The sequence below is a fragment of the Mytilus californianus genome, unplaced genomic scaffold (genome assembly GCF_021869535.1).
Source record: "Mytilus californianus isolate M0D057914Y unplaced genomic scaffold, xbMytCali1.0.p SCAF_20, whole genome shotgun sequence".
NCBI lineage: Eukaryota > Metazoa > Mollusca > Bivalvia > Mytilida > Mytilidae > Mytilus > Mytilus californianus.
This window is the reverse complement of record NW_026262669.1, coordinates 4,790,091-5,053,014: the sequence shown is the minus strand read 5'-3', so window position 1 is coordinate 5,053,014 and position 262,924 is coordinate 4,790,091. Positions and strand designations below refer to the sequence as shown.

The 262,924-nt window shown below is 31.1% G+C and overlaps 2 protein-coding genes and 1 long non-coding RNA gene across 3 annotated transcripts; 2 read left to right on the top strand and 1 right to left on the bottom strand.

Annotated features, from left to right (window-relative positions):
- Window positions 1-19,725: 19,725 nt before the first annotated feature.
- On the top strand, window positions 19,726-247,077 carry LOC127731812 (probable E3 ubiquitin-protein ligase MID2). The gene is made up of 8 exons (XM_052240652.1): window positions 19,726-20,532; window positions 20,970-21,026; window positions 221,030-221,095; window positions 225,893-225,913; window positions 229,154-229,156; window positions 230,116-230,121; window positions 246,503-246,595; window positions 246,801-247,077. The coding sequence occupies exons 1-8, from the start codon at window positions 19,766-19,768 to the stop codon at window positions 247,075-247,077; spliced, it is 1,290 nt and encodes a 429-aa protein (XP_052096612.1). The 5' UTR covers window positions 19,726-19,765.
- On the top strand, window positions 59,650-62,517 carry LOC127731594 (uncharacterized). Its single transcript, XM_052240341.1, has 2 exons — window positions 59,650-61,941; window positions 62,306-62,517. The coding sequence occupies exon 1, from the start codon at window positions 59,715-59,717 to the stop codon at window positions 61,626-61,628; it is 1,914 nt and encodes a 637-aa protein (XP_052096301.1). The 5' UTR covers window positions 59,650-59,714; the 3' UTR covers window positions 61,629-61,941; window positions 62,306-62,517.
- Window positions 90,294-94,530, bottom strand: LOC127731642 (uncharacterized). The gene is made up of 2 exons (XR_007995658.1): window positions 94,282-94,530; window positions 90,294-90,451 (listed from the first exon to the last, which is right to left on the bottom strand). It is a non-coding gene; the product is annotated as an uncharacterized LOC127731642 (long non-coding RNA).
- Window positions 247,078-262,924: the final 15,847 nt, after the last annotated feature.

Sequence of the window (262,924 nt, the reverse complement as noted above, 5' to 3'; positions counted from 1 at the left end):
TCTTATACCTCTAGATTGATTTTTTTGTTTGTTTTTTTTTTTAATAAACTTAGATTGCAGATGGTTAAACTTACGTGTTTATTGAATAAGAGTTAAATTATTTCTTTATTTTGATGAAAATCATGAACCACCATTGGTTTTTAGTACTTCTTTAACATCAAGATAAGTTGTGTTTCGTAAATTATGATGATTATAACGGATAGTAAAATTTTGTTTGTTTTGTTTAAAAATACCCATATTTCTCCTTTTTCATGAAAATAAATGCACTTTTATTCGCAAATCAACATTTCAACCGCCTTTTGATGAGTAACTTTTAAGATGTATGGATACATGAAGAATAAAGATGCATTAACTTATTTTTTTTATAAATAGCAAAATTAAGAAGATATTTTGCCACTTTAAGAACCAAAATCATGAACCACTATTGTTTTTTATAAATTATGATGAATAAAACAGATAAGTTAGTAAAATTTTGTTTGCATTGCTTAAAAATATCAATATTTCTTCTTTCTTGTCAAAATCAATTCACTTTTATAGACAAATGGTCATTGTATACGATTTTGATGAGTTATTTTGATAAAATGTGGATATTCGAAGAATAAAGATTCTTTAATTAATGTGTGTCGAATAAGAATGCAATTATTTCTTTATTTCCATTGCATTTAAGTACTGTTTGTACATCAACATGGTTTGTTTTTTCTGAAAATAAGAGAAAAGATGCTCATATTTTTTCTTTTGATAAAAATCAAGGCACCTGCATTTGTAATCAGTCGTTTTGAAGGCCTCAGGATGAGCTATTTTATAAAATATGAATAATCTAATAGGTTTTGGTACTTTCGAACATCAGATTGATTGTTTTTCTCATTATTTAAAAATCTCAAAATTTCTTCTTATTATAAAAAATTGTGTAATGTAGTTTTAAATACCTCTGGATAAGTAATTATTTTTATAAAATTTGAATACTTTAAGCACGATAAGGATACAGATGCTTACACTTGTGTTTGTATTGAGTAAGAATGCAATTATCGTTTTAATCAAAATAAAAAGGAATTCATGAACAATCATTTGATTTGTGTGGTTTTTATTTTACATCAATATGGGTTGTTTTTCATAAAATATAATAAATATGTAATGCGTTGCTAAACTTTTGTTTACATTATTTAAAAATGTCAATATTTCTTCTTTTTATAAAAACATTATGCACTGTTATTTGCAATCAGTCATTCATAATGCCTCTGGCTGGATTATTTCTTTATTTTAATGAAACTAATGAACCTCTATTGTATTTCGTAAATTATGATGAATATAACAAATAAGTTAGTAAAATTTTCAAATTGTGGTTTTCATAAGATATAATGAATGAAAAGCATAATAAAAATACCAAACTTAAAAGGATATTGAAAACGGAAAAATTTATAATGACTGCCAATATCAATCACTAACAATCACGGAACAAATGTAAAACAATTGTTGTATTCCTAACTTGGTACATGCATCTTCCGAAGAAAATGGAGGGTTAAACCTTGATTTAGAGCTAGTTAAACCTTCCACTTGTATGACAGTTGTTTATCTTATCAGAAAAAAATACTAAAAATGTTGTTCGAATTGTTAAAAAATGCATTTAGTTTTTATCAAAAATATTGCCTTGTTGTTTGCAATCATTTCTTCAAAATGCCTCTGGATACGTTATTTTTTATATACTTTGAAAAACAAAAGGATTAAGATGCTTAAACTTTAGTTTGTGTTGAAAAAGAATGCAATTATTTATTTATCTTAATGTAAATCATGACCTACCATTGGATTTTAGTACAAATGTGAGTAGTATATAGATATAGATACCTTAACATTTTTTTGTTAAATTCAAATACAATTATTTCTTCATTTTATTATATTGTAATGGAAATCATCAACCATATAATTTTTTTTGCACATCAAGATTGGTTGTTCTTCATAAAAGATGATAAATGTAAGAGAAAACATACTTTATATTTTATTTAGATTTTATATAGTGTCCCTATGCATATTTCTTTAATTCATTAAAATCATGCACCGAAATTTGCAATATTTGTTTGTTTGATTTTTTAGAGCATTTCGGCAAATTTAGTAGATTTTAGCAATCGCAATAAACAACGTTTTTAGCACTCATCGTGTTTGATGAAAAATGCTTTTATATTAAATACAATCGCATTATTTTTTATAAAATTGAAATTTTAGTTCTATCAGCATATTTCATCTCACTATTAACAAACGTAACAATGTAGATGTGATAACTATGCTGAGTGATTAGTTTTAACTTGTCGGGCTTCATATTTTTTTCCGTTTTAATTTGTAAAATTTCATTATGTGACCAGTAGGGTTCAAAACGTCAGAAAGGTAAATCGGTCCGATCAGTCAAAGATCTTCGCTATTAGTCTGATGGATTGATGACGGGAGTTTAGCGTAAACTTGACTGATCAATGACTGCTGACTGATCGTTGAAACAGTTACTCCTAAGGTTGTAAGTCCTATAGTTTTGTGTATGTTGGTAAAATCTCATGGCATAATCTCAACAGACAAAACGACAAACAACAGTATACAAAATACAAAAAAACCGGGATTGATTTCATGTGCTGTTTTCTAAATTTACCTTAACGGTAAACGCTCAAAGCAGAAATGTTTAAATCAAAGGACGTATAATAATCAACATAGTTCAAGTATATGACCATAGAGAACATACACGGAAATAATTATATCAAATTAAAGTCAACATTACTTGAGGGTGCTAAAACCTAAGTCTCTTTATAATTTCTAAATGTATAAAGCGACACTTTGAAATCATACAAATATCACATTTCAATATTTGACATGACTAATGACTATTGAATAATCTGACAGACCAAGCTGTCATCTCGAAATGTTTTACTATCACTTTGCTACAAATTCAATTAATTCTATTGTCGTTGTAATAATTCATTGCGAAATGGTATGTTGTATTCTATGAATATTTATTTGAATTTTTCAGCCGGTAAGTGTCAAGTAGCAAACAGATAAGTATAGCGTACAATTATATATGCAATTTATAATATAACAATATTTATATAATGGTGAACGTAGTGTAGTAAAGTAAAACAATAAACATACCATTTTAAGAGAGAAATAGTCGAAAAAAGTATTTAAAAATGGGTTGGTAAAACACTATTATCTACTTTTATTTAAAACAACCCTTTTGGAAAGATTATAAGAAATTGTATTTTTAATTTACTATTGTCAAGTATTGAAATATGAGAATACATTATGAAATAATATGACTTGATTATGACAGGCGAATAATAGTTCATAAAGCTTGAATCATGTGATTATTTATGCAGCCACTGGATATGCTTATTACGTGAAAATATCCAAATTTGTCCTAGTGTCACATCTTGGTATGCCCTTATGTTTGTATTAGGGAGACAGTAGTTAACCGATGTCAAAATTGTCACTTTATGTTTAGTCTTGTTTATTCTTTTTGATTATACCTATCATTTAATTGCTTTTCAAAAAATAGAATGTTGTGCTACATACCATATATATACTCCTGATTACGAATTAACTACTCACCAATAGGCGAGCAGCAAAAGAACATCACATTATCAATATGCTAGTATTTTCATTATATACATTTCAATGTTTTGTTCTACTATGATTGGTATATAATTTACTACTGGACACCATAGATACAAAACACCTACAGACAAAAATTGATGCTTTCGTGATTTTTATAACCTCTAAAAGAGAAGACGAACACACCGTTTCTAGTTAAGAAAACTAAAACACTTCAAAACAATATGCTGAACATATTCAGTAAAATTTATAAACTGTTTTTTTTTTAGATAAGTATTTGCTGTATCATGATTGTCTTAAATTATTCCTCAGATTTTGAACTTGTATTTTTTTTTTGTATTTTTCAGTTAATGTTAGTGTTATGTACTCTAAAATATAAGTATATTGCGACTATTTTACCAAAAAATGAAGAATAAAAGAACAATAAATAGTGAATATTGTGTATGGTGTTTTTATTGAAATTGGAGAATATAAAAACAGTTCCAATCATAAAGACGCAATTATGTAGAAGTAACAAAACCCATTCCAATATTAAAAGCAATGCGATATTTTGATCAGTAGACAATACAATTCATATTGTTGATTTAAAATATCCTTAACAACACCTTTGTTTTTTCTCATATCGTGATTGTTTTAAATTATTCCTCAGATTTAAAACTTGTATTTTTATTTATATTTTTCAGTGCACCGTAAGTGTCATGTACCATAAAGATAAGTATATTGTGATTAGTTTACAAAAAATGAAAGGACAATAGATAGTAAATGTTGTATATGGTGTTTTTATTGAAATTGGAAAATTAAACGTTAACAAATAGACAATACAATTCGTATTGTTGTTTATAAATATCTTTAACAACACCTTGTTTTTTCTCTAGTATTATAACAAAAAGTATTATTAAATACTTTCGTAAATATGTTCAATGTAATATTTGTTTGTTTTCTTACAAATCTAACTGCTATCAATATATTTAAACCAACGAAAAATATATTGAAACAAAAAGATTGATAACTTTATTTAGAGAAAATGCTTTCAACTTGATTTAAACGTTGTGTAGGTAAATCATTACGACTTAATAACCTGACAAATACACTGCCAGTAGTAACAGAGTATTCCATAAAACAGTATAGAAAATTATCAAAGAGATCAGGTTTATAATGTTGTAACTTTTTGGAAGTTTTGGTCCTCGGTGCTATTCAGCTTTGTACTTGTTTTTGGCTTTCAAACTTTTTTCATCTGAGCGTCACTGGTTGGTCTTGTGTGGACGAGACGCACGTCTGGCGTATTGAATTTTAAGCCTAATACCTTTTGGTAGCTATTATTCGTGTGTTTCTTTGTCCTAAATGTTCTCCCATTTATTTGTTTTGTGGTCCTGTCATGTGATGTTGTCGTTTTGGTGTTGTGTTTGACGTTGCCATAAAAGCGGGAGGTTTGGCATGCCACAAAACCAGGTTCAACCCACCATTTTTTTCTTAAAATGTCATGTACCAAGTCAAGAAAATGGCCATTGTTATATTATAGTTCGTTTCTGTGTGTGTTACATTTTAATGTTGTGTTTTTGTTGTGTCGTTGTTCTCCTCTTATATCTGATGCGTTTCCCTCAGTTTTAGTTTGAAACCCGGATTTGTTTTTATATCTATCGATTTATGAGTTTCGAACAGCGGTATACTACTGTTGCCTTTATTTATAGGTCAAAGTACGGTTTTCAACACGGAGCCTTGGCTCACACCGAACAGAAAGCTATAAAGGTCCCAAAAATTGCTAGTGTAAAACCATTTAAACGGGAAAACTAACGGTCTAATCTATATAAAAAACGAGAAACGAGAAACACTTATAAACCACATCAACAAACGACAACTACTGAACATATTATGCTGTAAACCAGAGTTCACTGGTTATTTGATTAATCGTCGTTATTTAAAGTTGTTTCCGATTAATAATAAATGTATGACGTCTGTTTTAAAAACATAGTTCTAGAATAACAAAAAAAAAACCATGTGTTGTCCTTTGTGTAATATAATATATATATATCATACCATTACTATTTCAAATATATGTATTATTTTACTTTAGTCGGTAACTGTCAAGTACCAAAGCGAAAAATAAAACTAAAAACTTTGAGCATTTGTTGTCATAGGAATCATATGACAAATGGCAGTCTTCTTATAAAAGTGGAAAAGGGTTATAGTTGCAATGTTTGAAAATTGTTATCAGGATGCATAAATAACACTGTTGCTTATAAAAAAATCAAATAAACTTGAATATTTTAATTTGATAAATTATGAGTTCAGTCATTAATCTATTGGCCAATAGGATAAACATTACAACATGTGGTAGAATTGACAATGAGACAGCTACCCAACATAGAGTAAATTATGTTGATGGCAGTTACAATAAGTTACATTACGGGAAATATAGAGTAAATTATGTTGATGGTAGTGACAATAAGTCACATTACAGGCTTTTCCAATAGTGAGAAATACAAATACCGTATATTAAGTAAGCTAAACAAATCCTACAATGACAATATGTGAACCATTTCAAACTATAGAACTTACACTGTTAGGTCCGATAGGTAAATAAATTTTGACAAAAGTCCGACGATGATATAATATGTTCTCATTGTAGCTATACACGTAGAATAACATGTTTATTTTCAATTAATTTGTTGCATACTTAAAATTTACATGAAAAAGTACAATACATCTAATTACTAACTGATCGATAAGGATATGCACAAAATGGCATTTTTCTTACTCTTATAGAGCGGATACATACTCATCATATACAGATAATTTCAACAAATAAAGTGACTATATAAATTTATCAAAAAACAGAGCTAGCATGTACTGTTTGTTAATAGAGGATAAATAGTACACTTTTACAAAGGGGAAATGCAGTTCTTGTTGAATTGTTAACACAACATGTATGACTGTTGTTCCTTAAAACTGAACGTAAACAACATCAGTCCACACTATTTATTGCATTAAATCGTGCCCAAATACAAGATCAAACAAATGAACCAATAACAGTCCTTAAGGAGTTGTTCAGTATATTTTAAAATTGAGAATGGAAATGGGGAATTTGTCAAAGAGACAACAACCCGACCAAAGAGCAGAAAACAGCCCAAGGCCACCAATAGGTCTTCTACACAGCGTTAGACTAGTTTGTTATCTAAAAACTAAACATATGGAAGTTAATGTTGTGGACAACAAAACTGCGAACATTTAAGCAAACCCTCACTTACATCGTTGACGAACTAAGTTTTAATTTTCAATTCGTTTTAAGAAGAATAAACCAATTGCATCCAGGAAGCAGATAGAACAAATTTATAACATCACTTGTAAACATGTATGATGTATAATTTGAAGTTAAACAAAAACAACCATTGTATTTATTTCTTCAGAAGGATGAAATTCATAAGACAACAATGACAGCCAGTAATAAACATTAGCGAAACACAGAAATGATGGAAAACACTTCCTTCCGATGCAAAAACAATATTAAACAATCTGAATACAATGTGTCCTTGTTTTATTTGCATGCACGTTTTATGTTTAAAATATATATGATTCTGATACATAAAAATAGAAACTTTACATTTTCTTTCCTAAAATCTGTTCTAACCACAAAAGAATCATATCGTACGTGTTGCATCACACGAATCAATCATACTTTGATATTTTCTTATGTCAGATAATTATTAAATGCTCTCTCGTGACTGAGTACTATATCAAATTCAAAATAATTAGCTACACTTCTTACCAATCAAGTGTTATATAACTATAATTTATATCCTAGTGTCCGTTACTTATTCAAATTGATTTCACTTTTCTATGTATCCTACTAATAATGTTGTTAAAGAACTTAAGGTATTGAAAAAAGCATTATAAACAGTCGGAATAGTCTTTAAGCAATTACATGGAAACCAAACAAAATTGTAGACTTTTCTAGTACTTCAAGTTACTATTCAAATTGTACACAATATGTCTATAACCCTACAATGTATATCTTAATTTGAATTCAATTATCAGACATTTATTTGATTTATACGTTGTTTCTGTCATTAAAACTACTAAACATGTAGATTGAAAATGTATTATATATTTTAACGCGCGAGACTACTATACATCTTTCTGTAATATGTATATGAATGTTATTTTTCTTGTTTTGTAAAATGTTATGATTATATTTAAATGTGTAGTGTTTCGATATCATGAAATAAATTTGCAACTGGTTGGACTAGAATGTGTTTTACCTGTTTCGCCCACATCGTCATGCCTTTGATAGAAAACTTTCGTCAAAGTTTTTACGGCTTTGTTGAAAGGGAATTATTTTATATTTGGTGTTCGGCTTGATAATGTTGAGTTGTGGAAACTTTCTGTTTGCCGATAGTTCAAAATATTACAACTCTGATTGTACAAAGAAAATGTTCGTAAAAGTTTACTTGGCTTGATTGAAAGGAATGATTAGTTATGTTTCAGTATACATGTTGTTATGATATTGTTATTATCATGTTTATTTATCTTGGCCTAATTTGTTTTGTGTGGCCTTATAATATGTATAATATGTTTACATCATATTTATAGTTGTTTACAAAATAATGTTATAATTGTGCAGTTTAGAAATCATTGGAACAATCATAGATACTGATGGAATGATTAGAACTTTCTATTTGACTGACATAATAATTCTGGAATGATCATTATATACGATGTGTAAATTAAAATTCTACTGTATTCTAGGAGTTTCCGTTCTACAGCTTTCTAGGAGTTTCCATTCTATAGTGTTCTAGAAGTTTCCGTGACAGCTACATATACAGATACCGAAATTATACTTTTTTAGACATTAATTTACTTGGACTTACAGAAGTTCTCTGAAGTTGTTGTATTGATACTTTATTTTACGTTAACTACATCATACTAGAATGGACATATTCCGTACAGTTAAGAGAAGAATTCCGAATAAAGAAAAGATCGAACATATAATTTAACAGTTAAGTTAACATTTCAATTTGTATGATATTTCTTGTAAACTTGTGTATAATAAAAATTGGTAATAGACAAATTAGTTGACGCAGAAATTTTAGATGAAGAGGCTCTTGAACTTGAAGTAGAAAATGTTGATGCTTTCAAATTAAAACAGCTTGCATGAGAACATGAATTTGAATTAAAACAATTGAAAAAAAAAATGGAAAATGAGGTAAAATAAAACAATTGGAAAAAGAAAAAGATGAGTTTAAATCAAAACAGGCAGAACTTAAAATGAGGGAAAGGCTAGAGATGGATAAAATAAAGATCGAAATGGTCAAAGTAGAAAGCAACACTCATGTAGAGTCAAAATCAGAATATTTTGATGCAGCAAAAAATATACGTTTGGTTCCATGATTTTGTTAAAAAAAACAGTTTATAAATATTTTCAACAGTTTGAGAAAATTGCTCAAAATTTAAAATGGCCAAAGCCTTTTTTATCTACAATGCTGCAAAATGTTTTTGAGGGCAAGGCTGCTGAAATTTACTCAGTACTTTCATCAGAAACAAAGTTCTGATTATGACACTGTAAAACAGGAGGTTTTGAAAGCTAATAAGCTAGTGCCAGAAGCATATAGACAGAAAGTTAGGTCTTATAAAAAGTTTGATTAACAAACCTATGTTGAATTTGCTAGGGAAAAAAAATCTATTTGATAAATGGCTTACCTCTAACATATAGATAACAATTTTGATAATATAAGATAATTGGTGTTATTATAAGAGTTCAAGCAGTGTGTTCATTTAGACTTAAAAACACATTTAGATAACAAAACTGTTGAGACATTACAAGATGCAGCTGTTATTTCCGATAATTATACCCTTTCACATACAAGAAGTTTCGAAGGTCAAAATATTAAAACTTTGAGCGGAAATTACAAAAATCAAAGTACTGAGCGTACTGATAATAAGAATGTTGCACAGAATAAGAGTCAATCCAGTAATAATATGTCTAGTCCAAAATTTTATACTTTTAGAAGTCACTAACTTGAGCTTATTGTAAGAAAAATGGTCACCTGATGGCTGATTGTTTTAGACTCTAGAAGAAGAATGAAAGAGATAATAAACCCAAATCCAGTGCTTGTACGACACCCCTTGTATCCTGTACGTTGGAATGTCCTGCGAGTCAGGCTTTTAAGTCCAGTTTTTGTGAATACATAGAGGATTATAAACCCTTTATGTCTGATGGGTTTGTTTCTATTGTTGAACTTCTCCTCAGCCCATTCAGATTTTATGGGACACTGGGGCTTCTCAGACTTTGTTATTAGAAGGTGTGCTGCCTTTGTTCGATGAGACTTCTGTTGGTGCCTCCGTTTTGTTACAGGGTGTGGAGTTAGGTTGTATAAATGTTCCCTTTCCATCGTATTTATCTGAAGTCAGATTTAATTACTGAACCTGTGGGTGTTCGTCCTAATCTCCCTTATTGCTAGGAAAGATCTAGCTAGGAACTAGCGGTTGCTTAACCAATTGTTACCAGTGAACCGGTTTTGGGTGTTAAGTAACCTGAAGATGATGCTGAACTGTATCCAGCTTGTGTTGTTACTAGGGCGCTGGCAAGAAAACAACAAAATGAGGATTTGCAAGAAGACCGGTATGATTATATGGACCTTTCTGACACTTTCCTTGCTGACATTGACGGTTTTTGTGGCTCAAAAAAGGCCATGATAAGACCACCTAGTACTAACAAACATGTAATTATACCATGGCCAGAAGTGAACAGCCATTCATTAGACAGAAGAAAATTTGTGGAAGAATAGAATAAAGACCCTAAGGTTCCTCAGCTCAACAACAGAAGGAAGCAGACAAAATGGCAGAATGCTTCTACCACCAAGACGGCATTTTAATGAGAAAATAGAGGCCCCTGATGCTATCCCAGAAGAGGAATGGAGAGTGGTTTACCAAGTGGTGGTGTCTAACGTTTATAGGAAAGAACTTATTGGTCTTGCCCATGACACCCCCTTGCTGGCTTTTAGGTATAAGGAAGACTTGCCTTAAGATCTTGCAGAATTTCTACTGACGCAGACGTAAGGATGATGTCACACAATACTGAAAATCATGCCATATATGCCAGGTTGTTGGCGAGCTTAACCAGAAAATACCACCAGCACCACTTCTGCCAATTCCAGCCTTTGAAGAACCGATTTCAGTGTTACCAAGGACCAAGACTGGAAATGCGTATTTATTGACGATCATGTGTATATTCATTCGCTTTCTTGAGGCTATTCCGTAAAGGAATATCATGATACCAACTATTGTCAAAGCTCTTATTAATTTATTGACGTTAGTAGGACTTTTTAAGTCTATATAGTCCGACCAGGGTTCAAATTTCATGTCGGGTTTATTTCAACAGGTCGTTTACCAGTTACTAATTGCTCATTTTAGGTCAAGTGTTTATCATCCAGAATCTCAATGTGCCTTTGAACGTTTTTATCAAACATATAAGAACATGATTACAACTGGTTGTCTTCAATTTGACAGAGACTGGGATGATGGTGTTCACTTTCTACTTTTTGCGGTCCGAGAGACTGTTCAAGAATCCCGTGGTTTTAGTCCCTATGGGTCGGTGTTTTGTCACACTGTAAGAGGCCCTTTAAAATTGTTTAAGGAAAAATGGCTTACTGAACACACTGACTTGAATCTTCTAGACTATGTATCTAGATTTAAAGAAAAATTGTATACTGCTTGTCAAATTACTCAGAAAAACGTAAAAAACTGTTCAGAATAAGATGAAAATATGGTATGATAAAGGTTCCTTGGACAGAGGTTTTGAGCCTAGTGATAAGGTACTTGTACGTTTGCCAGTCACTGGACATCCTTTGCAGGCTAAATACTGTGGTCCTTATACAATAGAGAGTAAATTCTATAATCTCACAATCTTCGACATTGGAATTTGTTGTTTTCCTAGTTGCCTTCGTAATCTAACAATCTTCAATCTTGTATTCGGTTCTATACCCGAATTCCTCTTTTATTACAATATCCCCAATTGACATACTATCGTGTAAATCAAGGTTTATATGAAAATTAACAATCTTCTTTAGCACTATAAAATCAGGTTCAATCCACCATTTTCTACATAAGGAAATGCCTGTACCAAGTCAGGAATATGACAGTTGTTTTCTAGTCGTTTGCTGTGCTGTGCTTTTGATTTTGCCATTTGATTAGGGACTTTCCGTTTTGAATTTTCCTCGGAGTTCAGTATTTTTGTGATTTAACTTTTTTTTCAAAAGTGTCATACACTATTGTTTTGTCTGATTCGATTCTGATGATATCTGGTGATAACACGAACGCTTAGGTCAAGCAATCGTCTACAATGATATGCGTGTTTTTTTTTTTCATATTTCCGTTTTATTAAATTCCTGAACATTGACCTTTTATACTGTATGTGTGTGTGGCTTGAAGATGTGACAAACCTCTGCATTATTATGATCTGTTGTTTAACTGAGTTCCTGTATACTTTTACTCTCGACTAGGTATTTTATGTTTTTTGTCTGTGTCTCGTAAATGTGAAAATTTTTGACATTGTTTTAATGGTTAAATTAACAGTCTTTGCATCTTGAAAATTGTTCCTGTCATTAACGGATAGAGGAGCATATAATGTACGACCATTTTTTTTTCAACGTTAAGAATAATGGTATGACTTGCTTCTGTCTTAAACCATAGTTCTTGAATTTGACATGAAAAAATGTAATAAAACATTGTCTGTCCTTACTGAAATATGTATCATGTCATTATCTTTTTTTATTAATTTTTTGTTGTTTTTGTATTTAACTTCAGCCGGTAAGTGTCGTGTGCCAAACCGAAAAATATAATTGATAGCTTTGAAGCAATTGTTGTTTTTAAAAATGTATGACACATGACAGTCTTGGTATAAAAATAGGAAAATGTATGACAAATGGCTGTCTTGCTATAAAAATAGGATATAATGTTAGAACACTGTTTTCAAAACGTATTACACTGTTACGTTATAAATAAGACGTGGTATGAGTGTCAATGAGACAACTCTCCATCCAAGTCACAATGTGTAAAACGTAAACAATTATGGGTCAAAATACGGCGTTAATACTTTGTATGTCATGAACAAAATTATACAATAATACTTAAGGTGGGTTAAATACGCTTTCATACATTAATATTAAAACCAATAAAGATAAAGAAAGAAAGAACATGTGGTACGTGTATGATCGCCAATGAGACAACAGAGAGTGAATGACATAGATGTTAGTAACCATATGTCACCTTACGTTATTCGTCACTGAGCAAAACCAAAATTGTATGGTAAGCTTTCAAAGGTCCCGACATGACAGAATGTAAAACAAATATGTGTATCACCTATAAACACAGGATTTCATAAGTGCATATAGAAGTACTTTCAAATTGTTTGATACTTCCGCTTTCAATTCAACAAGTAAATGTTGATTAAATATGTATACTGTAAGATTTCATTCAATTAATTCCAATAATGAACGACAAGAACTTGTAGAGAATCTCATTTTCCTGTAGAATTGTCTTTTGAACGTATCGTTTTAAAGATATAACGAATGACTTAGCTCACATATATAAGTTGATTCTTATAATGGACCATATACGTTTAAGGTTATTGTTGGCACTGAAATAAATCAGTTATAAGTGCCAATTCTTGGAGTACATGCTTATCTAACACAGCATGTGTCTCTCTGTGAACGAACTATTACAGAAATCCATCAATTAAAATAAAGTTAATATATAACCTGGCCACAAATGATCTTATATACCATAGCGGAGATGAAGTTCGCTCTGAAGTAACACATCGAAAGTTTTCTCGATACAATTGATGTTCCAAAATTGAACAACGTCAGTCCGTAACAATGAGTAAAAAAAAAAAACAAAAAAAAAAAAACAAAACAAAAAAACAACTAAACAACACTCCTTAAGCAAATTACGGTCTCTATCAGTATACTTGATATTTTTGTTATTTAAGAACTAAACAAATAGTAATTGATTTTAAAAATCACAAGACTGCTTTCCTTAGATCTAAACATGCGTTCACATCGTTTACAAACTATGTTTCAACTTCCAAAACGCTTCGAAATACTCAAATTACATTCAAATTCATGTAGTAGTGACCACAAATGTCTACGTAAATATGATGAAAGACAAATGATAATGGATGAACATATCAAAACATTAATTTGATTTCCTCCATTTTCAGGTATATGGTGCATAAACATGGTATAAAATAACACCACAGTAGCAAAAAGGTGCGTGCAACATAAACATGGTATAAATAACAGCACAGACACAACCTGTAGCAAATGTTCCCAGAAACAGAAAATAAAAAAAATTAAAAAAAATGTTTCCTGATTAAAAGGAATAATTGAAAGTCTAAACGTTTTCTTGTTTAATTGCATGCTGTTTTGATATTGAAATATGCATAAGTCTTATTATATTGTTAAAAAAAAATTGCAATCGGTTTACTAGTAATGTTTTTGAGTATATTTTGTTTACTTTTTGCATCACAGGAATTATATTTGCTTACATCAGGTAATAATTTATAAAAAAATGAACAATGGGTGTATATAATTATGAATTTCGGATGTGCTTCTTTAAATTCACTGCTTCCTTGTTTATATTTGATGGATTTTGTCGTCCCTAGTACATCAGAATAATAAGGTTAAATATTTTTATATTTTGGTTGGTGTAATAATAAAAGTTACTTATAATTAAAAAAAAAACCAAACTAAGTAATAGCTTTTTACGATGAATAAACAGCGTGTATAATTGTTAATTATGTTATACATTAGTAGAACTATCTAGCCAATGAACTTTTAATCCAATGTCACATATACGTCTGAGTCAGTCAACAACATTCACGAATTGTATAACAAAAGTGTGCTACAAAACTACAATAAATATGTTAAAATTCAATTCTTATAATTGGTTTTTCATTTCTAGGAATCCTAAAATCAGTCTTACTGTAGACCTTATCGTATTGTAAAGCATTATTAGTTTTTGGGCTTAGTCGTAAAGGAATTGCTTCTAAACATTTTAAGAATGTACTTGAGTTACTAGTACCTTATACTTTGGTTTAAATAACAATTTATTACTAAGTGTAATTGGGGAAAATCGACAATCAAACAATTAGCAAACCAATGTAAGCCTTGTATTATTATTTCAAACATCCCCTTGCACTATCCTTAGTTATTTACGTTTTTGCACTATATTCCAGTAAGCAGAATTACTTTGAATTGTATACTATATCACCGTTCAGAAAACCACGAAAGGTAGGGGAAGGCCAATTTCTCAATGGGGTACTATATCACCGTTCTGGAATTCATTCAGGGTAGAGGAAGGACAATTTCCCAATAGTGTACTATATCGCCGTGTACAAATTAATATAGGGTAGTGAAAGACAATTTCCCAATAGTGTGCTAAATCACTGTTCAGGAATTCATTAGGAGTAAGGGAAAGACAATGTTCAAATAGTGTACTATATCAACGTCCAGGAATTCATTAAGGGTAGGTGAAGGACAATTGACCAATAGTGTACTATATCACCGTTCATGAATTTATTTGGGGTAGGGGAAGGACAATTTCCCAATAGTGTGCTTTTTCATCGTTCAGAAATTCATTCGGGATGGATAAGGGACGTCAAACTTACCACTATTGTGCTATATCACCGTCCGGGAATGCAATAGGGGTAGGAGAAGAACAATTTCACTATTCTGTTACAATGTATATATCACAGTTCAGGAATTAATTAGGGGTAGGGGAGGGACAATATCCCAACAGTGTGCTATTTCACCGTTCAGAAATTCATTAGGGATAGGGGAAGGACAATATCCTAATAGTGTGCTATATCAACGTTCAGAAATTCATTCAGGGTAGGGGAAGAATAATTACCCAATAGTGAGCTTTATCACTTTTCAGGAAACCAATAGAGGTAGGGAAAGGACAATATCCCAATAGTGTGCTATATTAACGTTCAGAAATTCATTAGGGATAGGGGAAGGACAATATCCTGATAGTGTGCTATATCAACGTTCAGAAATTCATTAGGGGTAGGGGAAGAATCATTACCCAATAGTGTGCTTTATCATTTTTCAGGAAACGAATAGAGGTAGGGGAAGGACAATATCCCAATAGTGTGCTATATTAACGTTCAGGAATTAATAAGGGGTAGGGGAAGGACAAATTCCCAAAAGTGTGTAATATAACCGTTCAGGAATTCATTAGGGGTAGGGAAAGAACAATTTAACAATAGTGTACTATATCACCGTTCAGACATTCATTAGATGTAGAATAAGGACAATTTCCCAATAGTGTGCTATATCACTGTTAAGACATCATTAGGAGTAGGGGATGAACAATTTCTCAAAAGTGTGCTTTATCACCGTTCAGGAATTTATCAAGGGTAAGGGAAGGACAATTCCCAATATTGTACTATTTCAACGTTCAGACATTTATTAGGAGCAGGGGAAGAACAAATATCCAACAGTGTTCTGTATAACCGTTCAAAAATGTATTATGGAATGCGGAAGTACAATTTCCTTAAAGTGTTCTACAGGAAATGCCTATACCAAGTCAGGAATATGACAGTTGTTTTCAATTCGTTTGATGTGTTTGAGCTTTTGATTTTGCCATTTGATGAGGGACTTTCCAATTTCAATTTTCCTCGGAGTTCGGAATTTATGTTATTTTACTTTCTACATCACCGTTCAGAAATTCAAGAGAGGCAGGCGAAGGACAATTGAACTATATATTTCACAAGTTCTGAAATTGTCACTATTGATTTTGTCAGCTTTTATGGATGTCCCCCTTTTTGAATTTATCATTGAGTATGGTAATTTTGTTATTTTATTTTTGTTTTTGTTTTTGCTAATGTTGATGTACGATTTAACAAACAATCTGGTTTATGTTTCATTAATTCGACTAGTATTGCTGATAAATAAACGAAATCCATGTAATTCCTCCAGATTTTATTTTTACAGTATTACAATTTACAACTTCAAAATGACATGCATTGAGAGTCACACACAAATAAATAATGATTCATCTAGTAAGTTATAACAAGTGAGAGTAGTATAAAATCCATTTGAACTGATTTTTAAAACCTACGCTTTTCATATGATTTTATTAAGCAAGAATGGGATTCGTTGCGTTTAAACAATTTGTTTTTGTTCTGTTTATATATACAATAATAGAACTGAAAGGAGGTATACAGGCGTAACGAGTTTTTATTTGTTACGTTTACAATGGTTTATATGTTAGATTATAGAAATGAAAGGAGATATACGGGCTTCAACATTTTTGTTTCTGTTTTTATGTATAATTATGTATAGAATTGAAAAGTGATTTATATAATTAAAGAATTTGTACAATATAGTCTGTATAGATTAGTATGATTAAACACGATCGTAACGTATCAATTGAAATCCGTGAAAACCATGGGCTGGAGTAGATGGTATTTGCTGCTCATATATTGGAAGTTTGTAACTAGAAAGTTGAAATCATTACGTTTGTCATAAAGTAATTAATATGCGTCAATCTCGAATTAAAAATCAAGACACAAAGCAGATCATTTCGTTTTCTTTATCTTGAGTCCACTTGGAAATGAGAAAGCAGCACTCACTAAAATATCAGTCACAAATGATATAATTACGTATTAAAAATTAATCGATTCGGCTGCATGTAATTTTACTCAACAAAACTTGGACTACACTGGGAAAATCGGAGTGATTCATTCGACGAAATACAATCTGAACCGGACACTCTTTCCTATGGTGAATGCCTTTTAACCGTATTCATCGTTATTTGCTATATATTTGTTACCACTGCATAATGGGATATGCAACTTTTGAAAACCTAGGCTATTAAAAAGCACTTCCGATTCTTTTTCTTTCCTACTTTTAAATTATTTTACTAACAATATTTTCTACATTTGATTCCTCATGTCCCGGAACATTTTTTCTGTCACACTTGCCATTAGTACAGCACATATCCTGGTGGTCTTTATTATAGCATAAATTACTAGTTGATCTTTTTTTAATTCATATCTTTAGTCGATGTGTTTTGTTTATAAATAGTTTTATTCACCAACCAGAAATACCCTTATGAAAGGGAATACAAGATATTTCCGATTATAACTTGTTAACGTCGAACTGTGTTTTTCTAAATCGTTTTGGTTTAATCTATTGTGGTTTTTAATCAAATTTGCCATTTAAAAACAAATCACGAGTTATTTCTACAGGTTATTGTAAATGTTACCTGATAATGTGCGTGTAATGTTACATTTTATAAGTGTACTTTAAAACCTTGATGAATGATTTAACACATGAAATGCAGTAAAGGTCATATATTAAATACACGTTTCACCTAATTAAACCAGTAATTTGTGTTTGAAATACAAAACACACTTGAATTGATTTTAAATCTTCAGATATCATATAATTTCATTTGCATGAATGGGACTTTAAAGAATTTTTATTTCGTCTGTTTATATATATAATTAGAGACATGAAAGGAGATATACAGTCATAAAGAATTTTATTTGTTCTTTTAAAACATACAATTTGTGAACTTTTGAAGGTACACAGACTAACATGATTTTTATTTGTTCTGCGTTTATATACAATTATAGACTTGAAAAGAGGTATCCTGGTTTAAACAATTGAGATGAGCCGTATGTCTCTACAAACGAAATCAGTACACAATGTATTACAGTACTGCTGGTCCAACTGCTTATTATTTGTGATATTGTTTTTGCTTAACGCCAACATATCACTCGTTGCTATACCATGAATGGGGAAGCCGCAGCATCCAGACGGAATCTAGTCAATTAAGACAGCAGTCGGACTCGCCTTACCGTAGCGGAATTCGAGTTTACATCCAAAGTGTTGGTAGGCTTGTGATATTTCTAAATAAAATATCTAAATAGATATCCCAACTGTTGAACTATACAGCAACCGTTAGAATGATAATTAGTTTCCTTCTTCTCTTTAAAACTAAATATCAATATCATGAGTCTACATTTAGTATTAGAATAATGCCTTCTTTACAACTTCTTCTATAAGAAAATTACTTCAACACGCAATTCAGATAATGATGTTTAACCTCGGGTTTCTCGTTCGGTTCGTGTTGCTAAACCTTAAGTGTTCTATATAATGTGTTGTTAGTGATGTTTGTTTTTTCGACGTTTTCATTTTTCATGTTGTTGGCATTGTTTATTGAACTAATGATAAGTGATTATAATTCTCCTTATTTTTAAAGCATTGGATTCGAAGGTGCTATGTGTGAAGCCAGATCTGCTAACCCTCGTAAAAAATCAAAGTAACCGATTAATTCATTTCATATATTTAACTATTCGCCAATGGGAATCATGGTATATATTTACGTATAGACGTATATAGATATACAATCGATTTCATATTATGTTTCAATGTTCAATGACAATTTACCTTCATCAACGTATGTATTTGGATATTTCGAATTGGTTACAAAGAATTGCTATGCTTTTTTTTGTTTTTCAGAAATGTGTGTGACCCTCATAGGTATCATGTAGACGTATCTCTTGTTTTTATAATCAGTAACGGCTAATATCAAAGTAATAACAACTGCAAATCGATAACCATTAGGTCATATTTTGAGTAGATACTATTAAATAAGACTGTTGAGCAGCTTAATTTTAATCTATACGTTTATTAGAGATAAACACATAAAAATCCAAACACCAGGACTTGCGTTTAAAAGAAAACTTACACTATGTAAATTCTGTGTATGTACTAAATTTTTTTCCGGATATCGTACACATCTTACTTACAATTTTCAGTTTCCCCCAGTGTAATATGTCTATATATGCATACACCAGTTATTATTAGGATGATATTTTACTTATTTTGTTGATCTAAATTATGATTAATAAGTCAAAAAAATTCAGGTCAATATCTAACATCATCAATAAAACCTTATACTGGCCAATAATACAGTAGTCAATAAAACTTTGTCTTATATGTAAAATATTCATAATATATTAAAATTATAACTTAAGTTTTATGTTTCACAGTTCTACCTTTAAATACACGACAAACACATATAACCGTTATTGATTTAAATGTAAAACACTCTTATCATTTGGCTATTTTCCTTACCTGTGTATTATACATTGTCGAAGATAATTGACGAAATGGCACAGGCAGCCTCGAAAACATGTGAGATTTGTGTTAGTGCTCCAGGATCCCAATACTGCTTAGAATGTGAGCAATATTTTTGTGAAAATTGTAAAACCTTTCATATCAGACAGAAACTATCAAAAAATCACCAATTTCAGTCTTCATCAGACGTTATCCCGGAAGGTAAATCGAAATGTAAGGAACACAATGAAGACTTCAGTTTTGTGTGTAATACATGTAATGTAGCAGTGTGCAGTAGTTGTGTAACTGATAGTCACACAGGGCATGCCTTTTCTAAGTTAATAGACAGCATATCACAGCTGAAGGAGAAGAATAAAAAAGACCTCCAAAGAAAGGTTCACAAGACAACCCAAAACATGAAAAAGATGGAAGAAGTTCTAAAGGCATTTGATGTGAAGGCGGAAGTAGTAGTCAAAGCTATTACAGAAGAAGGTACGAGGATAAAGGCTATGGTTGATAAATGTATCGCAAAGATGATTGCATCGGTCAAGGACCAATCCAAGACGGAAACGGACAAATTAACAAAGATCATAGCAGATAGGAAAATGGATTTGAAGTCGGGAAGTAACTTAGACAAGAAGATATATGAACTCGACAGGACACAAAATGATGGAAAATTGTTACAGTCGTTACAGAAGCTTACAGATGACATTGCAAAGCTGACGATAGAGTCTATACCCGAATTTCCGAACATACAGTATACTGCTAAGCCTGTAACATATAACGACATCAAACAATTGTTTGGCATCTTCAAAATAAGGTAAAGCCACTGCAATTTTTTTGTAGACTGCATTTTGCAGTCGTAATACATGCTTTAATGTAACTATATTATTTGAAAGTGAAACGTATTTTTGCATAATCAAACTTCTGTTTTTAAATATCAATGTATTTCTGAATTGAATCTCATGACATAAGCAGAGGAGACAATTCATTCAATAAAAAGATGTGGTCATTAACAATGTATTGTTTATAACTGAATACCAATGGACTCTAGTAAATATACATGTGGTCTTTGACAATGTACATTTTAAATTGAATTCACAATGCACTTGACACTACGTAAACTAATGAAGTTATTCAGGAATACTTGTTTTCAAACTGGCACAGAATATCTGTTTTCCTCATTTTTAAATTGTTTTGTTTTGATATTATGCATTTAAGGAATCATATGTAAACACTTCATTTTTATTTTGACAGTGGAGTACGTACACAACATACCGGAAACAGAGAGAAAGAATTACCTAAACCACAGAGGTAGGACAATATGTTTGTATATTTTACAGTGTTAATTTTACGCTTAAAACAAAGTAAACTTTTCGTCAAATGTTTAAGTGAATCACACATTATCTTCGTGTATATCTTAATTTTTTTTTAAGGAAATGAAGCTCCTCTCTCCATGGTTCTGGATAAATTTGTTTCTTATATTGTGTAAACCAGTGCACCGTTTAACTGTTGACATATTTACTAGTAACATGTATGTACTTATCTTCATTACATTGTTCCTAAGTAGCAGTTTTTTAAAGCCGTATTTGCTTAATTTTCTAGATACATGTTTCACCAACTCACATTTTTATTTTAAATATTTTGTTTTGCTTTGATTTACATCTTCTACAAAGTCATTTGTAATTCGTTGCATACGTTAGCAAGCACTTACTCGAGTAGGATTGCGTTTAAGTGATTAATACTGATAATGATGTGCAAACGTATAGCGTAATTTATTTTCCATAGCGTTAAAATTAGGTTGTATTTAATTTTCGTAAATATACTGCTCGTTAACTATTTCTGCTTGTCTAGTTAAAGATTTAGAACCTATTGATACTTTAAATATACGATTTAACCATGATATTGAATGTAAAAGGCATTCATCATAATTATCCGCACTAGTAAGGCAAATTGTGCATAGTATAAGCTAAGGACACCATACTGTTTTCAAACGACATTTTCAAGTCATGTTGCGCAGCTTCTTTTAATTGTGTATATGTAGTTTTATGTTAACTGTTGTTTTTCCTTTCGTCAATGTTCATTATTTGCCATAGTGTTTCCCATATGTCTTCGACGTATGAGTTTGAATGTCCTCTTTGATATTTTCCACCTCTTTTTAAAATATCCTCGATTCACAAGATTATTTAAAATCGACTGTTTGCTGAAGGATTCAACGACTTCAGCAGTAACATTCACAATCGACTGTTAAAAAAGGGGTAAGACTTCAACAGTCACATTCACAATCGACTGTTGATAAAGCGATCAACGACTTCAGCAGCCGCATTCAAAATCGACTGTTGATGAAGGGGTGAATGACGTTAGCAGTCACATTCACAATCGACTGTTGAAAAGGGTTCAACGACTTTAACATTCACATTCACAATCGACTGTTAATAAAGGGGTCAACGGCTTCAGTAGTCACATTAACAATCGACTGTTGATAAATAAAGGTAACAGTAGTATACCGCTGTTCGAAACTCATAAATCGATAGAGATAAAAACAAATCCGGGTTACAAACTAAAACTGAGGGAAACGCATCAAATATAAGAGGAGAACAACGACACAACAAACACACAACATTAAGATGTAACACACACAGAAACGAATTATAATATAACAATGGCCATTTTCCTGACTTGGTACAGGACATTTTAAGAAATAAATGGTGTGTTGAACCTGGTTTTATGGCATGCCAAACCTCCCGCTTTTATGGCAACGTAAAACACAACACCAAAACGACAACATCACATGACAAGACCACAATACAAATAAATGGGAGAACATATAGGACAAAGAAACACACGAATAATAGCTAGCAGAAGGTAGTAGGCTTAAAATTCAATACGCCAGACGTGCGTCTCGTCTACACAAGACCAACCAGTGACGCTCAGATAAAAAAAGTTTGAAAGCCAAAACAAGTACAAAGCTAAAGAGCACCGAGGACCAAAACCTCAAAAAAGTTGCGCCTAACACGGACAGGATTTTCTGCCTGGGACAAGAACATCCTTATTATTTAGAATAATTTATAACTTTGCAAGCAGTAAATTTTATAAAATGACTATATAATAGATATACATGATAAAACCAAAGTGGGGACTAACTACAGAATAAAAACGGATACATTACATAAACAACTTAATCCAACATATAAAAATACACTGCCGAGCTAGTTAAAGCCTCAACGCACAAAGTGACGTCACATTTTAAATTCTAAAAAAACACACAAAGTGACGTCACATATGAATTTGTAAAAATATTTCCCAAAAATGAAATAGGATTAGGATTGATTCAAGCTTAGATTTGTAACACTGCCATTACATTTATTAATAACAATGAAAATTCCAATACTTATTAATAAAATTGTGGTAGCAATTAGATAATTAATTGTATTATCTAGCTATGTCAATGTTTTTTTCTGAATCAAACTGTAAACCAAATATATCGTATAAATTTCGTTGAACCAAACTAAAATCTAATAAATGAAGGGGGTGATTAATTCTCTATACCATAACACACGAATATAACAGAAAAAACGTTAAGACATTTGACAAAATACGACGAGAACAACAAATATAACATCAAAATTAAATACATGAATTTGGGATAGAAAGGTACCGTGACACGCCTTATAGCAATGCGGTTTCACACTCAGCAAAGCAGTCACAATCGGGAATAAGTCACGTTCGGTAATTAAAAGATCAGACGACGTAATGACAAACCACAATCTAACACGTGGTAAAAATGTCCTTAGTTAGTTTTGACAAAGACACATCGTATGGATCAACCAATTGGTGATGGTGTCCGTAAAATTTACGGAGTGTCATTTTTAATCTGTCCTCCTCATAACTTTGTTGGAGCAGTTTCTGCGTAAGGAGCACACTCCTGTATATGAAGTCTGTATAGTGTGAACAAGCACGAGAATAACGTATCAATTGAGATATGTAAACACCATACGAAGGGGCAGAGGGTATGTTACTGCTGAGAAATGGGAAATTGATAATTGGGAAGTTGAAATCGTCCCGTTTATCATAGATTTTCGTGTGAAGTCGTCCATCTGTGTCAATATTGAGGAAAAGATCAAGGTATGAAGCAGTCCTTCTAGTATCAGTAGTATCCTTAATTTCAAGTTCACTGGGATATATGAGATGTAAGTATTGGCTGAAATATGGGTTATTCAATGATAGAACATCATCAATATATCGGAAAATAAAATTAAAGAATTTCGCAAGGTGCTTTTTCTTTTTGTCTTTTAGAAGGTTCTGAATGAATTCTGCTTCATACGAGTACAAAAACAAATCGGCCAGTAGGGGTGCACAATTAGTTCCCATTGGAATACCGACTGTCTGTTGAAATATAAATCCTCCAAACTCAACAAATATATTGTAGATCAAAAAGTCCGGCATTTTGATAATATCATCTTCAGTATATTTTCTGGTAGATTCAGTGTGGTTTTTCACATAATATGAATTATTGTACCCCAAAACAAAACATTTGTATCTACGATTCCAATTTTTGTAGAAAAAGCTCTGTTTAATGAGATGGTGAAGTCGATCTTTCAAATGAGCATTGGGAATAGAAGTGTAAAGCGTAGAAAAATCAAAAGTATTTATGTTTTTATAAAGGGTTCAACGACTTTAGCATTCACATTCACAATCGACTGTTGATAAAAGGTTCAACGACGTCAGTAGTCACATTTACAATCGACTGTTGATAAAGGGGTCAACGAATCCAGCAGTCACATTCACAATCGACTGTTGATGAAGTGGTCAACAACTTTAGCAGTCACATTCACAATCGACTGTTGATAATGGGGTCAACGACTTTAGCAGTAACATTCACGAATAGCGAAGGAAGTTAGTAAAATTGTTTCGTTTGTATATTATCATTGAATGAACTTAACAGAACACTACCAGTTATTTTTATAATGTTTGTAATAATCGTATATAACACAATTCTATATTAATATTGTTGTAATGGTTAGAAAATACATCAGATAACACCATTACTAACTTAATCTCAATTTCATATTGTATTTGAGAAATTTACCTGTGACATCACTTTTTGTTGCGTTGATACATTCGTGTGACGCACAGTTCCTTATTCTATTGTGCTGTATTTGTGTTCTGTCGTAAATTAATTTTAGTTGTTCGTTGTTATTCTGTTGTTTACATGTTTGGATGGGCTATTGTATTGTTTGTTTATGTATTTCTCTGCCCTGAATGTTCTTGCATTTATTTGTACTTTATTCCTGTCACGTAATGTTGTCATTTTAGCGGAATTTTTAACATTGCTATATAAGCGGGAGGTTTGGCTAGCCATAAAACCAGGTTCAACTTACCATTTTTTCTTAAAATGTCCTGTACCAAGTCAGGAATATGGCAATTGTTATCACATGGTCCGTTTTCATGTATGTTGGCGTTTGTTTTTGTAACAGTTCAGGGTTTCTGTTGTTCCGTTTTGTTTCCTCTTATGGTTGATGTGTTTCCCTCAGTTTTGGTTTGTGACACGGGCTTGTTTCAGTTAAATCGATTTATGACTATTGAACAGCGGTATACTACTATTGCCTTTTTATAAAGCTTCTTCAATTAAACTGTTCTGCATATTGTTAAATCTAAAGACTTCATCAGTTCATGCGGCTTTTTGCTGTAAGAAAGACGGGGAAAAGGAGCGAAAAGTATATGCAACGCAGAAATAGTTCTATAAGGATTTTGGATAAAGATAAGAATGTCATTAATTCATTGCTACCTTGTGTTTACATCGTCAACTTAAAAAGAGTTTAATTTTTTTTTTAATCAATTGTGTTGTTCATTACAGTGATTACGAACTGGACACGAAACCAAGAAAGGAAGGAAAATACCTGTACAGATGTGACGAGTGTGGGTAAGCTCCTTAATATTGTTTTAAGGACATGACGTAAATATGTATATTTATTTTATATTAGCAACATACACTACAAACCAGAAAAAAATCTGAAATGGCCTAATATCTTTATTCGACTGTACTGATTTTTACTCGACCAGTCTGCCTTGGTGTGAAATTTACTTGATATTACTCGAGCGTAGTCTGAACCATACTTAACAGTCTAAACTTATACTCTACCAGTACTGAACCATTTTATATGTGTCTGAACTATTCTCGATCAAGTCTGAACCATGCTCGACCTAGTCTGAACCATACTCGACCTAGTCTGAACCATACTCTACCAAGTTTTAACCAACCTATTTCTGTATCTATCTATTGTATTTCATCAATTTAGGAACTTTTTTAACAACAGCTATTCCCCGTGGCTAGAAATTTGAACAACAATTTGAAATCCAAAATGTATTTTACATAGCATTGAAACTAAAATTTCACAATAAACATAATATAATCATCAACACCATATTCATCAACACTTATACATATATATATTTGTGGTCTAGAGCGCTGGACACAGCACTGGCGGTGTCGTCACGATATCCCAATAGGATGAGTTCGAATCCCGGCGAGGGAAGAACAAAAATTTGCTTTGGCAAATTTGCAGATTTAACATTGTTGTGCTGATATTTAGAGTAATTATGAATATAATATGGTTTTTCAACCGTACTTCACCTTCACTGGTGATCTTATATATCGATCTATCGTAGAGTTGTCACTTGTTTAGACGTACTTATCAAATAATTATTTCTGTGACTACATCTTACGATCCTTTACGACAGATAATTTAGCTAATCTGCCATCAATTCCATCTTCATGCCTAATATAGCATGTACTGTGTTACAACTCTAGATTCTACTGATGAGGAAAGGTAACACTAGGCCACCGAAAGCTGAATGTTTAGTTCAGTCTAGGTGGCCGTGTGGTCTTGAGCGCTGGAAACAGTGCAGGTGGTGTTGTCACGATATCCCAATATCATGAGTTCGAATCCCGGTGATGGAAGAACAAAAATTGGCTTCCGTAAATTTGCAGATTGAACATTATTGTGCTGGTATTTAGAGTAATTATGTATATATATATATATATATATATATATATATATATATATACAATGAATATAACCTTTGAAATATAAATAAAACAAGATGACCAAAGAAAATTATTTCTGGTAGGATTACAAAACTATAATGTAATAAATTAAGTTTTCGGTTAAATAAATTTGTATATACATAATGTCATGTTCACATTGCACAATGTACATAAAAAATACTAGAACTTTCAACCATTATTCAAATACATATCTTAAATGGTATTCAAAATGTTTTGAATGTTTCAGATATATTTTGTGATTACTGAAAGCTTTTCAACACTAATTAAGCCTGGTATAAATTTATGTGGTCAGTCGAGTTTAGTTAATAACGCAATGGACTTTTTTTTATTGTAAATAACGTAACTTAATAAATTTAAAAAATGGCACCTATGTTTTGTAAAATGAAGAATTTAATATTGTAGAAGTTCCATAGCAATCCCTGATAGTCTTTTAAAAAAGGAATTGTGTTCCAAAGTTGCAGTTACAATTTAGGTTGATTAATTTAGTTTTGTCAAAATTAAAGACATGGCATAAAAGAAGAACTTTAATAAGGTTAAATTACCTCAGTACATGTGTATTTTACAGGTAAAAAGAAAACCCTATTTTCTTAAATTCGTGTATTATTATCTAGTGAATTCAAAAGGTCTTGTGATTTAAGTTTTACAGGATGTTTTTTAATTTTCAATGGATGTTATTTAAAATGTATTACTCTCTGACAAAGTGTGATCTTTTTAATGAGTGTGCACCAAGCAGGAGGTATTACTTTACAGTGTATCCCTTATCAGAAGAACAATTTTAATCATTTTATATATATATCCCAATATTCGCGTGTGCCATCAGTGATATGAATGGACGAATATTAGTTACTTTGATACCAAACTTTCCAAAATAACTAAGGTCATAAAAATAATATACTCATATCTTGGTAAAACATTGCATTTTTGTTATTTTGATAATTCCACAACCACATTGAACAACTTCCTCAATAATGAACCGCAAATCGTACATATATTAATCATATTCTAACAATGAACTGTATGTTCTACGATACATTTGCCCTTTCGACGGTTATGTTTCAGATATGTAGAACACTATACAGCCTCATAATTGATAAAAAAATATTCAATGGAAGCATAATGCATAGCTCTCACTGCAGCGAATACTTATCAATTTAGATATTTTACGTTTGTACTAAATTTTAGATACTCATATTTGCTGAGTCAATCATCACCTAAGAGACATTAATTGTCGTAATACACGTCTGATGCAGAAAATGTAATGCCGTTAATGTTATCATAATAATGATATCTTTGTCCATAACGATTTTGAATGGTTAACTAACAATATAATTCAACAAAAGGTGGTAACATGAAGTAAATCAACCACATTTTATTCCAAACCATTTGTTTTGCTTTGGAAATGCTATCTGAGTAAACGACAACACATCTATCATTATATTTGTTTGGGAATCTGTCATTTATACATGTGAAACTGACACCATTGATCTGTTTCGTCTTTCAGAAAGGAAACGAGATTGGATTAGTAAGTATTATTTACGTTTATTGTAAATGACAAATAGTCAAAACAGTTATTTACTGCAGACATGGTTTTGAAATATATTGATACACTAGGCGCGTTTGGATAATAAACACCTTGTAACTATAGGCAAACTATTTAACAATGACCATTAAATACAGACATCTTTGATACACAACCTTTATGATAAAGGTATATATTATCATGATTCAGATTTGTTTATGTGCTCCGGTCATTCAGTTCAATGTTGAGGTGTTTGACTAGGTTTTGTTAGATTCCATTTCCTCTATTATCTTATTTAAACCAGACATTTAATAACTAAATCATGACTTTCATGATAGAGGGTTACTGATAACACAGAAGACATTGAATCCAAATACTAATGTTAGTGGCATTCCTTAAACATGTTAAATGGCTTTACGGACGCGATCATTGTTGCATTCCTTAAATGGCTTTGTGGACGCGATCATAGTTTGGTTGACATGTTTGAAATATTTGTATTCCATATAACTATGGATATGTTCCACTTGTCATAACAACAATCTTTCCTATTTTACCACAAAAGACTTACAATGGATATTTTCATGACTAATACGACGGAATAGGTCTTAGGTTTTTTTGTATAGTTTTGTTATTGTTGTTTGTCCTTTTATCGTTTATCTTTTTGACAAGGTGTTTTTTGTTTTTGAGTGATTTTCCAGTGCCCCCTTGTATCTTGTCTAAAATGTCTTTTAAAAAAATTATGAATTGACATCTAGTATACTGGTAGTGAACAAGAAAACTAGAATCCCATCTGAATAGATCGATATAAACCGCATGTTATACGTATTCCGATTTACCTGTCAGACCGATGTTGTTTTTCATTATGTCTTCAACCTGTCTGCAATACATTAGGAAAAACTTTATATGAATTTTTAAACAAAACACATTGTTGCCTTGTTTGGAACATTATCAATATTCAAAATTGTGATGTGTCGTCTTAACATTTGCAATAATACATACATATATATCAAATGTTTCCTCTTAACCTGTATCAATATTTGAATTCTACAAAAAAGGAACAATCCGGGTCACAAACCAAAACTGAGGGAAACACATCAACTATAAGAGGAAACAAAACGGAACAACAGAAACATTGAACTGCTATAAAAACAAACGTCAACATACATAAAAACGGACTATGTGATAACAATTGCCATATTTCTGACTTGGTACAGGACATTTTAAGAAAAAATGGTGGGTTGAACTGGTTTTATTGCTAGCCAAACCTCCCGCTTATATAGCAATGTTAAACAATCTAAAATGACAACATTACGTGACAGGAATAAAGTACAAATAAATGCAAGAACATTCAGGACAGAAAAATACATAAATAAATAATATAATAGTCCATTTCAACATTTTAACCCCAGAATAACAACGAACTCTAAAAATTAATTTACGACAGAACACAAATACAGCACAATAGAATACTGAACTGTACGTCACACGAATGTATCAACGCCACAAAAAGTGACGTCACAGTTAAATTTCTAAACATACAATATGAATGATGGTTTTTCTTGTAAATAAAATAATTCTTCTAAATCAAACTGTGAAAAAAAAACCAAATGAATCATGTGCATATAGTTGCTGTTAACATACAAATCATATAAATGAACTAGGAAACGTTGTTTTATATTATTTTATTCGGGATGGATCATGAATTCAAAGATAAGTTGTTTGCTTTTGTTTCTAAATATTTTTAGCATTTGTTTGCAAACAATTTAATTGCCAAACAGCGTTTAAACTTTCTTTTTGTCTTTAATCTCTCGGCTGGTATTATTCAAAAACAAAACAATCCTTGCTTTTTATATGAATAAAAAAAAAAAAACCTCTAATAAAGCAATCATAAAGTTCGTGAAAAAAGTAAAAAACGTGAGATATGTTGCACACATACAAACCTGGTTTTACAAGTTGAATATTCATTGTACAACTGGCTATGGGGAATACGTTTTCTCATTGTTAAAGGCCGTACAGCGACCTGTAATGTTTATCCACGTCATTTGAATAGTTTTTTTTTCATTGGCAATCATATTACATCTTTTGAGTTGTATATCAAAGGGTGCTCGAGCACAAAACATTTGTCATTTCGATGGTTTGTTTAAATGTCACATGTCTTTGTATATAACAGGAGAACATCGCAGGATTTGCACCTCCTGCTGTTTGTCTTATCCAACTATAAGCACCTTAGACATAACTTTATTTTCAAAATCATCTCAAAGAAAATGATAAAAAACACCTTGCAAAAATCTTTGATTCCACAATCGGAAATATCAACAATGTTTTGTAATTCAATAACCCGCGTGTGCTTACACCTCATATACCAAAAGAAGCAGATCTGCTTTATCATGTTAATATATTGATTTTTTTCTTTAAAATTGACATAATCGAGAATTTATGACAAACGATTTCAACTTTCAATTGCTCAGCACTAACATACTGATTCGACATTACAGAAGTTCACAGTTACTATCACGGATTGGTTGATCTGTTCGATGGTTATCAACTAACTAACGACATATTGTGGTTGTCTTAGAGTTTTGTATCAAAGAACAGTCGTCTGATCTATACATTTACCGATTGTGTCGTATTCCCGATAGTGATGTTTTGACTAAGTATGGACTGGCATTGCGAGTGATACATGCATATCAGGTATCATTTGTCCCATTGACGCACGCCGACTAGCTCCTGTTGGAGATCATGCAAATCCCAGAGTTTTGTTTTTTGCTTGATTTGTCTCTCCTTGATGAATAAGTGACATTTGAGCATCAGTTAAATATGTTTCAATCTAGATATTATTCGCACTGAGTGATTTTAAAAGAGGAAATTACTAAAAAGAAATTTACTCTGTTTTATCATTATTCAATTTGGTATATCTAAGTATCAAGCTTACAACTTGCTAACAACTATTATACAAATGTAATTATTTAGTTATTAAAGTACTAAATTATGTAAGCTCCAACAAGCATATACAATCAAATGTAATGACGACTTTAAATGGCTTAATTTCTCTAAAATCAGTTTACAACTATAATAATCGAGCATACCTTGTGGTGTTCCTTTACACATACTATCCTTTCCGAGGTCTGTGTTGATATGATTAATTTAAATGGACAGACATCTGCACTTCTTTTACAACAATATGTTTACTATATGTTATAAATTGTATGCATTGAATTTTGGGATTATGATGTTTTGTATCGGGAGTAGCTTAACATATTTTTCCAGATATTAAACTTGTATTATTGTTATTTTTCAGCCACGGGTAAGTGTTATTTACAAGACAGATAAGTATACTGTGATACGTGCGTACCCAATGTAGAATGAAAGCATGATACATAAGCAATTGATATGTTATTTTAATTGATAAAGTCTAAAGTTTATCTCTATATCATGATTGTTTGTTTTCCTTGTAATTTCTGAAATATTTCAATGTTGTTGTTTTTTTTTTATACGTGGGCTTCATAAATCATATGTAAACAAATGTGATATTAATTGTTAGATGTCTTTAGGTGTAATACTACCATTGACTTTCCCCTATTAGTCTCTGTTAAATTTGCACTTTTCAAAAAATTGTGCAGAATTTATCTTTGTGTCAAATAAAGAAATACTTGGCATGAGTAAAGTTTTATCCTGTTCAGTACTACAGATAAAATTTCACATAATGTTTCATTGCATATAAAATAATAACAATCACTGTAAGTTAACCAATCAAATGTCCACCCTTTTCTTTCCTGTTTACAAGCTTTCGTAACCATGTTTCCTCAAGTTTCCAAAATATTTTATAGAAACACCAAATAAAAAAAGGCTGGTGCTTTGAAACACCCAAGATATATGTTGATGACTCAGAATTTTGTCATTGCAATGAAATGTAGGATTAATTTCCTACAATTATCAAAGTCAAGGGTATATTTTTCGACCCTTTTTTGTATGCACGGGATGTGACGTACTATGATTTGGTGGTATTGCACCTTTATTTTCCCAAAATTTGATTATAAAAAAATGAAAATAAACGATATATTATTGTCTTCTTTAACACAAATCTGAATATATGTATTTCTCTTTATTAGCTATCACGTCTAAGAAATTGCAGTTTCAACTTTAAAGTCATAAACACTTCAAAACAATATATTGATCATATTTTTTTAAATTGATGAAGTGGTGTTTTTTTTATATTTTTTTAAACTTGTATTTTTTTTTATTTTTCAGTTCATTGTAAGTGTTTTGTACCAAACAGATTAGTATACAATAAATTTTGTATTTTTATTAAAATTAGGAAAATATAAAATTTTCAGTAGATAAAGACGCAATTACATAGAAGTAAAAATACAACCTATTCGTTTATGAGAATGATAGAGATATTGTCATTCTTTATATAATACATACGCCATCAGTAACAACCCTTTCAATGTAGTTAATGTAAAATGTCAGGCAGAACGAATGCCTCATATCATATGCGTATTGATACGGTATTTTTATCAAATAAATCCTTTAAAAAGGAGAAGGTAATATTGAGATCGTATTGTAATTAAAACAGTTTTTTTTATACTTTTAAGATTATTTCAAAACGTTTCTATCAAATGTCAAATCAAATACAGGTGAACATTCAGATAAATGTATCCACGTAAATAATGAAAAGGTTTTTTTTAAGAGTTTTGTTTTTTGTAACTTATTTTTCAAATATATCCTAAATTTTAACTTGAATCTTTTCTGATCAACCTTTTCTTATGCTAAACACATACAGGTTATGGACTTTGTTAGGTTGAATCAATTGGTATCATCGTTTTCAAAGTGTATTTCCACAAGATAAAAGATCTGTATTTGAAATAACCACACGTATTCGGAAAGCGTGTTGTGTTCGTGCTGGCCAGCAAAGCAACCAACAACATTGTATTCGTACGACGTAAACACTGCATCCACGTTTTTGAAGAATGAAACATTTTTTTTTGGTCTAGATTCAAGGCTTTGGTGTCCATACAGAGTCAACCCGTAGACAATCATGCCGTTACCGCATCTCAGCTTTGGCCTTCTTTTGAAAATGTGAATGCCTTACTATGAGTTCGCCCTCGCATATATAAATAACCATTCAAATGATGATAAATAGAAGATAATATCCTTACTATAGTTATAGTAAGTATAGTTATGGCGTATATAATGCTCATAAATATACAAACGATCAATGTAAACGTATGTTTTTTTCCTGAAAAAAAATAATCTTAAAGATCACCATTTTCCTTTGGAATGAATAACATTCATTTTGTTTCAAACATTTAATACGTAACTAAACATCCTCTTCATTTGACCACTAGTGTATTGTTGTCTCTTTGGTAATCATACCACACCTTGTTGTTTATAAAGGTATTGTTATCCATAACACGTATGGTCATATATCTTATCGAAATCTATAGTTAAGTAAAGTATACAATCATGCTCTTCATTTCATCACTAGTGGATTGTTGTCTGTTTGGTAATCATACCACACCTTGTTGTTTATATAGGTATTGTTATCCATAACACGTATGGTCATATATCTTATCGAAATCTATAGTTAACACAGTATATGATCATGCTTTTTGTTTCATCACTAGTGGATTGTTGTCTCTTTGGTAATCATACCAAATCTTGTTATTTATATAAGTATTATAACCCATAACACGTATGTTCATATATCTTATCGAAATTTATAGTTAAGCACAGTATATGATCATGTTTTTCGTAGACAGTTAATGCCAATTTTACACTTAATAGTCGATTTGTATTTTGTAAACAATCGCGTGCTTGCTTTACCTAATTATAATACAAGTGTCCTTGTGTTTTTGCGACTTGTTTTATGCGACTGTAGTGGATATTTCGTTTCTTGAAGTATCACCAGTCAAATTGACAGCACTTTTGTTTTTAAATGAAATATTATTGATACAGACATTTCATCAATTAACTGTTTACAAAGTGTATTCAAACCATTAAGACTTTTTACTTCAAGGCATAGATGACCTTGGCCGTATACAGTTGGGTGGAGACCAATCAATACATGTAGACGCACGGAAAAAGTTAACGCGGCGTTTACTCGCACGCACTTTATGTAAACGCCGCGTTAACTCTGCTTTAACTAAAAAAAAAAAAAATAAGCAAACGGGCGTTTACTTTCCCGTTTACCTCCGCGTTAACGCGAACAAAATGCGTCTTCTAATGTTGTTCATAGTAAACGGGCGTTTACTTCCGCGTTTACGTGAAAAACGTGAAAAAAAATTTGTGAAAATTTAACGCACGTTTACTACTGCATTGTGAGTTACAATTATGACTTGACCAATGACAGCACAGTGACATGAACAATATGAAAATGCTAATACCTTTTTTTCTATTTATAATAAGATTTATCTCAAATTTGATTATAACAAGATTTCATCATTTAATATTTAAATAAAAGAAAAAAAACGAAAAACATTTGAAAAACTTGCGAAAACGTGACCTGAGAAACGTTAAAAATATCAGGACAAAATGAAAATGCTTATAACATTTTTATTTTTCAAAGGATTCATCTCAAATTTGAAATATAATAAGCCTGATAATTGAGTCTTTTTTATACCTCAGAATGGATAATTAGACATAAAAGTGATGAAATTTAATTTTAAAATTGCAAAAGTTCAGAACATCAGAACATCAGAACAACAATAATAATAACATGTGGCAATATTTCTTTGTTTTTAATTAATATTCTTGTACTGGCCTGATAGTTGTGTACTTTTTGTACCTCAGGTGGATTGTTAGACATAAAAGTAAAGATATTTAAGTTCATAATTGCAAAATTTGTTGTTGCATACAAAAAATAAGTGCTAATATTTTACATTTTGTTAGAATATTGTACAGCGGCATTAGAATTCTGTTCTTTTTGTCCCTTAGAATGGATAGTTTTACACAAATTTAGAGCTCTATAGGTATACGTTTACTAATATTTATGTTGATAACAATTAAAAGTGACAATATTTCTTTTTTCATTAATATTCTAATACTGGCCTGATAATTAATTACGCTTTTATACCTCAGGATGGATTGTTAGACATAAAAGTGAAAATATTTAAGTTTATAATTGCAAAATTTGTTGTTGCATAAAAAAAAAGCGCTAATATTTTCCATTTTGTTAGAATATTATACAACTGCATTAGAATTCTGTTCTTTTTGTCCCTTAGAATGAATAGTTTTACACAAATTGAGAGCTCTATAGGCATGATAGGTATACGGTAAATAATATTAATGTCAATAACAATAAAAAGTGACAATATTTCTTATTTTTTTAAATATTCTTGTAGTGGCCTCATAATTGAGAACTTTTTTTTTTTTTTACCTCAGAATGGATTGTAAGACATAAAAGTAAAGACATTAAATTGAATTTGTTGTTGCATCAATATAAGGGGTCAGTATAATAACCTTGGTAATTTCTGGCGTACCAAATAATAATTCTTGTATCTCCACTGAATATTTTCATAAGGTATAGTCTTTTGCTCAAAACCATATGGTGAGCTGTAATGTTTCACATTTTTGTGTTTTTGTCTGTAGAATTATCCCGGATATGAACGTTCATTTGTCATATTTGCGATACATATAATTACCTGCTTACAGTTTTGTATCATAATCTGAGCAGAAATACATTCCAATGTGTGAATGGAAATGTAATTAAACTTCAAACTTGAATGGTTGAGAACAAACGAGAGAATTTATTTGGTCTCTGTTTGAAAAAGTAACTAATCAGAATAATGATTTCTGTTTTTTAATGAAAACACCTAAATAATGTATCCTATACTTGTCATGTAGCTCTTCAACTGTTTCGGTACTTATACATCCCTCGGGTTTCAAATGTTTGGCTTTGAGCGTTCCTGATGAAGGTAAATGCAGAAAAGCGCTTCGAACGCATGAAATTATTAAACGTGTTGTTTTCAATTTTTTACATCACTGGGTCGATACCTCTGCTGGTGGACTATCAGTCCCCGAGGGTATTATCAGCTCAGTAGTCAGTACTTCGGTACTGACATAATTGATAACAAACTTTTCTATAATTGTCCGTTTGTAAATTTTGAAATTATAAAGAAACTAAAGTTTCAACTCCCTCAGACAAAGTTGACCTTAGATGGATTTGGCTATTTGTTTTAGGTATTTTTATCATATAGCTCTTCAACTGTTTCGGTACTTATACATCCCTCGGATTTCAAATGTTTGGCTTTGAGCGTTCCTGATGAAGGTAAATGCAGAAAAGCGCTTCGAACGCATGAAATTATTAAACGTGTTGTTTTCAATTTTTTGAAACCTTAGGTGTTACTGTAAACATGTTACTGTGACGTAAACTTGCTAGTCGGTGAACAATAGGTGACGCGAACTTGACTTACTGTGGATTCATTTATTTTCGTGGGTATCAATTTTCGTGGATAGAGAAAAAAAGACGTTTCGTGGTATACGTAAATTCGTGGATCGCTGATCACAAAAAAAATAAATTCAGATTCGTAATTCGTGGATTTCTTTTTGATTTAGGAGATCATATAACCTCCTTAGTTTGATCAATAATAAAACAAACAAAAAAGAAAGAATTCATTGATTGAATTTTGAATTGTCAAAATCCTCGCTTGGTCATTCTTGGTTAAAGTGTTCATTGAAAACTTCTATTACAATAATGGACAGAGACAACTAATTATTTGTTTGTTTTACAATTTATAAATTCTTGTCGGAATTTTATAAGGCATTCAAAACTCTATGATTGAAAGCTCATTTCCCTAATCACGATATAATAAACAGTCATATAAGTAAAAAGTTTGAAAATAAATGTTCCTGTCATAAACAATATTACCTACGGGCAATATCCCCGTACTTAATCCTATTGATTTTTAATCACCAGTAAACCAAACTATGACACGGTAATTAACAACTTGCAGTTATTTTCCATGAACAGTTTTAATCAATTTTAAAAAGTAAATTATCACTGATATTCGATATATTTATTATTCATTTAATCAAAATACTTGTATTTTCTTTCAATAAAATCACGTGTTATGTTACAATGTTTATCGCTAGTCAACATTATACTAGAACTGCATAACATAACTGGAAATAAACATCCGACTCCATACACATTTCTCGGGATTATTCTTCGTTGAATTCTTAAATTCGTGGTTCGCTGTGACCCATGAAACCCACGAAAATTGGTATACCACGAATAAAAATGAATCCACAGTATCAAATAACTGATCGTTGATCGATACAATGAAGCTTATTTGACTCATCTCACAGATTTTATCTGGCAGTTATCGTGACAACCGTCATCGATCGATCAGTCAATTAATTGTATACCTATCTCATTTAACTTCTTATGTGAAACGAACTCCGCAGTATTTACATGCGATAAACACTATTCCCTGAAAATGTGTATCCAACTTGTCACAATAACATAAGACAAAAATATATAGATGACTTTTAATACGATATATCTGATTTCTTCATTATTGGTTCTTTTAATTTTCTACTAAATAAATTACATTAAAGCACAATAATAGCATGCTCAGATTGTTTTTATACCACTTAAAAGAGAAAAATAATATCATTTGAAATAAGTACCCTATTTAACAGTCATATATTTTAATGCCACTAGTTGAATTAGTTTTCACAAAATGTAAATGATATAACAGTAAAGATAAGTATAGCCTTGTTTGTGTTGATAAAGAGTCCATTGTCTTTATTTTATTATAAATCTGCCATTGGTATCAGTACTTTTGTACAACAGGATGGGTTCTTTGTCCTAAAATATGATAAATGTAAAATGATAAGTTAGTAACACTTTGTTTGAATTGTTAAAAAAATTGCCATATTTCGTCTTTTATATGAAAATAAATGAACTTTTATATTCAGTCAGTCATTTCAAAAGCCTCTAGATGAGTTGCTTTTTTTATATAAATTGTGATTAGGCTAAGGATATAGATGCTTACACTTATGTTGGTGTTAAATAAAAGTGCAACAATTTCTGTTTTATAAAAAAGACATGAACTGCCATTGTTTTTTTTTAGTACTTTTTGTACATCAGGTTAGACGGTTTTTCGTAAAATATGATGAATATCAGAAAAAAGATGCACACATTTTGTTCGCATTGTTTAAACATGTCAATGTTTCTTCTTTTATAAAACAATTATGCACTGTTGTTTGCAATCAAAAATTCATAATGCTTCTGGATAATTAATTATTTTGATAAGATTTGAATACTATAAGGACACAGTTGTCTAAACTTTTGTTTTTGTGGAATAAGAATGCAATTTTTGTTTTCTTTAACTGGAATTCATGAACAACCATTTGATTTTTGTACTTTTTGTACATTATAATGTTTTTTTTTTCATAAAATATAATGAATATATGCAAAACGTTGCAAACATTTTGAACACATTGTTTAAGAATGTCAATATTTCTTCTTTTTATAAAACGATAATGCACTGTTGTTTGCAATTAGGTATTTTTGTGCCTCTAGATGGGTTATTTTTTTTTAATAAACTGAGAATGCAGATGATTAAACTTACGTGTGTATTAAATAAGAGCTAAATTATTTCTTTATTTTGATGAAAATCATGAACCACCATTGGTTTTTAGAACTTTTTGAACATCAAGATAGGTTGTGTTTCGTAAATTATGAAGATAAGTTAGTAAAATTTTGTTTGTATTGTTTAAAAATACCCATATTTCTTCTTTTTTTAATGAAAATAAATGCACTTTTATTCGCAAATCAACATTTCAACCGCCTTTTGATAAGTAACTTTTATGATTAGTGGATACACGAAGAATAAAGATGCATTTACTTGTTGGTTTTTTTTTTATAAATTGCAAAATTAAGAAGATATTTTGCCATTTTCAGAACCAAAATCATGAACCACTATTGTTTTTCATGAATTATGATGAATATAACAGATACGTTAGTAGAATTGTGTTTGCACTGCTTAAACATACCAATATTTCTTCTTTCTTGTCAAAAGCAATGGTCATTGTATACGCTTTTGGTGAGTTATTTTGATAAAATGTGGATATTCGAAGAATAAAGTTTCTTTAACTTATGTATGTCAAATAAGATTGCAATTATTTCTTTATTTCCATTGCATTTTAATACTGTTTGTACATCAACATGGGTTGTTTTTCTGTATATTAGAGAAAAGATTCTCATATTTTTCTTTTGATAAAAATCAAGGCACCTGTAGTTTTAAATGCCTCTGGATAAATACTGATTTTTATAAAATTTGAATACTATTAGCATGATAAGGATACAGATGCTTGCACTTTTGTTTGTATTGAAAAGTAATGCAGTTATTGTTTCATTCAAAATTAAAAGGAATTCATGAACAATCATTTGATTTGTGTTATTTTTAACATCAATATGGGTTGTTTTTCATAAAATATTATAATTATGTAATGCGTTGCTAAAATTTTGTTTACATTATTTAAACATGTCAATATTTATTCTTTTTATAAAAAACATTATGCACTGTTGTTTGCAATCAGTTAGTCGTAATGCCTATGGCTGGATTATTTCTTTATTTTAATGAATTAATGAACCTGTATTGTCTTTCGTAAATTATGATGAATATAACAAATAATTGAGTAAAATTTTAAAATTGTGGTTTTCATAAGATATGATCAATAAAAAGCAGAATAAAAATACCAAACTTAAAAGCATATTCAAAACGGAAAAATCAATAATGACTACCAAAATCAATCGCTAACCATCAACGGAACAAGTGTAAAACAATTGTTGTATTCCTGACTTGGTACAGGCATCTTCCAAAGAAAATGGTGGGTTAAACCTTGATTTCGAGCTAGTAGTTAAACCTTCCACTTGTATGACAGTTGTTTATCTTATCAGAAAAAAAAGATTCTAAAAATGTTGTTCGAATTGTTAAAAAATGCAATTAGTTTTTATTATTATTTACGTTATTTTTATATACTTTGAATAACATAAGGATTAAGATGCTTAAACGTTTGTTTGTGTTGAAAAATAATGCAATTATTTCGTAATCTTAATGTAAATCATGACCCATCATTGGATTTTAGTACAAATGTGAGTAGTATATGGATATAGATACCTTAACATTTTTGTGTTAAATTCAAATACAATTATTTCCTCATTTTATTATATTATAATGGAAATCATCAACCATATAATTATTTTTGCACATCAGGATTGGTTGTTCTTCATTAAAGATAATGAATGTAAGAGAAAACATACTTTATATTTTGTTTACATTTTTTATAGTGTCCCCTTTGCATATTTCTTTAATTCATTAAAATCATGCACCGAAATTTGCAATATTTGTCTGTTTGATTTTTTAGAGCAAATTAAGTAGATTTTAGCAATCGCAATAAACAACGTTTTTAGCACTCGTCGGGTTTGATGAAAACATGCTTTTATATTAACTACAACCGCATTTTTCTTTTATAAAATTGAAATTTTAGTTCTATCAACATATTTCACCTCACTATTAATAAACGTAACATTGTAGATTCGATAACTTTGCTGAGAGATTAGTTTTAATTGATCGGGCTTCTTATTTTTTCCGTTTTAATTTGTAAAAATTCATTATGTGACCTAGTAGAGTTCAAAACGTCAGAAAGGTAAATCGGTCCGATCAGTCAAAGATTTTCGCTATTAGTCTGATGGATTGATGACGGGAGTTTACCGTGAACTTGACTGATCGATTACTGCTGACTGATCGTTGAAACAGTAACTCCTAAGGCTGTAAGTCCTATAGTTTTGTGTACGTTGGTGAAATGTAATTTAATTTTTTTGTTATATCTTATATGTTCGCAATTGTAAACGTCTCAGCATTAGTAAGTGAGCAAACATTCTACATATTAATAACTTACAATACCAAAATTGAAGGTATTTGATAAGCTGTATTTTGCAAAACTCAATGTTCTTCAACTTCATACTTTATTTAGTCTTTCAACTTTATTTTATTCGAGCGTCAATAATTTTAAGAAGAACCACACAGCTCGGGGTTCACAAGTATGCGCATTGTATCTTTAATACATTTTTGTTTTGCATGAGGTTCTTAACTTTTGATAATGAATGTCACATTTCTAGCATTTTTCATTTTTATTATGTTTGTTTATCAACTAGAACGTAATCGATTGTTGTTCACTAGATTCGTTCTTTATGAAAAGAAGGTTTCCTAATACCGTACCAAACGAGATGATAAAGTGATGGAATAAGATGAGTCAAAATAACCTAAAATATTGGTCAATTAGGTATCAGTATTATATTTAAAAAAAAATCTAAGTAATTTAAATTAAACGGAAACAATTGAACAATACAAATTCATATTGGGTTTTTCAAAGATGTTTGGCATCAACCTGTTTCTCTCTTCTTTAACACGCATGGTTAAAGTGATAAATTCGATCATAAAAACATTCAATGAATAATGTAGTTAGAAAACAAAATCGTTAAATTTGTATAGACCAAATGCTTCCGAATTGATTCATTCTTTGCGTAGAATTAAACATGCACTGCCAGTAGTAATATATTATGCCATAAAACAATATAAAAAAAGATACCAGGATGAAAATTATGTATGCCAAACGCGCCTTTCGTCTACAAAAGAGGCGGAAGATACCAAAGAGACAGTCAAACTCAAAGGTAGAAAATAATCTGAGAACGCCATGGCTGAAACCTAAACTGACAAAAAGACCCAAAACAGTATACAAAACACACAAAACCTGATGTGATTTACCGTCATGAAAAGCGTTCAAACCAGAAATGTTTAAAGCCAAGGATTTATGATAACCGAAACAGTTGAAGTATGTGACCATAGAGAACCTGTAGTTCAGTAGTTGTCGTTGGTTCATGTCTGTTATATCTGCTTTTCGTAAATTGTTTTGTTATAAATTAGCAGTTAGTTTTCTCAATTGAATTGTTTCATATTGTTCATGTCGGGCTGTTTTATAGCCGACCATACGGTATGGGTTTTTCTCATTGTTGCAGGCTGTACGGTTGCCAATAATTGCTTACATTCACTTCATTTGAACATTGGTGGATAGCTGTATCATTGGCAATCATAACACATCTCCTTATATTTATATAAACAAAACTGGTTAAATCAACCTAAGGTTAACTTTAATTGTATGTGTTGTTTAATGATTTCTAAATCTATTAAGCGAAACTTTGAAATCATACAAATATCGCATTTCAATATTTGGCATGATTAATGACAATACTAATTCAAAAATCTCAAGGAACAAGCTGTCATCTTAACATGTTCACTTTACCACTTATTCAATTAATTTCATTGTCGTTTCTATAATTCATTGCTTAATGGTATGCTGTATCTTATTAATATTTATTTGAATTTTTCAGCTTGTAAGTGTCAAGTAGGAAACAGATAAGTATAGCGTACAATTATTTACGCAAATCATAATATAACGATATTTATAGAATGGTGTTAGTAGAGTAGTAAAGTAAAACAATAAACATACCATGAAAATGATGTGTGATAGACGCGAGTTCCGTCTACAAAACAGGCGGAAATACCAAACAGACATTCAAACGAATTAGTCGAACATAAACTAACCACGTCATGGCATGAACCTCAACAGACAAAACGACAAACAACAGTATACAAAAAACAAAAAACCGGGATTGATTTCATGTGCTGTTTTCTACATTTACCTTAACGGGAAACGCTCAACATGCTCAAAGCAGAAATGTTTAAATCAAAGGTGGTATAATAAACAACATAGTTCAAGTATATGACCATAGAGAACATACACGAAAATAATTATATCAACTTAACGTCAACATTACTTGAGGGTGTTAAAACATAAGTTTCTTTATAATTTCTAAATTTATAAAGCGACACTTTGAAATCATACAAATATCACATTTCAATATTTGGCATGACTAATGACTTAAATATTGAATAATCTGACAGACCGAGCTGTCATCTCGAAATGTTCTACTATCACTTTACTACAAATTCAATTAATTCCACTTTCGTTGTAATAATTCATTGCTAAATAGTATGCTGTATTCTACATGTTCTATGAATATTTATTTGAATTTTTCAGCATGTAAGTGTCAAGTAGCAAACAGATAAGTATACCGTACAATTATCTATGCAATTCATAATATAACGATATTTATACAATGGTGTTAGTAGAGTAATAAAGTAAAACAATAAACATACCATGAAAATGATGTGTGATAGACGTGCGTTCCGTCTACAAACAAGGCGGAAATACCAAACAGACATTCAAACTAATTAGTCGAACATAAACTGATAACGCCATGGCATGAGCCTCAACAGACAAAACGACAAACAATAGTATACAAAAAAAAAAACCGGGATTGATTTCATGTGCTGTTTTCTAAATTTACCTTAACGGGAAACGCTCAAAGCAGAAATGTTTAAATCAAAGGACGTATAATAATCAACATAGTTCAAGTATATGACCATAGAGAACATACAATAATTATATAAACTTAACGTCAACATTACTTAAGTGTGTTAAAACCTAAGTTTCTTTATAATTTTTAAATTTATAAAGCGACACTTTGAAATCATACAAATATTACATTTCAATATTTGGCATGACTAATGACTTTACTATTGAATAATCTGACAGACCAAGCTGTCATCTCGAAATGTTTTGCTATCACTTTACTACAAATTCAAGTAATTCCATTATCGTTCTAATAATTCATTGCTAAATGGTATGCTGTAGTCTAAGGACAATTATTTGAATTTTTCAGATGGTAAGTGTCAAGTAGCAAACAGATAAGTATAGCGTACAATTATCTATGCAATTCATAATATAACGATATTTATACAATGGTGAACGTAGAGTAGTAAAGTAAAACAATAAACATACCATTTTAAGAGAGAAATAGTCGAAAAAATTATTTAAAAAATGGTTGGTAAAACTATTATCTGCTTTTCTTTAAAACAACCCTTTTGGAAAGATTATAAGAAATTGTATTTTTAGAATATTGTTTTCAAGTATTGAAATATGAGAATACATTATGAAACTTGATTATGACAGGCGATTAATAGTTTATAAAGCTTGAATCATGTGATTATTTATACAGCCACTGGATACGCTAATTACGTGAAAATATCCAATTGTTTCCTAGTGTCACATATTGGTATGTCCTTATGTTTGTATTAGGGAGACAGTAGTTAACCGATGTCCAAATTGTGACTTTATGTTTAGTCTTGTTTATTCTTTTTGATTATACCTATCATTTAACTGCTTTTCAAAAAATAAAATGTTGTGCTACATACCATGTATATACTCCTGACTATGCAGTAACTACTCATCAATTGGCGATCAGCAAAGGAACATCACATTATCAATACTAGTATGCTAGTATTTTCATAATATACATTTTAATTTTTTGTTCTACTATGATTGCTATATAATTTACTACTGGACACCATAGATACAAAACACCTACAGACAAAATTGATGTTATCGTGATTTTTATAAACTCTAAAAGAGAAGATAATGACTTTACAACTATTTTTGGGATATAGATAATCGTGTTCACCACTTGGTTTGTCATTTTTGATATTTATATTTCGTTTGAATAGCTTCCACATTCAAGAAAACACAGTTTCTAGTTAAGAAAACCAAACACTTCAAAATAATATGCTGAACATATTCAGTAAAATTTATAAACTGGTGTTTATGAGATGAGTATTTGCTGTATCGTGATTGTCTTAAATTATTCCTCAGATTTTAAACCTGTATTTTTTTTTTTTTTTTATTTTTCAGTCCAATGTAAGTGTTATCATGGTTATGTACCATAAAAGATAATCATTTTAAAAAAAATGAAGAATGAAAGAACAATAGATAGTGAATGTTGTGTATGGTGTTTTTATTGAAATTGGACAATTTAAAAACAGTTCTAAACAATAAAGACGCAATTATATAGAAGTAACAAAACCCATTCGTATGTTAGAAGCAATGCGATATTTTGATCAGTAAAATTTTAAATGAAATGCTAAGAAGTCTAAATTCAAACGTAAACAATTATACAATACAATTCATATTGTTGATTTTAAATATCCTTAACAACACCTTGTTTTTTCTCTATATCGTGATTGTTTTAAATTATTCTTCAGAATTTAAACTTGTATTTTTATTTATATTTTGCAGTCGACCGTAAGTGTTATGTACCATAAAGATAAATATATTGTGATTAGTTTACAAGAAATGAAAAATGAAAGGACAATAGATAGTGAATGTTGTCTATGGTGTTTTTATTGAAATTTGAAAATATAAAAAAAGTTACAATCAATAAAGACGCAATTATATAGAAGTAACAAAACCCATCATTACGACTTAATAACCAGAAAAATACACTGCCAGTAGTAACAGCGTATTCCATAAAACAGTATAGAAACGTATTAAAGAGATCAGGTTTATAATGATGTACATGTATCTGTAAACGGACAATGTTTGAAAGTTTTATAACCTTTGATATGCACAGTTAACTAATTATCACTCACATATGGAAGTTTTATTTTTTTTAATTGATAAAAGAACAAACATGTTTTTCAGTTGTATTTGTTATTTGTTATGACAGTAAGACAAAACAGGCAATAGAAGACTGAAATACAACCAGTGCTTCAGAAAACATTATATGCTGGTTATTATAAAATATTACAAACACAAAATTTTAATTTTTGACATGATTACTGACTATAACATTCAACAAAAAGCTTTCAGTTCTACTATCACTTTACTACTTATACAACGATGGCTTATATAACTCTTAAATGGTATGCTGTATTGTATTATCATTTACTTGCTTTTTTTTTTTTTTTTTCGCAGTCGGTAAGTGAATAGTGTATGTTTAGTATGTCCGTATTTCTGAAAAAAAGGTGACAATATGTCTAACATTTAACAATATTTTTTTATCTTGTGACTTCTTTTTCATTATTCCTTTCATGTTATATATCTATATGTCCAAGCAGTGTATTAATTCCCGATATGTACATACTATGCGCTGTAAACCAGAATTCCTGGTTATTTGATTAATCGTCGCCATTCAAAGCTGTTTCCAACTAATAATAAATGTATGACGTCTGTTTTTAAAGCATAGTTCTAGAATTACAAAACAAAAAACATGTGTTGTCCTTTTTGTTATTTAATATATATATATAGCATACCATTACTATTTCAAATATATGTATTATTCAACTTTTGTCGGTAACTGTCAAGTACCAAATCGAAAACTAAAACTAAAAACTTTGAGCATTTGTTGTCATAGGAATCATATGACAAATGGCAGTCTTCTTATAAAAGTGAAAAAAGGTGATAATTGCAATGTTTGAAAATTGTTATAAAGATGCATAAATAACACTGTTACTTTGCTTATAAAAAAATCAAATAAACTTTAATATTTTAATTTGATAAATTATGTGTTTGGTCATTAATCTATTAGCAAGGACGATAAACATTACAAAATGTGAGAGAATAGCCAATGAGACAACTGCCCAATATAGAGTTAAATATGTTGATGGTAGTTACAATAAGTCACATAACGGGCAATATAGAGTAAATTATGTTGATGGTAGTTACAATTAGTCACATTACGGGCAATATAGAGTAAATTATGTTGATGGTTGTTACAATAAGTCACATAACGGGCAATATAGAGTAAATTTCGTTGATGTTCGTTACAATAAGTCACATTACGGGCAATAAAGAGTAAATTATGTTGATGGTAGTTACAATAAGTCATATTACGGGCAATATAAAGTAAATTATGTTGATGGTAGTTACAATAAGTCACATTACGGGCTTTTCCAATTGTGAGAAATACAATTATCGTATATGAAGTAAGCTAACAGATCCCAAAAATGACTATATGTGAACTATTTCAAACTATAGAACTTACACTGATAGGTCCGATAGGTAAATAAAGTTTGACAAAAGTCCGACGATGATATAACATGTTTTCATTGTAGCTGTACCTGTGGAGGGTAAGTATTGAAGATAAAGCTTATGATTTATATTGTTCGTCGATGGCGCGGATGTACATTATATGCATTAGTCATCAAAAGAAGTACATATAATGATTATACAAATTTGTATCACTGATAGCTATACACGTAGTATAACATGTTTTTTTTCTTCAATTAATTTGTTTCTCATACTTAAAATTTAAATGAAAAAGTACATTACATCTAATTTCTAAGTGATCGGCAAGGATATGCACAACATGGCATTTTTCTGCGGTAGTATCTCTTAAACTTGTTTTTGTAAAGAGGTAACGGTATTTATGTTTGCAAGTTGCTTCTTATGAAGGACAGTATTTATTTAGTTAAGTGGTATGGTCGTCTCTGACATAAATCGGTTCCATTTGAAAAGATTGGTACTCTTATAGACCGGATACATACTCATCATATACAGATAATTTCAACAAATAAAGTAACTATATATATTTATCAAAATACAGAGCTAGTATGTACTGTTTGTTAATAGAGAATCAATAGTACACTTTTACAAAGGGGAGATGCAGTTCTTGTTGAAATGTTAACACGACTTGTATGACTGTTGTTCCTTAAACTGAACGTAAACAACATCAGTTTAAATTATGTATTGCGTCAAATCGTGCCTAAATACAAGTTCAAACAAATAAACCAATAACAGTCCTTAAGGAGTTGTTCAGTATATTATAAAATTGAGAATGGAAATGGGGAATTTGTCAAAGAGACAACAACCCGACCAAAGAGCAGAAAACAGCCCAAAGCCACCAACACAGCGATAGACTAGTTTGTTATCTAAAAACTAAAAATATGGAAGTTAATGTTGTGGACAATAAAACTGCGAACATTTAAGCAAACCTTCACTTACATCGTTGACGAACTAAGTGTTAATTTTCAATGCGTTTTAAGAAGGATAAACAAATTGCATCCAGGGAGCAGATAGCACAAATTTATAGCATCACTTGTAAACATGTATGATGTATAATTAGACGTTAAACAAAAACAATCATTGTATTTATTTCTTCAGATGGATGAAACTGACAAGACAATAGTGACAGCCAGTAATAAACATTAGCGAAACACAGAAATGATTGCAAAATCTTCCTTCCGATGCAAAAACAATATTAAACAATCTGAATATACTGTTTCCTTGTTTTATTTGCATGCACGTTTTATGTTTAAAATATATATGATTCTGATACATCAAAATAGAAACTTTACAATTGTTTCCCTAAAATCTATTTTAACCACAAAATAATTATGTCGTACGTGTTGCATCACACGAATCATTCATACTTTGATATTTTCTTATGTCAGATGATTATTTAATGCTCTCTCATGACCGAGTATTATATCAAATTCAAAATAATTAGCTACACTTCTTACTAATCAAGTATTATATAACTACAATTTGTATCCTAGTGTCCGTTACTCATTCGAATTTATTTCACCTTTCTATTTATACTACAAAAAACGTTATCATAGAACTTAACGTATTGAAAAGCATTATAAACTGTCGGAATAGTCTTTAAGCAATTGATTCGAAACAAATCAAAACTGTAGACTTTTTCTAGTACTTCAAGTTATTATTCAAATTGTTCACACTATGTCTATAACCCTACAATGTATTTCTTAATGTTAATTCGATTATCATACATATATTTGATTTATACGTTGTTTCTGCCATTAAACTAGTAAACATGTAGATTGAAATTTTTATTATATTGAACGCGCGAGACTATGATACATATTTCTGTAATATGTATATGAATGTTAGTTTTCTTGTTTTATAAAACGTTATGATTATATTTAAATGTGTAGTCTTTGGAAATCATGAAATAAATTTGCAACTGGTTTGACTATAATGTGTTTTACCTGTTTCGCCCACATCGTCATGCCTTTGATAGAAAACTTTCGTCAAAGTTTTCAGGGCTTCATTGAAAGGGAATAATTTCATATTTGGTGTGCAGCTTGATAATGTTGAGTTGTGGCGACTTTCTGTTTGCCAATAGTTCAAAATATTACAACTCTGATTGTACAAGGACAATGTTCGTAAAAGTTTACTTGGCTTGATTGAAAGAAATGATTAGTTATGTTTCAGTATACATGTTGTTATGATATTGTTATTATCATGTTTATTTATCTTGGCCTAATTTGTTTTTGGTGGCCTTATAATATGTATCATATGCTTACATCATATTTATAGTTGTTTACAAAATAATGTTATAACTGTGCAGGTTAGAAATCACTGGAACAATCATAGATACTGATGGAATCATTAGAACTTTCTATTTGACTGACATAATAATTCTGAAATGATCATAATATACGATGTCTAATTTAAACTTCTACCGTGTTCTAGAGGTTTCCGTGACAACTACATATACAGACACCGAAACTAGACTTTTTGAGACATTAATTGACTTGGATTCACAAAAGTTCTCTGAGGTTGTTGTATTGACATTTTATTTACGTTAACTACATCATACTAGATTGGACATATTCCGTACAGTTAAGAGAAGAATTCAGGATAAAGAAAAGACAAAAGATTGGACATATAATTTAACAGTTAAGTTAACATTTCAATTTGTATAATATTTCTTGTAAGCTTTTGTATAATAAATCGTGTTAAATTTTTTTATTGATTTGTGTCTTTTGTTGGCTACAAGTCAAAAGTGATTTCTGGCCGTAACAGCAATTTGGGGCTCATCGGGGAAAACGTCAATATCAGATTGAAATTTTCTGTATTTATAGAATTAGAATTAGCTAACACAATTCTACAAAATGGCATTTGATACCGGTACATTTTTTAAATCGCCAGACATGTAAGGGTTTGATAATTTAAAGAAAGAGGAATAAGTGTTGCTTGCTAAACATCTAAAAATTGATTTTAGAGTATCTATGAGAAAACAAATTATAAAAAAATTGGTAATAGACAAATAAGTTTACGCAGAAATTATAGATAAAGAGGCTCTTGAACTTGAGGTAGAACATGTTGATGCTTTCAAATTTAAACAGCTTGCATTGGAACATGGATTTAAATTAAAACAATTGGAATAAAAATGGAAAACGAAGTTAAAATAAACAATTTGAAAAAGAAAAAGATGAATTTAAATTAAAACAGGCAGAACTTAAAATTGGACTACAATGCTGCAGAAATGTTTTTGAGGGACTTTGATGAGACAAAAGTTCTGATTATGACACTGTAAAACAGGAAGTTTTATAAGCTTATAAGCTAGTGCCAGAAGCATATAGACAGACATTTAGGTCTTATAAAAAGTTTGATTCACAAACCTATGTTAAATTTGCTAGGGAAAAAGAAGATCTATTTGATAAATGGCCTACGTCGAAGAAAATAGATAACAATTTTGATAATATAAGACAATTGATGTTATTAGAAGAGTCCAAGCAGTGTGTTCATTAAGATTTAAAAACACATTTAGATGACAAAACTGTTGAGACATTACAAGATGCAGCTGTTTTATCCGATAATGATACCCTTTCACATACAAGAAGTTTCAAAGGTCAAAATTTGTATACTTCGAGCGGAAATTACAAAAATCATAGTACTGAGCGTACTGATAATAAGCATGTTGCAAAGAATAAGAGTCAATCCAGTAATAATATGTCTAGTCCAAAATTTTATACTTTTGAGAAGAAGTCACAACTTGTCCTTATTGTAAGAAAAATGGTCACCTGATGGCTGATTGTTTTAGACTCTAGAAGAAGAATGAAAGAGATAATAAACCCAAATCCAGTGCTTGGACGACACCCCTTGTTACCTATAAGTTGGAATGTCCTGCAAGTCAGGCTTTTAAGTCCAGTTTTTGTGATTACATGGAAGATTATAAACCCTTTATGTCTGATGGGTGTGTTTCTATTGTTGATAATACTATTCCTAAGCCAATTAAGATTTTATGGGACACTGCAGCTTCTCAGACTTTGTTATTAGAAGGTGCGCTGCCTTTGTCCGAGGAGACTTCTGTGGCTACCTCCGTTTTGTTACAGGGTGTAGAGTTAGGTTGTATAGATGTTCCCTTCCATCGTATTTATATGAAGTCAGATTTAATTACTGGGCCTGTGGGTGTTCGTTCTAATCTCCCATATTGCTAGGAAAGATCTAGCTAGAAACAAAGTGGTTGCTGAACCAATTGTTACCAGTGAACCGGTTGTGGGTGTTAAATCACCTGAGGATGATGCTGAACTGTATCCAGCTTGTGTTGTTACTAGGGCGCTGGCAAGAAAACAACAAAATGAGGATTTGCAAGAAGACCAGTATGATTATATGGAAATTTCTGACACTTTCCATTGACTGTTCCTGTGGCTCAGAAAAGGCCATGATAAGACCACTCAGTACTAAAAAACATGTAATTATGCAATGGCCAGAAGTGAACAGCCATTCATTTGACAGAAGACAATTTGTGGAAGAACAAAATAAAGACACGGAATTTCTTCAGCTCCGCAAGAGGGCTCAACCACAGGAGGAAGCAGACAAAGTGGCCGAATGCTTCTACCATCAATACGGCATGTTAATGAGGAAATGCAGGCCCCTGAAGCTATCCCAGAGGAGGAATGGAGAGTGGTATACCAAGTGGAAATGCCTAAAGTTTATAGGCAAGACATTATTGGTCTTGCCCATGACACCCCTTTGGCTGGACATTTAGGTATAAGGAAGACTTGCCTTAAGATCTTGTTGCATGTTTACTGACCCAGACTTAAGTATAATGTCACACAATACTGCAAATCATGTCATATATGCCAGGTTGTTGGCAAGCTTAACCAAAAAATACCACCAGCACCACTTCTGCCAAGGTGCCTTAGAACGTTTTCAATAAACATTCAAGAACATGATTAGAACTTTGTGTCTTTAATTTGACATATACTGGGATGATGGTGTTCACTTTCTACTTTTTGCGGTCTGAGAGGCTGTTCAAGAATCCCTTGGTTTTAGTCCCTTTGAGTTGGTATTTTGTCATACTGTAAGGGGACCTTTAAAATTGGTTAAGGAAAAATGGCTAACTGAACACCCTTACTTGAATCTCCTAGACTATGTATCCAGATTTAAAGAAAAATTGTATACTGCTTGTCAAATTGCTCGGAAAAACTTAAAAACTGTTCAAAATAAGATAAAAATATGGTATGATAAAGATGCCAGGGACAGAGGTTTTGAAAATGGTGATAAGGTACTTGTATGTTTGCCAGTCCCTGGATATCCTTTACAGGCTAAATACTGTGGTCCTTATACAATAGAAAGTAAAATCAATGATTTGAATTATATTGTAAGAACTCCAGGTTGGCGCAAACAAAACAGAGTGTGTCATATTAATATGTTAACACCATATTTTGAGCGTACTAATGAAGGTGAGAGTTAACCAGTTAAAGGGGGAGGAGTTATGATATTGTTATTATCATGTTTATCTATCTTGGCCTAATTTGTTTTTTGTGGCCTTACAATATGTATGATATTTTTACATCATATTTATAGTTGTTTACAAAAAAATGTTATAATTGTACAGTTAAGAAATCACTGTAACAACCATAGATACTGATGGATTGATTAGAACTTTCATTTGACTTACATAATAATTCTGGAATGATTAGAATATACGATGTGTAATTTAAACTTCTACCGTATTCCAGAAGTTTCCGTTATATATAGTTTTCTAGGAGTTTCCCTCCTGCAGTGTTCTAGAAGTTTCCTTGACAACTTTATATACTGATACCGAAATTATAATTTTTTAGACATTAATTTACTTGGATTCACAGAAGTTCTCTGGAGTTGTTGGATTGACACTTTATTTACGTTATTTACATCATACTAGATTGGGCATATTCCGTACAGTTAAGAGGAGAATTCCGGAAAAAAAAAGACAAAGGATCGGACTTATAATTTAACAGTCATGTTAACATTTCAATTTGTATAATATTTTTTTGTAAACTTGTGTATAATAAATCTTGTTAAATTTAATTTTTGATTTGTGTCTTTTATTGGCTACAAGTTAGAGGTGATTTATCGCCGTAACAATGTCATCCCAAATAATTGTATGCAGCGACGCAGTTCCAGACACGGTATTGGCCTTGTATTAAACACGGAAGAGACACTTATTGACTATCAAACACATGCATCAGTTGTTCGGATATCAGATAAAAAGTAAACGCTCAATGTTACCGATAATGTCTTAGAAGTAACACACCATCTGCTCCATCGTATGGTGTTTAATATCTTAGTAAACACTTGAAGCTCTTCCATGTATACACTTTAAACAGTTCATTAACACAGGTTTGCTCCTTACTGAAAACTTGCTCGAATAGAGTTATATTCTACATACATTTTAAGGATTTATTGACCAATATGGTATGTATGTGTATCAACTCACTAGCGACATGGTTTCACGGTCTTAGTTCTTCTGATGAAATTATAATCGTCTAATTATGTCAGATTGTTACATTTTGACTTAGTGACACACCATCCATTTCTTATATCTACGAATTTTCTAAATTAAAATAAATATATTATTAATATTTTTAATCTAAAATTAAAATGTAAACACACAAAAATTAATGTGATAGTTAGAGGAAATGCCATGCAACCTTGATTACAGTCGTTCTTATTTGTAAACCAACTGGAACAAATTTGTTTTTCTGCTAGCAACAGCTTAACAATGGTTTTTCAATATATTACAAAGACTCCAGTAGACATTAGTAGATAAGTTTCAGTATCTTTCTAACTCTTTCTGGCTTTAACACTAACTGGGAACATAAAGGGTAGATATTACATACATGAGTCGGAGAAACGTGATTTGCTGTCGTGTACATATAAATGTATTGTGTTGCTCAGGATGGAAAAAAAAATCGATAATACGTTGTATTTTGTGTCTGAGGAAAAGAACTAGAGATTGTGGTACAATAATTGGAACATACGCGTGGTCATATGTGACAAAGCTATTCCATAACCGTAAAGTATTTCAAGATGGCGTCAGTGAATCTTGAATATTTGAAGATATAATTTCATCGTTTCAAATAGGAACACAATGTTCAATGGCTTCCTTGCAAGCAGACACTTACAAGTAAATCAATATTTGAAAATCGTATAAACAAGGAATTCAGAAATTAATGATGACATATTTCATTGTGATTGTTGATTAATAAATATTACAGGAAATACTATTGTCTAAGTTTAAATGCCATTTTTTTTATTTTGGCGAACTCTATCCTTTTGTAATATTGGCATTTACTAAATGATCCCATAGGCAAGCGCTACTGTATGTATCTACATATATATGATAAATTAGTAATTTTAAGAGAAGAACTGACAATACAAAGGCAAAAGACAAAGACGAAAACAAGGAAAACTGATTGAATTAAACTATATCGACAATTGTGACGCCTCCTGTGCTCTGTAACATGGAAGGAGTACGAATTAATATCATATATCATTCATATCATAATCAGATGATAAAAACAACTTCATGTAAATGGTTTATACTTTAGTAAGTTATACAAGACGAAGCATCAAACAGTAACAAAATGATAATGATGCCATGTGTAATCTTGAATTTTTCCTTAATTTATGAGTTTGTACCGTTTTTTTTTTTTTTTCGTTAAATCCTTTTATATTGAAATTTTGATATTGTCAGTGTAATGTCAATTTCATAAACATATTTTTGTCGATTCACTATTCATGTACAGTGATTATTAGAGAGTTCCGAATGAAAATGACGCCAATAACTTGACAAAATCTGTGTCGAAATTTTGTGGAAATATTTCTAATTTGGTGAGTTTTTTGTATTGAAATTATTGTATAAACCTTCCGTAACTTGTCTGAGTTGTATTGCATAATTTAAGAACTTTATTCAGTGAATATAATTGTCAAAGTCCTCTCAGACGCATGTTGTATTTCTATAAATAGATATTTCACAGGTTGTAAAGTGCGAATCGATAATTAGATTTTTGTGTCAATGATGTTTCATTGATTTGTGGTTAATATTGTTTTTATGTATTTTCACTGGGTAAAACAAGATGTTTACAATTTTTGGTATATATACATTTGTTTATTGTTCTCTGGATAACATGTATTTTGCATGTTTTGAACTTTTATTATTCAAGTGAATGACAGTATTTTTCTGTTTTCTTTTCAGTAAATCGTATTTACCGTATTTAGAGTATGACGTATTTGTATGGAACGTATTCGTATTGAGGAATTAAATATGGAACGTATTATGACGTATTGAACTTTATTAGAATATATCACTGTGTTTACTGTGTTCACTGGATATAATAAAGATTAATAAACTTTCTCTGGAATACGCATTTGCCTTAGTATATTTCCACACCCTAAGTTTCTAGCCAACACATTATTTACAAATTAGAACTCTTTATAGTCCAAGATGGATGACAAACAAGATATTGTGGATGAAAAACTTGAGAGAACACTTACTGAAAAGGGACTAGAGTATACATTGACTTTGAAACAGGCTGAACGATCAAGATTGATTAAGGTTTTAACTGTTACAAGTAATGATTTACAAACTTTGATGCAACGTTCAACAGACCCAAATGAAGTTAAACCTACATATTCTAAGTGGTTGTCTGAATATGAGGAACTATTAAATATTCATGATCAATATCAAAAGCTTACTGAAAATCCTAGTGAAAAACAACTTGACGATGCATGGTTTCAAGAAAGACATGATAAATTTATCTCTTCAAAACAATCTGCACAGCAGTGGTTTTCCGTTAACAGTCAGAAGCCAGCTCGGTCCGTAAAATCTCATATAAGTTCTAGATCCGGGAGTTCTAGAAGCAGTTCCGTTTCAAGTCAAATATCCATGGCAAAACTTAAAGAAGAGCAGCGGAAGGCTGAACTTTTAGCACGTGAAAAGTCTCTTGAAGAAAAGAAATTTATCGAAGAAGAAAAATTAAAGTTAAGATTTAAAGAAGAGGCACTTGAAATTAAAACGGAGTTACAAGTAACTGACGCAAAAACACGAGTGATAGAAGAATTAGAAAGAAGCATGTTAGAGGACCAGCAACTTGAGCAAATTATGGTCAAAGATAAACAGTGCGATAAAGTTGACAATTCACAAAAAGATACTGAAAATTCGCTATTGAACCCTACCGTTCCGGCATTCATTCCGGAAGTAAAAAAGGAACGGTTAGCGTTTGAAACTAAAAGAACACGCAAAACATTTCAAAGTGAACAAGATGACGATAAACCCCCTCATGTTGAAGCAAAGAACAATATTATTGATTACAGTGCGCAATATTCAATTGCTCGTGAGCTTAATAAGCCAAAGGCTGATATACAGAAATTTGATGGCAGCCCTATGAACTATAAGGGATTTATAAGACAATTTAATGCACGTGTTGAAACAAACACTGATTCTTTCGAAGAACGAATTAACTTCTTGCTACAATTTACCATTGGCGAACCGCATAGAATAGTTCTTGGTTTCTCGCACTTGGACGCTGAAATAGGGTATACAGCTGCTTTGAACGAGTTCAAAGACAGGTACGGCGACCCCGACATAATAGCACATTCATACGTACAGCGTGCAATGAATTGGCCCTTTATAAAGGCAGATAACCCAAAAGCCCTAGATGACTTTGCAATATTCTTGCAAGAGTGCATGTACGCCGTAAATTATGTAGATGCGGCAAAAGTGTTAGAGTATTCAGAAAATTTAAAACTCTTGATACAGAAACTTCCATTTTATATGCAAGAAAAGTGGAGGAATGTAGTATACGAGACAAAAAGCCGCAAAAATATCGTTACATTCAGTCATTTAGTAGAATTTGTGAAAAAAGAAGCTAAAAAGGCAAACGATCCTGTTTACGGCAAAGACGTTTTAAACACACAAATAGGAAAAAATGTGAAAAGATTACAAGAAAATAACATGAAATCTAGATCTCAAGGATCTAAAACAGCTGTAACTGTAACTTCTGAACCCAAGGCAAGTACATCTAGTGTAGGTCAGCAAAATGAAACATCGTCTGCTCGATACAGAAATGCATTTTCTAAGCCGTGTATCTATTGTGAAAACGCAACTCATTCTCTGAACAAGTGTGACAAAATCATAAAACAGTCGCTGAAAGATAGATATACATTTCTTAAATCGAAGGGCGTATGTTTCTCATGTTTGAAGTACGGACACCAGAAAATGTCATGTCGTCAGAAATCGTCCTGTACAGTATGTCGAAAGGAACATCCGTCTATATTGCATGTTGAACCTCGAGATCAGAGTCAAACTAGTCAGCAGTCAGAAAGCGATCAGTGTCCGGAAGTTAAGAACTCTACTACGTTTATGGGAGCTGGAAATAGCCTTCGCCAGGCGCTGCCGATATTGCCAGTCAGGGTCAAATCAATTAACAGTGACAACTACATTGAGACTTATGCTTTTCTTGATACAGGCAGTACTGCAACTTTCTGCACAGAAAACATTATTCGTAGCCTTAATATAGAAGGTAAGAAAACGAAACTCAGTTTGGTTACTATGGGACAAAGTGCCGTCCATGATTGCTATGTGGTCACAGGTTTGGAAATCAGCAACTTGTGCGGTAATGATGTAATTAGTCTACCACCGGTATTTTCGCAGGAAACTCTACCAGTTACTAGTAATGACATAGTTTTTATTGAGAATATTCAGAAGTGGTCACATTTACGAGATATACCATTACAAAGGATCGAAAGTGATCACATTGGTTTGTTAATCGGAATCAATGTACCAAAAGCTATGGAACCGTGGAATGTTGTTCCAAGTATAGGAAATGGTCCATTTGCTGTAGAAACTTTGCTAGGTTGGGTAATCAATGGCCCTTTAAACGTGTCTACTGATGATAAGCCATGCAAGGTCGCTTCTTGTAACCGTATCGACGCTACAAGTGTTCCGCTGGAAGATCAAATTAGGAATCAGTTCAACCATGACTTCAATGAGAAAACAATCGACGATGTTGTTGCTCCTTCGAAGGAGGACCGTAGATTTTTAGAACTTGTTTCGAAGTCAATTATGTTAAAAGACGGACATTACGTCGTGAATTTACCGTTCAAGTCAAAGGATAACAAAATGCCGAATAACAGGCGACAAGCGGAACAGAGATTAATGCTACTTTCTAGACGTTTTGAAAGAGACGAAACATTCCGTGATGAGTATGTTACCTTTATGAACAAGGTTATCGGCGATGGATTCGCTACAGAGGTTTCCATTGACGACTTAGCGAAGAAAGACAATGATGTGTGGTTTTTGCGTCATCATGGAGTTTTCCACCCTAGAAAGAAGAAAATAAGAGTCGTGTTTGATTGTGCGGCTAAATTTCAAGGTACATCCCTGAACGAGCGATTACTTCAGGGTCCTAATCTGACAAATACTTTAATTGGAACTTTGATAAGGTTTAGACAAGATGAAATCGCAATAATGGGCGATATAGACAGCATGTTTCACCAGGTGCGCGTACCGTCTGAAGATGCAAATTATCTTCGATTTTTGTGGTGGCAAGGTGGAGACTCTCGAAAGAAACCAACAGAATATCAAATGAATGTTCATCTATTTGGCGCGACATCTTCGCCTAGCTGCGTGAACTTTGCACTTAGAAAAACTACCGAAGATTGTAACGGACAGTTTAATGAAGAAGTAATAAACACTGTGCTACGTAATTTCTACGTTGATGATTGTCTCAAGTCTACAAAAAACGTTAGTGAAGCGGTGTGCTTAGTTCAAGATCTACAGTCTCTTTTGAGTCGTGGTGGATTTAGGATCGCGAAATGGATCAGTAATAACAGAGAAGTAATGCGATCAATACCAATTTCGGATATGGCGGTTGGTATCAAGGACTTAGACTTGGATCAAGATACACTTCCCATCGATAGGGCATTGGGCATTCAATGGTGCGCTGAAACAGATACTTTTCGTTTCAAAATTTCAGTAAAGGAACAACCTAAAACTAGAAGAGGCATTTTGTCGATGGTTAGTAGCGTTTACGACCCCTTAGGATTTCTTGCACCATTTGTTCTTCGTGGTAAGATGATACTTCAAGAATTGTGTAGGCTTCGCCTGGATTGGGATGACCCAATTCCACCGAAATTAGAATCTTTGTTTTCGTTATGGTTCCAAGATTTACATGAACTTTCAGATTTCAAAGTAGATAGGTGCTTACGACCAGAAAAATATGGAGAAATAAAGAATGCTCAGTTACATCATTTCTCAGACGCAAGCGAAAGCGGATACGGTACTGTTACATATCTTCGTTTAGAAAATGCTTTCGGTGAAATTCATTGTTCATTTGTGATGGGAAAAGCACGCGAAACACCACTGAAGACGATAACAGTCCCACGACTTGAACTAACTGCTGCTACTGTGGCCGTCCGTACGAACAAAATGTTGTTAAATGAGTTAGAAATACCAATTGATCGGTCTATATTTTGGACGGACAGTATGTCAGTTCTACGATACATCTTGAATGAAGATGCTAGATTTCAGACTTTTGTAGCAAATAGACTCGCTGTAATTCATGAAGGTTCTTTTACCGATAATTGGCGTTATGTGAACACCAAGCTTAATCCAGCAGACCATGCTTCAAGGGGTCTTACTTCTTCTGAAATGAAAAAACGTAATTGGATCGTTGCACCTGACTTTCTATGGAAAGATGAGGACTTTTGGCCGAAGCCATCGTCAGAAAATCATGGGACAATATGTGCAAACGACCCTGAAGTTAAACAAGCAACTGTGCGAACAATCATTAAAACCGAAATTCCAGACGACAATTCTTTGGGAGTCGAGAAACTTATCGCGTATTACTCATCTTGGATGTCGTTAAAGCGAAGTGTAGCGTGGATACTTAAAGTTCGTAAGGAGTTACTTAGACGTGTCAGTAATAAGAAACAAGATAACAAAATGACACTCGTTAAAGAATCGGATTCGAAAGATTGTACTAAACGAATATCATTTCAGGATTTAAAAGACGCCGAACATTCAATTCTTGTTTATGTGCAGAGACACGAATTCACTGATGAGATTAACACTCTTTCCAGTAACCGAACAGTCAAGGCTACAAGTAATATCCGGAAACTCGACCCAGTTTTAGATGGCGATCTTTTACGTGTAGGAGGACGTTTAATAGAGTCAAAAATGCCGGAAAACTGTAAACATCCGATTATATTACCAAAGGGTCACCACATCTCTGAATTGATTCTTAGACAAATACACATTGATTTACAACACAGTGGTAGAAATCATTTGCTAGCTCACCTTCGTGAAACTTATTGGTTGATAAATGCACCCTCAGCTGTGAGAAAATTGATATCAAAATGTGTTGTGTGTCGTCGCTTAAGTGCGCCCGTAGGTGAACAAAAGATGGCTAATTTGCCATCAGATCGTATTACGCCGGATGAACCACCTTTCTCGAGAGTAGGAGTAGATTATTTTGGTCCTTTCGAAGTAAAACAACGTAGATGTCGTATCAAACGCTATGGTGCGATTTTTACTTGCCTGTCTAGTAGAGCTATTCACTTGGAGGTAGCTGCATCTTTAGATACTAGTTCATATATTAACGTTTTACGACGATTCATTGCTCGTCGTGGTCAAGTAGAAAAGATCAGATCTGACAACGGCACGAACTTCGTTGGCGCAGAGCGCGAACTTAAGAGCGCATTAAGTGAATGGAATTTGAATCAGATTGAGAGTGCGATGCTACAAAAGAACATAGATTGGCAGTTTAATCCTCCGGCAGGTTCGCATTTCGGAGGTGTATGGGAGAGGTTGATCAGAAGTGTACGCAAGACAATGAATAGTGTTATTAGAGAACAAGTTTTAGACGATGACGGTCTGAATACAGTTTTTTGTGAGATAGAATCAACTCTCAATAGTAGACCGATTACGATGAATTCAGATGACCCAAGTGATTTGGAAGCGCTGACGCCAAATCATCTGTTGCTTATGAAACGCAAAGCGTACTTACCTCCTGGACTATTCAGTAAAACAGACAATTATTGCCGTCGAAAATGGAGACAAATTCAGTACATTGCAAATCTATTCTGGAGTCGTTGGGTTCGAGAGTACCTTCCCATGTTACAAGAACGTCAGAAATGGCATAAACAGAGGAGAAATTTAATGGTTGGGGACATTGTGATTGTGGTTGACTCAAATGCTCCGAGAAATTCATGGCCCATGGGGCGGATTAATGAAATAATTCCAGACCGCAACGGACTCGTGCGTCAAGTGAAAGTAAAGATCGGAAACAATGTACTTACTCGTCCGGTAGATAAATTGTGTACTCTTTTAGAACTTGATTAACATTTATCTTGTCAATCTAATATTAGTCCAAGAACTTTAGTTAGTTGTAGAAAGTGAACTCAAACGTTATGAACACTATTGTTACATAATTTTGCTTATTTTGTTGAGATGCATATTTTTTATTGCTGATTTAGGTGTAATTGTTCCGCACTGGCTATACAATTAGGGAGCTGGTATGTAATGTCAATTTCATAAACATATTTTTGTCGATTCACTATTCATGTACAGTGATTATTAGAGAGTTCCGAATGAAAATGACGCCAATAACTTGACAAAATCTGTGTTGAAATTTTGTGGAAATATTTCTAATTTGGTGAGTTTTTTGTATTGAAATTATTGTATAAACCTTCCGTAACTTGTCTGAGTTGTATTGCATAATTTAAGAACTTTATTCAGTGAATATAATTGTCAAAGTCCTCTCAGACGCATGTTGTATTTCTATAAATAGATATTTCACAGGTTGTAAAGTGCGAATCGATAATTAGATTTTTGTGTCAATGATGTTTCATTGATTTGTGGTTAATATTGTTTTTATGTATTTTCACTGGGTAAAACAAGATGTTTACAATTTTTGGTATATATACATTTGTTTATTGTTCTCTGGATAACATGTATTTTGCATGTTTTGAACTTTTATTATTCAAGTGAATGACAGTATTTTTCTGTTTTCTTTTCAGTAAATCGTATTTACCGTATTTAGAGTATGACGTATTTGTATGGAACGTATTCGTATTGAGGAATTAAATATGGAACGTATTATGACGTATTGAACTTTATTAGAATATATCACTGTGTTTACTGTGTTCACTGGATATAATAAAGATTAATAAACTTTCTCTGGAATACGCATTTGCCTTAGTATATTTCCACACCCTAAGTTTCTAGCCAACACAGTCAGGTTGGCGTTTTAGTGACGTATAATCTAACATATCCTTGGATTAATTATTCCAGTTATCTTCCCAACATATTAGCTAATTACTATTTTACATGTCTAATCTCTTTAAGATTGATAACCTGTGTATATGTCCTACTTTGCAAAGCTAGTGTCCCTTTCTTTATGAATAGTTATGTCATATATATTAATTCAAATACTAAACAAAAACAAAAACACATCTTTACCCTTACATATAGGTTTATATCAAACTGGATATGAAAACAACCCAGATATATTGATTTAAACATAGGATTTAAGTGATCGATTGTTGTTTGTTTATCATCCAGTGGCAACTATTTTTTTTATTGTCCGGTGGATGTTTTATACTTGTACTTGCTAGAACTTTTATTTTGTGCGTATAATATAACAGGCCCAAATACATTGTATGGTGTTAAACTTGTTTATCGAAACCCTTGTCTGCTTTTCTAGATGAGTAATGTCATGTTGTGAAAATAGTGTAACAGGAGCGAAATCGTGAGCAGGAAAATTATCGTCTATCTGATAACACGAATTGCATACTGATTATATGACAGAGCCATTTTTTTTATGTTTCCGTGAATTGATATATGAAATATGCTTCATTCACGCCTGTGATTTTTCTTCTCGTCGTTCATCATGTTATGTCATCTGTTTGCCCTTTTCTCAACTACTTTTTTTGTCATTTCGTATCTTCCACCTTTTTGTTTTTGTTAACAAATACAATTATACTTAAAAAATAGCCAGATCCATCTTAAGGTCAACTTTGCCTGAGGGAGTTGAAACCTCCGTTTTTTTTATAATTTAAAATTTATAAATGAACAATTTTAGAAATGTTTGTTTTAAATCATGTGAGTACCGAAGTACTGACTACTGAGCTGGTAATACCATTGGGGACTAATAGTCCTCCAGCAAAGGTATCGACCCAGTGCTACAAAAATCAATGCGTGTGAAGCGCTTTTCTGGATTAACCTTCATCAAGACACTCAAAGCCAAATATTTGAAAGCCACGGGTGTTTAAGAACCGAAACAGTTGAAGAGCTATATGACCAAAAGTACCTAAAATAGCCAAATCCATCTGAGGTCAACTTTGCCTGCGGGAATTGAAACCTCAGTAAGTTAATTTGTACCTAAAAAAAATGATGTTAATGTTTTAATGTTTACAAGAATGTCCTTCTCATTCATCATTATCTATCGATTAAACTACTTAATATTTTACAGAGTTATCTCCCTGTAGTGTTAGGTATTAACTAATTAATATTTGCCCAAAAATCTTCAAACAAATTGATAATTTGAATCATCAAGATTTCTTGATTTGAATGCATGCTGCAGAATATGTAAAATTGACGCTAGTACATGTAACAACATTGACTTTTTATATGTGACTTTCAGTTAAAATTTAAAGACTTTTGTGAAACGAAAGGGTGATGAATAATGCATTTCGGATAATTTTCATACAATAATGTTGATCGGGCTGTATTTCTGGATAACTATGATTGACTAGGGCTAAGTATATTTTGTAAATGATATTGCTACAACATGAATTAATTTTCATTGATGTCTTGAATAAGTATATCAAACAACTAATTAAAGAATGACATCTATTAAAATATTCATCATCATTCAACGTTTGAAGTTTTTCTATACGAATAAACATCTCAGTCTATGTTTCATTGTCAAGTATTAAGTACTTGACTCAAAAGGCTAACAATTAATTATGATCACACCAAGGGTATCCTTTATCTGATGATAATAAGTCTCCACTTGATAAAATCAACCTGATGACTTTTAGAAAGTCTGTTTCATGCGTTATTCGCCTGTGGAACGTACAAGTACTATCGTCCTTCAGGATAAAATATTTTCACATGATTGTTTTTTTCTGATTAATTTGGTAGGCGTATATAAAATAAAAAAGCTGCACAACGATCATTCTATTGTTCATAGTGATCCCAGGTATATTTCACTACAGATACAAGGTACAGTAAAAATACAAATAAGGATGTGTGGAGTTAAACTAACGTAAACAGTAGAATGTTTATGATATTTAAATACTAGTTACAGTTTTGAGACTCAGCAGATAAAATAATTGCAACATCTAGTAGTATTCTTTGATTGAGTTTTGTTTCAGATAAAGTTGTGCTTTTGTAATATGACCGAGTTTTTGTGATTTGATTACATTTGTTTCTAAATATCTTTCGTTCTTAGCAGATATATTATACTAGAAAAAAAAAGTGTTTAGCTCTTTTGCAAAATAAAAGATTGTTACTTGCACTTGGCAGCTTTAAAATTGCTAGTTTTCTAAAATAAAATATAGGCATTCAAAGTGGAGTGGGAAATATTAAAGATTTACCTAGCACTGGGGTAGAATTCATTCCTTAATGTTGCTGGTTTTGTCAATGTTAGTTTAATAGTATTCGAATCATTAAATCACGGGCTCCTGACTGTTGACAAACACATACAGAATGTGGCGGGTTGTACAACCCATAACCCGAGATATTGGTGTAACATCACAACAAAAAACTAGGAAAATCAGTTCAAAGGGTTGATTAAACAAATCGGCACTTATTAACACACGCACATTACCCAACAACAACAAAAGACAACGGAAGGCAGATATCTAAAAGTACTCTAAATACTGAAAAATGTTTCAAAGTCAATTGAAACTCATGAATAAATCATAATTATATGTATTTTAAGAGCACATGTCATAAGACCTTGTAAAATGCAAGTAACATACGTATCGTACATGTAGTATAGTCATACATATTAAGTTATGTTTTAATTTATTTGAAACAAAATATCAATGTAAGGACTGAAGAACACAAAAGTAAAAAAACTTACTACATGTACAGTGGTAAATTGGCGTTTAACTAATCATATGATTATTTTTAACGAGTCGTTAAAAGTTAATCGCATGACTAGTAAATACAATGATTACATTGTGTTGTTCAACTGATTATAATCATTGTATTAGTTAATCACTGTTTTGATTTTTAATCATATGATTAATTTTGGCTAATTAGCAAGTGTTTCCCACAATGCATTGTAAACCAGGACCTATAACTTCCTTTTCTGTTTTAGATTATAACATATTTCTTTTTACCCAGTTTTTGGGTGCCAAATATATATGATTGAATATATATCGTATAACATGTTCATATTTTGTATGGTAATATATGCATAGTTTAGATTCATCAAAATTGTCTGTTGGAGTTAAAATTAAATGTGCTTGAAGTGGAAAATGATTTAAGAAATGCAGAAATTAATGCATTCTGTTTAACAAAATGTGCTTTAGGGTACATTTTGCAATAATAAACATCTCCATTCACCCATTACAGATCATGACTACAATGGATTAGGCCCAAACATTTTCATTTGTTTGTTCACAGAAGTTGTTATCTGAAATGATGGACCTAAGTGATCGTAGAAAAAATCCCAAACAAATTGCATTCATTAAGTAAAATTTTATTTCTATAAAATGTTTTAATCTTTGTTCAAACTAATTTTACCATGCAGCAAGGGCTGTTCCAACTTGGAAAATTGTCAGTGTTTGTCCTCGGTAGGCTAATCTCTTATTTAAGTTGTTACCGTGTTGGTTGTATAAAGTTTATCTTTTAGTTTCACGGAATTTGAGTGTTGATAGCAGATAATTTGAAGTCTTTGTTAAATTTATTTAGCAATATGATGACGAGTCCTTCAAAAACCTGTAATTTCTGTTGTTCATTTAGTACAACTCGATACAGATTCCAGGTATTTTGTTTGATAAATGATGAAATTATCGTAATATTACATCCAAGGAATGTAATCAGCGTTGACGAAGAGTGCTTTCTTTCACGTCCGCATTTTTATCAAGTATGGCATGCCAAGATAACATTTTAGATGATTGTTAAGGATGGTGAAAATATATTCATAACTATGAACAATAACATAAATTGTTAATCATACGGCATAGTTTGGTTTTTATCAAAATGAATTTACGACTTGTTCGTTACATTTCTTAACAAAATCCTGAACAAGTAATTTTTTAAGTTACAAACAATAAAAAAAAAAGATCGAATACAACTATCCGACACTATGATATATATTGGGTATCAGATATTCACGCGGGGTGCGTTAATATAGAAATAAGAAGATATGTTATGATTGTACATGCAGTAACTCTCTATACGTATACTAAAGACCAAATGCTGTAGAAGTTAACAACTATAGGTCACCTTACCGCCTTCAAAAAAGTCAGCTACAAAAGGCCCTGGAATGACGCTTTCGTTGTTAAATATTTCAAAGAGAAAACTAACGCCATGATAAATGTACAAAACAATAAACGAAAAACAAATATGATATACAGCAACAAACGACAACCACTTAATTGTAGGCTCCTGACTTGGGACAGACACATACAGAAAGATTAATATATACAAGGAGTGGGGGTTCTCTTCCTATATGTAGATACACACAGACGTCCCGCTGGTATGGGTAACTATTCTGAAATGTCATATATATCAATGGTATGTAATTTCACGGAGGTAATATATCAAATTTATTATATGTCAATGTTATATGTTTTATTTTTCAAAATCACATTTTCAGATAACGACGTCAAAGGAAATAAAATCGACGTTTTTTTTTACTCTTTATTTTGTATCTCAATTTTAACAATTTTTACTCACATAACGATAGAATATTATATGGTGAAATGTATATGATGGATACTATATGCTATTATAATGATCAATGATTTTGCTGCAATTTATATTTCATCATATCTTAATCGGAACTTGGGCTCTTTACCAGAGACATGGGAGAAGCAGTGTTCAGTTTTAAAAAAAAACATATATTGGCGATATGAATGATTGGAAAGTGTTTTGCTTCCTGAAGGTACTAGTTATAGGCCCCCTACCTCTCACCTCACGCGGTATAAAACTTCTAGTGGCGGATTTTATCATTTTCATAAGGGAGGGGGTCACTGACTGCCTAAGAGGTGGCCCGCTCTAGTCATGCTTCAGTAATTCCCTAAATAATCAACGGAGGGGGAGCCCCCTCCCCCCTCCCCAAATCAGCCTCTGACTTCTTTTGAACTAGGACCAGTATAACTGTTCCTGTTTTGAAAAATCCCTGACTCTCTGAACTTAGGTTTTCCAAATTCTGAATAACAGGTGCTTGTTTTTGTATATCGTGTCAACTGTGAAATATGGTGAGACTTTTTATTCACTATATCTGAATAGTATACTTAATCACTGACATAAAACACTTACTAGAGCAAATTTTCATTATAAATATTTTTATCCTCTTCAAGCTCATAATTTTTCCCAAATGAAAATAAATAGCGGTGTGATAAAATAAAACTACGAAAAAATATTAATATTGTTTGGTCCGAGCTATCTGAGGGCCGAATTTATCCATTTAAATTTACCTGCGCAAGCAGTTAAGTCAAGGGCGCTACTAAATGTGCTAAAATTTGAACTTAAAAAAAAGCGGGAAAATTAACAAAGACTTGCTTTGGAAATCAATTATGGCCTGTACATTAATGCTATGGTAACCTTTATTATTTATAAAAGCTTGCTCGTCATAATCTGTTAAATGATACCGCACAATAATGTTGCCCGTCTTTAGCATTTTAAAATCAACACTGCTCGGTAAGCAGTAACATACAACCGAATAACTGTCGATAAGTGCAATTTCTTTCTGTTATCGGATGACTATTATATGTGTCCGTTCGATCCTTCAAACTATCTTGTCTAATCTGTTTCCAATTTATGTTTCAACTCAACTCCTAACACATCTATTGTGTTGTTTTTTTTTTTCAAATCTAAAGAGCTTTCATAGCTGATCATTGCTAAATTCCCTTTTTGAGGGGATACATCTCATTTTTCGAGCACACACCAATGTTCGCATTGCTACAGCAGCCATGTTTGATGTTTTAATCATATGATTAAAATTTAATACACCCTCATGAGGTTGATTATATTAAACGACAGTTTTAGCATTTTATACAACGCGTTAAAATTAACGAACAACACACTAATCATATGATTAATTCTAATCCAATGATTAGGAAAATTTTACGACTCATTAGCACTATCGACAAGTTGAACAACAGACCCCAGTGGTGATAGTTTCGGCACCCAAATTTAACATTATGATCTTCAAGTAAACTATCGAAGACTCCTTACTCCGTACTCCGTTTTTCTTGGGGTTTTTTTTAATACATAAACTCGTGGTGTCAACGTATATTTGTTGTGCGTAATAGAGGTTCCAATGAAAGCTTTGTTATACACAATTGGGCCATAATATCTGTCCCTAGTGAAACTTTTATCCTAAAGGAACCTCTATTTCATCACAACAGCACATTACCAGAAAACATGGGCTACAAGATTTGTGCCAACGTTATTAATTTTATACAAGTAGTCAGGAAATGCAGAATTAAAACAAAACAAGTTAAAAAAAAAATGCCTGACAATTATTTAAACAACAAACGGGTTATTGTTGGTAACTGATATAGGTTGATGCATTTTTAAAATTTAACTAATGTAAACATTATTAATAGAGTATAGTGAAAACGTCAAACAGAAAGCCAACTGATAATGTTTAATTGTGTACTCTTATTGCTTAATAACATGTGCTGAGTTTTAAACGATGTACGAAATGAACCTCTGAAATTTTAAGTTTTCAAAAAAAAATATATATATATATGAGAGAGAGAAAAAAAAAACGAAAAACTATATATTTTGCCTAAACATGAAGTCTTTGAGTCTAAGATGAATGATATTTTATTAGTTGTTATTGGCTTTAAACTAGGGGGCGCCTTCAAACTAGTTTAATCCCGCCACATTATGTATGTGTCTGTCCCAAGTCAAGAGCCTGTAATTCAGTGGTTGTCATTTGTTGCTATATATTATACATGTTATATTTGTTTTTCGTTCATTATTTTATGCATTTATCAGGCCGATAGTGTTTTCGTTTGAATTGTTTTGCATTTATCATTTCTGGGTCTTTTATAGCTGACTATGCAGTATGGGTTTTGATCATTGTTGAAGGCCATTCGATGACCTTTTGATGTTAATTTATATGTCATTTGGTCTCTTGAGGAGAGTTGTTTCATTGACAATCATGCCATATCTTTTAATTGTTATATTTACAAAAATGTACATTTAATGCAAACGCTTAGTTTTCTTTGGGGTCATAACTGATTGCATTGTGACGTCATCAATAAGTTTTTCGTTTTACATTTTCTTAATCAAAACAGACATGAAACGAGATCGTATGATACAAGTTCAAGTCCGTTGCAAAGTTATTTTCTGATATTTTTTTCAGTTAAACATCAATATAAAGTCAGTTCTTATACCTGCATGTCTACATGGTCTAACCTAGAGAATATACTGTGTATAATGTGTTGTCAAATAATGTATAACACTTTTATTTCAGCTTTAAACCTCGTTTTTTTAACATCACTGTACCACCTGCATCACCTCACAACACAGGTCATGGAACTGATAGTTCACATATTTGCTGCAATATTCGCTCTGAACTTCCTGGGACGACCCGCCCTGCAGCTAGAGCAATCAGTACTGGATCTATTTCCAGAGTTCACTAAGTTGAAACAGGATATCAAGTCTGAACTAGCATCTATAAAGTCGAAGCTTCAGAGTAAGAAATGCTCTAAGAAAATAAGGTTCCAATTCCTTATGACAAAATTGACCAGAGATGTCGTCTGATTATTATTTTAGTTCATATAGCTTCCAACGGTTGTTTCCTTTTTTCCACATTACTTGCTTTCAAATCATTAGGTTTGAGTTGAGACAAATTCAGAAAAGCGCTCCGGACGCAATAAATTTGAAAAAAAAAAAAAAAAAAAATATTGTAAGTGAATGGCAAATTTTTTAACGATGAATATACATGAAAATTCAGACCCTGAAATTAAATAAGCTGGATGACATTGAATGTCAGTCAACTCAACACATGTGGGTTATACTTCACACATCACAACTTTAATTACCATTTCATACACAGTGTTTTGTAAATTGGTGTAGGAGCTACAATATTATTAACAACATATATTTTACTTAAATCAACATTTTCGTATATCTAGCAGAATATCAACATTTCTCCTTTTTTGAACTATAGTTCCCAAATGTAAATTGGAAACCCTAAGCAAATGCATAGGATAAATTTAACACCCAGTTACTTATATTTGATAGACAAGTTTAACACATAGTTACTGATATTTGATTGACTAATTCAACACATTGTTACTGATATTTGATAGACAAATTTAACACATAGTTACTGATATTTGATAGACAAATGTCCCTTGAATGAATAAATGCTAATACATGTTTTTTTTTAGTTAATCAACGTAAACATAATAAATATTGTTTATTATTTGTCACATGAAATTATGCAACCGCCAATCAATTAAAAATGTTAATCTTATCAGGTGGACAAGATAAGAGAGTATTCCTGTCTTTCGTTTTTGCTAATATGCTTTGTCTATATTCCTTTTGTTTGTCTTTGTTGACATATTTGCTTGTTTTTGAAGTGTTCCATTTGACGTGGCTTGGTACTTGTACATCCAGCCATTGTGTTGTTATGCTATGGTAAATTTGTGTATTCTTGTCTTTCGTTTTTGCTAAATAAATGTGTCTTTGTTGACATATTTGCTTCTTTTTGTAGTGATTAAGATTATAACACAATGTTGACTGCTGTACCCCTAATTTTGACATTTTTACCTATTATGTCTGTTTGTGTTGTTCACACACCGGTGCCAATATAACGGAATTTTATGCGACTGTCATACAAGTGAGAGGTTTAGCTAGCTATCAAACCAGGTTTAATTCACCTTTTCTATGTACAAAATTGCCTGTACCAAGTCAGGAATATGACAGTTGTTTTCCATTCGTTTGATGTGTTTGAGCTTTTGATTTTGCCATTTGCTTACGGACTTTCCGTTTAGAATTTTCCTCGGAGTTCGGTATTTTTGTTATTTTACTTTTTCATACGTAACTTCAACAAATGATTGAATATCTGTTGCCTTTAAAGACGGTGGTATTTGATTACGTTATCACAAACATTGGAAGGGCTTATAACAATCGAAACGGGCATTTTACTTTTCCTTATGGTTGGGTGTATTTTTTTTGTTTCTACATTTCATTAGATGAGATCTAATAGCTATGGTCTACACTTGCAAATTGTCAAAAACAACTTACTATGTTTTATCCGAAGCATCAGCTGGCGCAAGTCTAAATGGAAGCTCAATGAAATCAATAGTATCTCTAAATCAAGGTGATGTTATCAAAATATATATGCATATCATACAACTGTTAAATGTAAATTTTTTATTTTAATATCAACACTGAAGAAGTGGCTCAAATCCAATCAATGGAGAATGGAAAAATAATTGTTAACCTTGTATAAACAAAATGCATTAAATTGATTCACATGTTATAAAGATCTAGAAATTAGAATTGATAGAATGGAAAATACATGACCAATAGTAATAAAGTACCCAATCAAGTAGTGTAACACATTAAACGTACTCGCCTACAATACACACACATTGATACTTCTCATTTTTTGAATCATTAAAGAAAAATCAATATTGTCATCAATAGATTTTGCATTCAAGTTATAACGGCACAGACAATAGAAAAATAAAATACCCCTTGTATTTCAGAAAACCTAATAATTTCATAAATCACTGGCTTGACCATTAGCAAATATAATGTTCAATAATCTGAAAAAAAATATAACTGCCACATCAAAATATTCTACTATCATTTGACCTCTTATTCAAGTAATTCCACTGTTGTTTCTATATCTCATTGCTAAATTGTTTGCTGTATTCCATGGTTTATTTTTTTATATTTTCAGCGGGTAAGTGTCGAGTATAAAACAGATAAGTACAGCTGACAATTTTATACGCAATACATACCCTTACAATATTGATACAACGTTGTAAGTATTCCGTTGTTGACCTGTTTTAAGACAAGATTTCTGTACCATATCTAGCATCTGTTCGATATCAATTGAAGTAGCCTCTTTTCAAAATTTCATTCGGCATATTTTGTTGAACATACTTGAAAAAAACATTACCTGCATTTAAAAATAATCATTATTGAGAGATACAAAGAAAACTTACTGCATTTTTTAATTTAGAATCATCGTTGGGAGCTCAAAACATTTGTTGAGTCATTATAATTAAAATAGATCCAACCAGTATGCCATCATATGATATAATATCAGACATCTATCAAGCTATTTTGTCTTAATTGTAAGACAGAAAACTGTATTCAATAAACGGATTTGTTTATGAATCCCAACTAAAAACTAGTACCCATATCTTTAAGCATTAACATTGTTGGGGGTATATTCCGATAGTTTCAGGGGTATCATCAGTTCAATAATCAGTACGTCGATGCTGATAGGATATATATCATTTCTTTTAATCTAATATCCTTGCGAAGAACCTGTGATCATCCCAGGTTTCTGGTGAGGTTTTTTTCTCAGCTTTTTATATCGATTATGTAAACTTGTTTGTAATTTGGTGCTATTTGGATTTTTGCCTTTGGATTGTCAGTTTCTCTCGACTTATTAGTGTTGCATGTCCCCTTGGTATATCCCTCTCCTTTTTTCTCGGACATTTACCGTTGAAAAAATGAGAAATTCTGAAGAATCTCTAGCGAAGTTGACCGAAGGTGTATTTGGCTTTTATTTCCATGTTCTATTTCGTCATGTACCTAATAAAGTTATCAAACATTTAACCTTCTTAAATTTTAAATTTTCTTTAGATTGAACGTTTCTTACGTGTGTATAAAGGTAAATTCAGGAAACGCTTCAAAATTGACTGTCCCTCTGGTATCTTTCGTCCCTCTTTCAAAGCGCCTTGTACGCGACGATTTTTTTAAAGTATTATTTTCGCTGTTAACTTTCCAACATTCTGGTTCAACCCTACATTAGTGTGTTCTCTTACGGTCTTCTAAACCAGTATGTTCTGAATCCCACCAGATATTCAAGATCATGTCAACACAATAAAAAAAATATGAAAAAAGAAGCAAGTTTTGGCTGCCGGAGAACCCTCATATCCAATAATTGAAAAAAAAAACAAGGACGTAGAACTTCATTAGCACCTGCATACCTGTATGACTAATAGGGGTCGAAAAGTATAACCATATTTATCAAAGGTCAACTATGCATGAAGGGGTTGGAACCTTAGTCTTTAAATAAGTTCTCAATGCATCAATAGATAATTTTATTACAACAGTATGCTATAAATAATAAAATGTAAGTTTGTTAGATAACAACAACACTATCAATCTTTATCATGAACATACACATAAAACATAGCATGTTACAAAAAAATTCACATTTGTGTACGCTAAAAGAAGCATTCGCCTTGTTGTACCATGTTCTAACAGTGTTTTGTAACGATGTGTGGAGAAGAGATTAGGCGTCAGAACTATTAAATTTTAGGCATCTGATTGGCTTTAAAAAGTGATTTGCACAATCCAGCCTTGCTAGTTATGTTTTATCTTCTATTGTTGTTGGACATTTCATAACTGAAATCCGTCGACAAAAAAAAAACCAACAAATAATGCAAAAAGTGTATGCTTTCATGATAATCAAAATATCTGAAAAAGAAGAAAAGTTAAAAAGGTATGGATAGTCATGTATCATATTTGATGGAGATAGCTATGTACAGATATATTATCACTACTTTGTTATAACTGTTTAACTTCTAAAATTCTGTTTACTTAAAACTTGTGAGTGTTTGTGGATTCTTATAATCTTTGACATACGGATGGATACTGTTTTGTATATATATAGTTACGTAAGTAATCTAGCAATATTCAACAGTTTGGATAATATGTTGTATATCTGTTTTTTTAAGTTATCTTACCATCTTAAACAATTGGGATACTTTGTTTAACTATAGTTGTCTATTATGTAATAGAACAATCTTCAACATTTGGGATACTCTGTAGTATATATAGTTGCCTAAGTTATCTGATAATCTTAAACATTTTGAGTACTCTTTTGCTTATCTAGTTGCCTTGGTAATCTAACAATGCTAAACATTTAAGATACTCTGTAGTATATAGTTGCCTTTGTAACCTAACAATTTTTAACATTTCGGGTACTCTTTTGCATATCTAGTTGGCTCGGTAATCAAACAATTTTCGACATTTGGATACTCTTTTGTATATCTAGATTCCTTGGTAACCTGCAGTCTTGAATATTTGGGGATACTCTGATGTATATATAGTTTCCTTGGTTTTTTTTTTTTTGCAATCCTAAACATTGGAATGCTCTGTTGTATATCTGATTTCCTTTGTAATCTCACAGTCTTCGACATTGGAATCTGTTGTTTTCCTAGTTGCCTTTGTAACCTAACATTCTTCAAGCTTGTATTCGGTTCTATACCTGAGTTCCTCTTTTATAACAATCTTCTCAATCGACATACTATCTTGCAAATCTAGGCTTATACTGAAACTAACAATCTTCAAAATAGTCATACACTATTGTATAACTGATTTGATTCAGATGATATCTGTTGAAAACCCGAACGATTAGGTCAAGCAATCTTCTACAATTATATGCGTGTTTTTTTTATATATTTTCGTTTTATAACATTCTTGTAAAATGACATATTATGCTGTATACGTGGCTTGAAGATGTGACAAACCTCTGCATTATTATGATATGTTGTTTAACTGATTTCCTGTGTAATTTTACTGACGACTAGGAATTTTATGATGTTGTCTGTGTCTCGTAAATGTAAGTATTTTTGCCATTGTTTCAAACTCGAAGTTTGTTCCTTTCATTGACGGATAGAGGAACATATAATGTACGACCACATCTATTTTCAAAGTTAAGAATAATTGTATGACTTGCTACTGTCTTAAACCATAGTTCTTAATGATATGAAAAAATGTAATAAAATATTGTCTCTCCTTACTGTTATTTGAAATATGTATCATATCATTATCTTTTTTTTTAATTTCTGTTTTTGTTTTTTAAGTTCAGTCAATAAGTGTCTTGTGCCAAATCGATTAATATACTCAATAGCTTTGACGCAGTTTTTAAGAAAATGTATGACACATGACAGTCTTGGTATAAAAATAGGAAAATGTATGACAAATGGTAGTATTGGTATACAAATAGGAACATATGGTAGATATAATGTCGGAACACTGTTTTTAAATGTATTACATTGCTACTTTGTATTACATGAACAAAACTATACAATAATACTTGAGGTGGGTTGAATACGCTTCCATTCATTAATAATGAAACCAATAAAGATAAAAAAAAAAATAGAATAAAGACAGAACATGTGGTATGATCGTCAATGAGAAAACAGAGAGTAAATGACATAGATGTTAGTAACTATATGTCACCTTACGACCTTCGTAACTGAGCCAAATCAAAATCGTATAGTAAGCTATCAAAGGTCCCAACAAAATTTAAAACAATTCAAAATAGAAAATTCGATTTATGTACAAAACAATAAACGTTATACTAATATGACATAATAAGCAATATACTTTATAGATATATGTCTAATATGTCGTATTAGTAAACTTTGACTTATGTCGGAAGTCTACACGACTTTATTAATTCTTTATAATATATTCTCATTTTAGCTGTGATGCCTGTAACGGGTAAGTACTTAGAATTACACTAACAGTGCATATACTGCCTCTATGGCTTGGTATTACATACCATTAGTAAGTCATAAAACGAAGTACAGTTCTTCCTTTCACAAATATGTGTATCACATATAAACAAAGCATTACATTAGTGAATATAAAATTACTTTTCAAATTGTTTGATACTTGCTATTTGAATTCAACAAGTAAATGTTAAATATGTAAACTGTAAAATATCATTCAATTAATTCCAATATTGAACGACAAGAACTTGGTCTTAAAAATATAACGAATGACTTAGCTCACATATATAAGTGGATTCTTATAAAGGACCATATACGTTTAAGATTATGGTTAGCACTGAAATAGATCAGTTTTTCTTGTTAACTCTGGTACGTTTATTTACCAAGTACATACTTGTCTAACACAGCATTTTTCTCTGTAAACAAATGATTACAGAAATCCATAGATTAAAATAACGTTAATATATAACCTGGCCACAAAGGATCTTATACATGTACAACATCGCGGAAATAAAGTTTTTTTTTAATAGTAACACATCGAACATTTTCGCGATATAACTGATGTTCCAAAGTTCAACAACGTCAGTCCATAACAATGAGTCAAACTAAAAAAAAAACTAAACACTCCATAAGCATGTTAAGGTCTCTATCAATGTAATTGACATTTTTGTTATTTAAGAAATAAACAACACTCCATAAGCATGTTAAGGTTTCTATCAATATAATTGACATTTTTGGTATTTAAGAAATAAACAACATTCCATAAGCATGTTAAGGTCTCTTTCAATATAATTGACATTTTTGTTATTTAAGAAAAAAAAAAAACAACACTCCATAAGCATGTTAAGGTCTCTATCAATATAATTGACATTTTTGTTATTTAAGAAATAAACAACACTCCATAAGCATGTTAAGGTCTCTATCAATATAATTGACATTTTTGTTATTTAAGAAATAAACAACACTCCATAAGCATGTTAAGGTCTCTATCAATATAATTGACATTTTTGGTTTTTTTTAAATAAACAACACTCCATAAGCATGTTAAGGTCTCTATCAATATAATTGACATTTTTGTTTTTTAAGAAATAAACAACACTCCATAAGCATGTTAAGGTCTCTATTAATATAATTGACATTTTTGTTTTTTAAGAAATAAACAACACTCCATAAGCATGTTAAGGTCTCTATTAATATAATTGACATTTTTGCTCTTTAAGAACCAAACAACACTCCTTAAGCATATTAAGGTCTCTATTAATATAATTGACATTTTTGTTATTTAAGAAATAAAACAAATAGTAATTGATTTTAAATATCACAAGACTGCTTTCCTTTGAGCAAAACATGCGATCACATCGTTGACAAACTATGTTGTAACTTCCAAAGTGCTTTCGAAATACTCACATTACATTCAAATACATGTAGTAGAGACCCCACATATCTACGAAAATAGGATGAAAGACAAATGATAATGAATGAACTTAACATTAATTTGATTTCCTCAATTTTCAGGTATATGGTGTATATACATGATATAGAATAATACCACAGAAGCAAAGAGGTGCGTGCAACATAAACATGGAATAAACAGCACAGACACAACCTGTAGCAAATGTTCCCAGAAACAGAAAATAAAAAAAAAAAACATTTTCCCTGATTAAAAGGAATAATTTAAAAAGAAAGTCTAAACATTTTCTTGTTTAATTGAATGTTATTTTGATATTGAAATATGCATAAGTCTTATGATATAATTAAAAAAAAATGCAATCGGCTTACTAGAAATGTTTTTGAGTATATTTTGTTTACTTGTTGCATTACAGGCATTATATTTGCTTACATCATGTAGTAATTAATAAATAAATGAATAATGGGCGTATATGATTATGAATTTTGGATATGCTACTTTAAATTCACTGCTTCCATGTTTATATTTGATGGATTTTTTCGTCCCTAGAACATCAGAATAATAAGGTGAAATCTATTTATATTTTGGTTGGTGTATCAAAAAGTTACTTATAATCCGAAAAAAACACCACTAAGAGATAGGTTTTTACGATGAATTAACAGCATATACAATTGTTAATTATGTTATACATTAGTAGAACTATCTAGCCAATTAACGTTTAACCGAATGTCACATATGTCTGAGTCAGTCAACAACATTAACGAATATTATAACAAAAGTGTGCTAGAAAACTACAATAAATATGTTAGAAGGCAATTCTTATAATTGGTTTTTCATTTCAAGAAATCCTAAAACCAGTCTTACTGTAGACCTTATAGTATTGTAAAGCATTATTAGTTTTCGGGCTTAGCCGTAAAGGAATTGATTCTACACATTTTAAGAATGTATTTGGGTTACTAGTACCTTATTATTCGGTGTAAATAACAATTTATTGCTTAATGTAATTGGGGAAAATCAACAATAAACAATTAGCAAACCAATGTAAGCGTTGTATTATTATTTCAAACATCCCCTTGCACTATCCTAAGTTATTTACGTTTTTGCACTATATTCCAGTAAGCAGAATTACTTTGAAATATGTACTATATCACCGTTAAGGAACCAATGAGAGGTAGGGGAAGGCCAATTTCTCAATAATGTACTATATCACCGTTCAGGAATTCATTCAGGGTAGAGGAAGGACAATTTCCTAATAGTGCACTATATCGCCGTGTACAAATTAATATGGGGTAGCGAAAGACAATTTCCCAATAGTGTGCTAAATCACTGTTCAGGAATTCATTCAGGGTAGGGAAAGACAATGGTAAAATAGTGTACTATATCACCGTCCAGGAATTCATTATGGTTAGGTGAAGGACAATGTCCCAATAATGTGCTAAATGACCGTTCAGGAATTTATTAGGGGTAGGTGAAGGACAATATCCCAATAATGTACTTTATGACCGTTCAGAAATTCATTAGGGGAAGGTGAAGGACAATATCCCAATAATTGACTATATCACCGTCCAGGAATTCATTAGAGGTAAGAGAAGGACAATGTCCCAATAATGTGCTATATCACCGTTCAGAAATTCATAAGAGGTAGGAGAAGGACAATATATCAATAATGTGCTAAATGACCGTTCAGAAATTCATTAGGGGGAGGTTAAGGACAATATTCCAATAATGTACTATATCACCGTCCAGGAATGCATAAGGGGTAGGAGAAGGACTATTTCACAATAATGTGCTATATGACCGTCCAGGAATTCATTAGAGACAGGAGAAGGACAATATCCCAAAAATGTGCTATATGACCGTTCAGAAATTCATTAGAGGTAGGAGAAGAACAATATCCTAATAATGTGCTAAATGACTGTTCAGGAATTCATTAGAGGTAGGAAAAGGACAATTTCACAATAATGTACTAAATGACCGTTCAGGAATTCATTAGCGGTAGAAGAAGGACAATATCCTAAAATGTGCTATATCACCGTTCAGAAATTCATCAGGGGTTGGAAAAGAACAATACCCCAATAATGTGCTATATCACCGTTCAGAAATTTATTAGAGGTAGGAGTAGGAGAATATCCCAATAATGTGCTATATGACCGTTCAGGAATTCATAAGAGGTAGGAGAAGGACAATTTCACAATAATGTGCTATATCACCGTTCAGACATTCATTAGGGGTAGGTGAAGGACAATATCCCAATAATGTGCTAATTGACCGTTCAGGAATTCATAAGAGGTAGGAGAAGGACAATTTCACAATAATATGCTATATCACCGTTCAGAAATTCATTCGGGGTGAATAAAGGACAATTTGCCAATAGTGTTCTTAATCACCATTCAGGAATTTATTTGGAGTAGTGTGTTTTTTCATTGTTCAGAAATTCATTCGGGATGGATAGGGGACGCCCAACTTACCACTATTGTGCTATATCACAGTCCGGGAATGCAGTAGTGGTAGGGGAAGAACAATTTCACTATACTGTTATATATCACAGTTCAAAATTTCATTTAGGGTAGAAATATGATAATTTTCAAAAGTGTCATATATAACTGTTCAGGAATTAATTAGGAGTAGGGGAGGGACAATATCCCAATGGTGTGCTATTTCACCGTTCAGAAATTCATAAGGGATAGGGGAAGGACAATATTCTGATAGTGTGCTAAATCAACGTTCAGAAACTCATTAGGGGTATGGGGAAATCATTACCCAATAGTGTGCATTGTCACTTTTCAGGAAACCAATAGAGGTAGTGGAAGGTCAATATCCCAATACTGTGCTATATCAACGTTTAGGAACTAATCGGGGGTAGGGGAAGGACAAATTCCCAATAGTGTGCAATATAACCGTTCAGGAATTTATTAGGGGTAGGGGAAGAACAATATAACAATAGTGTACTATATCACCGTTCAGACATTCATTAGGAGTAGGGGATGGACACTTTCTCAAAAGTGTGTTTTATCACCGTTCAGGAATTCATTAAGGGTAAGGGAAGGACAATTCCCAATATTGTACTATTTCACCGTTCAGACATTTATCAGGAGCAAGGGAAGAACAAATATCCAATAGTGTACTGTATCACCGTTCAGAAATTCATTATGGAATGCGGAAGGACAATTTCCTTACAGGAAATGCCTGTACCAAGTCAGGAATATAACAGTTGTTTTCCATTCGTTTGATGTGTTTGAGCCTTTGATTTTGCCATTTGATGAGGGATTTTCCGATTTCAATTCTCCTCAAATTGTGGCATTTTTGTTATTTTACTTTGTACATAACCGTTCAGAAATTCAAGAGGGGCAGGCGAAGGAAAATTCAACTATATTTCACAAGTTCTGAAATTGTCACTATTGATTTTGTCAGCTTTTATGGATGTCCCCTTTTCGCTTTTTGAATTTATCATGGAGTATGGTAATTTTGTTATACTTTTTTTAGAATGTTTTAATTGAACTGACTATTTAAAAAACGCGGTGTATAATTACATCTTGATAAAAGTTTTACCATAATGAGTGTTTTGATAAATTATACTTTCGTTCTTGTTTATGATGATGTAGAATTTAACAAACAATCTGGTTTACGTTTTATTAATTCGATTATTATTGCTGATAAATAAACGAAATCCATGTAGTTTCTCTAGATTTTGATTTTACAGTATTAAAACTTACAACTTCAAAATGACATGCGTTGAGAGTCACACACCAATAAATGATGATTCACCTAGTAAGTTATAATAAGTGATTGTAGTTTAAAATCCATTTGAACTGATTTTTAAAACCTACGCGTATAATTTTATTAAGCAAGAATGGGACTCGTTGCGTTTAACACATTTGTTTTTGTTCTGTTTATATATACAATAATAGAACTAAAAGGAGGTATACAGGCGTAACGAGTTTTTATGTGTTACGTTTATATATTAGATTATAGAAATGAAAGGGGAAATATTTTTTATGCATAATTATGTATAGAATTAAAAGTTGATTTATATAATTAAAGAATTTGTACAATTAAGTCTGTAAAGTATGATCAAACACGATCGTGACGTATCAATTGAAATCCGTAAAAACCATACGCTTGAGTAGAGGGTATTTACTGCTGATATATTGTAAGTTTGTAACTAGAAAGTTGAAATCAGTACGTTTGTCATAAAGTAAACAATTTGTGTCAATATCGTATTCAAAGGTTTAAATAAAATATATAAATAGATACTCAAACTGTTGAACTATAAAGCAACTGTGAGAATGATAATTAGTTTCCTTTTTTCTCTTTAAAACTAAATATCAATATCATGAGTCTACATTTAGTATTAGAATGATGCCTTCTTAACAACTTCTTACATAAGACAATTACTTCAACATGCAATTTAAATAATGATGTTTCACCTCAGGTTTCTCGTTCGGTTCGTGTTGCTAAACCCTGAGTGTTCTATATTATGTGTTGTTAGTGATATTTGTTTTTTTCGACGTTACCTCAAAGGTATCATATAGATGTATTTCTTGTTTTTAGTAAAAGTAAAAACAACTGCAAATTGATAACCATTAAGTCATATTTTGAGTAGATACGATTAACTGTAGATCAGCTTAGTTTTAATCTATAAGTTAATTAAAGATAAACACATACAAATCAAAACACTAAGACTTGCGTTTAAAAAAAAAAACTTACACTATGTAAATTCTGTGTATGAACTAAATTTTTTTCAGGATATCGTACACATCTAACTTACATTTTACAGTTTCCCCCACCTCAGTGTAATATGTCTATATATGCACACACCAGTTATTATTAGGATGATATTTTTTTCTTCTTTTGTTGAAATACATTATGATTAATAAGTCAAAAATCCAGGTCAATGTTTAACATCATCAATAAAACCTTGCACTAGACAATTATACAGTAGTCAATAAACAAAAAGTCTTAAATGTAAAATATTCATAATATATTGGAATTATAACTTAAGTTTTATGTTTCACAGTTCTACCTTTAAATACACGACATACATATATAACCGTTATTGATTTAAATGTAAAACACTCTTATCATAGGCTATTTTCCTTACCTGTGTAGTATACATTGTCGACAATAGCTGACGAAATGGCACAGGCAGCCTCGAAAACATGTGAGATTTGTGTTAGTGCTCCAGGATCCCAATACTGCTTAGAATGTGAGCAATATTTTTGTGAAAATTGTAAAACCTTTCATATGAGACAGAAACTATCAAAAAATCACCAATTTCAGTCTTCATCAGACGTTATCCCGGAAGGTAAATCGAAATGTAAGGAACACAATGAAGACGTCAGTTTTGTATGTAATACCTGTAATGTAGCAGTGTGCAGTAGTTGTGTAACTGGAAGTCACACAGGGCATGCCTTTTCTAAGCTAATAGACAGCATATCACAGCTGAAAGAGAAGAATAAAAAAGACCTCCAACGTAAAGGACACGACACAACCGAAAACATGAAAAAGTTGGAAGAAGTACTAAAGGCATTTGATGTGAAGGTGGAAGTAGTAGTCAAAACTATTACAGAAGAAGGTACGAAGATAAAGGCTATGGTTGATAAATGTATCGCACAGATGATTGCATCGATCAAGGATCAATCCAAGACAGAAAAGGACAAATTAACAAAGATCCTAGCAGAAAGGAAAATGGATTTGAAGGCGGGAAGTAACTTAGACAAGAAGATATATGAACTCGACAAGACACGAAACGATGGAAAATTGTTACAGTCGTTACAGAAGCTTACAGATGACATTGCAAAGCTGACGATAGAGCCTTTACCCGTATTTCCAAACATACAGTATACTGCTAAGCCTGTAACAGATAACGACATCAAACAGCTGTTTGGCATCTTCAAAATAAGGTAAATACCTGAGAAGAGTATTGTTCTGTAGACTGCATTCTGCAGTCGTAATACATGCTTAAATATGACTATATTATTTGAAAGTGACATGTATTTTTGCATAATAAAAATTCAGTTTTTGAATATCAATGTATTTCTGAATAAAATCTCATGACAGACGCAGGGGGAACAAGTCATTCAATAAAAAGATGTGGTCATTAACAATGTATTGTTTATAATGAAATAACAATGGACTCTAGTAAATAGACATGTAGTCTATGACCAAGCACATTTTAAATTGTATTCACAATGCACTCGACACTACCTAAAGTTATGAAGTTATTCAGGAATACTTGTTTTCACACTAGCACTGAATATCTGTTTTCCTCATCTTTAAATGTTTTGTTTTGATATTATACATTTAAGGAATCATGTGTAAATACTTCATTTTTATTTTGACAGTGGAGTACGTACACATTATATCGGACACAGAGAGAAAGAATTACCTAAACCAAAGAGGTAGGGCAATTTGTTTGTATATTTCACAGTGTTAATTTTACGCTTTAAACAATGTAAACTATTCGTCAAATGTGTAAGCGAATCACACATTATATTCCTGTTTACCTTATCTTTTTTTTTACGAAATGAAGTCCTCTCTCCATGGTTTTGAGTAAATTTGTTTCTTATATTGTGTAAACCAGTGCACCGTTTTACTGTCGACACATTTACTAATTACATGTATGTACTTATCTTCATTACATTGTTCCTAAGTAGCAGTTTTTTAAGCCGTATTTGCTTAATTTTCTTGATACATATTTCATCAACTCACATTTGTTTTAAAATATTTTGTTTTGCTTTGATTTACATCTTCTTCAAAGTCATTTGTAATGCGTTGCATACGTTAGCAAGCACTTACTCGAGTAGGACTGCGTTTAAGTGAATAATACTGATAATGATGTGCAAACATATAGCGTAATTTATTTTCCATAGCGTTAAAATTAGGTTGTATTTAATGTTCGTAAATATACTGCTCGTTAAAATGTTTCTGCTTGTCTAGTTACAGATTTAGAACCTATTGATACTTTAAACTTACGATATAACCATGATATTGACACTGCATGAAAGTATTAATTTAAGGTATCAATAAACTACTTGAAAATCAGTCGTAATTTCCGAGTTTATTTTTTTTCTGGTAGTTTATAGTTCAAGTAAACGCAATGTTTAATAGTAGTTTACAAATAGTTTACTGGACGCAGTAAGTTCATGAATTGACACCTGATTTACTGTCCAGTAATTTTCGAATTTAACAAAGTTTAATATACATACAACATCAAATTTAATGTAGAGAAAATCTGTAAAACATGATTTACTACAAATTTAAGTCAATAATATTCCAAACAGTAAGCTGTTTACTGTGGTTTTAAATCTGATTCAACATCGAGTTACAAATTTAATACAACGATAAACTTTCATTTAATGCAAATTGAAATCAAATTCAACTTCAAGTTTAAAGATTTAATGTGCGAAATAACTTGATTTACTTCAAATTTAAACTCATTTTGACTCCATTTACTATCGAAAATCTTTGTAATCTCCGTGTTTGGTGCACCAAATATATGCCAATTGACCTGCAAATTCACGACAGAAAACAGTATATTTGCAGCTTTCATCCACATATGACCAGTAACCGTTCTTACAATCGAACCCTATTATAATGCAGGATATATTTGTTTATACAAACATACTTCAGTATAACAAACAAAGCCATAATTGTACACCCTAAGTTGCCACAACCCATAATTCGAATTAAACACTCATGATTGCCTCAAAATATAAGATATTACAGTGAGAGGAGCAACTGGAAATTCATAAAAAAAACTGCCCGTAATGGAGATCTAGACTATGGCGAAATCCTGAATAAAAAAAAAAACAATTATCTAGAATCTTAGCTAAATTTATTCATTATTTTCAATTTACAAATACATGACAAATTAAAGTACTAACATTCCATTCTATAATAATTAAAAAAAAAACATCTACATACATAACAAAATTATAAAACTCGAATTTTGTGCATTTTTGTTTGTTTTTGCTAAAGCTGTTTTTAAGGAACAAAAACATATCAGCTTCATGACGTAAAAGGACTGAGTATTTAAATATAATAAGCAGAAACATATTTGCAGAATTCTCTTTGTTGTGGTTGTTTTGATTGTCTTACCTAATTACAACTTACAACTATTTTAATAGAAAGAGTTATTTCCCTTTGAATACAAAGATTCGAACTGAATAATAAAATCCAACGTAATTTGGAGGGTTTAACAAGCACCCAATTCTATACAACCCCTTTCTTATTAAAATAAAAAAATCAAGATCTTAATACTTATTTTTTATAAGAATATTAATTATTATAAACGTGTAAACCTTTAAGCTAAAAAACAACAACAAATTTCTTCAATTTTTAAAGATACGAAAAATATTCTTATTTTAACAAGAGTTGTTTCCCTTTCATTGCTTACTGTTTTTAATCAATTGAAGAAAAAAAAAATTCACATATAAGATCCCAGTTACATGTCTATATGTTTTATCAGTGCAATTAATTTCAAAATATATATTTGATTATGCTCGCGTGGACATCAATATAATATAAAAAATACACAATGAAGAGCTTCACAACTAAAACAAGGATTTTAAATGTAAAACCAACTGTTGTATACATGCATTGTATGATTGCTTATATCAGGGTACCAGATAAAATTTACTGCTATCTAGTTTTTTCTTGTTTATATTGTATAATTACGCACAACAGAAATATTTAAAACATTGAAATTTAATATATACCAAGTTTCTTACTATTTCGAAGAATTACCATTTTGTCTTCTTCTTTTTTTTTTACTACTATGTGCAAATAATACACTGCTTATTTTCTCGGTATCACTTCCATATTTATATAAAAAAAACAAGATTTTCCATCTAAAAATGAAGATTCTATAAAAAAATATTTTTTTAACATTTATTTTCCGTGATGCTAGGTTACAAATCAAAAAAGTTATTATATTTTGTTTTGCCAATGAAATGTACATTGTTCGTGTTATTTTTAAATAGTTTTGCCCATTACAATAGTATTACTGTTGTTTCGCGAAGAACTTTTCTTTACTATTTTTTATGAAAAACGTTCCCCTTTCGAACCGCTTGTTGTTGTTGAAGACGGTATGTTGACATCCGACATGAAGATGTATTTTTTCTCTTTCTGTTCGCATCTATTTGATTTCGTGATGACTGAAATATGTTAATATAAGAATAGAACGATATATCAGATTTTTTGTTTTTTTTAGTTTTGGACAAATAATTGTGTAAAAATTATTAACAATCACATGTAGCATTTACTATGGTCGGTAAAACTTGCATACTTAAAACGAATAAAGTTTAATCATTGACATTATTTTTAAACTATTTAAACACCCATTCATGTCCTGGCACGACTTCTGGTTTTATCCTTGAGGAAACTGCCCCAACCTTTCCTTTATGGTGCTGCCGTCTGCTTCTCTTGGTTAGTTGATCATTATGCTTTTGGCCTAGTTTTTTTTTACTAATTTATCAACATCGTCAGACCTCCATGGCAGAGGTCTGACGATAAACGATCCTTCGTCTTATGAATCTGTTTGTTCATAAGACATGTTCTGCACCACAAGGCTATTCGAGCCCTTTTCTTTTTGTTCCTCTGGTATACTGGACTTTTACTTTTAGGGCCTCTTTTCTGTTGTTTAATTTCTAAAAAAAAAAAGAGAATAAAGCTCAAATCAAAATTCTTTGAATTTCATTTTGAATACATACAAATAGATTCCATATATGCCGTAATAACTCTCTTTCAATAAAGATATTATTATCATTATTATTATTATTATTTTTATTTTTATTATTATTATAACCTCAGCAAAAAGCAGTCTGTAAAAAAAATACTAGTGATTACTGTGACAGAAAGCATGCTGTATATTATTTATGAATATAATATATTATCCAACAGAACACTCAATTCTTAGCATTTAATTTCTCTCTCTCTTGAAAAGCCCGGCCGGCGAGAGAGGGAGAGATAAATTCTACCGTTACATCAAGTGAAGGCCTGCCGAGCTTTTTGAGTATTGAAAATTCAATTGTCGAGAGTGGAGAATTATTATATTGCACGAGATTCGGTGTTGGATTCTGTTTCTATTTTGATTTTTAGACGTTACGTAGACAAACTTTTTCACCGATCTGCAAAATGAGGTATATATATATATATATGTGACGTCATTAGATATAGTCACCTTTTTCTTTTTTTTATTGTAGCGTCACAAAAGGAATTTAGTGAAAAGCAAAATGAAAATGAAGTTAAAAGGGGGTTCCCTGTTTAGAGTGATATAAGTATATAATATCAAATAAAACTCCCGTCTAAATCCGCTTCTTATGTTGACTGTAATATCTTAATTGTTCACCATAATAAAAAAATCAGTTCTTACTCTTCTCATCTTACTGTACACAGCCATTTTCCTGTTATGTTCTTCTTGTTTACCAGTTTCGTCTCTTCGTTTCTTTGCTTTGAACGATTCAAAATTTGTCTTTATCCATCCTACAAAAAAAAAATCTACTTGACGCAATGTAAAAGAAAAATTTTTTTAATATACAATTGCTTGCCTCCATTTGAGACTAAACAGTGTCACTTGGTTATTCCATGGTAGAATGTTTTGATGTGATATGATCGAAATCAAAATAGATCTATTAAAGTTATATGATAGTATGCATTTGCTATTATTTATAATATGGAAATTATATGGCGTTTCAAAATATTACTGAAAGTGTCTGCTTATATACCCGAGCAAATGCGTAAATAAAGTAATATATAAGGAAAGAAATAATATGTATATTTATTTTTCAAAATCATGAGTAAGAAAAGGAGTCCAAATTTTACGTCGCAGGAGATTCAAAAAGTTTGAATGCAAAATGGAGAAGAATAAATCTAAATATTTTGCCGACTGAGCAACACAACTATTATTTTTATTGTAATGTACATTATACATGAAAAGTAATTAGAATTCTAGTTGATAATCATAAGACCATCGTAAGTCATGTCGCGAGCTAGTGTCCTAAGTTTACGACAAAAGTTATGATATATCGAAAACATATCTTACGACTATGACATGTCCTAAGACCATCATAAGACATGTCTTAGTCATAAGATACTTTCGAAAAACAGGCCCCTAGCTGGTAATGGGATTACTCATTTCAACACTTGGTCCGAAATCATATGAAGTGAATTCAATGGTAATATTGAACGTCATGTTTCGAAATAAAAAGAGGTAGGATACAGGTGTGTAGCAACAAGGAATCGACCATGTGATTTCAAAGGGGGGGGGGGGGGGGTATGGTTATTTCCTAAAAAAATATTCTGAATCCAGATTTTCCTCTTACCTTATAGTGTTAAATTTTGCAAAAAAAAAATGTTCGCGCTTTGGGTGAAAAAATAAAATTCTGACTCAGACAAAAAACCATACCCCCTCCCCCCTTAAAGTTAAATGGTTGCTCCCTAAAACAGCACAACAAAAATACCCTCTTGTAAAAAAAAGCCGACAGTATCAATGTAATGTTAACATAAGCTAGGATTTATTCAGTAACGTAACACTCTTTTCCAAAATAAAAAAAGTATCAACTGAATTTGACTACTTTTAACTTTTTAGATGTCATTCTTAATATGACAGTTAAACATGCCTTCTAGGCTAAGCAATTGTATTGCAGAACAGCAATTTCGACTATTTTGTTTTTGGGGTTTGGAGGGGGGCTACAAACCTCTAACAACACCGTTCACTTCATCAGGATATTGGGCCTTTTACAAATTATATGATGAATCCAGACTTCTCTTTGTTCTCTGTAAAATTATTTAAAAAAAAGTAAATTGAAAAAATAATCTTACTGTAAATCAAAGCTTCCTTAAATAAGAGTGTAACAAATGTCGGCAATAATTATCAATTATTGCTAAAATGTTGTTTGAATCTGAATAGAACTATGATTACCAAATACACATATATATATCCTGCAAACTTTTCACTTAAATTGACCCAAAAGCTGTGTACAAAATTAAGATTTATACTCGAATAAGTAGAATTTCATAATTAATGATTCAAAGTAGATATATGATCAAAATTAAATCTGTTTCAATGTCGTAAATCACAAGTAATCGAGCATTTTTCCTAAAACCGTATCGTTTAATGATGAATGTGGACATACATTACATATTAAGTTACATTGGTTTGAATAACAAACCATGAGATTTTTTCAATTTCCAAGGAAACTTTTAAATTATTTAATTTCATATACATACTTTGAAATACTGCCAGTTTCGTTCTTTATTCTCCAGATGAAATCCTTTTCAGTAATACCCTGCTGATAACCATCCCTTCTTGATTGCTGAAAGGAAAAAGTAATTGCATGCATCAAGAACAACTGAGAACTGAAGTTATATAATTATATGTGTAGAAAGTCGCAAACATAAAATATATATACATGTACATTCTTAACTTCACGACTTCATTACGTTCTAATTAAAACACAACAACATGTAATCAAAGTGTGTAAAATTTTGCAATATTTATACAATTAAAACACAAAATGTAAGTGTGCAATATGTATTCGAATCTTGTGCCGACCACAATTACTTCTTTGTACATATAGTCCGAAAACAAAATTGTAATCCGCTACTACATGTACAATATGCAATATTTTGAAAAGGTAATTAAAAGTTGAACAATGAATAATTACTTACTTGTGCAGGGACGTTAATCTTTTGGCTTCCCTTTTTTCGTTCATTTGTTTTTGATTGTAGTATTTGAATCATAATATCCACTTTCTTTTCAACATTAATTTGTTTTTCTTGCACTTTTACCAGTTGCCTTTTCATTTAGATGACTTCTTTGTTAAAGTGTCAATCTAAAAATAACAATTATAACTAAACCATTTAAAATACATGAGTTACAAAACTCAATAAAGTTCATCATTTCTTAAAAACCAAAAGACTATTAAATCAATCCGTCATTCAGAATATATATGTACCTAAAAAAACCACCTAAATTTATGACATTCACCGATGTATACAAGTAGTGTATATAACAGATTTAAAGCATAACATATATTATATACAATGTATGTACATTGTCGGAAAATATAAGATGTATGTGTACGAGCTTTAGAAACAGGACGAAAAGCGAGGCTCTCCGAGCTTTTCTCCTGTTTCGCAGCGAGTACAAATACATTTTATATTTTCCGACAATGTACATATACTGTTTTTATCCTGCAATTTTCACCCGACACGTGAAACTTTAGTTGTTAAAATACAAATCATTGGATTTTAAAACTGGTGCGCACGAAATTCAAAAATCGTATGCAAGACATCGAAAATAATGCGCATGTCATTTCAAAAACTGGTGTGAAACTTTCAAAAATGGTGTGTAGGACTTTTAAAATAATGCGAACGACTTTCATAAATGGTACACACGACTTTTCATACGCACTAGTTTCAAAGTGGTGCGCACGATTTTTCAAACTGATGTGCACCAGATTAAATCTCGGGCGAACGAAAATTGTATATGTATATGGCACTTAAGGCGCTCCGAACAACAGGACATGATTGTAGCAACATATAAAATTTACCTGGCGATTAATATATAATCAACAATTTTGCGCCTGTCCCAAGTCAGGAGCCTCTGGCCTTTGTTAGTCTTGTATGTTTTTTTTAATTTTAGTTCATTTATATGTTTTGGAGTTTAGTGTGACGTCCATTTTCACTGAACTAGTACACAATTTTATTTAGGGGCAAGCTAAGGACCACCTCCGGGTGCGGGATTTTCTCGCTGCGCTGAAGACCCATTGGTGGTCTTCGGCTGTTGTCTGCTCTTTGGTCGGGTTGTTGTCTCTTTGACATATTCCCCATTTCCATTCCCAATTTTAAATATAATAATTCAGTTGTAAACTGAGAAATAAAAGTTGAAAACTCAGCTTAAAAATACTGTTTTGGTGAAAATATCATATAAGATATGCTGATTAGATAGGACATAATAATTTGTCCTTATCCATAATTAATCATTATAGTACAGTAACTTATTATTCAAAACGCAATACAAATTTGTAAAGGTTAAAGTGCTTTTCATATAGTACATTTCGTATATAAAGTATGATATTTGTGTACTCATTTTTAGATTTTTTGTCACGATATCATATTTCCCATCGGCAAATCGTCGATTCATATATATATATATACCAAAAAAAATGTTATGAAAGGTCTATCAGGTGAAATTTTAGATACACGATGAAATAAATGAGATTTTAAGTGAATGAGTAATATTTTTGGTAATTCAAAACTATAGTATAATAGCTGAAAATGTGAAACTGTTGTTTCTTCTTTCGGAGCAGAGCTTTTAAATGGTCCCATTAGAACAGATGGAAATGTTAAGATTCAACAGGAGATTAATTTACTATAAACCAATGTGATCAGTTTGGTCACAATCAGTGACATAAATATAATGCAAAATAACGGATAACATCACAATTTTAATGAAATATATGGTAAAAATGAAGAACATTTTCAATTGTGACCATAGTTTCAATTTTACAATAATCATAGATAAAGAACACGCGTAAACGAAAATCCGATTAGCGGCTTTTGCCTCCGTTTTGATTTGAAATTGACAAATAAAAATTATTAGTTCTAGTTACTCATCGAAAGATCAATTGACCGATTGATACATATTGTACAACTATTGATTTTGCAACAGTTTATTTAGAAAATATGGTAAAAGCGCGAATGATTGGTCTCCATTTTCTTTTAAATGTTTTGCTAATTTTGAAAATAATGAACATGTGTGCACAATAATTATCAGAGACGATGATAAAACATGTGTTCATGAAGAGAAAAAAAGAAGCGTGGTAACATAAAGAAAAGTGGTTTTACTGAAAATAGAAAATTACTGTTAAAAAAATCGGCTTGAACTGTTATTGCTTTTTATTAATTCAGTTATATGATATGACTTCTTTTTTTTAAGCATTGTTTCAAAAATCATTAATCAATTTATTTATTTTTTATTTAACTAAGAATTGAAAGTTCATAATTATTAAAACGGAAAAAAGAACAGCTAACCGACAAAATATAGATCACAAAAGAATAAGGATAACTAACACCTGTACATACGTTATCATTTACTTTTCAAAGATAATAAAGAAATTGTTTTAAGATGTTTAACCTTAAATGCTTTTTTATTTATTCATTAATTGATAGAAGCAGTATTTCACCATAATATAAGACAAAGTATATCTATATGTCAATTGTCCGACTCAGAGGCGCTTTCATTTTTCTTTAATCTGATAGATTAAACTATTTCTAAGCATATACAGGACAAGTTGTAAAAGAAATTTCGTTTCTTTTTATCTTCGTGGGGAATTATTTTCTGAGCAGATTCAATTACCAGGAATGCGTCATCACATCTTATATCAATGAAGTAGATACATATATACTTTCATTCACTATATATAATTGATTTGTCCAGATTTCAAATGTCAGTATTGTTAATTTGAATTTAGTTGCAAAACGAATTAATGACCATTTTATCCTGTATTTTTGCACACCGTTGGTTTCGAAATCAGGCAATGATTGAAACCTATGAAGATATGAAAACTTAAGAAAAAAATATACAGGAACATCGTTAACCAAAAACAAAATGAGTATTAAAGCTATGTATCTTTTGGGTACAAACAAAAGATCCAATTTGGTTAATGATGTCTTGCTGTGTGCAATTTCATTTTCAAAACATTTGCCTTTGGTTTTCTTTTGGCCGTTTTATGCAAACAATTCTATTTAAGCAGACGTGCAGACACATCATCTAGCTATTAGCTGAGGTAACTGCCATAAAACTAATATTAGTTACATTTGCAACAATTCTCGACTTGATATACAAATGTATACGATTACGAAAGTTTTATTTTGATTCGGTTATTTTAACTTTAATAAACATTTACTAAAGCAATTATGTGACAGTCATTGTATTGATATATACAGCTTTAATAATAAAGGGCTTTAATGATAAATGAGGCATCACTGTTAAAGAAAACGACGTTATAAATGGCTAGTTTTTAAAACAAAAAATACACGAAAGAATATTTGTCCCAGAAATGTGAAAAAAATGTTTGAACCTTTAAAGGAAAAAGTTTTTTACACACAAAAACATCTTGTTTTTAAATTTTTTTTTTTTTCAATGTGTTTTATGATGGTCACTTGTCTAACACTGTTCTAACAAAAACCCTTGGTACTTGGGAACAGGACACTTTTGTTTTAGCCCTCCCCCTTTTTTCTGTAATTTGTTATTTTTTTTTTTTTTTTGGTTTTCTTATAATTTAATTTTTTTCTCGCGTTTTTCTATTTCATATGAACATAAATATACTAGAAATAACTTGTATTTGCAATTTTATATCAGTTCTAAAGTAAACTTGGAATTGATAGATAATAGCAAATATACAAGTTATTTCTAGTATATATTTATGTTCATGTAATACAAAAAAGAAATGCGAAAATAATTGAAATTAACAGAAAACAAAAAATAACAAATTTTAGGAAAAAAGGGGGCTGGCTAAAAAAAAGTGTCCTGTCCCCAAGTACCTTTGACAAAAACGTATCCGTTGTAAGCAGACAGATAGACAAAATTAAATCATAACATATTACACTTAAGAAACACTTCATTGTTTGAATTTTCATCGACTTTTTAAAGTTTTACCTTGTTTGCTGATGCTGTAGTCTGTTCTTTTCTTGATATACCCTCTGTGACAGAAGTAAGTGACCTGCTAGAACGAACTTCTCCGGATAAAGGTGTTCTAAGGAAAGTCGGAATGATTGTCCTGCTGGAACATGGTGTACTTGCCAAATTGGTTGGGGTATTAGAATAACTTCGAATTGACGGTGTACTAAAGCGACTGACTGTTACTCTACTGCATTCCAAAGCACTCATGGACTCATCGGGTATATCCTCTGGCCCGCCACGTGCTCCTGCCATATTATCATTGGTTGTTGTTTCCCCTTTCTGACTGTTGCTGCTGTATTCATCTTCGCCAGATGAATAGTAACGTAGATGAAGGCTTTCATCTTCCATAGACACGTATTTATGTATAAGAAAAAACATCACGAAAAACTACCTATCAGATTTAAACAAGTTGCTTTCTTTAAAAAAAAGAAAAGCAACACGTGAACCCGAGACAACTGACTGGTCACCAAATATTTTTTGCTGAATTTATTTTTGCTTTTGATTTGAAATAATTGACTGTTGATAGAATGAGGTAATAAAAAAAAATTACCTTTATTGAAAATATGTTATTGTGTGTAGATTCGTGCACAAGTCAATTAAAATCATTGCTGGATTTTAGTTGTAAAAAGAAAATTGTATACAATTACCATTTGAAACTACCTTTTAAGGCTTGACTATTTTATTTATTACTTGGGAGTGTACATCATTATTTCTCCGTGTTTTATATACAAAGACATAATCCTATTCCAATTCTCAATTTCTGCAAAACGGAAGAAAAAGACCAACAGATCTAGACAAACAATAGTACACAAAAAACATAAATAAGAAATGCAAAAAAAAAATCACCTTCGACGAGTAAAATCAATGTTTATGCATGCACGTACTTTTTCTTGCGCAAGAAATAGTAAATGGTTAGCATACACACTGATATTCTGGAAAAAAATATCATGCATTTGCGTCATCACGTATATTTATTCTAGGTTCAAATCTAATGTTAGTTGAATTCGGATGTCAAACTGCCTACCTCAAGTGGTTTGACTGCGGATTCATTGCCATTCAATACGGCATTTGTGTTAATTTGTGATAATTCATTTGAACACTTAACATTATTAGCACTTATCAATGGACAGAAATCAGAAAAAAATATTAATTCAATCTCAAGCTTCCAGTGTCTTTCAGATATATATAGATGTTTAGGTTCACAAATAAGCACAAAAAACAGGCTCAGATCCAGGATTTGATGTAAAGGGGGAGTTGGGGTGCCCCTGAGAATGAGAGTAGGAAGACAAAACTTTAACAAAAAAAAAATGGCTGTAATTTCACCTATAAATTACATTTTTTTTTTCTGTCGCTAGGAGGCGCGCGCCTTGTGAATCCGCCCCTGATAAACAATGTACTTTAACTTCTCCTATCCGACATCATAATTCAAATTACATTCTTGAACCTGACTTATAAAACACTTGAATACTGCCGAATTGCAAATAAAAACCTATGTAAATATATGCAGTATCAGACCTTTATTCAGTTAAACCCCCCTTTTTGTACATATACAGCTGCCAAAAAGATTTCCAATAATGTCTTTTTAAAACCCCCATATCTATAGTTCTTCGATATTTAGGTGAAAGATTTAATCCCACCACTCGGATGCACGGAATATCAAATGAACATGTGATCTCCACCGAAGTTTAAAATTACGTTAATTAACAGCTTTTGATAGGCTGATATTTTCTCTTTTTGTTAATATAAAACGCCTATAAACCACACATCCCATATAGCCTAATATGGGCCGACACTATTTTAGTGTTTCTGCAGTTTAAGCCATTGATGGTCATCCTAAGATGCATTACTTTTATATTATCAAATATAAAAATTATTTATATATGTATCAATATATTCATATTAAAATTCTTCATCAATTAAATTATTGGTATTATGCAGATCTGCCAGCATCATGGGTACTGACCCCCTACGGATCAAGAAAGTATTTGTAAAATTCAATAGGGGGATACATCCGTAAAGGGGGACTAGGGGTCAGTATCAAACCATATAAATTATTGTATGAGCTAGCACATATAATGCTTGAAATATAAAGACATTAATATTGTTTAACTTATTCAGGAAAAGATGCCAGCAATGTAAACGTGACCTCTCTGCCGTATATTAAAATAGTTTTTTTCTGCCTTGTTCTTTATCGCATGCCCTTGCTTCTTTTTATGTTGCTAGGAAAGTATTCGGACGGAGAATGAAGGATACAAATCATAACTGTCATCAAAACATATTCTCCAAGAAAATTTATTAACTTAACGATGAACACAATATAAAATCAAGGAGATGTGGTATGCTTATCAATGAGACTACTATCCATTAAAGTTCATATGAAGTGGATTTAAACAATTATAGGCAACCGTACGTCCTTCAACAATGAGAAAAACCCATAGTCGGCAATAAAAGGTCCCGACAAGGCAACATTATCATGGCCCATCAACAGTTTTGCAATTTTTATCGACAGAAACGATTTTGTACCATAAATTCACATTAACTTCAACTAACAATACGTATAAAAGTTATCGATGCGCTTCAATGAAATGAACTAAAACTGTTCCGGATCTTTCAGGATAAGCAAATCATGCTTCACATATGACACCCGTCGTGTTGTTCATTTATGAACAAATTCGATAAAAAGTCTCATTCCGTGATGTAACATTCGAGGAAAACAGGACGAGTTGTGATCAAGACAATACTCTAATGAACATATCGGTGGTAATCTGTGACACATATATTACTGAACTGTAACCAACACGTGATGGCGTCCGTAACTTTTTCGAAAGGATAACTGTAACTATATCACGTGAAACCCATGGGTTAAAAGCTTCCTTTTAATTATCAAGAAGACCCCATGGGTTGACAGGGGTCTAGAAACGTGATCACCCCTTGATCTTCTTTCGATGGCAGAAAACCGTATCCAAAATAAAGGCGTCCGTTGGGCTGTGTGGGATGTATAAATTCGCAGCCACGTCCGGTCAGAATGAGAACGTAACTCCGATGCCGGTGCTCTTTTCATGGTATGAAATCTTGCAACAAATCTGTGAGAGGACGGGCGTTGGCCAGTTGCAAGGCCTAATTTCTGTCCCTTTTTCCATACTAACATTTTCAATTGACATTCCAAATTTCCAGCGTCATCCCGGTCAACCCCCTATTGAAAGACCTAACTATTCACGGTATTCATTTTTTATTTGTCTCGTCCTGAACATGTATGAAACGTTTGCTACTGGACGTAAATAAACAGCAATAAATCTATAAAAAAAATCATGATAGGACATACACGCTCTGAAATATCGTATCAAAAGAAAGCTATACACGAGAGCTGCTGGGATACTGTTGCATAGAAATTAAAAAAATAAGGTAGTTAGAATCATCTTTTTTATGTCAAGTTTTGTCTGAAATCGACCATCATGTTCAATTTCTAGATGTATAAGTCAAGATGAGAGACAAACTTAACTTTGGTATTCTTTGTTTCGAGTTTTATGCGATAGATCGATGCGTTCGAGGAAGTCACCAACTGCATTTATTGTTAATTGCCTAATGTTCAGTGGCAAATAGTTCATGTGTGTTCAGGAAGGACACGACTACCTATACTTATGTATCCCAAACAGCCAAATGGAAGCCCCCGACTGAAGCAAGGATTTTACTGCCGGAACGAGAGAAGTCCAAGGAGGACAATATTTCTAACGAAAAAAAACCCTTGGGGTTGTTTATCAAGTATGACTTTTTCCTCCCTAAAGCAAGATAACTGTATCTTCGTTGGCTTAGCAAAATTGGAAAAATTCTTTCAATTTGTGTTGGAAGTTTAAAATGGGAATACTTGAGTAAAAAAGTAAAAAATCTTTATTGGATTGCAAGAGAAAAAATGTACACTAAAAAATCTATGGAATATTTTTGTATCCACATCTGATTCGTAGTACATCTCTTACCTGTCATCACAAGAATGTACATGTATGCAAACACAAAACGGTTCAGCAAGGATTTATTCATGATTTAATTATTCAGGTTCATATCTCTGATGAAATATGTTTCGAAAAATAGTAAAATATAAACAAACAATTAAAAACTATTATGCGTTTTTTTTTAATTCTATAAAGGATCAATACAAAAAAATGTTTTCCTTGCCTAAACCTGTATACTGTAGAATACGTTATGACATTATAAAATGTATTTGCCTCCAACAAATGGTTAACTCATATATTAGAATATAATTTATTTGTTTTTACATCGCCTTTCTTGTAAGCTTTTTCAGCTAGGTAGACATATTTCCTTTTAGTTTATTAATACAGGGTGCAAAAATAAATAAAAGTAATAGAAAAAGTGTATGATTTATATATAGTATCATGCATGTACATTTATATTATTTATTATCTAAATACCCATCTACATGGGTAAATATATAGAAAAACTTTACATTGTTTAGATAATGTCGATTTTCTTAATTTCAAAGATAAGCGCCTGTCAAGAGTTCAAATTATTATGTAATAATTTAACACGCCCCATTAAGCTAATTGATAAGGAACGCCACGATCCTGATGTAGTGAAAGTTTGATAATAGAATACCATGTGCATCCTTTGATCCTTTATTAGAAAATGCACCCTACTAAGAAACATTTGTTCTTACGGATGTGAAAATATCTGCCAGATTTTACATTACAGTTATAAGTTGGGGTCAGAAACTAATTAAAAGTCAGGCGTTGATAAAATAAAAATCAATATTAAGATGGAAAGCGGTGGAGCTAATTTCCCCTAAATTTTATTCCACCAAGACCAAATTAAAAAGTTCTCCATTATTTTAAAATAAAAAGTCATAGTGTCAAATGTGTATTTTTAGATTTAAACATATTTTTGTATATATATTTTCGGACATGTGACCTTTTAAACATGTATTATTAAAATTCCTTAAGGTGGCACACGACTGCAATTTTGACAGATATTTGCAAATTTTTAGTATTTATTAAAAAAAATGATCTGTTGGATATCCCTAAGCAATTTAAATCGTACATGTAGGTGAGCTTTAAACTATTAAAATGTTTTCAGATAGCATAAGACTGTTATTTTGACAGATATTTGAAAATTTTTAGTGATTACCCCTTAGCAATTTAAATCGTAGGAGAGTTTAAACTCCTTATTGAATAATAATTGATACACTTAAGTAACGACCTTTAATATAAGTATATAGACTGTTTAATTTTGGAAACTTTTTGAAATTTGGATCTTTGATTTTAATAAATACCTAGCTAGACACTGCATTTGAAAAGGTTCAGAGTTTGAATTTAAAAAATATTCTTGGTGTCCATTCGTTAGGCTAGCATTAAGTACATAGCTGGAGATTAATGATTATATTTTACCTTCCAATAAAATAGACTTGTGGTTAAAGCATATACTTAATTTTCACTTGTAGTAAAATGTTTTATATAATTATCTATCATGTTGTATATGTTGTACACTTGGATTGCGCATTGTTATATTATCATATATCATATGTGCTTTATCCAATAAATATTTAGGATTTTTGCAATTTAAAAATTTGGACACGGTAGCACAACAAATACAGGAGAAATTTTCCGTACCTCTGTAAAATTTCATATCCTTTAACTTTTGCTTTATCTTAATCTTGAACTCTGCTAAAATACATAAGGCCAATGTATACCAATTTTATATGCCACATCTGTCTATATAATAGAAACTGTGATTGGTAAACAAACATAGCTGTAATGATTACACAAAAGATTCCATTGAACCACATTTGCATCTTCCTTTTTATGATACTAAAAGAGAAAATATACATGTACATACAAAGACACACCATAACAGATAGAACTGATTACTTGAAGACCTTCTGTTAAGAATTCTCTCTTTCTATAGATTGGAGTGAGGTGCGATTGCCCATACATTCCGACATCTCATTGATCTGTCACCCATTTTGTCCGAAAATGATAAACCACTTTGAAAAAAAGGGGGGGGGGCTAGTTAGCCAACATTTAGACGATACGTCTAAAAAGTCAATGCATTTATCAAAGATAAATATGTAATTCAATAAGGGGGACCCCCCCCCCCCCCCCTCCACATCCTCATCATGTCACTGTCGTTATCGAAATTTTACTTCATTGGACTCTGTGTTGACCGTCGGAAATCTTTTGTGTACATTAAAAACAAACCTGAATGGTACAATGGCATACCTTCTCTGGTATTAATGATAACATTTAAGACATCCGAAATTAAAATGGTTTATTCAATATTTTGGGCAAAAAATATAGAATATCTGTTCTCAGGGATAGGCGCACAATTAGGGTTCTCAGAATTGCGGTATCTGAAAGTGAAGGAAAACGTTTGCGCAATTATGTCTTGAAAAATGGTACAAACTGAGATAAAATCATTTTACCGGTAAGGGAAAAGATTCTTAAATGTATGACGAGTTATTGTTATTCAAGTTGTACTGAACTCAAACTTATGTGAATAAAAAACTTTAAAAACTGCAAGTTGTCAAATTATGAATCGATTATCATCGTATACAGACGAGTTAACGCGCTTCAGCAAGGTCAAAATATCGATCAATAATTAGTTGTTTGCTGGTTTTAACGCCACTTTCATTACACTGGGCTTTCCATGCCTGTGGAGAAAGCCAGAGAAAACCACCGGCCTTCGACAGGAAAACAAGAACCGCCTGTCTATTTTTAAAGATCTAAGCCAAACACACTTTGCCAAAGAAATAACCAAAGTCACAGCGTCAGTTTTGACACGCTAGTGGCCATTTAAGTACTACGTAGACCACTCGGCAATCTAGTTCCCTACACATATCGACAGTTCCAGTTTACATATGATAAATGAATATTCTATATCAAGGTTGAAACTCTTTAAAATGGATAGCATTTGTTGAATGTGGTTCGTCTTAGATATATCTCTAACATTTGCCACTGAACGACGAAACGATAGGGATGGTTGAAATGTACTCTTACAACTGGGAGTAAAATTAATTGTTTATTGAATTTTGACCATCAATATAATTTTCTACGTACTAGCTGTTAAGGGGATGACCATGCAATTGTTGGAGGAGAGGGGGCAGTATATGATTTTCGGGTAGAGAATATTAATTTTCCCCTTTTGCTAAGCCGGCTTATTTATCTAAAATTGTCTTTTTTCAGGGACATGTATAACAAGGCCAGAAGATTCATTAAATAATCCCCCTCCCAAAATTTCAAAAGGTCGTTCCCACATATACACAAAGAAAAACTTTATTAATGTTTATACATGTTAACAGTCCGAAAAAGAACTCGTTGTTTAATATTTTGACAAGACTTAGTATTTGCTCTTATACTGCTGATAACTACAAATACCATTTGTAAAGTCTTTGGTTTTATTTCGATTTGGACAAACCCACGACCTCTAGGCCTCTTCTTGGGGAAAATACACGCTACCATGAAACTACCGATGTGGTTATAAAAAAAAATAATCTAGAGTTAACTAGAACTTAATCAAAAGCAACAACATTTGTATAGGATATTTCAGGTAAAAGACTTTCATTTATAACCGCCCTTTCAAATAAGGTTGGCATATTATGTGTGCCAATCTTCCTGTGTGGAAGTACTCTTGCAAAAAAACTCTTTTCTTTTGAAGAAGACCTATGTACATACGATAATGTGGGGCCTGTCATCATGACTGGTACAAAATGTATATTACCTTAATTTTGATCTCAATGTCAAAGTATCAATGTCGCATTATTCATATTGAAGTTACCTGTCCAAATAAAGTCATTTGACTTAACCTTTGTGACTTGATTTTAAAGGAGTTGGTGTAATTTCTTTGTCAATCTAAATTGTTCATGATATTGGTACTCTAAAAAAGTTCTCGGTTTCTACCTTTGAGTTCGTGTGACATTAAATCAAAATGAATTAGATTTTAGGTTTGAAGGTTAGAAATTTTTCATACAATAACATCTTGAACTAATTTTAGCCAGACTATTAAATTCTGTGGTATTTGACAACCTGCATGTAGAGAATATACGGAGAAGTGCTAAACGTCAAAATGTAATATTGGGAGGGGAATTGTGTTTTCGTCATCGGTTAAAATTGTTATAAACTGACTACTTAAATTTTCAAATATTTGTGCAAGCTTGTCTAGTTTTCATTTACCAAACAAAAAACGATATTACAATAACATTTACAGCTCGCCTTTCTCATATGATATGCAAATAGAAGCGGATGCTTCGCATGCTCAAGGCAATAGTTATTCCTGAAACACATTTCACACACACTTAATCTTACATGACACAAACATGCACAGTCATGCAGGATTCAAAGATTCGTTGATTGCAATTGGTAAAATAGATACACATCTAGCATATTCAACAACACTTTCACTTTTTTGTTGATTTAAGCAAGGAAATCACAACGGATCAAGGTTTTGAAAGTTTTCAAAGGACTATACGTTTTTTAATATCCCACGTATTCTTCTTTCGTTTTGATGACAATCTAAACTAGGTGCGTAAAGATGGGTACGATGCCCGTGTTAAAGATTGAAGCTTGGAAAAGATTAAACAGCAACAGTAAGACCACATCAATCTGATATGTTGTTCTTCAGTCATCTACTGTAAAATTTAAGGGAGGGGGACGATTTTTTTTCTTGAAATTTTTTTTCTAGGCTCTATAACAGAAGCAAGCGGTCTATATATATTTGTTTTTAGATTAACACCTTTTATACGTATAGGAAGGATCGACGGTTTTTTCAATTCCAGTGTCAAATATACAGTAATTAAATTTATATTCTGATCAGTATACACAATATAAGTATGTACCATGCATTGTGATTCGACTGCCACACTATTTTCAAGTCTTTTGTTTGATACTGTCAGGTATTGAATACACGACCTTTCACATTCGCAGAGAGCATGCTACAAAGATTTCAGTACAATAATGCAGATATACTATAAGATTTAGTTCTAAATATTTAAAAACCCAATAGGGTATCCTGTCGAAGCGGTTAACATTTCAACACTATAGTTTGCATATACGGATAGGTAAGACTAGGATGAACCTAGCCTGCTTTCGTGTTTATAACGCATATCTAGACGATGCCCGGAAATTCCGTGCGAAATGTGTAAATATGCAACCACGTAAAGCATGGTGAAGTCAGAAGGTGAAATTAATCTGATTCTTCTTCTAAATAGAGTTAAACGCTTTTTCGCGCTTTAGAACTCTTCTGGCAAAATTCTGCGAGTGGTCAGAATGAGGCATGTTGTAAGAAGAAACTTCTACCCAACATATCTACTTTTATGGACAGTCCAAATATTCTGACGTTAAGACGTTTTATGTTACAAGTATGATTGCAATCATTAATCATTACAAAAATTGATTAAGATATTATTCATAGTAAGAACAATCAGAAACAAGCACCTGATGTTTTATATCAGTGAAGTTTTTAGCAGTCATTGTCCTAAATCCGACATCGGCGATTGTTACACCACTGTCCAAGTTAAGCGGATTGTTGTGCGCTAACAGACATGTTTAAACCGCCTCATTTTATATTAGATGTTCCTGTCCCAAGTCAAGAGCCCGAATTCAGTAGTTGTCGTCGGTTTTTCTTTCTTGTTTGCTCTTAGTTTATTGTTTACTCACCGTTTTGATTTCGCTTAATTTTTAATTGTTTTATATTTTTTTAATTGCTTTTAATTGATGGCTTACTACACGATATACCATTACAGTATTATTTATTTCAATGCTTATATTCTGCCATTGTTTGATTATTGTTGCAGTGTATGGGGTAGTTGTTATGAAAGTGGATTAAATAAACTTAAATAAGTTATTAGAGAAATCTGCTAGGGTTATAGTAGAGGCTGACATAATGACATCCTCCAGTTTATTGTTTAATAGTTTAAACTGGTTAAATGTGGAAAAACGAATTCAATATCAGTAGGCAATACTTGACAATGTATCTAAATCATTGAAGGATATGGTTCCTAACTATTTACAAGAAAACTTTCATTTTACTGATTATCAAAATTATAATTTACGTTCAGCTGATGAAAAATTATTAAATCTCCCGGAGCCAAAAACTAAGTTTTCGAAGAAAACATTTACATATTCTGTTTCTCAAATACGGAACAGTTTACCACAAGAAATAAAGATGAGTAATACACTTGTATCTTTTAAAACAAAATGTTACAAATTTTTCATAAATTGTGCAAATTAATATGCTTTTTCTTTAATACTAGTATCTATATACAATTGTATACTGGTGGATTTAGGTCTCATCCTAATTCTTGTACAAATCGGTTTTTTATTTTTAATTGTGAGATAATAAAAATCTATAGAAGGCAATATTATTTTCAACTTATCATCAAGTCAACATAACCATTACACTGAGATTTCCCTAGAATCATGGTCATATGTGTATTGATATCATGGAAAGATCGTCACACAAACTTGCATAAGGAAATCTGTTTGCAATTACAGTAAATGTATTAGCAGATACGACATGAATAAAATAAGATATCGAAAATAAAAAAAGAACGCATTTCTTCATCTCGTAGTTTTTGCTTCATATTTTCAATTTTCTTCTGCTTCTTAAAACAAGGATTGGCCAGACTGTTCCAATAGTATTATTTACATAAATAAATAAATATATAATTTGTTTAGAAAATAGCCTTTTCCCTTAACATTTTTTAGGTATTGTACATCTATTTAATTTTTTTAACCTTGATTATATAACAAAATCTTGTATGTGCTGGCGTTGTTGTGCTCGTAAACAGGAAGATGGAAACGGGAAATAAACCAATTAGGTAATAGTTTATATTTAAGAATAACCAACTAAAACGTTGCTGTAAATGCAGCGCAGTTAGTTCCCCCTGAACACATCTTTTGCAATCAAAGGGAGGTAAACTGTACGAACATAAAGATACAATTTAGGATCCTAATGGGCAAACTCAGTACAATGTCTAGTTGTAGATGTATGCTAAACATTTACAATATATAATAACTTTATTGCAAAAAGTAAAAACCCTAGCTATATAGACAATGCAAATGAATATAAACAATACAAATAATAACGAATGTACGAATGATAAATACCTGATTAAACAGTTTAATTGCATAATTAAGCATATTTGATGTATGTAAAAAAAAGGAGATATGGTATATTTGCCGATGAACAACTATCCACCAACGTTCAAATGAAGTGGATTTAAGCAATTATAAGCAACTTACAATACCAAAATTGAAGGTCTTTGATAAGCTGTATTTTGCAAAACTGTTCAGATTATAAGTCCTCAATGTTCATCAACTTCATACTTTATTTAGTCTTTCAACTTTATTTTATTCGATCGTCAATTTTTTTAAGAAGAAACACACAGCTGGGGGTTCACAAGTATGCGCATTGTATCTTTATTACATGTGTTTTGCATGAGGCTCTTCACCTTTGATAATGAATGTCACATTTCTAGCATTTTGCATTTTTTGTTATGTTTGTTTATCAACTAGAACGTAATCGAATGTTGTTCACTACATTCGTTCTTTATGAAAAGAAGGTTTCCTAATATCGTACCAAACGAGATTATAAAGTGATGGTATAAGATGAGTCAAAATTACCTAAAATGTTGGTCAATTAGGTATCAGTATTATACTTTAAAAAAAAATCTAAGTAATTTAGATTCAAACGGAAACAATTGAACAATACAAATTCATACCATTCAATGAATAATGTAGTTACATGTAGAAAACAAAATCGTTAAATTTGTATAGACCAAATGCTTCCGAATTGATTCAATCTTTGCATGGAATTTAACATGCACTGCCAGAGGTAATATATTATACCATAAAACAATAAAAAAAAAAAATACCAGGATAAAAATTATGTATGCCAAACACTCCTTTTGTCTAAATAAGAGGCGGAAGATACCAAAGAGACAGTCAAACTTAAACGTAGAAAATAAACTGATAACGCCATGGCTAAAACCTAAACTGACAAAAAGGCACCAAACAGTATACAAAAACACAAAACCGGATGTGATTTTATGTACTGTTTGTTTATGATTTACCTTCATGGAAAGCGTTCAAACCAGAAATGTTTAAAGCCAAGGATGTATGATAACCGAAACAGTTGAAGTATGTGACCATAGAGAACCTGTAGTTCAGTAGTTGTCGTTGGTTCGTGTCTGTTATATTTGTTTTTTCGTAAATTGTTTTGTTATAAATTAGCAGTTAGTTTTATCAATTGAATTGTTTCATATTGTTCATGTCGGGCTCTTTTATAGCCGACCATACTGTTTGGGTTTTTCTCATTGTTGAAGGCTGTACGATTGCCTATATTTGCTTACATTCACTTCATTTGAACTTTGGTGGCTAGCTGTCTTATTGGCAATCATACCAAATCTCCTTATTTTTTTATAAACAAAACTGGTTAAATCAACCTAAGGTTAACTTTAATTGTATGTGTTGTTTAATGATTTCTAAATCTATTAAGCAAAACTTTGAAATCCTACAAATATCACATTTCAATATTTGGCATGATTAATAACAATGCTAATTCAATATTCTGAAAGAACAAACTTTCATTATAACATGTTCAATTTACTACTTATTCAATTAATTTCATTGTCGTTTCTATAATTCATTGCTTAACGGTTTGCTGTATTCTATCAATATTTATTTGAATTTTTCAGCCGGTAAGTCTCAAGTAGCAAACAGATAAGGGTAGCGTACAATTATCTATGCAATTCATAATCTAACAATATTTCTCTAATTCTACGTCAATTTATCCCTTTCTGCACCTATTGTATAAAACAAATTTAATCAACGTGTGGTTCGTTTGATCTCAGTTCTTCATTGGTTAAAATCCGATTATGACGTCGAATTTTCTTGCTTTCCTCTGAATTTCCTATTGTAACGGCATGAAAAAAGGCGACCATGCCTGATGACGTCACATAGAAAGAACACATCTTTTTGCAGATCATTCGAAATGAAGGAATAAATTTGCCTGCGTATTGTTTGAAAATCATTAGAGAAACAGATTCCACCACCAAATCTCGTGTAATACGATATTTATCCACTCTCGACAGTTAAATTTTAAATATTTAAAACGCTCGGCGAGCCTCGCGTTTTAAATTTGAAAATTTAACTGTCTCGAGTGGATAAATATCGTATCACACTCGATGCAGTGGTAGAATCTATATTTATACAATGGTGTTAGTAGAATAGTAAAGTAAAACAATAAACATACCATGAAAATGATGTGTGATAGACACGCGTTCCGTCTACAAAAGAGGCGGAAATACCAAACAGACATTCAAACTAATTAGTCGAACATAAACTGACAACGTCATAACATGAACCTAAACAGACAAAACGACAAACAACAGTATACAAAAAACAAAAAACCGGGATTGATTTCATGTGCTGTTTTCTAAATTTACCTTAACGGGAAACGCTCAAAGCAGAAATGTTTAAATCAAAGGACGTATAATTATCAACATAGTTCAAGTATATGACCATAGAGAACATAAACAAACATAATTATATCAACTTAACGTCAACATTAATTGAGGTGTTAAAACCTAAGTTTCTTTATTATTTCTAAATTTATAAAGCGTACAAGTATCTATGCAATTTATAATATAACAATATTTATATAATGGTGAACGTAGTGTAGTAAAGTAAAACAATACACATACCATTGTAAGAGAGAAATAGTCGAAAAAAGTATTTATAAATGGGTTGGAAAAACACTAGTATCTTCTTTTCTCTAAAACAACCCTTTTGAAAAGATTATGATAATTTTTTTTTTAAATTATTGTTGTCAAGTATTGAAATATGAGAATACATTATGAAATAATATGGCTTGATTATGATAGGCGATTAATAGTTTATAAAGCTTGAATCATGTGATTATTTATGCAGCCCCTGGATTTACTAATACAGTGAATATATTCAAATTTTTCCTAGTGTCACATCCTGGTATGTCCTTATGTTTGTATTAGGGAGACAGTAGTTAACCGATGTCCAAATTGTGACTTTATGTTAAGTCTTGTTTGATCTTTTTGAATATACCTATCATTTAATAACTTTTCAAAAAATAGAATGTTGTGCTACATACCATGTTTATACTCCTGATTATGCAGTAACTACTCATCAATAGGCGATCAGCAAACGAACATCACATTATCAATATGCTAGTGTTTACATAATGTACATTTCAATTTTTTGTTCTACTATAATTTACTACTGTACACCATAGATACAAAACACCTACAGACAAAATTGATGCTATCGTGATTTTTATAAACTCTAAAAGAGAAGATAATGACTTTACAACTATTTTTGGGATATAGGTATTCGTGTTCACCACTTGGTTTGTCATTTTTAATATCTATATTTCGTTTGAATAGCTACCACATTAAAAAAAAACACAGTTTCTAGTTAAGAAAACGAAAACACTTCGAAAACAATATGCTGAACATATTCAGTAAAATTTATCAACTGTTTTTTTTTTTGGAGTATTTGCTGTATAGTGATTGTCTTAAATTATTCCTCAGATTTTAAACTTGTATTTTTATTTATATTTTTTAAGAGCACCGTAAGTGTTATATACCATAAAGATAATTATATTGTGATAAGTTTACAAAAAATGAAAAATGAAACGACAATAGATAGTGACTGTTGTATATAGTGTTTTTTTTGAAATTGGAAAATATATATAAACAGTTTTAATCAATGAAGACGCAATTATATAGACGAAACAAAACCCATTCGTATATTAGAAGTAATGCAATATTTTGATCAGTATGATTTTAAATGAAATGCTAAGTATAAATTCAAACGTGAACAAAAAGACAATTCAATTCGTATTGTTGTTTATAGATATCTTTAATAACACCTTGTTTTTTTCTCTAGTATTAAAACAATAAATATTTCAAGTATTACATACTTTCGTAAAAATGTTCAATGTAATGTTTGTTATTTTTACAAATCTAAATGTTATAAATGTCCAACGAATAATAAATTGAAACAAAAAGAATTTTTATTTAGACAAAATGCTTCAAAAATGATTTAAACTTTGTGTAGGTAAATCATTACGACTTACTCTACTGACAAATGCAATAAAACAGTATGGAAACTTATTAAAAAGATCAGGTTTATAATGTTGTACATGTATCTGTAAACGGACAATGTTTGTAAGTTGTATAACCTTTGATATGCAGAGTTAACTAATTATCACTCACATATGGACGTTTTATATTTTTTAATTGATAAAAGAACAAACATGTTTTTCAGTGGTATTTGTTATTTGTTATGACGGTAAGACAAAACAGGCAATAGAAGACTGAAGTACAACCAGTGCTACAGAAAACATTATATGTTTGTTATCAATAGAAGACTGAAGTTCCACCAGTGCTTCAGAAAACATTATATGTTTGTTATTATAAAATATTACAAACACAAAATTTTAAATTTTGACATGATTACTGACTATAACATTCAACAAAAAGCTGTCAGTTCTACTATCACTTTACTACTTATACAACGGCGGCTTCTATAACTCATTGCTAGATAGTATGATGTAATGTATGATCATTTACTTGATTTTATATTTTTTGCAGTCGGTAAGTGAATAGTTTCAAACAGATAAGTATAGTTTACAATTATCTCGCAATTTATAACATGACGATAGTCTTTAAACTTGAATAATGTTCTTAATTATGCAGGTTGCAATAAGCGGAATGATCTAATTACGTAACGATATTCCAAGTTATCAAAATATCGGATATGTTTAGTATGTCTGTATTTCTGAAAAAAAGTGACAATATGTCTAAATTGTAACAATATTTTTTTATCTTGTGACTTCTTTCTCATTATTCCTTTCATGTTATATACCTACATGTCCAAGCAATGTATCAATTCCCTATATGTATATACTATGCTGTAAACCAGAATTCCTGGTCATTTGATTAATCGTCGCCATTCAAATTCGTGTCCGATTTATAATAAATGTATGACGTCTGTTTTTAAAACATAGTTCTAGAATTACAAAAAACAGAAACATGTGTTGTCCTTTGTGTTATTTAATATATATATATCATACCATTACTATTTCAAATATATGTATTATTTAACTTTAGTCGGTAACTGTCAAGTACCAAATCGAAAACTAAAACTAAAAACTTTGAGCATTTGTTGTCAATCATATGACAAATGGCAGTCTTCTTGTAAAAGTGGAAAAAGGTGATAGTTGCAATGTTTGAAAATTGTTATCAAGATGCATAAATAACACTGTTACTTTGCTTATCAAAAATCAAATAAACTTGAATATTTTAATTTGATAAATTATGTGTTCAGTCATTAATCTATTAGCCAATAGGATAAACATTACAACATTTGGTAGAATAGCCAATGAGACAGCTACCCAACATAGAGTAAATTATGTTGATGGTAGTTACAATAAGTCACATTACGGGCAATAAAGAGTAAATTATGTTGATGGTAGTTACAATAAGTCACATTACGGACAATATAGAGTAAATTATGTTGATGGTAGTTACAATAAGTCACATTACGGACAATATAGAGTAAATTATGTTGATGGTAGTTACAATAAGTCACATTACCGGCTTTTCCAATAGTGAGAAATACAAATACCGTCTATTAAGTAAGCTAAAAAAATCCAAAAATGACAATATGTGAACCATTTCAAACTATAGAACTTACACTGTTAGGTCCGATAGGTAAATACATTTTGACAAAAGTCCGACGATGATATAATATGTTTTTATTGTAGCTGTACCTGTGGAGAGTAAGTATTGAAGATAAAGCTTACGATTTATATTTTTCTTCGATGGCGAGGATGTACATTATATGCATTAGTCATTAAAAGAAGTACATATAATGATTATACAAAATTGTATCATTGATAGCTATAAAAAGTAAAATCACAAAAATACTGAACTCCGAGGAAAATTCAAAACGGAAAGTCCCTATCAAATGGCAAAATCAAACGATAAAACACATCAAACGAAAGGACAACAACTGTCATATTTCTGACTGGGTACAGGCATTTTCAAATGTAGAAAATGGTAGATTGAACCTGGTTTTATAGCGCTAAACCTCTCACTTGTATGACAGTGGCATCAAATTCCGTTATATTTACAACGATGCGTGAACAACACAGACATAATAAGTAAAATAGTCCCAATATGGGTACAGCAGTCATCACTGTGTCACAATCTCAAAACAAACAAATATTTAACAAAAATGCACGTAGTATAACATGTTTATTTTCAACTTATTTGTTTCATTCTTAAAATTTACATCAACACGTATAATACATCTAATTACTAACTGATCGATAAGGATATGCACAACATGGCATTTTGCTGTGGTAGTCTTTTTTAAACTTGTTTTTGTAAAGATATAACGAATAACATAATTTATGTTTGCAAGTTGGTTCTTATGAAGGACACTATTTGTTTAGTTAAGTGATATGGTCGTCTCTGACATAAATTGTTTCCACTTAAAAAGATTGGTACGCTTATAGACCGGATACATACTCATCAGATACAGATAATTTCAACAAATAAAGTGACTTTATATGTTTATCAAAATACAGATCTAGCATGTACTGTTATTAGAGGATCTATAATATCACTTTTACAAAGGTGAAATGACGTTCTTGTTGAATTGATAACACATCGGTCGCTTTGACTTGTATGACTGCTGTTCCATACAAATGATCATAAGCAACATCAGTCCACATTATCTATTGAGTCAAATCGTTACCAACTACAAGATACAACGAATGAACCAATAACAGTCATAAAGGAATTGTTCAGTATATCAAACTAGTTAGATATTTCAAAACTAAGTATACGGAAGTTAATGTTGAGGAAAATAAAACTGCTAGCATGTAAGCAAACACTCACTCACACCTATAACGACCAAAGTTTTAACTTGCAATTCTTTTCAAAAAGGATAAACAAATTGCACTAAAGAAACTGACGCACAGTTTTATAACATCACTTATATACATGTATTTTGAGAAGCAAATACGATACTTATGATGTATATATTAATGTAAATCACAAAACATCCATTCTATTTATTTCTTCAGATTGATGATATTGCAATTGTAGTTAAAATACAGCCAGTAACAAACATATGCAAGACATTTCCTTCTGATAAAACAATCCCAATATACTGTTTCCTTGTTTTGTTTGTTTGTTAGTTTTATGCTAAAATATGTGTGATTCTGGTAACATAAAACGACAAACTTTGAAAATAGTTTGCTAAAATGGATCACACGCATCATTCATACTATAATATTTTCGTATTTCAGATAATAACTTAATTACACCAATTTCGTAATAATTAGCTACACTTCATACAACTCAAGTGTTAGAAAACTACAATCAATTATTGATTGATTAGTGCCTTTGTTAGAATTGATTACACTTTTCTATGTATCCTACAATTAATTTTAGAGTAGAACCTAACGTATTGAATAGCATTCAGATTAGTAATTAAGCCATTGATTCGAAAAAATTAAAAATGTACATTTTTCCAGTACTTCAAGTTATTGTTCAAATTAATCATAATATTTCTATATGCTACACTAGATGTGAATTATATCATCAGACATATATTTGATTAATCCGTTGTTTCTTCCATTAAACTAGTTACCAAGTAGATTGTATTATATTTCCACGCGTGAATCTACTATACATCTTTTAATAAAATGTATAATTTTGATGAATGTTAATTTACTTGTTTTATTGAATATTGTGATTATATTTCAAGATGTATTCTTTATTTTTAATGACATAACATTTGCAACTTGTTTGACTAGAATATTTTACCTGGTTTGCCAACATCGAAAACAAGTCCAGTATTCCGCTTGACTCCGCCCGTCATTCCGTTCTTTCGTTATTCCTTTCGTTTGTCCGAAAGACCTTTCGTCAAAGTATTGGCTGCTTCATTGAAATTGAATTATTTTATATTTGGTGTGCACCTTGATAAAGTTGAATTGTAAGCGTGTAAAACAATGTTTGCATCCGCTGTGTAACCACTTTCTGTTTGTCGATATTTCAAAATAGTATATCTCCGATTGTACAAGGACAATTTTCGTCAAACGTTTTCTTGGCTTGATTGAATGGAAGTGATTAGTTATGTTTCGATGTACAAGTCCCCTCAATCAATACACCAGTGTCCAGTTTGTTGCATTTTCGTCAAAATCTTTGGTTTTCTTAAACATCATTTGTTCGTTTAGGGGCATCGTCACTTCCTTTCCATGTTGAGCGAGCGGTTAATAAATATGATTCTATATTGCTGGAATCATTCGTCAAATTTAATTCTTAAAATTGATAATCAGCGCTGCTCTCATTAGTGGATTGTGATTAAGTACCTACTGAACAAACATGATTTTTAGGTTAGCCTGAATAATGACTATCACGAAGATACTTTATGAACTTTGATAGTGCAAAGATACATGCGGTTCCCTCTATCTGGAAAATGACGTCATAAAGGCGCGCATTATTGACAAATTTTTCCGGTGAAGGACATAACTCGAAAGTGGTCTATTGTGTGAAGTGACGCAGATCCTTCTGCTCCATGGTATGGCGCTTACATATCTTAGTTAACACTTGACGCTCATTAACAATATACATAAATCATTAATCCGTTGTTGTTATCACTGAAAACTTGCTCAAAATAGTTAAGAGGAAGAACGACTGAAATCGACAATATATAATGTTTACGAATTGATTGGCCGATATGATATTTAGACAATCTACGTATAGTGTATTGGAATATGAAATTTATTTGTATGAGGCTAAGAAACTGGGGGAAATGCGAGGTAGTAACGAGCATGTCCCCCTGCTTCGTGCCGAATACAAATACATTTCATATTCCAAGACACTATACGTATATTTTCTTTATACTGAAATCGATAAAAAATATCAAAAATAAAATACGTAACAAATTTATTGTTAAAAAAAAAAAGTGTTCAGAATTTCCCTCTTGGGGTACTATTGTTGGGTATTTCCCTTTATAGCGTAGTAATTCATAAAGTCCAGACGAAAAGACATTGATATTTTTAGGAAATAGAAAGAGAAAATGAACTAGATTAATAACAGAGTGACATTTAATAAATATTGTATGTAAATCAACAATTTGAAGGGTTTGAATTTATAAAAGTTTGACAAATGTTACTACACGTTGTGATCTAACGGAATTTGGCGCTTGGCCATTACTCTTGAGGCGGTTTGTCCATGTAAACATTGAAGGAGTTGATGTGGAGAGTAGCGCCATAAAATATGGAATTGATACGGCTGGACATATTGGTTTGCGAGCTAATGGAAGGTGCTATCATATCAAGGTTGTTTTGTTGGTTGACAGGCTGAGACAAAGATGAGAGAACTGTTGAAGCTGTTGTGCACGGTAAGTTTGGCCCGGTGGAATTGTGACAAGTTTCCTCGCTGCTTGTATTACTGAACAAATTTACATTTTTTCTCTGTTTGTTTTCTGAAATAGAACTGTAACTGTTTATGGAATTCACATTTTTGTGACCCAAAATTTGCATAATGTCCGTGTCAGGAATTTCATTTGGTCTTAGTTTCTGAACAAAATACTTTCGGGCACTGTGGTTTGTTAAACGCTTGTTTTCATCTAACCCTCATTCAATCTTCATGGTTTTAACTATTGAACCCATTTTTCTCTCTCCTATTTTCTGGCGAAGAAACCATATTTGGGAACGTGTGTCGGCCAATGAAATGGTGCGTGGCGCCAAGTAGAATGGGTCCTCTGCATCACTGAAATTTTGTGGCCTTTTTGATTTATATACTTCATAGTACTTAATTGGATCATGATCCCCTTTTGTTTCATATATTTTAGGCGACACTTCTCTAACGTCTGCAACATTTGCCCCTGTTCGAGTTTTTGTCTGCCTTTCATTTAATTCTAGGTATTTTGTGCCATCAGATGCCGTGTTTAAAGTTACATCTCCCCAACTGAAAAAAAAAACAACATCGTTATCATATTTTTTCACAATTTGAGAATAATAGTTAATATATGAACGAGTTACACCAGTGGACTTGGTCAATCGCAGTTAACAATATCATGATATCAGACAATCCGTTCTTATTTTGCGGTAGATTGCCAATGAGACAACGATCAACCAGAGACCAAATTATGTGTATGAAAGCCTTCTACAATGTATACAAATCTATAAAAGGCCAAAATGTCATATTTGGACGAGAAAACCAAATGTCTTATTTAAATGTAGACTTTATTTCATGTTTGTTGTGTATTTATTCTTATGCATTATACTCCATTCACCTTAATTAAGTGACTAGTCTCATTTTTGTATTTATTTTATTTTCAGAGATTCTGATTTGCTAGCTGCAAGAATTTGAACACCATACCATTCACTAACTAAGGAGTAGTTACATGTATACATGTCTGAATTTAATACATATTTGTGAGTAATGTGGTATTGTGCTAGAATTATTTATAGAATTAAAAACTCCAAGCTGTGACAAAAAAATGTTCTACTACGATGCAAAATTTCACTTACAGTACTTTATTACAGATGAAAGATGTGTCACAAATATAGAGAATTGTATAGAATGAGACCCTTTTTAAGTTTATTCATCAAGTGGATTTATATGCATGTATTATTCATTGAAACAAAAGTGACAACCAGATGCAGTTTGTACACTAAATATGGACTTTGTAACTGTTCTCCACAAAACATGTATAACTATGCGGTCTGAAAGTGGCGTTATACACCATCAATCAATCAACATATAGATGCATTTTATGTACAATGTATGTACATTGTTTATTCACCTGAAGTTAGAAAATTTGATTACACTCGAGCACATGTGCAGTAAAAATGATCCGTGTGGTTTCTAAATATTTTATAAAAATAAAATGTGATTTATTCCTGTGATTATTTCAGCTTTCTTATGCTTGTTTAAACGAAACGATGTGATGTGATATGATTGCCAATGAAACAACTGTATCGACGAGATCTAGGAGATAATGGTGTGTGATTTATGGCGTATGTCATATCGTTTTAATATTGTTCTTGTTTATGTTAATTTTTTGAAATTCTCTGATATCAATCTTGTATTGCAATACCTGTCTCGGAACATAAATATTATTTCATATAAAAACATACCGAAGTGAGTAATGTTCTGAGACGCCTCGTAGTCCAAATTGAACACAATTGTTCAGCCATACTGTGTTGAGGAGGGCTTTTGGAAAATTGTCACCAAGAATATTCTTGTCAAATAGCATGGCTGGGCCCTTTTAGTTTTTTTGCACTTGCCTCTTTGTTTTAATAGTTTTTGCTTTGCCTTTAATGTTTCTCTGGTAAGGTGGAAACTCTCATCATTGTCATCTGCGATTGACCTTGACAGTTTACTCTTTAAGGACTGTTACACCACAGCATTACCAATACCAATTTATGTACCAAAGCTCATAACCTGCAATTCAGTGGTTATAGTTTGTTCTTCTGTGTCCAATTGTTTGTTTGTTTTGTGAAATGATTTTTAAGGTCAATTTTTCAAATCACGATCATTACAGTTTGTATTATGCTGTAAAGTAATTCCGCCGCCCTAGGTGATGGACCAGGTTTCCTTCTGGATCATTTGTTTTTTGTTTGAATCAAACCAGTGATTTTATTTTTACTTGTTTAATATATTGTCATACTGGGGTCCATATAACTACCTATATAATACTACGTTCTATTATTGACCAGTCTGATCTAGACGAAACTTGTTTTTGGTTCAAAAGATTATAATACTAGTATCGTTTATGACTTGTTAAAACCACTAATTTGATGACACTGCTGATGTGTTGTCCTCGAAAGTATCACCACCCGAAAAGTAACTTATTCTGTGTTGACTTGAAATATCGTTCATACGTCGTGTATTTCTATTATCATTCCGTCTTTAACAAAAATGAAAACAATACCTTAAAAATGGCATGTGTCCGAAGCGCTATTTGGATGAAAGTGAAGTGCACCTGACAAAGCGGAACAAATCAGACATAATTAGTTATGTTTTTTTCTACTATAATTGCTATATAATGTACTACTGGACACCATAGAAACATAACATGTTATCATGATTTTTATAACCTCTAAAAGTGAAGGTAATAATATGGTTTGAACAGCCATTTACAATTATTTGTGAGATAGATATTCATTTTCACCATTTGGTTTGTCTTTTTTTTTTTGTATCTATACTTTTGGATAGCTACCACATTCAAGAAAACACAGTTGCTACTAAATAAAATCAACATTTCAAAATAGTATGCTCAACATATTTAGTAAAATGTATAAACTGATGTATTTGAGATGAGCTTCTGCTGTATCGTGATGGTCTTAAATTATTTATCAGATTTAAAACGGTATTTGCACGGTAAGTGTCTAGTACCAAACAGATAAGTATATTGTGATTAGTGTACAAATAATGAAGAATGAGAGAACAATAGATAGTGAATTTTGTATGTGGTGCTTTTAATGAATGGGAAAATATAAAAAAAAGTTCTAATGATAAAAGACACAATTATATAGAAGTAACGAAACCCATTTGAATAATAGAAGCAATGCAATATTTTGACTTGATAAGTGTGAAACATTGTTTAATTGAAGAATAACATCAAATGCAGATGATTACACATAAAACACAAGTTCCCGCCCAGGATTGAAGACTAAAATGTCCAAGTTAATATTTGTTTGTTGAAACTTGTTTAAGTAAGTTAACACGTTTAGCTTCTCAAAAGCATTGAATCCAATGTATGTCTAATTTTTGTCGAGCCTGCGAAATTTATTTCGCGAAAGCGAGACATAGCGATCCTAGATTCCGTTGTCAGCGTCGACGTCGGCGGCGTTAACATTTAAGTGAAGTCTTCAGTTAAACAGACATCAATAACTTTGTCAAACCTTACTTGAATTTTATGAAATTTGACAAAAGCTTGATAATGACCAAAATACAGTATCCAGAGAAAAATTTTGAAAATATTTATTTTCATTTTTCCGTATTTTATTGATAAATGGACTTAGTTTTTTTATAGTAAACAAGTAGGTAGAGTCTGGGGTTAAAGTTTATAACACATCAAATACCTTGTTAAACATTCGTAGAATTTTGTGAAACTTTGACAAAAGCTTTGTTTACGACTATGAGATGATGTCTGATGCAAAGTTTTGAAAATATATTTTCATTTTCAGTATTTTACTGATAGATGGACTTAATGTTTTACAGTTAACATTTACAGATAGTTTGGGATTTATTTTTTTTTTACTTGATAAGTTTGTAAACGTTCATGGATTGTTATGAAACTTGAGCAGAAGCTAATCTTCAAGACCAAGAAATATCATCTAAAGAAAATGTTTGATTTTTTTTTCCTTTTTAATTCTGCATTTTACTGATAAAAGGACTCATTTTTTAAGTCAACATTACACTTTTACACTGACAGCAGCAATCGAAGGCGAGACACAGGTTTCCATGGATTTTTTTTTATCTGTGACACTGTTGACTGTAATTTCTACCATGTCCATTGTCTGATAAATCCGTACAGCTATTAAAACTTTATTTATCATATAGTCTTTGTTATTAGTGTTTTATCGATATAACACATTATTCAAGGTTGTTTTGTTTTTATAATAGAGACATAACTGAATAAGTAACAACCCTTTTATATTGGTTAATGTAAAATGTCAGGCAGAACAAATGCTATATATTAAAAGTATTGATACGACATCTTGATATAGCAACTACTTTTTAAAGGAGATTTTCTCTGGGTGAAAAAAAAACCAGTTGTTTTCTTTTCTGTTAACATTATTTAAACATTCTGTTTAATAGTAAATCATGCATCTTGTCCTTCATCTTGTGATTTTTTTTTTAGTTTGACACTGCATATGGTCATCTTTTCGTAGATGATTTGCCGTTATAATACACGCACTGGTCGATTCGTACTTGTTACTTTTTGGACAGCATTGTTTATTATTGATTTGAAATTGGGTATTAAACTAGCTTACTTCTTGCGTTTCTTACAGTTCGGTATTTTTGTCATTTTAATTTTGTTTCTTGTTTTGCTATGTATTGATATGAGAAGTAAAGCCTTTTACAATTTCCATTGACAGTTTGCATTTAAATAATGCTGTACTCCAAGACTAGGGGATGTTAAGCCACATAATCTATGTAACTGTCCAAAGTCAACCACCTGCAATTAGTGGTTAGAGTTTGTTCGTGTTTGTAGATTTATTTTTATGTAAATATTCTGATCAATGATGTCAGGTTTTCAACTCACAATTACAGTTTGTTTTATACTTTGAAGTTTTACCACGGTCCCAGGTTAAAGGCAAGCATGACCTCTGCTATATTTATATTCCTTGCAAATGAAACAAATGATTCAATTTTTCAAATTGTTTAACATTTTGTCATACCAGGGTCTACACAACTATAATACACTGTTCTATAATTGGTGAGTCTAATGTAGACAAAACATGTTTCTGGTTTACTAATAATAATAATAAATTATGTTTTGACTTGAAATAACTCCAACAATCTTATCATATCAATGTATAAAACCTTCAGTTGGTAAGTGTCACATCTTCAACCGATAAGTATAAATTATAGCTAGAAGCATTCAGTGTTATAGGAAATACATGACAAATGACAGTCTAAAGAAGAAGATATTTAGATGTGGTAAACAAAAGAAGATGTGATATTATTGACAATGACACAGCTATCGAGCAGTGACATAATGACGTAATTGGTAGTAACAATAGGTTATCGTATGGTATTCAATAGTTGGCAGTCGAATATCGTGTTGTAAGCTGAACAGATCCCTGCATTGACAACATACGAAATAATTCAAGTGAGAAAAACTAGCACAGACAGGTCAGATAGGTAAGTCCGAGCGTCTTTTCAAAATGATATAATATGTCTCATTTTAGCTGTTCATGTGGAGGGTAAGTACTGAAGATAAAACTAACGATTCATATTTCTCTTCTTTTGCTTGGCAATATTTACAATAATCAGTCGCGAAAAGAAGTAAAAATCATAGTTTTAAAAGTATAAGTATCACCAGTAAAACTAAGTATAACATGTTTAGTTTGCTTTGTTTACTACTTCCAATTCACAAAAATTGACTTGGTACTTGTATTTGGAAGAGACAACCATAACAATAAATTAAACGAATACTGTTTTAGTAATAACCACCTTGTAAACACAATTTGAGTCAAGCGGTATATATTTACAACAGAACTTTTAAGAGACATTCTTGCAGACACATGTCATTATCTGGTTATTCCTGTCGATCAGTTTTGTATTTAGATTCAATTTTCTGATCGACAGGAATAACCAGATAATGACATGTGTCTGCAAGAATGTCTCTTAAAAGTTCTGTTGTAAATATATACCGCTTGACTCAAATTGTGTTTACAAGGTGGTTATTACTAAAACAGTATTCGTTTAATTTATTGTTATGGTTGTCTCTTCCAAATACAAGTACCAAGTCAGGAATATGACAGTTGTTATCCATTCGTTTGGTGCGTTTGAGGTTTTAATTTTGCCATTTGCTTAGGGACTTTCCGTTTGAAGTTTTCCTCAGAGTTCGGTATTGTTTGTTATTTTACTTTTTCCATAAATAGTTTCCATTTGCAAACTTTGGTACGTTTGCATCCCGAATAAAACTCATAAAATATAAAAAATGTATACCAATATTAAAGAAATATAATCATAAAATAATTAAAATACAGAACCGTTCATAGAGGGTCTACAATACAGTTTTTACAAAGAGGAGATTACTTTTTTATTGAAATGTCACCACATCGGAAGCTTTGGCTTGTATGATAGCTATTCTATAAAAATTGTAAGCAAAAACAACACCATTTTACAGTATTTATTGAGTAAATTTTTGACAAAATCCAAGCTCAAACAAATGACCCTACAAACTTCGCTGAGTAATTGTTCAGTTTATAAACAAATTTGCTATTTAAAAACAAAAGCAAAAAACACAAAAGACAATTTTGAAGACTACATATCGGTACTAATTCAGCAAACATTCAATCAAATCGTTGACGAACTAAGCGTTAGCTTTAAATACGTTTGAAGAAGAATAAAGACTTGCATTCAAGAAGCAGAGAGCACACATGTATAACATCACTTATAAACATGTATCTCGAGATATATTTTTTATTCACTTATTCAGATGGATGGAATACATAGGGCGAAAATGACAGCCAGTAACAAACATTTCATAGAGACAGAAATGATAGAAAATACTTCCTTCTGATGATACAATAATTGAAAACAATCTCAATATAATGTTTCCTTGTTTAATTTGGATGCAAGTTTTATATTGCAATATAAATGATTCTGATACGTCAAAAAAAAAATTTACAAAGCCATTTTCTACAATGTGTTTTTAACCAAAAAAGAAATATGTCGTACATGTTGCATCATATGGATCATTCTCATTTTGATATTTTCTTATATCAGATAATAATTACATGCTCTCCGGTGACTGAGTTTTATATCAATTTCGAAATTATTAGTAACATGTCATACCATTCAAGTGTTACAGAACAACAAGTGATATTTAAGGGTTCGTTTAAAGAAAAAACACTAAATCATTAAAATTGATTTCACTTTTCTATTTAACCTACAGTTAATTTTTGTGCACAACTTCACCTATTGAAAAACATCATTATCTGTCGGATAAGTCCTTAAGCAATTCATTCGAAGCAAATAAAAATTGTACACTTTTCTAGTACTTCTAGTTATTATTCAAATTGTACACAATATGTCTATAATCCTACACTGTATTTCTTAATATGAATTCAATTATCAGACATATATTAGTTTAAACCTTTGTTTCTGCCATTAAACTAGTAAACAAGTAGATTGAAATTGTAATATTTCACACGTGAAACTACTATACACATCTCAGTAATATTTATATGCATGTTTTTTTTTTAAGAATGTTATGACTATATTTTTATGTGTAGGATTTCGATATCATGAAATAAACCTTGCAGCTAGTTTGACTAGAATGTGTTTTACCTGTTTCGCCAACATCGACTGGCCTATGACAGAAAACTGTCGTCAAAGTTTTCACTGCTGCTTTGAAAGGGAATTATTTTATATTTCGTGTGCAGCCTGATCATGTTGATTTGTAGGGACAATCTGTTTGCCGATAGTTCAAAATATTAAGACTCTAATTGTACATGGAAAATGTTCGTCAAAGTTTTACTTGGCTTGATTGCAAGGCATTGACTAGTTACACTTTATTTGTATAACATGTCGCTCAACTCAATACAGAAATCTGCAACTAGTTGTATTTTTAAGACAATTATCATTGTCCAAGTTTTGCTACTTTATTAGTTGTGATAATTATGTGTACACGCAATTTTATGATTTTAGAAAACAAGGATAATCGCCTTTTACAGTTCTTGTAGATGAATGTCTTACAATTTGGTTTTTACTGCTTTTCATTGATAGGTTCCTTGTTCTTCTCAAATACTGTCATTATTGACTTCAATGCATTAAGCATGTTCCTATACATGACACAGAATATGATTATATTACTATGAGCTTTACTAGTCTTTGTAATCACAAAGCTTTCGCATCAAGTATTGTTTTTTCTTTTTTTTTTTTTTTTTTTTCAATTGTTGAAGAATGTAAACGCAAATACTATCATAAAGAACTTTTGTGATTCCTGCGTGAGCATACTTCGGTCTTTAAAAGAAATTTTTTTTCTGTAGTCTCTTTTTTTTTTTAACTACTACAGTGTATTATCAAGCTTGGTGTCTCATAATTGTTTCCTAATCTTTGAATGTACGATATTGTAGCAAACTGCAGCAGCTGGCCCCGTTTATTTACCTTCATTTTCTAATGGCGACAAACCACGTGACACATCGGATAAGCCTCGACGAATCAAATTACACTGGGGCCAATTAGGTGAATATTTAGTCTGAAACAATTGTGTTATTTCTTATTATGAATGTGGTTTGAAATTGTTTGAAATGGATTGTGTTTTTTTTAACTGTAAACCTCATTGTTTACCATGAAATTTGACAGCAATGGGATTTTTTTGAAATTTCACTCATGTTCAGAATATTGATATCTTTGTATGGAACCAAAAAGTCTTTTTTGTATTTCTAAAATAAAGTACTGAGATTGGAAAGCATGTTTATATACCAGTAAAGACCAAAATTAACCAAAGAAAAATATATCATTACACATAATATTTATAGTAAACAAGCAACATGTCATCTATAATCATCAACACTCCCCTAATGTACTGTATCAAAGTTGCCACCTCTTCTCACTACCTATGGAACTTCCTTAGAAGAAAGTAAGTATTTCACAAATGTACCCAATGCTATCACATAGAGTCCATTTTTTCGAAGATCAAACTCACGCTCGTATATTCCTATTCTGGCATATACTACCTACATACACATCATTTCACACATTATTTCCCAATAGTGAATCCTCGGTGTTGCAATCTTTCAAAAATTCTTGATTTTTTCTTGTCTTCCTGTTCTTGTTAACCTGGTGTTTTGCAGATAATCGTTTTACTAAGTCTGAAATATTTTTCTTTAATCTTCTTTCATGAATAACAAAATTTCTGAGACTTACCATGGGTAAATCTAATTTATGCTCCTTCACCTAATTAATAATAAATTTTAACAAAATAATACTCATAAAATAAGAACTAAGTGTAGAAAAATCAGGTAATGTAAAACCCACAACATCAACAGTAGGTAAAAAACAAGAGAAGACATATGTCAGTTTATGCATCAGAATCAATTCTGTAGTGGATTTACAAGTAATGGAGCATTTTATACTTGATGGCGAGGTAAGAATGTATTTAGATAGATATAAGTCCTGAATTCTTAGCTTTGAAGTACAAAGTTACTCTACTGAGAGCCAGACCTCTGGCAATAAATACTATATATGTAGGAATATATAACTGTTCAATATAGGTTCAAAATGATATCAATTGTTTTAAATCAGATATATGCATTTCTGAATATGAATAAAAGTATTTTATTAACAAATTATGAATAGAATAATCTATCAAATTTTACCAATTGCGTGACTTTCTGCAATTACATAAAATATCCATTTATGAAATTAAAGTAACAGAAGGGAGATTACACCACATATCAACTCAGTTCATTTATATTACCTTGAAATCACTCTAATTGGGTCAACTTAACTTAGTTTTAAATTGAATATAAAAAAGAGACACAGGATATGAATAAAACAGTTTTTATTCTTATTAGTTTACCAATTAACGTTTGAATTGTTTTTTTAACCTACTCCATACGTCTTAAACAAACATATGGCAGGTACATATGTACTGCCAGGTTGTGTTCTTCGTTGATTTACCCAATGTAATGATCTAATTTATTTCATATTGGGTGCTTTTTTCGCGGGAAAATCGCTTGAAGACGTAAGGTACTTGTCATTTTGAAATTCTTTAAAATACTATTTGTTTGTTTGATTTGCCATTAAACAAGATGACGCATAATGCAATATAGGCAAAGCAATGGATGGCGGAAGAGGAGTTTTCTGAAGATCAGGAATGTTTTTGAGACATACGAAAGTCAGGTTTGAAATGGCCATTAGAAAATCTGCAATTTGTGTACAATTCTTAACAATAATAATGAAAACATATCTTAATAAATCTCGTTTTATTCAGAAGTGTAGAAAACACGTTTTCTGCACTACTTCGGTACGCTGGAGTGAACTTGCATGATAAATACAATAACTTAGTCCGACCGAAATGACATTATGACATATTATAGACTACGGTTTAATACATAAAATGGAGGTTTTGTTAGCTATAAAACCAGGATAAAAGCCACCATTTTTCTTCGAAAATTAATGTCAGGAATATGACAATTGTTTTCCATTCATTCCGTTTGTTGATATAGTCGAGCTTTGGTTTTTGTCAGGTTTTATGGTCGTCCCCTTTTTTGAATTTATCTTAGAGTTTTGTATTTTTATTAATTTCCCATGTTCACCTATTTTTACCCAAACAACGGATATCCTAGTGGAGAAGGAAATGCAGATCAGTTCAGAATACATGTCTTTAACTCTAGTTTTGTTTTTACTGAAATCGTGTTGCATTAGGTAATGTTTCAGTATTGTATTGTGTGCTTCATGTTATTATTTTTATGCTAGTAATGTTGATGTGTATTGTTTTAAATGACTCATATTTGTTGAAAGAAGGCAAACGATATAAAAGGGACATTCAAACTCATATCTGCATCAGTCGAAAACAAAATGGCAACGTCATTGCAAAAAAAAAAGAAAAACGTCAAAAAGACAAACAATATACAAAACACAACATACAAAGTCTAAGACAGATTTGGCAAGATGAACTCCACAACTAAACTAGGAGTAATCTCATTGTTAACACCCGTTTTTTTCTCTTGCCGAATTATCTATCGTTCATTTTCATTGAATTTATTTTATTTGACATCTTGATTATTGTAAAGTGTGTGTCTCGTTTATGCATACTCGAACATATCCTTGCATTTTTATGCCAGTTATTTTTTTAATATATTAGCGATTTTCTATCTTATCTCTTTAAAATTTATGATTCATGTATATTTTTTATTTGTCAAACTAGTGTCCCCTACTTGATGTTTTGAATGGTTGTGTTATATATGTTAGCACAAATACCAAATGCATGTTTACCCACTTTTATATGTCTAGTTAAAACTGAATATGAAACATAGATATTTTGGTTTTAACATAATAATTATTTATTGATTGTTGAAGGCAGTGCCAAATATTTCATGTATGTCCAAGATAAGAACAAAATAACAATACATACTATAGGTAGGTCCTATAATAGAGGTCATCTGGTATAAAAGTCTGGATATTGTGACCGCCACTTGAAAATGAAAGTGTACTAGAAAGTTTGGCTTGCAACAGTCCACCAACGGACCCCTTAAAGATTTGTTACAATGGACAGAAACGAGCAGATAGTGATACACTCTTTCTACACGAGGCAACGAATTTAACGTTCACATTCTGACCGAACGCGGCTGTGTACCTTTATATCCTGCAAAGCCAAATATACGCCTCAACTTTAAATTCCTTATAATGGACTCTTCATACAGAAACTCTAAAATGGTATGGTTCTAACCATAGCTTAATTAGATAAGTGGAACTACATATAGCGACATGAAAGGAATTATCTTAAATACTGGTTGTGTATCATAAGTTGTGTATTTATAAGATCAGGCTGTCCAATTTCTGCTTTTCTTTATTATAACGGTTGACATAAAAGCAATAAGAAAATAAATAGTAGAACATAACATTTAAAGATAAAAACTTGAGAATAGTTAAGTTCCATGGTAAAAAAATATATTATGTACATAAGAACAGCAAGGCTTGAAAGATCAATGGCTGATAACTACGGAAAACTTTTTTTTTTGACAAATGCGGTGTGAGATACTGGTGTCAATTAGTGTCTGTCATCTGTTGTCTGGCAAAGTCAGTGAAAATAAAACTTCTCTAAAACTATCTTGCCTACTTCAACTAAACTTGGACCACAATCGTGCTTAAAAAATGTGTCCAATGATCTAGCCTGTCATCAAGCATATTGTCTATTTTCTTGAAACCCTTCTAAATTACAGATAGAGAAAATCTTATTATGGCAGAAATGTTAAAAATGTCAAAATCTACATACATTTTTTTTTTTTAATTGTCAGACAACCCTTTATAGGATTTATTGCCATAAATGATAATGTTTGCCAATTGTTTGGATTTGTTTCTAATTATTTGAAATATTGAATTGTAGTAACCTGAACATTATCAGGCTGACAAGATCTACAAATATGTCAACATAGCTGAAATCCTTGTTGTAGTTTTGTCAGTCTAATAGTACCTATTCCATGTGTTAAAGTCCATATTGATGTCTTATACATTTAACCCAAGACTGTTATACGTTAATGTTACATTGTGACTACAAACAAATAAGTCCAAACTCAGTAACATGAAAGTATAGTGCAGATACAAATGTCTTACAAGGCAAATTCAAACCGAAAGTTTGTTTGACTTTAACCTCCTTCAGTATTGCATCACCTTTCCTTCCTTTTTGATATGGAATACTGAACTTGGGTCTTCCTTGTGCTGTGGTGGCCTGACATCTACTGGTGTTTTCATTAAAGTACAATACCCTTTAGAAAAATTTGAAAATTTTGCAATTTATATGTTGAATTACAAATCATGAGGGTATAGTCACATTATTTTATTACAAGCATAATTCGAAGGTGGATACTCATGTCAAGGATAAATGGAGGAGTGGCCTTTAATAATACAGATATACATAACATTTTCGAAGGAAGTCACAACCAAAAATATAAACGATATAGAAATAACTCAAAATATTTGTAGGATGACCGAACTGTGGTGACTGAACAAAGTAGTATATCTCAATAAGCTACACCTACGCATATGCCTCCTGCAACTTAAAGTCGTCTTACCTGTACTTTATCGTATGTGTTTTTTACCTCATTGGGATGTTTCGAATTTGGATTCGAAAGGTGGGTGAATAACACATATCACAACAGGAGAAAGTTACTCTATCGGCTAAGCCAAATTTACTTTTTTAGGGAATTCGAACGATTCGTAAAAGTGTTGTTTGTTAGCGTCATTTGTATCTTCTAAAACGATAACTGAGATCTTATCTGAGCATCGGCAATCTAATGTTTTCTAAATGTTGTATCGAATACTATTCTTTACTTAAGTATACCATACTGCTGAGTAAAACAAAATAGTACAGGAAGTGTAAATCTGGAACAATGTCCAAAGTAAATAATTCAGATAAACAAACAAGCAATTTAGTGTTTCATCAAAATTTACAAAACAAGACAGACGCCAGTATCATTATACCATATATTTATCACATATAAAAGAAGGAAAAAAAACATGAGACGATTTTACATCCAGATTACCACGAGAATTTTAACAGTAACAGGTTACTACACGGCCTTGTACAAACACAAAAACGCATATCGTACGGTAAGCTATAACAAACACTGGTATAGCTGATTATTAAACAATTCAAATCAGAAAGTAACAGTGTGATTTAAAAATTTTGAACGAAAAACAAAATACTGCTGACGATAACAACCTGACACGGAACGGCACGTAGAGAATGAGGCAGGGATAAACATGTTTTTGAATGTTCGACCCTCCTTCTTCATAGACAAGAATTACTTTGGAATAGAAATATAGTCACCCAGATCTTCTTCCGACCAACTAGAAAACCATTGCTAAAGTAGGACATAATTTAGGCTGTGTAGTTCGCAGTCATACCCGGTCAGAATTAAAATATTTAATCCGAGGCAATTTGCGAAGCGAATGCCATGATCTTTCCACGTGACGAACCCTCACAACATCTCTTCAAGGTGTCCGTAGATGACCTTATACCTGAAAACATGAACGCAAGTCTGGCGTACAAAATTTCACTCCTGGTATCTTTGATGAGTTTATTTGCAAGTCAAAATGCCTGTTCATATTAAATATACCTTCGTTTTTCAGTAGCAGTCGACATGTATGTGACCTTCACATGTTTTAGGCAAACAAGCATGACTGAATCAGCTTCTTAAACAGATCGCCTTGATATGGTCATGATACTGCAGATAGTGGCGTTAAACATTTTGTATGATTGATTATTGATTGTTAAACGTCCAGTTGCGAATTGTACTAGTTTTGTTTTATTTGTTTGAAACATTAAACTTTTCGATTGATAATTACAGTATATTATTTTCTACATAAGAAGATGCCTGTACCAAATCAGGAATATGACAGTTGTTATCTATTCGTTTGATGTGTTAGAGCTTTTGATTTTGCCATTTGATTAGGAACTTTCCGTTTTGAATTTTCCTCGGAGTTCGGTATTTTTGTGATTTTACTTTTTTCAATTAGTTTTGTTATGATTAAGTTTGTTTGATGTCGATTGCGCAGTTACAATGTTTGAGATTTGGATTTAATGGAATTTAGATGTTTGCGTCAACGGGTCGAATATCATTTTAATAACATTTTCTAGTTAATATTCATAAATCATCAGAAATAACCAAGTAATTCGACTCTTTTAGGGTTAATTGACATTATTTATTTTCAAGTAAAACTTTGCTTATCTAAATATTTCATATAAGTACAACATTGAGCGCGTACTCATATGACCTAATATTCATTCCAAAAGATTGAACACTACAGGTGGTAGACGCCATAATAGTTCTCGTGACAATGAAACTTTGATACAAATCCAGATAAATAAACTGACCATAGATGAACGACTGATATAATTTCTGTTTCAATGTTCAGAATATGATGAAGATAGAAAACGTAAGACAAATGGTATAAGTTATATTTGCAGTAACATAAAAAAAAATCAAGTTATCAGAACTAATTGGAACGGGTTTCTCTAGCTAAAAATGTATATAGTAATTTTCAACGCAACTCACACAACCAATGTCTCTATTTAATGACCCCAAAAGACACATATCGAATTCGGAAAGACCACGCGGTTTGACCGAGGTACGGAAACCATTTTATATGAAGAGTCAATGTACCTTTTTCAATTCATCAATGAAATAATTATACCATACTAATTTATTTGGTGCATAATAAAACACTATCTTTGTATCTACATGTTTGTTTGTTTTATATGTTTTATCTAACAACAATGAACAGTTAAACACATATGATGAATTATTCAAACTAATCAATAAGTATAATTTGAAACTTTCCTTTTTGAATTTTCCTCGGAGTTCAGTATTTGTGTGATTTTACTTTTTGGAACATAAAAGAAACTGCAAAAACCTTGTTAGAAAGTTAACTGACCACAATGCAGTGTCACTGAAATTAAATACTGAAAGAGGAAATAAAGGACGGGGGTATTGGAAGTTAAATGCTAGTATAATGAACAATGAAGAATATGTTTATGTTATTAAAAAGCTAATATCTAAATATGAAAAAGAATTAACCAACTGTGATGATTTGGGGATTCTTTGGGATACTTTGAAAATAGAAGTAAGGGACGCAAGTTCAGACTATTGTCAAAGAAGAGCTAAATTAAAGAAAGATGAAATAAATGTTCTGGAAACAAAGTTGAATAACCTAAATAATGAAATAAATGATAGTACTGATATAAATAAAACACTACAAAAGGAAATAGAGAATATTGAAAATAAGTTAGATAGTTTGTATAAAGACAAGATTAAAGGGCAAAAAGTAAGGCCAAGGGTAAAATGGTTTGAAGAAAGTGAAAAAAAAATAGTGCATACTTTTGGGGGCTAGAAAAGAGTCGTCAAACCAAAAAAGTTGTTACTGAATTATATGATGAAAATGGTTTATCTACCAAAAATCAAACTAACATTTTAGACTTAGAAGTAAAATACTATAAAAAAACTCTATGAATCAACTAATCCCTGTGATAATAAGGTTAAGAAGTATATAACAGAAACAGAAATATCAGAACAGCTAGATGAATCAGAAAGTAACAATGTGAAGGGGAAGTGACTGAGAAAGAATGTACAGAAGCAATTTTTAAAATGAAGTTAAATAAATCCCCTGGCCTGGATGGTCTTACAGTAGAATTTTATAGGCAATTTTGGAATAATTTAAAAAATATTATGGTTAAAGTATTCAATAATAATTATGAGAAAAACAAACTTACCAATTCACAAAAAAAAGGTGCAATTTCCTTAATAGATAAAAAAGATGACCCGCTTTCATTAAATAATTACCGTCCGATTACATTACTTAATATAGATACAAAACTACTGGCTTATGTGTTAGCACAAAGACTTAAAAAAGTTTTACCATCTATTATAAGTCTAGACCAAACTGGATATGTAAACAATAGATATATTAGCTTTAATATAAGACAAATTCAAGACATAATTGATTATTCAGAGAAATTTAATATAGAAGGAGCAGTACTATTACTAGATTTTAGTTAGGCGTTTGATTCTTTAGAATGGATTTTTATGACAGAAACCCTCAAAAAGTTTGGATTTAAAAGTGGATTTATCAGATGGGTTGAAACTATGTATAACGATATTAAAGGGTGTATTTTCAATAATGGATGGGTCTCAAGTTCATTTAAAATATATAGGGGAATACGACAAGGATGTCCGACTTCTGTTTTACTGTTTGTTATAACATATGAATTAATGGCAATAAGATTAAGAAAAAATAAAAAACTTAAAGGAATAACAATAAAATTCGACGGACAATCTTGTAATTTAAAAATCTGTCAATTAGCAGATGACACAACATTGTTTCTTCAGACTCGTAAAGATATAAGCTTGGCTCTTAGTATAATAGAGACATTTGGAAGTCTATTAGGGCTGAAACTTAATAGGAATAAAAAAGAAGGGATATGGTTAGGGAGATTAAAAAGCAGTAAAGATAAATATGAAATTATCAATTGGACAAATAAACCAGTCAAAAGTCTTGGTATTTATTTTGGGTATGATAATAAGGAATGTCAAACATTGAACATAGAAAACATCTTGGAAAAAAATACAAAACTTGTAGACAGATGGTCAAAAAGAAATTTAACATTGCTTGGAAAAATGTTAATTGTAAAAGCTCTTCTGCTACCAATTTTAACTTATTTTGCTACTAACGGTATTATTACTAAAGATAAGTTGCAAATCAAAAACAATATAATGTATAGATTCGTTTGGAATGGAAGAAAAGATAAAATAAAGAGGTCAATATTACCAACAAATTTTGCTGAAGAGGGCTTAAAAATGATTGATCTGGAGTCTTATATAATGTCAATACGTATAAAATGGATTTAAAAAATAATACAATCCGAAAATGCTAACTGGTTTGTGTTGTCTAAATTATACCTGAATAAGTTTGGCAAAACAATGTTAATGTTCAAGATAAATATAAGAAACATAAAATTACTTGATAAAACAATATGGAACAATACACCACTGTTCTATCAAGAACTGATAAAATCATGGATACATTTGAATGATGCTAAAAATAATCAAATATGTAACTTTTTAGAGATCAGAAGGCAAATAATATGGGGCAATAGTTTGATAAAATTTAAAGGACAATGTCTGTTTTTTTGACAAATGGATTGAAAGTGACATTTTATTTATAAACGACATAATTGATAACAGAGGGCAAATATCAGAAGCAGTTATCAATTTAAAACTAAAAAACAAAAGTAATTTGATTGCTGAATTTTCAAAACTTAAAAAAGCCATACCAAATCACTTGGAGGAGAAGCTTAAAACTGAGAGATCATTCAAAACTATAGTTAATATTAACAGAGAAAAAATAGACTAAGAGACAATGAGGATATACTGGGCATTAATAATAAAGATATTTATAAGATAGTGCAAAGTCGAATAAAAACAGAAATACCTATTGGATTTTTAAAATGGGAAAGGGTATTACATACAGGATTTATAAATAGTGAACTCAAAGACACTATAAAATTCAATGTTGAATATCTAAAAGATAATAAAATTAAGATGTTCAGGTGGAAATTAATGCACTTTATCTTGCCAAATAAAGATCTGTTATTTCAATGGAAAATTTCTGAAAACAGCCTTTGTTCATATTGTAATGAACAAGATAACTACAATCATTTTTTCATCACATGCTCATATAACACAACCTTCTGGAAATCAATGAGATATATATTTAACAAACTAGGTATTGACAAACATGTAATAAATCTACACTCTCTAGTAATAGGATACAAGATTCATGATGATGCTTATTTTGAACTTAATCACTTGCTGAGTTTAATGTTTTTCTCAGTCTATAAATCACATTATAGATCCAATAATAAGGCAAACAAAATTGACATATTGAAAATTTTTAAATATGAAATTAATAGTACAGTTGACTTATATTGTACGGCCAATATAGAAATAAACAGAATGTTAAAAAAGGTGTTACAGATCTTGAAATAAATAAAATTAACTTTTGGAAAAAAAACCGTTTCTTAAAAAGCAGAGTGCATGTATTAATATGTTAATATTGTGTATTTGTTTTCAATGTTTCAAGTGTATCAGTAAGCATATATGCTACTATAATGTATGCATATGTGTTTATGTATGCAAATGTATGTATACGTGTATGTGAATGCATGTATCTGTAAATGTCGTTATATGTGTGTAATTTGGGGTCAAATTTGTAAATAAAGTTTCATGACAAGAGCTTATAAGAAACAAACATTATCAAATGTAACTTACCATTCTTTATTATTACCCAGCACTTCCAAAAACTCGTATAAATCCATAGGTATAAAATAACAAAAACATTTATTAAAAGAATCGATAACGGATTTTTCTCCGTAAATTTCACGACACAGCGTCTGTAACATCTTTACATCGATAAGATTTTATATGATATTATGATTATTTATAAAGTAAGTATGGAAAAATAGAAATGTATTGAAATGGCTATGTATAAAATAAAATAAGTTTTACTGTATATTCTCCCTGGATATGCAGTAATAATTGTGTGTAACAGCGATACAACTTTTGCTGAGTTTAATGTTTTTCTCAGTCTATAAATCACATTATAGATCCAATAATAAGGCAAACAAAATTGACATATTGAAAATTTTTAAATATGAAATTAATAGTACAGTTGACTTATATTGTACGGCCAATATAGAAATAAACAGAATGTTAAAAAAGGTGTTACAGATCTTGAAATAAATAAAATTAACTTTTGGAAAAAAAACCGTTTCTTGAAAAGCAGAGTGCATGTATTAATATGTTAATATTGTGTATTTGTTTTCAATGTTTCAAGTGTATCAGTAAGCATATATGCTACTATAATGTATGCATATGTGTTTATGTATGCAAATGTATGTATACGTGTATGTGAATGCATGTATCTGTAAATGTCGTTATATGTGTGTAATTTGGGGTCAAATTTGTAAATAAAGTTTCATGACAAGAGCTTATAAGAAACAAACATTATCAAATGTAACTTACCATTCTTTATTATTACCCAGCACTTCCAAAAACTCGTATAAATCCATAGGTATAAAATAACAAAAACATTTATTAAAAGAATCGATAACGGATTTTTCTCCGTAAATTTCACGACACAGCGTCTGTAACATCTTTACATCGATAAGATTTTATATGATATTATGATTATTTATAAAGTAAGTATGGAAAAATAGAAATGTATTGAAATGGCTATGTATAAAATAAAATAAGTTTTACTGTATATTCTCCCTGGATATGCAGTAATAATTGTGTGTAACAGCGATACTTCACGGATTGCTGTACATTAAGTATTTTGTTAAAACAGCAAAGAGTGCAATAAAGAATTTATGAATGTTAAAAAAAAAACTTGTTAGAAAACTAATTACTACTGTTGAACGTCTATCTTTTTTTTTCAAAATATAGCTTCGTGTAGATGGCATCTACGTTGACAAGTAGATTTGCATATTAAAAATGACGTGCAAATGGTTCACAACTCTATAACCCCCATAAGTAATATCCTTTAAAGCCGACCGTGCGAGGGCTCTATAGCCAGTCAAGGTCGTTAAAAACCCCAATAAGAAAGTAGCAACTATATATTTGTTTTGTTAAATAAAGGCAACAGTAGTATACCGCTGTTCAAAAGTCATAAATCGATTGAGAGAAAACAAATCCGGGTTACAAACTAAAACCGAGTAAACACATCAACAATAAGAGGAAAACAAAGGAACAACAGAAACACTGAAGTGCAACAAAAACATACGCTAACATACATAGAAACGAACTATTTGATAGCAACTGCCATATTCCTGACTTGGTATAGGACATTTTTTGAAATTGAATTACCATTTAAATCACGCGGTGTGTTATTGCACCTTGTTGTGAAATCTACCTCACATTTTGTATCGTAAAATTGTCCTTGCTAATTTATTTATCTTGTATGATTTAACAATGAAGCTATGTTTTTTTTTTGTTTTATCGGATTGTTAAATATTCATAAAATACTGTTAAAATAGTCGTTCGAAAATTGCATTATTTGGGCTACTAAATGCATAGATCCCATCGAATTCTTATTGAATTATTGATTAGTTAAGTCTAGTAACATAAACATTTAAATTGAACGCATTCAAGTTTATATACCAAAAGAACAATAAATCCCATAAACAAATCAGCAAATAAAGTCAGCGATCCAAATAATCTGCAAAATTGATTTTGAATCTTAAAATATCCAATACTACGGAATATTTAACGACCTTGAGGGCCTCGTACGGTAGACAAGTAATTAAATAATGTTATTAAGAATTGACGAATGTTTATCTATTTACATTTTTCTTAGCTATTGTAGAACAGAGAAAATGTATAAGGCTTAACATTATTTAAGAAAGCTGTATTGGTCAAACGTTTGATTGATTAATATTTTGTCGGTGTTTAACACCACTTGAATTCTCTTGACTTCACCACAGCGGTTAGTTTATTGTTGAAGGAGAAATTAGAGTAACCAAAGAGAACCACAGATTTATTTTTTTTGCAGAAAAACCAACTATCCTTGACAGATTAGATCGAAGTCCAACGCACCATGGCGAAGCGGACTCTCCAATTGCAACCCCATTGTTGACCGCCACTTACAGGCTCAAACTAACAAACTCAGTGTTCACTGAAAATGAATACTTATACCTCTCAGCTATTAGACCTTGGACTGTTCAACCTTAAAACAAACATCTTTATTTGTAAAGACAAAACACACTGTCATACAAGTGTTGCTAGTTGTAAAACCAGGCTTTATCTCCCATTTTCTTCAGACAAGGCTTTTCAGGAATATGAATATTGCTTTCCATTTGTTCCGTTGGTTGAAAACGTTCGATTTTTTTACTTTTTATGAACATTTCCTTTATAAATTTACCTTGATGTTCGGTATTTTTGTTATATTTCTTTGTTTCTAATATTCAACATGCCTTTTAAACAACTTCTACTAGGTAATGACATCAATTTAACATGTCATCTTAACTCAAGTTATTTCACTGCTCGTTTTTGATGGAATCCATGTTGATCAACTGTAACTGTATTTTTTTGTTATTAATGAATTTGAACATGAATCAATCAGCCACTCAGGTCTCCGACTGTCGAACATTAACGCAAACATTAACAATACGTTTTGTTTTTCATGTTTTTCAATTGTAAAGACTAAACAAAAAATGTTGAATATTTTATATATAATATTATAACAAACCCTTCTAAACAAGTTCCACCAGTTAACTAATAAGTAATATTTCACTGCTAGTTTTGAAAGGGTCTATGTTGTTCAGTTGTATGATTCGTTAGCATTTCAGTTATGTGCTTGCATCTAGTGCGAGAGATCGTAGTTCAATCCAAAGCTGGGACAAATCAAAGTCTTTATAATTGGTGGTTGCTGGTTATCCACAACGCATGGGGCATCAGGGAGTTAAAACACAAACTGTTCAGGCCAGAGTCAACATAATGTGTCAGCAGTTGGTGGCATGTCTTACTACGTAGCTTAACCTTGTCGTGCGGCAAGTTTAAAAAAAACTGCCATTGTAATACAAACATGGTTCTATGTATTTGTCATTTGCCTAATACAGCCAATGTTATTTATTCCTGAAGTAGAAAAGTCTTAGTATTTCGGAAATTAAAAGTTTTATAAACTGTTGATTTATAATGCTGCCAATATCAATGATAATTTTTGTCAACACATTATGCATTAAGGTATTGCTGGTACTACCTCTGATTGCCTGAAATATAGATTGTGCTTAAAGCCATTTCACCAATCACAGTGGTCAGGCAGTTGTAATAAGGGAAGCTACAGTAAACACAGAGAGCCAGGAAAATGGCAACTAAGACAGTAGTCATATTCTAGACGAAACATGTTTCGTGCTCACAAACACAGTGGTGACAGGCTAGTGATCGCTGCTTATGAATATCTAAACCACTTGACCAACTAGGCACCTTCCACTTTTTGACCTTCAAAGCAAACATCGTACCATATCCTCTTATTTTATTAAAAAGTCCCTGTTATTTCCCCCATGGCTTTTGTTTTGCTTATGGTGCTAAGTTTAAATTAGTAACGAAGGATCTGCTTACTCTTCCGGAGCATTTGAGATCACCCACATTTTTGGTGAGGTTCGTGTTGCTCCGTCTTTAGTTTTTTATATGTTGTGTTTTGTGTACTATTGTTTGTCTGTTTGTCTTTTTTTTAGCCATAACGTTGTCAGTTTGTTTTCCTCTGGTATCTTTCACCTCTCTAAAGTTTGTTATGTAATGGTTATAATAGCATTAATGTACAGGCAATAATTGATTTCCAAAGCAAGTCTTTGCTAATTTTCCAGTTTTTTTAAAGTTCAAATGTTAGCACATTTAGAAGCGCTCTTGACTTCACTGCTTGCGCAGGTAAATTTAAATGGATAAATTCGTCCCTCAGATAGCTCGGACCGAATGTATCCATTTAAATTTACCTGTGCAAGCAGTTAAGTCAAGGGCGCTACTAAATGTGCTAAAATTTGGACTTAAAAAAAAGCATGAAAATTAGCAAAGACTTGCTTTGGAAATCAATTATTGCCTGTACATTAATGCTATTATAACCATTATTATTTATAAAAGCTTGTTCGTCAAAATCTGTTGAATGATTCCGCACAATAATGTCGCCCTTCTTTACAAACAACACTGCTCGGTAAGCGGTAACATACAAACGAATAACTGTCGATAAGTGCAATTTCTTTCTGTTATCGGATGACTTTTATATGTATCCGTTCCATCCTTCACACTGTCTTGTCTAATCTTTTTCCAATTTATGTTTCAACTCAACTCCTAACACATCTATTGTGTTGTTTTTTTTTTCAAATCTAAAGCGCTTTCATAGCTAGTCATTGCTAAAATCCCTTTTCAGGGGATACATCTCATTTTTCGAGCACACTAATGTTCGCATTGCTACAGCAGCCATGTTTGATGTTTTAATCATATGATTTAAATTTAATACTACCTCATGAGGTTGTTTAAATTTAACGACAGTTTTAGCATTTTTTAAACCGCGTTAAAATTAAGGAACAACACACTTATCATAGGAATAATTTTAATCCAATGATTAAGAAATTTTTACGACTCATTAGCATAAAGGACAAGTTGAACAACAGACCCCAGTGGTGGTAATTTCAGCACCCAAATTCAACATAATAAACTATTGAAGACTCCGTACTCCGTACATCGTTCTTTTGGTTTTTTTTTAATACTTTCACTCGTGGTGTCAACGTATATTAGTTGTGCATAACAGAGGTTCCAATGAAAACTGTGTTGTATACAATTGGGCCATAATATCTGTCCCTAGTGAAACTTTGATCATAAAGGAACCTCTATTTCATGACAACAGCACATTACCAGAAAACATGGGCTACAAGATTAGTGCCAACGTTATTAATTGTATACAAGTAGACAGGAAATGCAGAATAAAAACAAAACAAGATAAAAAAAACTGCCTGACAATTATTAAAACAACAAACGGGTTATTGTTGGTAATTGATATAGGTTGATACATTTTAACCAATGAAAACATTATTAATAGAGTATAATTAAAACGCCAAACAAAAAAGCCAACTGATTATTCACGGTCGCGAAACACGTGACTTCATCGTGATCAGTTTCACGGAAAAATGGCGCCCGTCAAATTATTATAGTTCGCTTGGATGTAAACTTTAAACGTAAGTATTTACATATCATCGTGTTCACACATAGGACCCCCCTCATCATATGCGTATTTTTCGTGCGAATATTTTGATGCATTTAAAGTTATATTTCACTGTTGGTTTCATAGAGAACATTCACAAACTATTTCAGACCTGCTGAAGATTGTTTGGGATGGTGTACACGATATGACCGTAAAATCACTGTAAATCCATTTGTGTGTCTTATTTTCACCAATCGTGTACAAAAGCTTACCCAAATTTACTAATTCATTCATATAAACTAGCGTCGATGTATATTTTTGACATTATTGCGAACTGAACGCAATAATATTTTTTTTGTCAATAAATGATCAGTGTACACGATATGTTTAAGTGATCAGTTCCACGGTTTAATTCTGAATCAGTATGATAAGATCATATTAAGGTTTATCTGGGAAAATGGCGGAAATCCAGTTGAAATTAAACAAGAAATTAAACTCTTTGCCAGAGCAGAGAAGGTAGAAAAAGCTAAATTGGTATATTTAAATTGTTTACATCTGTTTTTTAGGCTTTTAAAGATATAATAAAGGAACATATAACTTTAACTAAACGGAGCTTCGAGATATTTGTAAACTTTTAAATTATAGACAAATTTTCATTAAACAATCTAGTGTAGCCGGTTCAATTCAAAGTGGATCTTTTTTTGTGCATAAGTATAAATTCCGCCGAAAAAAAAAATCCAAAGAAAGATAATAGATTTATCTTTCTTTAATATTAATTTGCATCTCTGCTCCCAAAGATAGTTTTTTTGGGGGATCCTAAAAATGGGCAATATTTGCATCGGAAAGAAAAAGCCAAGTGCACCTTTTAATGTTCGGGCGTGTTTGAGTTTAGAATTCTGTCTTGAACGTTTAAAACAAAAATATTTGCTACATCATCTCGCTTCAGATTCTATTATTGTTATATGATTACACTGCAGGTTGATTTAATAACATTAAAACTTCAAAGTACTTAAAAAAAGAAATATTCTGGTCAATAACCGTACTGATGAGTCATAACAGCAGAGTCGGTGTGTTCGAATAACATTTTTTTACTTAAAGTACTTGACGACAGACTTTACAAGTGGATCTTAAAAATGCATAACTTCAGAAAAACTTCATTTGTTGTGTGTGTGTTATCTAGGATTATTGTCTGTCCGTCTGTCCGGATTAGGATACATTGTTTGTCTAGCTATCTCCTCCTACGGTTTTGAAGATACGGTCAGCTTTAATATTTTGTAAGATGTTCAAACACAGAAAGTAGGTGTGCATGGCCACAGGATTTTATTTTTTTTACAAATTTTCTGGAAAAGACAGGCAGTTGGACTATTGGTTGTTTGTTGTACTACATGTAGCTGCATAAACAGATAATGGTTTGTCCTCCTTCAGTTACATCATCATACAAAGTGTTAAATTTATAATTTCTTATGGTCAGGCAGGGTCATCATTTGTGTCTTACAGACAGCGTAACAATTTGAAGTTGTATGCAAACATCACTGTCTAATCTAAAATATGTGGAACTATACTCGTGCATATGGCAGAGCAGAAAGTGGGATGGGGGTATTGCCAATATCTAGTTTTCTCTGATTATAGGTCCCATTATGCGGAAAAAACAAAGCTTTCACAGCAACTCCAAAAGCATCGAGAAAAAACTGTCAGACAGCCAAAGAGTTAACCAAATAGACAATATCAATGTTGCAACATTACAGACAGGAATTTAATGAGGATATTATAAAAATCGCCATACACTGTCACAATACAGGGCACACAAAGCGCTCTGTATTCATTTCAACCAAATGTTCGTTAACAGTAATATATTCTCCTTCGCCACAAACATTAAATGTGATCTTATCATAATGATTCAGAATTAAACCGTGGAACTGATCACTTAAACATATCGTGTACACTGATCATTTATTGACAAAAAAAATATGATTGCGTTCAGTTCGCAATAATGTCAAAAATATACATCGACGCTAGTTCATATGAATGAATTAGTAAATTTGGGTAAGTTTCTGTACACGATTGGTGAAAATAAGACACACAAATGGATTTACAGTGATTTTACGGTCATATCGTGTACACCAACCCAAACAATCTTCAGCAGGTCTGAAATAGTTTGTGAATGTTCTCTATGAAACCAACAGTGAAATATAACTTTAAATGCACGAAAAATACGCATATGATGAGGGGGGTCCTATGTGTGAACACGATGATATGTAAATACTTACGTTTAAAGTTTACATCCAAGCGAACTATAATAATTTGACGGGCGCCATTTTTCCGTGAAACTGATCACGACGAAGTCACGTGTTTCGCGACCATGTTATTGTTAATTGTGTACTCTTATTGCTTAATAACATGTGCTGAGTTTTAAACGATGTACGAAATGAACCTCTACAATTTTAAGTTAAATTTTGCCTAAACATGGCCAAGTCAGGAGCCTGTAATTCAGTGGTTGTCGTTTGTTTATGTGTTGCATATTTGTTTTTCGTTCAATTTTTGTACATAAATTAGGCCGTTATTTATCTCGTTTGAATTGTTTTACATTGTCATTTCGGGGCCTTTTATAGCTTACTGTGCGGTATGGACTTTGCTCATTGTATAAGGCCGTACGGTGACCTATAGTTGTAAATTTCTGTGTCATTTTGTCTCTTTTGGAGAGTTGTCTCATTGGCAATCATACCACATCTTCTTTTATATATGAAGTCTTTGAGTCTAAGATGAACTAGGGGGCGCCTTCAAACTAGTTTAATCCCGCCACATTATGTATGTGTCTGTCCCAAGTCAAGAGCCTGTAATTCAGTGGTTGTCATTTGTTACTATATATTATACATGTTATATTTGTTTTTTGTTCATTATTTTATACATAAATCAGGCCGATAGTGTTTTCGTTTGAATTGTTTTGAATTTATCATTTCGGGGTCTGTTATAGCTGACTCTGCAGTATGGGTTTTGATCATTGTTGAAGGCCAGACGATGACCGTTTGATGTTAATTTATATGTCATTTGGTCTCTTGTGGAGAGTTGTTTCATTGACAATCATACCATATCTTTTATTTCTTATGTTTAAAAAAATGTACATTTAATGCAAACGCTTAGTTTTCTTTGGGGTCATAACTGATTGCATTGTGACATCATCAATAATTGTTTCGTTTTACATTTTTTTAATCAAAACAGACATGAAACGAGATCGTATGATACAAGTTCAAGTCCGTCGAAAAGTTATTTTCTTATATTTTTTTCAGTTAAACATCAATATAAAGTCAGTTCTTATATCTGCATGTCTACATTGTCTGACTTAGAGAATATACTGTGTATAATGTGTTGTCAGATAATGTATAAATGTTTTATTTCAGCTTTGAACCTCGTTTTTATAATATCACTGTACCACCTGCATCACCTCACACCACAGGTCATGGAACTGATAGTTCACATCTTTGCTGCAATATTCGCTTTGAACTTCCTGGGACGACCCGCCTTGCAACTAGAGCAATCAGTTCTGGAGTTTACTAGGTTGAAACAGGATATCAAGTCTGAACTAGCATCTATAAAGTCGAAGCTTCAGAGTAAGAAATGTTCTATATTTTTTAAGAAAATAAGGTTTCAATTCCTTATGACAAAATTGACCATGGAAGCCATCTGATTATTATTTTAGTTCATATAGCTTCCAACGGTTGTTTCCTTATTTTCACATTACTTGCTTTCAAATCATTAGGTTTGAGTTGAGACAAATTCAGAAAAGCGCTGCGTACGCAATGAATTTGTAAAGTATTTTTTTTTTCAATCAGAATAGTAAGTTAATGATAAAACTTTTAACGATGAATACACATGAAAATTCAGACCCTGAAATTAAATAAGCTTGATGACATTGAATGGTCAGTCAACTAGCACGTGTGGGTTAAACTTCACACATTACAACTTCAATTACCATTTCATAAACAGTGTTTGGTAAATTGGTGTAAGAGCTACAATATTATTAACAACACATATTTGACTTAAATCAGCTTTTTGTATATCTAGCAGAATAGCAACATTTTTTTTTTTTGAACTATAGTCCCAAAAAGTTACTTTTAAAACCCTAAGCAAATGCGTAGGACAAATTTAATACATTGTTACTGATATTTGAAGGACAAATTTAACACATAGTTACTTATATTTGATACACAAATTTAACACATAGTTACTGATATTTGATAGAGAAATTTAACACAGAGTTACTAATATTTGATAGACAAATATAACACATAGTAACTGATATTTGACAGACAAATTTAACACATAGTTACTGATATTTGATAGACAAATTTAACACATAGTTACTGATATTTGATAGACAAGTTTAACACATAGTTACTGATATTTGATAGACAAATTTAACACATAGTTACTGATATTTGATAGACAAATTTTTCACAGAGTTACTGATATTTGATATACAAATGTCCCTTGAATAAAAAAATGCCCTTGCATGTTTTTTTTTTTAGTTAATCAACGTATACATAATAAATACTGTTAATTAATTTGTCACATGAAATTAAACAACCGCCAATCAATCAATACTGTTTATCTTATCAGGTGGACAAGATAAGAAAGTTGCATTTCATGCAAAACTACAACCAAGGATAAAAGTTATGTTGCCTTCAACGATAGTGGTATTTGATTACGTTATCACAAACATTGAAAATACTTATAACAATCGAAATGGGCATTTTACTGCTCCTTATGATGGGGTGTATTTCTTTGTTTCTACATTTCATTCGATGATATATAATAGCTATGTTCTACACTTGCAAAAAAAACTATGTTTATCCGTAGCATCAGCTGGCACAAGTGATGGAAGCTCAATGAATGCAATAGTATCTCTAAAACGAGGTGATGTTGTCAAAATACGTAATAATCCAATTCATAGAGGAACATTTCAGGAAAGTTAAGTTTCTTTTCTGGTTATCTTGTGTATTTAATCCAGAACACACATAATACACGATTTCCATACGGTTGATTCTAAATTACTTTGATGTGTATTGTTGTAATAAACTTTTGTGAAACCTGTTTTCAGTTATTGCAATTGTGCATTCTCAAACATTACAAGACCAGGTATACAAAGGATATACATAAACAGATCATTTTCTTCAACGACACCATTGAATAACTTTGACAACTCAACCTAAACAGTTTGTACCTTAACATATATGTTAGTCCAATAGACGCAAATCACATCAATTGTAAAATGAGTCATTACAATATTTTATGATAATAATACAAATTAGTTCAATTTGCACAATTGTTTCAATAGACTATTTTCATACTACCGACTTTTGACTCGAATGTATCTTTTTATTTTGACAGGTAATCTACTCTGAGGTATGACATTCTGGTACTCGGTCAAGTTAGGGCTAGTAAAAGAAGTAAAATTAAGCTTGCAATTGGTAAAATTTTTGGGGGAAATTAGCAGTTTTATGTTTCCTATACACGACAAAATCATTGCAAAACAGTTATTGTTTTTCCCGAATTGTACTGATTGGCAGCTTAATTTTACTATATCCACTTGCTCTTAATTGACCAAGTACCAGAATAACCTACCACGGAGCAGTTTACCTGTCGAAAGCTTATGTACTCCAGAGTCAAAGGTCAGTAATATGGAAGAAGTCTAGTTTGTTTTGTTTTTTTTTTTTTTTGTGATGTTTCAATGGCACCATCTCACGGTGTTAATACATCACAACTCGTTTTCTATGACCGTGTCAATTGTGACGTTTTGGATTTCAATGAATGTAATTTACGTATTACTGGTAAATAATAAGGTCAGTGATTCTGTTACCACAAATTACTTAAAACCTTTACTAAATTTTTCCATAGATGCAAAGATTTGGTTTAGAAGTTTGGTTGTACCTGTGGAAAACTTATTTCAAACGGGATAGCACATCCTAAATATTACGGAGATGTTTTTTCCCGAGCTCGGAAATTCAGATATGATCCGGGTAAACTTATCGATTCTTTTAATAAACCTATTCTCAAAGGTTTACCCATTCAACACTGTAAATATATCTTTGAATAATATTTTATCGGTATAACTATTGATTTTGTTGTCAACATTTTAAAATTAAGGTAAATATTATGTTATATTTTATGCACATGCATGGCTCTACCATCAGTCGATACCTGTATCTTCGCATTGCACAGGATCATGTTTTGCTCTTACTGGTAATGACATATTTACACTAAATCTATTGGATGTTGGATGTGTACTGATTGATGTTTTAGTCTTAGATACATAATTTTTTTTTTAATTTGTTATTGGCTTTGACCTAGCAGTCAGTAACTCCAAGTAGTTTCAGATCTGTATTTCTTGTCTTTGTCTGTGGAGATGTATAAGTACCCGACCACGTCCGGTGTGTGCTTTTATCAGATGTATTTCTGCTTTTTGTTGAATTATATTAGAGTTTCTTTCATTATCATGATTCTCTTATTGATTTCTATTATCATTTGGATAATTATTACTTCATGGTATTAACGTAAATGTAGTAGAAGTAGTACTGTTATATCTTTATTTTTATTAAACTTTCAAATTTGGTGTTGAATAAACAATCGGGATGTACTGAATCAAACTTTTGATAAACAATGTCAATATATAGATATAAGAAGATGTGATATGAGTGCCAATGAGACAACTCAAAGTCACAATTTGTAAAAATAAACCATTCAAGGTCAAAATACGGCCTTCAACACGGAGCCTTGGTTCACACCGAAGAGCAAACTACAAAGTGCCCCAAATGACTAGTGTTAAACAATTGAAACAGGAAAACCAATGGTCTAATCCATATCAAGAACGAGAAACGAGAAACACTTTTATACCACATCAACGAACCACAACCAATGAACAAAAGGTTCCTGACTTAGGACAGATAACATATTGATAAATGTCTTTTGGTTCGGGATAACGTTTTTTTTTTTAATTGCACATTTACAATTTAACGAAATTAGAAAGTTACACATATTAAGAATATTTATAGACTCTGCAAATGAGAATTGAAAAGTCCATACATTTAATTGCCATTCAATTTAGCTTATGTTACCATTTTCAATCATTTATAACCTGTACCTGAACAATGTGTCACCAGTTTATTTCAAGTAAGTGCGTTGGTCATTTTCACTTTAATAATCATAACAGAACGAATCAGAACAGATTGTTTACTTCAGGAGAACTGTTTAGTTCGTTTGGGCAATAGTTGTAATTTATGACTATGATTCGTTTGAATCCAATTATCTTCTACTCCTCAAATGTTCAACATATATTTGATATATTGGAATGTCTTTTAATAAGTCCAATGAGAACAACAAGGTTAACCCCGCCGCATTCGTAAAAATCCTCTCCCAAGTCCAGAGCATGTTGTTTAGTGGTTGTCGTTGGTTCATGTCTGTCATATTTGTTTTTTCGTACATTAAGGTGTTATACATCAGGCAGTTCGTTTTCTCAATTATATTATTTCATATATTTTATTTCGTGGCTTTTTATAGCCGACAATGGTATTAGTTTTTCTCATTTATGAAGACCGTACCGTGGTTTATAATTTCTAGCATCCACTTCATTTAAACTTGGTGGACACTTGTCTCATACGAAATCATACCATATATCCTTATTTTTTTATAATAATGTTTTTGGAACAAAGGTGACATGTTTTCTATTTAACTGCTACTATTTCTTAGACCAAATATCCGGAATAACCGAAAACATACATTATAGATACCTTAATATTCTGCTAGGCAATCATACTAAATCCAAATCCTGGTATCTATCATGATACTCTGAAATTTCAGCTGACTCAAGTATAGTTTTTTTGTTTAACTGGGTCAAGGTTATTGTGTTCTTTGAACACTTATTGCTTACAACGCCATGACATGATCGTTTCGGCTAATGTATTAAACAATTTTAAAATGTGTTATAAAATCATGGCTCTGACTTTGATTTTCATAAAGGGTAGGTAATTCGTTTTTTTCTTAATACAGAAAGACGCTAGATACATGCACACATTTCAACAAACAAAGACACAGCTCCGCTCTTATACCTATACACGATGGATTGACAAATAAGAAAACATGTTTTATTATTGTGTACTTCTATAAATATCAAAATCGTTGTGTTGATAATTTGAATGAATGTACATTTTGTTTGCAAAAGATTTAACTTATGTATTATGTCGTTTTTTTAATACATCGTACCAGTATATCAATTTCAATAACACGAGGTGATAAACATACGGATACAAAAAAAAAAAACAATTACACAATTTATAATATATACTTATCAAGAAACAGTAGCTGGTATATAGGCACTACCTATGTCTTAATTATTATGTTCGAAGTATCAATAAATAAAACATTCTATATATTTTATAAACCCATGATCAGTTTTAAATTTGTTATGTGCAATCCCTGTATCTTTTGCTGTATTGGGGGTTGCATTGATTTATTACTTATAATGACTTAATTAATTTTGAAGGCTTGTTATTTTTATTTCTAATTTATACGAAGTCTCTTTAATATCGGAATATATCTGACGTTTCGAATCAATAAACGACACATTTTGATATAATCGTATTCTATCTAAATATAGATTACTGTGTCACGGGTTTTTAAATTTACCTGTGTGAAAAGTGTATATGCTTTCCGATAAAATGGCTCAGGCGGCGTCTAAAACATGCGAGATTTGCATAAGTGCCTCGGGATCGCAATACTGCTTAGAATGTGAGCAATACTTTTGTGAAAATTGTAAAACATTTCATAATGGGCAGAAAATATCAAAAACTCACCAGTTTCAGTCTGCATTAGACGTAATCCCGGAAGGTAAATCAAAATGTAAAGACCACAATGAAGACGTAAGTTTTGTATGTAATACCTGTAACGTAGCAGTTTGCAGCAGTTGTGTGACAGGAAGTCACAAACGGCACGATTTCTCGAAGCTTCATGACAGTATCTCACGGTTGAAAGCGACGAATGAACAAGAACTGCGTAGAAAGATACAAGAGGCAACCCAAAACATGAAAAGGGTGGAAGAAGGCCTAAACACATTCGATATGAAGGTGGAAGTAGTAGTTAAAGCTATCACAGAAAATGGTTCAAAGATAAAGGCCATGGTTGATACACATATCGCACAGATGATTGCATCTGTCAAGGATCAATCCAGGATGGAGAGGGACAAATTGACAAAGATCATAGCAGATACTAGAATGGATTTGAAGGTGGGAAGCGACTTAGACAAGACGATGTATGCACTATACAAGACGCGAAACGATGATAAATTGTTACAGTCTTTTCAGAAGCTTACAGATGACATTGCAAAACTGACGATAAAGCCTATAACCGAGTATCCCGACGTACACTATACTGCTAAGTCCACAACCGATCATGACATCAAACAGCTGTTTGGCACATTCAATATAAGGTAAATCAATAAGGAAAACCTTTAAGTCGACTGCCTTTTGGAGTCGTAACATATGCTTTAATATGTTTACCCTATTTTAATGTGACACTTCAACTTGCAGGGTTTTTCCGAATCATATATTTGGATAATCAAAATTATGTTTTTAAATGTAAATGTATTTCTGAAATGAAGTTCAGTGAAGACTCAGTGGAGACAATTTAATAAAACTAAAGATGTGGTCATAAACAGTTTTTTTTTTTTTTTTTTTTTTTTTTTTATATAATTGATTAACACTGTACTATAGTTAAAGCAGATGTGGCTAATAACACATTACATTTCAAATTGTAATAGCAATGCACTCAAGACACTTCGTAAAATTATGAAGTAATTCAGGAATACACTTTTTTAAACTGGTACCGATAATTCTGTTTTCCACAATAATTAGAATGCTTTGTTTTGAAATAATGCATAAAAGAAACATAATTAACGAAAATCAAATGCATTGTACTATTTTCACAGTGATGTACGTACAGGACAAACGGGGTACAGAGAGAAGGAATTACATAAACCAAACAGGTAGGGCAATATATTTATATTTTATAGTGTTAAGTGTACTCGTATGACAATGTGAATCCTTCGTCAAACGTTTTAGAAATCACACATTATCTTTGAGTATACCTTTATATTTGTAATTAATTAAAACATGTCGTCCATAGATGGCTATGCATATATTTGTATCCTATGTTGTGTAAATCAGTAAAACCATTTAACTGTTGACACTTTTGATAGTTATGTACTTATCTTCATTACATTGTTTCCAAGAATCAGTGTTTAAGCTGTATTTGCTTATTTTTCTAAATAGATATTTCACCAACTCATATTTGGTTTTTTTAATATTTGTTTTGAACTTATTGATACTTTAGACTTTAAACATTCATCAAAATTCTCTGCACTATTAAGGCAAGTTGTGCATAGTATAAGCTGAGGAAACTATACTATTTTTTCCAACGACATTATCAAGTCATGTTGCCCAGTCTAAATTTTGCATGTGTAGTTTTTGGTTAACTGTTTGTCCTTTTTGTCAATTTTAATATCTTTGCCATAGCGTTCCCTGTATGTCTTCGACGTATGAGTGTGAATGTCTTCTTTTAAAAAAATATTCTCGATTTACAAGATTATTTAAAATTGACAGTTGATGAATGAGCCAACGACTTCAGCAGTCAAATTCACAATCGACTGTTAATAAAGGGGTCAACGACTTCAGCAGTCACATTCACAATCGACTGTTGATAAAGGGGTCAACGATTTTAGCAGTCACATTCACAATCGACTGATGATTAAGGGGTCAACGACTTTAGCAGTTTCAATTACCATCGACTGTTGATGAAGGGGTCAATGACAGTCACATTCACGAATAGCGGAGGAAATTAGCAAAATTGTTCCGTTTTGTATATTATCATTAAATGAACTTAACATAACACTACCAGATTTTTCAAAATGTTTGATACAATCGTATAAAGCTTCTTCGTTGAAATTACTAATGTGCAGAAGTATTAAACTGTTCTACGTATTGTTAAATAAAAAGACGCCATCGATTATTTTTTTTTTTTGGCTGTAAGACAGACAGGGAAAAGGAGAGAAAAGTATGTGCAAAGAAGAAATAGTTTTATAAGGATTTGGCATATACTAGTAGATAAGAATGTCAAGTAATTTAATGCTACCATGTCGATACATTAGTTAGTATAGATTCGGATACTATTTTGGTGATGTCATCAAGTTTTGTTTAAAAAAGACGACACATACCAATAAGATCATCAAGACTAAAATGTTCGAAGTAAATGACAACGTCGTGTCAAAAAACAAGCAAAGTACGTTACGACAAACCTCACAAACAACCGATTGTGAATTTTGGTGATCTCGAAGGGTAAACAGTTCCTGCTCTACACGGACAACATAGAACATTTTTCTTAATTTAAGAAATACATCTTCCTGATGCAAAGTTTGTATCTCTGTCTGGGTGTGAATATATGCTAGGCTGGTTATTTTTAACTCGATAATCATGGACTTGGTAAGTGCATCGTGTATATTCAAATGCCGTTTTTTTTTACACAGTTAATTTTTGTACCAGCTAGTAAATAATAGCTCATTGTTTATATCGTCATTTTAAAAAGATTTTGATTTTAATGTTATCAATTGTGTTGTTCATTATAGTGATTCCAAACACGATATGAAACAACAAAAGCAAGGGAGATACCTGTACAGATGCAACGGATGTGGGTAAGTTCCTTGATATTGTTACTAAAAACGTCATGACGTAAAGCTGTATATTTATCTGTGCCATCAGTGATCTGAATGGAGTTGTAAAATTTACTTGGATGCTGAACTTCCAAAAATAACTTAAAGGGAAAACAACGATGTTGTGAGGACAATTTTTATAAGGTCATAAAAATAATATACTCATATCTTGGTAAAACATTGTAGTTTTGTTTCGTTGAAAATCCCAGAACATCATTTAACAACTTAACCACGATCCTCATTAATAAACGACAAAAAGTTCATACAATAATCATATTCAAACATTGAACTGTATTTTCAACGACACGACATTTGTATAGTATACTGGTATTGAACAAGAAAAAAAGGGTCCCATCAGAACAAGTCGATAAAAACCGCATATAGTACGTATTACAATTTGACTTTACTACAGTCAACGTAATATAATTACTTTGAATATAGATATAGTTCTGTTCTACTCACATATAAATTCACTGTCTGACCGATGTTGTGTTTCATTATGTCGTCAACCTGTCTACAATACATTAGGAAATACTTTATATGAAATTTTAAACAAAACGCATAGTTGTCTTGTTTGAAACATTATCAATATTGAATATTATCATCTGTCTTGACAAATGCATTAGTACATGCATGTCTTTTAAATGTTTCCTCTTAACCGGTATCAATATTTGAATTCTAATGAAAAGAAACAATCCAGGGAAATAATTACACTATTGAAGTCCAAGTTTAATGTAACGTTGTTTTATTTTATTTTATTCGGGATGGATCATGAGTTCAAAGTTAAATTGTCCGCTTTGATTTCTAAATATTTTTAGCATTTGTTTGCAAAAACTTTAATTGCCAAAAAGCGTTTTAACTAACGTCGTGTTTTTAATCTCTCGGCTGGTATTATTTAAGAACAAAACAATCCTTGTTTTTTATATGAAGCAATCATAAAGTTTGTGAAAAAAGTAAAATTGTGAGATGTGTTGCACACATGAAAACCTGGGTTTACAAGTTGAATATTCATTGTATAACTGGCTATGGGAAATTGGTTTTCTCATTGTTAAAGGCCGTACAACGACTTATAATTTTGATCCACGTCATTTGAATAGTTTTATTTTATTGGCAATCATATTACAATTCCTTGTTTGTATATCAAAGGGGGCTCGAGCATTTCAAAGGTGTTTCCGATTTATAATAAATGTATGACGTCTGTTTTTAAAACATAGTTCTAGAATTACAAAAAAAAAAAACATGTGTTGTCCTTTGTGTTATTTAATATATATATATATATCATACCATTACTATTTCAAATATATGCATTATTTAACTTTAGTCTGTAACTGTCAAGTACCAAATCGATAACTAAAACTAAAAACTTTGAGCATTTGTTGTCATAGGAATCATGTGACAAATGGAAGTCTTCTTATACAAGTGGAAAAAGGTGATAGTTGCAATGTTTGAAAATTGTTATCAAGATGCATAAATAACACTGTTATTTTGCTTATAAAAAAATCAAACAGACTTGAATATTTTAATTTGATAAATTATGTGTTCAGTCATTAATCTATTAGCCTATAGGATAAACATTACAACATGTGGTAGAATTGACAATAAGACAGCTACTTGTTTTATGCGACTGTGGTGGATATTTTGTTTCTTTAAGTAACACCAGTACAAAAGCCAGCACTTTTGTTTTGAAATAAAATATAATTGATATAGTCATTTTATAAATTAACTGTTTACAAAGTGTATTCTAGCTCTAAAAATGTTACTTCAAGGCATAAATGACCTTGACCGTATACAGTTGGGTGCAGACGAAGCAATACATGTAGACGCACGGAAAAAGTTAACGCAGCGTTTACTCGCGTGCACTTTATGTAAACGCCGCGTTAACTCTGCGTTAAATCAAAAAATGTAGTAGACATAAAAAGTAAACGGGCGTTTACTTTCGCGTTTACCTCAGCGTTAAAAATGCTAATAACTTTTTTTTATTTATAATAGGATTTATCTCAAATTTGAATATAATAAGATTTCATCATTTAATATTTAAATACAAGAAACAAAAAACGAAAAATATTTGAAAAACTTTCGAAAACGTGACCTGAGAAACGTTAAAAATGACAGGACAACATGTAAATGCTTATAGTTTTTTTAGTTCTCAAATGATTCATCTCAAATTTGAAATATAATAAACCTGATAATTGAGTACTTTTTATACTTTGTACTTGTTTGGCTTTATAACTATTTTGATCTGAGCGTCACTGATGAGTCTTAATTGACGAAACGCGCGTCTGGCGTATTAAAATATATAATCCTGGTACCTTTGATAACTATGTATACCTCCGAATGGATAATTAGACACGAAAGTGATGAAATTTAAGTTTAAAATTGCAAAAATTGTTGTCACAATAGAACAGCGATAACAATGAAATGTGGCAATAATTAATATTCTTGTACTGGCCTGATAATTGAGTACTTTTTTGTACCTCAGGATGGACTGTTAGACAAAAAAGTGAAAAAATTAAGTTTATAATTGCAAAATTTGTTGTTGCATAAAAAAAAAGTGCTAATACTTTCCATTTTGTTAGAATATTAAACAACAGCATTACAATTCTGTTCTTTTTTGTCCCTTATGACGAATAGTTTTGTACAAATTGAGAGCTCTATAAGTCTACATTTACTAATATTAGTATCGATAACAATAAAAGTTATAATATTTCTTTTTTTTTTATTAATATTCTATTACTGGCCTGAGAGTTCAGTGCTTCATATACCTCAGAATTGATTGTTAGACATAAAAGTGAAAACATCCAAGTTTAAAACTGAAAAATTTGTTGTCGCATAAAAAAAAAAGGTGCCAATATTTTCCATTTTGTTAGAATATTATATACCATTAAAATTCTGTGTCGTTTTGTCCCTAAGGATGAATAGTTTTACACAAATTGAGAGCTCTATGAGTCTATGGTGACTAACATTTATGTCGATAACAATAAAAGGTGACAATATTTCTTTTTGTATTAATATTCTAGTACTGTCCTGATAATTGAGTACTTTTTATACCTCAGGATGGATTGTTAGACATAAAAGTGAAAAAAATTAAGTTTATAATTGCAAAACTTGTTGTCGCATACAAAAAAGTGCTTATATTTTCCATGTTGTTAGACTATTATACATCGGCGTTAGAATTCTGTTCTTTTTGCCCCTTAGAATGAATAATTTTACACAAATTGAGAGCTCTATAGGTATACGGTTACTAATATCTATGTTGATGACAATAAAAAGTGACAATATTTCTTTTTTATTAATATTCTAGTACTGGCCTGATAATTGAGTACTTTTTATACCTCAGGATGGATTGTTAGATATACAAGTGAAAAAAATTAAGTTTATAATTGCAAAATTTGTTGTCGCATACAAAAAAGTGCTTATATTTTCCATGTTGTTAGACTATTATACATCGGCGTTTGAATACTGTTCTGTTTGTCCCTTAGAATGAATAATTTTACACAAATTGAGAGCTCTATAGGTATACGGTTACTAATATTTATAATGATAACAATAATTTCTGAAAATATTTTTTAACGATATTTTATTTATCTATCATTTACAAAATATGAATATTCCAATAAGCCAAAAAAACGTATATATATATAATTTCCACACATAGGTAACGTGAATAGTAAACGCGTGTTTCCTAAGTGCACATACAGGTAAAGATGTTAAATCTTGTAAACGCGAAAATTGGAGTTAACAAATGAAATATGTGCACGCGGCGTTAAGGTGCGTTTACTTTATGTTATGCTTGGTCTGCATCCAACTGTAGGTCTCATTGTTTTGTAATATTTGCTTTAAAATGCCCTTCAATTTTGTATTTGAATGCAACTCCAACGAGGAGCATGATGTACACAAAGATTGCGTCTGGCGTACCAAGTTATAAGCATTGTATCTCCACTGAAGATTTTCATAAGGTTTAGGTTTTTGCTCAAAACCATATGGTGAGCTGTAATGTTTCACATTTTTGTGTTTTTGTCTGTGGAATTATCCCGGATATGAACGTTCATTTGTCATATTTGCGATGAATTTAATAACCTGCTAACAGTTTTGTATCATAAGCTGAGCAGAAATGCATTCCTATGTGTGAATAGAAATGTAATTAAACGTCAAACTTGAATGGTTGAGAACAAACGAGGATATTTATTTGGTCTCTGTTTGAAAATGTTACTAATCAGAAAAATGATTTCTGTTACTTGATGAAAACATCTAAATATTGTCTACTACAGGCATGGGGCGAATTACATTGCAATGTAATGCATTATAATACAATTACTTTGACAAAACCCTGCATTAAATTACAATTACAATTACATGCGTTTATCAAAGTAATGCATTAAATTACAATTACTTTTGCGAAGTAATGCATTCAATTACAAATTACATTTGATAATTTTTTTATCAAGTGAAAACAAAAATCGAACATTTTGAAAAACAACATGAAATCACAAAAGATTCTAGCATATGCAGTAACTGTATATTGAATTTAAGTATGTAAAAGTCTTTTCAATACCACTATTGAATTTTAACATCATAAGGGTTTTGAAGCTTTCATGGTGAATGATATTTCTGGCTATCCGACTGTTTCACTAAACCTATCATAGTTGATTGCTCACTATCTTTGGTTTTAATGTTACAGTGTATACTATCTGTGTTTTCTCTAAAAACAAATTACAGAGATGAATTTTAATACTTACTATAACTTAATGCTAACTTTACTTTTATAGATATATACAATTGTGTTTTTTTTTTAATCAATACATTTACTCAGAATTTCTTTCCTAAATTAGTCTAATTATATAATAAAAATAGAGCTTAATTTATGAACAAGAGTCAAAATGGTGAAAAGATAATTGTAAAATAAACTAATTAGGGTTTTGTGACAATATTTAATTATCTGTTATTTAATTATAACAAGATATCCATTGATATTTTGACAACAATGGAACACTTTTACAATAAAACTTTTCAAATATCAGGAAAATGTTAGTAATAAAATGAAATTAAAAAAAAAGAAACTCAATCTGATATACAGTGTTCTGTTATTCATATAGCATTATTATTTGGTCCTTCTAGTATTTATACAACTTTTTTTCAAGTTCTATTTCAGGCAAGGCTTAATCTTCAAATTCCCAAATAAAAGTGATTTATTTAAACTGTGAAAATTAATATTTAAATGTAAATGTAAATTGAAAGTAAATATGCAAATGATAATGTTCTTAGTTAATCAAGAAATCTTAAAATCTGTTTCAGTAAATCTCCAACAATCTGTTTAAGATAAATAGTATGTGAAAAAAGTAATGCAATGTAATGCAATGTAATGCATGAAATTACACAACTTATTGCGAAAGTAATGCATTAAATTACAATTACAAATTTGCATTAACCCATACCTGGTCTACTATACTTGAAACCTTAGGTGTTACTGTTTTACTTGCTAGTCGGTGAACAATCAGTGACGCGAACTTGACTTATCAGTGACTGATCGTTGATCGATACAATGAAGCTTATTTGACTCATCTCACAGATTTTATCTGGCAGTTATCGTAACAACCGTCATCGATCGATCAGTCAACTAATTGTAAACCTATCTGAATTAACTTCTTATGTGAAACGAACTCCGCAGTATTTACATGCGATAAACACGGACCTCTTAAAAAACACTATTCCCTGAAAATGTGTATCCAACTTGTCACAATAACATAAGACAAAAATATATAAATAACTTTGAATGCGATATATAACTAATTGCGTCATTATTGGTTCTTTTAATTTTTCTGCTAAATAAATTACATTATAGCAGAATAATAGCATGCTCAGAATGTTTCTATACCACTTAAAGAGATAAAATGATATTATTTGAAATTAGTACCCTATTTAGCAGTCATGCATTTTAATGCCACTAGTTTAATTAGTTTTCACAAAATGTAAATGACATAACAGTACAGATACTTAAAGCTTTTTTTGTGTTGATTAAGCGTTTATATTTTTTTCTTTATTTTAATATAAATCTGTCATTGTTTTCAGTTCTTTGTGATAAATATATCAAATATGATAAGTTAGTAACATTTTGTTTGAATTGTTTACAAATAGCAATATTTCTTCTTGTATATGAAAATAAATGAACTTTTATATTTAGTCAGTCATTTCAAATGCCTCTAGATGAGTTGCTTTTTTTCAAATAAATTATGATTAGGCTAAGGATATAGATACTTTACACTTATGTTGGTGTTAAATAAGAGTGCAACAATTTCTTTCTAATGAATACATGAACTGCCATTGTTTTTTTAGTAATTTTTGTAAATCAGGTTAGACGGTTTTTCGTAAAATATGATGAATATCAGAAAAAAGATACACACATTTTATTCGCATTGTTTAAACATGTCAATGTTACTTCTTTTATAAAACAATTATGCACTGTTGTTTGCAATCAGATATTCATAATGCTTCTGGATAATTAATTATTTTTATAAGATTTGAATACTATAAGGATACAGTTGCCTAAAATTTGGGGAATAAGAATGCAATGTTTGTGTTGTTAATCTGGAATTCATGAACAACCATTTGATTTTTGTACTTGTTGTACATCATAATGGGTTGTTTTTCATACAATATAATGAATATATGCAATACGTTGCAAACATTTTGAACACGCTGTTTAAAAATGTCAATATTTCTTCTTTTATAAAAAAACAATGCACTGTAGTTTGCAATTAGGTATTCTTATGCCTCTAGATGGGTTATTGTTTTTTTTTTAATGCACTAAGATTTGCAGAAGATTAAACTTACGTGTGTATTGAATAAGAACTAAATTATTTCTTTATTTTGATGAAAATCATGAACCACCATTGGTTTTTAGTACTTTTTGAACATCAATGATAGGTTGTGTTTCGTAAATTATGATGATTATAACGGATAAGTTAGTAAAATTGTGTTTGTATTTTAGACGGTTTTTCGTAAAATATGATGAATATCAGAAAAAAGATACACACATTTTATTCGCATTGTTTAAACATGTCAATGTTTCTTCCTTTATAAAACAATTATGCACTGTTGTTTGCAATCAGATATTCATAATGCTTCTGGATAATTAATTATTTTTATAAGATTTGAATACTATAAGGATACAGTTGCCTAAAATTTTGGTTTTTGGGAATAAGAATGCAATGTTTGTGTTGTTAATCTGGAATTCATGAACAACCATTTGATTTTTGTACTTTTTGTACATCATAATGGGTTGTTTTTCATACAATATAATGAATATATGCAATACGTTGCAAACGTTTTGAACACGCTGTTTAAAAATGTCAATATTTCTTCTTTTATAAAAAAACAATGCACTGTTGTTTGCAATTAGGTATTCTTATGCCTCTAGATGGGTTATTATTATTTTTTTAATACACTAAGATTGCAGAAGATTAAACTTACGTGTGTATTGAATAAGAACTAAATTATTTCTTTATTTTGATGAAAATCATGAACCACCATTGGTTTTTAGTACTTTTTGAACATCAAGATAGGTTGTGTTTCTTAAATTATGATTATAACGGATAAGTTAGTAAAATTGTGTTTGTATTGTTTACAAATACCCATATTTCTTCTTTTTTTTCATGAAAATAAATGCACTGTTATTGGCAAATCAACATTGCAACCACCTTTTGATGAGTAACTTTATGATGAGTGGATACACGAAGAATAAAGATGCATTAACTTGTTTTTTTTTTTTTGTTTTTTTTTTTATAAATGGCAAAATTAAGAACATACTTTGCAATTTTAAGAACCAAAAATCATAAACCACTATTATTTTTCATAAATTATGATGAATATAACAGATAAGTTAGTAAAATTGTGTTTGCATTGCTTAAAAATACCAATATTTCTTCTTTCTTGTCAAAATCAATGCACTTTTGTAGACAAATGGTCATTGTATACGCTTTTGATGAGTTATTTTGATAAATTGTGGATAATGGGAGAATAAAGATTCTTTAACTTATGTGTGTCGAATAAGATTGCAATTATTTCTTTATTTCCATTGCATTTTATTACTGTTTGCACATCAACATGGGTTGTTTTTCTGAATATTAGAGAAAAGATGCTCATATTTTTTTCTTTTGATAAAAATCAAGGCACCTGTATTTGTAATCAGTCGTCTCAAAGGCCTCAGGATGAGATAGTTTATAAAATATGAATAATCTAATAGATTTTGGTATTTTCGAACATCAGGATGGATTGTTTTTCGTATGATTTGATGAATATAAAAAAAAAGATACTAACAATTTGTTCTCATTGTTTAAAAATCTCAAAATTTCTTCTTAGTATAAAAAATAGTGAAATGTAGTTTTAAATGCCTCTGGATAAATAATTATTTTTATAAAATTTGAATAGTATAAGCATGATAAGGATACAGATGCTTACACTTTTGTTTGTATTGAATAAGAATGCAGTTATTGTTTTATTCAAAATTAAAAGGAATTCATGAACAATCATTTGATTTGTGTTTTTTTTAACATCAATATAGGTTGTTTTTCATAAAATATAATAATTATGTAATGCGTTGCTATACTTTTGTTTAAATCATCTAAAAATGTCAATATTTCTTCTTTTTATAAAAACATTATGTACTGTTGTTTGCAATAATCTATTCATGATGCCTCTGGCTGGATTATTTCTTTGTTTTAATGAAACTAATGAACCTCTATTGTATTTCGTAAATTATGATGAAAATAACAAATAAGTTAGTAAAAATTTAAAATTGTGGTTTTTATAAGATATGATCAATAAAAAGCATAATAAAAATACCAAACTTAAAAGCATATTCAAAACGGAAAAATCCAAAATCAATCGCTAACAATCAACGGAACAAGTGTAAAACAATTGTTGTATTCCTGACTTGGTACAGGCATCTTCCGAAGAAAATGGTGGGTTAAACCTTGATTTAGAGCTAGTTAAACCTTCCACTTGTATGACTGTTGTTTATCTTATCAGAAAAAAAAATACTAAAATTGTTGTTCGAATTGTTAAAAAATGCAATTAGTTTTTATCAAAAATAGTGCCCTGTTGTTAGCAATCATTTTTTTAAAATGCTTCTGGATACGTTATTTTTTATATACTTTATATAACATAAGGATTAAGATGCTTAAATTTATGTTTGTGTTGAAAAAGAATGCAATTATTTCTTTATCTTAATGTAAATCATGACCCACCATTGGATTTTAGTACAAAAATGTGAGTAGTATATGGATATAGATACCTTAACATTTTTGTGTTAAATTCAAATACAATTATTTCTTCATTTTATTATATTGTAATGGAAATCATCAACCGTATAATTAGTTTTGCACATCGGGTTTGGTTCTTCATAAAAGATGATTATTGTAGGATAAAACATACTTTATATTTATTGTGCATTTTTTATAGTGTCCCCTTTGCATATTTCTTTAATTCATTAAAATTATGCACCGAAATTTGTTTGTTTGATTTTTTTTTTTTTTGCATTTCGGCAAATTTAATAAATTTTAGCAATCGCAATAAACAACGTTTTTAGCACTCGTCGTGTTTGATGAAAAAATGCCTTTATATCAACTACAATCACATTTTTGTTTTTATATAAAATTGAAATTTTAGTTCTATCAGCATATTTCACCTCACAATTAACAAACGTAACATTGTAGATGTGATAACGTTGCTGAGTGATTAGTTTTAACTTGTCGGTATCCTTATTTTACCGTCTTAATTTGTAAAATTTCATTATGTGACCTAGTAGAGTTCATAACGTCAGAAAGGTAAATCGGTTTGATCAGTCAAAGATTTTCGCTATTAGTCTGATGGATTGATGACGGGAGTTTAGCTTGAACTTGACTGATCGATGACTGCTGACTGATCGTTGAAATAGTAGCTCCTAAGGCTGTAAGTCCTATAGTTTTGTGTACGTTTGTAAAATTTCATTTCATTTTTTTTTTATATCTAATATGTTCGCAATTATAAACGTCTCAGCATTAGTAAGTGAGCAAACATTCTACTTAACAATAACTTACAATAGTCTTTGATAAGCTGTATTTTGCAAAACTGTTCAGATTGTAATTCCTCAATGTTCATCAACTTCATACTTTATTTAGTCTTTCAACTTTATTTTGTTCGAGCGTCAATTTTTTTAAGAAGAACCACACAGCTGGGGGTTCACGAGTATTCGCATTGTATCTTAAATACATGTGTTTTGCATGAGGTTCTTCACTTTTTATAATGAATGTCACATTTCAAGCATTTTGCATTTTTATTATGTTTGTTTATCAACTAGAACGTAATCGAATGTTGTTCACTACATTCGTTCTTTATGAAAAGAAGGTTTCCTAATACCGTACCAAACGAGATGATAAAGTGATGGAATAAGATGAGTCAAAATAACCTAAAATATTGGTCAATTAGGTATCAGTATTATATTTAAAAAAAAATCTAAGTAATTTAAATTCAAACGGAAACAATTGAACAATACACATTCATATGGGGTTTTTCAAAGATGTTTGACATCAACCTGTTTCTCCCTTCTATAATACGCATGGTTAACGTGATCAATTCGATCATAAAAACATTCAATGTAACTTTATTTTGTTTAACAAACCGAAACTTAATAAGTGTCCAAAATTCAATGAATAATGTAGTTAGAAAACAAAATCGTTAAATTTGTATAGACCAAATACTTCCGAATTGATTCATTTTTTGCGTAGAATTAAACATGCACTGCCAGTAGTAATATATTATACCATAAAACAATATGTATGCCAAACGCGCCTTTCGTCTACAAAAGAGACGGAAGATACCAAAGAGACAGTCAAACTCAAAGGTAGAAAATAAACTGACAAGGCCATGGCTAAAACCCAAACTGACAATGCCATGGCTAAAACCCAAACTGACAAAAAGACACCAAACAATATACTAAACACACAAAACCGGATGTGATTTTATGTACTGTTTGTTGATGATTTACATTCATGGAAAGCGTTCAAACCAGAACAATTTAAAGCCAAGGATTTATGATAACCGAAACAGTTGAAGTATGTGACCATAGAGAACCTGTAGTTCAGTAGTTGTCGTCTTGTTATAAATTAGCAGTTAGTTTTATCAATCGAATTGTTTTATATTGTTCATGTCGGGCTCGTTTATAGTCGACCATACTGTATGGGTTTTTCTCATTGTTGAAGGCTGTACGGTTGCCTATAATTGCTTACATTCACTTCATTTTAACTTTGGTGGATAGCTGTCTCATTGGCAGTCATACCACATCTCCTTATTTTTATATAAACAAAACTGGTTAAATCAGCCTAATGTTAACTTTAATTTCATGTGTTGAAACCTACATTTTTAATGATTTCTAAATATATTAAGCGAAACTTAGAAATCATACAAATATCACATTTCAATGTTTGGCATGATTAATGACAATACTAATTCAATAATATGAAAAAACAAGCTGTCATCTTAACATGTTCACTTTACTACTTATTCAATTAATGTCATTGTCATTTCTATAATGCATTGCTTAATGGTATTCTGTATTCTATGAATATTCATTTGAATTTTTCAGCGTGTAAGTGTCAAATAGCAAACAGAAAAAATTATTTATGCAATTCATAATATAACGATATTTATATTTATAGAATGGTGTTAGTAGAGTAGTAAAGTAAAACAATAAACATACCATGAAAATGATGTGTGATAGACCCGCGTTCCATCTACAAAAGAGGCGGAAATACCAAACAGACATTCAAACTAATTAGTCGAACATAAACTGACAACGCCATGGCATGAACCTCAATGGACAAAACGACAAACAACAGTATACAAAAAACAAAAAAACCGGGATTGATTTCATGTGCTGTTTTCTAAATTTATCTTAACGGGAAACGCTCAAAGCAGAAATGTTTAAATCAGAGGACGTATAATAATCAACATAGTTCAAGTATATGACCATAGAGAACATACAATAATTATATAAATTTAACGTCAACATTACTTGAGGGTGTTAAATTTATAAAGCGACACTTTAAAATCATACAAATATCACATTTCAATATTTGGCATGGCTAATGACTTTACTATTGAATAATCTGACAGACCAAGCTGTCATCTCGAAATGTTCTACTATCACTTTAATACACATTCAATTAATTCCATTATCGTTGTAATAATTCATTGCTAAATGGTATGCTGTATTCTAAGAATATTTTTTTTGCATTTTTCAGTGGGTAAGTGCCAAATAGCAAACAGATAAGTATAGCGTACAATTATATATGCAATTCATAATATAACGATATTTATACAATGGTGTTAGTAGAATAGTAAAGTAAAACAATAAACTTACCATGAAAATGATGTGTGATAGACGCGCGTTCCGTCTACAAAAGAGGTGGAAATACCAAACAGACATTCAAACTAATTAGTCGAACATAAACTGACAACGCCATGGCATGAACCTCAATAGACAATACGACACACAACAATATACAAAAAACAAAAAAACCGGGATTGATTGCATGTGCTGTTTTCTAAATTAACCTTAACGGGAAACGCTCAGAGCAAGCTGTCATCTCGAAATGTTCTACTATCACTTTACTACAAATTCAATTAATTCGATTTTCGTTGTAATAATTCATTAATAAATGGTATGCTGTACTCTATGAATATTCATTTGAATTTTTCAGCATGTAAGTGTCAAGTAGCAAACAGATAAGTATAGCGTACAGCTATATATGTAGTTTATAATATAACAATATTTATATAATTGTGAACGTAGTGTAGTAAAGTAAAACAATAAACATACCATTTTAAGACAGAAATAGTCGAAAAAAGTATTTAAAAATGGGTTGGTAAAACACTAATATCTGATTTTCTTTAAAACAATCCTTTTGCAAAAGATTATGAGAAATTGTGTTTTTAAATTATTGTTGTCAAGTATTGAAATATGAGAATACATAATGAAATAATATGACTTGATTATGACAGGCGATTAATAGTTTATAAAGCTCGAATCATGTGATTATTTATGCAACCACTGGATATGCTAATTACGTGAAAATATCCAAATTGGTATGTCCTTATGTTTGCATAAAGGAGACAGTAGTTAACCGATGTCCAAAGTGTGACTTTGGGTTTAGTCTTGTTTATTCTTTTTGATTATACCTATCATTTACTTGCTTTTCAAACAATAGAATGTTGTGCTATATACCATGTATATACTCCTGATTATGCAGTTACTACTCATCAATAGGCGATCAGAATTTTTTGTTCTACTATGATTGCTATATAATTTACCACTGGACACCATAGATACAAAACGCCTATAGACAAAATTGATGTTATCGTGATTTTTTTAAACTCTAAAAGAGAAGATAATGACTTTACAACTATTTTTGGGATGTAGATATTCATGTTCACCACTTGGTTTGTCATTTTTTATATCTATACTTAGTTTAAATAGCAACCACATTCAAGAAATCACAGTTTCTAGTTAAGAAAACCAAACACTTCAAAACAATATGCTGAACATATTCAGTAAAATTTATAAACTGGTGTTTTTGAGATGAGTATTTGCTGTATCGTGATTGTCTTAAATTATTCCTCAGATTTTAAACCTGTATTTTTTTTTTTATTTATTTTTCAGTCCAATGTTAGTGTTATGTACCATAAAAGATAATCATTTAAAAAAAAAAATGAAGAATGAAAGAACAATAGATAGTGAATGTTGTGTATGGTTTTTTTTATTGAAATTGGACAATTTAAAAACAGTTCTAAACAATAAAGACGCAATTATATAGAAATAACAAAACCCATTCGTATATTAGAAGCAATGCGATATTTTGATCAGTAAAATTTTAAATGAAATGCTAAGAAGTCTTAATTCAAACGTGAACAATAAGACAATACAATTCATATTGTTCCTTGTTTTTTCTCTATATCGTGATTGTTTTAAATTATTCCTCAGATTTTAAACTTGCATTTTTATTTATATTTTGCAGTCCACCGTAAGTGTTATGTACCATAAAGATAAGTATATTGTGACTAGTTTACAAGAAAGAAAAATGAAAGGACAATAGATAGTGAATGTTGTATATGGTGTTTTTATTGAAATTTGAAAATATAAAAAAAGTTCCAATCAATAAAGACGCAATTATATAGAAGTAACAAAACCCATTCGTATATTAGAAGCAATGCAATATTTTGATCAGTGTGATTTTAAATGAAATGCTAAGTAGTCTAAATTCAAACGTGAACAAATACACAATACAATTCGTATTGTTATTTATAAATATCTTTAATAACACCTTGTTTTTTCTCTAGTATTATAAAAAAAATATTTCAAGTATTAAATACTTTCTTGAATATATTCAATGTAATATTTGTTATTTTTACAAATCTAAATATTATAAATGTCTTTATCTCAATGAATAATATATTGAAACACAAAGATTGATAATTTTATTTAGACAAAATGCTTCCAAATTGATTTAAACGTTGTGAAGGTAAATCATTTGGTCTTAATCTACTGACAAATGCACTGTCAATAGTAACAGAGTATTCCATAAAACAGTATAGAAACTTATTAAAGAGATCAGGTCTATAATGTTGTACATGTATCTGTAAACGGACAATATTTGAAAGTTTTATAACCTTTGATATGCACAGTTAACTAATTATAACTCACATATGGAAGTTTTATATTTTTTAATTGATAAAAGAACAAACATGTTTTTCAGTTGTATTTGTTATTTGTTATGACAGTAAGACAAAACAGGCAAAAGAAGACTGAAGTTAAAGCTTCAGAAAACATTGTATGTTTGTTATTATAAAATATTACAAACACAAAACTTTAATTTTTGACATGATTAATTGGTATGGTTACATTCAACAAAAAGCTGTCAGTTCTACTATCACTTTACTACTTATACTACGGTGGCTTCTATAACACTTATACTACGGTGGCTTCTATAACACTTATACTACGGTGGCTTCTATAACACTTATACTACGGTGGCTTCTATAACTCATTGCTAGATGGTATGCTGTATTGCATGTTCCTTTACTTTATTTTATTTTTTTTGCAGTATGTAAGTGAATAGTTTCAAACAGATAAGTATAGTTTACAATTATATCGCAATTTATAACATGACGATAGTCTTTGAAACTTGAATAATTTATTTAATTATGCAGGTTGCAATAATCGGAATGATCTAATTGCGTAACGATATTCCAAGTTATCTAAATATCGTATATGTTTTGTATGTTCGTATTTCCGAAAAAGGTGACAATATGTCTAAATTGTAACAATATTTTTTTATGTTGTGTCTTCTTTCTTATTATTCAGTTCATGTTATATATCTATATGTCCAAGCAAATGTATCAATTCCCGATATGTACATACTTTGCTGTAAACCAGAATTCCTGGTTATTTTATTAATCGTCGCCATTCAAAGTTGTTTCCGATTAATAATAAATGTATGACGTCTGTTTTTAAAACATAGTTCTAAACTTACAAAAAACCATCATGTGTTGTCCGTTGTGTTATTTAATATATATATATCATACCATTACTATTTCAAATATATGCATTATTTAACTTTAGTCGGTAACTGTCAAGTAACAAATCGAAAACTTAAACTAAAAACTTTGAGCATTTGTTGCCATAGGAATCATATGACAAATGGCAGTCTTCTTATAAAAGTGGAAAAAGGTGATAGTTGCAATGTTTGAAAACTGTTATCAAGATGCATAAATAACACTGTTACTTTGCTTATAAAAAAATCAAACAGACTTGAATATTTTAATTTGATAAATTATGTGTTCAGTCATTAATCTATTAGCCTATAGGATAAACATTACAACATGTGGTAGAATTGTCAATGAGACAGCTACCCAACATAGAGTACATTATGTTGATGGTAGTTACAATAAGTCACATTACGGGCTTTTCCAATAGTGAGAAATACAAATACCGTATATTAAGTAAGCTAAACAAAATCCCAAATTGACAATATGTCAACCATTTCAAACTATAGAACTTACACTGTTAGGTCCAATAGGTAAATAAATTTTGACAAAAGTCCGACGATGATATAATATGTTCTCATTGTAGCTGTACCTGTGGAAAGTAAGTATTGAAGATAAAGCTTACGATTTATATTTTTCGTCGATGGCGCGGATGTACAATATATGCATTAGTCGTCAAAAGAAGTACATACAATCATTATACAAAATTGTATCACTGATAGCTGTACACGTAGTATCACATGTTTATTTTCAATTAATTTGTTTCATACTTAAAATTTACATGAAAAAGTACAAAACATCTAATTACTAACTGATCGATAAGGATAAGTACAAAATGGCACTTTTCTGCGGTAGTATCTTTTAAACTTGTTTGAGTAAAGAGATAACGTAATTCATGTTTGCAAGTTGCTTCTTATGAAGGACACTATTTATTTAGTTAAGTGGTAATGTCGTCTCTGACATAAATCGGTTCCATTTGAAAAGATTGGTACTCTTATAGACCGGATACATACTCATCATATACAGATAATTTCAACAAATAAAGTGACTATATATATTTATCAAAATACAGAGCTAGCATGTACTGTTTTTTAATAGAGGATCAATATCACACTTTTATAAAGGGGAGATGCAGTTCTTGTTGAAATGTCAACACGACTTGTATGACTGTTGTTCCTTAAAACTGAACGTAAACAACATCAGTCCACACTATTTATGGCGTCAACTCGTGCCCAAATACAAGATCAAACAAATGAACCAATAACAGTCCTTAAGGTGGCTGTGGTGACTTTCTCCATCTTGGATTTTGAAGCAGCAGATAACAGTTGGTCTAGATCTTTAATGATATGTGCAAATTTTGAGAGTAGTATGTAATTCATGTGTAAGACTTTTCATGTTAATATAGAAAATTATGTGTTTTATCATATTTACGGCTGTTTTTTTTCTAAAAAAACACATTGTTTTTGTTTGATTCATTTTTTTTTTCAACTTTGCCACATAAGGAGAGATAACTCAGATAAAGTATTTTTTTATTAAAGAAAGTGTTATGAATTTACCTATTTTAATATGTAGCAAGAAAACAAGTCCGGTGACCCCATTTTTTCTTTTTCTTATCTGAAAGCATGTGATAAGAGCTATCTTCTCACATTTTATATTACAATTTTATGGTGTAGTTTTCTTTTTATGACACAAAATTGGATTTTCCATGTATAATCTATAATAATATACTGTAGCGTGAAAAAAAGTGCAGTGCCCATACTTTTTTATTATATTTTGGAAAAAAGCATGATAAAAATTACATTTTGACAAATTATTGAAATATTCTATGGCTTTTAATTAAGACCACTCATCCACCTTAAGGAGTTGTTCAGTATTTTATAAAATTGAGAGTGGAAATGGGGAATTTGTCAAAGAGACAACAACCCGACCAAAGAGCAGAAAACAACACAAGGCGACCAATGGGTCTTCAACACAGCGATAGACTAGTTTGTTATCTAAAAACTAAAAATATGGAATTTAATGTTGTGGACAACAAAACTGCGAACATTTAAGCAAACCTTCACTTACATAGTTGACGAACTAAGTGTTAATTTTCAATGCGTTTTAAGTAGGATAAACAAATTGCATCCAGGAAGCAGATAGCACAAATTTATAACATCACTTGTAAACATGTATGATGTATAATTATAAGTTAAACAAAAACAACCATTGTATTTATTTCTTCAGAGTGATGAAATTCATAAGATAACAGTGACAGCCAGTAATAAACATTAGCGAAACACAGAAATGATGGAAAACACTTCCTGCCGTTGCAAAACCAATATTAAATAATCTGAATATAATGTTTCCTTGTTTTATTTGCATGCACGTTTTATGTTTAAAATAAATATGATTCTGATACATTAAAATAGAAACTTTACAATTGTTTTCCTAAAATCTGTTTTAACCACAAAAGAGTTATGTCGTACGTGTTGCATCACACGAATCATTCATACTTTGATATTTTTTCTTATGTCAGATAATTATTAAATGCTCTCTCATGACTGAGTATTATATCAAATTCAAAGTAGTTATGTACACTTCTTACCAATCAAGTGTTATATAACTACAATTTATATCCTAGTGTCCGTTACTCATTCAAATTGATTTCACTTTTCGATTCATCCTACAAATAATGTTATTATAGAACTTAACGTATTGAAAAGCATTATAAAGTGTCGGAATAGTCTTTAAGCAATTGATTCGAAACAAATCAAAACTGTAGTCTTTTCTAGTACTTCAAGTTATTATTCAAATTGTAAACACTATGTCTATAACCCTACAATGTATTTCTTAATGTGAATTCAATTATCATACATATATTTGATTTATACGTTGTTTCTGCCATTAAACTAGTAAACATGTAGATTAAAATTGTATTATATTTAACGCGCGAGACTACTATACATATTTCTGTAATATGTATATGAATGTTATTTTTCTTGTTTTATAAAATGTTATGATGATATTTAAATGTGTAGTCTTTCGAAATCATGAAATAGATTTGAAACTAGTTTGACTAGGATGTGTTTTACCTGTTTCGCCCACATCGTCATGCCTTTGATAGACAACTTTCGTCAAAGTTTTCACGGCTTCGTTGAAAGGGAATTATTTCATATTTGGTGTACAGTTTGATAATGTTGAGTTTTGGCGACTTTCTGTTTGCCAATAGTTAAAAATATTACAACTCTGATTGTAGGAGGAAAATGTTCGTAAAAGTTTACTCGGCTTGATTGAAAGGAATGATTAGTTATGTTTCAGTATACATGTTGTTATGATATTGTTATTATCATGTTTATTTATCTTGGCCTAATTTGTTTTGTGTGGCCTTATAACATGTATAATATGCTTACATCATATTTACAAAATAATGTTATAATTGTGCATTTTAGAAATCACTGGAACAATCATAGATATAGATACTGATGGAATGATTAGAACTTTTTGACTGACATAATAATTCTGAAATGATCATAATATACGATGTGTAATTTAAACTTCCCTCATATTCTAGGAGTTTCCCTTCTACAGTGTTCTAGAAGTTTCCCTGACAACTACATATACAGACACCGAACTTAGACTGTTTTATACATTAATTTACTTGGATTCACAGAAGTTCTCTGAAATTGTTGTAAACATGAATTTAAATTAAAACAATTGGAAAAAAAAATGGAAAACGAAGATAAAATAAAAAAATTGGTCACCTGATGGCTGATTGTTTTAGACTCTAGAAGAAGAATGAAAGAGATAATAAACCCAAATCCAGTGCTTGTACCACAACCCTTGTTACCTATAAGTTGGAATGTCCTGCGAGTCAGGCTTTTAAGTCCAGTTTTTGTCATTACATGGAGGATTATAAACCCTTTATGTCAGATGGGTTTGTTTCTATTGTTGATAATACTACTCTGCAGCCCATTAAGATTTTATGGGACACTGGAGCTTCTCAGACTTTGTTATTAGAAGGTGTGCTGCCTTTGTCCGAGGAGATTTCTGTTGGTGCCTCCGTTTTGTTACATGGTGTGGAGTTAGGTTGTATAGATGTTCCCCTCCATCGTATCAGAAGTCAGATTTAATTACTGGACCTGTGGGTGTTCGTCCTAATCTCCCTTACTGCTAGGAAAGATCTAGCTAGGAACAAAGTGGTTGCTGAACCAATTGTTACCAGTGAACCGGTTGTGGGTGTTAAATCACCTGAGGATGATGCTGAACTGTATTCAGCTTGTGTTGTTACTAGGACGCTATCAAGAAAACAACAAAATGAGGATTTACAAGAAGACCAGTATGATTATATGGACCTTTCTGACACTTTCCTTGCCGACATTGACGGTTCCTGTAGCTCAGAAAAGGCCATGATAAGACCACCTAGTACTAACAAACATGTAATTATGCAATGGCCAGAAGTGAACAGCCATTCATTAGACAGAAGAAAATTTGTGGAAGAACAAAATAAAGACAATGAGGTTCCTCGGCTCCGCAAGAGGGCTCAACCACAGGAGGAAGCAGACAAAGTGGCCGAATGCTTCTACCATCAAGACGGCATTTTAATAAGGAAATGGAGGCCTCTGATGCTATCCCTGAGGAGGAATGAAGAGTGGTATACCAAGTGGAGATGCCTAAAGTTTATAGGCAAGAAATTATTGGTCTTGCCCATGACACCCCCTTGGCTGGACATTTAGGTATAAGGAAGACTTGCCTTAAGATCTTGCAGCATTTCTACTGACCCAGACTTAAGGATGATGTCACACACTACTGCAAATCATGCCATATATGCCAGGTTGTTGGCAAGCTTAACCAGAAAATACGACCAGCACCACTTCTGCCAATTCCAGCCTTTGAAGAACCTTTCAGTCGAGTATTGATTAATTGCGTTGGACCTTTACCAAAGACCAAGACTGGAAATGCGTATTTATTGACGATCATGTGTACATCCATTCGCTTTCCTGAGGCTATTCCGTTAAGGAATATCAAAATACCAACTATTGTGAAAGCTCTTATAAAATTTTTCACGTTAGTAGGACTTCCTAAGTCTATACAGTTCGACCAGGGTTCAAATTTCATGTCGAGTTTATTTCAGCAGGTCGGTTACCAGTTCGGGATTGCTCATTATAGGTCAAGTGCTTATAATCCAGAATCTCAAGGTGCCTTAGAACGTTTTCATCAAACATTGAAGAACATGATTAGAACTTTTTGTCTTCAATTTGACAGAGACTGGGATGATGGTGTTCACTTTCTACTTTTTGCGGTCCGAGAGGCTGTTCTAGAATCCCTTGGTTTTAGTCCCTTTGAGTTAGTATTTTGTCATACTGTAAGGGGACCTTTAAAATTGGTTAAGGAAAAATGACTAACTGAACACACTGACTTGAATCTTCTAGACTATGTATCTAGATTTAAAAAAAAATGTATACTGCTTGTCAAATTGCTCAGAAAAACTTAAAAACTGTTCAAAATAAGATGAAAATATGGTATGATAAAGATGCCAGGGACAGAGGTTTTGAGCCTAGTGATAAGGTACTTGTATGTTTGCCAGTCCCTGAATATCCTTTACAGGCTAAATACTGTAGTCTTTATACAATAGAGAGTAAAATCAATGATTGAATTATGTTGTAAGAACTCCAGGTCGGCGCAAACAAAATAGAGTGTGTCATATTAATATGTTAAAACCATATTTTGAGCGTACTAATGAAGGTGAGAGTAAACTAGTTAAGGGGGGAGGTGTTATGTTATTGTTATTATCATTTTTATCTATCTTGGTCTAATTTGTTTTGTGTGGCCTTATAATATTTATAATATGTTTACATCATATTTATAGTTGTTTACAAAATAATGTTATAATTGTGCAGTTTGGAAATCACTGTAACAATCATAGATACTGAGGGAATGATTAGAACTTTCTTTTTGACTTACATAATAATTCTGGAATGATTATAATTATACGATGTGTAATTTAAACTTCTACCGTATTCTAGGAGTTTCCCTTCTACAGTGTTCTAGAAGTTTCCTTGACAACTATATATACAGATACCGAAATTATACTTTTTTAGACATTAATTTACTTGGATTCACAGAAGTTCTCTGGAGTTGTTGGATTGACACATTATTTACGTTAACTACATCATACTAGATTGGACATATTCCGTACAGTTAAGAGAAGAATTCCAGATAAAGAAAAGACAAAGGATATATAATTTAACAGTTGAGTTAACATTTCAATTTGTATAATATTTCTTGTAAACTTGTGTATAATAAATCTTATTAAATTTTATTATTGATTTGTGTCTTTTGTTGACTACAAGTTTAAGGTGATGTCATCTTAAATAAGTGTATGCAGCGACGCAGTTCCAGACACGGTATTGGCCTTGTATTAAACACAGAAGAAACACTTATTGACTAATCAAACACATGCATCAGTTGTTTGGATATCAGATAAAAAGTAAACGCTCAATGTTACCCATAATTTCTTAGAAGTAACACACCATCTGCTCCATCGTATGGTGTTTAATATCTTAGTAAACACTTGAAACTCTTCCATGTTCACAAGTTAAACACTTCATTAACACGGGTTTGCTCCTTACTGAAAACTTGCTCGAATAGAGTTATATACTACATAAATTTTAAGACTTTATTGACCAATATGGTATGTATGTGAATCAACTCATTAGCGACATGGTTTCGCAGTCATAGTTCTTCTAATGAAATTATAATCGTCAGATTGTTACATTTTATATATTATTTATATTTTTAATCTGAAATTAAAATTTAAACACACACAAATTAATGTGATAGTGCGAGGAAATGCCATGTAACCTTGATTACTGTCGTTTTTATTTGTAAACCAACTAGAACAAATTTGTTTTTCTGCTAGCAACAGCTTAACAATGGTTTTCAATATATTACCAAGACTCCAGTAGATAATGGTAAAAATGTTTCGGTGGCTTTCAAACTCTTTCTGGCGTTAACACGAACAGGGAACATAAAGGGCAGATATTACATACATGAGTCGGAGAAACGTGATTTGCTGCCGTGTACATATAAATGTATCGTGTTGCTCAGGCTGTACAATAAATCGATAATACGTTGTTTTTTGTGTCTGAGGAAAATAACTAGAGATTGTACAATAATTGGAACATACGCGTGGTCATCTGTGACACAGATATTCCATAACCGTAAAGTATTTCAAGCTGGCGTCAGTGAATCTTGAATATTTGAAGATATAATTTCATCGTTTCAAATAGGAACACAATCTTCAAAGGCTTCCTTGCAAGCAGACACAAGTAAATCAATATTTGAAAATCGTATAAACAAGGAATTCAGAAATTAATGATGGCATATTTCATTGTGATTGTTGATTAATAAATATTTTAGGAAATACTATTGTCTAAGTTTAAATGCTATTTTTTTTTTATTTTGGCGAACTCTATCCTTTTGTAATATTGAAAATTTACAAAATGTTCCCATAGGCAAGCGCTACAGTATGTAACTACATATTAATGATAATTTGGTAATTTTAAGAGAAGAACTGACAATACAAAGACAAAAAAAAAGACGAAAAAAGGAAAACTTATTGAATTAAACTATATCGACAATTGTTGCGTCCTCATATGCTCTGTAGCATGGAAGGAGTACGACTTAATATCATATATCATTCATATCATAATTAGATGATAAAAACAACTTCATGTGTAAATGGTTTATAATTTAGTAAGGTATACAAGATGAAGCATCAAACAGTTACAAAATGATAATGATGCCATGTGTAATCTTGAATTTTTCCTTGATTTATGAGAGAAAAAATCTGCTGAACTTAAAAACTCCATTTCCAAAATACTGTTGAAAATGAAAATTTAAAAAAACATATATTTTTTATACCGAAAACAAGATTATTACTGGCGTAAGAAATAGTAAAAAAAAAACAAACAAAGAGACTGAACAAATATCTCCACAAAGAGTCAATCAAAAGAGACTACTGGCGATATCCAAACAAAACTAATGTAAGAAACCAAGTAGTTATCAAGACAATACATCGATAAAAGATAACCTAGTTGTAAACTCATGTGCTACGGAGGAGTAAACATTTCCAACATGTATACTTTGGCCAATTTGTACATATGCATGTTACATCAGGACATTACTATGCGGGTGTACATTATTCGATATAGGGTATTCATAAGAAGGCTAGGTGTACTTGATCAATGCTAAGTAACTGTAACTCACCCTCGATAGCGAGACTTTACCGGACACTTCAATCATTTTCATATAAGGACAATATTTGTATAACAACTCAAAAAAGAAATCTGCAACTAGTTGTATTTTTAAGACAATTATCATTGTCCATGTTTTACTACTTTATTGATTGATGATTGATTAACTTACGACGCATCAGCACAAACAGGATATATCGCTTCCAGAGCTATTTTATTATTATTTGTTTTTTTCTTCGGCCACTTTTGATTCATGCGAAACGATTTTATTCCGGAAGATGTCGCTTTGATATTTTTTATTTCTTTGTACACCTTAATTTATGATTTTGGAACAGAATGATGACTGCCTTTTACGCTGCAGGAGGATAAGTGTCTCACATTTTGTTTATCGATGAGTCCCTTTTTTCTTCACAAATCTCTTTCATTATTGACTATATGGCATTATGCGTGTTACTACATACGTAACAGAATGCGATAATATTACTATAATGTATGCAATTTTATAAAAACAACGCTTTCACTTTCAGTTTGTTTTCATTTGTCTATTATTTTGATCGTTGAACGATGTAATCACAACTACTTTTATAGACAACTGACATACAAGCTGGGTTTTTAGCTAGGTATAACATTTAATAATGTTGTTAATAATGTGTCACTATATTTTGCCTATCATAAACAAATCGACGGATGACACCAGTAGAGTATAAACTATCGATTAGTCCGTGCGTTCAATTGTTTCAATGACTTCGTGTTGTTCTAGTTTGATGTTTTAGTATTGAATTGTGCCTTTTTTGTATGCTAGTAATGTCTGATTTGTTATGTTTCATTTTTGTGATTCTTAACACTCCTTTTGTTTCTTGTCAAATCAATTATCGTTTATTTTTTTCTTTCGTTAAATCCTTTTATATTGACATTTTATTATTGTCAGGTTGGCGTTTTAGTGACGTAAAATCTAATATATCCTTGGATTAATTATTCCAGTTATCTTTCCAACATAATAGTTAATTACTTTTTAACATGTCTAATCTCTTTAAGATTGATAACTTGTGTATACGTCATTCTTTGCAAAGCTAGTGTTCCCTTCTTTATGGATAGTTATGTCATATATATTAACAGAAATACTAAACAAAAACAAAAACACATCTTTATCCTTTTATGTAGGTTTATATCTAGCTGGATATGAAAACAACCAGATATATTGATTTAAACATAAGATTTAAGTGATCGATTGTTGGTTGCTTAACATCCAGTGGCAAATATTTTTTTTTATTCTCCGGTTGATGTTTTATACTTGTAATTGCTAGAATTTTTATTTTGTGCGTAAAATATAACAGGCCTAAATACAATATATGGTGTTAAACCGTTTTCTGCTCTGTTAGATAAGTAATGTCATGTTGTGAAAATAGAGTAACAGAAGCGAAATTTTGAGCATGAAAATTATCGTCTATCTGATAACATGAATTGCATACAGATTATACGACAAAGACATTTTTTTATGTTTTCGTGAGTTGATATATGAAATATGCCTCATTCACGCCTGTGATTTTTCTTCTCGTCGTTCATCATGTTTTGTCATCTATTAGTCCTTTTCTCAACTACTTATAAAATGTCTTTGTCATTTCGTATCTTCCACCTTATTTTTTTTGTTAACAGATAAAATTATACCTAAAAAACAGCCAAATCCATCTACGGTCAACCTTAGCCTGAGGGAGTTGAAACCTCCTTTTTTCATAATTTAAAATTTATATACGAACAATTTTAGAAATGTTTGTTTCAAATCATGTGAGTACCGAAGAACTGGCTACTGAGCTTGAAATACCATTGGGGACTAATAGTCTACCAGCAAAGGTATCGACCCAGTGCTATAAAGAATGAAAACAACACGTTATAAAATCAATGTGTCCGAAGCGCTTTTCTTGATTAACCTTCATCAAGACTCTCAAAGCCAAATATTTGAAAGCCAAGGGTGTTTAAGAACCGAAACAGTTGAAGAGCTATATGACCAAAAGTACCTAAAATAGCCAAATTCATCTGAGGTCAACTTTGCCTGCGGGGAGTTGAAACCTCAGTGAGTTAATTTTTACCTAAAAAAATGATGTTATTTTTTTAATGTTTACAAGAATATCCGTCCCATTCATCATTATCTATCAATTAAACAACTTAATATTGTACAGAGTTATCTCCCTGTAGTGTTAGGTACCACCTTAATATTTGACCAAAAATCTTCAAACAAATTGATAATTTGAATCATCAAGATTTCTTGATTTGAGTTCATGCTGCAGAATATGTAAAATTGACGCTAGTACATGTAACAACATTGACTTTTTATATGTGAGTTTCAGTTAAAATTGAAAGACTTTTGTGAAACGAAAGGATGATGAATAATGCATTTCGGATAATTTTCATACAATAATGTTGATCGGGCTGTATTTTTGGATAACTATGATTGACTAGGGCTAAGTATATTTTGTAAATAATATTGCTACAAAATGAATTAATTTTCATTGATGTCTTGAATTAGTATATCAAACAACTAATTAAAGAAAGACATCTATTAACATATTCATCATCATTCAACGTTTGAGGTTTTTCTATACGAATAAACATCTCAGTCTATGTTTCATTGTCAAGTATTAAGTACTTGATTCTAAGGGCTAACAATTAATTATTATCACACCAAGGGTATCCTTTATCTGATGATGATAAGTCTCTACTTGATTAAATCAACCTGATGACTTTTAGAAAGTCTGTTTCCTGTGTTATTCGCCTTTGGAACGCACTATCGTCCTTCAGGATAAAGTATTGTCACGTGATTGTTTATTTCTGATTAATTTGGTAGGCGTATATCAAATAAAAAAAGCTGCACAACGATCATTCTATTGTTCATAGTGATCCCACGTATATTTCACTACAGATACAAGGTACAGTAAAAATACAAATAAGGATGTGTGGAGTTAAGCTTACGTAAACAGTAGAATGTTTATGATATTTAAATACTACTTACAGTTTTGAGACTCAGCAGATACAATAATTGCAACATCTAGTAGTATTCTTTGATTGAGTTTTGTGTCAGATAAAGTTATGCTTTTTAATATGGCCTACTTTTTGTGATTTGACTAACTTTGTTTGTAAATATCTGTCGTTCTTTACCTGGCAAGACCTACAGCTTTTAAATTTTAAGCTACGTGTGGTGACGGAATCCTTGACTTCATGATTTACCAACTATACATGGTTCACGCTAATTAAAAACTAAAACGTCACTAGGAAGAATTCTTATAACTTCGACACTGGTTAAATCGGCACTTGGTCAAATCGGCACATGTGATTGTTATTTCGGCACCTAGTCAAATCGGACTCTCGTTAATTCGACACCAGGGGTCTGTTGTTCAACTTGGCGTTAAACTAATCATATGATTATTTTTAACGAGTCGTTAAAAGTTAATCGCATGACTAGTAAATACAATGATTAAATTGTGTTGTTCGACTGATTGTAATCATTGTATTAGTTAATCACTGTAGTAATTTTTAATCATATGATTAATTTTGGCTAATTAGCAAGTGTTTCTTACAATGCATTGTAAATCAGGACCTATAACTTCCTTTTCTGTTTTAAATTATAACCTACTTCTTTTTACCCAGTTTTTGGGTGTCAAATATATATGATTGAATAAATATCGTTTAACATGTTCATATTTGTATGGTAATATATATATAGTTTAGATTCATCAAAATTGTCTGTTGGAGTTAAAATTAAATGTGCTTGAAGGGGAAAATGATTTCAGAAATGCAGAAATTAATGCATTCTGTTTAACAAAATATGCTTTCGGGTACATTTTGCAATAATAAACATCTCCATTCACCCATTACTGATAATGACTACAATGGATTAGGCCCAACATTTTTCATTTGTTTGTTCACAGAAGTTGTTATCTGACATGTTGGACCTTGGTGATCGTAGAAAAAAAAACCAAGCAAATTGCATTCATTAAGTAAAATTGTATTTCTATAAAAAGTTTTAATCATCGTTCAAAATTGTTTTACCGTGCAGCAACGGCTGTTCCAACTTGGAAACATTGTCAGTGTTTGTCTTCGGTAGGCTAATCTCTAATTTACGTTGTTACCGTGTTGGTTCACAGAAGTTTATCTTTTGGTTTCGCGGAATTTGAGTGTTGATAGCAGATAATTTGAAGTCTTTGTTAAATTTTTTTAGCAATATGATGACGAATCCTTTAAAAGCCTGTAATTTCCGTTGTTCATTTTGTAAAACTCGATACAGATTCCAGGTGTTTTGTTTGATAAATGATGAAATTAATATTACATACGTGGAATATAATCTCCGTTGACGCTTTGGTGAAGAGTGTTTTCTTTCACGTCCGCATTTCTATCAAGTATGCCAAGATAACATTTAAGATGATTGTAATGGATGGTGAAAATAAATTCAGAACTATGAACAATAACATAAATTGTTAATCATACGGCATAGTTTGTTTTATCAAAATGATTGTACGACTGGTTTGTTATATTTATTAACAAAACCCTGAACAAGTATTTTTTGAGTTACAAAACAATAAAAAAAAAGATCGAATAAAACTATCCGACACTATGATATATCTTTGGTATCAGATATTCACGCAGGGTGCGTAAATATAGAAATATAAATATATGGTATGATTGCACATGGAGTAACTCTCTATATGTATACCAGAGACCAAATGATGTAGAAGTTAACAACTATATGTCACCTTACCGCCTTCAAACATGAGCAAAACCCAAACATCATAGTCAGCGACAAAAGGCCCCGAAATGACGATTTCATTGTTAAATAGTTCAAAGAGAAAACTAACGCCATGATAAATGTACAAAACAATAAACGAAAACCAAATATGATATACAGCAACAAACGACAACCACTAAATTGTAGGCTCCTGACTTGGGACAGACACATACAGAAAGATTAATATATACAACGAGTGGTGGTTCTCTTCCTATATACAGATAAACACAGATGTTCTGCTGGTATGGGTAACTTTTTTGAAATGTCAAATATATCAATGGTATGTAATTTCACGGAGGTTATATATCAAATTTATTATATGTCAATGTTATATGTTTTATTTTTCAAAATCACATTATCAGATAACGACGTCAAAGGAAATGAAATCGACGTTTTATTTTGTTTCTCAACTTTAACAATCATTACTCACATAACGATAGAATATTATATGGTGAAATGTATATGTTGGATACTATATGCTATTATAATGCTCAATGATTTTGCTGCAATTAATATTTTGTCATATCTTAATCGAACCTTGGACTCTTTAACAGAGACATGTGAAAAGCAGTGTTCAGTTTAAAAAAAAAAAACATATATTGGCGATATGAATGATTGGAAAGTGTTTTGCTTACTGAAGGTACTAATAATAGGCCCCCTACCCCTCACCTCACGCGGTATAAAACTTCTAGTGGCTGATTTTATAATTTTCATAAGGGAGTGGGGCACTTACTGCCTGAGAGGGGGCCCGCTATGGTCATGCTTGAGTGATTCCCTAAATAATCAACGGGAGAGGACGCCCCCCCCCCCCCCCCTAAATCAGCCTCATATTTTTTTTGAACTAGGACCAGTATATATGTTCCTGTTTTGAAAAATCCCTGACTGTCTGAACTTAGGTTTTCCAAATTCTGAATAACAGGTGCTTGTTTTTGTATATCGTGTCAACTGTGAAATATAGTGAGACTTTTTATTCACTATACCTGAATATTATACTTAATCACTGACATAAAACACTTACTAGGGCAAATTTTCATCAAAGATATTTTTATCCTCGTCAAGCTCATATTTCTTACTAAATGAATATAAATAGCGGTATGATAAAATAAAACTACGCAAAAATATTAATATTGTTTGGTCCGAGCTATCTGAGGGCCGAATTTATCCATTTAAATTTACCTGCGCAAGCAGTTAAGTGAAGGGCGCTTCTAAATGTGCTAACATTTGAACTATAAAAAAACGGGAAAATTAGCAAAGACTTGCTTTGGAAATCAATTATTGCCTGTACATTAATGCTATTGTAACCATTATTATTTATAAAAGCTTGTTCGTCATAATCTGTTGAATGATTCCGCACAATAAAGTTGCCCGTCTTTACAAACAACACTGCTCGGTAAGCGGTAACATATAAACGAATAACTGTCGATAAGTGCAATTTCTTTCTGTTATCGGATGACTATTATATGTATCCGTTCCATCCTTCACACTGTCTTGTCTAATCTGTTTCCAATTTATGTTTCAACTCAACTCCTAACACATCTATTGTGTTGTTTTTTTTTTTCAAATCCAAAGCGCTTGCATAGCTGGTCATTGCTTAAATCCCTTTTCAGGGGATACATCTCATTTTTCGAGCACACTAATGTTCGCATTGCTACAGCAGCCATGTTTGATGTTTTAATCATATGATTTAAATTTAATACACCCTCATGAGGTTGATTAAATTTAACGACAGTTTTAGCAATTTTTACACCGGTTAAAATTAACGAACAACACACTTATCATATGATTAATTTTAATCCAATGATTAAGAAATTTTTACTACTCATTAGCACTAACGACAAGTTGAACAACAGACGCCAGTGGTGGTAATTTCAGCACCCAAATTTCAACATTATGATTTTTTTAAGTAAACTATTGAAGACTCCGTACTCCGTACATTGTTTTTTGGTTTTTTTTTTAATACTTTCACTCGAGGTGTCAACGTATATTAGTTGAGCGTAACAGAGGTTCCATTGAAAAATGTGTTATACACAAATGGGCCATAATATCTGTCCCTAGTGAAACTTTTATCATAAAGGAACCTCTATTTCATGACAACAGCACATTACCAGAAAACATGGGCTACAAGATTAGTGACAACGTTATTAATTGTATACAAGTAGACAGGAAATGCAGAATAAAAACAAAACAAGATAAAAAAAACTACCTGACAATTATTAAAACAACAAACGGGTTATTGTTGGTAATTGATATAGGTTGATACATATTAACCAATGAAAACATTATTAATAGAGTATAGTGAAAACGCCAAACAGAAAGCCAACTGATTATTGTTAATTGTGTACTCTTATTGCTTACTAACATGTGCTGAGTTTTAAACGATGTACGAAATGAACCTCTACAATTTTAAGTTAAATTTTGCCTAAACATGGCCAAGTCAGGAGCCTGTAATTCAGTGGTTGTCTTTTGTTTATGTGTTACATATTTGTTTTTCGTTCAATTTTTTGTATATTAATTAGGCCTTTAGTTTTCTCGTTTGAATTGTTTTACATTGTCATTTTATAGCTGACTGTGCGGTATGGGCTTTGCTCATTGTTTAAGTCCGTAAGGTGACCTATAGTTGTTAATTTCTGTGTCCTTTTGTCTCTTGTGGAGAGTTGTCTCATTGGCAATCATACCACATCTTCTTTTATATATGAAGTCTTTGAGTCGAAGATGAATGATATTTTATTAGTTGTTATTGCCTTTGAGCTAGGGGGCGCCTTCAAACTAGTTTAATCCCGCCACATTATGTATGTGTCTGTCCCAAGTCAAGAGCCTGTAATTCAGTGGTTGTCATTTGTTGCTATATATTATACATGATATATTTGTTTTTAGTTCATTATTTTATACATAAATCAGGCCGATAGTGTTTTCGTTTGAATTGTTTTGAATTTATCATTTCGGGGTCTGCTATAGCTGATTCTGCAGTATGGGTTTTGATCATTGTTGAAGGCCGGACGATGACTGTTTGATGTTAATTTATATGTCATTTGGTCTCTTGTGGAGAGTTGTTTCATTGACAATCATACCATATCTTTTAATTTTTATATTTACAAAAATGTGCATTTAATGCAAACGCTTAGTTTTCTTTGGGATCATAACTGATTGCATTGTGACGTCATCAATAATTGTTTCGTTTTACATTTTTTTAATCAAAACAGACATGAAACGAGATCGTATGATACAAGTTCAAGTCCGTTGCAAAGTTATTTTTTTATATTTTTTCAGTTAAACATCAATATAAAGTCAGTTCTTATACCTGCATGTCTACATTGTCTGACTTAGAGAATATACTGTGTATAATGTGTTGTCAACTAATGTATAACACTTTTATTTCAGCTTTAAACCTCGTTTTTATAACATCACTGTACCACCTACATCCCATCACACAGGTCATGGGACTGATAGTTCACATTTTTGATGCAATATTCGCTCTGAACTTCCTGGGACGAGCCGCCTTGCAGCTAGATCAAACAGTTCGAAATCTATGTCAAGAGTTTACTAGGTTGAAACAGGATATCAAGTCTGAACTAGCATCTATAAAGTCGAAGCTTCAGAGTAAGAAATGCTCTAAGAAAATAAGGTTCCAATTCCTTATGACCAAACTGACCATGGAAGCCATCTGATTTATATTTTAGGTCAAATAGCTTCCAACGGTTGTTTCCTTTTTTCACATTACTTGCTTTCAAATCATTAGGTTTGAGTTAAAACAAATTCAGAAAAGTGCTCCGGACGCAATAAATTTGAAAAACAAAAAAAAAAATATTGTAAGTGAATGGCACATTTTTTAACGATGAATATACATGAAAATTCAGACCCTGAAATTAAATAAGCTGGATGACATTGATTGTCAGTCAACTTAACGCATGTGGGTTATACTTCACACATCACAACTTTAATAACCATTTCATACACAGTGTTTTGTAAATTCGTGTAGGGGCTACAATATTATCAACAACATATATTTTACTTAAATCAACATTTTCGTATATCTAGCAGAATATCAACATTTCTCCTTTTTTGAACTATAGTTCCCAAATGTAAATTGGAAACCCTAAGCAAATGCGTAGAATAAATTTAACACCTAGTTACTTATATTTGATAGACACATTTAACACATAGTTACTGATATTTGATAGACAAATGTCCCTTGAATGAATAAATGCTGATATTTGCTTGTTTTTGTAGTGATCCATTTGACGTGGTTTGGTACTTGTACATCCAGCCATTGTGTTGTTGTGCTATAATAAATTTGTATATTCTTGTCTTTCGTTTTTGCTAAATAAATGTGCTTTGTCTATATGCCTTTTTGTTTGTCTTTGTTGACATATTTGCTTGTTTTTGTAGTGATTAAGATTATAACACAATGTTGACTGCTGTACCCCTAATTTTGACATTTTTACCTATTATGTCTGTTTGTGTTGTTCACACATCGGTGCCAATATAATGGAATTTTATGCGACTGTCATACAAGTGAGAGGTTAAGCTAGCTTTAAAACCAGGTTTAATTCACCATGTTCTATGTAAGAAATTGCCTGTACCAAGTCAGGAATATGACAGTTGTTATCCATTCGTTTGATGTGTTTGAACTTTTGATTTTGCCATTTACTTACGGACTTTCCGTTTAGAATTTTCCTCGGAGTTCGGTATTTTTGTTATTTTACTTTTTTCATACATAACTTCAACAAATGATTGAATATCTGTTGCCTTCAAAGACGGTGGTACTTGATTACGTTATCACAAACATTGGAAGGGCTTATAACAATCGAAATGGGCATTTTACTTTTTCTTATGGTTGGGTGTATTTTTTTGTTTCCATATTTCATTAGATGAGATCTAATAGCTATGGTCTACACTTGCAAATTGTCAAAAACAACTTACTATGTTTTATCCGAAGCATCAGCTGGCGCAAGTCGTGATGGAAGCTCAATATCTAAATCGAGGTGATGTTATCAAAATATATATGCATATCATACAACTGTTAAATGTAATATTTTTTTTTTAATACCAACACTGAAGAAGTGTCTTAAGTCCAATCAATGTATTCCATGGTTTATTTTTTTATATTTTCAGCGGGTAAGTGTCGAGTATAAAACAGATAAGTATAGTTTACAATTTTATACGCAATACATACCCTTACAATATTGATACAACGTAGTAAGTATTCTGTCGTTGACCTGTTGTAAGACAAGATTTCTGTACCATATCTAGCATCTATTCGATATCAATTGAAGTAGCCTCTTTTCAAAATTTCATTCGGCATATTTTGTTAAACATACTTGAAAACACCATTACCTGCATTTAAAAAATAATCATTATTGAAAGAAAACTTACTGCTTTTTCAATTTAGAATCATCGTTGGGAGCTCAAAACATTTATTGAGTCATTACAATTAAAACAGATCCAACCATTATGCCATCATATGATATAATATCAGACATCTATTAAGCTATTTTGTCCTAAATTTAAGACAGACAACTGTATTCAATAAACGGATTTGTTTATAAATCCCAATCAAAAACAAGTACCCATATCTTTAAGCATTAACATTGTTGGGGGTATATTCCGATAGTTTCAGGGGTATCATCAGTTCAATAATCAGTACTTCGATGCTGATAGGATATATATCATTTCTTTTAATTTGATACCCTTTCGGAGAACCTGTGATCATCCCAGGTTTCTGGTGAGGTTTTTGTCTCGGTTTTGTATATAGATTGTGTGAACTTGTTTGTATTTTGGTGCTATTTGGATTTTTGACATGGGACTGTCAGTTTCTCTCGACCTATTAGTGTTGCATTTCCCCTTGGTATATCCCTCTTCTTTTTTCTCGGACATTTACCGTTGAAAAAATGAGAAATTCTGAAGAATCTCTAGCGAAGTTGACCTAAGGTGTATTTGGCTTTTATTTCCAGGTTCTATTTTGTCATGTACCTAATGAAGTAATCAAACATTTAGACATTCATAACTTTTAAATTTTCTTTAGATTGAACGTTTCTTACGTTTGTATAAAGGTAAATTCAGGAAACGCTTCAAAAGTTACTGTCCCTATGGTATCTTTCGTCCCTCTTTCAAAGCGCCTTGTACGCGACGATTTTTTTAAAATATTATTTTCGCTGTTAACTTTCCAACATTCTGGTTCAACCCTACATTAGTGTGTTCTCTTACGGTCTTCCAAACCAGTATGTTCTAAATCCAACCAGATATTCAAGATCATGTCAACACAATAAAAAAAATATGAAAAAACAAACAAGTTTTGGCTGCCGGAGAACCCTCATATCCAATAATTGAAAAAGAAAATAACAAGGACGTAGAACTTCATTAGCACATGCATACCTGTATGACTAAAAGCGGTCGAAAAGTATAACCATATTTATCAAAGGTCAACTATGCATGAAGGGGTTGGAACCTTAGTCTTTAAATAACTTCTCAATGCATCAATAGAGAACTTTATTACAACAGTATGCTATAAATAATAAAATGTAAGTTTGTTAGATAACATCAACACTATCAATCTTTATCATGAACATACACATAATACATAGCATGTTACATAAAAACACACATTTGTGTACGCTAAAAGAAACATTCGCCTTGTTGTACCATGTTCTAACAGTGTTTTGTAACGATGTGTAGAGAAGAGAGTAGGCGTCAGAACTATTAAATTTTAGGCATTTGATTTGCTTTAAAAAGTGATTTGCACAATCTAGCCTTACTAGTTATGTTTTATCTTCTATTGTTGTTGGACATTTCATTACTGAAATCCGTCGACAAATAAAACCCCAACAAATAATGCAAAAAGTGTATGCTTTTATGATAATCAAAATATCCGAAAATGAAGAAAAGTTAAAAAGGTATGGATAGTCATGTATCATATTTGATGGAGATAGCTATATACAGATATATATTCAATACTTTGCTATTACTGTTTAACTAGTAAAATTCTGTTTACTTAAAACCTGTGAGTGTTTGTGGATTCTTATAATCTTTGACATACGGATGGATACTGTTTTGTATATATATAGTTGCGTAAGTAATCTAGCAATAGTTAACAGTTTGGATAATATGCTGTATATTTGGTTTTTTAAGTTATCTTACCATCTTAAACAATTGGGATACTTTGTTTAATTATAGTTGTCTATTATGTAATAGAACAATCTTCAACATTTGGGATACTCTGTAGTATATAAAGTTGTCTAAGTTATCTGATAATCTTAAATATTTGGAGTACTCTTTTGCTTATGTAGTTGCCTTGGTAATCTAACAATGCTAAACATATAAGATACTCTGTAGTATATATAGTTGCCTTTGTAACCTAACAATTTTTAACATTTCGGGTACTCTTTTGCATATCTAGTTGGCTCGGTTATAAAACAATTTTCGACATTTGGATACTCTTTTGTATATCTAGATTCCTTGGTAACCTGCAGTCCTGGATATGTGGGGATACTCTGATGTATATATAGTTGCCTTGTTAATTTTTCAATCCTAAACATTGGGATGCTCTGTTGTATATCTGATTGCCTTTGTAATCTCACAGTCTTCGACATTGGAAGACGTTGTTTTCCTAGTTGCCGTTGTAACCTAACAATCTTCAAGCTTGTATTCGGTTCTGTACCTGCGTTCCTCTTTTATAACAATCTTCTCAATCAACACACTATCGTGCAAATCAAGGCTTATATTGAAACTAACAATCTTCAAAAGTGTCATACACTTTTGTATATCTGATTAGATTCTGATGATATCTTTTGAAAACCCGAACGATTAGGTCAAGCAATCGTCTACAATGATATGCGTGTTTTTTTTTTTTTTTTATATTTTCGTTTTATAACATTCTTGTACAATGACATATTATGCTGTATACGTGGCTTGAAGATGTAACAAACCTCTACTTTATTATGATATGTTGTTTATCTGATTGCCTGTGTAATTTTACCTACGACTAGGAATTTTATGATGTTGTCTGTGTCTCGTAAATGTAACTATACAACATAATATAATATAATAACAATCGTTGCAACTCGAAGTTTGTTCCTTTCATTGACGGATAGAGGAACATATAATGTACGACCACATTAATTTTCAAAGTTTAGAATAATTGTATGACTTGCTACTGTCTTCAACTATAGTTCTTAAATCCGATATGAAAAAAGTAATAAAATATTGTCTGTCCTTACTGTTATTTGAAATATGTATCATATCATTATCTTTTTTTTTAATTTCTGTTTTTTTTTTTTACGTTCAGTCGATAAGTGTCGTGTGCCAAATCGATAAATATACTTAATAGCTTTGAAGCAGTTTTTTAAGAAAATGTATGACACATGCCAGTCTTGGTATAGAAATAGGAAAATGTATGACAAATGGCAGTATTGGTATACACATAGGAAAATACGGTAGATATAATGTTGGAACACTGTTTTTTAAAATGTATTACACTGCTATATTGTATTACATGAACAAAATTATACAATAAAAGCATACTGCTGTTCGAAACTCATAAATAGAAAGAGATAAAAACTTATCCGGGTTACAAACTAAAACTGAGCGAAACGCATCAAATATAAGAGGAGAACAACGATACCACAAAAACACAACATTAAAATGTTACACACAAAGAAACGAACTACAATGTAACAATGGCCATTTTCCTGACTTGGTACAGGACATTTTAAGAAAAAAATGGTGGGTTGAACCTGGTTTTGTGGCATGCCAAACCTCCCGTTTTTATGGCAATGTTAAATATAACATTAAAATGACAACATTACATGACATGACTACAATACAAATAAATGGGAGAACATATAGGACAAAGAAACACACGAATAATAGCTAACAAAAGGTACTAGGTTTAAAATGTAATACGCCAGACGCGCGTCTTGTCCACACAAGACTAACCAGTGACAATAATACTAAAGGTTGGTTGAATACGCCTCCATTCATTAATAATTAAACCAATTAAGATACAAAAAAAAAATAAAGACAGAACATGTGGTATGATCGCCAAATGGAAAACAGAGAGTAAATGACATAGATGTTAGTAACCATATATCACCTTACGACCTTCGTAACTGAGCCAAATCAAAATCGTATAGTAAGCTATCGAAGGTCCCGACATGACAAAATGTTAAACAATTCAAACTAGAAAATTCGATTTATGTACAAAACAATAAACGTTATACTAATATGACATGATAAACAAAATACTTTATAGATATATGTCTAATATATCGTATTAGTAAACTTTGACTTATGTCGGAAGTCTACACGAATTTACTAATTCTTTATAATATATTCTCATTTTAGCTGTGATGCCTGTAACTGGTAAGTACTTAGAATTACACTAACAGTGCATATACTGCCTCTATGGCTTGGTATTACATACCATTAGTAAGTCATAAAACGAAGTACAGTTCTACCTTTCACAAATATGTGTATCACATATAAACAAAGCATTACTATAGTGAATATAAAATTACGTTCAAATTGTTTGATACTTCCTATTTGAATTCAACAAGTAAATGTTAAATATGTAAACTGTAAAATATCATTCAATTAATTCCAATATTGAACGACAAGAACTTGATCTTAAAGATATAACGAATGACTTAGCTCACATATATAAGTTGATTCTTATAAAGGACCATATACGTTTAAGATTATGATTAGCACTGAAATAAATCAGTTATTCTTGTTAACTCTGGTACGTTTATTTACAGAGTGAATACTTGTCTAACACAGCATTTTTATCTGTGAACAATAGATTACAGAAATCCATAAATTGAAATAAAGTTAATATATAACCTGGCCACAAAGTATCTTATACATGTACACCATATCGGAAATGAAGATCTTTTTGATTAGTAACACATCGAAAATTTTCGCGATATAACTGATGTTCCAAAGTTGAACAACGTCAGTCCATAACAATGAGTCAAACTAAAAAAAACTTAAGCGTGTTAATGTCATTATCAATATAATTGACATTTTTGTTTTTTAAGAAATAAAACAAATAGTTATTGATTTTAAATATCACAAGACTGCTTTTCTTTGAGCAAAACATGCGTTCACATCGTTGACAAACTATGTTGTAACTTCCAGCGCGCTTCGAAAGACTCATGCAAAAACATGTAGTAGTGACCACAAATATCTACGAAGATAATATGAAAGACAAATGATAAGGAATGAATTTAGCAAAACATTAACTTTATTTCCTTCATTTTTTCAGGTATATGGTGCATATACATGGTTTCAAATAACATCACAGAAGTAAAGAGGTACATGCAACATACACATGATATAAATAACAGCACAGGCACAACCTATAACAAATGTGCCCAGAAACAGAAAATATAAAAACAAACTTGTTTCCTGATAGAAATGAATAATTCAAAAGAAAGTCTGAACGTTTTCTTGTTTTGTTGAATGTTATCTTGATATTGGAATATGCATAATTATCCTCATATCGTTTAAACAATTGCAATTGGTTTACTAGAAATGTTTTTTAGTTGAAATTGTTTTCTTATTGCATCACAGGCATAATATTTGCTTACATCAGGTAACAATGTAATACGAAAATAGATAATATTTGTATATTATTATGAATTTGGGATATGCTACTTTTAACTCACTGCTTCCATTTTTTTATGTGATGGATTTCGTCGTCTGTATAACATCAAAATAATCAGGTTGAATATATTTATATGTTTGGTTTGTATATCAAAAAGTCTTATTTGTATATTTTTTTACGATAAATAAACACCATGCATTGTTGTTAATTATGTCATACATTAGTAGATCTACCCATGTTTTATTGTTACTTATTCTATACAATAGTAGATCTATCCATGTAGTATTGTTAATTGTGTCATACATCAGTAGATTCATCCATGTATTATTGTTAACTATGTCATACATCAGTAGATCTATCCACGTACTATTGTTAATTATGTCATACATTAGTAGAGATATTCATGTATTATTATCACTTATGTCATACATTTTTAGATCCATCCAGCCAATAAACAGCAAGTATTACTGTTAATTATGTCATACATTAATAGATCTATCCATTTATTATTGTTAATTATGTCATACATCAGTAGATCTATTCATGTATTATTGTAAATTATGTCAGACATTAGTACATCTATCAAGACAACAAACAGCAGGTATTACTGTTAATTATGTCAAACATTATTAGATCTATCCATGTATTATTGTGAATTATGTCATACATAAGTAGATTTATCTATGTATTATTGTTAATTTTGTCATACATTAGTAGATTTATCCATGTATTATTATTACTTATGTCATACATTAGTAGATCTATCCATGTTTTATTGTTAATTATGTCATACATTATAAATGTATCCATGTATTATTGTTAATTATGTCATACATCAGTAGATCTATCCAACCAACAAACAGCATTTAGTATTGCTAATTATTTCATACATTAGTAGATCTATCCAACCCACAAACAGCATGGATTATTGTAAATTATGTCATACATTAGTAGATCTATCCAGCCATCAAACAGCATGTATTATTGTTAATTATGTCATACATTATTAGATCTATCCAACCAACAAACAACCTGTATTATTGTTAATTATGTCATACATTCACTAGTAACGGGTTTTACTACTGAAACGGTCATTTTAAACTGAACAACTCTTAAATGCCTGAATTTACCGCAAGGAAAAATGTCAAGATATTTTTCAGTTGTTCAGTACATGTTCAGTACACTAACTACTGCGATCGATTAAGTTCAGTTCAGTTTCTTGTATATTCCTCCATTAATTGTGGAGCACTACCCATAGGGTATAATTGTAGCAACCATATACTATATTAAGTACCAGTCAGTACTGGTTTAGGTAATTAAGAACAAACGCCTAGCGTTAAATCTAGTACTGACAAGTACATTTTAGTATACTTCAGTTCATCGATAGAATCGTTGTCCAGTACCTTTCAGTGTATCAAAATAATATGAGGATAGCTTCCCTTTGATTAGCAGAGGAATCGAAATAAAAAAATTAAAAAAAAGCGAAAAAAAAATTGAATAAATAAATATAAAGAGACATGATCGGCAACGGGACTGTAGATACACGGTTTTGTTAACATGCGTTTCATTTTCATAAATTGGTAATTTATAACATAGATAATAACTGTTAATATATTTGTATGAAAATAGCAATAACCAAATAACATTCTAATAATTATTCTTTAATGGTTACGCAAATATAAAATATTGATGACTGTAAACTGAGACTACAGCTGTAAATCGATTTCCGTAAAGATTAGAATGATGAAAAATCCCGATAGCTTTCGAAAATATCAACGCTATGATTTCGCGCCGTTTGTCTGGTCATTTAGTAGTTTCTTGCTGTGTCCGACTGAATTAACGTAAGTATATATTTTGAAAACATTTTGACAGTTTCGATTGATATACATTCCTTACTTTACACAAGGATTTGCTATACAAATCCTTGCTTTACAAGAGTGTTTGTTTGATTTGTGAACTAGTTGAATGATTATTATCTGTTTATATCGACGACTTTCACAAGAAAGGGGGTTTGGTTATAAAACATCTGTTCATTGAAATTCCTGTTCTTCGACATTTAAAACAAAATAATCTAAAACGAGCAGCTGATCAATATCAAGCATTAATAGTATAAAATTTAGCCTTAACTTCAAAATAATTATGGACAGCAGGGGCGGATCCATCCATTTCTAAAAGGGGTTCCATACCCAGGATAAAGGGGGTTCCAACCTTATGTCCCCATTCAAAAGCATTGATCGTCAAAAAGGGTGGTTCCAACATATCCTCATATTATTTTGATACACTGGGCAGCTCACAGTAGCGGATCCAGAAATTTTCATAGGTAGGGGTCCACTGACTGCCTAAGAGGGGCTCTGCTCCAGTCATGCTTCAGTGATTCCCTATACATGTATAATCAACCAATTTTTTTCCCACAAAAGTTGGGGCCCAGGCCCCCTGCCCCCGCCCCCCCTAAATCCGCCTCTGGCTCAGCTGGGTAACATTATCAGTGACAAGCATAATTTAACAAGGGAGCTGCCTGTCGGACCTAGACCATGTAGACTATTTTATTAGTGTAATAGTCCAAAGTCGGACGAATAGAACTTAACATTGTTTTATATGGATTAAGTAAAGCATTTGCTTTCAATGGTTTATTTATACAATATCAGAAATCAAAGTTTTATCTTTATACACCAATCTCAAGTTTTTTTTAAGAAGGAGTTACCGAAAACAGCTGCCCCGCGCAATCGGTTCCTACTGTGAAATATTGACATAAACATTGTGACATATGAAATTTACTGGAAAGTGCATAAACTCGATAGTCGTCTATTTTGATGTAAAAAAAATCACTTTGTTATGTAAAAGTGGCAACTTTAACCTTTAGATCTACCTGTATATTTAGCATGCTACTAAATTATATTCCATTCTTAATTGTCTAGGATTGTCAGTTTTTCTAGCAAAGGTTTGGTGGTTCTCTCATGGCTCTCCAACTTCCTCCACCAATATACACAGACCTCCAGGAAATAGCACAATCATGACAATAGTCATAATAGTGCTGAAAGTGGCGTTAAACACCAATCAAAATATATCTATAATGCTTTTCAGGAATTTGTTTACCTACACTGACCTATTTTGCTTGTTAATCTAAACCTATAGGAAATTATGTGTTTTCAATACTCGATGATTTTTAAATTTGTATGGGGAAAACAACACACAATGATACACAGAAGAAGAGAAGGCTATATAGTTTATTGAAGAATTTAGCGTCACACCTAATTCTTTATATGTTTCTGAATTTTATGAATTTCCTGTAAAGTTGAACTGTACATCAATCTGTTGACTAGCTATTAAATGATCAGTCTGGAAGATAGTCTCATTGGAGATCATACCACATCTCTTTATAATCTTTTGAATAGTGCACTTGAGATAAAGTATGATTTGAATTATAACATAATCTCAAATGCCTTTAGTTTTCTCATTTAACATGTTTAAACTGTTTCGCATTTTTCATGTTGGACATTTTATAGCTGACTATATATATTATAATACATTATGGGGGTTTTCATTGTTGAAGGTCGTACGGCGACTTATGTATACACGTAATTGCTTATATCTTTGCCATTTGAACTCTGGTTTATGGTTGTCTCATTGGCAATCATGCCACATCTCCTGATTTTCAAAATTAGAACATAATTTAACTCATGGCATTAGTTTTCTCTTATGAAAATTTCAGAATTTGTCATGCTGTGCCTTTCATTCTCACCACACAATATAGTATGGGTTCTGGTCATTGTTGATTATTGTACAGTGCCTTATAGTTGTTAACATCCTCGTCCTTTAGTCTCGGGTGGATAGTTTCTCATTTACAATCATACAACATCTCCTTATCTACTATACTCATGTTTATTACCAGTTGCCCTAGACAAAAGGGTACAGTAGAAGTGATCATTAAGTTATGAGATAACTTTGTCTTTGATTTACCATATTTATATGTTTTAAGCAGTTAAGTATATTTCGTATTTTCTTGAACAATTGTATGTAAAACAACTTTGATATCTACTTATTTGTCATAAAATTCATCATGTTCATAATTATCTTGAAAATAAGCTAAATAATACAATGTCGGTTTCAATATTAATTTTAAAATTAATTTGTTCCTGAAAAATATTTTTTATATCTAATACATGTACACATATTCATGATGTATTATATATTTACTGAAAATGAATTCATAACCATACAAAAGTGAAATTAGAATAGGTAATAATCGGGATTTTAACATTGTATTTGTAATTATCAGAAATTAGAATACACATGTACATACTTTAAATGCCATAGGTAATAAACAGATGTCAACAAAACAGTAAATTGTCTTGAGGGGTGAATTTCAAAGGGTCATACATGTAAGTATCGCACACGACTATGATTTCCACAAATGTTAAATTGCACCCTTTTTCATGTACCTGCTCACATAATTTTACTGGATATTCAAAACAATTTGAAAAAGAAGTATGAAGCAACATGCTACATGTATATTGTATTATGTTAAGAAATGCATTTATAAAGGTTATATTGGGTATTCATTTATCAACTTAAACATTGGTTAAAACTGCAAACCATTAATTATTACAAAATGTAATGATGAAAGATATTAAAACAAAAAAAATGTCAAATGAAACCCAGGGTTTTCTGATAAATTTTAGAAGGAAATTATAGCTATTTTAATTGGCTGACTTGAGGTAAAGTTTTCCCATAACATGTACTTGTACTAGGACAAAGATCATAAAATTAACCAGAGACAATTTTATTCTATAATTTTGATATAATTTGTCCCAAAATTAGTTCAGCACATTGTAAAAATATTTATGATATTGTTGAGAAAGCGCAGGTGGGATTTTTATACGACCGCAAACAAATGTTTGCGTTGTATAATGCTATGATGTCATCGTCATCCGAAGACACATTTGGTTTCCGGACAATAACTTTAGTTTAAGTGAATGGATCTCTATGAATTTTTCGACTAGGTCTCGACTTTACTTTATTAGTCTGATTCAGTACATGATGATCTTGGTGCAGTCTGAAATGGTCTCGACCAAGGTTCGACCAGTCTCCACCTGTCTCGACCTGTCTTGACTAGTCTCGACTCAGTCTTAACCAGTCTCCACCTGTCTCGACTAGTCTGGACCTTCAAATTTAGTCTTCACTGGTATAAATCAGCCCATCTAACTAAATTAAATAAAGATCTTACAAAATTCTAGTTTATTTGTTAGTTTGATTCATTGCTGTGAAATGCAAGAATTTAATTAATAGGTAAAATAAAAAAATGACTAAATTCAGATATGCATCTTTAATTTTTTTTATAACTTTTTCAAATCAACTTGGATTTTCATCAAACTATACAGCTACCTCGGTAATATATTAATCTTACTGAATCCCAGGTTGTTAAGAAGTTTGGTGTATTGCTGTCAAATTTAAGAATTAACTTAATCTAGGTCAAAAAAGCTAGGATTTGCAGTTCGGACAAAATAGAGATAGTACACTTTAATTTTTTTTATAACTTTTTCAAATCAACTAGGATTTTCATCAAACTATACAACTATCTGAGTTATATATTGATCTTACTGAATCAAAGGTCATTATGTAGTTTAGTGTATTGCTGTAAAATTTAAGGATTAAATTAATCTAGGTAAAAAAAGCTTGAATTTGCATTTCCGACTATATTCAGATAGTACACTTTAAATCTTTTTATAACTTTTTCAAATCATCTTGGATTTTCATCAAACTATACAACTATCTTAGTAATATATTGATCTTACTGAATCCCAGGTTGTTATGTAGTTTGGTGTATTGCTGTTAAATTTAAGATTCAAATTAACCTAGGTAAAAGAAAGCCAGGATTTGCAATTTCGGACAAAATTCAGATAGTACACTTTAATTTTTTTTATAACTTTTTCAAATCAACTAGGATTTTCATCAAATTATACAGCTATCTTAGTAATATATTGATCTTACTGAATCATAGGTCATTATGTAGTTTGGTGTATTGCTGTCAAATTTAGGATTAAATTAATCTAGGTAAAAAAGCTAGAATTGGGAGTTAGGACTATATTCAGATAGTACACTTTAATTCTTTTAATAATTTTTTCAAATCAACTTGGTTTTTCATCAAACTATACACCTTGGTAATATACTGATCTTACTGAGTCAAAGGTCATTATGTAGTTTGGTGTATTGCTGTCAAATTTAATCTAGGTAAAAAAAAGGTAGGATTTGCAATTTTGGACAAAATTCAGATAGTACACTTTAATTTTTTTTATAACTTTTTTCAAATCAACTTGGATTTTCTTCAAACTATGCAGCTATATTAGTAATATATTGATCTTACTGAATCACAGGTCATTATGTAGTTTGGTTATTGCTGTCAAATTTAAGAATTAAATTAATCTAGGTAAAAAAAGGTTGAATTTGCAGTTCGGACTATATTCAGATAGTACACTTTAATTCTTATTATAACTTTTTCAAATCAACTTAGATTTTCATCAAACTATACAGCTACCTTGGTAATATATTAATCTTTACTGAATCCCAGGTTGTTAAGAAGTTTGGTGCATTGCTGTCAAATTTAAGGATTACATTAATCTAAGTCAAAAAAGCTTGAATTTGCAGTTCGGACTATATTCAGATAGTACACTTTAATTCTTTTTATAACTTTTTCAAATCAACTTAGATTTTCATCTAACTATACAGCTACCTTGGTAATATATAATTCTCACTGAATCCAGGTTTTTAAGAAGTTTGGTCCAGACTAGTCGAGTAAAATGTGTGCTCGACTTTAATGGTCGAGCACAAAAACTGGTCTTTTCAGACTCAGAGCAGTTTGTAGTGAAGGTTTGAAGGGTCCAAAATTAAACTTTGTTTAATTTCAACTAAAATTGAATTATTGGTGATTTTTTTATATGCTGAATCTAACCATGTTGTTAGATTTTGGATATCAGACCATTCTAAGTAAATTAAATGTCCCATTTCAAATTTTTAAGATCATTGACCACATTTATTTTGTGTCAGAAACCTATATTATGTCAAACATTTGATCACAATCCAAATTCAGACAGTTTCCAGCTTGAATATTGTGTCCAAACTTGCCCCAACTGTTCAGGGTTCGACCTCTGCGGTCGTATCAGGCTGCGCTCAGCGAAGCATTTTATTTAATTTTCATTTATTGTTTAATTGAAATGCAGTATGAAATAACTGTGTTCTAGGGCCATGCTTGAATGCTTTCTCCTACCTAAATAAAAGTTGTTGTAATTGTAATTTTCTTCTTGGAATATAATTTTAGAGTACTAGTACTTACAATATTTGTTACACAAATCATATATAAACTAAAGAAACAAGTCCATTCTAATATCATATATAATTTTTTTGTAGATGATTCCCAGCTAGAAAAATGAAGCAGTCTACAAATGATAAATGTGCACTTATGATTTGTAGGAAATATAGACAGATGTCAATTGTGGATGAATTCATAATTTTGTGTATATTATTTATTGTTTTTGGAAAAATGAATAGCTCAAACAGCATTGTACAGTACCATGAAGTGATGTTGGGATTAAACTGGACAAGAAGCAAATAGTACATTGAATAAATAGCACACTAATAATTTATTAGAAAGATCATACAACTGGATGGCTGTTAATACCTTGGATAATTATTCGTTTGAAATAGCAATTTGGAATCATAAGTATTCAAAGTCTTAGTGCATATATTTGTAGTGCATCATCATGCTCATACATGTATCTGAATTTAATCGTGCCTTGGAATAATAAAATTTCATAGATTCAGTGAATATTTCTATTATAGGTAACACCTGAATTTTCTGGATATGTTGCAATGTTTACCGCCAATTGACTGCTTACTGTGCTTAAAGTCTAAATGTGTACCGATACATGTATTTCTGATTATCTTAATTACAAATGCACTGTTTATAACCAAACAGGCATTTTATTCTGGTCAAGCATATTAACAATACTTCAAAGTATCATTTTATTTATATGACCATTGATCACAGCTATGTTTGCTATTAAACAAAATTCAGACAACAATAAATATTCAATTACATGTACATGTAATTATATTCATGATATTGTAGTCTTGATAATATAAATTAAGGAGATGTGGTATGATTGCCAGTGAGATAACTATCAACCAGAGACCAAATATGATGTTGCAACAAACAACCGCTAAAAATGTGCCTACCAAATTTAAGTAAGGGTGATTGTAAGTTAGTTTCTTATTCTAGACTTAAAATTTGTATTTGCTACTCCTCAGTATACATGACGAAGCATGTAGCATTCAAGAAAAGAGTTGAATGTCTTTCAGCAAACTATTTCATTTTTGAGGTAGCATGCTTAAAATCTAGTTAAACCTAGATCGGTCTACTACACATTAAAGCAGGTTTCTTACATACATGTATACAAATGGTGTCCATAATATGCATAGTGTTTGCCATTGATGTAAAGCCACCTTTATTCATTGGAACAGAAAAAAAAAACATGTGAATACCAGTGTTAATAGAGGTCACCAGCTGGGGTCGAAGTCACATTATAAAAAAAGTTCAGTTAAGGCTATGATACAATACCAGTAATGCATAGATGGTAATAGTATGTCCCATTATTTGACCGGATTGAAGAAGTCCAAAACTTTCTTGTAGTCTGGATGGGGGCTCCTTAAACATGTTAATTTTTGTATTCTTTAAATTTGTAGACCATTTTTCCTCATCTTTGAAAAAAGTGTTAATTCAGTTTAAATTCTTTTGAAAATCATTTTACTATTAGATTGTATTTTATTAGTTATACAAGTGTATGATTTCTTTATTCTGTACTTCATTCATTTCTGTAATCAGTATTGTAATTTTTATTTACAGCCTTTATACTTTGGATCCACATTTTTCTCTATTCTTTATATTTTTTTGCCATTATTCTAGATTGATTTAACCCCATCCAGACCTACATTACTGCGGAGTCTTATATTTTTAGCAAATTCTGTTCAGGAAAAATTGTATTCTTGTGGATATTTAATTTAGTGGGTTTGCCAACGTCTAAATATAATTCTTTAGAAAATGTGTACTTCGTTGAACATTTAATTTTGTGCTTTATCTATTACCATGAAATCCAATATTTGGTATCTCAAACACTAATGAATCCAAAGTAGCAGACATCTACCCATCAACCAAAAATTAACAAATGTCTTAAGGTCAACATATACTTATAAAAAAGTTTTTGGGAAATTTTAACTAGAGAATAAAAAAAAATTAGATGTGGTATAGTTGCCAATGAGACAAAAACCCACCAGAGACTAGATGACCTAGAAGTTACCAACAGACAACTATATATAGTTCACCGTACGGCATACAGCAGTGAGTAAAACCAAGAATGTATATATAAATCAGTGGCGGATCCAGAAATTTTCATAAGAGGGGGCCCACTCCAGTCATGCTTCAGTGATTCCCTATATAATCAACCAAATTTTTCCCACAAAAGGGGGCCGGTCCCCCTGAAAAACCCTCTAAATCCGCCTCTGTAAATCCTTGGCAAAACCCAAACAGCATATTTTCTCCAAAGAAAATTTGGTCACGAAGATTGAACCTCCCCGACTGTAATTTTGTAAAATAACCTATTTTATCTAGATTATGATTCATTACATGCACTTAGTCCTTTAATATAAGTCTTCGGAGTTTCATATCATCTACATTCAACGTTTTTTATCAGATATTTTTTTTTTTACTATCAATGTTGAAACCCGTTTTTTTTGTACTATCAATGTTGAAACCCGTTTCAACATTGATAGTAAAAAAAAAATATCCGATAAAATACGTTGAATGTAAATGATATGAAACTCCGAAATCTTATGTTATAGGACTACACATGCACTGTGTTTCTTATTTGAGTCTCGTAGAGATTCACACGATACATAGACCTCTCAATTTGCATTTGTAGTGAATAAAATTTCAGTTTTCAACTGATTTTAACGGTTCATGTAACCACGTTCCTCCTTGCTCTTTTACCGAAGACGAACACCTAAAAATACAATTGTATGTACCACCAAACGTTTACAAATGGTTTATGGTGTTTAAGCATTTATGCATATATTTTTAATCATATACGAATATGTTGTTAATATCGGTTTCCTTGTCAACCATGTCAACAGAAACCACTTATAACTACAACAAACACATTTTCGGGAGACGGATTTATAAAAGTTTTTCCAAACTTGTTACCGAATCCCATATTTGAATTTCAGGTACCATTGTACTCCTTAATTGCTATAATTTTTCATTAATAAATACTGTTTAAACTAAACACATTTAATTTGCCGCAAACTTAATATTCACTACAGTTATGCCGTCGACTGGTTAAATCCTTCGGCCATTGGATGCCAAAAGCAAAACAAATAAAATCAGTTAACAGGTTTTAAATTATTTTTTGTAAATAATTTGTGAAAGGAAACCCCTATAAATACAAGACAAGACAAAGACAAAATATTTTATTTCCTCAGACACAAACGTGTACAAGAGGTCAAAACATGATAAAGTATACACATAAATCGACAGCAGAGTAATGTATAATAGCACGTGATTTTCATGACATTGAGATATATACATTATATGTTACCTATTAAGTTTAAAGGATTACATTTGTACAGATATCTTCCTATTTATTCCAGTGATTGTGAGTACCTAAATATATATATAATGTATAAAAATTGTATCTACAACACATAAGTAATCTTTCTAAGAAAAGTACATACTTTCCTATACACCTTTATGCCTAAGAAGTGACATACTAGGATGTGAACAAACACACATATAATGATATTCGTCGCCAATATTTTGATTACATAGATGACATATCCTGTTTTCTTTTAAAATATTTTTCCATCCATACAAGACACGGGCTATGATTACCCGCAAAGAGTAACAATAAGAAATAAATAACCAAATATATGTGACAATTTAATAAATTCCAAACAAGGTAAAATTGTCCGTTCGCTGTTACATGTAACAGGATGAATAATATATTGGTATAAGCCAGTTTGGCATTTCTATGGGTTACACGTCAGTATGACAGCAACCGAACGACAAAAGACATCTTGAGAGCAGCATGGAGTATTCCAACAAAAGACCGGAGTATATAGACATGATAGAATACCTGTATAGCAAGCTCTAAATCGTCCAAAGTTTATAAAAAAATGAAAACAACATGTTAATAATTTAATGTGTATTAATGTCAGTATCCAATTGTGAATAAGTCAAACAAAAACAATCAAAAATCTGAGACGATGGTCAGTTTCTTTCTTTGAAACAGGTTTACGTCTATCAAAATCACTCACAAGAGTTTTAGTGTCGGACATATATTTGTATCCATCCAAGCACGGTATATTAAAAATAAGGATAAGGTATGATTGCCAATGAGACACCTATCCACCTAAGTTCATCGGAAGTGGATGTAAACAATTACAGGCAACCACGCGGCCTCCAACAATGAGAAAAACCCATATAATAGGCCCCGAAATGAAAAATATGAATAAATAAATTGAGAAAAACAATTTACCAAACACAAATATGACGGGCATGAACCAACAACAACCACCGAACTACAGGCGGGGTTAAACGTGTTTGAAGGTGCCAAACAGCCCCCCCCCCCCTTTTTTTTTTTACCTAGGGCAGTGGTGTAACAGTACAACATAAGAACAAAATAAAAATCAGTCAAAAAAGTCTTAACTCATCAGATCAATACAAAGTAGAAAAACATCTAACAAAAACACAGACTCGACGTGGCATGGTATTTATATATCCCCCACAAAGTCAGATCTGTACTCAGCAGTTACTGACAGCTAATTCAAAGCAAATAATAATAAAAAAAAACAATGTATATAGGATGACCACGCGTGTTAAAATCCTGGACAAGTCTACCTTTTTATTCATAACAAATTACTTATTTGTTTGTGTGTGTAAAAGAGGGGATTCCTTTATTTGATACACTTGATTTTTTATCAACAGGATAAAATGGCCCGAGACATTACACCTGATGCACCGGCGGGGTAAAGCCAGTGCTTGGACACATACAAACCTTTGCAACTTTTGAGGGGTCCTAAAATGATATGTTGCAGGGCACTCACTTCCCACATAATACTTTGACGGATGACGGTTAAAATATTTGCTCTTCATCACGGTTGATTTACTTTGCTAACCTCATTTTTATTGTTCTTGATCACTGAAATATTTGTCACTGGATATTAGAAAAAAAAATCACAATGATCGAATTCGTTCCAGTCAATTTTAGATATGAATATTGTGGATGGTTAAAAGTAAATTCTATCGATTGAAGAAAAATAGTAGACAAAAAGGTATATGTTAACAAAGAATACAAAATATATACCATTACAAACCGAACCACAGACTGTGAAAAAAAGTGACGCGTCATAAAATCGACATAACAGGTTATATCTCTTTGATACTATATAAGCTAGATTAAGATTTCTGATTTTTTTTTCGTACCAAGCGAATTTCAAATGATTTATTTTTTGTCGTGATTTTTTTTTATATAAATTTAAGATTAAAATTAATGGCAAATACTTTCAATCTGACTAATTCTTTTTCTTTTTCCCGGATCATTTTTTTTTCAGAAAAAAAAAACATAACTCCCTTTAATTGTCTGTCCCTATGAACAAATTACACGAGGAGCTATTTGAGCAAATTGGACCTTTCTCATATTTGAATGATTACATTTGTTAAAGATATTATAAATACATGTACATGTATATCTTAAGACTGATAAAGTTGAATAACGACAACTAGCAACCTAAAATACAAATGGATATTAACCAGTACAATGCCCAGGACTCTTTAAAGTTATCGTATATGCACACAGGACGGATATATCTATTCGTTGCACGCTGTTTATTTTAGTAGTAAATTTTGGTAGATTTTGAAAACGAACTTCGAGAGATAATTATTATATTCATAAAATAATGAGGGCACGTGTCACTGATTACACAACTACTCAACCGTGAATTATTCAATCAACAAAATTGATTGGATTATCCTTATTGTTTATAAATATTATGTTATTAGAACAGTGTTTTGAATAAAATCAGAGACATATAATACAAGAGATTCGCAACTCGGCGAAATCCCGTAATAACACGCGGCCACTAGTTAAACCTCGCGAGATCTCCTTAGGTAATAAAGTCATTAATAAAAGTATTAAAAGTACTCGAAGTAAAGACGAATGTTTAAGCATAACATAAACTGTTTCAGTGTTAAATTTATCATAATTAATTAAATAATTTGAGTTCATATATAATTATTTATTTTAATGTAATTTTGATTTTAGATTTGTATTATTGAAAAAGAGACATAATTTGATATTGTATTAAAAAAAGCCCTGATATTAAATAATTAACACTTGATAAATTGTGTCAGAGTTCATTTTATTTGATAGTTACATAATGGGTTTCTATTGAATATACACCTGTCTCGGAGACATAATTTCACAGTGTGACATGTATATTAGGTTTGAATTATTCGATGACCAGGTAAATCACGAACATGTTATAAATAATGAGTTTTAATTGACACCTTGTAAACAAGAAGTTGTTACACCACAGGTGTCCACACTCTTTCCAAAAATATAATGCACAAAATGTAAAATTAATTAATGTGGAAAAAAACTTAATTTATTTGTTAATTAATTGTTAATCATGACAGGCTTTGTTTTTTATTCTTGATATTTATACATTATTAAAATTCTATTTATTTTTATATTTATCATTTATTGGGCTTGCATTGAGTTTTTTTCTGTAGGATTGTCGGTAAATGTTTGATTTCTAAGTGTTGTTTGACAGTTTAATCATAGGCTTGCATTGAGTTGTTTTTTAAATGATTGTCGGTAAATTTGTTGTTTCTTCATGTTCGAAGTGTGTATTGAGAATTAATTTTTAAGAAAATTACAATTAATTTCTCATTTGAATAAAGCTTCATTCATGTGCACGCAATATGGAAAATCCGATTTTATTTCGTTGGATGACAATCTTAATAGTTACGACTTAGATATACTCCAAGTTGAATAAACTGATAACGAACTCTCTGTTGATAGTGAAAAGTACGAAAACATAAGCGAGAGACCCACCAACAAAAACAATTGACAATACTGCATACATAGATGGATATGTGTGTCCTCGAAGCAACAAAAAAATCTATAAAAAAACACAACATTGAAGTTGGAGCCGAGGTCATACATCAAAGCAACATGGAAGACACTATTCAAAAAGTATTTTATAACCTTATTTCCACGAGACAATCATGTGTAGTGGTTTTTGTCTTTTAATCATTTGTAGTGGTTTTTGTCTTTTTATTCTGGGGTAAAGAGATGGCAGTTTAAAAGTAAGATATTTATGTGTATACATATACAAATCCTTGGTGTAAATAAAATCTTTTATTATCAAATATACATATATATATATATATATACATCTTTTGCAGTCACCATTGAAATGTCCTCAATACGATTTTAATTTAAAAATAAATTAAGTTCATGTTTTGAATGAGAAGCGTAGTCTGAAACGACAACAGATGCATGAAGCTCATTCATAATATTACGACCAGCAGAAGGTTTCCTTTACTAGGAAAATTTTACTCCTTTTGTAAATTTACTGCATTCGTTCATCTTTGGCACCCTAAAAAGAAGAAAAAAACAATGACTTCAGAATAGGAGAAAATAAACAACTTTGCCATAAACAGATTGAAAAATGAATAAATTGCCTAACAAAATACAGGCTATAAATTTCATAGTGCACAAAAATGAAGGACTGATTTAAGGAAATTTGTCCATGAACAATTTCAATATTTAGCCAGTTTACAAAAAAAAAAAAAAAAGAACAGAAAAAACAAAATTGGGAGTAATATATATCCCCATAATTTGACATATTTATTTGTAAATTTCTAGTTTTGACGAAACAGATTGATAAAATCAGCATAGCTGGCTGTGTGTATAAATAACAAAATAATAGTCACCTTTGTTGATATTTTTAGAAATAACTGTTGGATCAAATTTTACGAAACTGGTCCTATTTTCACGACATAACATCATTTTCATATTTCCAAGTTTTACGAGATTAAATGATTGTACCAGCACAGCTGGCTTCGGGTACCAATAAGAAAAAATCGCCACATTTGTTGATAATTTTGGAGAAAAAAAACACTATTGGATCAAATTTTACGAAAATAGTCTTATTTTCACGAAACAACATTTGGGAGTATTATTGCCCCATAAAATTATATATTTATAATCATATTTCCAAGTTTTAAGAAAACAATTGGGAGATCAAATGGTTTCTACGGCAATAGGAGGTGAAGTAAAATGGGCCGAGTTTTAACTTTGTTTGTATTTGATTAATCTCATCATTAGAACACATTTTATCAATAACAAATTATTAGAATTAGTTTTTTGTAACTTTTAAATATACTTGCATGCTTTAGCTGTGAAAGGTATCGGCATTATTCATTAGAAAAATCGTGAAGCATAGAAACTTTTTCACAACAATAGCGAGTTTTTACCCATAAATCCATCGGAATAATCGGCTTTCCGGTGGCCACGTCATTTCATTGGCTGTTATATAGACTCTACTAGAGTTGCGAATCTCTTGTATTATATGTCTCTGATAAAATTGAATTATACATGTTTTACGATGTTTTTAAGTTGTTTCGGAATTGTTTAATGTTACATGTATTAAATTTACTTTATGCGTAGTGCATTTTTACGATTATGAAGTAAAAAATAAAAACTCCCACTCAATGCATTTTAATACAGTTTCTCTTATGATCGTGACCTGTTATGTATTTCTTGCATAAAGACATATTTCTCGTATCACACTGCACGGAGTGTGATACAAAAAACTTTAATTTTGATTATTAGAAAAATACCTAAATATGATAAACGACAGAAACTGAGAGGAAAGCGGAGAAATACTGGACAAGAACAATTTTAATAAGAAATTAAATCTTACTATATGAGATTTGATCATATGAAAATCGAATTTTGATAAGTACAGTAAGTTCAAAAAATGTATTACTGGACAAGAATGAGATTTAATGACGAAATATTTTTTTAGATAAAATTTGCATATGTAACCTGTCTATTAATAATGTTCAACACTAGCAGGGGTTACAAGAAAGGAGTAGGCCCGGTAAGACCCCATTTTGTCCCCAAAATATAGCATTTTTACAAATTTGTTAAAATTTAAGCTTTTAGCTATTTATTGGAAAGCATAATACTTTCGTTACATAAATATTGGTTGTTTTTTACCATACAATGCACATGCATCAGGTACTAGCATCATTAATTCATGCAAAATTATTAAAATTTTCACAATTTTAACATATGTGCTAATTTTTAGACGGTTTTTGTCTAAATTAAAAGTGGTCGCACTTGTGTTCAGTCTTAATATTTATATATATGTTGTATTTGATGATATTACATCAGATATATCAAGGTTGAGACTGAACACAAATGCGGCCACTTTCATTTTACTCAAAAAAATAAACATCTGAAAAGTGACGTTTTATGGCATATTTGATAGATTTTCATACTTATAAGCTTGAATTTCAGCGTCTTTAATGACCAAATCAGTTAAAATATTTTACAAAAAACTAACTGAATCGACTGAAGTAGACACTTAAGTGTTTAAAAAATATAAAAAATCTTTCATCAGATGTAAGTCAAATTTTAGGCCAAAATTAGCCCTTACCGGACCTTCTCCTTTTAGGGGGGACGATTAAAGACTATGCAAAAACAGTCTAACTTGCGAAGCCTACTTTGATATTCTATATGACAAAATATAGTGATTCTTTTTGTAGATTTAGAACTTTGAACACAAAAATTTCTATTGAAATTGGTAGATGGCAAAATAATAAGAGAGAACATTTTATTTGTACTTTATGTAGTTCTGGTGATATTGGCGACGAGTTTCATTATTTTTTAGAATGTTCGGCAATAGACAAAAAGGGACAAACGCTGTTTAAACGGGGGTTTTGACCCCCAAGAACGCCACATTTTGCAATGAATTTTATCGATATTCTTTAACGTTTTCAAATGAAATAAATTGAATGTAAAATTTCCCGACTTTGTGAAGATTTCTCAATTGGCTTCAATATTTACAAACAAAATGAAAAGTTTATTTAACATTTTATTATTATTTTTCAAAGGGAAACCTGTTTTGTTTGCCAAGTTTACTTGTATGTGTTTATTACCATCACTAATCACAGTGAAACTCCTAATTATTAAAGATCAAACGACATAATCAACATGATAATTGGTTATGCATATCCCCAAAAACGGCACGTGTCGATAAAAACTTAAATAACTTTTCAAATATTGAATTGATTTTATGAAAACAAAAATTATAAGATCAAAAATTAAATTATCTATCGAATGCATACCCTTAACGCACACTAAAACATCTATTACATGTCCTGAGTGCACTTTTTATGTTCTGAGCGGTATTTAGACGTACCGTAATGTTAGTGGCCGAATAAGGCTAATTCGATAACCAGGTGTTTAGTGTTCGGTGACCCGTATCGGCGCACACTTTACATGCATGTATCAGACAAATTAACACAAAAGCCAATCGCCAACCCAATCAAGGATGTCCAACTCGGCTTTAAATCACATGTTACAGTCGGTTGAAAGTTACCTGTGTATATTTAGTTCTAACTTTTAATCTAAAAAGAAAAGAAATACATGCATATGCACAAGGCTTACATGTTTGCACATTTTATTTCTACAAATTACCAAACTATTTCAACTCTCTTCTCGAATGTACTTTTAAGGATAATGATACAATGTAAAAAAAGGGGGTTAAAATAGTCAGTTTTAAAACATGCTGTCGTGTTACCATTAAAAAGACAAACTATACAAGAACTGCACATAAGGTTTAGACATAGGCTTTCCATGAAGATTATATAAAATTAGACCATGATAACTTGTATGTATACCTATGGAAGATTTGCATGTACTTTCACGGCAATGGCTGCATGCCTGCATTCTCTATAGACGTTTTTTTTGGGAAAATTGAAATTATCCCACACCAAATTTACTTTTTTTAAACACTTATTTCCTAAATGAATTCATATTATACACAGACCTTGCTGAGTGAACATGTTTAACTTGGGATAGAGATTCTGAATAAGCATTATTTTTAAAACATCTTCACAAAAAAAAAGAATCACAGTATCACAGCTTCACGTGTTACGGTCTATATATAAATATATACTTACTTTGAGCTTCAAAAACATAATATCATTTATGAAAATGATCGATTGATAATTGCGTAACGTCCAGTGGCAAATATTACATGCATGTTCAGAATTTTTTTTATAAAAATAAAATGGGCGTTGATGGCGGATATTTCATTGTTTCCGTTAAATTAATTCTCAACTGTTATACACTATATGGGTACACCTGTCTACTGTTATTGACTGTATGTTGGTCTTGTGATGTCTTCTGCATATTGTTTTCGAGGGGTTGCTGTCTTTTCACTTATACCCAATATATTGTTACAAATGTACATTGAATTTCATACTTGTCGGGTTGTTAAAATAATTGAATGTCGTGGTAACGAGCAGTATTTTAGATTTTAAAGTATAATCGTGGAATAAAAACTTTACAGACTTGGACATTGCGCATTTTCTTGATCAATATAACTGACAAATAAAACCCTCAAAAATTCGATTCATTTTTACTGTTAATTTTCACTGAAAAGAACAATTTAAACACAACACGTGAGAAAATAAACTGAAGCTTCAAACAAAAGGGTACATTATATAATATTAAAATATTTCAGACTGTCTGGTGGAAGAGTAAATGTTGATATTTGGTTTAACGTAAACAGAAAACAGAAACATTAGTTCATCAATATCATCATTTATTATACATAACCGCTGGCAGTGACATTTTTTTCAAAATATAAATAAGGAGATGTTGTATGATGCCAATAAGACAAATTTCAATCAGAGTTTCAATGACAAATATATCAGCAATTATATGCCTTCAACCAATACAGACATGTACAGACCGAATAATCTGTCTCTTGTGTGTTTATACTTGTCATTTCATATTTAATTTGTCAACCGACCAGAAGAGGGACGACATTCTGCATACGACACGCATACTGGACTTATATTATCGATCGGTGGCAGTCACCTGGACAATGGAAATTTGTTGGATGATATTATACACATAAGCAATAATATACAGTTGTGATGATTATATAATATACACACATGTATACATAATAATTGAATTTGGTATTTGTCATTATTTGCTGGGTATATACGAATTTATCCCTTTATCAAACTGCTCTTTTCCGGATGCTTTTTTTGTACGGCATGGACATTATAATTGAATACTCGTTTATTACAGTAATTTTAACAAATTTTGGGTTTTTATTTTGGTCAAAATTTTATTTTATACAAGATTATAAATATTAGACTCTTTTTTCATTTGTCATTAAACAAAAAGAAAAACACCAGAAAACAAGTAAAATACGAAGCCAACCAATATCAAATTAAACATGTAATTTAAAAAACAAAAAGCTATCTTACATGTTTTGTTTTGTTTTTTTTTCGGGGGGGGGGGGGGGGGGGGGGGGGGGAGAGTGTGTGATCATTTTTATTTCAATTATCTTGAATATCTAAAATACACAATTCATGGTATTTGTTGCTAAGGTTTACGTATTTACTCACGTATTTGACAACTTTTTTTTGACATTTTATTTGAAAATCGTCGTTTTTTAGCGACTCATTATGCAGCAACGAATGGAAACATAAGGAGCCTTTTATGTTTTATGCTGTATAAACAATATTCTTTAACGGTTATAAATTGATTTTTTTTTACTCGCTAACTAACGAAGTATTAATAAAAGCTTGTGTCTAGTATTTTTACAGACCTCGAATAAAAATTCCTGTCATTACGGAACATAATCTTTATAGATACAATTTACCAAAGAGAAGTAAAAAATACATTACAGTTTTTATGTAAAAGTTATTTTCGATCATCAATATTTCTTTCCATTTGAAAACTTGCTATATTTTTATGATTGCAATAGAGTATATTTGATATTAAAACATGAACAAATATACATTGCAAATTGAATGATATTCAATGAATTTTAATCTCATAAAACTACATGTCATAGTTACAGTTAAAATTGATTTTTACAATAACAAAGTCTTATTGTCAAGTCCGATTTAATCAATTGAGTATATATTTTGTAAAGGTTAAAGGTTGTAGAATTTTACCGAAAGCCGTTAAAGCTAGGTAAATTTGTACGCAATTCCGAAAAAAACATATTTCATTTTAGTTGTAATGTATGCTCATTTAACCCTCACATATATTTTATTTTGGAAAATTGAACAAAGCAAACAAATTTTCACGGAAGGACATGAATATAATTGAGAAATCAGGGTATTACAAACAAGCTCGAATAAAGGGAGACAAACCTTATTAATCTGCACAAACAATTTTATGTCAAAATTGATAGATTTACCTGGTACTGGATGCTACTGAAAACTCCCAATCAACTAGTTTATCAATGAACTGAAGTGTACTAAAATGTACTAAACAGTACTGGATTTAACGCTACGGGTTTTTTCTTAATTACCTAAACCAGTACTGACTGGTACTTAATCGATCGCAGTAGTTAGTGTACTGAACATGTACTGAACAACTGAAAAAGATCTTGACAACTTTCCTTGCGGTAAATTCAGGCATTTAAGAGTTGTTCAGTTTAAAATGACCGTTTCAGTAGTAAAACCCGTTACTAGTGATTAGTAAATCTATCCAGCCAACAAACAGCATGTATTATTGTTAATTATGTCATACATTAGTAGATCTATCCATGTATTATTGTTAATTATGCCATACATCAGTAGATCTATCCATATATTATTGTAAATTATGTCTTACATTAGTACATCTATCCAGCCAACAAACAGCATGTATTATTGTTAATTATGTCATACAATAGTAAATCTATCCATGTATCATTGTTATTTATGTCATACATCAGTAGATCTATCCATGTATTATTGTAAATTATGTCATACATTAGTACATCTATCCAGCCAACAAACATCATGTATTACTGTTAATTATATCATACGTTATTAGATCTATCCATGTATTATTGTTAAATATGTCATACATTAGTAGGCCTATCCATTTATTATTGTTTTTTAAACTTTAGCTCAAATATGTCCTCAGTAATAACGCAATAACATTTACCACATTCAATAATGGGGGAGGGAAGGGGTCACGACTGAAGAAAGACGTCAGGTTTCGGTCATATCTAAAAAAAAATTAAAGCTGCTATTCAAGGACATCTGGAGGAAAGGTGCAGTGATTCGTTTAGTCCAAAATATGATACACTATGCACAGTGCAAAAATGAAATTACTGATTTAAATCTGCTCTCAAATAAATAAACACCAGATTAGAAAAAGAATATCAGAATAAAAAATTATCTTCAATTGGGAGCTTCTATTAATTTTTCATCATTATGATTATTATTGTTATAATTTAGATATTTCACACTTAAAAATAATTTTCCATTTTATCAAGCAAGTTTTCACTAGACAAGTGCAAGTTTTCTCAGTGCTTAAACTATTGATTAAGTGGTCATATGTTAGCATTAGTTTGTTGAAAGTTGGCTGTTTAAATTTACCATAATTGAAAATTTAATTTGCAACACATCCATTAACTTTTGGACTGTTGATTGCTTAATGTCCAGTTGCAAATATTTTCTGCATATGTAGAGCAAACATAAAGTTTGCAATTAGTTTTGTACAAATAAATTCATTGTACTTATATACTGCAGTGATGCTTAAATATCTTAATAATGTTTCAGGGTTTTGCATTGACAGCTTCCTGCAAGAATAGTTTTTGGGCTTTAAAACAGAAACAAAATGAAGGTTCCTGCAATAATATCGATTGGATTTATTTTTAAACCACACGTGATATTTTATAAATCGCTATTTTATAACGGTGGACACGAAAAAGCGTTCATAAAAGGGGACGTTTTGGCGTCATTTGGAACATTTGTGCGATTATAAAAAGGACAATTTGGTGTTCATTGACGTCTTGACATATGGTCTAATCTGGGGGGATGGATATGTTTCTAAGTGTTACATACAATGAACATACATGTAATACTCCTTACTTTGGAGCACTCAATGTGCACTTTTAACATACATGTTGTTTATACATAATGTTTATTATGAAGAGAAAAACAAACAGTACAAAAATGCTATACATATATATATTTTAACCAAAATATCTACACTACATAGTTTTTTAACAGGTTTGTTAAGATCATATATTCGAAGTGTTGCTTCATGCAGACTTATAGCTTTATATATGATGTTGTATTGGCAAAGTTGCATGGACGAATTAGGTGCAATAGGCTATTCCAGAAATAGTTCCCCCCCTTTTTTTAAGGAAGAGGCTGGAATTACAGAAAATTTTGTTTATTCTATAGCCCTATGGAAGACGCTGGATTTTCAGTACTTTTTGCAAAATGAAATGGTATGGAAAATTCCGACACGGGATTGATTGTTTACAAATAATAACGTCACGTGAAAATGATTATTCAATGATGTCAATTCATTTTTCCAGAACATCGTCCGCCATCCTTATGTGTGCATACAAAATTTCTCATCATAAGACACTTATCTTGTACAGACTGACACAACGTGAACAAAACCATGGCATGAAAAGCTACGTTCATGGTTACACCTTAAATACAAAGATATAACAAATACAGATTATTCAGAAATTATGTTGATTAAATAATGAAAATGTCAGTGACCCAAAAATCGTCAAGATTCACATTTCATTTTTGTCCATTGTTTTCATTTCTAAGAAATGGGATTGTTACTTACGCAGTCGAAGGTCAACAGAACCCAAATCTAATACAAATCAATTATAAATAATGCTCACTGAAATTACTGAAAATAGAAAGATTATGTCTAACAAGATCATTGACATGCCTCATTCATTGATTTATGGATTTATGGCGCGATAGATCCTTACTCACTATCGATTTTTATGACAAAATTGTATAGAATTTCATTAAACAATATTTCAGTGTTTAAAAATATAAACATACACAAGCATAGCATACGTATTATATATATCTTTGTCAAGATTAATATTTTTCCTTAACAAAGTACTTCACTTACGAATTACATTTGAGCGGAGTAAATTGATTAAAAGTATTTTTGTGAATCTTTTGAATCACAGTGCAAGTTGAACCAATCAGCGGAATTTATAATTTACTTATTTGTTATGTATTTTTTTTGGCACACTTAAATAAGAATCATAAAAAATGAAATGCTGTTAGTAGATATAACAGAAAAAAAAATTAATTCTTTTAGCAAAAGATGGATTGGGTCGGGATTCTGTGTATTCAAATTAGTTGTACAACTCTCCTTTCTTTTTGGAATTCTGTAGAGATTTTGCAACCTACATCGTTCACCAAGACTAATAGTTTTTAATAAAGTATAGTAATTATTCATATCTTATAAAGCATTACTTATCGAAAGGCATTCATAATGACTGATTGCAAATGACGTTGCATTATTTCTGATATTAAAGAACAAATATTGGCATTTTAATTAATGCAAACAAATTTGTAGTATCTTTCCCCTAAAAAGTAGCATCTTTTTATGAAAAACAGCCAATCCTGATGTACTTGCAGTACTTAAATCAAATGGCGGTTCCTGATTTCTATTAAAATAAAGACACTATTACATTCTTATTCAACACAAACAAATGTGTAAGGATTTTCATCCTTATTGTATTAACTGTTATAAAAAAAACTTATCTTGAGGCCTTTGAATTAACCAGTTACAAATAACATTGCATTTTTTTCATAAAAAAACAAAACAATTCTGTTAATTTTAAACTACATTTGTATGCGAACAACATTTTAATATCTCTTCTCTGATATTCATTTAATTTTGTGAAAATCAACCTTTCCTGGTGTACAAAAAGTACAAAACAACAATGACTATCAATAATATCTATTCAAATAAAGAAGTGATTGCATTCTTATTCAACAAAAAACAAAAGTTTATGCCTATGTATCCTTATATTATTCACATTTTATAAAAAAAAAAGATACTCACAGGCATTTAAAATGACGTATTGCAATTAACATTGCATTAGTTTGAATAAAAATAAGAAATATTTGCATATTTAAATAATGTGAAAACCATTTTAGTTTCTTTTCTCTGATATATATCATCATTTGTAAAAAAAAATATCTTGATGTACAGAGAGTACTAAATTCTAATGGCGGTTCATAATTTCTATTAAAATAAAGAAATTATTACATTCCTATTCAGCACAAACAAAGGTTTACGTATTTTAATCCTTATATTATTACAATTGTATCAAAAAAAGAACTTGCACTGAGGCCTTTGATATAACTTGTTACAAATAACATTGCCTTTTTTGATAAAATAAAAGAAATATTGGTAATTCTAAACAATGCAATGCTAACAACCTTTTAGTTTCTTTTCTCTGATATTCATTAAATTTTGTTAAAAACAACCTTTCCTGATGTACAAAAATGACAAACAATATTGTCATGTTTAAGCAATGCGAACAAAGTTTTGGTATCTTTTCCACAAATTTAGCATATTTTATGAAAAACAATCCATCCTGATGAACAAAAAGAACTAAAATCCAATGGCGGTCAATAATTTCCATTAAAATAAAGAAATGGTTGCATTCTTTTTTAACAAAAACAAAATGTTTATTAATACTTAAATTATTCACATTTAATAAAAAAAGAATTATTCAGAGGCATTTAGAAAAAGAAGAAATGTAAGCATATTTAAGCAAAAGAAACACAAATTTAGTATCTTTTCTCTGATATATATCAATATTTGTAAAAAAATAAAAAACAACACATCATGATGTACAAAAAGTAATAAATTACAATGGCGGTTCATAATTTCCATTTAAATAAAGAAATGAATGAATGCACTCGTTATCTATCAAAACCCAGCTTTAAGTATTTTTACTGTTATATTATTTCATTTTCATCATCTCGTGACATTAAAATGCATAATTGCTACATACACGATAACATTTTATCTCTTTTAAGTGATACAGAAACAATTGAGCTTGACATCAAAATGCACTTATGTAATTTATTTGGCAGACAAAAATGAACCAATAAAGAAAACAAAATACACATAATGCGTGAAAGGTAATTTATATATTTTTTTATGTGTTATTGCAAGTAAAGGTGTCTTCGAAGATGTCCGCGTTTATCGCATGTAAATACTATGGAGTTCGTTTTACATAAGTATTTAAAGTAAACGTATTCGTCCGATCCGTGCATATAATTAATATACTGATCGATCGCGGTCACGGTTACTCTCACATAGCTTATTTGACGTATCTGACGGATTATATGGTCATCGATCACCGATCATTCATCGATCAGTCAAGTTCCCGTCAAAAAGTAATGCATAAGATTGCAAGTAATGTAGCACATGTAATTCAACTGATGTAAGTTCTTTATTCTCTCTCTCTCTTTTTTTAATTATGATATAGTGTTTTTTACATCATGATTACCTTATTTTTTTTGTATTACTTTCATTATTATTACTATACTGTATCATTATTATAAGTAGACGTTGTAGGAGTAGAACTGTTATATTTTAATGTTAATTAAACGTTCGAAGTTGAAATGTGGTGAACAATAGGGATATACCGAAATAACCTTTCGATAAACAATTTCGATAAAATATTTTCAAATGTCTTTTGGTTCTTTATAACGTTTTTTTTTAAGAAATACAAATTGACAATTTAGCTTAATCAACAAAATTAATTGTTTTAAAAAATGTATTGACTTTGTGAATGCAAATTGTCATTAGTTTCATTAGATATTCGCATGTTCAATTATCCAAAACCTGTACCGAAACAGTATGTCATCGTCCTAATTGGAAGTAAGTGCGTTTGTCTTTGTCACCAAAAATAAAATTAACCATTAAACCTCTTTGGTCTTTTGTGCCAGTCACCAGTAGGTTTCATCAACATAAGGTTTCAAGTTTGGTGACAGTCCCCACCTGTTGTATCATACGTTGGCTTGCTCATTTTGTTGTACACATATTTTTTACGACTTTCTCAGGTAAAGACAGACTTGCATTGATAGTCATTTCAAGCTGACTAATTAAACGCGGTCATAATATGGAAGTTCGGATTAATAACCATGATGGCAACGTTACAATTCACGTTATTGTTGGCAATCGATCTACCATATCACTGGACACAATATCAGTAAGGAAGTAACACAGATAAGTTTTCTTTTGAAAGAGATGCGAAAGATACCAAAAAGATATTCAAACTAATAAGTCGGAGAAAACCTGAAAACGCCATGGCAAAAAAAAAAAAAAAAAAAAAAAAAAAAAAACTACTAAAATACAAACAACACACAATAGAAAACCAAAGACCGAGTAACCGGGACCCAACTTAAAATTTGGGGTATTATCTAGTGCTGTGAAAGGGTAAAAAGATATTGGTCAACATTTCGTACCTAGTTTGAAACACACATATGTTGATTAGTTGAATTCGACAATGTCCTATTTGAGACAATGAGTAAGCGATAGTGGTGACGACCATTGGAAGATAACTATCGTTATCTGTGAAACAAAAATGATATAATGGTTAGCTAGTAGTTTTCCCAATTTTCTTAACGTTCTGAGATGCATCGATTAAAGGTCTGACACGTTTTAGTTAATGTATTTATAATTTTAAATGTGAAATTATTTCATGGCTCTGACTTTTGTTATCATATAGGGACCATCGTGTTTTTCTAAATACAGTATCACGCTAGATACCTGTAAGTTTATCCACAAACAAAAGAAAAACAGTAAAATCACAAATACTGAACTTCGAGGAAAATTCAAATAGGTAAGTCCCTAATCAAATGGCAAAATCAAAAGACTAAACACATCAAACGAATGGGTAACAACTGTCATATTCCTGACTTGGTACAGGTACAGCTAGCTAAACCTCTCACTTGTATAGTGTCGCATCCAATTCCATTATATTGACAACAATGCGTGAACAAAACAAACAGACACAAGAGGTAAAAATGTCAAAAATAGGGGTACAGCTGCCAACATTGTGTTATCATCTTAATCACTATAAAAACAAACACATGTAACAAAGAAGCACAAAAAGGCATACATCAAATTTAACATCATCATTTTGCTGTTTTATGATACGATTTTATTTTTCTATGTAAAATCCACCAATAAAGGATGGAAGGTTTTAAGTACTGGCGAAGAATTGCGCGTTTGACGTCACACAGAAAGATATAAAATAATTTTGTCGTTCAAAGTATGACGATATATCTAAGGACAGAGTCACGTCAAATGGATATCACAAAAAACAGACTTAACAGTAAAAGTAATATTAATAAAATAAAAAAAAAAAAAAAAATTGTCGTTCAAAGTATGACAGGATACATAAGTACAGAGTCACGTCAAATGGATATCACAAAAAAAAAGACTTAACAGTTAAAGTAATATTAATAAAGACAAATAAAAGAATATTCTAACAGCTCTTTAAATGTCTTACCTGTAAGATCAGCTGTTATACCTGTATATAATATATATTATATAGACAAATTTCTGAAAGATTTTGTAACAGTGTGTACTTATATGAGCATTACAAATTGTATGTTGATAATTTAGATAAATGTATATTCTTTTGGCAAAATATATAAGTAATGTACGTGTTTCATTCTGTATAACATGTGTCTTTCTATGTTGTTATGTTACACTATTGTTACAGATAAGGGTGATGGTTTGGTACCATTAAAACGTTTAAACCCGCTGCAATTGTTTGCACCTGTCCTAAGTCAGGAATCCGATGTTCAGTAGTTGTCGTTTGTTGATGTGGTTCATAAGTGTTTCTCGTTTCTCGTTTTTTACATAGGTTAGACCGTTGGTTTTCCCGTTTGAATTGTTTTACACTAGTAATTTTCTGGGCCCTTTATAGCTTGTTGTGTGGTGTGAACCAAGGCTCTGTGTTGAAGGCCGTACTTTCACTATAATGGTTTAATTTTATAAATTGTGACTTGGATGGAGAGTTGTCTCATTGGCACTCATACCTCATCTTCTTATATCTATATAGTCCCTGTTTATTATTTTAAATACTTCAAGGTTAGACACATACGGATAAAAACATAAAACCATAGTTTTTAGTTATAAATCATAACTACTGTTGGTAAGACATATTTGTTTATGGGCCGTATTTGTTATAAAGGCACTTACCCATGCATTAATTTTAATCGTTCTATATATGTAATAAACCTATGATAAGTTGTATGTTTTTATTTTTGCATATTTCCATTTCTTATGTGCAATCCCCATGGCTTTTGCTGTAGTAAGGGTTTCATTGTTTCTCACTTATTATTGCTCATTTAATTTAGACAGCTTGTTCTTTGCTTTTATTATTATACGGATATTCTTTTCAACCTGAATGTATTTAACGTTGCAAATAAATATACGACACATATTGATATAATCTTATTATATCTAAATATAGATTGTTATGTCACGGGTTATATATCTTACCTGTGTGATAAGTGTATTTGCTTTCCGATAAAATGGCTCAGGCGGTGTCTAAAACATGCGAGATTTGCATAAGTGCTTCAGGATCGCAATACTGCTTAGAATGTGAACAAAACTTTTGTGAAAATTGTAAAATATTGCATAAAAGACAGAAAGGCACAATCAATCACCAGTTTCAGTCGTCCTCAGACGTCATTCCGGAAGGTAAATCGAAATGTCCGGACCACAAGGAAGACTTATGTTTTCTATGTAATACCTGTAATGTAGCAGTTTGTAGCAGTTGTGTGACCGGAAGTCACACAGGCCATGCCTTTTCTAAGCTTATGGACAGCATAACAAAGCTGAAGGAGAAGAATAAAAAAGACCTCCATAGAAAGGTACACGAAACAACCCAAAACTTGAAAAAGATAGAAGAAGGTCTAAAGGCATTTGATGTAAAAGTGGAAGTAGTAGTAAAAGCTATTACAGAAGAAGGTACAAATATAAAGGCAATGGTTGATAAATGCATCGCAGAGATGATTGCATCGGTCAAGGATCAATCCAAGACGGAAAAGGACAAATTAACAAAGATCATAGCAGATAGAAAAATGGATTTGAAAGCGGGAAGTAACTTAGACAAGAAGATATATGAACTCGACAAGAAACGAAACGATGGAAAATTGTTACAGTCGTTACAAAAGCTTACAGATGACATTGCAAAGCTGACGATAGAGCCTTTACCCGTATTTCCAAACATACAGTATACTGATAAGCCTGTAACAGATAACGACATCAAACAACTGTTTGGCATCTTCAAAATAAGGTAAATACCTGAGGAGAGAATTGTTTTGTAGACTGCATTCTGCAGTCGTAATACATGCTTTAATATAACTATATTATTTGAAAGTGACATGTATTTTTGTATAATCAAAATTCTGTTTTTGAATATCAATGTATTTCTGAATTAAATCTCATGACAGACGCAGGGGGGACAATTCATTCAATAAAAAGATGTGGTCATTAACAATGTATTGTTTATAACGGAATAACAATGGACTCTAGTAAATAGACATGTGGTCTATGACAATGCACATTTTAAATTGTATTCACAATGCACTCGACACTACGTGCAGTTATGAAGTTATTCAGGAATACTTGTTTTCAAACTAGCACAGAATATCTGTTTTCCTCATTTTTAAATGTTTTGTTTTGATATTATACATTTAAGGAATCATGTGTAAATACTTCATTTTTATTTTGACAGTGGAGTACGTACACAGTATATCGGAAACAGAGAGAAAGAATTACCTAAACCAAAGAGGTAGGGCAATATGTTTGTATATTTTACAGTGTTAATTTTACGCTTAAAACAATGTAAACTTTTCGTCAAATGTGTAAGTAAATCACACATTATCTTCCTGTATACCTTATCTTTTTTTGTACGAAATGAAGCCCTCTCTCCATGGTTCTGGGTAACTTTGTTTCTTATATTGTGTAAATCAGTGCACCGTTTTACTGTCGACACATTTACTAATTACATGTATATACTTATCTTCATTACATTGTTCCTAAGTAGCAGTTTTTTAAGCCGTATTTGCTTAATTTTCTTGATACATATTTCACCAACTCACATTCTTTTTCAAATATTTTGTTTTGCTTTGATTTACATCTTCTACAAAGTCATTTGTAATGCGTTGCATACGTTAGCAAGCACTTATTCGAGTAGGACTGCGTTTAAGTGAATAATACTGATAATGATGTACAAACATATAGCGTAATTTATTTTCCATAGCGTTAAAATTAGGTTGTATTTAATTTTCGTAAATATACTGCTCGTTAAAATGTTTTTGCTTGTCTAGTATTTTTAACATTACTATATAAGCGGGAGGTTTAGCTAGCCATAAAACCAGGTTCAACCCATCATTTTTTCTTATAATGTCCTGTACCAAGTCAGGAATATGGCAATTGTTATCACATGGTCCGTTTTTATGTATGTTGGCGTTTGCTTTGGTAACAGTTCGATGTTTCTGTTGTTTCGTTTTGTTTCCTCTTATGGTTGATGTGTTTTCCTCAGTTTTGGTTTGCGACCCGGATTTGTCTCGGCTACTTCGATTTATGACTATTGAATAGCGGTATACTACTATTGCCTTTATATATAGCTTCTTCAATTTAACTGTACTGCATATTGTTAAATCTAAAGAATTCATCAGTTCATGCGGTTTTTTGCTGTAAGGAAGACGGGGAAAAGGAGGGAAAAGTATATGCAAAGCTGCAATAGTTCTTTAAGGATTGTGGATATAGATAAGAATGTCATTAATTCATTGCTACCTTGTGTTTATATTGTCAACTTAAAAGGTGTTTTATTTTATTTTGATCTATTGTGTTGTTCATTACAGTGATTACGAACAGGTTACGAAACCAAAAGAGGAAGGAAAATCCCTGTTCAGATGTGACGAGTGTGGGTAAGTTTCTAAATATTGTTTTTATGGACATGACGTAAATATGAATATTTATATTATATTAGCAACATACACTACAAAACAGAAAAAATCTGAAATGGCCTATATCTTTAATCAACTGTACTGATTTTTACTCGGCCAGTCTGACTTGGTGTGAAACTTAATTGATATTACTCGAGCGTAGTCTGAACCATACTTTACAGTCTGAACTAATACTTTACCAGTACTGAACCATTTTATATGTGTTTTAACTATTCTCGATCAAGTCTGAACCATGCTCGACCAAGTCTTAACCAACCTATGTCTGTATCTATCTATTACATTTCATCAATTTAGGAACTTTTTTAACAACAGCTTTTCCCCTTGGCTAGAAATTTGAACAACAATTTGAAATCCAAAATGTATTTAATATCGCATTGAAACTAAAATTTCACAATAAACATACTATAATCATCAACACCATGTTCATCAACACTTATACATATATATATTTGTGATCTAGAGCGCTGGAAACAGCGCAGGCGGCGTTGTCACGATATCCCAATAGCATGAGTTCGAATCCCGGCGAGGGAAGAACAAAAATTTGCTCCCGGTAATTTGCAGATTTAACATTGTTGTGCTGATATTTAGAGTAATAATGAATATAATATGTGTTTTCTTAATACTAAAATATATGATAAAAGAGATGATTTTTCATTTCCTATCGTTAATTATCCATTTTTAGATGGTGACGTTCCCTTGTCACCATCTTACGGTGTTTATATATCTCAACTTGTACGATTCGCTCGTGTATGTAACAATGTTTTAGATTTTAACGAGAGAAATTTATGTATTACTGAAAAATTATTACACCAGGGTTTTCGATATCACAAACTAGTCAAAACATTTACTAAATTTTATCATCGGTATAAGGACATCATTCGTAAATATAGCTCAACATGCAGACTTCTTATACGTTCAGGTATTTCACATCCATTTTTTTATGGAAATATTCTTTATAAAGCACAAAAATGTCAGTATTCACCTCTGAAACTAACAAAACCTTTAAATAGACTTATTAAGAAGGGATATAGTTACGATACTGTTGTCAGGTCATTAAAGATTGCATATTTTGGCGTTAATATTGATTCACTTATAGGGTCTTTGCATCGGCACTAAACACATTTATTTAAAAACCAGTTGTTGGCATGACACGGGTTATGTTCTTCTCATATATGTTATGATGGTATGATACTAAACCCCTAACGGGAAGGATTGTGCCTGATATTCATATGATGAAGACATAATCTTTCAATCAGTTTAATTGAAGTTTGGAGCTGGCATGTCAGTTAACTGCTAGTAGTCTGTTGTTATTTATGTATTATTGTCATTTTGTTTATTTTCTTTGGTTACATCTTCTGACATCAGACTCGGACTTCTCTTGAACTGAATTTTAATGTGCGTATTGTTATGCGTTTACTTTTCTACATTGGCTAGAGGTATAGGGGGAGGGTTGAGATCTCATAAACATGTTTAACCCCGCCGCATTTTTGCGCCTGTCCCAAGTCAGGAGCCTCTAGCCTTTGTTAGTCTTGTATTATTTTTAATTTTAGTTTCTTGTGTACAATTTGGAGTTTAGTATGGCGTTCATTATCACTGAACTAGTATATATATTTGTTTAGGGGCCAGCTGAAGGACGCCTCCGGGTGCGGGAATTTCTCGCTGCATTGAAGACCTGTTGGTGGCCTTCTGCTGTTGTCTGTTCTGTGGTCGGGTTGTTGTCTCTTTGACACATTCCCCATTTCCATTCTCAATTTTATTTCAGCCGTGCATCACTTTCACTGGTGATCCTATACATGGATCTGTCGTAGAGTTGTCACTTAGTTAGACGTACTTTCTGTGACTACATCGTACGATCCTTTACGACAGATCATTTAGCTAATCTGCAATCAATTCAATCTTCATACCTAATATATCATGTACTGTGTTACAACTCTAGATTCTACTAACGATGAAAGGTAACACTAGGCCACCGAAAGCTGAATGTTTAGTTCAGTCTAGGTGGCCCTGTGGTCTAGAGCGCTGGACACTGTGCAGGTGGTGTTGTCACGATATCCCAATAACATGAGTTCGAGTCCCGGCGAGGGAAGAATCAACCAGAACGATATAAAGTTTCAATGAAATATGCTTCAAGGCATAACATGATGACCTATATAAGGTCATTATTTTTCTGGTTAAAAAGCAAACTTTAATTTACTTAAACATTAAAATCGTTTGATAGCTATCGTGTGGTGTTGCCAATTGAGGGTTTACTTTATAATTTTCCATATTTTGTAGGTTTAAGGCAAAAACAATCCTTTATTCCGTTTATTAGACTGACATACCAAAAATCGTCGTTGACGCACATTTTAACATCCAAAACAAATAATGTGAGGTTTTGTTAATTTATCAATACAATAAAGGGGCATTATGTGAGATAAATTTAATAATGCAAACATTTCCATAACACTTTAAATCAAGCCATATTTAACACATTATATGTAGGATTTTGAAAATCTTATTTATTCGCATTGTATTGGAAATCATACTGTAACCTATGAATGTACATGTATCACGATTTCGTGTTCTCTTCATGCCAGTTGTTTTTTACATCTTTATATGCCTTTTACTCTATCTAATCAAATGATCCAACATTCTTATTTTCTATAGAATAACAGCCTTGTACTTTAAAATGAATATAATAAGTATTCCTAATTCTGAGTTTTATATAAACAAAATTTGTATTGCCAAACAAAAGAGAGAAATCAATTACTCTGAATTGTTCGTTTACTAAATTGTTGAAAAAAAATCTGCATTTCCGCGATAAAAATGTCATGAAAATAGACAAAGAAAAGCATCCCTCTTTTATAAATAAAGTTGATACAATAATTTACTTACAAAGTGACTTTTGTATTATTCATACACCGTAACAATTCATTTGTGCATTGCTTCATACACTTACAGTAAAATTTCTATTCAAACTGGACAATGATTTTTAACGTTTATATATCTAGTTTAATACGTGAGTTTAATACGTGAGTTTAATAACACATTATGAATGAGCTGTAGGCCATATTAAAACTTGATCCCATCAGTAAACAATATCTCACTTTCGTGTTGTCGGTAAAATAGGATGTAAATAATGCAAACCTTTGCAGAAAATAATATTTATAGACGGTAAATAAGTCAGATAATGCATATTTTAAGGTTTCCTTGTCGTATAACACACTACGGTCGGTCTTTCATGTGTTCAATCCTGACACCCCTCGGGGTGTTATACTTCGAGAAACCTTAAAATATGCATTATCTATCACATAAATTAAGATTTCGGTTAAATAAATTTGTATATATGTATACATGATGTCATGTTCACATTGCACAATGTACATCAAAAATACTAGAACTTTCAACCATTATTCAAATACATATTGTAAAATGTATTCAAAATTATTTGACTGTTTCAGAAATATTTTATGAGTACTGGAAAATTTTCAACTCTTACTTAAGCCTGGTATAAATTTTTTGAGTTTAGTTAATAACGCAGTGAAGTTTTTTTTTTTATTGTATATAACGTTACTTAATAAATTTAAAAAATGACACCTATGTTTTGTAAAATGAAAAAGTGAATATTATAGAAGTTCCATAGCAATCCTTGATAGCCTTTTGAAAAAAGGAATTGTGTTGCAAAGTTGCAGTAACAATTTAGGTTGATAAATTAAGTTTTGTCAAAATTAAAGACATGGCATAAAAGAAGAACTTTAATAAGGTTAAATTAACTCAGTACATGTGTATTTTACAGGTAAAAAGAAACCCCTAATTTCTTAAACTCGTGTATTATTATCTAGTGAATGCAAGAGGCCTTGTGATTTAAGTTGTACAGGATGTTGTTTAATTTTCAATGGACGTTATAGGAATGCGATGATGGATGTTATTTAAAATGTATTACTCTCTGACACCGTGTGATCTTTTAAATGAGTGTGCCCCAAGCAGGAGGTATTACTTTATAGTTTATCCCTTTTCAGAAGAACATTTTTAATCATTTTATATATATATATATATATATCCCAATATTCGCGTGTTATCAGTGATATAAATGGACGTATTATAGTTACTTGGATGCCGAACTTTTCAAAATAACTAAGGTCATAAAAATAAAATACTCATATCTTGGTAAAACATTGCAGTTTTGTTTTGTTGATAATTCCAGAACAACATTGAACAGCTTAACCACAATCCTCAATAATGAACGGAAAATCGTACATACATTAATCATATTTTAACAGTGAACTGTATGTTCTACGATACGACATTTGCCCTTTGTCGACGGTTATATTACAGATATCTAGAACACTAAACAGCCTCATAATTGATAACAAAATGTTCAATAGAAGCATAATGCATAGCTCTCAATGCAGCAAATACTTATTAATTTACACATTTTACGTTTGTATACAATTGTAGATACTCATATTTGCTGAGTCAATCATCACCTAAGAGACATCAATTGTCGTAATACACGTCTGATGCAGAAAATGTAATACAGTTAATGTTATCATAATAATGTTACCTTTGTCCATAACGATTTTGAGTGGTTAACTCACAATATAATTCAACAATAGGTGGTAAAATGAAGTAAATCAACCACATTTTTTATTCGAAACCATGTGTTTTGCTTTTGAAATGCTATCTGAGTAAACGACAACACATGTATCAGTATATTTGTTTGTGAATCTGTCACTTATACATGTGAAACTGACACCATTGATCTGTTTCGTCTTTCAGAAAGGAAGAGAGATCTGATTAGTAAGTATTATCTACGTTTTTTGTAAGTGACAAATAGTCAAAACTGTCATTTACTACAGACATGGTTTTGAAATATATTTAAATACTAGGCTCGTTCGGATAATAGACACCCCGTAACTATAGGCAAACTATTTAACAATGACCATTAAATACAGACATCTTTGATACAGAACCTTTATGATAAAGGTATATATTACAATGATTCAGATTTGTTAATGTGCACCGGTCATTCAATTCAAAACTATGAATTTGTTCCACTTGTCATAACAACAATATTTCCTATTTTACCATAAAAGACTTACAATGGATATTTTCATGACCAACACGACGGATGCTAGGTCTTAGTTTTCTTTGTTTTGTTATTGTTGTTTGTCCTTTTATCGTGTTTTTTTTTTAACATGGTGTTGTTTGTTTTTGTTGTGACATTCCAGTGCCCCTTTTATCTTGTCTAAAATGTCTTTTACAAAATTGAAGAATTGACATCTAGTATACTGGTAATAAACAAGAAAACTAGGATCCCATCTGAATAAGTCGATCTAAACCGCCTGTTATACGTATTCCAATTTAATAGTCAGACCGATGTTGTTTTTCATTATGTCGTCCATCTGTCTGCAATACATTAAGAAATATTTTATATGAAATTAAAAAAAAAACGCATTGTTGCCTTGTTTGGAACATTATCAATATTCAAAATGGTCATGTGTCGTCTTAACATTTGCAATAGTACATACATATATATCAAATGTTTCCTCTTAACCTGTATCAATATTTGAATTCTACAAAAAAGGAACAATCCAGGGAAATAATTACACTAGTGAAGTCCTAGTTTAACGTAAATAAAGGCAAAACTAGTATACTGCTGTTCAATAGTCATAAATCGATTAAGCGAAAACAAATCCGGGTCACAAACCAAAACTGAGGGAAACACATCGACTATAAGAGAAAACAAAACGGAACAACAGAAATATTGAACTGCTATAAAAACAAACGCCAACATACATAAAAATGGACTATGTGATAACAATTGCCATATTCCTGACTTGGTACAGGACATTTTAAGAACAAATGGTGGGTTGAACCTGGTTTTATGGCTAGCCAAACCTCTCGCTTATATAGCAATGTTAAAAAATCCGCTAACATGACAACATTACGTGACAGGAATAAAAAACAAATAAATGCAAGAACATTTAGGACAGAGAAATACATAAATAAATAATATAATAGTCCATTTCAACATTCAAACCACAGAATAACAACGAACACCTAAAACTAATTTACGACAGAACGCATATACAGCATAATAGAATAATAAACTGTACGTCACACGAATGTATCAACGCCACAAAAAGTGACGTCACAGTTAAATTTCTAAAAATACAATATGAAATTGGGATTAAGTTTGTAATGGTGTTATTTGATGTATTTTCTAACCATTACAAGAATATTAATATAGAACTGTGTTAGTTATGGTGTAATTATTTGTATTTTTTAACCATGGTTTTTCTACGAAATGAAACTTTTTCTTCTAAATCAAACTGTGAAAAAAACAAATGAATCCTGTGCATATAGTTGCTTTTAACCTGAAAATGATATAAATGAACTAGGTAACGTTGTTTTATTTTATTTTATTCGGGATGGATCATGAGTTCAAAGTTAAGTTGTCCACTTTTCTTTCTAAATATTTTCAGCATTTGTTTGCAAAAAAATTTATTACCAAAAAGCGTTTTAACTAACTTTTTGTTTTTAATCTCTCGGCTGTTATTATTCAATAACAAAACAATCCTTGTTTTTTTATGAAGAAAAAAGCCCACATATCTAATGAAGAAATCATAAAGTTCGTGAAAAAAGTAAAATTGTGAGATGTGTTGCACACATACAAACCTGGTTTAACAAGTTGAATATTCATTGTATAACTGGCTATGGGAAATAGGTTTCTCATTGTTAAAGGCCGTGCAGCAACCTATAATTTTTATCCACGTTATCAACAAATTTTATTTATTGGCAATCATATTACATCTTTTTGTTTGTATATCAAAGGGTGCTCGAGCACAAAACTTAGGAAAATAAAATAACTACTGTCATTCCGATGTTTTGATTAAATGTCAGATGTCTTTGTATAACACAGGAGAACATTGCAGGATTTGCACCTCCTGCTATGTATGTCTAATCCAACTATAAGCACCTTAGGCATAACTTTATTTTCAAAATCATCTCAAAGAAAATGATAAAAAACACCTCGCAAAGTTCTTTGATTCCATAATCGAAAATATCGACGATGTGTTGTAATTCAATAACCCACATTTCCGCGTGTGCTTACACCTCATATACCGAAAGTAGCAGATCTGCTTTATATCTTGTTTTTTTTTTTTAAATTGACACAATCTAGAATCTATGACAAACGATTTCAACTTTCAATTTCCCAGCACTAACATACTGATTGGACATTACAGAAGTACACAGTTACAATCACGGATTGGTTGATCTGTTCAATTGTTCTTAACTAGCTTACGACATATTTTGGTTGTTTTAGAGCTTTGTATATAAGAACAGTCGTCTGATCTATAAATTTACCGATTGTGTCGTATTCCCGATAGTGACGTTTTGACTAAGTATGGACTGGCGAGTGATGCATGCATATCAGGTATCATTTGTCCCATTGACGCACGCCGACTAGCTCCTGTTGGAGATCATGCGAATCCCCGAGTTTTGTTTTTTGCTTGATTTGCCTCTCCTTATTGAATTAATGGAATTTGAGCATCAGTTAAATATGTTTCAATCTAGATATTGTTTGCACTGAGTGATTTTGAAATAGCAAATTACTAAAATGAAATTTACTCTGTTTTATCATTATTCAATTTGCTATATCTACGTATCAAGCTTACAACTTGCTAACCAAATGTAATTATTTAGTTATTGAAGTACTAAATTATGTAAGCTTCAACAAGCATATCAAATCAAATGTAACGACGACTTTAAATGGCTCAATATCTCTAAAATCAGTTTACAACTATAATAATCGAGTATACCTTATAGTGTTCCTTTACACATACTATCCTTTCTGATGTCTGTGTTGATATGATTAATTTAACTGGACAGACATTTCCACTTCTTTTACAACAATATGTTTACTATATTTTATAAATTGTATGCATTGATGTTTTTGAGATTATGATGTTTTGTATCGTGAGTAGCTTTACGTATTTTTCCAGATATTAAAGTTGTATTACTGTTATTTTTCAGCTAGTAAGTGTTATTTACAAGACAGATAAGTATACTGTGATACGAGCGTTCACAATGTAGAATGAAAGCATGATAGATAAGGAATTGATGTATTATTTTAACTGATAAAGTCTAAAGTTTATCTCTATATTATGATTATTTTTGCTGTATGTTTTCCTTGTAACTTCTGACATATTTCAATGTTGTTGTTTTTTTATACATTGGCCTTCATAAATCATAAGGAAACACATGTGCTATTAATTGTTAGATGTCTTTAAGTTCAACACTACCATTGACTTTCCCCTATTAGTCTTTGTAAAATTTGCACTTTTCAAAAAATTGTGCAGAATTTATCTTTGTTTCAAATAAAGAAATACTTGGCATGAGTAAAGTTTTATCATGTTCAGTACTACAGACACAATTTCACATAACATTTCATTGCATATAAGATAATAACCATCACTGTAAGTTAACCAATCAAATGTTCACCCTTTTCTTTCCTGTTTACAAGCTTTAGTAACCATGTTACCTCAAGTTTCCAAACTATTTTATAGAAACACCAAATAAAAAAAAGGATGGTGCTTCGAAACACCCAGGATATATGTTGATGACTCAGAATGTTTTACTGCAATGAAATGTAGGATTAATTTCATACAACTGTCAAAGTCAAGGGAATATTTTTTTTCGACCCTTTTTCGTATGCACGGGATGTGACGTACTATGATTTGGTGGTATTAAACCTTTATTACCCCCAAAGTTTGATTATAATATAATGAAAATAAACAATAATTATGTTATTGTCTTCTTTAATACAAATCTGAATACATTTATTTCTTTTTATAATCTATCACGTCTAAGAAAATGCAGTTTCACCCTTAAAGCCATAAACACTTCAAAACAATATATTGATCATATTTTTTAAGATTGATGAAGTGGTGTTTTTTTATATTTATTTAAACTTGTATTTTTATTTTATTTTTCAGTGCATTGTAAGTGTTTTGTACCAAACAGATAAGTATACAGTAAATTTTGTATGTAGTGTTTTTATTAACATTAGGAAAATATAAAATTTTCAGTAGATAAAGACGCAATTACATAGAAGTAAATATACAACCTATTCGTATATGAGAAACATACAGATATTGTCATTCCTAATATAATACATACGCCATAAGTAACAACCCTTTCGATTTAGTTAATATGAAATGTGAGGCAGAACGAATGCCTCATATCATATTTTGATTGATACGGGATTTTGTTAAAAAAAAAATACTTTTAAAAGGAGAAGGTAATATTGAGATCGTATTGTTATTAAAACATTTTTTTATACTTTTAAGATTATTTCAAAACGTTTCTATCAAATGTCTAATCAAATACAGGTGAACATTCAGATAAATTTATAAACGTAAATAATGACTCGGTTTTTTGTAACTAATTTTTAAAATAAAACCTAAATTATAACTTGAATATTTTCTGATCAACCTTTTCTTGTGCTAAACACATACAGCTTATGCACTTTTGTCAGGTTGAACTAATTGGTATCATCGTTTTCAAAGTTTATTTCCACTTGAGAAAAGATCTGTATTTGAAATAACCACACGTATTCGGAAAGCGTTTTGTATTCGTGCTGGCCAGCAAAGCAACCAACAACATGGTATTGGTACGACGTAAACACTACACCAACGTTTTTGAAGAATGAAACTACTGTTTTTGGTCTAGATTCAAGGCCTTAGTGTCCATACAGAGTCAACCCGTAGACAATCATACCGTTACCGCATCTCAGCTTAGGCCCTCTTTTGAAAATTTGAATGCCTTTCTGTCAGTTCGCTCTCACATATATAAATAACCATTCAAATGATGATAAATAGAAGAGAACATCCTTACTATAGTTATAGTTAATATAGTTATGTCATATATAATGCTCATAAATAGACAAACAATCCATGTAAACGTATGGTTTTCCTGAATAAAAATAATCTTAAAGGTCACCATTTACCTTTGGAATGAATAACATTAATTTTGTTTCAAACATTTAATACGTAACGAAACATCCTCTTCATTTGAACTCTAGTGGATTGTTGTCTGTTTGGTAATCATACCACACTTTGTTATTTATATAGGTATTGTTACCCATAACACGTATGGTCATATATCTTATCGACATCTATAGTTAAGCACAGTATATGATAATCCTTTTCGTTTCATCACTAGTGGATTGTTGTCTGTTTGGTAATCATACCACACTTTGTTATTTAAATAGGTATTGTTACCCATAACACGTATGGTCATATATCTTATCGACATCTATAGTTAAGCACAGTATATGATAATCCTTTTCGTTTCATCACTAGTGGATTGTTGTCTCTTTGGTAATCATACCACACCTTGTTATTTATATAGGTATTGTTATCCATAACACGTGTGGTCATATATCTAATCGACATCTATAATTAAGCACAGTATATGATCATCCTCTTCATATAGGTATTGTTATCCATAACACGTATGGTCATATATCTTATCGAAATCTATAGTTAGGCACAGTATATGATCATCCTTTTCGTTTCATCACTAGTGGATTGTTGTCTCTTTGGTAATCATACCACACTTTGTTATTTATATATGTATTGTTATCCATAACACGTATGGTCATAAATCTTATCGAAATTTATAGTTAAGTACAGTATATGATCATCCTTTTCGTTTCATCACTAGTGGATTGTTGTCTCTTTGGTAATCATACCAGACTTTGTTATTTATATATGTATTGTTATCCATAACACGTATGGTCATATATCTTATCGAAATCTATAGTTAAGCACAGTATATGGTAATCCTTTTCGTTTCATCACTAGTGGATTGTTGTCTCTTTAGTTATCATACCACACCTTGTTATTTATATAGGTATTGTTATCCATAACACGTATGGTCATATATCTTATCGACATCTATAGTTAAGCACAGTATATGATCATCCTCTTCATATAGGTATTGTTATCAATAACACGTATGGTCATATATCTTATCGACATCTATAGTTAGGCACAGTATATGATCATCCTTTTCGTTTCATCGCTATTGGATTGTTGTCTCTTTGGTAATCATACCACACTTTGTTATTTATATATGTATTGTTATCCATAACACGTATGGTCATATATCGTATCGAAATCTATAGTTAAGCCCAGTATATGATCATCCTATTCATATAGGTATTGTTATCCATAACACGTATGGTCATATATCTTATCGAAATCTATAGTTAAGCACAGTATATGATCATCCTTTTCGTTTCATCGCTATTGGATTGTTGTCTCTTTGGTAATCATACCACACTTTGTTATTTATATATGTGTTGTTATCCATAACACGTATGGTCATATATCTTATCGACATCTATAGTTAAGCACAGTATATGATCATCCTCTTCATATAGGTATTGTGTTCCATAATACGTATGGTCATATATCTTATCGAAATCTATAGTTAAGCACAGTATATGATCATGCTTTTCGCAGACAGTTAATGCCATTTTTACACTTAATAGTCGATTTGTATTTTGTAAACGATCGCGTGTCTGCTTAAACTTATTATAATACAGGTGTCTTAGTGTTTATACAATCACTTGTGCGACTGTGGTGGATATTTCGTTCTTTAAAGTATCACCAGTCCAATAGACAGTACTTTTGATTTGAATTGAAATATTATTGGTAAGTTCATTTTATAAATTAACTGTTTACAAGGCGTATTCAAAGCTCTAAAAGACTTTTTACTTCAAGGGATAGATGACCTTGGCCGTATAGGTCTCACTTTTTTTGCAATATTTGTTTTAAAATGCTCTTCAATTTTGTATTTAAATGGAAATCCAACAATGAGTATGATATAAACAAAGTTTGCGTCTGGCGTACCAAATTATAATCCTTGTATCTCCACTGAATATTTTCATAAGGTATATGTTTTTGCTCAAAACCATATGATGAGCTGTACTGTTTCGCATTTTTGTGTTTTTGTCTGTGGAATTACCCCGGATATGAACGTTCATTTGTCATATTTGAGATACATTTATTTACTTGCTTACAGTTTTGTATCATTAACTGAACAGAAATACATTCCAATGTGTGAATGGAAATGTAAGTTAACTTCAAACTTAACTGGTTTGAGAACAAACGAGGAAATTTATTTGGTCTCTGTTTGAAAATGTAACTAATCAGAATAATGATTTCTGTTATTTATCTAAATAATGTATACTACACTTGAAACCTTAGGTGTTACTGTTTGACGTAAACGTTGATAGTCGGTGAATAATCGGTGACGCGAACTTGACTTATCAATGACTGATCATTGATCGATACAATGAAGCTTATTTGGCTCATCTAGCAGCTATCGTGACAACCGTCATCGATCGATCAGTCAATTAATTGTATGCACGGATCAGCGAATACATATCTCATTTAACTTCTTATGTGAAACGAACTCCGCAGTATTTACATGCGATAAACACGGACCTCCTAGAGAACACTATTACCTGAAAATGTGTATCCAACTTGTCGTAATAACATAAGAAAAAAAAATATATAAATGACTTTAAATGCGATATTTCTGATTGCTTCTTAATTGGTTCTTTTAATGTTCTGCTAAATAAATAACATTATAGCAGAATAATAGCATGCTCAGAATGTTTCTATACCACTTAAAAGAGATAAAATGATATCATTTGAAATTAGTACCCTATTTAGTAGTCATGCATTTTAATGTCACTATGTTAACTAGTTTTCACAAAATGTTAATGATATAACAGTAAAGATAATTGTAGCCTTGTTTGTGTTCATTAAAAGTCCATATTTGTCTTTATTTTATTATAAATCTGTCATTGGTATCAGTATTTTTGTACAACAGGTTGGGTTCTTTGTCCTAAAATATAATTAATGTAAATGATAAGTTAGTAAAATTTTGTTTGAATTATCTAAAAATTGCCATATTTCTTCTTTTATATGAAAAAAGATGAACTTTTATATTCAGTCAGTCATTTCAAATGCCTCTAGATGAGTTGCTTTTTTTATGTAAACTGTGATTAGGCTAAGGATATAGATGCTTACACTTATGTTGGTGTTAAATAAGAGTGCAACAATTTCTGTATTCTAATGAAAACATGAACTGCCATTGTTTTTTAGTACTTTTTGTACATCAGGTTAGACGGTTTCTTGTATAATATGATGAATATCAGAAAAAAGATTCACACATTTTTTTGCATTGTTTAAACATGTCAATGTTTCTTCTTTTATAAAACAATTATGCACTGTTGTTTGCAATCAGATATTCATAATGCTTCTGGATAATTTTTATAAGATTTGTATACTATAAGGATACAGTTGCCTTAACTTTTGTTTTTGTGGAATAAGAATGCAGTTTTTGTTTTGTTTTACTGGAATTGATGAACAACCATTTGATTTTTGTACTTTTTGTACATCAAAATGGGTTGTTTTTCATAAAATATAATGAATATATGCAATACGTTGCAAACATTTAAAAAAATTGTTTAACAATATCAATATTTCTTCTTTTTATAAAAAAATAATGCACTGTTGTTTGCAATTAGGTATTCTTACGCCTCTAGAAAGGTTATTTTTTTTTTAATAAACTTAGATTCCAGATGGTTAAACTTACGTGTGTATTGAAAAAGAGCTAAATTATTTCTTTATTTTGATGAAAATCATGAACCACCATTGGATTTTAGTACTTTTTAACATCAAGATAGGTTGGGTTTCGTAAATTATGATGATTATAACGGATAATTTAGTAAAATTTAGTTTGTATTGTTTAAAAAAAACCCATATTTCTCCTTTTTTCCTGAAAATAAATGCACTTTTTATTCGAAAATCAACATTTCAACCGCCTTTTGATGAGTAACTTGTATGATATGTGGATACATGAAGAATAAAGATGCATTAACTTGTTGTCAAAACTTAAATACAAGATATTTTGCAATTTTAAGAACAAAAAATCATGAACCACTATAATTGTTTTTCATAAATTATGATGAATATAACAGAGAAGTTTGTGTTTGCATTGCTTACAAATACCAATATTTCTTCTTTCTTGTCAATGCAATTTTATAGACAAATGGTCATTGTATACGCTTTTGATGAGTTATTTTGATAAAATGTTGATATTCGAAGAATAAAGATTCTTTAACTTATGTGTGTCGAATAAGATTGCAATTATGTCTTTATTTTCATTGCATTTTAGTACTGTTTGTACATCAACATGTGTTGTTTTTCTGGATATAAGAGAAAAGTTACTAATATTTTTTCTTTTGATAAAATCAAGGCACCTGAATTTTTAATCAGTCGTTTCAAAGGCCTCAGGTGAGATATTTTATAAAATATGAATAATCTAATAGTTTTTGGTACTTAAGAACATCAGGATGGATTGTTTTTCTCTTTGTTTAAAAATCTCAAAATTTCTTCTCATTATAAAAAAAGTGTAATGTAGTTTGAAATGCCTCTATATAAGTAATTATTTTTTCTTAAATTTGAATACTATAAGCATGATAAGGATACAGATGCTTACACTTGTGTTTGTATTGAATAAGAATGTAATTATTGTTGTATTCAAAATTAAAAGGAATTCATGAACAGTCATTTGATTTGTGTTTTTTTTTTTAACATCAATATGGGTTGTTTTTCATAAAATTTAATAAATATGTAATGCGTTGCTTAAATTTTGTTTACATTATTTAAAAATGTCAATATTTCTTCTTTTCATGAAAACATTATGCACTGTTGTTTGCAATCAGTTATTCATAATGCCTCTGGCTGGATTATTTCTTTATTTTAATGAAACTAATGAACCTCTATTGTATTTCGTAAAATATAATGGATATCCCAAATAAGTTAGTTAAATTTTTAAATTGTGGTATTCATAAGATATGATCAATAAAAAGCATAATAAAAATACCAAACTTAAAAGCATACTCAAAACGGAAAAATTCATAAAGACTGCCAAAATTAATCGCTAACAATCAACGTAACAAGTGTAAAACAATTGTTGTATTCCTGACTTGGTACAGGCATCTTCTGAAGAAAATGGTGGGTTAAACCGTGATTTAGAGCTAGCTAAACCTTCCACTTGTATGACAGTTGTGTATCTTATCAGAAAAAAAAGATACTAAAAATGTTGTTCGAATTGTTAAAAAATGCAATTAGTTTTTATCAAAAATAGTGCCCTGTTGTTTGCAATCATTTCTTTAAAATGCCTCTGGAGACGTTATTTTATATACTTTGAATAACACAAGGATTAAGATGCTTAAACTTTCGTTTGTGTTGAAAAAGACTGCAGTTATTTCTTTATCTTAATGTAAATCATTGGATTTTAGTACAAATGTGAGTAGTATGTGGATATAGAAACCTTAACATGTTTGTGTAAATTCAAATACAATTATTTCTTAATTTTAATATATTGTAATGGAAATCATCAACCATATAATTATTTTTGCACATCAGAATTGGTTGTTCTTCATAAAAGATGATGAATGTAAGAGAAAACATGCTTTATATTTTGTTTGCATTTTTAAAGTGTTTCCTTTGCATATTTCTTTAATTCATTTCAATCATGCACCGAAATTTGTTTGTTTGATTTTTTAGAGCATTTCGTAAAATTTAGTAGATTTTAGCAATCGCAATAAAAAACGTGTGTAGCACTCGTCGTGTTTGATGAGAAAATGCCTTTATATTAACTACAATCGCATTTTTTTTGATAAAATTGAAATTTTAGCTCTATCAGCATATTTCACCTCACTATTAACAAACGTAACATTGTAGATGTGATAACTTTGCTGAGTGATTAGTTTTAACTTGTTGGGCTTCTTATTTTTTTCCGTTTAATTTGTAAATTTTAATTATGTGACCTAGTAAAGTTCAAAACGTCAGAAAGGTAAATCGGGCCGATCAGTCAAAGATTTTCGCTATTAGTCTGATGGATTGATAACAGGGTTTAACGTGAACTTGACAGGTCGATGACTGCTGACTGATCGTTGAAACAGTAACTTCTAAGGTTGTTAGTCCTATAGTTTTGTGTACGTTTATAAAATTTCATGGCATAATCCCAACAGACAAAACGACAAACAACAGTATACAAAAAACTAAAAACCGGGATTGATTTCATGTGCTGTTTTCTAAATTTACCTTAACGGGAAACGATCAAAGCAGGAATGTTTAAATCAAAGGACGTATAATAATCAATATAGTTCAAGTATATGACCATAGAGAACATACACGAAAATAATTGTGTCAACTAAACAAATATCACATTTCAATATTTGCCATGACTAATGACTTTACTATTGATTAATCTGACAGACCAAACTGTCATCTCGAAATGTTATATTTTCACTTTACTACAAATTTATTTAATTCCACTTTCGTTGTAATAATTCATTGCTTAATGGTATGCGGTATTCTAAGAATATGTATTTGAATTATCAGCGGGTAAGTGTCAAGTAGCAAACAGATAAGTATAGGGTACAATTATATATGCAATTTATAATATAACAATATTTATATAATGGTGAACGTAGTGTAGTAAAGTAAAACAATAGTCATACTATTTTAAGAGAGAAATAGTCGAAGAAAGTATTTAAAAATGGGTTGGTAAAACACTATTATCTGCTTTTGAACAGATATATCATGTTATTGAGGGGTATTTGCGAAAAATACCAGTCGAGGGACTGTTAAATTTCTCGAGCCGCTAGGCAAGGGAAATTTGGTCCCAAGACTGGTATTTTTCGCAAATACCCCTCAATAACATGATATATCTGTTTAATTACACCGAATAAATTTTGATTGAAACTCTCTGCACTGGTGAAAGGAAATATTTTTTTACTAGTCAGCTGTAACCCATAAACATGTTTATGCATAATTTTGAGGATAAGTAGAGATTATTATAATACCGTGGGAATTATACATGTACTTATACGCGGTAGCGCTGTCTTGATGTAACGTCATATCTTAATGATTTTGGCGGGAAGAAGCCCGCGAGGGTAAAAAAGGAATATCCAAAATGGCAAATACCACGGCATAGAGGGGAATTTGATGTAAATTCACCGGCAGTGGTGAAAAACATGCAAATTCGTTTAAAATGAGAAAAAAAGGTTAGAATATGCGAAAAATACACTGGCTACCAACCAATCAAAATCCAGCATTCTTATATAAGGTTTAATTATCTTTAAAACAACCCTTTTGGAAAGATTATAAGAAATTGTATTTTTAAATTATTGTTGTCAAGTATTGAAATATGAGAATACATTATGATATAATATGACTTGATTTTGACAGGCGATTAATAGTTTATAAAGCTTGAATCATATGATTATTCATGCAGCCACTGGATATGCTAATTACGTGAAAATATCCAAATTGATATGTCCTTATGTTTGTATTAAGGAGACAGTAGTTAACCAATGTCCAAATTGTGACTTTATGTTTAGTCTTGTTTAGTCTTTTTTATTACACCTATTATTTAATTGCTTTTCAAAAAATAGAATGTTGTGCTACATACCATGTATATACTCCTGATTATGCAGTAACTACTCACCAATAGGCGGTTGGCAAATGAACATCACATTATCAATATGCTAGTATTTTCATAATATACATTTTTAATGTTTTGTTCTACTATGATTGCTTTATAATTTACTACTGGACACAATAGATACAAAACACCTATAGACAAAATTGATGCTATTTTGATTTTTATAAACTCTAAAAGAGAAGATAATGACTTTACAACTATTTTTGGGATATAGATATTCGTGTTCACCACTTGGTTTGTCATTTTTGATATCTATACTTCGTTTGAATAGCTACCACATTCAAGAAAAAACAGTTTCTAGTTAAGAAAACTAAAACAGTTCAAAACAATATGCTGAACATATTCAGTAAAATTTATAAACTGGTGTTTTTGAGATGAGTATTTGCTGTATCGTGATTGTCTTAAATTATTCCTCAGATTCTAAACTGGTATTATTTTTGGTATTTTTCAGTCCGATGTAAGTGTTATGTACTCTAAAATATAAGTATATTGCGACTATTTTACAAAAAATGAAGAATGAAAGAACAATAGATAGTGAATGGTGTGTATGGTGTTTTTATTGAAATTGGACAACATAGAAACAGTTCTAATCAATAAAGACGCTATTATATAGAAGTAACAAAACCCATTCCAATATTAGAAGCATTGCGATATTTTGATCAGTAATATTTTAAATGAAATGCTAAGAAGTCTAATTTCAAACGTAAACAATTAGACAATACAATTCATATTGTTGATTATAAATATCCTCAATAACACTTTGTTTTTTCTCTATATCGTGATTGTTTTAAATTATTCCTCAGATTTAAAACTTGTATTTCTATTTATAAGTTTCAGTCCACCGTAAGTGTCATGTACCATAAAGATAAGTATATTGTGATGAGTTTACAAAAAATGAAAGGACATTAGATAGTGAATGTCGTATAAGGTGTTTTTTTTTTTAAATTAGAAAATATAAAAAAAAGTTCTAAGCAATAAAGACGCAATTATATAGAAGAAACAAAACCCATTCGTATATTAGAAGCAATACTATATTTTGATCAGTATAATTTTAAATGAAATTCTGAATTCAAACGTGAACAAGTAGACAATACAATCCGTATTGTTATTTACAAATATCTTTAATAACACCTTGTTTTTTCTCTAGTATTATAACAAAAAATATTATCAAATACTTTCGCAAAATATGTTCAATGTAATATTTGTTTTTTTTTTTACAAATCTAAATGTTAGAAATGTCTTTAAAACAACGAATACTATATTGAAACAAAAAGATTGATAACTTTATTTAGACAAAATGCTTCCAACTTGATTTAAACGTTGTGTAGGTAAATCATTACGACTTAATAACCTGACAAATACACTGCCAGTCATAACAAAATATTCCATAATAGAGGGACGAAAGATACCAGAGGGACAGTCAAACTCTTAGATCGAAAACAAACTGACAACGCCATGGCCAAAATTTAAAAGACAAACATACAAATAAAAGTACAGATGACACAACATAGAAAACTAAAGACTAAGCAAAACGAACCCCACCAAAAACAGTATAGAAACTTAGTAAACAGATCAGGTTTATAATGTTGTACATGTATCTGTAAACGGACACTGTTTGAAAGTTTTATAACCTTATATATGGACAGTTTACTAATTATAACTCACGTATGGAAGTTTTATATTTTTTAATTGATAAAAGAACAAACATGTTTTTCAGTTGTATTTGTTATATGTTATGACAGTAAGACAAAACAGGCGATAGAAGACTGAAGTTCAACCAGTTCTTCAGAAAACATTATATGTTTGTTATTATAAAATATTACAAAGTAAACACAACAGGCTATAGGAGACTGAAGTTTAACCAGTTCTTCAGAAAACAGTATATGTTTGTTATTATAAAATATTACAAAGTAAACACAACAGGCAATAGAAGACTGAAGTTCAACCAGTGCTTCAGAAACATTATATGTTTGTTATTATAAAATATTACAAAGTAAACACAACAGGCAATAGAAGACTGAAGTTCAACCAGTGCTTCAGAAAAAAATTATATGTTTGTTATTATAAAATATTACAAAGTAAACACAACAGGCTATAGAAGACTAAAGTTTAACCAGTGCTTCAGAAAACATTATATGTTTGTTATTATAAAATATTACAAAGTAAACACAACAGGCAATAGACACAACAGGCTATAGAAGACTGAAGTTTAACCAGTACTTCAGAAACATTATATGTTTGTTATTATAAAATATTACAAACACAAAATTTTAATTCTTGACATAATTACTGACTATAACATTCAACAAAAAAATGTCAGTTCTACTATCACTTTACTACTTATACTACGGTGACTTCTATAACTCATTGCTAGATGGTGTGCTCTATTGTATGATCATTTACTTGATTTTAATTATTTTTGCAGTACGTAAGTGAATAGTTTCAAACAGATAAGTATAGTTTACAATTATCTCGCAATTTATAACATGACTATAGTCTTTGAAACTTGAATAATGTACTTAATTATGTAGGTTGCAATAAGCGGAATGAAATAATTGCGTAACGATATTCCTATTTCTCCAAATATCGTATATGTTTAGTATGTCCGTATGGCTGAAGAAAGGTGACAATATGTCTAAATTGTAACAACATATCATGATCTTGTGACTTCTTTCTCATTATTCCTTTCATGTTATATATATATATGTCCAATTAATGTATTAATTCTCGATATGTACATATAATGCTGTAAACCAGAATTCCTGGTTATTTGATTAATCGTCGCCATTCAAAGTTGTTTTCGTTTAATAAAAAATGTATGACGTCATATGTTTTTAAAACATAGTTCTAGAATTACAAACAAAAACATGTGTTGTCCTTTGTGTTATTTAATATATAAATATCATACCATTACTATTTCAAATATATGTATTATATAACTTTAGTCGGTAACTGCCAAGTACCAAATCGAAAACTAAAACTAAAAACTTTGAGCATTTGTTGTCATAGGAATCATATGACAAATGGCAGTCTTCTTATAAAAGTGGAAAAAGGTGAAAATTGTTATCAAGATGCAAAAATAACATTGTTACTTTGCTTATAAAAAAATCAAATAAACTTGAATATTTGAATTTGATAAATCATGTGTTCAGTCATTAATCTATTAGCCTATAGGATAAACATTACAACATGTGGTAGAATTGTCAATGAGACAGCTACCCAACATAGAGTAAATTATGTTGATGGTAGTCAATACGTCACATTACGGGCAATATAGAGTAAATTATGTTGATGGTAGTTACAATAAGTCACAAAACGGGCTTTTCCAATAGTGAGAAATACAAATACCGTATATTAAGAAAGCTAAAAAAATCCAAAAATGACAATATGTGAACCATTTCAAAATATAGAACTTACATTGTTAGATCCGATAGGTAAATAAATTTTGACAAAAAGTCCGACGATGATATAATATGTTCTTATTGTAGCTGTACCTGTGGAGAGTAAGTATTGAAGATAAAGCTTACGATTTATATTTTTCTTCGATGGCGAGGATTTACATTATATGCATTAGTCATCAAAAGAAGTACCTATAATGATATTCAAAATTGTATCACTGATAGCTATACACGTAGTATAACATGTTTATTTTCTAATAATTTGTTTCATACTTAAAATTTTCATGAAAAAGTACAATACATCTATTTACTAACTGATCGATAAGGATATGCACAAAATGGCATTTTTCTGCGGTAGTATCTTTTAAACTTGTTTTTGTAAAGAAATAACTTAACTTACGTTTGCAAGTTGCTTCTTATGAAGGACACTATTTATTTAGTTAAGTGGTATGGTCGTCTCTGACATAAATCGGTTCCATTTGGAAAGATTGATACTCTTATAGACCGGATACATACTCATTATATACAGATAGTTTTCATCAAATGAAGTGACTATATATATTTATCAAAATACAGAGCAAGCATGTACTGTTTGTTAATAAAGAATCAATAGTACACTTTTACAAAAGGGAGATGCAGTTCTTGTTTAAATGTTAACACAAATTGTACGACTGTTGTTCCTTAAACTGAACGTAAACAGCATCAGTTCACACTATTTATTGCGTCAAATCGTGCCTAAATACAAGATCAAACAAATAAACCAATAACAGTCCTTAAGGAGTTGTTCAGTAAATTATAAAATTGAGAATGGAAATAGGGAATTTGTCAAAGAGACAACAACCCGACCATCGAGCAGAAAACAGCCCAAGGGTACCAATGGGTCTTCAACACAGCGATAGACTAGTTTGTTATCTAAAAACTAAAAATGTGGAGGTTAATGTTGTGGACAACAAAACTACGAACATTTAAGCAAACCTTCATTTACATCGTTGACGAACTAATTGCATCCAGGAAGCAGATAGCACAAATTTATGATATTTATAATATCACTTGTAAACATGCATGATGTATAATTTTAAGTTAAACAAACACAATCATTGTATTTATTTCTTCAGATGGATGAATTGCATAAGAAAAAAGTGACAGCCAGTTTTAAACATTAGCGAAACACAGAAATGATGGAAAACACTTCCTTCCGATGCAAAAACAATATCAAACAATCTGAATATAATGTGTACTTGTTTTAATTGCATGCACGTTTTATGTTTAAAATATATATGTTTCTGATACATCAATTTTTTTTTCCTAAAATCTGTATTAACCACAAAAGAATTATGTCGTACGTGTTGCATCACACGAATCATTCATACTTTGATATTTTCTTATGTCAGATAATTATTAAATGCTCTCTCGTTATATCAAATTCAAAATAATTAACTACAATTTATATCCTAGTGTCCGTTACTCATTCAAATTAATTTCACTTTTCTATTTATCCTACAAAGAACGTTATTATAGAACTTAACGTATTGAAAAACATTATAAACTGTCGGAATAGTCTTTAAGCAATTGATTCGAAACAAATCAAAATTGTGGACTTTTCTAGTATTTCAAGTTACTAATCAAATTGTACAAAATATGTCTATAACCCTACAATGTATATCTTAATGTGAATTCAATTATCAGACACATATTTGATTTATACGTTGTTTCTGCCCTTTAAACTACTAAACATGTAGATTGAAATTGTATTATATTTAACGCGCGAGACTACTATACATCTTTCTGTGATATGTATATGAATGTTATTTTTCTTGTTTTGTAAAATGTTATGATTATATATAAATGTGTAGTCTTTCGATATCATGAAATAAATTTGCAACTGGTTTGACTAGAATGTGTTTTACCTGTTTCGCCCACATCGTCATGCCTTTGATAGAAAACTTTCGTCAAAGTTTTCACGGCTTCGTTGAAAGGGAATTATTTGATATTTAGTGTTCAGCTTGATAATGTTGAGTTGTGGAAACTTTCTGTTTGCCGATAGTTCAACATATTACAACTCTGATTGTACAAGGACAATGTTCGTAAAAGTTTACTTGGCTTGATTGAAAGGAATGATTAGTTATGTTTCAGTAAACATGTTGTTATGATATTGTTATTATCATGTTTATTTATCTTCGCCTAATTTGTTTCGTGTGGCCTTATAATATGTATAATATGTTTACATCATATTTACAGTTGTTTACAAAATAATGTTATAATTGTGCAGTTTAGAAATCACTGGAACAATAATGGATACTGATGGAATGATTAGAACTTTCTATTTGACTGACATCATAATTCTGGAACGATCGTAATATACGATGTGTAATTTAAAATTCTACCGTTTTCTAGGAGTTTCTCTTCTACAGTGTTCTAGAAGTTTCCGTGACAACTATATATACAGATACCGAAATTAGACTTGTTTTGACATTAATTTACTTGGATTCACAGAAGTTCTCTGAAGTTGTTGGGTTGACACTTTATTTACGTTAACTACATCATACTAGATTGGACATATTCCGTACAGTTAAGAGAAGAATTCCGTATAAAGAAAAGACAAAGGATCGGACATATAATTTAACAGTCAAGTTAACATTTCAATTTGTATAATATTTGTTGTAAACTTGTGTATACTAAATCTTGTTAAATTTGTTTATTAATTTGTGTCTTTTGTTGGCTACAAGTCAAAGGTGATTTCTGGCCGTAACAGCAATTGGGGGCTCATCCGGGAAAACGCTAATATCAGATTAAAATTTTCTGTATTTATAGAATTAGAATTAGCCAACACAATTCTGCAAAATGGTATTTGATGCCGGTACATTTTTGAAATCGCTAGACATGTAAGGGATTGATAATTTAAAGAAAGAGGATTAAGTGTTGCTTGCTAAACATCTAAAAATTGATTTAAAAGTATCCATGAGAAAACAAATTATAAAAAATTTGGTAATAGACAAATAAGTTTACGCAGAAATTATAGATGAAGAGGCTCTTGAACTTGAGGTAGAACATGTTGATGCTTTTCAAATTAAAACAGCTTGCATTGGAACATGAATTTAAATTAAAACAATTGGAAAAAAAATGGAAAACGAAGTTAAAATAAAACTATTTGAAAAAGAAAAAGATGAATTTAAATTTAAACAGGCAGAACTTTAAATTATGGAAAGGTTAGAGATGGAGAAAATAAAAATTGAAATAGTCAAAGTAGAAAACAACACTAATGTAGAGTCAAAATCAGAATATTTTGATGCAGCAAAGATATACGTTTGGTTCCCAGATGTTGTGAAAAAAAAACAGTTGATAAATATTTTCCACAGTTTGCGAAAATTGCTCATTTTTTTTTTAAATGGTAAAAGCCTTATTGGACTTCAATGCTGCAAAAATGTTTTTAAGGGCAAGGCTGCTATTGATCAGAAAAAAGTTCTGATTATGACACTGTAAAACAGGAAATTTTGAAAGCTTATAAGCTAGTGCCAGAAGCATATAGACAGAAATTTAGGTCTTATAAAAAGTTTGATTCACAAACCTATGTTGAACTTGCTAGGGAAAAAGAAGATCTATTTGATAAATGGCTTACGTCAAAGAAAATAGATAACAATTTTGATAATATAAGACAATTGATGTTATTAGAAGAGTCCAAGCAGTGTGTTCATTAAGACTAAAAAACACATTTAGATGACAAAACAGTTGAGACATTACAAGATGCAGCTGTTATTTCCGATAATTATACCCTTTCACATACAAGAAGTTTCAAAGGTCAAGATTTTTATACTTCGAGCGGAAATTACAAAAATCATAGTACTGAGCGTACTGATAATAAGCATGTTGCACAGAATAAGAGTCAATCCAGTAATAATATGTCTAGTCCAAAATTTTATACTTTTGAGAAGAAGTCACTTACTTGTGCTTATTGTAAGAAAAATGGTCACCTGATGGCTGATTGTTTTAGACTTTAGAAGAAGAATGAAAGAGATAATAAACCCAAATCCAGTGCTTGTACGACACCCCTTGTTACCTATAAGTTAGAATGTCCTGCGAGTCAGGCTTTTAAGTCCAGTTTTGTGATTACATGGAGGATTATAAACCCTTTATGTCTGATGGGTTTGTTTCTATTGTTGATAATACTACTCCTCAGCCCATTAAGATTTTATGGGATACTGGAGTTTCGTAGACTTTGTTATTAGAAGGTGCGCTGCCTTTGTCCGAGAAGACTTCTGTGGCTGACTCCGTTTTGTTACAGGGTGTGAAGTTAGGTTGTATAGATGTTCCCTTCCATCGTATTTATATGAAGTCAGATTTAATTACTGGACCTGTGGGTGTTTGTCCTAATCTCCCTTATTGCTAGGAAAGATCTAGCTAGAAACAAAGTGGTTGCTGAACAAATTGTTACCAGTGAACCGGTTGTGGGTGTTAAATCACCTGAGGATGATGCTGAACTGTATCCAGCTTGTGTTGTTACTAGGGCGCTGGCAAGAAAACAACAAAATGAGGATTTGCAAAAAGACCAGTATGATTATATAGACCTTTCTGACACTTTCCATTGACGGTTCCTGTGGCTCAGAACAGGCAATGATAAGACCACTTAGTACTAAAAAAAATGTAATTATGCAATGGCCAGAAGTGAACAGCCATTCATTTGACAGAAGAAAATTTGTGGAAGAACAAAATAATGACACTGAGGTTCTTCAGCTCCGCAAGAGGGCTCAACCACAGGAGGAAGCAGACAAAGTGGCCGAATGCTTCTACCATCAAGACGGCATTTTAGATGCTATCCCAGAGGAGGAATGGAGAGTGGTATACCAAATGGAGATGCCTAAAGTGTATAGGCAAGAAATTATTGGTCTTGCCCATTACACCCCTTTGGCTGGACATTTAGGTATAAGGAAGACTTGCCTTAAGATCTTGCAGCATTTCTACTGACCCAGACTTAAGGATGATGTCACACAATACTGCAAATCATGCCATATATGCCAGGTTGTTGGCAAGCTTAACCAGAAAATACCACCAGCACCACTTCTGCCAATTTTAGCCTTTGAAGAACCTTTCAGTCGAGTATTAATTAATTGCGTTGGACTTTTACCAAAGACCAAGACTGAAAATGCGTATTTATTGACGATCATGTGTACATCCACTCGCTTTCCTGATGCCATTCCGTTAAGGAATATCTAGATACCAACTATTGTGAAAGCTCTTATAATATTTGTCACGTTATTAGGACTTCCTAAGTCTATACAGTCCGACCTGGGTTCATATCTCATGTCGGGTTTATTTTAGCAGGTCGTTTACCAGTTAGGATTGCTTATTATAGGTCAAGTGCTTATCATTCAGAATCTCAAGGTGCCTTAGAACGTTTTCAATAAACATTTAAGAACATGATTAGAACTTTGTGTCTTCAATTTGACATATACTGATATGATGGTGTTCACTTTCTACTTTTTGCGGTCCGAGAGGCTGTTCAAGAATCCTTTGGTTTTAGTCCATTTGAGTTGGTATTTTGTCATACTGTAAGGGGACCTTTAAAATTGGTTAAGGAAAAATGGCTAACTGAACACCCTGACTTGAATCTTCTAAACTATGTATCCAGATTTAAAGAAAAAATTGTATACTGCTTGTCAAATTGCTCAGAAAAACTTAAAAACTGTTCAAAATATGATAAAAATATGGTATGATAAAGATGCCAGGGACAGAGGTTTTGAGCCTGGTGATAAGGTACCTGTATGTTTGCCAGTCCCTGGATATCCTTTACAGTCTAAATACTGTGGGCCGTATACAATAGAAAGTAAAATCAATGATTTTAATTATATTGTAAGAACTCCAGATCGGCGCAAACAAAATAGAGTGTGTCATATTAATATGTTAAAACCATATTTTGAGCGTACTAATGAAGGTGAGAGTAAACCAGTTAAGGGGGGGGGGAGGTGTTATGATATTGTTATTATCATGTTTATCTATCTTGGCCTAATTTGTATTGTGTGGCCTTATAATATGTATAATATTTTTACATCATATTTATAGTTGTTTACAAAATAATGTTATAATTGTGCAGTTTAGAAATCACTGTAACAACCATAGATACTGATGGAATGATTAGAACTTTCTATTTGACTTACATAATAATTCTGGAATGATTATAATATACGATGTGTAATTTAAACTTCTACCGTATTTTAGAAGTTTCCGTTCTACAGTTTTCTTGGAGTTTCCCTCCTGCAGTGTTCTAGAAGTTTCCTTGACAACTATATATACAGATACCGAAATTAGATATGTTTAGACATTAATTTACTTGGATTCACAGAAGTTCTCTAGATTTGTTGGATTGACACTTTCTTTACGTTAACTACATCATACTAGATTAGACATATTCCGTACAGTTAAGAGAAGAATTCCAGATAAAGAAAAGACAAAAGATCGGACTTATAACTTAACAGTCAAGTTAACATTTCAATTTGTATAATATTTCTTGTAAACTTGTGTATAATAAATCTTGTCAAATTTAATTATTGATTTGTGTCTTTTGTTGGCTACAAGTTAAAGGTGATTTCTGGCCGTAACAATGTCATCTCAAATAATTGCCTTGTATTAAACACGGAAGAGACACTTGTTGACTAATCAAACACTTCATTAACACGGGTTTGCTCCTTACTGAAAACTTGCTCGAATAGAGTTATATACTACATACATTTTAAGAATTTATTGACCAATATGGTATGTATGTATATCAACTCACTAGCGACATATTTTCGCGGTTTTAGTTCTTCTGATGAAATTATAATCGTCTAATTGTGTCAGATTGTTACATTTTGACTTAGTGGCACAGCATTCATTTCTTACATCTACGAATTTTCAAAATTAAAATATATATATTATTAATATTTTTAATCTGAAATTAAAATTTAAACACACAAACATTAATGTGATAGTTAGAGGAAATGCCATGTAACCTTGATTACAGTCGTTCTTATTTGTAAACCAACTGGAACAAATTTGTTTTTCTGCTAGCAACAGCTTAACAATGGTTTTCAATATATTACCAAGACTCCAGTAGACAATGGTAGATAAGTTTCAGTGGCTTTCTAACTCTTTCTGTCTTTAACACTAACAGGGAACATAAAGGGTAGATATAACATACATGAGTCGGAGAAACGTGATTTGCTGTCGTGTACATATAAATGTATCGTGTTGCTCAGGATGTAAAAAAAATCGATAATACGTTGTATTTTGTGTCTGAGGAACAGACCTAGAGATTGTGGTACAATAATTGGAACATACGCGTGGTCATATGTGACAGAGCTATTCCATAACCGTAAAGTATTTCAAGATGGCGTCAGTGAATCTTGAATATTTGAAGATATAATTTCACCGTTTCAAATAGGAACACAATGTTCAATGGCTTCCGTGCAAGCAGACACTTACAAGTAAATCAATATTTCAAAATAGTATAAACAAGGAATTCAGAAATTAATGATGGCATATTTCATTGTGATTGTTGATTAATGAATATTACAGGAAATACTATTGTCTAAGTTTAAATGCCATTTTTTTTTTATTTTGGCGAACTCTATCCTTTTGTAATATTGGAATTTACAAAATGTTCCCATAGGTAAGCGCTACTGTATGTAACTACATAAAAATGATAAATTGGTAATTTTAAGAGAAGAACTGACAATACAAAGGCAAAAGACAAAGACGAGAAAAAGGAAAACTGATTGAATTAAACTATATCGACAATTGTGACGCCTCCTATGCTCTGTAGCATGGAAGGAGTACGACTTAATATCATATATCATTCATATCATAATCAGATGATAAAAACAACTTCAAATGTAAATGGTTTATAATTTAGTAAGTTATACAAGACGAAGCATCAAACAGTAACAAAGTGATACTAATGCCAAGTGTAATCTTGAATTTTTTCTTAATTTATGAGTTTTTACCGTTGTTTTTTTTTTCGTTAAATCCTTTTATATTGAAATTTTGATTATTGTCAGGTTGGTGTTTTAGTGACGTATAATCTAACATATCCTTGGATTAATTATTCCAGTTATCTTTCCAGCATATTAGCTAATTACTATTTAACATGTCTAATCTCTTTAAGATTGATAACCTGTGTATATGTCCTACTTTGCAAAGCTAGTGTCCCTTTCTTTATGAATAGTTATGTCATATATATTAACACAAATACTTAACAATAACAAAAACACATCTTTACCCTTACATATAGGTTTATATCAAACTGGATATGAAAAAAACCCAGATATATTGATTTAAACATAAGATTTAAGTGATCGATTGTTGGTAGCTTAACATCCAGTGGCAACTATTTTTTTTATTGTCCGGTGGATGTTTTATACTTGCGTATAATATAACAGGCCCAAATACAATATATGGTGTTAAACTTGTTTATCGAAACCATTGTCTTCTTTGCTAGATAAGTAATGTCATGTTGTGAAAATAGTGTAACAGAAGCGAAATCGTGAGCAGGACAATTATCGTCTATCTGATAACATGAATTGCATAATGATTATACGACAAAGCCATTTGTTTATGTTTCCGTGAATTGATATATGAAATATGCTTCATTCACGCCTGTGATTTTTCTTCTCGTCGTTCATCATGTTTTGTCATCTGTTTGCCCATTTCTCAAATACTTTTTTTGTCATTTCGTATTTCCCACCTTTTTGTATTTGTTAACAGATACAATTATACCTCAAAAATAGCTAGATCCATCTAAGGTCAACTTTGCCTGAGGGAGTTGAAACCTCCGTTTTTTTATAATTTAAAATTTATCAATGAACAATTTAAGAAATGTTTGTTTTAAATCATGTGAGTACCGAAGTACTGACTACTGAGCTGGTAATACCATTGGGGACTAATAGTCCACCAGCAAAGGTATCGACCCAGTGTTATAAAGAATGAAAACAACACGTTATAAAATCAAAGCGTCCGAAGCGCTTTTCTTGATTATCCTTCATCGGGACACTCAAAGCCGAATATTTGAAAGCCAAGGGTGTTTAAGAACCGAAACAGTTGAAAAGCTATATGACCAAAAGTACCTAAAATAGCCAAATCCATCTGAGGTCAACTTTGCGGGAGTTGAAACCTCAGTGAGTTAATTTTTACCTAAACAAAAGGATGTTAATTTTTTTAATGTTAACAAGAATATCCTTCTCAATCATCATTATCTATCGATTAAACTACTTAATATTTTACAGAGTTAGCTCCCTGTAGTGTTAGGTACCACCTTAATATTTGCCCAAAAATCTTCAAACAAATTGATAATTTGAATCATCAAGATTTCTTGATTTCAGTTCATGCTGCAGAATATGTAAAATTGACGCTAGTACATGTAACAAAATGAACTTTTTATGTTGGAGTTTCAGTTAAAATTTAAAGACTTTGTGAAACGAAAGGGTGATGAATAATGCATTTCGGATAATTTTCATACAATAATGTTGATCGGGCTGTATTTCTGGATAACTATGATTGACTAGGGCTAAGTATATTTTGTAAATAATATTGCTACAAAATGAATTAATTTTCATTGATGTCTTGAATTAGTATATCAAACAACTAATTAGAGCAGAACATCTATTAACATATTCATCATCATTCAACGTTTGAGGTTTTTCTATACGAATAAACATCTCAGTCTGTGTTTCATTGTCAAGTATTAAGTACTTGACTCAAAAGGCTAACAATTAATTATGATCACACCAAGGGTATCCTTTATCTGATGATGATAGGTCTCCACTTGATAAAATCAACCTGATGACTTTTAGAAAGTCTGTTTCCTGTGCTATTCGCCTTTGGAACGTACAAGTACTATCGTCCTTCAGGATAAAGTATTTTCACATGATTGTTTATTTCTGATTAATTTGGTAGGCGTATATCAAATACAAAAAGCTGCACAACGATCATTCTATTGTTCATAGTGATCCTAGGTATATTTCACTACAGATACAAGGTACAGTAAAAATACAAATAAGTATGTGTGGAGTTTAGCTTACGTAAACAGTAGAATGTTTATAATATTTAAATACTAGTAACAGTTTTGAGACTCAGCAGATAAAAAAATTGCAACATCTAGTAGTATTCTTTGATTGAGTTTTGTGTCTGATAAAGTTGTGCTTTTGTAATATGACCGAGTTTTTGTGATTTGACTAAATTTGTTTGTAAATATCTTTCGTTCTTAGCAGATATATTATACTAGAAAAAAAAAACTGTTTAGCTCTTTTGCAAAATAAAAGATTGTTACTTGCACTTGGCAAGACCTACAGCTTTTAAATTGCTATTTTTTTTTTTTAAATAAAATGTAGGCATTCAAAGTGGAGTTGGAAATATATAAGATTACCTAGCACTGAGGTAGAATTCATTTCTTAATGTCGCTGGTTTTGTCAATGTTAGTTAAAAATAGTATTCGAATCATTACATCACGGGCTCCTGACTGTTGACAAACACATACAGAATGAGGCGGGTTGTACAACCCATAGCCCGAGATATTGGTGTAACATCACAACAAAAAACTAGGAAAATCAGTTCAAAGGGTTGATTAAAACAGATCGGCACTAATTAACACACACACATTACCCAACAACAACAAAAGACAACGCAAGGCAGAGATCTTAAAGTACTCTAGATTACTGAAAAATGTTTCAAAGTCACTTGAAACTCATAAATAAATCATAATTATATGTTTTTAAAGGGCACATGTCATAAGACCTTGTAAGATGCAAGTAACATACGTGTCGTACATGTAGTATACATGTAGTCATGCATATTAAGTTATGTTTTAATTTATTTGAAACAAAATATCAATGTGTGTACTGACGAACACAAAAGTAAAAAAACTTACTACATGTACAGTGGTAAATTGATAAATAACTTTATTCAACGAATTCACAATTATTCATGGATCATATGTTGATTTACCGAACTTATTTACAAAATCACAATAAAAATAAGAATGCGATATTTCGTTTTAAATAAGGTCTTCACGTTAAGCCAAATTTTAAACCCATTTTTTTCTATTTTAAAGAAAAAGGTTTTTAGCTACGTGTGGTGACGGAATCCCTGACTTCATGATTTACCAACTATACATGGTTCACGCTCATTAAAAACTAAAACGTCACTAGGGAGAATTCTTATCACTTTGACACTGTTTAAATCGGCACCTGGTCAAATCGGCACATGTGATTGTTATTTCGGCACCTAGTCAAATCATGCCCTCGTTCATTTGACACCAGGGGTGTGTTGTTCAACTTGGCGTTAAACTAATCATATGATTAATTTTAACGAGTCGTTAAAAGTTAATCGCATGACTAGTAAATACAATGATTAAATTGTGTTGTTCAACTGATTGTATTAATTTTTAATGATATGATTACAATTGGCTAATTAGCAAGTGTTTCCCACAATGCATTGTAAATCAGGACCTATAACTTCCTTTTCTGTTTTAAATTATAACCTAATTCTTTTTACCCAGTTTTTGGGTGCCAAATATATATGATTGAATAAATATCGTATAACATGTTCATATTTGTATGGTAATATATACATAGTTTAGATTCATCACAATTGTCTGTTGGAGTTAAAATTAAAAGTGCTTGAAGGGGAAAATGATTTAAGAAATGCAGAAATTAATGCATTCTGTTTAACAACATGTGCTTTCGGGTACATTTTGCAATAAAAAAACATCTCCATTCACCCATTACTGATCATGACTACAATGGATTAGGCCCAAAAATGTTCATTTGTTTGTTCACAGAAGTTGTTATCTGAAATAATGGACCTTGCTGATCGTAGAAAAAATCCCAAACAAATTGTATTCATTAAGTAAAATTGTATTTCTATAAAAAGTTTTAATCTTTGTTCAAACTAATTTTACCGTGCAGCAAGGGCTGTTCCAACTTTGAAACATTGTCAGTGTTTGTCCTCGGTAGGCTAATCTCTTATTTAAGTTGTTACCGTGTTGGTTGTATAAAGTTTATTCTTTAGTTTCGCGGAATTTGAGTGTTGATAGCAGATAATTTTAAGTCTTTGTTAAATTTATTTAGCAATATGACGACGAGTCCTTCAAAAACCTGTAATTTCTGTTGTTCATTTAGTACAACTCGATACAGATTCCAGGTTATTTGTTTGATAAATGATGAAATTATCGTAATAATACATCCCAGGAATGTAATCTCTGTTGACGCTTTGGTGAAGAGTGCTTTCTTTCACGTCCGCATTTCTATCAAGTATGGCATGCCAAGACAACATTTTAAATGATTGTTAAGGATGGTGAAAATAAATTCAGATCTATGAACAATAACATAAATTGTTAATCATACGGCATAGTTTGTTTTTATCAAAATGAATTTACGACTTGTTCGTTACATTTATTTACAAAACCCTGAACAAGAATATTTTTCAGTTACAAAACAATAAAAAAAAAAAAAAGATCGAATACAACTATCCGACACCATGACATAAATTGGGTATCAGATATTCACGCGGGGTGCGTAAATATAGAAATAAGAAGATATGTTATGATTGCACATGCAGTAAATCTCTATACGTATACCAGAGACCAAATGCTGTAGAAGTTAACAACTATAGGTCACCTTTCCGCCTTCAAAAATTAGCAAACCCCAAATATCATAGTCAGCTACAAAAGGCCCTGAAATGACGCTTTCATTGTTAAATAATTCAAAGACAAAACTAACGCCATGATATATGTACAAAACAATAAACGAAAAACAAATATGATATACAGCAACAAACGACAACCACTAAATTGTTGGCTCCTGACTTGGGACAGACACATACAGAAAGATTAATATATACAAGGAGTGGGGGTTCTCTTCCTATATACAGATAAACACAGACGTCCCGCTGGTATGGGTAACTTTTTTTGAAATGTCAAATATATCAATGGTTTGTAATTTCACGGAGGTAATATATCAAATTTATTATATGTCATCCACCGGACCCCCGGCTTGTTTTGTAATAATCTGTTAAATGATTCCGCACAATAATGTTGGCCGTCTTTAGTATTTTAAAATCAACACTGCTCGGTAAGCGGTAACATACAAACGAATAACTGTCGATAAGTGCAATTTCTTTCTGTTATCGGATGACTATTGTATGTATCCGTTCGATCCTTCACACTGTCTTGTCTAATCTGTTTCCAATTCAACTCAACTCCTAACACATCTATTGTGTTTTTTTTTTTTTTTCAAATCTAAAGAGCTTTTATAACTGGTCATTGCTAAACTCCCTTTTCAGGAGATATATCTCATTTTTCGAGCACACACCAATGTTTGCATTGCTACAACAGCCATGTTTGATGTTTTAATCATATGATTAAAATTTAATACACCCTCATGAGGTTGATTACATCAAACGACAGTTTTGGCATTTTTTTACAACGCGTTTAAATTAACGAACAACAAACTAATCATATGATTAATTTTAATCCAATGATTACGAACATTTAGCACTATCGACAAGTTGAACAACAGACTCCAGTGGTGATAGTTTCGGCACCTAAATTCAACATTATGATTGTCAAGTAAACTATTGGAGACTCCTTACTCCGTACTCCGTTTTTCTTGGGTTTTTTTTTAATACTTTCACTCGTGGTGTCATCGTATATTTGTTGTGCGTAATAGATGTTCCAATGAAAGCTTTGTTATACACAATTGGGCCATAATATCTGTCCCTAGTGAAACTTTTATCATAAAGGAACCTCTATTTCATGACAACAGAACATTACCAGAAAACCTGGGCTACAAGATTAGTGCCAACATTATTAATTTTATACAAGTAGTCAGGAAATGCAGAATAAAAACAAAACAAGTTAAAAAAAAATACCTGACAATTATTAAAACAACAAACGGGTTATTGTTGGTAATTGATATAGGTTGATACATTTTTAAAATTTAACCAATGTAAACATTATTAATAGAGTATAGTGAAAACGTCAAACAGAAAGCCAACTGATTGTTGTTAATTGTGTACTCTTATTGCTTAATAACATGTGCTAAGTTTTAAACGATGTACGAAATGAACCTCTGAAATTTTAAGTTTTAAAAAAATATATATATATATGCGAAAGAGAGAAAAAAACGAAAAACTATATATTTTGCCTAAACATGAAGTCTTTGAGTCTAAGATGAATGATATTTTATTAGTTGTTATTGGCTTAGAACTAGGGGGCGCCTTCAAACTAGTTTAATCCCGCCACATTATGTATGTGTCTGTCCCAAGTCAAGAGCCTGTAATTCAGTGGTTGTCATTTGTTGCTATATATTATACATGTTATATTTGTTTTTCGTTCATTATTCTATGCATTAATCAGGCCGATAGTGTTTTCGTTTGAATTGTTTTGCATTTATCATGTCTGGGTCTTTTATAGCTGACTATGCAATATGTGTTTTGATCATTGTTGAAGGCCGTACGATGACCTTTTGATGTTAATTTATATGGCATTTGGTTTCTTGTGGAGAGTAGTTTCATTGATAATCATACCATATCTTTTAATTTTTATATTAACAAAAATGTACATTTAATGCAAACACTTAGTTTTCTTTGGGGTCATAACTGATTGCATTGTGACGTCATCAATAAGTTTTTCGTTTTAAATTTTGTTTAATCAAAACAGATATGAAACGAGATCGTATGATACAAGTTCAAGTCCGTTGCAAAGTTATTTTCTTATATTTTTTCAGTTAAACATCAATATAAAATCAGTTCTTATACCTGCATGTCTACATTGTCTGACGTAGAGAATATATTGTGTATGATGTGTTGTCAAATAATGTATAAAACTTTTATTTCAGCTTTAAACCTCGTTTTTATAACATCACTGTACCACCTGCATCACCTCACACAGGTCATGGGACTGATAGTTCACATTTTTGCTGCAATAGTTGCTTTGAACTTCCTGGGACGACCCGCTTTGCAGCTAGAGCAATCAGTTCTGGATCTGTTTCCAGAGTTTACTAGGTTGAAACAGGATATCAAGTCTGAACTAGCATCTATAAAGTCAAAGCTTCAGAGTAAGAAATGCTCTAATTTTTTAAGAAAATAAGGTTCCAATTCCTTATGACAAAATTGACCAGAGATGTCATCTGATTATTATTTTAGTTCATATAGCTTCCAACGGTTGTTTCCTTTTTTCACATTACTTGCTTTCAAATCATTAGGTTTGAGTTGAGACAAATTCAGAAAAAGCGCTGCGTACTCAATGAATTTGTAAAGTATTTTTTACAATCATAAATAAGCTTGATGACATTGAATGGTCAGTCAACTAGCATGTGGGTTATACTTCACACATCACAACTTTAATTACCCTTTGATACACAGTGTTTGGTAAATTGGTGTAAGAGCTACGATATTATTAACAACATAAATTTTACTTAAATCAACTTTTTCGTGTATCTAGCAGAATAGCAACATTTCTCCTTTTTTGAATTATAGTTTTAATATGCAAATTTGAAACCCTAAGCAGATGCGTAGGACAAATTTAACACGTGTTACTGATATTTGATAGACAAATTTAACACATAGTTACTGATATTTGATAGACAAATTTAACAAATAGTTATTGATATTTGATAAACACACTAAACACATAGTTACTGATATTTGATAGACAAATTTAACACCTAGTTACTGATATTTGATAGACAAGTTTAACACATAGTTACTGATATTTGATAGACAAATTTAACACCTAGTTACTGATATTTGATAGACAAATGTCCCTTGAATGAATAAATGCTGGTGCATGTTTTTTTTTCAGTTAATCAACGTATACATAACAAATACTGTTGATTAATTTGTCACATGAAATTAAGCAACCGCCAATCAATCAATACTGTTTATCTTATCAGGTGGACAAGATAAGAGAGTTGCATTTCATGCAAAACTACAACCAAGGATTGCAGTTATGGAGCCTTCAAAGACAGTGGTATTTGATTACGTTATCACAAACACTGGAAGCGCTTATAACAATCGAAATGGGCATTTTACTGCTCCTTATGATGGAGTGTATTTCTTTGTTTCTACATTTCATTCGATGATGATGTATAATAGCTATGGTCTTCACTTGCAAATGGTCAAACACAACTATGTTTTATCCGAAGCATCAACTGGCGCAAGTAGTGCTGGAAGCTCAATGAATGCAATAGTATCTCTAAAACGAGGTGATGTTATCAAAATACGGAATAATCCAATTCCTAGAGGAACATTTAAAGAAGGTATGACTTTCTTTTCTGGTTATCTTGTGTATCAAAACCTGAACACAAATAATACACGATTTCCATTTGATTAATTCTAAATTACTTTGATTTATATTATTGTAACAGTGTAGATTTGCCATTGTCTTAATAAACCTTTGTGAAACCTGTTTTCAGTTATTGCAATTATGCATTCTCAAACATTACAAGACCTGGTATATAAAGGATATACCTTAGCTAATCATAAACGTCATCAACACCATTGCAGAACGTTGACAAACAAGCAAAAACAATTTGCCCCATAACATATATGTTAGTCCAATAAACATGATAGACGCAAATCACATCAATTGTAAAATGAGTCATTATAATATTCTATTAGTTCAATTTGCAAAATTGTTTCAGTAGACTATTTTCATACTACCGACTTTTGACTATATTTTCATTTCGACAAGACTCCTGACTCTGATTCCGAAGTATATAATTTGTTGACAGGTAAACTACTCTGTGATGGTACATTGTGGTACTCGGTCAAGTGAAAGCAAGTAAAAGAAGTAAAATTAAATTTGCAATTGAAGAATTTTTGTGGGAAAAATTAACAGTTATCTTTTTTCCATACTTGATAAAATCATCGGAAAACAGTCATTTTCCACTAATTGTACTGACTGTAAGTTGACGTTTTTCATGTATTTCCTCTTAATTGACCAAATACCAGAATGACCTACCACAGAGTAGTTTACCTGTCAAACAATTATATACTCCGGAGTCAGAGTTAGTAATATGAACATATGTTATTAACCCTAATGTCGAATGATTTTTTTCTAAACAAATAAAATATATGTCATTACAGATGATTGTTCAAGTGTCAATCTATAAGTACTTAACCTGGTGATTAAAGGGTCCTCACAGTTCCACAATGCAATGAAATTGATTAACCTGCTAATAAAAGGATCCTCACAGTTACACAAAACGAACTCAATTACTTACCCTGCTAATAAAGGATCCAAACATTTATACAAAACCAAACTCAAAGTACAATGTACATACTCTGCTAATTAACTACTCTTCACATTTACACAAACAAAAACTCGAAGTACTTAACCTGCTAATAAAAGGATTTTCAGAGTTACACCAACCAAACTCACAGTACTTACCCTGTTAATTAAAGGATCCTCACAGTTACACCTACCGCACTCAGACTAATTACACTGTTAATAAAAGGATCACCACAGTTATACAAACCAAACTCAAAGTACTTACCCTGCTAATTACATTAAAGGATCCTCACAGTAACACAAACCGAAATCAAAGTACTTACCTTAATAATTAAAGAATCCTCACAGTCCCACAAACCACACTCAACATGCTCAAAGTACTTACCCTGTTAATTAAATGATTTCCACAGTTATAAAAAGATAACTCAAAGTACTTACCCTGCTAATTAGAGGATCCTCACAGTTACACAAAACACACTCAAAGTACTTACCCTGCTAGTTAAAGGATCCCCACAGTTACACAAACCAAACTCAAAATCCTTACCCTGAAAAAAGAGTCTCCACAATTACACAAACGAAACTAAAAGTACTTACCCTGCTTACTAAGGAATCCTCACAGCTCCACAAACCAAACGCAAAGTACGTACTCTGCTACTCAAAGACTCATCATAGCTACACTTAGCACAATCAAAGTACATTTTATATAATTAGAAATCTAACTTCACTACACTTAATATGTGATAATATTAGTTTGAAGGCGGCAACCCTCCCCCTAATATTGTGAATGTGATATTTTGATTGAGTGTGGATCTACATAGTGGGTGATATAACATGAGATGAGGAGCACTTACCCTGCCGACTAACAGGTTTTTCATCCTTTTGCTACTCATGAACTACTCAGTTTCTGGTGTATACCTTGATTTGTATCCTCTTAATAGATTGATGAGAATTGAACATCAGCACACTACTATTGCCTAAATTTGATATCGATCAATGCACTTAGTACGAGTATAACATACAGCGATGTAATACACAGTAAAGGAAGACAATATCTTAAAACACGTCTAGAGAAAACGTTGCAGATAAACAGTTTTGCTTTTACATTGCGACTTTTTTATTTTAAGAACAGACGCAGTGAAAAGTAAAGTAACAAACATACCGATTTGAAAACGAAAAGTTCTTTATAAAATGGCAAAATCAAAAGCTCAAACCCATCTAACAAATGGAAAACAATTATCATATTCCTGACTTGGAACAGGTATTGCCGTTTTTAGAAAATGGTGGGTTAAACCTGGTTTTATAGCTAGCTAAACCTCTCACTTCTATGACAGTTGCATTGAATTCCATTATATTGACAACCATATGTGAGCAAAACAAATAGACATTATAGGAAAAACAATAACAAATGGGGCACAGTAGTCAACATCTTAATCATTATAAACACAAATAACTGTTTCAACAAAGAAACACAAAAGGGCATGTAGACAAAGTGCATAGAAAAAATAAAAGACATGAACGCAAAATTGACCATAGCACAATTACATAATGGCGGGATGTATAAATGCCAAGCCACGTAATAAGTATATAATCAAAAATAGACTAAACAGTAAAGGTTACAAATATACAAGGACAAAAAAAGGGAAACTTTAACACGTAATTAAGATGACAAACAACGTCAGTACCTATAATCTATTCTTCAAGACCATTATGAATTATTTGTGATGTTATACGGAATATTTATGAACACGGTCATCTTTTCAAGGATCCTTTTTAGAAAAACGGACGACACGTTCTTCGACATAACCTTGGCTCATCAACTTTCTGCACAGACACTGATGATAAAGTCTAAGTAGCAGTGGCAAGCTCTTGAATAGCGAATGAGTTGGGAATGGATATCCCATATGTAGGAGAAGTATATTGCTGCCAAGGTTGGGAAAATTTATAATTTCAAAATTAAAATCGTCTCGCTTGTCATCGATTCTGGTATGGAGATGACCAATTATGTCAAATTCGAGGTATAAGTCTTAAAATGAGGCAGAGGAAGCCGTGTCTGATGTTTCTTTAATTTCTAGTTATGGAGGATATGTTAATGGAACCCAATCAGAAAAATGTGGATTGTTAATATTTATTAATTCTTTTTTTCTTTAATGGTTGAGCTAATTATATTGTTTTTTATATACCAGTGAATACGCTTTTTTAACTGGTGATCAGTCGTTTTTATCAGTGACTTCGCTTAGTTAACTGATGATCAGGCTTTCTGCATCGATGATTATCGTCCGTTAAGATGTCGTTCTTCATATCGTTATTCATTCGGTTAACAACTGTTTATCCTGTGCGGACTTGTATTATCTTTTAGCTTTTCATTCATCGTACATCAGGTGGTATCATATAATATGATATTGCGACTTTTCGATTCCAGTTCAACTAGAATCTAGAGTTATCGAATTAAGGACACGATTCAATGTTATATATAGAGAAAAGAACAACAGTCTTTTGCTTGATTTAAAAATAAATATATACTGGAACAAATGTTTAATTACATTTTGATTTCCGATTACAACATACCACTTGTCTCTGGTATGTTTTACCATGTCAAATGACCGGATTTTTTACATTTTTATGCTAGTTAGTCTAACGTTTAGTCAAATATTCATCATGAGGAAAAAAACGAAGTAAACCAATTTCTTTTGTATAAAGTGAAATTCTATATTCCAAGTCACACTATTGCTTGGTATGATAATAATATCATGCTGGTTGAACATTGTGCGCTTCGTAAATATTTCTAATCAAAACACAGTAGCGACGGAAACCTATTATTTTCAAATGTTCTATTTTATGTTTTTAGGAATGAAGGTTTTGACTTTGAGGGTTTTTCCCTAAACACTTACTAAACTGTGTCCAATATAACGAGCACAATTGACGATGTTATAATGTATATATTACTCTATAAATCGTTATTCCATGTTGTTTATGCGCAAGACGTTTGTAATATTGTTAGTTAATCATTTATGCGTGACATGATTATTAAACACGTCCTTCAATGTTTGTACGTAGAAAAACCTTGAAAGAAAAATATAATTTTTGCATGACTTGCCGACTTGTCATCAATCGATAAGTTCATGACATGAACTATTAGGGACCAAAATGTATAAATAATTATTCTGAAACTCTTGTTAGCAGTACAAATCTTAGATTGACCAAGCCATGCTGTCAGATTGTAAGGCGGTCGCATGATAACCTAAATGCATTTTTACAGAATTCGTGTTACTCTAGTTTTAATGTTTAGTATTTTCTTTAGCCTCCAATTAGTTTCTGAGTTGTAATATGTTTTGGAAATATTTGTAATAGTGATTTTTGACACTCTATCTGTCTCCTGTTACATTATTTTCTCATTTTTAATCTCTTAATCCCATTTTAATTGTCAATTTAATTGTTGTTTGGTTGTTGTCTAATTGACGTATACCATAACATATCCTGGAATTCATATTCCTGATATCGACCTACTGTCAACCCCATTGATAATTTGTAATTCGTGAGTAGTAACAAACT

Bases quoted from the DNA above. Each gene is read 5' to 3' on its own strand.
- LOC127731812 (XM_052240652.1), top strand. From the start codon at position 19,766: ATGGCACAGGCAGCCTCGAAAACATGTGAGATTTGTGTTAGTGCTCCA. The intron at 221,096-225,892 runs GTAAGTTTCTAA...TTCGTCTTTCAG, and splicing joins TTCAGATGTGACGAGTGTGG to AAAGGAAGAGAGATCTGATT. The intron at 246,596-246,800 runs GTATCCAGCTTG...TTCATTTGACAG, and splicing joins CCTGAGGATGATGCTGAACT to AAGAAAATTTGTGGAAGAAC.
- LOC127731594 (XM_052240341.1), top strand. From the start codon at position 59,715: ATGTTGTTAAATGAGTTAGAAATACCAATTGATCGGTCTATATTTTGG.